This window comes from Maylandia zebra, linkage group LG16 (genome assembly GCF_041146795.1).
Source record: "Maylandia zebra isolate NMK-2024a linkage group LG16, Mzebra_GT3a, whole genome shotgun sequence".
Taxonomy (NCBI): domain Eukaryota; kingdom Metazoa; phylum Chordata; class Actinopteri; order Cichliformes; family Cichlidae; genus Maylandia; species Maylandia zebra.
Window position 1 is genome coordinate 16,715,780 of NC_135182.1, and position 260,641 is coordinate 16,976,420.

The 260,641-nt window shown below is 41.2% G+C and overlaps 9 protein-coding genes across 16 annotated transcripts; 5 read left to right on the forward strand and 4 right to left on the reverse strand.

Moving 5' to 3' along the window:
• Window positions 1–18,851: 18,851 nt before the first annotated feature.
• Window positions 18,852–32,880, forward strand: ankrd10b (ankyrin repeat domain 10b). Its single transcript, XM_004551351.6, has 6 exons — window positions 18,852–19,202; window positions 19,962–20,114; window positions 21,046–21,137; window positions 29,082–29,347; window positions 30,120–30,227; window positions 32,299–32,880. Exons 1-6 carry the CDS (start codon window positions 19,005–19,007, stop codon window positions 32,496–32,498), a joined length of 1,017 nt encoding a protein of 338 aa, XP_004551408.2. The 5' UTR covers window positions 18,852–19,004; the 3' UTR covers window positions 32,499–32,880.
• Window positions 32,881–33,371: 491 nt separating this feature from the next.
• ube2al (ubiquitin conjugating enzyme E2 A, like) lies at window positions 33,372–38,957 on the forward strand. 2 transcript variants are annotated; one of them, XM_004551353.4, is made up of 7 exons: window positions 33,372–33,449; window positions 33,546–33,596; window positions 35,123–35,203; window positions 35,290–35,315; window positions 35,472–35,561; window positions 35,635–35,723; window positions 38,621–38,957. In XM_004551353.4, the coding sequence occupies exons 2-7, from the start codon at window positions 33,553–33,555 to the stop codon at window positions 38,747–38,749; spliced, it is 459 nt and encodes a 152-aa protein (XP_004551410.1). In that variant the 5' UTR covers window positions 33,372–33,449; window positions 33,546–33,552; the 3' UTR covers window positions 38,750–38,957. The 2 variants fall into 2 exon arrangements, with proteins under 2 accessions (XP_004551410.1, XP_004551409.1); XM_004551352.4 differs by having other exon boundaries at window positions 33,405–33,596.
• A 993-nt stretch (window positions 38,958–39,950) lies between these two features.
• Window positions 39,951–43,922, reverse strand: ing1 (inhibitor of growth family, member 1). Its single transcript, XM_004551355.6, has 4 exons — window positions 43,698–43,922; window positions 42,450–42,629; window positions 41,968–42,116; window positions 39,951–40,907 (listed from the first exon to the last, which is right to left on the reverse strand). The coding sequence occupies exons 2-4, from the start codon at window positions 42,586–42,588 to the stop codon at window positions 40,275–40,277; spliced, it is 921 nt and encodes a 306-aa protein (XP_004551412.1). The 5' UTR covers window positions 42,589–42,629; window positions 43,698–43,922; the 3' UTR covers window positions 39,951–40,274.
• A 144-nt stretch (window positions 43,923–44,066) lies between these two features.
• LOC106676152 (ATP-dependent (S)-NAD(P)H-hydrate dehydratase) lies at window positions 44,067–75,638 on the reverse strand. Of its 4 annotated transcripts, none has more exons than XM_024805548.2 (11): window positions 75,500–75,638; window positions 51,189–51,368; window positions 47,464–47,614; window positions 47,323–47,368; window positions 47,144–47,232; window positions 45,783–45,891; window positions 45,514–45,564; window positions 45,319–45,423; window positions 45,095–45,215; window positions 44,857–44,980; window positions 44,067–44,535 (listed from the first exon to the last, which is right to left on the reverse strand). In XM_024805548.2, exons 2-11 carry the CDS (start codon window positions 51,325–51,327, stop codon window positions 44,385–44,387), a joined length of 1,086 nt encoding a protein of 361 aa, XP_024661316.1. In that variant the 5' UTR covers window positions 51,328–51,368; window positions 75,500–75,638; the 3' UTR covers window positions 44,067–44,384. The 4 variants fall into 4 exon arrangements, with proteins under 4 accessions (XP_024661316.1, XP_024661315.2, XP_024661318.1 ...); XM_024805547.2 differs by lacking the exons at window positions 51,189–51,368; window positions 75,500–75,638 and adding exons at window positions 47,806–48,246; window positions 48,359–49,476; XM_024805550.2 differs by lacking the exons at window positions 51,189–51,368; window positions 75,500–75,638 and adding an exon at window positions 49,674–50,011.
• A 246-nt stretch (window positions 75,639–75,884) lies between these two features.
• LOC112430068 (ATP-dependent (S)-NAD(P)H-hydrate dehydratase) lies at window positions 75,885–82,120 on the reverse strand. Of its 3 annotated transcripts, XM_024805306.2 has the most exons (11): window positions 80,666–81,179; window positions 80,113–80,553; window positions 79,771–79,921; window positions 79,630–79,675; window positions 79,445–79,533; window positions 78,535–78,643; window positions 78,266–78,316; window positions 78,071–78,175; window positions 77,847–77,967; window positions 77,609–77,732; window positions 75,885–76,353 (listed from the first exon to the last, which is right to left on the reverse strand). In XM_024805306.2, exons 1-11 carry the CDS (start codon window positions 81,177–81,179, stop codon window positions 76,203–76,205), a joined length of 1,902 nt encoding a protein of 633 aa, XP_024661074.1. In that variant the 3' UTR covers window positions 75,885–76,202. The 3 variants fall into 3 exon arrangements, with proteins under 3 accessions (XP_024661074.1, XP_024661076.1, XP_024661075.1); XM_024805308.2 differs by lacking the exons at window positions 80,113–80,553; window positions 80,666–81,179 and adding an exon at window positions 81,981–82,120; XM_024805307.2 differs by lacking the exons at window positions 80,113–80,553; window positions 80,666–81,179 and adding an exon at window positions 81,805–81,939.
• Window positions 82,121–82,143: 23 nt separating this feature from the next.
• rab20 (RAB20, member RAS oncogene family) lies at window positions 82,144–90,043 on the forward strand. Its single transcript, XM_024805309.2, has 3 exons — window positions 82,144–82,267; window positions 83,786–84,274; window positions 88,817–90,043. Exons 2-3 carry the CDS (start codon window positions 84,085–84,087, stop codon window positions 89,407–89,409), a joined length of 783 nt encoding a protein of 260 aa, XP_024661077.1. The 5' UTR covers window positions 82,144–82,267; window positions 83,786–84,084; the 3' UTR covers window positions 89,410–90,043.
• A 46-nt stretch (window positions 90,044–90,089) lies between these two features.
• col4a2 (collagen, type IV, alpha 2) lies at window positions 90,090–152,474 on the reverse strand. 2 transcript variants are annotated; one of them, XM_012919141.5, is made up of 48 exons: window positions 152,244–152,474; window positions 151,990–152,105; window positions 151,833–151,884; window positions 130,801–130,881; window positions 110,840–110,974; window positions 110,706–110,750; window positions 110,249–110,365; window positions 110,091–110,159; window positions 109,911–109,946; window positions 109,766–109,819; window positions 109,630–109,665; window positions 109,262–109,303; window positions 106,887–106,961; window positions 106,753–106,797; window positions 106,577–106,624; window positions 106,453–106,488; window positions 106,323–106,367; window positions 106,059–106,116; window positions 105,470–105,571; window positions 103,361–103,510; window positions 103,204–103,275; window positions 102,962–103,113; window positions 102,788–102,860; window positions 102,550–102,656; window positions 102,201–102,384; window positions 101,755–101,799; window positions 101,392–101,466; window positions 101,208–101,306; window positions 100,551–100,772; window positions 100,307–100,468; window positions 100,053–100,223; window positions 99,801–99,944; window positions 99,595–99,720; window positions 99,319–99,500; window positions 96,668–96,731; window positions 96,488–96,562; window positions 96,279–96,386; window positions 96,074–96,181; window positions 95,919–95,990; window positions 95,436–95,561; window positions 95,227–95,343; window positions 94,951–95,112; window positions 93,631–93,729; window positions 93,373–93,519; window positions 93,171–93,287; window positions 92,709–92,900; window positions 91,934–92,220; window positions 90,090–91,323 (listed from the first exon to the last, which is right to left on the reverse strand). In XM_012919141.5, the coding sequence occupies exons 2-48, from the start codon at window positions 152,025–152,027 to the stop codon at window positions 91,069–91,071; spliced, it is 5,007 nt and encodes a 1,668-aa protein (XP_012774595.2). In that variant the 5' UTR covers window positions 152,028–152,105; window positions 152,244–152,474; the 3' UTR covers window positions 90,090–91,068. The 2 variants fall into 2 exon arrangements, with proteins under 2 accessions (XP_012774595.2, XP_012774596.2); XM_012919142.5 differs by lacking the exon at window positions 101,755–101,799.
• A 50-nt stretch (window positions 152,475–152,524) lies between these two features.
• On the forward strand, window positions 152,525–201,027 carry col4a1 (collagen, type IV, alpha 1). Its single transcript, XM_004551358.5, has 52 exons — window positions 152,525–152,747; window positions 172,843–172,896; window positions 176,251–176,340; window positions 176,763–176,807; window positions 176,957–177,001; window positions 177,093–177,155; window positions 177,258–177,311; window positions 177,733–177,759; window positions 177,883–177,957; window positions 178,074–178,136; window positions 178,339–178,374; window positions 178,478–178,516; window positions 179,453–179,542; window positions 179,677–179,712; window positions 179,817–179,876; window positions 179,991–180,026; window positions 180,119–180,163; window positions 180,253–180,285; window positions 182,239–182,290; window positions 182,408–182,443; window positions 182,560–182,706; window positions 182,841–182,924; window positions 183,059–183,142; window positions 184,963–185,033; window positions 185,174–185,365; window positions 186,324–186,492; window positions 186,570–186,662; window positions 186,838–186,942; window positions 187,069–187,166; window positions 187,306–187,456; window positions 187,567–187,680; window positions 187,920–188,087; window positions 188,643–188,732; window positions 189,144–189,296; window positions 189,415–189,513; window positions 189,614–189,703; window positions 189,936–190,075; window positions 191,625–191,751; window positions 191,863–191,943; window positions 192,347–192,445; window positions 194,963–195,013; window positions 195,099–195,284; window positions 195,594–195,727; window positions 195,837–195,909; window positions 196,010–196,081; window positions 196,182–196,310; window positions 196,419–196,517; window positions 196,608–196,820; window positions 196,921–197,098; window positions 197,188–197,302; window positions 198,579–198,751; window positions 199,084–201,027. The coding sequence occupies exons 1-52, from the start codon at window positions 152,676–152,678 to the stop codon at window positions 199,163–199,165; spliced, it is 4,911 nt and encodes a 1,636-aa protein (XP_004551415.2). The 5' UTR covers window positions 152,525–152,675; the 3' UTR covers window positions 199,166–201,027.
• A 28,414-nt stretch (window positions 201,028–229,441) lies between these two features.
• irs2b (insulin receptor substrate 2b) lies at window positions 229,442–242,183 on the forward strand. The gene is made up of 2 exons (XM_004551359.4): window positions 229,442–233,120; window positions 239,760–242,183. Exons 1-2 carry the CDS (start codon window positions 229,814–229,816, stop codon window positions 239,762–239,764), a joined length of 3,312 nt encoding a protein of 1,103 aa, XP_004551416.3. The 5' UTR covers window positions 229,442–229,813; the 3' UTR covers window positions 239,765–242,183.
• The last annotated feature ends 18,458 nt before the right edge of the window (window positions 242,184–260,641 follow it).

The following is a 260,641-nucleotide window of genomic DNA, read 5'->3' on the forward strand; positions in this document are numbered from 1 at the left end:
CCGCACTGTGGGGACGAGGAAAGATTTGGTAAGATTCAGCGTCTGTTGTTGCAGTTTTGAATGCTGCAAAACCTTCACATTTGCACCGGTTGTGTCCTGCGTGTGTATTTGCTGCCTAACATCTTGTCGGCCATACCAGTGAGCAGGGAGCCTTCCAGTCGTTCCTCATTTGGGTGTATTGTATTGTGTTTTGATTTAGTTGCTAGGGTTGTCACGAGATAAAAGAGCACAACAGGCAGTTTGACACAGTTCCCTCTTTGTTCCTCGTCCAGCCGGACCTGCTCTCATCACTCAACACCCAGCCACCCACCGCTCACTATAATCATTAACCTCAGATTAACCGCGGCACAAAGACCCCTTCTTGTTTTCATCATCGTTCACCCTCCCACGGCCATTCTTCCGTCCCCCATCTATCTTCTCCCTCTTCCTGTTCTGCACGCCAGTAAATGCTAGCCACTTACGGCAGGGAAATGAATATCTAAGAAAGAAAAGCAGCCAGAGGAGTCACCTGCCACACTGTGCAGCAGCATCTGCTCCCCCAGCTTAAAGCGAACCATATGCCTATTTTAGCAGCAGAGATAAGAGAGCTCCTAGGCTCTGATTCACCACAGTTCTCTCTTTAGTCCTCTTTATGACAAAACTATTATTATATTATAGAGTTCTTTCCTGAGCATTTGCTTGCATACACTTCTGTCCTCTTCTGGGCAGCACCACCTCCAGCTATAGCATTAATGACGTCAATGAGATAATGTGCAGTGTTTGCAACTTCACAGGAAACTTTTTTTTATGATATCCCAGCCTCCTACGTTCTGAGCCAAATATCATTATCTCAGTGTGATACTTCTTGTGCATAAATAATTACCGTCAGGTGCACGGTGACATTTCTGCAATCTTAATGATGCTCTGCAGGTATGGAATCATATTGCTGCAAGACTGACAACATAAATATCTGGTCACAGGAGTCAGGTGGGCGGCTGAATGCCACACGATCCCAGTAATTTTCTTCCTTCATCTAAATTTGACAGGCCACATCTGTTTCTTCATATTCCTCTACCTTTAATCCCTTCAAATCAAGCCCCTTTTTCTCGTAGATATTAGCCTCACTATCACTCCTCCTCCTCCTCCTCCTCCTCCTCCTCCATGGGCGTGAGCGGTGAACAGACTGCTTGGTCAAAAGGAGGTATGGGCAATGATGTCAGCAGCCTGCGTCAAAGTCTCAGGGGCATGTTTACAATCCCCTTAACCGAACTGAGCCTTTCATCGAGATCATTGCGCACTAATCAAATCTGCACTGCTAGCAGTGTGTCTTTGTTTATGCACGTCAATTATCTCCTCCAGTTCAATCACTCAGTTCACCGAGAAGCGTGGCCACTATGCAAATGTGCAGCACCCCGAGCTAAGGGGATGCGGTGTGCCTGCAGTGTGTATATGTGCAAGCAAGAGACTTGCACATATACACGAAAGAACTATGTGTAACCTTGAAATGGCTCAATAGAGGGTTTTGTGTTCGATCAGCGGAGGTGACTAAAGCCTTCTTGACGTGCGCGAATCCATCATATTCCTCCCTCCAGGCTTTTAGTGAGAAAGAAATAAACTCCTCATTTGAATTTGCTGCAGAACAGCTCTAATGCTTCCTGTTAAGGATTCATTGTAGGGTTGATGAGTTACTGGGTGTGTTGGGCTTCCAGTCACATGAGTCATCAAGACTGTGGTTTGCATTTATATTTGACTGCATTATACAGTGGCATAAACACTGACCTCAATGCAGCCGTGCAAGACTTACTTTGAAAGTTGAGAGATAAAGGGAGGGGTGAAATACGTCAGTGAGGCAGGTAAATAGACTGACTAGATACAAAGCAGCTGATGTTACAGCCAGAATAAAGTCATGCTCACAGACTTATCTGTGTGCAGTCTGTCGCACAAGACACGTCAGACTCGAAACATGTGCAGGTGGTAATGAATAACAAGGAAAATGTTTGACAGTCTGCTGGGAAAATGATTTGATTTGGGGCTGTTTTGCATTATTTTATTAATTGCTTGTGATTTCATGTATTTAGGTGGTTCTCAAACTGTGGGGCAGGCATTGCTGTGGGGCAGTTGGGTGTGCATGGCTAGAATGAAAATAAAGAGGGATGCTAAGATGAATAAAATATATTTTTTTTGTGGAAAAATAAACAAACAAGAGCGTGGGGTGTGGTGCAAACTTTGGTTAGCCTATAGTCATGTGAAAATCAAAATTAGTGCTAAAGTTTTACATATAAGGACAAAATAAAATTAAAAATATCCGTTCCTAATCAGGATCTAAAACGATTTAATATAATCTCAAATGAAAACCAATACATGATGCATTATATTGTGTCATTTATTTATTTATTTAACAGAAACTGAGGGTACACAGACCAGTTCATGGTCGCCTCACTGACTGCAAGGTGCTCAGATCCTGTGGCGGTAAAACTAACCCAAACCCTCCCCCTCCACCACCGTGCTTGACAGCTGGTTTGAGTTGTTTGTGCTGATATTCTGTTTTTGGTTTTCATCAAACATGGTGCTCTTTGGTGTCATCTGTCTGACATTAAAGTGAATGTGCTAAGACTAGAATGATATAAAATGATGGACTTCACATTGTTTGGAAATGACCTTATAACCCTTCCCAGACTTGGCATTGTGTTAAAAAAAACCTGAATGTTCCAGATCTGCAAACTGCCAAAAACTCTGCATTTATAGAGGTGCTCACACTCGCTGATGAACCGCCAATCAAGTATATTTGATCAGCAGCACCCAGCTTGTACTTACCCTTTTAAGTCTGAGGGTAGAAATAGGAAGGGATGGCTACATTTTCACTCTTTTTCACACATGGCTATGCTGTTACTTACCCACAATCCCCAAAAAGGTAAATAAAGTAATAGTTACTAATTAAAATATAAACCTTCAAAACCCCATGCATGTCTCTATATCACTGAATTACTGTAGAACTCTAGAAATGTTGTTATATGACATGTTAGGTCACTCATATATTTCAAAATTGATGCCTTCCAGTGTCTATCGTGCTAGATTAAGACGAGTAAGCAAACGTATTAAGGCACAGCATTTAGCAGTTCTTGTTTCAGTACATATTAGCATGCCTACATTTATTAAAAGTACTCGAACCAGTCCAAGAAAAAAAAAAGAAAAAAAAAAAGGTGCTATAAGAAATGCTAGCAAATGGAAGCTAATCCATCACTTGGTTGTCAAGCTATTTCACTCTTTGCCAAAATGATGGACTGACTGACCTGAGTAGTGCTGAAAATTTAATGACGCCGTTAAGGTTATTCATCGAGTTGTCAAAAAAGGTACTATGCATGTAATATTTACACAGTGAATAGTACTCCAAACTGAGCTCCTGCTGTGACTTGGCTAGGACAACGCATACTGATTTTACACATACATCTCAAGCTAAACATGCACTTAGTGGCCTTAACTTGCATCATTACAGACAGATTATGGTTTGCTTCTTTTTTATCACCAGTGGGCTTTTAGCGTCAGCTCAGGCTTGACTAAGCCTGCAGAAGCAGCCCTGCAGAAGCGAGTTGGAGGGGAGAGGAAGGGAGTGTGAGGTAACCCATTAACTGGTTAGAGTTGTCAGAGGGGCTGTGACCGCACAAACAGAGCGTTTGTGCTGCATTTACGTCAGACAGCAGCTGTGGTTCATCCCTCCCCCTGCAATACTATGAGAGTCAGCCAGACAGGCTTTGGGACTGGGAAAGAAAAACACTACAGAGAGCTATGTGTTTGCTTCTGGAGAAATGGTGATATGCTCTACAATGCGTGTGCACAACACGCAAACAGACAAACGAGATTAAAGTGGTCGCCCGTGGCATTTCCACGTAGGTGACAGGAAAAGATTCACACACGTACATGCATAAAGCTTCGTAATCCACGACATGACATCTGCTATAATCCTCCTTGGCATTTAGTGCACACGGCTGAGCGATTATAACAGGTGTCATGTCATGTTTAAAACTGGATTATGCTGGCTTAAACCTGCGAGTGTCTTGCAGCAAACGCAAGTGTGCATGCGGGTGTCAAAAACTCAGCTGCAGACTCATAAATGGTGTTTATTGTTTTAATTAAGGGGGGTATGGCGTCAGCTGCGGTGGACTTTAATCACCCACTCTAAATTCTGTGGGAGCTTGAGAGGAGGATATAAAATAAGAATAAAACACAACAGTGCAGCTCAGGGTCAAAGGTGCTCATTGGGAAAACGTCACCAGGCTATATTATCGTCAGCTGTACAGGCCCGCAGTGTAGGGCTGGGTATCATCACTGATTTCTAAACTCTATTCGATTCCGATTCACAAGGTCCCGAATCGATTCGATCCACGATTCGCTTCAGTTCGATTCAATTCGATTCGAATCTGGGAAATTTTGCCTCAGACAGTCAGAAATATTATAATTCAGATCAGTACATTTGCATATTTTTGTATCTATAAAAAGGAAGCTGACACTTGCAAGACCTTATTAAAGGTGTAAGCGTCACAGCAGATGCCTTTGTGTAAAAGTAGCTGAAGGTAAAACACAGAAAAACATGAAGGTGATTTTTTTTGGATCTTCTTTTGCTGATGGTTCGGTCAATATTGTTTGGAGAGAGATAAAACTAACAGCTTTAGAATCAGCGCAAAAAGGGCATAAACACAAAGCGCAGACCCGCCGAAACATCAGAATCAGCGAGCTGTCGGTTTTCAGCCCCAACCGTGTCCGTGCCGTCGGGTGATTCTGATCCGTCGGCAGGTCCGCGCTTTGTGTTTACGTCTTTGTGCAGAATCCGTGTACCTGCTCTCATTTACTGTTTTAGCTATTTGGTGGTTGTTGAAATTTTGTGAGGTTTAACCTGAGATTCTGGCGTTTTGGGCAAAATAAATTTCTATTAGAAAATCGATTCAGGATTTTAATGAATCGATATCACATTATCCAAGCCAGAATCGATTTAAATCGATCATCAAAACCCACCCCTACCGCAGTGCTGTTTTTCTTCCTGTCGTTGTTTTATTCCCCTCTCAAACTGGAATCATGTGAGAGGAGCAGAATATGTGTTTGTTGTCAGAGTCATTGACGTGTGCAGGCATCTGTGCGTGCGTGCGTGTGTGCCCTCAACAGGCAAAGCAAAAGCTGGTTACTAACTAGGTCAAACTCGCCTGAAAGCAGCCCTGCACGGTGATGTCATGACCAGTTATACATAGTTATACATAACTTTGTAGGACAGTTTTTGCCACACAGCAGACTGAACAAAGATATCATGAGAACTTTTAAATATTTTGGACAAAAGTAGAAAGCAGTGGAAATCAGAAATAAATTGTTGTTTTTGCACATCTCTTCTCCTTAATTGTCGAATAAAGAGGATACAGAACATAACTGGCCATATAGGCTGACATTAAAGACAGACAGTGTAGACATTTATTTTTCTATATAGCAAACAAAGGTGGTGTTGTTATACTAAATGGCTCATTAGGAAATGTACAACTTCCTTAGTTTATCGGTCAAATAAAATGAGGAACATGAGCATCAAAGCAAAGTTTGTGGGCATTTTGCACAAGTGTGTCAGTGCATTCATTTAGAGGTGGTGATTCAAAGTGTAATAATAAACATAATCCATTTCCCACAATGTCTCTGTTGTTTTGCTAGCTTAAATTGCAATGAGCTGAGCATAATAATGTGACTTTTCTTTGGACACACTCGTGGGGGTTATGTCAGGTCAAGTCTGCAGATAATATATCAAAAGTGATCATCCCGGGGCTGTGAGGCATTTAGGTCGGGCTTGAGGAAATAGTTCACACTACAGAGTTGTTTGTTGTTTCGTGTGGTTGTGTAGCATCCTATTGTTTAACAGTTGCCCTACTTATTACAGTGCGCACATCGACGGCACCTGTCTGAGGTACTTAAAGCCCATTGTTTTGTTTGCACTAACACACGATGTGTTTGCTGATGCACTCTGACATTTCTGATGGTTCATTCCTTCTGTCATGTCAGGTCAGACACTGACGTCATATGAGCTTGTCATTTTAAGCATCAGTGCAGATTAAACAGTTGGTGTATCAGATGCCGGCAAATGCCTGCAACTAACAGATTAAAGCAAAGGTTTGTTATGGAGACTGATCTTGTGTTGTGAATTTTAATAGTTTACTTCTGGTCCTTTTTATGTGTTTATAACTCAAAGGTGTTGCACTACAAGTTGACTCTAGCAGCTATTTGAGGCTGGCACACTAAGCTAAAGGCTGAAACTAAAGTTCCAAAAGTGAGTCAGTCCCATAGACTCCCTTGTTAAAATCACAGACTATATATAAAAGATGGATATATCTATTTATTATTTAACTGAGAACACCTGCATGCTCGTTAACCTGGTAAAACTTCAGTCACACAGGTCTAGAAGATTCCCACAGTTGCTCATAGTTTGGATGGAAGACGCTGACTTTTCTGCAAACACTAACCAACAGCTGGCCAAGTGATAATGAAACTTCAAAAAGTGCATCACAAATCAGTAATGGAGAACTTTTGCTTTCAGACTAAAATAAAAGCATTTTAATAGGTTCCCTTTTCCCAGTTTCACTATTACCACATGAGTACTTTGCAAGTGGTTGCAGGTACATTAGCATGGAAAGATGCTAACCAACCGAAGCAATCACAAGGAAGGTTTAGTTGCAGCACTTTGCAAAACAGTAGGTAATTTCACAGCAGCAATATAGATAGTTTTTTGTAATGAGAAGAGTCGCCACCTGCTGGTCATCAAAAAGATTTCAGGTTTAAGATGCTTACTTTTCAGTCCTGGAGCTTACTGCCATCTTTTATATACAGTTTATGGTTGTCCAATGTGAGAATGTGGGGATTGACACATTGATGGCGCGCCGCTTTCAAATGAACTTTATTGGTGTGTTTTTCCAGCACAGCAATGCCTGTATTAGATTGCAGCACTCCTTGGTTTCACAGTCAGATCTTCCCTCTTCACCTTTGACATCTAATGCAAATGATGAGAACTAAAAAAGGCTCCAGAAACAGGACTTTCGCCATGATTCTGTATCCATCACGTTAGTCTGCAGGTTTAAAACGCTTCTGCATTTACTTCTTTTTTCAGACCCAGTGGCTACATCCAACTTTTATATACAATCTACATTCTGATTCAAATTTCATGGTGATCCATCTAAAATTTCATTCAAAATAACAAATATAAGGCTATATGGTGGCCCCCGGGGAAAGTGAGTAGGATGTATTCACTGGATGATGAATGTCTGTAAAAACTTTTCATGACAGTTCATCCAAAAGTTGTTTTTTTTACCTACTGCGCAAAGCTATTTGTGTAGTTTTATATAACATTTCATTTGAATACCCGAAAGAAAGGAAATAAACTAAAATCAATTAAACCGGCTTAGAAGACCCTGCAAAAAGGGATTATCTCCCGTGGCTGTGGACACATTAATGACATTAATGTGGTTTACGTCTACAGATATGACATGCGTAATCATGTTTTAATATGCTTTCATAATTGGGCCAAGAGACTGTCATGAGAGATTAAAATAATTCAGTTTAGGGTAAAAATATGAAAGCAGCAGAGGGATCTGTCAAAAGATTTCCATGTGGCATATTGAAAAAAAGAGAAAGAACGAAAGCTGCTGATTAAAATCTCTTTGTGTAAGAGCTGCTGCTGTGCTGGCGTCAGAAGCAGCTGATGTCACCTCTAAAGCTAACCACTGTCTCCCCACCACACCCCAACCCCCTCTCCAGCACATCCAGAGAGACTGCATCACCGGGCCTGATGATCGCCCTTCTCCCTGGGGGGGCACCTCACTGAGTGACTAATGACCTCCTCCGACAGGTACATCTCACTGGCCCTGTATTTTTGTGCTAGACAAAGGCAGATACAACACCTGATGTATCGCAATATTGCCGCAGTCCCAGGTGCTCGACAGTCTGTTGCAGACAAAGTCTTGTGTCAGGCAGACAAATAGACAGAATAGTGACAGAGCACAGAAGAGCACACAGCCCGACATAACGAGCTAAGAAACGTACTACAGCATGACGGATGCTCTGAAGAACAGATGGTGTAACAGTGTGCGTAGCAATAAAGCATACATCCTCTCTGCAGTGCCACAGTGAATCACATAAAACCACATGGCTTTCCACGCACACCTCAAAGTATGAGGGACTAATGTGGGAGGAAGTAAGACCTGTCAGAGGGAAGAAACATCACTCCGATGCTCTGGAAGCAGGCGGTTGATTTGGCTCTAGCATGTGCGACTCTAAGATAAGACAAAGAATGAAAGAAAGGGCGGTAAAAAAACAAACAAACCCAAAACTGTTATATTCAAAGTCAGAGAGCTGAATTTTTTAAAGTTTTTTTACCAGAGTGGAATTAAGATGTCTTTCGAACCTTAAAAGATTAATAGAAAGCTTTTAGAGTGCTTCATTTATTATATTTATGCCAGATTTTCTGTTCTGTCAATAATCCTCGACTCCTACAAGAGCCTCCTTAATTCACAAAATAAAGGATGCACAGATATTTACAAAGAAAATTAAGAAAGAGTGCCGTTACATTTGAGTGCATGCACTTAATAAGGCTCTTTCTGAACTGATTTGAAGTTGTGATTTGTTCCATATATCTGGATTTATTGGTGATTTAGTGGAATTAGTTAAAAAAGTTACTGCGACTTAGTGTGGGAGGAAAAATAGTTGGGCTTTTATTCAGAAACAAATAGATAATGTTCTTATGTTAACTCAGAGTGTGCAAAGATTGATATGGCTATTACATATGCAACACTAAAGTGTGTGTGTGTGTGTGTGTGTGTGTGTGTGTGTGTGTGTGTGTGTGTGTGTGTGTGTGTGTGTGTGTGTGTTAAAAACCCAACTATGCTGGCTACATAGAACAGGAAGTCTTATTTTTATGTATGAAACCAACCTTTTGCCAATTAGTGTTAATAATTCATTTCCATCCCAGTGAAAACTACTGCAGCAGTAACTCCTCTGTTGTTTTTATTGTTGTTGTTGTTGTTGTTGTGTTTCCAAACTTCAGCACGGCACATGAAATTTAATATGACACTCATAAATATAAAGCACTGACCTATTAACTTCAGCCTTAATGTCAGGATGTTTTTCACAGTGAAAGTCTGCATTGAAGTCTTCAAATGTCATCAATCGAGCAAAATCCATCCACTGTGGAAGGCTAAATTGGATTAGGGATGTCAGAAGGACAAATAATAACCATGATGCCGCTTGTGTTTCTGGGAATGATGCTTTGTTTGTGAATGACTTGATCCAAAAAGTTAATTTTTTCGGGTAAAGGAGCAGAATCACTTCAGGTTCTACAGTAATGTTCTTTAGTCCGTAGCAAGCAAATAAGCAACAATAAACCCATTTACCGAGGAAGTCATTCAAATCACCGATGTGTTGTTTTGGAGGTGATTCGTTGCCTATGTGATCGAGTTTATTGCAGCGAGCCCTGAGGCCCTTTTTTCCCTGAGTTGATGTAGTCAGGGGTTAGTAACACATAATCAGTGGCCTGCTGGAAGCACTTGTTGACATCTTTTTTTTTTTTTTACAGTTTACAAAGTGCGGCAATCCTGCATTATGAATATGTGTGTAATATATGTACGAGACGCTTTCACGAGGAAACATGTTTCCCGATTCACTCCCTGAACTCCCTGCAGTGAAAACTGGCTTTGATTCACTGTTCAGACTGCTGAAAATTTTAAATTTTTGTAGATCTTTAAAAAATATATTAAGAATTTTAATCAAAGTTTCATGTGTTTGTCAAAGAGACAGCACTTCTGGGTCCAGAAGATGGAGCTCATGATAGAAGCGCAGAGAAAGAGAACAGTTAGTAGTTTCAGATATTCATAGAAATTGTAATTGTCAATCCTAAACTTTGCAAACTTTACTTTTTCGCTGTCATGTTTATCACTCTCCAGTCCTCTCTGCTTCACTGTGTAAGATCCACCTCCGTATGTCAGCCTACTGAATGACTGTTATATAAGTTGATATCATAGGTGGACACTGTGCCAGTGTATTTCCACATCTCTGTTTTTTAATTATTGCCTTTACATAACAGCTAAATGTCCTGTAAATATCCTGCATATTTTTTCTCTTTTGAAAGGAAAAATCACCCTTTTTGAAAAAGGCTTCTCTTGTTTTGTTCCGAGCACATCTGGAGTGAATTTGACACAAATAAAGTGTGTGTGTGGGGAGGAAGGAAAGACGGTTTGAATTTTGAAAAATAAATCAAAGTAAAATATTTTCCATCTCAGCTGTTATCTGGCATACTAAGTGTAGCCAGTTGGCTTATTATTCAGTCTGGAGGCTATGTGGCTTTGATGCTGTCCAGTCTGAGGCAGGGAGGGGACGAGGCACGACGAACCTGAAGTCTTTGGGGAGGGATCTTTACTTTTACTGTTAATGGAGCATTTATACATCATGTAGTACTAGTTTATTCAGATCTTTTACTTTTTAGTAATAATAATCTACAGTTGTTGAATTCTGCATATGTGAAACCTGCTGCAATATATCAGCCACATACAAAACAGCTTTATTTCCTCATAATGTTATTGCAGGTTTTGAATGCGATTGTGAAGAAAAATATGCTAACAAACTGATGAAACTCTAAGAGGTCAAGAGAAGGTTACATATTTATCACTCATGCATGAAAATCAAATGAAGAATATGTACCAGTTTTTGAAAAATGCAAACTTGTCTGGACCACATGACTCAGGTTTTGGTGGCGGCAAATGCTGTGTTTACATTTGTGCATTTAAAGGTAAGGCTGCGGTCTCTCTGATGTAAACAGCAGTTATTTATGCAAATAAAGACACAAGCTATTTTTGTGAAACTTGTGACACCTATATGAGGCAGATTAAGCCTCACAAGGGGCAGTATGATCACTATTATTCATAAGTAATGGCACTGTGGACAGCAACAAACACGTGCATTCATTTCATGCATTTGTTAGTCTGTGTTTTGCACGTGAGTTTCAATCAAAATGTGATGCAGAACCATAATTCTTTTGCTGTTTTTTTGTTTTTGTTTTTTTGTTTTTTTCCACAATTGATCCACCTCCAGTTCTGGACAAGCACAAACTCCCAGTTAGCTTTTGCAAATTGTGGCGCCTCTTTGATTTTCTCCAGCTGTGTCCACAGCAGCTTATCTGCAATTTTTTCCAGAATGTTTCAGGGTCGTGAGGTTTTCTGATACAGTCACAGCAGCTGAGGTAACTGTGTGAGATTCCCTCATCAGTCTTGACTTTTCAAGTTAGTGATTTTCATGACTGGCACATGTTTGCAGAGATGTTACCACTGAAGCTTCCCAACACCATAGAAAATGCAGCTTTTAACCAAACTTTTAACTATATGTGAGATCATCCTATCACCTTATCCAATCCCAGCTGTTTTCTCTGCAAGAGGCATGGTACATGGTATTTCTATATCTGTACACTTTATTCTAAAGCCTGCCGTTGCATATAACTACCTCCTCTAAATTTATAATATGTTCAGAAAGTATTGCTGTTCTCCTGTAGTATTGATTAAGTATAGATTATAAATTAAAACATTTAAATCATGACAGTTCAGGGTCCAACTTTAAGCAGCAAAAGTCAGGCCACAAGCTTCAAGATAAGCACAGTAACTTACTGTGAAGTTTAGAGAAACTGTAGAACTTTATTTTTGTGCGATAGACTCTCTCATTCCCAGGTATGAGAGCTAATCCACATGCTGTTTACCCAAGTGGTACCTAACACCTTTGCGTCATCCGTCTTTCATGTGGAGTTGACTCAGAGGTGGATTATCAGACGTCAGCAAGCAATCCGTTGTACACCTGCAACACCGGAGAAGAAATGTGCAAAGGGGGAGGCTAGGAAGACCATACCAGCACGTACAATGCCTTATCTCATCAGTAGGACAATGGCTCATTTACGTGGTCTAATCTGTCAGAGCTGAGGTGGTTTTTGAATCAACTCAGCAGAGTGATCAATATGGATGTAAAAGCAGCGCTAAGTGGACGGGGCTGAGGTTGGGTTTTAGGCCACTCTGTCTAATCTGAGCAAACAGACAGTAGTCGGGTGGGATATTGACCCAGGCTGATAAGATATCAACAGACATTCCAGTGTAGATGTGTAGTGAAGGTCAGCATCAGAGATCAAGACACAGGAGCGGGCAGTGAGTCCATAAATTCACACCGGAGTGACGCATGAAAAGACAAAGAGATAACTCATTAAAGTGACTTGACGTTCACCAGAACTGGATGTGATTCACCCACAAAAACAAGGAAAAGCACTTCAGTGATTCATGTTTAACTTTAATCGACAAGGAAATGTTTTTCTTTGTTCACCTAACGCCACAGCTTTGTTCCACTATAGTCCAAATAGTTTACATGATACTCAAACAGAAAGGGCAATCTAAACGTGCCAGCTGAAATGTTTCTAATCTTATGTACCTAGAGATTAACTGACCTCTGGCACCTGATTCCACCTCGTAAGCAATTCAACTGGTACTGTACATCCGCTTTATTGGTATCATACTGGGAAAATAATAAAAGCACCCAGGTGTACCAAAAATAAACACAGGGAAACTCAGACTTTCCCAACCATATATTAGGTACGCTGTTAAACTGCTCGTTAGCACAAATATCCAATCAGCCAATCACATGGCAGCAACTCAGTGTTTTTAGGCATGTAGACATGGTCAAAGTGAGCATCAGAAAGGGAAAGAACAGTCAGCTGAGACACAGGTTGCATCTGCTGACCTCAATAGGTCACAGGATAGGGTGATAAGGTCACACGTGGGTTTCACCCAAAACCTCTGGTGGTAATGACCCATGCTTTTTTCACACCTGCTTCATATGATGAGTCACTTGATTAATAGTGGGTCAATGACCGTCTTAAGGGACAACCCCCCACTAGTGTTTAAATACCTGGGACTCGCCACCGGGTGGTTTTAGAACTGAAGAAGCCTCACGGATGAGAGGTGAAACGTCACACTTTTTTTCCGAACTCACTAGACTAACAAGATCTGAATGACTAAGAACCTACACAGTCAAGCTGTTGTGTTCTTGTTGTGTGCTACTGTTGTTGTTTTAATGTGCAATAAACAACTTGTTCTTTGGTTTTACATTACATTAGGATTTATTAGAACACTCGCCTCTAAAACTTTTACTATGCCCCTTCTTAATAGACTATAGCCAATGTAGAACTGGAAGTGCACTCCGCTTCTTCACTGACAGCCACAAGAATGTCACAGGGCAAAATGTTTTGTTTTTAAACACTCATTTTAATATTAATATGAGAATTTATAAAGATAATAAAAACAGGAAAAGCTGTATTAACAGCACTAGTATTGCTTTCTTAGAGCTTGTGCAATAGTAGAGAAACATCACAGTTAAAGCTAAGCTAGTGTTTTTCCGCACTCATGTGGATGAATACCTCCGTCATTACCGTAAATCTTGACACAGGATTGCAAACAGTGACGAAATATGTTTAATAAAGGCATATTTGAGGTTTGCGGTTGTTCCTTTTGTAATGTAAAGTAGCATCCCTTTGTTGTGGTGCAGTCATTACACTGATCCATCACTTTCATGCTCACTTACACATCTGCATGCAACTATAGCTGTTTGCAGGCCATAATCATCAGGAGTGTCCAGAATTATACATTCTAAAGTGTCATATTTGACATTGCACAATGGCGCACACGGCGCTCTACAAAAGGCAGAGGATCTGATGCCAACTAACAGCTGAATCACTAGTTTAATCATTAGAGCACATTGATCTGGCCTTGTTGCATTTAGTTTCATCCGTTTACTCCCTTGCTTAGTCACAAAGGACAAGGACTGGCTGTACACTCGGGGAATATGAGTCCATCAGTTGGGAAATATATACAAAATACTTGCTAAAACTACCATAAAGTATTTCTGTTGATCTAGAACACAAGTGCAGTAATCCAGATTGCTATAAATATTGTTTACACGGTTACATTAAAATCATCAAATTCAAATAAAACCACCTAAATAACTTAACTTAAATCTAGGGATGAATGTTTTAAAAACACACTAATGCAGTCTTGAGCTACGGGCAATACTGAAACAGGATTCTACTCCACAGTATTTCTCCTCTTTATCTTTCTATTGTGGAGTTTGCGTGTTCTCCGTGTGCCTGCATGGGTTCTCTGCAGGTGCTCCAGCTTCCTCCCACAGCCCAAAGACATGCATGTTAGATGGTTGTTCTAAACTACTGACTGTGGGTGTGAATATGTAAGTGAATGAAGTCTTTCTCTCTGTGTGAGGCCTGTGATAGACTGTCCAAGGTGTACTCTACCTTTCTCCCTATGACAGCCGGAATAGTCTCCAGCTCTTCAGCTCTCCTGTGATAAGCATTGTATTGGATAAGCAGTGAAAAAAAGTAACGAATGGATGCAAAGTCCCTAAATCCTTTATAAAGTATTTGTTACATCTATACACAAACATGTTTATTACCTGCCTTAATATGATCCACACTGTGGCCAGCTTCGGTAACATAAAACTCCTCTTTGTGAACATAAGCGTGTGCATGGACAGTAGTGTATTCTCTCATCCATGTTCATTAATGTGTGTCTATGTGTTATACGCTGTGTTATTTCAGGAAAGGGAGGAGGGACATTACTAGAACAGGGAGTGGTTGTACTTGCAAAGTAACCCCTCGCTGATCAGAATGCGACTTACTGTTGCTTTCTGTCACACTGATTAATGTCCACATGAACGCTGACCCTGATGTCACTTGTTAAAGGGCTCTTAATAAGGAGGTGATCTGGGGAAACTGGGTAATGAAGTGTGGACCAGAGCATGGTAAATGGCTAAAGTGGAGCATGACATCATCGCAGTGATATCAGGGTGACGCACATCACAAAGCTTCATTAAAATTCCCCTCATTCCAAAGCTTTTCTCATGAGTGAAAACAGCTCTGGAGCTTGGTGCTGCATGCTGGGACAGGCTCCGTGGAGTCTACATGGCAGCACTAAAAGCTGGAAAACAGCACTATTCGGTAATGGCCAATTAATAAACACATTTAGTAATCGCTGAGTAGACCTATGTCTGTTTCAGACATCGGTTCCACTTCAGCTGAAAGGCAAATGTTGCACATCTACTTTTTGTCCTTTGGATAGAAATAGATGCTGATTATTGTATTATTGTAGCTGTGAATATTTATATTTGGACTTATATTCACCATATTTGTCATTCTAATAGTTTACTAATGCTGAAGATACAGTGGTAGCGATGCCTGTTTTCTTTGTTAGTGTGAATAAAATTCTACCTTTTAATGAAGTCCTGAAAATGTACTACTAATACTATTGATATTATTATTTATTATTATTATTATTATTATAGTTAATAATTGTGAATATTTACTGACCTGGTGCTCTAAACTAAAGGGATAAACTGGCATAGATATATTGAACAACCATAATGCTCTTTATGTGGTTCAGGATTGTCATAAACATGACATCATGCGATAAACCTAGTGCGCTGTGGTCTATAGCTCCCCCCAGTGTGCGGAAATAATACTTCAGAAACAAGCCCAAATGATTTGCAGTATATGGAGAAAGCACCTGCCCTGTGTTTGTGTAGACAATAAAAAGCTGTATGGGTTTTGAAAGGATAATAATTATAATGCTAATAACATTAAAACGTGTTTTTGTTTACTTGTTTGTTTGTTTTAAACTAAGTGTGTTGGTAGCTGTTTGTACCTGTTAACAGCTGTCAGCGCTGTGCCTGTATGTATAAGTTATTGTTATATGCTGCCATCTAGTGGTAAGAGTAAATATGTGATAAGTCTTCTTTCTTTTTCTTTTTCTTTTTGCCATTTCAGTGATATATTTACCTAAATTCTAACGTTAGACGTAAACTATTTTGGATGCAGCTTCTTTAAAGGTTGTGGTGGGTGGCTATAATCATTTTGTACTTATCCCTATAGTTTAAAACTATACTATAATATAGTATTTTATTTTCATCTGGGCCACCCTTACTTACAGACTGAATTAATGAAAAAGCACTAACTATTAAAGGCTGGCAAAGAGTAGTGTTGGATCTCGTGCCATTGGAATATCTTACAAGGTGTGGAAACCATACTTGAAGTATGTGGATCCTCATGTCTCTAATATTATGCTACAAGGATTCTCTTGAGTGTTCAAACTGCATTTTACTACTGGGACCACAGGTATTGTACTGTATTGTATTTCTTTTTTCTTTTTTTAGATGGATCTGGGCTGGTGTTTTGTTTTGTGTTTAGTTTTTGGTTTGTTTGTTTGTTTGTTTTGTTTTTTATTGCTCTCAACTGTACACTATATTATGTTATGTAATTATGGATTGTTTGTGAAAATGAAAAAACTAAAAAAAATATTGTATTCATAATAATAATAATAATAATAATAATAATAATAATAATAATAATAATAATAATAATAATAAGGTAATACTAGAACTAATAATGCTTAAAAATAAAATGAAATATACAGCTTTAAAGGAAATCATTTGTTTCAGTCATTTTTGTCAACACAAAATGCATCTGTTGGGCTGTCACCATGATACTGGATTAATTGTTTGATCTGTCTATTTGTTGATGAATTATGCCACATAATCTATATAAGAAAACCTACTGGAAATTTAGTGACACTAAACAGAACTGAGAAAATAAAGTGTGGCACTGAACTCTTCCACACCCTTCAAATCCGAACCACTCATCCCAAAACTGTATGGCCACTTCATTCCAACCATGAGACAAAATTACGTTGGAAAAAAGCATTATCCTCCTCAGTGCTGCACTGTAAATATAACTGATGTTAAATACTATAATAACGTGCACTGAAAGCTCTTGTGCTAATTATAGCATGGACTCTCCTACATTTGCCTCACAGTGGTTTGGTCCATTGCCAGTCATTCACCAGAGCCCTTGAGCAGAAAGGGAAGGGAATTAGATAGAAATAGTTCCTGTATACGTGCTGAGCAGGAAATTCAGGAAATGAACAGAGTTGTGATTTATTTGTAACTCTTAGTAGTAAATAAATCCACAGTGATATTCACATTTAATTACATCTATTTACGTGTTAACTATTTGAAAATAAGTAAGAACAACTAGCCTCACTTGACCTCATAATGTGTGTTACCATGGATTAAAGCATGGTGCTGGGTTTTTTTTGGTGGGGGTGGGGGGGAGGGGGTATCGTGTTTTTGGTGATCAATAGCTGTCACACAATGACAGGAAAGGATTGTGGGAACAACAACCCTCCTCACCCACCAAGATATTTTAGTCCCATCCACAGTTTGGCAGGCCAACGGGATTCTGGCCCCTCGTGCATGTCGTGCTCTGATTTATGCTGATGAACTTTGGTAGGAGTCACAGCGTCCCTTTGTGTAAATATAACTGCTATAAATGTTCATTTGTCCTTCTGTCAGTTGAACACCAAGAGGAGTAGAGAAGTTTTTAAGAAGGTAACTGGTTTTTAAGTCCTTATTATTGCTTAATTTATTTTAAGATAGGTATTTCCTGAAAGTGTGCTCATTTCTCCTGTGGGAAACAATGAAATCATCTTATTTACCTTATCTTATCCATTATTGATATATTGTGATGGATACTAATAATTTATTTCAAGACTGATTCATTTCTGCCTACCCGTTTTTTGTCCATTGTGCTTTAACTAATCCAGTGACTCAGATATACAGAAGGTGGCATAGAGGTGACTGTCAGTGATTGTGAACTGACTGGATAATAAATTCAGTACATTAACGTGATGATAAGTGTGTTAGAGAATATATTCTATACTGTGAATAATAATATAAACATGAAATATTTCAATTTAAAACAACTCTAATATCAGTGATTTGCAGGCGAAAGACATTCATTGGCTGACATGCAGAGATATGTGCTATTATAACTCATCACATCTACTACAGGTAGCATTAAAACACAATAGGAATGTCAACAAGGATGTTCCTAACCCCCCAAAATAATGCCTATGTATATAATTTATATTTTTGGTTTTTTTGGAGAGTTATATGTTTATGTACTATTTGTTTTTTCACGCTGCACTCAGTCATCACAAAAAATGCATTAAGTAAATCTCAGATAACTGAGAAAAATGAATGATATGTGTCCTTTCTCCCATTGTTGTCCTCTTATAGTCTCCACCCTTGTTTACTGAGCTGCGTGGGGATGATCTGCTCACTCAGAGATATGAGTGTGTATGTACAGACACAGAGGGGGAAAATATAGTTTGCATAAAGCATTTGACCTTGACTTTCATTGTTACTGCCAAAAATCAAAGTAGACCTTGAAAAAAAATCATGAAATCATATCTAGTAATATATCATATGACAGAGAAACTGTATAACACAGCTTTTATTTTTTCACCAAAACAGGCTGATGTCAGCAGGCTGTACTAAAAAACATCATAAAACATCAAAGTTTTAGTATAGCCCTTGCTCTTAAGTGGGAATTAAGCTCTCTGAGTGCTCTTGTTGATACAGTCCACCATGTATTCTCCCACTGTACATTATTAAACAAGGAAGTCCAGAGGTGTTCAGAAGGAAAGGTCCTAAGTTATCTAATTGGATTCTTATTATGTATTTTTTTTCAACATTTCGTTTTCAACACATAGCTGAAAAATTGAACATCAGAGTTTCATAACATTATAAGAACACCTTTTTGGGATATCATCAATCTTCCGTAGAAAGTAATTACAGGCTCCTGGTCTAACGTAAAATCTGGCACTCGACAGTGACCAGAGAGGAAAGCGGGGAAATCGGGAATGTGACGTCCAGTCCGCAGTTTGCGGCTCTCTCAGCGGTTCTCGGGTTTCAGCTCGGCGCGTGCTCTACGCCTCCTGCTTTGTGTTGTCAGGCAGAGAAAGACGCGCCATTCAGGGTGGCGTGTGTCCTCGTGCACGGTCGCAGAGTCGGCGCGGAGGACTGAATCACATCTAGTTAATTTACTCTCTCCTCTTAAATAGTCGACTAATATTTATAATTTCGTTACCATGTCGGTGGGAGTGGAGTCTGGATTCTCAAGCGAGGAGGTCTTAAACAGCCGCTTCCCTCTCCATCGGGCTTGCAGGGATGGAGACGTCGGTGCCTTGTGCTCCCTCCTTCAGTGCACATCAAACCCGGCCGACCTCACGGTGGAGGACACTTTCTACGGCTGGACGCCCATACATTGGGCTGCTCACTTCGGAAAGGTATCGCTTCTGTCCGCCCGGGTTTTAGTTAATGGATTTTTTTTTTTTTGGCGAAATGTTATCCAGAAGGAGCGTCGTCGCTCTTCGACATCATGAGGCTCGTCTCGGCCATTTCCTGATGTTTCCATTAACTGTTAGCTGATGAGACGAAGAAGCAGCCGTCCCTGAGTGCAGGCAGACAATGGACCGTTGAAGTTAAAGCGATACTTTTTAAAGCTAGTTTTCAATGAATTGTATTAGTATGCGCAAAATTGTAGGTACGTTTTTACCTAGTGTTGAACAAGAACCCTATTAATATTAACTAATGGCTTTAGGCGATAGGTTTAACACGAAATTCTAGCATTACAAGAGCCACAAATGTTAGCTAACGAGCAGTTAGTTAAATTGGATGTAGCCTCGCGGACTGTAGCAGGTTTGCGGCTAAAAAGGGCGGTTATTCAAACTGCTTTCAAGCCAACTCCCGGCGCTAATGACTCATTTTTAATGAAGCGTTTGAGTATAAAAAACACTCGTGGTAAGACTTGTTTAACAAACTGCACATTAGAAAAGAATAGGCCTCACGTTTGTACAGAGACTGGATTCATACCCCGAGGCAAAGCTTTGATAATTGTGCCTCGAAAACCCAGTCAGCCCACATAGGAGCGCTTCATTTTTGCCCTTTTTCGGCTGCTGTAACACACTTGTCTGTACCTGCCCTGTCTCAGAATGCAGGTAATGGGCCTGTCTGACTGTATGTGCATTGCACTTGTGTCTTCACAGCTCGATTGTGTGATGCGTCTGGTTCAGGTGGGCTGTGGTGTGAACGCGGTAACCTCCAGGTTTGCACAGACGCCCACTCACATTGCTGCTTTTGGGGGCCACCCTGAGTGTTTGTTATGGTTGCTTCAAGCTGGTGCAGATATTAACAAACAGGTACGATATCAGACCCACTCTCATCCTTTTTCACAGAGTTTCCTGAAGTGACATGTAGACTGCATTTGTTACAAAGTGGGACAAGAGGAAAACATAATTAAAAAAAAAAAAAAAGGGACAATGGTTTTTATGTGAAATGAAAAGGAAGCAGGGGAGGGGGCGAGTGAAAGGAGCGTGAGGGGTTGAGCTCAGATAATCCCATTGAAGAGGATAATTCTAATTTGGGGTCACGGCCCTGGCAGTGTTGCTGCTCACTCCTCCATTTGTCCCACCAATGCCCTCACATTCCATTTTATTTATTTATTTCTTCACCATATTTCCCGAAGCAGCCACTGTCAGACTGTTGAGTGCCTCACTCATCCGTCTTTTCCTCTCCGTGGGATTTCATACACAGACAGGCTCATGCGCTGAGGCTATATTTTATGCTCCACTGCACTACTGAGAGGAATCAGATTAGTGGGGCACAGTGACATAACATATTGTCGTAATCAGGAACCACATTGCTTTGCAACTCCCATTGAATCTGCTTAGCGTCTGTGGAAATAAACACAAGGGAAAGTTCTCAGATTTGCGGACCTTTTCCTCTTGAGTGTGTAGCCTTTTAACTTTCCTGGGATTGGGCAGTAGGAAAGTGTGATATTTGAGTGCAGCCTACGTTGCATTGTGGTTGGAGAAAGCTGCCTCACTCCCCCCCCCCCCCTCTCTCCTCTTTCCTCTGCTGCACTCTTACTAATGTGCAACTGTAAATGTGTGTGGGCGGCAGTAATGTCTGGGTGAAAAGTTCAGGCTCTGCCCTGCAGCGTTACACCCTTTTATAATATCCAGTATGTGCTTAGGATGCAGTAATATGTGATACATTTGATAAATACTTAATTGGTAATGTCTGTCTGATACATTCTATATATAACTGCGGTCTCTTGTCATCACTCAGGACTATGTGGGCGAGACGCCCATCCACAAGGCTGCTCGCGCGGGCAGCCTGGAGTGTATCAACACTCTCTTGATTCAGGGAGCGAAAGCTGAGTAAGTCCTGTGATCAGTCCTGTGTCATCATTTCTTTTCCTCTGTACTATCCAGCAACTTAGTTACACCTTTACAAGGGATCGCCACCAAACTCACATCAGTACAGTTGTTAAGTCTAAATGTTTTATTCAGTTTCTTCAAAGCTGCAAATATGTGATCTGCAAAATTAACAGTGCAGGTCTTAAACATAAATTTGTAGAAGGTGCAGAATGTAATTACTAAGATTAAAATTTTTGATATTATATTATATTAGCTCCAGCCAAAAGGAATGCTGCTCTAGAAGCGGTTACTTTACTTTAAATCAGTTCAGGTTGTGTCTGTATATAACTTTAAACAAGATTTGAGCAAAGGACTGAATTAGTCATTTAGCTCAACAAAATAAAATCAACTTTGTTTTATTGTTCATGGGTTCATTAAAAATGTACACCAGACAACTGTGTAGACAATTACATCATTGAAAATGTTTTTAGAAGTTCTAGAGATGCATTTTGTGAAACGGTAATAATATAGCAAAGTTAGCTTGCTTGACATGTTAAACATTAACAGAATTGGTGGCGCTTCCTTGAAAATGTGACACATTTTGTTAATCCTTAAAAATTGTTGTTTTTCATTGCAACAATTCGCATTAAGTTGCTCTCTGTGTGTAACATTATCAGATAAGACATATTCCACAAGTGCCTGCTTGTGTACTTGAATAAGCAGACGTTTATTACCTTTATAGTCTGCTACACTTTATGTGTGTTACAGTAAAAGTTGATTATTAACTCTGCACGGCGTCTTTCATCTAGATGGCTGACTTTTTCAGTCCAGCACGATTATTACACAAACATTAGGGCAACTTAATGTAAAGGTTGATAAACTGTTTAATTAGTAGGCCATGTTGCATGATCTCTGTTAAATCTAGAGTGTGGTTTTCTTTGTTAACATTTGTTTTAAAGATTTGTGTCTTAAATACACAGCTTAACTGGGTGACCAAATGCACATTGCTTTTTTATCTGAATACCTCTTTACTGTCATTGTGGAAAGGCTGTAAGGTGTTGCATTGAATGAAAATGCATTGATTAGGTGGCCGTGTTTGGAAATGCAAAAATTTTTTTTTTTAAGTTTTTGCAAGATTGTTTTGGCTGCTTTCATGTCCACCTTTTTCAAGGATCATTAAAATTAACAATAATATCTGCATTGAGCAGATAACAGAGTTAGATATAATAGATCTTGCACGATAAATTTAGCTTATTATTTTAGGAGGTAGACATAATCTCCTCTTGTAGTAATGATCAGTCACACCTTTACAGTTGTTTTGCCAACATACCCATTTATAGAAAACATTGTTATCACTGATGTTCGATCTGACACATGAACAAAGAAGTGAGGCAAGACTCACTTTTCCTGTTTGTTAAATTTAGCTTCAAGACCAGCAGGACTTGAAATAACAACAGCTATATCGTTAGATCATAGCTGTTACTTTCCTAAAGGTCATGTGAATAAGCCTAATGAATTAGGCACCCAGTTTACATACTCACAGCTTACCTGTGTTATCCAGCTGTAAAACAAACAAAACAAAAAAAAAAGCCTTGAGTTGCTTCTCACTAAAGTAGGTTACCGGGTTTGTAAGTAGCTTTTTAATGCACAAAGAAATTAAAAGTTGCTGCTTACTTTAGTCTTAGGAGTTTAGATGTTAGACTCAACATGTTTTATTTGTTTTTGTTTTTCAATTATGAAGTCTTGCAGCTTCATTTTCTGCAACATACTGCCTGCCTTTTCTTTGTGATCCCATTAGAGAACAGAAACCCCAAGCTACCAAGGAGTTTATATGTATGTTAATTTTTTTGTAGTCTAATAAATCTTTGTGCACCAAAAGCTCTCTGTAAAGAAGGTAAATCCCACCATGAAGCAGTAAAAGTGAGCTTTAGGTATAACCATGACAATACTGAACATAATCTGAGAGCAGTGCTGACTTTGGGCCTTGTTTCAGTAAAGGAATGCAAACAGTGCTCACACGCCTTTTCAAAAGGTCTTGGAGACACACACACCATGCATAATCTGTTCCGCATAGTTTCACAGAGTGCGTGTCCCAGAGTCATAAAAAACACTCGATGGAAATTAAAAACACTTCATTTTCTCCTTGTATAAACACCCTGGTTGCTACGGTTGCCTTGGCAAATTAAATCCACTGCTTTCATGCAGAGAAGCTCAGCAGTGGTTCACGCAGTGTGCATTTGGTTATCAGCTGATGAGTATTATATTTTTTGATGAAAATGATATGTGATTTTTTTGTTTTGTTTTGTTTTTCTCCCTGCAGATCACAGATATTTAGTTTAGTTTATTATCAAGTTTGTTTGTTTTTCATTTTATTTAACTTATGACTCAGAAATGTAGCGGGGGCGCAGCTGGGGGGAAGACTAAGGCACAGCAGGTGGGACTGGGGCTCATGACAAAATAACAAATTTCAGCATCAAAGGGCTTTCAAACATCTGCTAACAAAATATTCCAATGCTAACAAAGGTTGACAAAGAAAATAGTCTGCTGTCATGTGCAGTAAAGATTTGGTGGCAAGGCAGCAAATGAACCTTGACGTGATAATTATTCAGGCAATCAGTCGTTGGTAGCACTCATGGTGCATTATATCTGATGCATAAGAGAGAAAATATTTTGCTGGGAAAAGATTTTTGTTTATGCAGTTTATACTATAATAATACAACTCTGCAATACATAGTAGTCTACATCATATACTACTATATGAACTAAGTTGTGTTCTTATGCTTTTAGTTTTTATACCCTAATTTTTAGTTGTTTAATTCAAAATATGTGTAATATACAAAGTCTAAAATACTGTGTTGATAATCTTCTAATTTGAATCTGTTAGTCAGGACAAATAGCTCTAAATCCACTCATTTAGAGCTTTGGTAATTTTTTATTATAAATGCTGTTATTGAAGTCAAAGTTTCTGCATTTTCTTTTTGGAAGTTAGCTTGAACATTGAGTCTACTCTTTGAGATCTATTACTTGAACATCCATCTCCATGTCACATTTCTTTCATGTCAGATTAAAGCTCCGTGATAGGCATCTAAACACTTCTTTTGCCCTCCGGTCCACTCACTGCATTATGGGAGCGAAGCTTCAATAACAAGCACGTTTTTACTGTGGAGTGTTTTGTACAGGACCTAAGGCAGTAAAATGGATTTAGTGGATTATGAATGGTTTATTCTTAATGGAAGCTCACATCAACATTACCATGGTTATAAAAGAAAAGCAATGCCTCCAAATATTTTCACAGAAGCCTTTGAGAGTACGTTTTTACAGCAAAGCGGCTAAATTATATTTCACGCAAACAGGATGTCCTTGTCACATTGATTATATGAACAGTGAATGAATGAATGAGTTTTATTCAGTCGCTTAAATCTACATTTTTCATTGAGGATTTTCCTCAGTGGGCTGTTCATCTTCTTGGCTTTGTTTTATGCTTGCTTTGTATTACATCCTCTTGAACACACTTGTCATCTGAGATTTCCTTTTCAACGGGGAGAAGTAATTCATAAATGATAAAACTGTAAGCTTTGACTATATGTCAGAGCATTTTGCAGCTTTGACTGTTTCTGCTTATCTTCACATTTTCCATGTGGAAGAAAGAAGAGACACAAGAAGAGTGTGATGTACTCATTTGATTCATTAGAAGGAAGTGCTCTTGAAAGGCTTGAATTATGTATGAAATACTTTCATTCCTTTGGCCGTCACCTACAGATGCTTTTATGCACCTTTCTTTTTTTTTTTTTTTTTTTTTTTAAATGAGTGGGAACAACATTAAGTCCACCTAAACCTGAGGTTTGTGTTATTTTACTCAGTGGTGTCATGGTTGGATACAACTTGGGTCCTTCTTGAAGCATGCCTTGACGCTCAGCAGGCATTTTGGCAACACCTCTGTGCAAGCGTTTCTGCTTTAGTCTAAAAGATTGGGTTGACAGTCATAACTTTACATAATTCCTTACTGGAACATAAAAACGATTAAATAAAACTCTTCAAAACTTTCCCCAGTGTCACAGTTCATCATGGTTTTATTTGTAGCTCTGTCCCGAGTGCTGACAGGATCAACATCTTTGGCTGTTTGCGCCAAGTCACTTGAACGAACGCCATCTTAAATCCTATTATAAATACACTACCAAGAAAAATGATAAGGACATCTATAAAGTACTCGTAGAACCACTCATAAAGTAGATATATGGTAACTAAATAAATCGGACCCAGCTTTATAAATATGAGCTTTACTTTTTGAAATCCAGTATTTAATTAGAATCATAAAACCAATGCTCTGATTTTGCTCTAGAACGCTAAAATAAACTTAGCACTAAAACTATATAGACTTTTTGGGGGGTAGATTTCTAAGAAATTCTTTTTTGTCATGAGCCTCAAACTGTAAAGGTGGTCCAGTAGCAAACTAGCAGCAGGTAGGCCAGTGCTTAGAGGCTGCCGGTGATGAGCGTAGTGCAGGCATGCTTAGAGCAGCTGAGTGAGATGGGTTAGATTTGCATAACATCATGTACTGAACTGTCTAATGCTAACATCATCCTGTTGCAATGGTTATTCACTGTCATTTCACTGTACCAAATATTTTACGTTATACACAGAAATGTTTTCTTTTGTATGTCACAGTATTAACCCTATACAATATCATAGTCTGTTTTGACTTCTAATCTTTGTCACCTTTTCCTTTATGAAAGTGACAATAAGTTTACAAAAAAAGTTTTCTATACTGTTAACAGAAACAGAACCGTACATCTTAATGTTTTGCAGCCATTGAATTGGAAATGACTTGGTTTTTTCAAGTAATCCTAGAAAGGGGGAGAATAGACACTGCTGAGTCTGCCCCGTTCCCTGGGATAGCCGCACTGTTGTGGCATTGAGTGTTCTCACTATCGCTTCCTATCTACACACTGGCAAACTGTTGAGGTATTTCTTGCGGTGATTGGTTTTAATGCTAGGTTTTTTAATAAATCAAAACTAAAGTTTTAGACCTGCATGCTTTGCTTATTATCCATGATTGTTCCTGTATTTAGCCTCTTTTTTTTAATTTTATGATTTGTCTTTATTTTGTGAACTAACCATAGGAGTCCTTTAAATGGACAGGGTTAATCACGTGAGTCCCATGTCAACATGTAGCATGATAATAGGCTGCCTCTGGAAGGTTAGACAATAGTTAGAGAAGATGCATATTGTGTGCTTAGGACCGAAAAGCAAAGCATACCAGGCATTTACAAAGAATTAACGCTTCCTTTTTTAAGTTGTTTTTTTGTTTTTGTTTTTTTGTTGTTGTTTTGTTTTTTTTTTCTTTTAAGCTATACACAGCTATCCATTTTGTTGGATTAGTGATTACCATAGATGTCAGGTCTCACTAAAGGAATAATGGTTTAAATAATTAAGGAAATAGAAAAGGGGCATATTGTTTCAGTTATGTGGAGGGCGATGTTCAAGCTGAGATTTGGTTTGGAAACAAGTCAATGCTGGAAATGAAGCCAGAGGGTCAAATAAAGAAATGAGAGAATTAATTTGCAGCAGACTTTATCTGAAAACTTGAAATTTGCACTTATAGTCAGGCATTTAAAATACCTGGCACTCATGAGTGTCTAATGTTTAGCTTCCTCCTTAAGAGATCCACAACATATACAGACACATAAAAAAAAATCACTGCACCTATAACCTCCTCCCTATCTTTGACCAACCCCACAGAAGAGCTGCAGTAATCTGCGAGTGTCTCTGCAATCACTCATTTGACATTGGATATAAGATTTCAAAACGAGGAGCAACTTTAATATCTTAAGTGCTTGAAAAGGGAGAGGAAATCTCATTTGGGGATTGTTGAGGTGCAATTTCACCCTTGTCCAAAAAAAGGCTTAACCACTGAGTTCCTCTAGACAAGAATTAGGGCAAGTACTTGTTGTGCCATTATCATACAATAAGTGGACATTAATGATTAAGATTAGAAGATGTTAGATTTTTATCACAGTAACAGTATGTTATTCTGTGTCTATCTGGTCCACTGTTTACTTAGGGAACTGTTTGTGTTCAAAGAGAGACAAATTTTAACATTAAATTCTTATTTAGTATTATACATGAGAATTTCTATTCCTTAGAGTGAGACTGATCCATCTACCATTTAACATGTAAATGATATTCAGTTAAAGTGTAACCTCTTGGATTAATCCTTTGGAAGCGTTAATTTTGAAGGGGACGGGTAATGTGCAACAAGTTTATTGTGTGATTTTTACTTGTTTGATTTTTTTATTTTATTTTTTTTAAATCTTCAATTCTTTATAAAATGTTTTTTTCACATGCACTAGTTCTTGAAATGTTTATTTCTGCACAACTGTTTAGATAAAAATGCAGAGAACGAGCAGTTTCTACACCTCACGAATGACCAAACAGCAGCTGTGTGCTTTAAATCCTGCCTCTTTGTGTGGAAGTTAATATCACCTGGTTTTTAATTTAACACTATAAACGCAAAGTTCAATGAAACAAAATGTATTCCTAAAATTTCGGTAAATCATTTTAGTCATGCATGAAACGACGTGACGATTGCTTTCAATGTTTTTCCTGTCGTGTTTTTAAAAAAAACAAAAACAAAAAAACAGTCCAGAGTCAGATGTGGGCCAGCGCTCCCAGTTCTTTGACAAAGACTGAGCTGTTTGGTTAGAGAACTCATTTCACAGCATGATGACATTTAGGCCCCGAACAACGGCAGTATTGTTTTTGTAACTGGCTGAAACAGACAAAAGAAATTTCCATCATTAAGCTGCAAGAAATGCTTTGGTTGGTCGATTATTTTCTGTATCCTTCAGCAGAATGATCATATTTTATATTAATAGCACCTTTTTTAAAATATAGTTTTTATTTTATTCCTGTGTAGTTTTTTCTCCTTGCTGTCCACATTTTACCTGCAGGTGAAATTGTTTCCACACTTTAATGCTGTTTGAAAACTGTAAATTTGTGAGGGGGAGGGGACACAGTGCTGTTTGCTCATTCATTACTGCTCCCAGAAAGTTACTTTATCACTGCTGCAACTGGCTATGGTTAACACAGAGTGCACAGACTACTTAGAGTTATTTTATTATGTTTTTTTTTTTTTTTTTTTTTTTTTATTCTCTTGCTCATTTTTCTTGAAACAACATGAGGACAAGTTCACTTTAGCTTCACATTCTCAACAAAAGAAGAGTGGTGTTGCTTGGGTGCTGCAGTTCGACCTTGATTTGTTCTCGCCCTAATCGTTCACTCTCTGGAGTTTGTTCTGAAGATTGCATCATAGTCTTCACCATCTTCTGATTCTCTGACTCATCTCTGGGGATTTCGTCACTTTGCCAGTCTGTCATTTTCTTTGCTGGCTTTTCCACGTGGACATTGACACAGAGAAGACAACATCACTGCGCTTTTGATGCGGCTTTGCAGAAATCCTTGAATTCTATCGGCGCTGGAGACGTGAGATGACAACCACTTCTCATTCTTCGCAGAATGCTCCTTGATGTAGCCCGTTTGACGCGGTCCACGGATGTGATCTCCTGTGGATGCAGCGGATCATTTCATACATGTTCAAGTGCATGTGCTCAGCTGTCTTAACCATGTCCGTTTGCAGCAGACGTGTTTCCTTAATTATGTGGAAACAAGTGAAATCTTTAAGATGCAGATGATCCCAAAGGGATCAGTCGTCATCTGTCATGAAGATGACGAAGAGGATGTGAGAGAGGGTAGAGCAGCACAGGCTATTTCTATACATCTGTGTTCGTGTGTGTGTGCGAATATTTGCTTAATGAGTGTGCGTGCGTGCGTTTATGTATGTATGTGCGTGTGGGGGTGTGTGTGCCTGCGTGTGCGTGCTTGGGTTTGTCTCATTTTGTTTGTGTTTTATTTGTGTAAATGGAGCATACAGTGAGTGTTTCTAACACTCCCTTTTCTGTTGTGCAGTATGAGGAATGCCAGTGGGCTGACTGCTGCTGACCTGGCCCACGCGCAGGGATTCCGGGAGTGCGCTGAAATACTCTCCAATGCCCAGAACTTCCAACAAAACATGGCTCAGTCTCATAACGGGGTTTTTCTGAATGGCATGAGCCAGAATGGGTGCCACACTTACCCCACCATCCAGGGACGCAGCTTCTTGAATGGTATGCCCAACAGAAAAAGGTCTTTCGAAGGCATGGAAGCAAACCCTGGAAAGAAGGCTAGAACTAACGGTAAGTTACTAAGCTGATCAGGTCTGTTCAGATACTTTTTTTTTTTCTCTTCTGTTACCTTTTAAAGGAAATTGAAACTTTCAAGACATTATTACCCCTCAGCCATAAAAGGTTGATGGCATAGTGTCATGCACACCAAAGTTTGTGAATGCAATAACTCGAGAACGAGACAGTATAGGATTTTGAAATTGATGCCATCGAGTTCAAATCTCAGTGACCTCGACCTCAAGGTCAAAGGTCAAGATAATCTGAAAACCAAGTGAAGTAGGATTTTGAAATTGATACCATCAGTGTATCTAGGAGATTAAGGGGGTAGGTCTCTGCAGGTATTTACTTTTAAAAAAATATTTTCTGAAGTCTTTCCTCCAAAGGGTCTTGTTAGACTTAATTCACATTTTATGTGAGTCACAGCAATAGTGTGACACAGTGACTCTTTATTGATTATAATTCATTTTCCTGATATTAATTGATAATGTTGAAACACCAAAGGATGTTGGGTACTCAAACTTCTTTTTACACTCAGCTGTTTAATTTATTTCTAGCATGCATGAATGACAACAAAAAATAATTCAGTTTTGGTGAATTGGAGATCAGCAAATTGTCATCTACAAACTATATTCTTCCTTTCATCACATGACCAAGTGTCTGCATGTATTTTTAGGACAAAATCTGGGTTAATTGTATCTTCTAAGCAAATCTTTCTTTAAATGGATGGATGGAAACATGTCCTGGCTCTCAGCTCACTGATTTTTCCACTCGTCTTGGCTCTCAGGTTTTTGTGTGGAACCCAAATTGCTTAACGGGAATGGGCCACTAGATGGAGCTGGAGATGCGCAGATGGAGAGCATGAACATGGAGCTGGCAGCGACTGTAACCTCAGGTGGGCCAGGAAGCTTTGCATTTGGGATGAATGGGGTTGCACCATCACAAGGGCCGGGGCCCATGGATCAGGGGGGACCAGCCAGGTCGAGCCCCACAGCTAAAGAGCTGGAGGTCATCACTGTGGCGTCGATGCAGACCCCCTGTCGCTGCACCAACTCTTATGCCTACTTGTAAAGGGCTTGTGTGTGAAATGGCACACGCTAATGTTCCCATTTGTATGTTTGTTGTACGTTTCCTTTTTGAGTAATGCAGATATCGAAATACATTTGTTTTGATTTGGTGGAGAGCTTCCTTTGAAAGATATTTAGCTGTGTGCGTGCGTGCGTGTGTGTGTTGTATTTTCTACTTTTCCATGTACCTGATTATACTCTTAAGGAGAAAGGCATTAATATGTGTTTGTTATACAGATATGTAGTCAGTGCATACGTCGGATTATACTGACCGTTCTCGTGTAATGCTTACTTTTTATTAGGTTTTAAATAAAAGGATGATTTTGTTTTGCACAATTATACCACGTTGTTTGCATTAAAAGTGCAAATGTTTATATTGGCTTCATAAAAAATATTTAGTCATGTCTTATTATAACGCTTATAAACTTGTGCATTATTGTATAATAAGGAAAACTTCATTTGTCACCTGATGTTGTGAACACCAACCTTCTGCTGCCAACACCAAAAAAAATAGTAATGTTCGAGTTTGTTTTTCTCCCAGTTTAATAAATCAGTAAATATTGTTGATTTAAAATAATATTTAATAGGTGACATTTATTTGAAATTGGTACCTAAGCACTTTTTAAAACATACATAAAGAAAGTCTCTGGAAATTTCGCATTTTATATTGAAGAATGACTTTATGCCAAAGCATATCTGAACATGAATGTAGCTTTTAAAATTTACATAATTCACTGTGCAGCTTTCTTGGAGTTTCTAGATGCCCTTTAGTAACATTTACTGGTCCATAAGAGTAGAATTTGTTAACCCCTCTTTTTCACCTTTGTCAATGATTGGTCTGAAATATGATGAATGTTTACTGTGTGTGTGTGTGTTGGCGAACTTTTAAGGTGACTAGCAGCAAGGCTTGCATTTGCGTGTGTTACAGAAGAATACCCAGTGTGTTTTTTAAATTAATATCAGGCCATATTGCAATCGGTTGTTATGTACAAACAGTCCTGCTGAAAAAAAGTTTGCATGGTTTTTTACACTTTGCAAAAAGCCTTATTTGTTAAGCTGTGTTAAGTAATCCAAACGGTAACTTAATGTATGCTGTGTTCAAATTTTATAGACGCTGGGGGGATTCTTTCTGTATTTTGTAGTACTATTTCATGTTGAACATGGTTTTTGTTTTTGTTTTACGTGGCAGAAGGTTTGAGTGTGTAGTCTTTGAATCTGGGGCATCAAATGTTTTGAGTACTGAGCAGATTTAGCTTTGTACTTGACTGCTTGACATCATTAAATGTGTATAAAGTTTATAAATGTGGCCTTTGTTTTCTTGGTGTATCCTTGTGCTCTTTTTTTTTTTTTTTTTTTTCTTTCTCCTGTCTCACAACATCTGTGTTTATTTATTTATTTTTAAAAATGCTTACATTTTTCAGATGATTGCAAATACAGTGCCTTTGACATTTTTTACAATTCTGCTTGTGATGTTGGGTCGTGGAGCTTAAAAGACTTGTGATTTTTCTTGTGAAATGACACAGAACTAGGTCATGGTGGTACAACGCAAATTGTATGTCAGAATTACTACAGATCAGGACGTGACCTATTTTAAAACAAGGTCTCAGGTCAAAACTTTTGAGATTGCATAAACCCGTGGAGTCTATTTCGCAATTTATTGATCTCTTTTTTTTTTTTTTTTTTTTTAAATCCAAAGAGTTGGATACCACTTGATGTGTGTTGAAAGCTGGCCATGTAATAGACATTATTTTTACATGGCTGCTTACAGAATTGTAGTAAAAAGAATTTTAAATAGTTGTGCAAAACAAAATCGCCCCCTGCCTCGTTTGTTCTCTATTAGAGTCAGGAACACGATCAAAACAATTTGTTTGCCCTTTTGACTATTTGTTTCATTTACAGTGGCAGGTGAAAGACACTGTGAGGACTTTTTCTCAAATGGCCCAACAGCAGAAATCCTCCTTGACCACCACATCCACAGCGGCTCACCTGAGATCATTAGCACTGGAGGCAGTCAGGTGGAGCACCTGAAGTCTGTGAAAGCGGAGCAGTTCTATGACCACACCCTCTTCAGCACCATGCTTCTTTACCATGGATCCTAAAATACAAAAGTGATCTTCCTGACACCTCTTCCTTTTTGCCTGAAACTCATCTAAGCCTAAACAAGCATTCATTCGCCTTAAAGCCACAGAGTGGTCACGATCATTGAATTTCTTTATTAACAGCAGAGCCACTGTTCTGGATGGGTCTGAAACTGCATTAATAAAGCAGCGTAAAAAGTGGATTTTTGTGTTGTTAAAGACAAAAAAAGTTAATGTTTAGTTCTTGTTGTGATTTATGCTACAAATAGCAGTTTTCTTTGAATACACTAAAGTAAGCATTTGAGATGAACCACTGCCAGTGCTGAAATTTTGTTTGTCTCAATATGTTAAAAAATGGAAACACATAAGATGTAATTCATTAAAAAAAGGTTTTCCAAAGTTTGATTTTTCTCCGTACATCTTGTTCTGCTTCCTGCCATAGATGGCTTATGAAATAATGTGTGTAGAGAATCATGGTATCCTACTTTCTTTTTCTATCCATTAGATATATACATTAAAAGTTATTGGTGTGCTCGCTTAATACAGAAAACTGCTTTAAAAGTTGCACTCTCACGTGCTGGCACAGCTGTCATAGGGCCGACCTTCATCATAGCTGCTCAGCACAAACTTCCCGTCATCGAGGCTACGTCACCGTGGCCACGCCCCGCGCCACCCGTAACTCGAATGGGGTGGGAGTTGATTCCAATCAAATAAAATATTGTATTAGATAAATCTATCGTGTTGAAAGGAAGTACCGCGTTTTTATAGAAACTACTTATGCTAACAACACAAAATGTCTACTGACATTTTCATGCTAGAAATTTCAGGTTTGCTTAGTAATAAATCGCAGATGTCCCCCCCCCCCCCCCCCCCCTTCCTTCTTGATGTGGTATCGTCCTGTGTAAATCTATGTATGCAAACCAGAGCGTCATATTAGCTTTATAGGACGACGGAAGAGTCGGGTTCCCATCTGTAAGGTTTCTGTAACGTTCTCAAATTACATTAACTATAATATAGGCAAATAAGCTCCTGTCAACTATTTTGCCTTGTCTGTACGTATTCTTCAAGTTAAGCTATGTCAACCCCGGCCAGAAGAAGACTTATGAGAGATTTTAAACGGTGAGTTGGTGTACAGGAATTATGCCGACATCGTTAGCCGTTTTGTCAGCTTGTGCTAGCCCGACATAGCTAATCGCTGTTTTTTTTAGGATATATTCAATTTTAGGAGTTTCCTGTGTAAAAACAACCACAAGGCAACCGCTATAGATTATCGTATGCTTCTGCGAATGTGAATCATTTATGTGAAGTATTTTTTTTTCAAAGCGCTTCGTCTTTCCGTGACGCTAACGGATCTAGCTAATGCTAGCAGGTTGGTTTACTAAGGCTTCTGTCAACGTACAGCTCGTAGCTGACTCTTTAAACCTTTTAGCTTTGAATATGCGTGAGAAATGGCCGGACGGACATTTTTCATGGTTTAAACATTTTTTTCAACGCATTCAACCCCAGTACTCCACGAATGTATTCCTTCCGTTTATCTTATATTTCCGCTTCATAGTTGCGTTGTTGACCAGCACAAACGGTTCGACATCCCCACGGTCTTAAACTTACAAAAGTTTGAGTTAATGGGGCAAATAATGACGCCAAGAAGCGAAACAGAATAAAGTTAGATTGTTATGTAAATTTCCGAGTAGAAATCAATATGTCAAAGGTGAGAAACAACAGTAAAACAAAGCGAATGCCAGGCCGTGTATTGGCCTTCAGGTCCCTTTATAACCGTAATGTAACACTGCCCACGGAAAATGTTTTGGGGTTTTTTTTCTTTGTAAGCGATCCTAACTGTTTATCGTAGTGAGTTACTGGACCTCTTCGGGGTCCTTAAACGTGTTTTGATCTCACTGTAAAGCGAGCCTCTGGTCTTTTGATTATGTCATATTTGAAATATCAGGATTCAGGAATGTGAGCAGGTATTTCCAGGTGTTTGGGAGGAATATGGTTTGGTGTAGCCCAAACCTATTACTGATATGGCTTTTTAATTTTTTTCTTTTATTCATGTTTAGTTTCATCTTCAGTGAATTTTGCGGTTTTCTGGGTATTTTGTATTTTCATTGTGTTTTGTATTTTTATCTTTATGTGGAGGGGCCAAGATTTAAGTTCCGAATAAACACAACACTTTGTGAAGGCAGGTGACTCAGTTATGTGGAGATAAGTGCCAATAAATGGGTAGTGATTGAGCATCTCACAGCAGAACAATTATATAATGTTTCTGAGGCTTCATTGCAAGTTAGGTAGTTATGGTAATTTTAAATTTTAACAGCTAACTTTGAGCAGGCACAATATAAGCATCGTTGTCGCTCATGATGTAACTAATTCTGTATTTAGTAAATAACAGTTCCTACCGTTTATCATTAATGGCACTGACACATTGTGTTAGGAAAAGGAAACCATGGCAACAGCTGTGTTTCCAAGTATGGTATGTTTGTTTGACCTTATAAATGTGGGTGTGGTTAGACAATGAAAGGAGACATTTGATTGTGAAATACACCTTTCTGTGGACTCAGTGGAGAAATACAGTCTCTGGTCATTACCTTTGAGGCCTTGAAACTTTGCTTCAGTGTATTTATTTACTTAACCTTTTGGGTATGCAGTCTACAAGAGGATCCTCCAGCTGGTGTCAGTGGTGCCCCTTCTGAAAACAACATCATGGTGTGGAATGCAGTCATTTTTGGGTAAGAAATTAATTTGGTTCTGAAGTGTAGATCTTATTTTTGTGTCTGAACAAATGACAAAATATCGCTTTTCTCTAAATTCGCAGCCCTGAAGGAACTCCCTTTGAGGATGGTAAGTACCCCACTGTATATGGAGATAGATAAAGTTAAATGTAGTAACTTAATCAAAAATCTCACTGAATAGAATTAATTGAAAGAGACTCCTCAAGTCACATCTCCACAGTGTCCTCAGTTGGTCCAAAATCTCATATGTGTTCCTTTGTTTCAGGTACATTTAAACTCATCGTAGAATTCACAGAAGAATATCCCAACAAACCCCCTACAGTGCGATTTGTGTCAAAGATGTTTCATCCAAATGGTAAGAACATGATCACCTGCTGCCTCGTTATAGTGTTATTTGTGGCCTGTTAATAATTGTTTTTTCTCTACAGTCTACGCGGATGGCAGTATATGTTTAGACATCCTACAGAATCGTTGGAGCCCCACTTATGATGTGTCTTCTATTCTAACATCTATCCAGGTAAGAAGTGTCAATATTTAACAATAAAAGAAAAGATTTCATTATTATGGCATATTATTGTTAATTTGATTATGGAAACATTAAGTGCATTTCCAAATCATTGTGGCAATATTCCATCCATCCATCCATCTTCATCCGCTTTGTCCGGGGCCGAGTCGCGGGGGCAGCAGCCTAAGCAAAGAGGCCCAGACCTCCCTCTCCCCAGCCACCTCCTCCAGCTTATCCGGGGGAATACCAAGGCGTTCCCAGGCCAGCCGAGAGATATAATCTCTCCAGCGTGTCCTGGGTCTGCCCCGGGGCCTCCTCCCGGTGGGACATGCCTGGAACACCTCACCCAGGAGGCGCCCAGGGGGCATCCTTGTCAGATGCCCGAACCACCTCAGCTGGCTCCTTTCGATGTGGAGCAGCAGCTGCTCTACTCTGAGCCCCTCCCGGATGGCCGAACTTCTCACCCTATCTCTAAGGGAGAGGCCAGCCACCCTTCGGAGGAAGCTCATTTCTGCCGCTTGTATCCGCGATCTCGTTCTTTCGGTTACTACCCACAGCTCGTGGCCATAGGTGAGGGTAGGGATGTAGATCGACCGGTAAATTGAGAGCTTCGCTTTTACACTCAGCTCCCTCTTCACCACGACGGACCGGTGCAGCGTCCGCATTACTGCAGCTGCAGCCCCAATCCGTCTGTCGATCTCCGGCTCCCTTCTCCCATCACTCGCGAACAAGACCCCGAGATACTTGAACTCCTCCACTTGGGGCAGGAACTCATCCCCGACCCGGAGTGGGCACTCCACCCTTTTCCGGCTGAGAACCATGGCCTCAGATTTGGAGGTGCTGATCCTCATTCCCGCTGCTTCACACTCGGCTGCGAACTGTTCCAGTGCGAGCTGGAGGCCCTCACCCGATGAAGCCAACAGAACCACATCATCTGCAAAAATCAGAGATGAGATTCTGAGGCCACCAAAGCGAAAGCCCTCCGCCACTTGGCTGCGCCTAGAAATCCTGTCCATAAAAATTATGAACAGAACCGGAGACAAAGGGCAGCCCTGGCGGAGCCCATCACCCACCGGGAACGAGTCCGACTTATTGCCGGCAATGCGAACCAAGCTCTTGCAACGGTTGTATAGGGATCGAATGGCCCGTAGCAATGGGCCAGACACCCCATATTCCCGCAACACCTCCCACAGGACACCCCGAGGGACACGGTCGAATGCCTTCTCCAAGTCCACAAAACACATGTAGACTGGTTGGGCAAACTCCCATGCACCCTCAAGTATCCTGGAGAGGATAAAGAGCTGGTCCAGTGTTCCGCGACCAGGACGAAAACCGCATTGTTCCTCCTGTATCCGAGGTTCGACTAACGGACGAACTCTCCTTTCCAGCACCCTGGCATAGACTTTCCCAGGGAGGCTGAGGAGTGTGATCCCCCTGTAGTTGGAACACACCCTCCGGTCCCCTTTCTTAAAGATGGGGACCACCACCCCGGTCTGCCAGTCCACAGGTACTGCCCCTGATCTCCACGCAACATTGCAGAGGCGTGTCAACCAGGACAGCCCTACAACGTCCAGAGCCTTCAGGAACTTGGGGCGGACCTCATCAACACCAGGGGCTCTGCCACCAAGGAGTTGTTTAACTGCCTCAGTGACCTCGCCCCCGGAAATTGGCGGGTCATTCCCCTCATCCCCAGACTCTGCTTCCTCCTCGGAAGACGTGTTAGTGGGATTAAGGAGGTCCTCGAAGTATTCCTTCCACCGCCTGACAATTTTCTCAGTCGACGTCAGCAGCGCTCCGCCAGCACTATACACAGTGCAGGTAGAGCACCGCTTTCCCCTCCTGAGACGTCTGACGGTTTGCCAGAATCTCTTCGAGGCAGTCCAAAAGTCTTTTTCCATGGCCTCTCCGAACTCCTCCCACACCCGAGTTTTTGCTTCAGCCACTGCCCGAGCCGCATTCCGCTTGGCCTGTCGATACCTGTCGGCTGCCTCCGGAGTCCCACAGGCTAACCAAGCCCGATAGGACTCCTTCTTCAGCCTGGTGGCTCCCTTCACCTCTGGTGTCCACCATTTGGTTCGGGGATTACCACCACGGCAGGCACCAACCACCTTGCGGCCGCAGCTCAATGCAGCAGCTTCGGCAATGGAGACGCTGAACATGGTCCATTCGGACTCAATGTCCCCAGTCTCCCTCGGAATGCTGTTGAAGCTCTGCCGGAGGTGTGCGTTGAAGATCTCGCGGACTGGGGCCTCTGCTAGACGTTCCCAGCACACCCTCACTACGCATTTAGGTGCACCAGGTCTGTCCAGCGTCTTCCCCCGCCACCTGATCCAACTCACCACCAGGTGGTGATCAGTTGACAGCTCAGCCCCTCTCTTTACCCGAGTGTCCAGAACATATGGTCGCAGGTCTGCGATATTATAATATATAATAGAAATAATATGTATATATTTCTCTGAGAAACGAAAAGCTGCTACTGCAAATTCAGGCTCATCCACTGAGACTAAGTTTAATGTCAGTGTGTAGGACTGCAGCTGACCACCCACTGATTGAATAATCTCCACTCATATCATGTGAACTAAACAAATGTCCCAAAGTGTAAGCTTAAACATATCGGTAACATCTGAGAATTTCTGAATATTATTTTCTTATATAGCAACTCATTTATAATGTAGTGTTGATTCATTAAGTGCTGTTAATACATGAAAATAATCAATATACAAATGATAGATTTAAATTTATGATTAAATTCAAAAGATTAGAGATTTTAGTTTGTAAAAGTACAGTGGCAAACTGGAAAATTCTCAGTATTGTGCAATAACATTGAGTAGATGAATAAGTTGATTCAGGTTTGTTGTTTTCCATTTAAATATTCTTGCCTTCTGTATTAATCTTCTCTCCCCCTGCAGTCCCTGCTTGATGAGCCAAACCCCAACAGTCCGGCCAACAGCCAGGCAGCTCAGCTGTACCAGGAGAACAAACGGGAATATGAGAAACGCGTCTCTGCCATCGTAGAACAAAGCTGGAGAGACAGTTGACCTGATACTTGTGATTGCTTCTCTCCGTCCATTGTTAAGCTGTGTGTGCTGCAAGTTTTAGTGGAATAACTCTTAATTTTTTGACCCTCCCCTCTTTTAATTTTAAGCTTTTATGCACTTTACCCTCAACTTTCCATCATAAAACATCTTGTTCCTGCCCAACAAAGAGGGCCTTTTTTTTTTTCTATTCTCGCCCCCTTTTTAAGTTCATCAGGGGAAATGTGCTGAATCTTGCCTTGATGTAATATCATTATGGACTTGAGGGCCATTACTTAAAATCCTGGTGTGTTCCAACTTGCTCTAATAACTCCATGATTAATTGTTTTGTGTCTCAAGAGGGTACATCGTTAAGTCATGGGTCCTTTTCTGTTGTGAGCCTGATTTGTTGTCAGTTTATTTTCATAAGGCAGTTAGATACTGAGCAGCCTGATTATCACAGACTACAACTAAATCACCTTTACACCATGTCCTTTGCTGTGTTGTGAACTGTTACATGCATGACGGAGTGTATTCACTTTCCCGTTCACTTGTGTATATAAGAAACCTGCAACTGAAATTATGTACAGATTTTGCACTGGTTGTCCCCCATGTCACCTTTTCCAGTACTTGTAAATAATAAAAAAAAAAAGGCAAAGTCATCCCTGTATGGACATGCATTTTCTTTCAAGTTGTTAGTGCACAAGTTATTTTACTTTCCAAGGTTTGAGCATAAATGCTCGTAGCAACAACGGCCACTTGCGTAGGGTACGTCGTAGGCTCTACGGAGATTCGTAGTCAGTCTAAATCAGGCCTTGTCTGGGAAAGTGGATCACAGTAAAGCTAAAGTTCTCATAAGATCTGTTTCTAGAGATGGTGATGCCAGAAAATCCACTATATATGGTCTTATTTTGAGATCTTTGTTGAAACAGCAAAATAAAATTATATATTCAATATAAGTTAAAATGCACTCTCAACTGACAGTTCTTTATGCAATACTGGAGAATCATTAGCTTTTACCTAAAACTCATTAAATACATTTTAAACATCTCATTTTATCATAAAAGTAGCATCCATGTTGCTCTTGTACAATGTTCTAGTGAAATGCAGTAAGCCGCAATTCAGTTGTAATTACAGATCAATGATTACAGAAAATGATGCATCTGAAATCATCACACAGTGAACTTTGAGTGTTGACTATAAAGTAGTGTTGAAGAACACAGAATTCATGTTTCTACTTTGTTTTTTTATTTGAGTTTATATAGTTAAGCTTGTGATGTTGCATGCAAGATGAACACAAAGAGGGATGATGTGACAGCTTGTTACAAACATGCACATGGTTGTGTACTGTACTACAGCTACTGTTTGTAAACAACCAGGAGATGGCATTCTCGTTTCTCAGGTACACAGCTGTTACAAAAATAACTATTTACAACACCCCTCTCTTCGTGGATTTTTTTTTTTTTTTAGCAAACTGTTAACTGGAAATGAAGGCTAATATAGATAAAATTAAATTTTTCACACAGGAATGTTCATGGGGCCAGGTGAGCTACCTGTTGTAGGCTCTCTCCTTCTTAGCCCTTTCTAAGGCCTTGTCCATGGTCTTCTCGTTTTCGCCTCTACACTTCGGGCAGTACCACTTGCCTTTAGGCTTATGATGGAGCCCGACGCAGGAGAAATGAAACCACTCAATGGGACATTCGTCATTATCGCAGCCAATCATCTCGCCGTAAGACACCTGTTCGCACAGGCAATATGTTGGCTCATCCGGATCGATGGGCAGGTCTGGAGGAGACACTTCTCTCTCTGATTTTCCTTTTGACCTTTTCTTTTTCTTGGAAGATGTTTTGGCCTTCTTTTCCCGAGACACCCCCACTCCCACTTCCTCAGCATGATCCAGACCCCCGTAGCTTTCCCGATTTTCTCCATTTTTCTGACGTCGTGAGCGTTTCCCTCCCGCCTTTTCTCCACCACCTGAAGATGATGTGACCTCATCACGCTTCTTGTCGTGGTGACTGGGTTTGCCCACAGTAACTGTAGCTGATGTTGAGGACATCAAAGACGATGCAGTGGTTGTCATGGAGGTGGCCGGAGGAATGTGACTTTCTGGGATTTCTTGAGAGGAAAGGAGTAGTTCTGAATGCCAGTCTATTTGTCGCGTTCGGTTCTCAACCAGCTCCACCTGGAAAAAAGAAAGAACATTCATGTTTTGTTTTTTATTTTTTCCAAGTTCACCTAATTTATTTGACAATGTAGACTAAACCATCACACTTAAATAATCCTGAATACAAATCTATGTGAGAAACCCCAAACTACATCAGTATCTGCCATGTCTGTGCCCCGACAGAGCCAATCAACAGCTGAACCTGAAAACACATGAGCCATGTTGCTTGAACTTGCACGAATAAAAGCTTTTTAAAGGACTCTCATTAATCATCGTGAAGCCTAAATCCTTTTTGGTTTATGTTTTTGTGAAGAGACAATCTGTAGCTCCCTTGGATGCACTGTACGTTTTAAAAAGCCAACTCTGATTAAGATTTGTTGAACATAAATTTTGCCTTCTTTGCTGAATTAACTAGAAAGAAGTTCATGCTTTCAGCAGTTTAGGCTTAGCTGACGTCTAGGGGCTTATAAATGTTACTATAAACAGGTTTACACAGGGTAAACCTGTGTTTGTAGAGGGAGGGATGCGTGCCAGATGGACTAAAAGGATTTTAGCAGCTCTGTATCTGTCCTTCCCTGCATGTCATTCCCTCTGTACCCCATTTCCTGTTTATCGCTACTGTGCTATCCATATAAAGGCAAGAGCCTGAAAATAGTTTAAAAATATATATATATAAATGTGAATGTTCATAGAGAAATTATTATCAAAGCTATCCACTTTAATTATGTATCACAAAAGGAACACAACCCAACTGAACTTTGACATACCAAACATGCCAAACAGGAAGGTCAAACATAGTGTTGTGTTTCTGGTAACTGCCTAGCTTGTATCTACAATAGAGTTATTTAATGTTTACTGCTGGAGTCTTGTAAATGTTTAGATTTTTTTTTTTCTTTCTTTCTACAACAGATTTCCAAAAAATGTAAACATAAAGCTCATTCAGTCCTGATACAAAAGATCCATAAAACCCATTAATCAGGGTAAGCGTTCTTGTCACAGAAGAAGAGTAACGTAGATTCATCAATACACACATTAAGACCCAAAAGCTACTTTTTTGTCCAGTTTTTCTTCCACGTACCATTTGACCAGCAATCTGGATCTTTTCATCTCCAAGCTCCTGACTGCGAATTAGCGCCCTCTGAATAGACAACTGAAGCTTGCGCCTCTGAAGGGAGTCAGATTCACGGCGATACCGGTCATAAGCATCATCAAGCTCCTTCAGAACATCTGACCAAAAAAAAAAAAAAAAGATAAGAACAGAACAGAAATACACCCCATGTTCAATAGTATACTTGTTGTTAGTCTTTTTTTTAACCCTCATTAAAACAGACGGAGCAGCAGCATGACTACAGGTTGAAAAGTAAGAAAAATGAATCATTGCAATCTTTTGTATTACTTTGTATATATAGATATATATCTATATATATATAGATATATAGATATAGATATATATCTATATATATAGATATATAGATATATATATACACACACACATACACACACATAAATTATTTCACTATGAAACCTAAACAAATGTAAACATCAAAGAGTAATCTTTACCTTGATACTTGGCATCAATTTCCTTCATGAGGGACACGCTCCTTTGCAAGTCAAAAGGAAGGGACTCCACAAGGTCCAAATACTCCTCCACATAGTTCACAACAACGTGACCTGGGTCACCATTGGTCGGGTTCAGCATTGCGGATCCGTTTCCCCGCCGGCGCACTCCTACACCAGCACCTGTCAACAACATTAGCTTTTTCATTGATGAATCTAATACTCAAGTTTGCAAGTAAATATTACTTCACTGCCTCAAACGTTTTTGATTGAAGCATCATAACGTGTGTTTTACAGCGTTTTCGTCGTGTTTACTAACACCTGTAATCAAGAATCAGTTCTGGGCTGCAGACATACAGAAGAGAAGACAACTGATCTGCAGTCAGCCATACTGATGAAATTGCTACGTGTACTGCGAATGTGCCAACTGTTAGCTAACTCGAACTACCAATGCAGGATCTGCAAAGAAATACAAGACCCGGTGACTTCCGCTGGATAGCTGATAACTTGAAGTTGCTCGTATGGGGTGTCCTTACTGCAAGGTCTTCACAACTACAACGGAGCAGACAACTGTAATGCTAGCTAGCAGTGTTTCCCGGGGAACTGTAATCATTTTGGCTATGTGGAAGAATCACAGATGGATATGCTAACACAAAGCCTGCCACAAACAACAGGACACAAGTGAACTGCTGTGTTTGAATATTTCATCAAAAGCAGCAGCTGCCCTGTCGTGTCTAATGTTTGCCAAGGCTAACTACAGCAGCTATCCTGCCCTGCTGCTGCTGAGTCCATTTTAACGACAAGTAACGATACCCAACTTTTTCCAGTTTGCAAGTTTATGAATCTCTCAGTCTGCACCACACACTTATGAAAATGGGATTTTCAAAATGTGGCGTTAACTGTGGAACTCGCTGCTAAATGTTTTGGAAAGTTACATCTTAATGTGACAAACAACGCTTTGAACAACGGTCACCGAAGTGAATACGTTTCACCTTCAACACATTAAGCACCCACTGAACATTTACGGACAATTCTAGCTAACACGACGCGGACAAACAGAATGGTCTTTTACTGCTTTGGCACTTTAAAGTGGTCTTTACGCGTTGGCTTCGGCGTGTCTGTTAGCTGGATTAGCCGACTAGCTTATAACAATACTAAACGAAATTCAGCTCCAATCCTTACGGAAATACAGAGCAGATACCTCGCCACACACATTCAGTTGCCATATAAGCGGAGGGTGAGTAAACTTACCTGTGAATACTCCGAGTTAACCTTACAGACTCTGTGATGCTGCTGTGGGTCTTGTTGCTAACGCTAGGTAGTGCGTGTGTGTGTGTAACTACGGTGGACTCGCAACAACGGAGCTAGCTGTCGGCTAATTCAGCTATGCGCATGCGCCGCATACTTTACACGAATCACACACGCCTCACTCTTCTGCTTTTAGGTTTACGATGCTGCAACCAACCAAAACACTTTGTTGTCCAGCAGGTATCGGTTTTCATGGACTTTACAAGTTAATATTCCCCACTGACTCTATAAAAGTCACGTTTTCTGCAGTCACTCACCCAGTAATACTTCCATGATGGCTTTTAAGAACTTTGTCGAAACAAACAAACAAAATCACATTTATAATTTATTTCAAAACGTATACAGGTTTCTGGTTTAGTGTGAGCCCATTCATCCTAATGTCTCAGTCTCTTTGGTGGGCTTGGTGAAGGCATTCATTATTCAACTAGTGGTTTTCTTTTTGTTACTTTTTCATTAAACACAACACAAACAACATGTCAGTGTGTATATTTTGCACCAAATTTCGATTCCGGGTTCAAATCAGTCATTAAAATTCAGCTAAAGAAGAACATTTCTTTCAATCCCAAAAAGGTTACGTTAGGAGCGTAAAATTTATTCTCTTTTTACAACTGTTTGCATCGCTGACTGTTTTTAGCTTTCGAACAGCTTTTTGAAGGCTGAGCTGATCTCCTGGATCATGTCTGACGTGGTGGTGGACCTGCCGTGCCGCTGGAATGCTTGACTGTTGCACTGCCTGGTGAGCGAACAAGCACCAAATGCAGCAACCACTGATGGATTCATACTATAGGGGAGCAAAGGGAAAGAAGAAGGGGAAACAAAAGAGAGAATATACATCCAAATAAAGTGAACACGTACATTTCTCTGTGCAACATCACACTTTATGCATTCATTACATAGGAAAAGCCAAAAAATCATCGTGAGAAGTGGTCAGAACGTTTGGTGATAATTTTTATACACTCTCAGCATGTAAATCAGTGCACTCTGTAGGTAATGTGTGTAAATATATTTTTAAAAAAAACTATTTTTTATCCATTGAGCCCTGAAAAGCTTGGCCTATACATTCATTCAAACATAGCACAAAAAGCAAAAATCATGCCTTCACCTTCTGATCATTCCTGCTGTGGAAGCAGCATGGGCCCAGTGTGCCAGCACTCCCATAGATCCAGAAAGGAGATCCCCCTGTCCACCGCATCGTCTCCCGCTGCCTTCTAAATTGCATGAGTACACTACAAACAGCAGCACACGACACAGCGTCACAAAAGGAGCTCCGAAGCATCTGAGAATAAACAGAGTGAACGATCAGCCGGAAGAAATTAAAGCACGTTCTGTTTGATGCCAACCTTTGCTGCCATCTGTGATGAAATCCTGCTCCCCCTTCAGCACCAAGGTGAGGTTGCCCATAGCTACACTGAGCTGCATGACGCTCCGCTGATAATCACTGCTGTCCATGGGCTCATGGTGCTAATGCACACAGACAAGGTAAAAAGACACACATCAGCATAGAGGATCACATGTTATTTGCTGTCAACTAGTGAGTGGGACTGAATTGTGCCAAGAAACTTACCAATGCCTCATACAATCGAGTGAATTCCATGAAGTTAGGCGTAAGGATGCCCTTCTGGTACCCTTGGATAACAGATGGTTGCTGTGTAACCAGCCATAATCCATCCTGTTAAGAATGATCACACACACTATGTATGACTTAGCAAATGAAACACCTTCCGCTCCACATCTGGGACTTTATTTTATCAAGACTTACTGCATCAATGACTATGGGGATATCTCTTGCTTTCGACTTCTCAATGACCTCCTGAAATAGAGAGAGAGAGAGAGCACAGGGTCTGTCTTTAATAAGCCTTCCGTTGGGGTGGGGGGAAAAAAAGAAGTAGTAATTTATCAGCCACCAGTAACACTTGTGCTATAACAAGTGCTAGCAATAAGACTAGTCTGCCATGCTTATGCAGAAGTATCTAGCAGAGTAGCCGAGACTGTGTTAAGCGCAAGGAAGAATGAATGTGCTCCACGTGCCTTTGCTGTTTTCAATAATAAGTCTTCTCTTCCTAAGCCTGGTCCCACCACAAGTCCGTGTAGTCTTGGAAGCCATTTTTCTATTTCTTCCACTGCGTTAGGACTGTCCCTTCATTCACACACATACACACAGATTGTCAGACATGCTGGAATGCACAATTAATCCCAAATTTTCCAATTAGTTTGCAAGGAAAACACACACACACACAAAGTGAAGACTGATAACACTGTAACGGGTCTCTGAAGTGAGCAAACAAATAGAAAGCAGTCGATGTTAATGTTTTCTGTAAGTGCCTCTTGTAGAGAAATGAGCCTTTTAACATTTTTTTGCTATAACAAGCTAATAATGGCTTTCTAAGAGCACACTGGCACAGGCTCACCAAACTGAAACGCAGTCGTTAATGTTACTGTAAGGTTCCCAAGCCGCTCCAGCCACGACAAGTAAGCGTGAGCTGTGAAGGTTTGTACTGTCACACTGACAGAATACCCAGAATTATGACACTACCTGTTCATGATCTGACAAATGTCAGAAATTTAAATATTTAGGACAGTGATTACAGAATCATTGTGAGAAAGCAGCGTGTTAATTATAACACGCAACGTTTAATACAACGGAGTAGAGTGATGATAGTGAAATGCAGAATTTGGCTCCAAATAACATTACAACTCACAACAAAAAAAGAAGACGTGCGCAACTATTTATTTTGAAAATCTTATGCCTCGCCACAAAGCCTGGGTAAACTTTGATGTTTTTGCTTGCAATTACACACTGTGTAACATTTGTGAATGCATCCAAATTGTTTTGAAGGAAGGAAGGTTCAGGGCTGAAGCAATCAGCATCATGGGCTCATCCGGTTAGAATAAGAAAAAGCAGCCAGAATTATTCTCAGGGTTCTCTTTTTATTCTCAAATAAATAAGGCAAAGAAGGAAGGAAACAAAGACACACATGGACTGCTCTCTCTAAAAAGGACATAAAGTATGATTTAAGTAATTCAAAATGATACATAAACTCAGGAGACTCAAAGAGAAACTCAGGAGACTCAAAGAGAAACTCACCTCAGCTGCCGCCCCATGTGGGAGTGAAGAAAGAGTGAGGGGTAGGTGAGTGCAGTCCTTATATACTGTGTGACATATAATGTGTGACAGGTGAGTGCAATTAAGGCCAAGCACCACACCCAATCAAAGGTGAGGAAAAGAAACAAGGTGCATCTGGTGAAGTGAATGTGCTAGAAGGTGAGCCTTTACAACACAAATACCAGTGCATAATGCTAATAAATACACACCATTGCACTCTCAATGATCCAACTGCTACCAGCTACTTCAAATCCTACAGAAAGATTATTATTGGCTCTGTACTTACAGAACTGGATGGACTATGAGCTCAGGGCTGTATGATTTGATTACAACTGCAGCATCTTTGGTGCAGAACACGTGAGACAAGTCAGCCCCCTGGAGATGAGAAAAAAAATGTATATACAATTAGAAAATTTTTTTTTAAAAATGAATGGACAAAATTGATAGTCAAGCTTTACTGCCTACCACTTTTAAAGCAGAGATGGCAGCAAAGTAAGGAGCTCCAGTGTAGCTTTAGAGATTAGAGATGAAGAGAAATTAGGGCAAATGTTCCACTGAATTTGTTTTTTTCTTTTAAATCATGCAGGAATCTTTTATGCAACATACTCTTGACATCCTCCAATGATCCCAATACGTCCATCTTGTCCCTTGTGTTTTTTGGATGTCAGCGGAGGGACTATGTTCTTTACCAGTGGCAGGATGTCATCCTCCATACCTCTGTGCGACGTGGAGCCCAAACCGTAGAAGCGCTCAAAAACTGAGGAGATAAACAAAGTGAGAGTGTTCAGCGTACGAGCTAGTTTCAAACCACTGTGGTCGACAACAAAAACACACTAACACGATCCAAAATAAGAATAATAACTGAGTGTGATCTTTCACGTTACAGCTAATCTGCCTTCAGGTTTCTCTCCACATCAAGGCTTCACGCGTAGCGCCGGAACTAAATACCTAACGCCTGAGGGTCTGCGCTCAGAAATGGATTCTGCTGTGTGAGAGAGTCTGTCTGGGGCGAAGGGCGTTTGGGATGACCGGAGTGGCCACGTGTATGCGACGGGGAGGTACTGGAAATGACCGGAGCGCGGCCAGGATTCGCCGTCTTGGACGGAGCGGATGCTGAGCCGGAGGAGGAGATGCTGGCGAACATCTGGCCAAGCATCTGAAGCATCTGCAGTTCCCGGGCATGCTCAGCTTCCCGGCGCCGGTCTTCTGCTTGCAAGCGCTGCTCCTCCATCCGGTAGAAGTTGTCCTCGGCTTGGGCGCTCTGCTCCAGGAACTGCTCCATCAGCTTCTCCATGGGGAAATTGGCGCGTCGCTTCCTGGGCCGTTTGGGCGCTCTGGCTGACAAACAGCTGGCCGACTGGCTGGTGTTAGGCGGCTTCGCACAAGTCCCTGAAGTGGAGAAGGGTGTGACATTATGTTAGCACACATACTCGAGTCACACTCGAGGCACTGAAACATGATAAAGCCACGAAAAAGTGATAGTGGATAAGGTTGGACTCACCATTATTCCCCACTGTCACTTTAACCGGAATGGGGATGGGAACAGTTGGGTATTCCAACTTGACTTCAGTCTCAGCGGGATAAGGACACTCCCCTGTGCTCTCAGAGTAAGCATCCTGAGCATCTTCCCCATCCTCCTCCGGGCCATCGACGGCCTCCTCTCCTCCCGCACCGCTGTCTATAAACTCCTGGGCGTCCAGACTCGGCCGGTTACTCAAAATCCTCTCCATGGTGTCATAAAACTTGCAGATCTTGTGATACTGCCCATTATTCCGCAGATTGCCCTCCTTCGCCAACAAGTACTGCCTCTTGAGGCTCTTGATCCGCACCCTACACTGCTCGGGCGTCCTTTCAAACCCCATGGCTCCCAGCCTCCGGGAGACGTCGCGGTACACGAAGCTGTTTCGGAAGTTTCCATCCAGCGCCGCCTGGATGTCCTGCTCTCCCCAGATGTTCAGCAGCGTCCTCGTCTCCACGTCCGACCAGAGGAAGCCCCGCGTTGTGTTCGCTTGCATAGCTGATCCAAAACAGGCCGTCTCCCGGCGTAACCTCCACCCCCGGGGAATAAGTTGATTGGAGATGTTGACACTGCGGATTATGACGGCCGTTTGCTCTGGGTCTCTGCGCTCAGCCGCATCAATGCCGCGGACCACCGTCAGCCCAAACAACGACAAACGGCCATTTCGCTAGCTCAGAAGGACCAGCCGGGGTAATAATTTTGGTCTTAAACTTGAAGATCATCACAACGTGTGCAGGTCAAACTATTTGTTAGCTAGCTAAAAGCCTAGCCTTCTGTGTTTATCTCATTCGTGTCGTCAAAATGCGTAGCTCTGGGATAAACCGACAGGAGATCGGCTACAAGAGCCGTTTTCAAGCGGTAACACTACATCGAGTAAATGTCCAAACTGACCTCTGATCAGTCCTTTGAGGTTAACTTCACCTTTCTCCGCCTGGTCCCCCGCCCCGCGAACGCATTTCTGCGGGGTCCTAGAGACCCACCTCACCTCAACAACGAGCCAAACTGTCAGCTGCTCGGCCAACACGGAGAGCACTGGACGACTCTAACGGCTCACCTAACGTTACAGTCTAAAGCTAAGTTTTAATGAAGTAAAACTTTGAGATAACGTCAGTCTCTTTTACCTTTCTCGTTTAAACAGGCCAAGGCGGCGATAAGCGACAGTGCAACTGGGATCGAGCAAAAAGCGAGCGCTTGAATCTGTTGAGGCATGCTCTCATTGTTTGTCTGACTGCAGTCACCCACTCTCGGAGCTTTATCACGGGCTGCACAGCCCTCTGTGGCACTCAGCTGTCCTTACCTAAACTGGAGCTGCGCTTCAACGCCGACAAGTGAACGCAAGTTAGCCTGATCATGAGGCGCCCTATAACCCAGCGCAGTACTACAGGAAGCGTGTGATGCCTTTAAAGGCTGCTCGGACACTCCTACATCCAAGTGGGCTGAGGGTGAAATCTGCTGTCGACGAGCCATCAAACCGGAAGCAGGTTTAAGCATGCGCTGCTTCAGCAGGGCCGGATTCTGAAACAAGCCCTCCTCCATAATAAAATGAAGCACACATCAAAATACACACAGAAGAGTAATAAGGTGCAGATGTTTTTAAGTTTATTTGCAGTTTTCATCTATTTGTGCTGATTTTAAGTTTTTTTTCCAGCCATATTGCAAGTATAACCGTCTGTTTGCCTCTGTTTTTAGAAGTTTTGTATTTTTTAATACTCATTATTCAACCCCTCTGCCATAAAGAACTCTTCAGGAGGTCAGTCCTACTATGCACTATGAAAGTGTAGAGGTGGTAACAGGCGAACACACGTGAACTGTCAGGCACGAGATTCCATACACACATAATTTTAGAAGCATGTCAAAAAAATTATTTTACGTAGAAAGTGTAGCCTATTTTTATTTATCAAGTCTTCATTTCTAAACAAATATAATATCACCCTTAAAACTACAATTGAATTCATAGATTTAATGCATAAATTAAAATATTTTGTAACTGTAACTGTTTATCTAACTTTCTTCTGGTTATTGTTATATTTATTGTGAATAGATCACATGTTTCGATCGAAGCAGAAACATGATTGTTGAATATTTTTTACTTTCTTACAAATATCAGTCTACATTTTAGGCAGGCCATTGGCATAAAGTGAATGAATATTTATTTCTCAGCTAATAATTATAATCATCATCATCATCATCATCATCATCATGTTTTTGGTCCAGATTTTAAAGACCACATTGGCATTTTTTAGCCATTTGTCTCAGCCTGACAACAAAAAAAATATTTTTTAATCCTCCAAACTAACAGAAAAACACAATTAAGCGACACGTATACCACTAAGAGAGCGTAAAATCCCAGAAGAATGTGTGTTATGCTTAGTTTGAAAACTAATACCCGCCCACCGACTAATTACAAATCGGAATTATAGACAGTTTTACTTTTCTCCCTGGGTTTTGTCTGGTAGGCATAAAACAACTTCAGGCTTGACCACTCAAATCACACTTAAGCCTTGGAGACTGCTACTAACACCACACTAAAGGCATAAAGATAACCATAAGGAATGCTTTGAGGAGAGGCATATTATGTAATATTTGCTGTCAGTGCATTTTAATGAAAGAAGAAGAAGAAAATCAGACAGGGGTCTTTGTATTTTCAATGCAACTCTGTCCCTTTTTTTCGTCATTGTGTGGAAAATTGTCCTACTCAAAAGGCTGCCCTCAATCTTTTTTAATAATACCAATATTGACTAAGTAGTTTTTATTTATACACTTAAACTTATTTGACTTAGGCACAGTTGTTACATGAAAGAGTAATCTTTACCTTGATACTTGGCATCAATTTCCTTCATGAGGGACACGCTCCTTTGCAAGTCAAAAGGAAGGGACTCCACAAGGTCCAAATACTCCTCCACGTAGTTCACAACAACGTGACCTGGGTCACCATTGGTCGGGTTCAGCATTGCGGATCCGTTTCCCCGCCGGCGCACTCCTACACCAGCACCTGTCAACAACATTAGCTTTTTCATTGATGAATCTAATACTCAAGTTTGCAAGTAAATATTACTTCACTGCCTCAAACGTTTTTGATTGAAGCATCATAACGTGTGTTTTACAGCGTTTTCGTCGTGTTTACTAACACCTGTAATCAAGAATCAGTTCTGGGCTGCAGACATACAGAAGAGAAGACAACTGATCTGCAGTCAGCCATACTGATGAAATTGCTACGTGTACTGCGAATGTGCCAACTGTTAGCTAACTCGAACTACCAATGCAGGATCTGCAAAGAAATACAAGACCCGGTGACTTCCGCTGGATAGCTGATAACTTGAAGTTGCTCGTATGGGGTGTCCTTACTGCAAGGTCTTCACAACTACAACGGAGCAGACAACTGTAATGCTAGCTAGCAGTGTTTCCCGGGGAACTGTAATCATTTTGGCTATGTGGAAGAATCACAGATGGATATGCTAACACAAAGCCTGCCACAAACAACAGGACACAAGTGAACTGCTGTGTTTGAATATTTCATCAAAAGCAGCAGCCGCCCTGTCGTGTCTAATGTTTGCCAAGGCTAACTACAGCAGCTATCCTGCCCTGCTGCTGCTGAGTCCATTTTAACGACAAGTAACGATACCCAACTTTTTCCAGTTTGCAAGTTTATGAATCTCTCAGTCTGCACCACACACTTATGAAAATGGGATTTTCAAAATGTGGCGTTAACTGTGGAACTCGCTGCTAAATGTTTTGGAAAGTTACATCTTAATGTGACAAACAACCAGTGTTGGGAAGGTTACTTTTAAAATGTATTCCATTACAGAATACATGCCCTAAAATGTATTCTGTAACGTATTCCGTTACGTTACTCAATGACAGTAACGTATTCTGAATACTTAATATATTATCATGCTTTTTACAACAACGTGAATGTACTATTGCTGTGTGATTTATTACTATTACTGAAGGTCCGCGACTCCGAACTGTAGTAAAGGGACCTCTGACTGATACGGCGGAGTCCCTGTCGGCTCATAGCCGAAAAATAGCTTTACTTTGTTGTGTGGGTCAACTCTGCTTGCCAGAGACAGAGAGAGGCGTTGAAAGACTGCTCCAACGGAACTTATTGTTTTCGGAGGAAAACACTAACACGGTGTACAGTCGAGTCTTAATAGCTTACTTACAACTGGGCTCGTCAGGCACTCTTCTTGGCTGAAGTGGTTATTATTATATTTACATGCTTCCAGCTCCCGTTTTTCCTCGATGACAACTTGTACCTTTCCACTCCCCTTTTTCTCACTGCGGTAAAGTGAGCCGTCATTTGTGAGCCGCGGTCAACCCAGCCGCCTCCTATCCGCCGCATAAATTTCCTTGCGCTTTTACACCAGTCTTTACGGTAGCGCCTTTTCGCTTTATATCCTGATTGAAAGCCTAGACTCGCGCACGCGTGCACGCGCGTGAACAGTGGCACGCGCGCACACAAATTACAATGGAACAGCCCAATACAGCCATCGTGACAGTCTGGTTGTATATTCAAAAATTCATTAAAAATCATTCTTAAAAGTTGATGCCAAGCTTTCAACACAATCCTCTTCTCGGACACCTACTTTACCTCTGGGCCAGGTTTTACCCAGATTTACTGTAATATTACTCAGAAATCACAGTAAACTCAAATTCAATGCAATACAGTCAATGCACTACAATTATGTTTATTTCAAAAATTCATTAAAAGTCATCCTGAATAGTTGAGGTCCAACTTTCAACACATCCCTCCTCTGGGACACCTACTGTACCTGTGTGCCACGTTTCATCCAGATTTACTGTAGAATTCCTCAGAAATTACAGGAAACTTATATTCAATTCAATACAGTCAATACAATACAATTATGTCAATTTTCAAAAATTCATTAAAAATCATCCTGAGTAGTTGATGTCCAACTTTCAACACATCCCCCCCTCTGGGACACCTACTGTACCTGTGTGCCAAGTTTCATCCAGATTTACTGTAGAATTCCTCAAAAATTAAAGGGTACTTGTATTCAATGCAATACAGCCAATACACTACAATTATGTCAATTTTCAAAAATTCATTAAAAATCATCCTGAGTAGTTGATGTCCAACTTTCAACAGATTCCTTCTCTGGGACACCTACTGTACCTGTGTGCCAGGTTTCAGACAGATTTACTGTAGAATTCCTCTGAAACATTTCTTCAATCTAATACAGTCAGTACAATAGAATTATGTCAATTTTCAAAAATTCATTAAAAATCATCCTCAATAGATGAGGTCCAACTTTCAACACATTTCTCTTATGGGACACCTACTGTACCTGTGTGCCAAGTTTCAGCCAAATTTACTGTAAAATTCCTCAGAAATTAATTCAAACTTCTGTTCAATCCAATACAGCCAATACACTACAATTATGGCAATTTTCAAAAATTCATTAAAAATCATCCTAAATAGTTGAGGTTCAACTTTCAACACATTTCTCTTCTGGAACACCTACTGTACCTGTGTGCCAGGTTTCATCTCAATCCGCTGCATCAATAATTGTTTAATATTGATGGATCAAAAGTGCTGCGGAGAGAGTCATGACAGGGACTATAAAGAGACAGCATATTTGCTTGTCTTCACTGACTAGCTTTGAAATCCAGATTTTAATTTTAGAATATTAGGTGTACTTGTGGTTTGTATAGAATTTTAATGTTGAACAGGAATCAGAGTCTTCATCTCCCATCACCAGTGTGTGAATGGGTGGATGACTGGATATGTAAAGCGCTATATAAATCCAGGCCATTTACCATTCAAAATAAGAACACCAGGAAAGGAAACAGGGAGGGATAACAGAAACACTAAACACAAGACCCAGCCCCTAAGAGCGAATACAAAAACAGAAGAAACTAGAAAATAAACTCAAAACACTGATTCAGCAACCCAGGACCATGACAATTACAAATGTTCATAGCAAAACTAGGTAAGCATATTCTTACTGTTATAACAAACATAACTTTTTAACAAATCTGTATTTTTATTGCAGCGAACAGGTAAGGTTAAAGTTTAACACTCACTTTTGAGATTTGCAGACAACATGAAAAAACGGGGATCCAAACACTGTCTCGCAGCCTTTTCTATTAAAATACCACATGTAGCACTAAATCCGGTATCTGAACATAGTGAAATGTCTTCATTTGTAACATATTTATGGCTGTGATGAACCAGCATCTCTCTCATGTGTTCTACTACGTGTGACACGACGGTCATGAGTCTGCACACAGACGTCGTGTCGATGGCGCTGTGGTGAGGTCAGAATAACTAAGAGCTGATTACGCTCAAAACTGAGACTTTTTTTTCTGATTGTAAACAGCCTTGAAAGTTAAATGTTGCTACCAGGGGCGTCATAGTGGAAGCAAAAGTGATGCTCAGATAAAGACACCCAAGGAGCCAAAGGAAGGAGGCAGCCGCAGGTCTCTCTCTCAAGGATGTAACACAAGATGAGCTCATACAGTGGAAATTAAACGTTATTAAAACAGCAAATATATTTTATCGGTGTGGTTGGTTTTAAGGCTGATTTAAAAAATTGCGTTCTTTTCTAAACAGAGGAGAGTTCAGCTTTTTTCATTATATATATATATAACACAGAAAATGAAGACGTCATTTATTCATTGTTGAAAATCAGCGCAGTTTCAAGTAAACTGTGTGTCGGAAACATTAATAGATCAGTTCGCCCGCTTGTTTGAAATATTATGAGTAAGCCACAGGACCACAGGCAATAATCTGGGAGTGGGCAAAAAGACGTGATAGAGGCGGATGGAAGTGAAGAGAGCGTGGAAAATAAAGGTTTTCTACCACAGAGAAGAGCTTTTGCGTAAGTGGTGAAAATGGTTTTCGGCCTTTTTCAAAAATTAAAGGAAAGAGAGAGTCGGGCCATGACGTCAGAAACTCTGACAGCCCGTTCTTTGTGGGCGTTACCTATTTTCAATGAGCCAATATGGAACGCTGTTGTAGGCGGGGCCTGGTTCAAAGATGAAAGGCAAGAGAACCAGGCCGTGACGTCACAGTCAACTCAAGTCTATAAATTGCAGGTGAAACCCACATTGGACCAGCACGTTTCTTACAGTCACGAGCGATACACTGGATGAGATTTTGTTCTGCGACCCTCAGTCATATTTGAATGTCTTTGTAACATCGTAGCTTAAATGTCAAAAACGAGTGACCAACAAGCAAAACCAGAATTAGTGTGCACTCTGCCAGAGAGCACACTGGGCGACCTGGAGGTCGAGGAGGAAGAAAATTTAAAAGTCCCAGAAGAGCAGAAAGTGGTGAAGGACACGAAAGAAATGCAGAACAAAGTGGACGAGCAGACAGAGCCATTAGCCGAGGCTAAGACAGAGAAAAACGACACGGCAACCCCAGATTCCTCCTCAAAGTTGTGTGTCAACAAAGTTGTTCAGTTGATGGTTTCAAACGCCACAGAAAAAGCTGAACTGAACCAAGTGAAAAATGCACTCGAAGAAACGGCCAAACTGGCAAAGAAAGAGTGTGAAGAGGCCAAAAAAGCAGTGAATGAAGCACAGGCAGCACTGTCAGAGGAGAAGACAATGGTAGAGGACGCAAAGAGACAAACTGAACAGGAAAAACAAGTGTTAGAAGAAGTGCAGTTTGTATTCAAAGATGAGACCAATCGGGCTTCAGCTTCAGCTTTGGAAAAGACACTGAAGCTGCAGAAAAAGGTGCGCGTCAACTGGGTTATTCAGTTGGTGGTTTTACTGGCCAAAGAAAAAGTCTCCTCCAAATACAAGATCTTCACAGAGCGCCTCACTCCTAACTGCATCAGCCATCGTCTGATTGAGAAAATCTGGCCTGAAGTTGAGGAGAAACACTTGAATTTATCCCACGACAGCATTTTTAATGTGGGCAAGGCCATTCTCAAGGATCTTTGCAACACACACAACTGCAAAGAAAACCTTTTGATTTTTAATCTGAGGGAGCAGCTTGACAATATTACCGTCTCAATCTTTACCAAACACCTCTTGGCATTACCACCAAGAGTACTCAGTGTCTCTAAAGACAGGCAAGAGTACAAGGAAGTTGTAAAAAATGTGACCAAAGATCTGGTAATGCACGCCATGAGCGAAGGAAATGAGACGATGACACTGAATCCAGTAGCATCCGAGTTTATTGTAGAGAGGCTTTTCCAGAAGATCTGGGACAAAATTTTGTCAAAAAAGTACAAAATGTCCTTGGAGAACATTGGAGATCTCGCCCTGACAATATACAATGAACTCCATGACAGGTGGGATTCTCCAATGCTCTTAATGTGGTCAAGAAACCCAGTAATGGATGAAGCAATCGTCAGCAGCTTCAAAAAACATGCAAAATTGAGGAGCCAAAACATCATCTTTAGGGCTTTCTCATGTGCACGCTAAAATCGAACCAACACGTGCATGTGAATATTCATTTCAATTGGGCTTTCTAAATTTAATTTTGAAACCAGAGTGGTTAAAAATCACTACTCTTCTTCTCCCAACTTCCTTCCCTCATCACCAACTGGCCGAGGCAGATGGCCACCCCATCCTAGAGCCTGGGTCTGCCGGAGGTTTCTCTCTTTTAAAAGTGAGTTTTTCCTTCCCACTGTCGCCAAAGTGCTTGCTCTAGGGGATTGGAGTCTTTGTGCATTATTGTAGGGTCTTGACTTTACATTATAAAGCACCATGAGGGAAGTGTTGTTGGGATTTGGTCTGTTTCTTAACTCAAAAAGTCCAGTTACAACAGGACATTTTGAGTTAAAAAACAGAAAAAAAAAAAAAATAAATAAAAATGAAAAAAAAAAAAACAACTTTGCATTTGTGCTTTGTTTCATTTACTATTTAAGAAGTTTGTTCTTCCTGCAACTTTTAAAAACAACAAACAACAAATAGCTGAGCTGTTGGATTTACTAAGTGCATCCAAGAATACAAACAAGCAGTCCTCACACACATTTGAGAAAAACTGAGAGACCTTTGAATCTTTATAGCTTACTGAATATTCATCTCTTTACTTTGTCTGCATGTATCCACTTTTTTTCTTTTTCTATTTGTATTATTCTCATTTCAAAGACATTCAAAGCTGTTTGGAGACATGCAGAGTTCCTTAAAGATGAACCTAATATAATTACACGAGTTGTTTAACTGAGGTAATCACTCTTTCCCCCACAGTCCTACGATTTTTCCCTTTTTCTGTAAAGCAATGCAAATACATTTTGAATACTTTCAGTCAAGTATTTAACATTCATACAGGAATAAACTACAACAGAAACACAGTCACAAATATAGGCATTAAATATACAGACACCATATTTACATACACATTTAGTACAAATATAATGTTTAAAAGGAGTCTGATTCTTCAACTGATAAACATTTGTGTAGAATATATATGAACTGGAAGTGCTGGGTATACAAGTCTGGCCTAAGTCTTGGGTCAGAAAGACTGCAGCAGTCCAGGAGTTTAGTTCACCGTCTTTAATGAAGCTTCACAGAAGAACTGGTTACAGCAGGGCTTGCCATGATTAATCCAACCGTGATACAGCCAGATATGCACTTATAATTGTGGCAGATGCAGTATAGGTGACTATAAGCATGGTTGTCTGGAAACAGAAACAGGTAATACTATAATTAGTAGGGTCCACAAGGGGTCGCTGTAAGACCAGAAGTTGGCTAAATAGCACATATCTTCCCAGTTGCTAGTACTAAGGCAAGAATGTGGCAAGCTAACAACAGTTAAACTAAACAATAAACAACAGAAAAATCCTTTAACCGCGGGATGTAATCATTGGAGGAGATTCTGGCAGCAATAATTAAAGCTGACACGGGCTCTTTCACAAAATCAGGAGGATGTGTGCTCATCTTCCAGCACCACACAGCACAGAGGATGCAAATATCACTCAGTATAAACCGGTGAAACGGCGCAGTCCTGTACCGCGTCTTCACCTCGGCAAAATTAAACCAGTCGAAATACCAAATGAGGCCAACAGTGGCTCGATGAAGCCATTCTCCACAAGGACTTTCCATGAAGTTCGTCTTGGCTGTGCAAGCGAAGAAGAATAAAACTAGCCAAGTGCAGATGAAGTGAGCGAAGATGAACCAGGGGAGCACGGAGGCGAAAAGAACGAGGGCAGTGAGACGAGAAGAGATGAGTACCAGTGTCACGGCCTTTTAAGTTCTGGCGTTTATTTCGTTGAAAAATATAAACAAAAATCAACCCAATAATTTCAAACATAAACGAAAGTTAACTTAATCTTGGGGCTCAAGAGTTGGGAGTTCGCCTTGTAATCGGAAGGTTGCTGGTTCGAGCCCCGGCTTGGACAGTCTTGGCCGTTGTGTCCTTGGGCAAGACACTTCACCCGTTGCCTACTGGTGGTGGTCAGAGGGCCCGGTGGCGCCAGTGTCCGGCAGCCTCGCCTCTGTCAGTGCGCCCCAGGGTGGCTGTGGCTACAATGTAGCTTGCCATCACCAGTGTGTGAATGTGTGTGTGAATGGGTGGATGACTGGATATGTAAAGCGCTTTGGGGTCCTTAGGGACTAGTAAAGCGCTATATAAATCCAGGCCATTTACCATTCAAAATAAGAACACCAGGAAAGGAAACAGGGAGGGATAACAGAAACACTAAACACAAGACCCAGCCCCTAAGAGCGAATACAAAAACAGAAGAAACTAGAAAATAAACTCAAAACACTGATTCAGCAACCCAGGACCATGACAATTACAAATGTTCATAGCAAAACTAGGTAAGCATATTCTTACTGTTATAACAAACATAACTTTTTAACAAATCTGTATTTTTATTGCAGCGAACAGGTAAGGTTAAAGTTTAACACTCACTTTTGAGATTTGCAGACAACATGAAAAAACGGGGATCCAAACACTGTCTCGCAGCCTTTTCTATTAAAATACCACATGTAGCACTAAATCCGGTATCTGAACATAGTGAAATGTCTTCATTTGTAACATATTTATGGCTGTGATGAACCAGCATCTCTCTCATGTGTTCTACTACGCATGACATGACGGTCATGAGTCTGCACACAGACGTCGTGTCGATGGCGCTGTGGTGAGGTCAGAATAACTAAGAGCTGATTACGCTCAAAACTGAGACTTTTTTTTCTGATTGTAAACAGCCTTGAAAGTTAAATGTTGCTACCAGGGGCGTCATAGTGGAAGCAAAAGTGATGCTCAGATAAAGACACCCAAGGAGCCAAAGGAAGGAGGCAGCCGCAGGTCTCTCTCTCAAGGATGTAACACAAGATGAGCTCATACAGTGGAAATTAAACGTTATTAAAACAGCAAATATATTTTATCGGTGTGGTTGGTTTTAAGGCTGATTTAAAAAATTGCGTTCTTTTCTAAACAGAGGAGAGTTCAGCTTTTTTCATTATATATATATAACACAGAAAATGAAGACGTCATTTATTCATTGTTGAAAATCAGCGCAGTTTCAAGTAAACTGTGTGTCGGAAACATTAATAGATCAGTTCGCCCGCTTGTTTGAAATATTATGAGTAAGCCACAGGACCACAGGCAATAATCTGGGAGTGGGCAAAAAGACGTGATAGAGGCGGATGGAAGTGAAGAGAGCGTGGAAAATAAAGGTTTTCTACCACAGAGAAGAGCTTTTGCGTAAGTGGTGAAAATGGTTTTCGGCCTTTTTCAAACATTAAAGGAAAGAGAGAGTCGGGCCATGACGTCAGAAACTCTGACAGCCCGTTCTTTGTGGGCGTTACCTATTTTCAATGAGCCAATATGGAACGCTGTTGTGGGCGGGGCCTGGTTCAAAGATGAAAGGCAAGAGAACCAGGCCGTGACGTCACAGTCAACTCAAGTCTATAAATTGCAGGTGAAACCCACATTGGACCAGCACGTTTCTTACAGTCACGAGCGATACACTGGATGAGATTTTGTTCTGCGACCCTCAGTCATATTTGAATGTCTTTGTAACATCGTAGCTTAAATGTCAAAAACGAGTGACCAACAAGCAAAACCAGAATTAGTGTGCACTCTGCCAGAGAGCACACTGGGCGACCTGGAGATCGAGGAGGAAGAAAATTTAAAAGTCCCAGAAGAGCAGAAAGTGGTGAAGGACACGAAAGAAATGCAGAACAAAGTGGACGAGCAGACAGAGCCATTAGCCGAGGCTAAGACAGAGAAAAACGACACGGCAACCCCAGATTCCTCCTCAAAGTTGTGTGTCAACAAAGTTGTTCAGTTGATGGTTTCAAACGCCACAGAAAAAGCTGAACTGAACCAAGTGAAAAATGCACTCGAAGAAACGGCCAAACTGGCAAAGAAAGAGTGTGAAGAGGCCAAAAAAGCAGTGAATGAAGCACAGGCAGCACTGTCAGAGGAGAAGACAATGGTAGAGGACGCAAAGAGACAAACTGAACAGGAAAAACAAGTGTTAGAAGAAGTGCAGTTTGTATTCAAAGATGAGACCAATCGGGCTTCAGCTTCAGCTTTGGAAAAGACACTGAAGCTGCAGAAAAAGGTGCGCGTCAACTGGGTTATTCAGTTGGTGGTTTTACTGGCCAAAGAAAAAGTCTCCTCCAAATACAAGATCTTCACAGAGCGCCTCACTCCTAACTGCATCAGCCATCGTCTGATTGAGAAAATCTGGCCTGAAGTTGAGGAGAAACACTTGAATTTATCCCACGACAGCATTTTTAATGTGGGCAAGGCCATTCTCAAGGATCTTTGCAACACACACAACTGCAAAGAAAACCTTTTGATTTTTAATCTGAGGGAGCAGCTTGACAATATTACCGTCTCAATCTTCACCAAACACCTCTTGGCATTACCACCAAGAGTACTCAGTGTCTCTAAAGACAGGCAAGAGTACAAGGAAGTTGTAAAAAATGTGACCAAAGATCTGGTAATGCACGCCATGAGCGAAGGAAATGAGACGATGACACTGAATCCAGTAGCATCCGAGTTTATTGTAGAGAGGCTTTTCCAGAAGATCTGGGACAAAATTTTGTCAAAAAAGTACAAAATGTCCTTGGAGAACATTGGAGAACTCGCCCTGACAATATACAATGAACTCCATGACAGGTGGGATTCTCCAATGCTCTTAATGTGGTCAAGAAACCCAGTAATGGATGAAGCAATCGTCAGCAGCTTCAAAAAACATGCAAAATTGAGGAGCCAAAACATCATCTTTAGGGCTTTCTCATGTGCACGCTAAAATCGAACCAACACGTGCATGTGAATATTCATTTCAATTGGGCTTTCTAAATTTAATTTTGAAACCAGAGTGGTTAAAAATCACTACTCTTCTTCTCCCAACTTCCTTCCCTCATCACCAACTGGCCGAGGCAGATGGCCACCCCATCCTAGAGCCTGGGTCTGCCGGAGGTTTCTCTCTTTTAAAAGTGAGTTTTTCCTTCCCACTGTCGCCAAAGTGCTTGCTCTAGGGGATTGGAGTCTTTGTGCATTATTGTAGGGTCTTGACTTTACATTATAAAGCACCATGAGGGAAGTGTTGTTGGGATTTGGTCTGTTTCTTAACTCAAAAAGTCCAGTTACAACAGGACATTTTGAGTTAAAAAACAGAAAAAAAATAAAAATAATTAAAAATGAAAAAAAAACAACAACTTTGCATTTGTGCTTTGTTTCATTTACTATTTAAGAAGTTTGTTCTTCCTGCAACTTTTAAAAACAACAAACAACAAATAGCTGAGCTGTTGGATTTACTAAGTGCATCCAAGAATACAAACAAGCAGTCCTCACACACATTTGAGAAAAACTGAGAGACCTTTGAATCTTTATAGCTTACTGAATATTCATCTCTTTACTTTGTCTGCATGTGTCCACTTTTTTTCTTTTTCTATTTGTATTATTCTCATTTCAAAGACATTCAAAGCTGTTTGGAGACATGCAGAGTTCCTTAAAGATGAACCTAATATAATTACACGAGTTGTTTAACTGAGGTAATCACTCTTTCCCCCACAGTCCTACGATTTTTCCCTTTTTCTGTAAAGCAATGCAAATACATTTTGAATACTTTCAGTCAAGTATTTAACATTCATACAGGAATAAACTACAACAGAAACACAGTCACAAATATAGGCATTAAATATACAGACACCATATTTACATACACATTTAGTACAAATATAATGTTTAAAAGGAGTCTGATTCTTCAACTGATAAACATTTGTGTAGAATATATATGAACTGGAAGTGCTGGGTATACAAGTCTGGCCTAAGTCTTGGGTCAGAAAGACTGCAGCAGTCCAGGAGTTTAGTTCACCGTCTTTAATGAAGCTTCACAGAAGAACTGGTTACAGCAGGGCTTGCCATGATTAATCCAACCGTGATACAGCCAGATATGCACTTATAATTGTGGCAGATGCAGTATAGGTGACTATAAGCATGGTTGTCTGGAAACAGAAACAGGTAATACTATAATTAGTAGGGTCCACAAGGGGTCGCTGTAAGACCAGAAGTTGGCTAAATAGCACATATCTTCCCAGTTGCTAGTACTAAGGCAAGAATGTGGCAAGCTAACAAGAGTTAAACTAAACAATAAACAACAGAAAAATCCTTTAACCGCGGGATGTAATCATTGGAGGAGATTCTGGCAGCAATAATTAAAGCTGACACGGGCTCTTTCACAAAATCAGGAGGATGTGTGCTCATCTTCCAGCACCACACAGCACAGAGGATGCAAATATCACTCAGTATAAACCGGTGAAACGGCGCAGTCCTGTACCGCGTCTTCACCTCGGCAAAATTAAACCAGTCGAAATACCAAATGAGGCCAACAGTGGCTCGATGAAGCCATTCTCCACAAGGACTTTCCATGAAGTTCGTCTTGGCTGTGCAAGCGAAGAAGAATAAAACTAGCCAAGTGCAGATGAAGTGAGCGAAGATGAACCAGGGGAGCACGGAGGCGAAAAGAACGAGGGCAGTGAGACGACAAGAAATGAGTACCAGTGTCACGGCCTTTTAAGTTCTGGCGTTTATTTCGTTGAAAAATATAAACAAAAATCAACCCAATAATTTCAAACATAAACGAAAGTTAACTTAATCTTGGGGCTCAAGAGTTGGGAGTTCGCCTTGTAATCGGAAGGTTGCTGGTTCGAGCCCCGGCTTGGACAGTCTTGGCCGTTGTGTCCTTGGGCAAGACACTTCACCCGTTGCCTACTGGTGGTGGTCAGAGGGCCCGGTGGCGCCAGTGTCCGGCAGCCTCGCCTCTGTCAGTGCGCCCCAGGGTGGCTGTGGCTACAATGTAGCTTGCCATCACCAGTGTGTGAATGGGTGGATGACTGGATATGTAAAGCGCTTTGGGGTCCTTAGGGACTAGTAAAGCGCTATATAAATCCAGGCCATTTACCATTCAAAATAAGAACACCAGGAAAGGAAACAGGGAGGGATAACAGAAACACTAAACACAAGACCCAGCCCCTAAGAGCGAATACAAAAACAGAAGAAACTAGAAAATAAACTCAAAACACTGATTCAGCAACCCAGGACCATGACAATTACAAATGTTCATAGCAAAACTAGGTAAGCATATTCTTACTGTTATAACAAACATAACTTTTTAACAAATCTGTATTTTTATTGCAGCGAACAGGTAAGGTTAAAGTTTAACACTCACTTTTGAGATTTGCAGACAACATGAAAAAACGGGGATCCAAACACTGTCTCGCAGCCTTTTCTATTAAAATACCACATGTAGCACTAAATCCGGTATCTGAACATAGTGAAATGTCTTCATTTGTAACATATTTATGGCTGTGATGAACCAGCATCTCTCTCATGTGTTCTACTACGTGTGACATGACGGTCATGAGTCTGCACACAGACGTCGTGTCGATGGCGCTGTGGTGAGGTCAGAATAACTAAGAGCTGATTACGCTCAAAACTGAGACTTTTTTTTCTGATTGTAAACAGCCTTGAAAGTTAAATGTTGCTACCAGGGGCGTCATAGTGGAAGCAAAAGTGATGCTCAGATAAAGACACCCAAGGAGCCAAAGGAAGGAGGCAGCCGCAGGTCTCTCTCTCAAGGATGTAACACAAGATGAGCTCATACAGTGGAAATTAAACGTTATTAAAACAGCAAATATATTTTATCGGTGTGGTTGGTTTTAAGGCTGATTTAAAAAATTGCGTTCTTTTCTAAACAGAGGAGAGTTCAGCTTTTTTCATTATATATATATATAACACAGAAAATGAAGACGTCATTTATTCATTGTTGAAAATCAGCGCAGTTTCAAGTAAACTGTGTGTCGGAAACATTAATAGATCAGTTCGCCCGCTTGTTTGAAATATTATGAGTAAGCCACAGGACCACAGGCAATAATCTGGGAGTGGGCAAAAAGACGTGATAGAGGCGGATGGAAGTGAAGAGAGCGTGGAAAATAAAGGTTTTCTACCACAGAGAAGAGCTTTTGCGTAAGTGGTGAAAATGGTTTTCGGCCTTTTTCAAACATTAAAGGAAAGAGAGAGTCGGGCCATGACGTCAGAAACTCTGACAGCCCGTTCTTTGTGGGCGTTACCTATTTTCAATGAGCCAATATGGAACGCTGTTGTGGGCGGGGCCTGGTTCAAAGATGAAAGGCAAGAGAACCAGGCCGTGACGTCACAGTCAACTCAAGTCTATAAATTGCAGGTGAAACCCACATTGGACCAGCACGTTTCTTACAGTCACGAGCGATACACTGGATGAGATTTTGTTCTGCGACCCTCAGTCATATTTGAATGTCTTTGTAACATCGTAGCTTAAATGTCAAAAACGAGTGACCAACAAGCAAAACCAGAATTAGTGTGCACTCTGCCAGAGAGCACACTGGGCGACCTGGAGATCGAGGAGAAAGAAAATTTAAAAGTCCCAGAAGAGCAGAAAGTGGTGAAGGACACGAAAGAAATGCAGAACAAAGTGGACGAGCAGACAGAGCCATTAGCCGAGGCTAAGACAGAGAAAAACGACACGGCAACCCCAGATTCCTCCTCAAAGTTGTGTGTCAACAAAGTTGTTCAGTTGATGGTTTCAAACGCCACAGAAAAAGCTGAACTGAACCAAGTGAAAAATGCACTCGAAGAAACGGCCAAACTGGCAAAGAAAGAGTGTGAAGAGGCCAAAAAAGCAGTGAATGAAGCACAGGCAGCACTGTCAGAGGAGAAGACAATGGTAGAGGACGCAAAGAGACAAACTGAACAGGAAAAACAAGTGTTAGAAGAAGTGCAGTTTGTATTCAAAGATGAGACCAATCGGGCTTCAGCTTCAGCTTTGGAAAAGACACTGAAGCTGCAGAAAAAGGTGCGCGTCAACTGGGTTATTCAGTTGGTGGTTTTACTGGCCAAAGAAAAAGTCTCCTCCAAATACAAGATCTTCACAGAGCGCCTCACTCCTAACTGCATCAGCCATCGTCTGATTGAGAAAATCTGGCCTGAAGTTGAGGAGAAACACTTGAATTTATCCCACGACAGCATTTTTAATGTGGGCAAGGCCATTCTCAAGGATCTTTGCAACACACACAACTGCAAAGAAAACCTTTTGATTTTTAATCTGAGGGAGCAGCTTGACAATATTACCGTCTCAATCTTCACCAAACACCTCTTGGCATTACCACCAAGAGTACTCAGTGTCTCTAAAGACAGGCAAGAGTACAAGGAAGTTGTAAAAAATGTGACCAAAGATCTGGTAATGCACGCCATGAGCGAAGGAAATGAGACGATGACACTGAATCCAGTAGCATCCGAGTTTATTGTAGAGAGGCTTTTCCAGAAGATCTGGGACAAAATTTTGTCAAAAAAGTACAAAATGTCCTTGGAGAACATTGGAGAACTCGCCCTGACAATATACAATGAACTCCATGACAGGTGGGATTCTCCAATGCTCTTAATGTGGTCAAGAAACCCAGTAATGGATGAAGCAATCGTCAGCAGCTTCAAAAAACATGCAAAATTGAGGAGCCAAAACATCATCTTTAGGGCTTTCTCATGTGCACGCTAAAATCGAACCAACACGTGCATGTGAATATTCATTTCAATTGGGCTTTCTAAATTTAATTTTGAAACCAGAGTGGTTAAAAATCACTACTCTTCTTCTCCCAACTTCCTTCCCTCATCACCAACTGGCCGAGGCAGATGGCCACCCCATCCTAGAGCCTGGGTCTGCCGGAGGTTTCTCTCTTTTAAAAGTGAGTTTTTCCTTCCCACTGTCGCCAAAGTGCTTGCTCTAGGGGATTGGAGTCTTTGTGCATTATTGTAGGGTCTTGACTTTACATTATAAAGCACCATGAGGGAAGTGTTGTTGGGATTTGGTCTGTTTCTTAACTCAAAAAGTCCAGTTACAACAGGACATTTTGAGTTAAAAAACAGAAAAAAAATAAAAAAATAAAAATGAAAAAAAAACAACAACTTTGCATTTGTGCTTTGTTTCATTTACTATTTAAGAAGTTTGTTCTTCCTGCAACTTTTAAAAACAACAAACAACAAATAGCTGAGCTGTTGGATTTACTAAGTGCATCCAAGAATACAAACAAGCAGTCCTCACACACATTTGAGAAAAACTGAGAGACCTTTGAATCTTTATAGCTTACTGAATATTCATCTCTTTACTTTGTCTGCATGTGTCCACTTTTTTTCTTTTTCTATTTGTATTATTCTCATTTCAAAGACATTCAAAGCTGTTTGGAGACATGCAGAGTTCCTTAAAGATGAACCTAATATAATTACACGAGTTGTTTAACTGAGGTAATCACTCTTTCCCCCACAGTCCTACGATTTTTCCCTTTTTCTGTAAAGCAATGCAAATACATTTTGAATACTTTCAGTCAAGTATTTAACATTCATACAGGAATAAACTACAACAGAAACACAGTCACAAATATAGGCATTAAATATACAGACACCATATTTACATACACATTTAGTACAAATATAATGTTTAAAAGGAGTCTGATTCTTCAACTGATAAACATTTGTGTAGAATATATATGAACTGGAAGTGCTGGGTATACAAGTCTGGCCTAAGTCTTGGGTCAGAAAGACTGCAGCAGTCCAGGAGTTTAGTTCACCGTCTTTAATGAAGCTTCACAGAAGAACTGGTTACAGCAGGGCTTGCCATGATTAATCCAACCGTGATACAGCCAGATATGCACTTATAATTGTGGCAGATGCAGTATAGGTGACTATAAGCATGGTTGTCTGGAAACAGAAACAGGTAATACTATAATTAGTAGGGTCCACAAGGGGTCGCTGTAAGACCAGAAGTTGGCTAAATAGCACATATCTTCCCAGTTGCTAGTACTAAGGCAAGAATGTGGCAAGCTAACAAGAGTTAAACTAAACAATAAACAACAGAAAAATCCTTTAACCGCGGGATGTAATCATTGGAGGAGATTCTGGCAGCAATAATTAAAGCTGACACGGGCTCTTTCACAAAATCAGGAGGATGTGTGCTCATCTTCCAGCACCACACAGCACAGAGGATGCAAATATCACTCAGTATAAACCGGTGAAACGGCGCAGTCCTGTACCGCGTCTTCACCTCGGCAAAATTAAACCAGTCGAAATACCAAATGAGGCCAACAGTGGCTCGATGAAGCCATTCTCCACAAGGACTTTCCATGAAGTTCGTCTTGGCTGTGCAAGCGAAGAAGAATAAAACTAGCCAAGTGCAGATGAAGTGAGCGAAGATGAACCAGGGGAGCACGGAGGCGAAAAGAACGAGGGCAGTGAGACGACAAGAAATGAGTACCAGTGTCACGGCCTTTTAAGTTCTGGCGTTTATTTCGTTGAAAAATATAAACAAAAATCAACCCAATAATTTCAAACATAAACGAAAGTTAACTTAATCTTGGGGCTCAAGAGTTGGGAGTTCGCCTTGTAATCGGAAGGTTGCTGGTTCGAGCCCCGGCTTGGACAGTCTTGGCCGTTGTGTCCTTGGGCAAGACACTTCACCCGTTGCCTACTGGTGGTGGTCAGAGGGCCCGGTGGCGCCAGTGTCCGGCAGCCTCGCCTCTGTCAGTGCGCCCCAGGGTGGCTGTGGCTACAATGTAGCTTGCCATCACCAGTGTGTGAATGGGTGGATGACTGGATATGTAAAGCGCTTTGGGGTCCTTAGGGACTAGTAAAGCGCTATATAAATCCAGGCCATTTACCATTCAAAATAAGAACACCAGGAAAGGAAACAGGGAGGGATAACAGAAACACTAAACACAAGACCCAGCCCCTAAGAGCGAATACAAAAACAGAAGAAACTAGAAAATAAACTCAAAACACTGATTCAGCAACCCAGGACCATGACAATTACAAATGTTCATAGCAAAACTAGGTAAGCATATTCTTACTGTTATAACAAACATAACTTTTTAACAAATCTGTATTTTTATTGCAGCGAACAGGTAAGGTTAAAGTTTAACACTCACTTTTGAGATTTGCAGACAACATGAAAAAACGGGGATCCAAACACTGTCTCGCAGCCTTTTCTATTAAAATACCACATGTAGCACTAAATCCGGTATCTGAACATAGTGAAATGTCTTCATTTGTAACATATTTATGGCTGTGATGAACCAGCATCTCTCTCATGTGTTCTACTACGTGTGACATGACGGTCATGAGTCTGCACACAGACGTCGTGTCGATGGCGCTGTGGTGAGGTCAGAATAACTAAGAGCTGATTACGCTCAAAACTGAGACTTTTTTTTCTGATTGTAAACAGCCTTGAAAGTTAAATGTTGCTACCAGGGGCGTCATAGTGGAAGCAAAAGTGATGCTCAGATAAAGACACCCAAGGAGCCAAAGGAAGGAGGCAGCCGCAGGTCTCTCTCTCAAGGATGTAACACAAGATGAGCTCATACAGTGGAAATTAAACGTTATTAAAACAGCAAATATATTTTATCGGTGTGGTTGGTTTTAAGGCTGATTTAAAAAAAATTGCGTTCTTTTCTAAACAGAGGAGAGTTCAGCTTTTTTCATTATATATATATAACACAGAAAATGAAGACGTCATTTATTCATTGTTGAAAATCAGCGCAGTTTCAAGTAAACTGTGTGTCGGAAACATTAATAGATCAGTTCGCCCGCTTGTTTGAAATATTATGAGTAAGCCACAGGACCACAGGCAATAATCTGGGAGTGGGCAAAAAGACGTGATAGAGGCGGATGGAAGTGAAGAGAGCGTGGAAAATAAAGGTTTTCTACCACAGAGAAGAGCTTTTGCGTAAGTGGTGAAAATGGTTTTCGGCCTTTTTCAAACATTAAAGGAAAGAGAGAGTCGGGCCATGACGTCAGAAACTCTGACAGCCCGTTCTTTGTGGGCGTTACCTATTTTCAATGAGCCAATATGGAACGCTGTTGTGGGCGGGGCCTGGTTCAAAGATGAAAGGCAAGAGAACCAGGCCGTGACGTCACAGTCAACTCAAGTCTATAAATTGCAGGTGAAACCCACATTGGACCAGCACGTTTCTTACAGTCACGAGCGATACACTGGATGAGATTTTGTTCTGCGACCCTCAGTCATATTTGAATGTCTTTGTAACATCGTAGCTTAAATGTCAAAAACGAGTGACCAACAAGCAAAACCAGAATTAGTGTGCACTCTGCCAGAGAGCACACTGGGCGACCTGGAGATCGAGGAGAAAGAAAATTTAAAAGTCCCAGAAGAGCAGAAAGTGGTGAAGGACACGAAAGAAATGCAGAACAAAGTGGACGAGCAGACAGAGCCATTAGCCGAGGCTAAGACAGAGAAAAACGACACGGCAACCCCAGATTCCTCCTCAAAGTTGTGTGTCAACAAAGTTGTTCAGTTGATGGTTTCAAACGCCACAGAAAAAGCTGAACTGAACCAAGTGAAAAATGCACTCGAAGAAACGGCCAAACTGGCAAAGAAAGAGTGTGAAGAGGCCAAAAAAGCAGTGAATGAAGCACAGGCAGCACTGTCAGAGGAGAAGACAATGGTAGAGGACGCAAAGAGACAAACTGAACAGGAAAAACAAGTGTTAGAAGAAGTGCAGTTTGTATTCAAAGATGAGACCAATCGGGCTTCAGCTTCAGCTTTGGAAAAGACACTGAAGCTGCAGAAAAAGGTGCGCGTCAACTGGGTTATTCAGTTGGTGGTTTTACTGGCCAAAGAAAAAGTCTCCTCCAAATACAAGATCTTCACAGAGCGCCTCACTCCTAACTGCATCAGCCATCGTCTGATTGAGAAAATCTGGCCTGAAGTTGAGGAGAAACACTTGAATTTATCCCACGACAGCATTTTTAATGTGGGCAAGGCCATTCTCAAGGATCTTTGCAACACACACAACTGCAAAGAAAACCTTTTGATTTTTAATCTGAGGGAGCAGCTTGACAATATTACCATCTCAATCTTCACCAAACACCTCTTGGCATTACCACCAAGAGTACTCAGTGTCTCTAAAGACAGGCAAGAGTACAAGGAAGTTGTAAAAAATGTGACCAAAGATCTGGTAATGCACGCCATGAGCGAAGGAAATGAGACGATGACACTGAATCCAGTAGCATCCGAGTTTATTGTAGAGAGGCTTTTCCAGAAGATCTGGGACAAAATTTTGTCAAAAAAGTACAAAATGTCCTTGGAGAACATTGGAGAACTCGCCCTGACAATATACAATGAACTCCATGACAGGTGGGATTCTCCAATGCTCTTAATGTGGTCAAGAAACCCAGTAATGGATGAAGCAATCGTCAGCAGCTTCAAAAAACATGCAAAATTGAGGAGCCAAAACATCATCTTTAGGGCTTTCTCATGTGCACGCTAAAATCGAACCAACACGTGCATGTGAATATTCATTTCAATTGGGCTTTCTAAATTTAATTTTGAAACCAGAGTGGTTAAAAATCACTACTCTTCTTCTCCCAACTTCCTTCCCTCATCACCAACTGGCCGAGGCAGATGGCCACCCCATCCTAGAGCCTGGGTCTGCCGGAGGTTTCTCTCTTTTAAAAGTGAGTTTTTCCTTCCCACTGTCGCCAAAGTGCTTGCTCTAGGGGATTGGAGTCTTTGTGCATTATTGTAGGGTCTTGACTTTACATTATAAAGCACCATGAGGGAAGTGTTGTTGGGATTTGGTCTGTTTCTTAACTCAAAAAGTCCAGTTACAACAGGACATTTTGAGTTAAAAAACAGAAAAAAAATAAAAAAAAATAAAAATGAAAAAAAACAACAACTTTGCATTTGTGCTTTGTTTCATTTACTATTTAAGAAGTTTGTTCTTCCTGCAACTTTTAAAAACAACAAACAACAAATAGCTGAGCTGTTGGATTTACTAAGTGCATCCAAGAATACAAACAAGCAGTCCTCACACACATTTGAGAAAAACTGAGAGACCTTTGAATCTTTATAGCTTACTGAATATTCATCTCTTTACTTTGTCTGCATGTGTCCACTTTTTTTCTTTTTCTATTTGTATTATTCTCATTTCAAAGACATTCAAAGCTGTTTGGAGACATGCAGAGTTCCTTAAAGATGAACCTAATATAATTACACGAGTTGTTTAACTGAGGTAATCACTCTTTCCCCCACAGTCCTACGATTTTTCCCTTTTTCTGTAAAGCAATGCAAATACATTTTGAATACTTTCAGTCAAGTATTTAACATTCATACAGGAATAAACTACAACAGAAACACAGTCACAAATATAGGCATTAAATATACAGACACCATATTTACATACACATTTAGTACAAATATAATGTTTAAAAGGAGTCTGATTCTTCAACTGATAAACATTTGTGTAGAATATATATGAACTGGAAGTGCTGGGTATACAAGTCTGGCCTAAGTCTTGGGTCAGAAAGACTGCAGCAGTCCAGGAGTTTAGTTCACCGTCTTTAATGAAGCTTCACAGAAGAACTGGTTACAGCAGGGCTTGCCATGATTAATCCAACCGTGATACAGCCAGATATGCACTTATAATTGTGGCAGATGCAGTATAGGTGACTATAAGCATGGTTGTCTGGAAACAGAAACAGGTAATACTATAATTAGTAGGGTCCACAAGGGGTCGCTGTAAGACCAGAAGTTGGCTAAATAGCACATATCTTCCCAGTTGCTAGTACTAAGGCAAGAATGTGGCAAGCTAACAAGAGTTAAACTAAACAATAAACAACAGAAAAATCCTTTAACCGCGGGATGTAATCATTGGAGGAGATTCTGGCAGCAATAATTAAAGCTGACACGGGCTCTTTCACAAAATCAGGAGGATGTGTGCTCATCTTCCAGCACCACACAGCACAGAGGATGCAAATATCACTCAGTATAAACCGGTGAAACGGCGCAGTCCTGTACCGCGTCTTCACCTCGGCAAAATTAAACCAGTCGAAATACCAAATGAGGCCAACAGTGGCTCGATGAAGCCATTCTCCACAAGGACTTTCCATGAAGTTCGTCTTGGCTGTGCAAGCGAAGAAGAATAAAACTAGCCAAGTGCAGATGAAGTGAGCGAAGATGAACCAGGGGAGCACGGAGGCGAAAAGAACGAGGGCAGTGAGACGACAAGAAATGAGTACCAGTGTCACGGCCTTTTAAGTTCTGGCGTTTATTTCGTTGAAAAATATAAACAAAAATCAACCCAATAATTTCAAACATAAACGAAAGTTAACTTAATCTTGGGGCTCAAGAGTTGGGAGTTCGCCTTGTAATCGGAAGGTTGCTGGTTCGAGCCCCGGCTTGGACAGTCTTGGCCGTTGTGTCCTTGGGCAAGACACTTCACCCGTTGCCTACTGGTGGTGGTCAGAGGGCCCGGTGGCGCCAGTGTCCGGCAGCCTCGCCTCTGTCAGTGCGCCCCAGGGTGGCTGTGGCTACAATGTAGCTTGCCATCACCAGTGTGTGAATGGGTGGATGACTGGATATGTAAAGCGCTTTGGGGTCCTTAGGGACTAGTAAAGCGCTATATAAATCCAGGCCATTTACCATTCAAAATAAGAACACCAGGAAAGGAAACAGGGAGGGATAACAGAAACACTAAACACAAGACCCAGCCCCTAAGAGCGAATACAAAAACAGAAGAAACTAGAAAATAAACTCAAAACACTGATTCAGCAACCCAGGACCATGACAATTACAAATGTTCATAGCAAAACTAGGTAAGCATATTCTTACTGTTATAACAAACATAACTTTTTAACAAATCTGTATTTTTATTGCAGCGAACAGGTAAGGTTAAAGTTTAACACTCACTTTTGAGATTTGCAGACAACATGAAAAAACGGGGATCCAAACACTGTCTCGCAGCCTTTTCTATTAAAATACCACATGTAGCACTAAATCCGGTATCTGAACATAGTGAAATGTCTTCATTTGTAACATATTTATGGCTGTGATGAACCAGCATCTCTCTCATGTGTTCTACTACGTGTGACATGACGGTCATGAGTCTGCACACAGACGTCGTGTCGATGGCGCTGTGGTGAGGTCAGAATAACTAAGAGCTGATTACGCTCAAAACTGAGACTTTTTTTTCTGATTGTAAACAGCCTTGAAAGTTAAATGTTGCTACCAGGGGCGTCATAGTGGAAGCAAAAGTGATGCTCAGATAAAGACACCCAAGGAGCCAAAGGAAGGAGGCAGCCGCAGGTCTCTCTCTCTCAAGGATGTAACACAAGATGAGCTCATACAGTGGAAATTAAACGTTATTAAAACAGCAAATATATTTTATCGGTGTGGTCAACACGTTCTCACTCCCAACTCGTCAAACGTGTGACGCATGGTCAGGCTCCCTCTGCTGCACTTATGGACGCGCAGGGTACCCCCCTCGCGTCGGGAATTGACGTGAAGGGTCCTCCGATTGAAGAGATTGCCGCGGAAGAGCCTGTTGTCCGTATATTTCCGAAATCACATTGTAGTGACGTATACTGAACACAATAAATTATATAATGTAAACAACTACCTGAAAAACAGGTAGAACGATACTTTTGTATGGTTTATTGCATTTATGGAGGGAGTGATGTATGCTGGGTAATGGCACAGCTAGCTACTGGGTGACTTTATTCACCCACTTCGGCTGTTATCAGTCCATACAATGGGCGTTATTGGCACAAATCAGTCCCATAGATATGGGCCATCTCCTGCTAGATTGTTCAGAAGGTTGTTCTCATCCATCCAGATGGAGGATCACTAACAGGAGCGTGGAAGACTCCAGAATCCACTCTGGCTGGAATCCGGTGGATATGCAGTGTTTACAGGTAAGACCATTTACACGGACAGCATTTATAGAATGACTATTAAAAGGCAGCGAGTGTCAGTAATGTTAATGTGGTTATGTTAGTAATACACAGAGTGCTAATATAACAGCTTTAAGATGCATTTGTAGATATTATTACGTGTTTTACCGTCTTTATGGTGCTAGCTTAAAGTTACGGTGTAAACGTTATTCTCCCTCCTCGCGCTCACAGACACATAACGTGTATGGCAGTCCATTCTCCCTGCAGCACGGACTACACTGCCCACGATGCTACATTCTTTAGAGCTATGCTTGTAGCATTCTGCCCGTTAGCTTAGCACAACAACAACGAAAAGGCGCTCTCTCTCACCCAGGAAACACACAATCGCAGAGAGAGAGAGAGAGAGCGTCGCCCTGTAACCATGGCAACCGTAACGCTGCCGCCTGGAACAACAGCACGTAGCTGTCAAACAAAACCCAAACAGTCCTGACCCGCGACAATATGAAACAGGAAAGTACCGCCGTGTAATCCATTTATTTCAACAAAGTAACTGTATTCTGAATACCACCTTTTTAAACGTTAACTGTAACGGAATACAGTTACTCATATTTTGTATTTTAAATACGTAACGGCGGTACATGTATTCCGTTACTCCCCAACACTGCAAACAACGCTTTGAACAACGGTCACCGAAGTGAATACGTTTCACCTTCAACACATTAAGCACCCACTGAACATTTACGGACAATTCTAGCTAACACAACGCGGACAAACAGAATGGTCTTTTACTGCTTTGGCACTTTAAAGTGGTCTTTACGCGTTGGCTTCGGCGTGTCTGTTAGCTGGATTAGCCGACTAGCTTATAACAATACTAAACGAAATTCAGCTCCAATCCTTACGGAAATACAGAGCAGATACCTCGCCACACATATTCAGTTGCCATATAAGCGGAGGGTGAGTAAACTTACCTGTGAATACTCCGAGTTAACCTTACAGACTCTGTGATGCTGCTGTGGGTCTTGTTGCTAACGCTAGGTAGTGCGTGTGTGTGTGTGTGTAACTACGGTGGACTCGCAACAACGGAGCTAGCTGTCGGATAATTCAGCTATGCGCATGCGCCGCATACTTTACACGAATCACACACGCCTCACTCTTCTGCTTTTAGGTTTACGATGCTGCAACCAACCAAAACACTTTGTTGTCCAGCAGGTATCGGTTTTCATGGACTTTACAAGTTAATATTCCCCACTGACTCTATAAAAGTCACGTTTTCTGCAGTCACTCACCCAGTAATACTTCCATGATGGCTTTTAAGAACTTTGTCGAAACAAACAAACAAACAAACAAACAAAATCACATTTATAATTTATTTCAAAACGTATACAGGTTTCTGGTTTAGTGTGAGCCCATTCATCCTAATGTCTCAGTCTCTTTGGTGGGCTTGGTGAAGGCATTCATTATTCAACTAGTGGTTTTCTTTTTGTTACTTTTCCATTAAACACAACACAAACAACATGTCAGTGTGTATATTTTGCACCAAATTTCGATTCCGGGTTCAAATCAGTCATTAAAATTCAGCTAAAGAAGAACATTTCTTTCAATCCCAAAAAGGTTACGTTAGGAGCGTAAAATTTATTCTCTTTTTACAACTGTTTGCATCGCTGACTGTTTTTAGCTTTCGAACAGCTTTTTGAAGGCTGAGCTGATCTCCTGGATCATGTCTGACGTGGTGGTGGACCTGCCGTGCCGCTGGAATGCTTGACTGTTGCACTGCCTGGTGAGCGAACAAGCACCAAATGCAGCAACCACTGAGGGATTCATACTATAGGGGAGCAAAGGGAAAGAAGAAGGGGAAACAAAAGAGAGAATATACATCCAAATAAAGTGAACACGTACATTTCTCTGTGCAACATCACACTTTATGCATTCATTACATAGGAAAAGCCAAAAAATCATCGTGAGAAGTGGTCAGAACGTTTGGTGATAATTTTTATACACTCTCAGCATGTAAATCAGTGCACTCTGTAGGTAATGTGTGTAAATATATTTAAAAAAAACTATTTTTTATCCATTGAGCCCTGAAAAGCTTGGCCTATACATTCATTCAAACATAGCTCACTCCTTGGCGGCCGCTTATCGGGGCCTGGAACCTGGGGCTCGCTCGGTCCACTTCGGAGGTGGGGTGCCCCCGGCCTCTCGGCCTGGGGCTCGGTCACTCAGGCACAGCTGGCTGCCGGTGGAGCTCACGGGCGCGTCACTGCAACTCCCCCTAGCTTCTGCTCCGCGGCTGCTGAGTGAACCCTCATCTGGGACTCTCCTCAGCTCTTACTGGGACAGTGGCGCGGCTGCCCCTCTGTTGGTCTTCCATGGTCTCTTGTGTTCTGGGGGCCTCTGGATATCTGGAGTTTTGATCTCCTCCATACCTGCTTCATACCCTGGAGGACGGGGCTGTGGCCCCTCCACACTCCCTAGCAGATCGTTACATGGAGAAACCTTTGGAATACAAGCACGCTGATCCACACAGGTATGCACACGGGTGTTCACTGCTCGTAGACTTAAATTACACCTTTCTTGGCCGCTACTTCGAAGCACAACTGTCCTGCGTGCTGCACAACAACATTGAATATTTAGTATTTACTGCTGTTTACACTTAGCTAGATTAATGCGATGGTGTTGTGTTTAGTATGTTGCTTTGTTTTTTTTGTTTTTTTGCTTGTTTTCTATTCTTCTCTCAACAGGTGATCCAGGAGATTTTTACTTTTTTTTCTCCCCCCCCTTTCTCACTGTCCCTCTCCCCTTCTGTTTTTCCTTTCCTTCCTCTTTCTTTTCCTATCCCTCACGCATGTCTGTCCCATCTGTAACATCTGAAAATAAAATATAATAAATAATAAAAACAAAGATCGACCAAATGGACCAATACGGCAATGCCACGATGATCCATTTGGCAAAGTAAATCCATTGGGTATCCTTGTTGGTCTTCAGACAACAATTCTGATGGCTAAAGAACCAAATGGGACAGGCAAAAAAAAAAAAAAAAAAAAAAAACATAGCACAAAAAGCAAAAATCATGCCTTCACCTTCTGATCATTCCTGCTGTGGAAGCAGCATGGGCCCAGTGTGCCAGCACTCCCATAGATCCAGAAAGGAGATCCCCCTGTCCACCGCATCGTCTCCCGCTGCCTTCTAAATTGCATGAGTACACTACAAACAGCAGCACACGACACAGCGTCACAAAAGGAGCTCCGAAGCATCTGAGAATAAACAGAGTGAACGATCAGCCGGAAGAAATTAAAGCACGTTCTGTTTGATGCCAACCTTTGCTGCCATCTGTGATGAAATCCTGCTCCCCCTTCAGCACCAAGGTGAGGTTGCCCATAGCTACACTGAGCTGCATGACGCTCCGCTGATAATCACTGCTGTCCATGGGCTCATGGTGCTAATGCACACAGACAACGTAAAAAGACACACATCAGCATAGAAGATCACATGTTATTTGCTGTCAACTAGTGAGTGGGACTGAAATGTGCCAAGAAACTTACCAATGCCTCATACAATCGAGTGAATTCCATGAAGTTAGGCGTAAGGATGCCCTTCTGGTACCCTTGGATAACAGATGGTTGCTGTGTAACCAGCCATAATCCATCCTGTTAAGAATGATCACACACACTATGTATGACTTAGCAAATGAAACACCTTCCGCTCCACATCTGGGACTTTATTTTATCAAGACTTACTGCATCAATGACTATGGGGATATCTCTTGCTTTCGACTTCTCAATGACCTCCTGAAATAGAGAGAGAGAGAGAGCACAGGGTCTGTCTTTAATAAGCCTTCCGTTGGGGTGGGGGGAAAAAAAGAAGTAGTAATTTATCAGCCACCAGTAACACTTGTGCTATAACAAGTGCTAGCAATAAGACTAGTCTGCCATGCTTATGCAGAAGTATCTAGCAGAGTAGCAGAGACTGTGTTAAGCGCAAGGAAGAATGAATGTGCTCCACGTGCCTTTGCTGTTTTCAATAATAAGTCTTCTCTTCCTAAGCCTGGTCCCACCACAAGTCCGTGTAGTCTTGGAAGCCATTTTTCTATTTCTTCCACTGCGTTAGGACTGTCCCTTCATTCACACACATACACACAGATTGTCAGACATGCTGGAATGCACAATTAATCCCAAATTTTCCAATTAGTTTGCAAGGAAAACACACACACACACACACAAAGTGAAGACTGATAACACTGTAACGGGTCTCTGAAGTGAGCAAACACAAATAGAAAGCAGTCGATGTTAATGTTTTCTGTAAGTGCCTCTTGTAGAGAAATGAGCCTTTTAACATTTTTTTGCTATAACAAGCTAATAATGGCTTTCTAAGAGCACACTGGCACAGGCTCACCAAACTGAAACGCAGTCATTAATGTTACTGTAAGGTTCCCAAGCCGCTCCAGCCACGACAAGTAAGCGTGAGCTGTGAAGGTTTGTACTGTCACACTGACAGAATACCCAGAATTATGACACTACCTGTTCATGATCTGACAAATGTCAGAAATTTAAATATTTAGGACAGTGATTACAGAATCATTGTGAGAAAGCAGCGTGTTAATTATAACACGCAACGTTTAATACAACGGAGTAGAGTGATGATAGTGAAATGCAGAATTTGGCTCCAAATAACATTACAACTCACAACAAAAAAAGAAGACGTGCGCAACTATTTATTTTGAAAATCTTATGCCTCGCCACAAAGCCTGGGTAAACTTTGATGTTTTTGCTTGCAATAACACACTGTGTAACATTTGTGAATGCATCCAAATACCAGTGCATAATGCTAATAAATACACACCATTGCACTCTCAATGATCCAACTGCTACCAGCTACTTCAAATCCTACAGAAAGATTATTATTGGCTCTGTACTTACAGAACTGGATGGACTATGAGCTCAGGGCTGTATGATTTGATTACAACTGCAGCATCTTTGGTGCAGAACACGTGAGACAAGTCAGCCCCCTGGAGATGAGAAAAAAAATGTATATACAATATACAATTAGAAAAAAAAATTAAAAAATGAATGGACAAAATTGATAGTCAAGCTTTACTGCCTACCACTTTTAAAGCAGAGATGGCAGCAAAGTAAGGAGCTCCAGTGTAGCTTTAGAGATTAGAGATGAAGAGAAATTAGGGCAAATGTTCCACTGAATTTGTTTTTTTCTTTTAAATCATGCAGGAATCTTTTATGCAACATACTCTTGACATCCTCCAATGATCCCAATACGTCCATCTTGTCCCTTGTGTTTTTTGGATGTCAGCGGAGGGACTATGTTCTTTACCAGTGGCAGGATGTCATCCTCCATACCTCTGTGCGACGTGGAGCCCAAACCGTAGAAGCGCTCAAAAACTGAGGAGATAAACAAAGTGAGAGTGTTCAGCGTACGAGCTAGTTTCAAACCACTGTGGTCGACAACAAAAACACACTAACACGATCCAAAATAAGAATAATAACTGAGTGTGATCTTTCACGTTACAGCTAATCTGCCTTCAGGTTTCTCTCCACATCAAGGCTTCACGCGTAGCGCCGGAACTAAATACCTAACGCCTGAGGGTCTGCGCTCAGAAATGGATTCTGCTGTGTGAGAGAGTCTGTCTGGGGCGAAGGGCGTTTGGGATGACCGGAGTGGCCACGTGTATGCGATGGGGAGGTACTGGAAATGACCGGAGCGCGGCCAGGATTCGCCGTCTTGGACGGAGCGGATGCTGAGCCGGAGGAGGAGATGCTGGCGAACATCTGACCAAGCATCTGAAGCATCTGCAGTTCCCGGGCATGCTCAGCTTCCCGGCGCCGGTCTTCTGCTTGCAAGCGCTGCTCCTCCATCCGGTAGAAGTTGTCCTCGGCTTGGGCGCTCTGCTCCAGGAACTGCTCCATCAGCTTCTCCATGGGGAAATTGGCGCGTCGCTTCCTGGGCCGTTTGGGTGCTCTGGCTGACAAACAGCTGGCCGACTGGCTGGTGTTAGGCGGCTTCGCACAAGTCCCTGAAGTGGAGAAGGGTGTGACATTATGTTAGCACACATACTCGAGTCACACTCGAGGCACTGAAACATGATAAAGCCACGAAAAAGTGATAGTGGATAAGGTTGGACTCACCATTATTCCCCACTGTCACTTTAACCGGAATGGGGATGGGAACAGTTGGGTATTCCAACTTGACTTCAGTCTCAGCGGGATAAGGACACTCCCCTGTGCTCTCAGAGTAAGCATCCTGAGCATCTTCCCCATCCTCCTCCGGGCCATCGACGGCCTCCTCTCCTCCCGCACCGCTGTCTATAAACTCCTGGGCGTCCAGACTCGGCCGGTTACTCAAAATCCTCTCCATGGTGTCATAAAACTTGCAGATCTTGTGATACTGCCCATTATTCCGCAGATTGCCCTCCTTCGCCAACAAGTACTGCCTCTTGAGGCTCTTGATCCGCACCCTACACTGCTCGGGCGTCCTTTCAAACCCCATGGCTCCCAGCCTCCGGGAGACGTCGCGGTACACGAAGCTGTTTCGGAAGTTTCCATCCAGCGCCGCCTGGATGTCCTGCTCTCCCCAGATGTTCAGCAGCGTCCTCGTCTCCACGTCCGACCAGAGGAAGCCCCGCGTTGTGTTCGCTTGCATAGCTGATCCAAAACAGGCCGTCTCCCGGCGTAACCTCCACCCCCGGGGAATAAGTTGATTGGAGATGTTGACACTGCGGATTATGACGGCCGTTTGCTCTGGGTCTCTGCGCTCAGCCGCATCAATGCCGCGGACCACCGTCAGCCCAAACAACGACAAACGGCCATTTCGCTAGCTCAGAAGGACCAGCCGGGGTAATAATTTTGGTCTTAAACTTGAAGATCATCACAACGTGTGCAGGTCAAACTATTTGTTAGCTAGCTAAAAGCCTAGCCTTCTGTGTTTATCTCATTCGTGTCGTCAAAATGCGTAGCTCTGGGATAAACCGACAGAAGATCGGCTACAAGAGCCGTTTTCAAGCGGTAACACTACATCGAGTAAATGTCCAAACTGACCTCTGATCAGTCCTTTGAGGTTAACTTCACCTTTCTCCGCCTGGTCCCCCGCCCCGCGAACGCATTTCTGCGGGGTCCTAGAGACCCACCACACCTCAACAACGAGCCAAACTGTCAGCTGCTCGGCCAACACGGAGAGCACTGGACGACTCTAACGGCTCACCTAACGTTACAGTCTAAAGCTAAGTTTTAATGAAGTAAAACTTTGAGATAACGTCAGTCTCTTTTACCTTTCTCGTTTAAACAGGCCAAGGCGGCGATAAGCGACAGTGCAACTGGGATCGAGCAAAAAGCGAGCGCTTGAATCTGTTGAGGCATGCTCTCATTGTTTGTCTGACTGCAGTCACCCACTCTCGGAGCTTTATCACGGGCTGCACAGCCCTCTGTGGCACTCAGCTGTCCTTACCTAAACTGGAGCTGCGCTTCAACGCCGACAAGTGAACGCAAGTTAGCCTGATCATGAGGCGCCCTATAACCCAGCGCAGTACTACAGGAAGCGTGTGATGCCTTTAAAGGCTGCTCGGACACTCCTACATCCAAGTGGGCTGAGGGTGAAATCTGCTGTCGACGAGCCATCAAACCGGAAGCAGGTTTAAGCATGCGCTGCTTCAGCAGGGCCGGATTCTGAGACAACAAGCCCTCCTCCATAATAAAATGAAGCACACATCAAAATACACACAGAAGAGTAATAAGGTGCAGATGTTTTTAAGTTTATTTGCAGTTTTCATCTATTTGTGCTGATTTTAAGTTTTTTTCCAGCCATATTGCAAGTATAACCGTCTGTTTGCCTCTGTTTTTAGAAGTTTTGTATTTTTTAATACTCATTATTCAACCCCTCTGCCATAAAGAACTCTTCAGGAGGTCAGTCCTACTATGCACTATGAAAGTGTAGAGGTGGTAACAGGCGAACACACGTGAACTGTCAGGCACGAGATTCCATACACACATAATTTTAGAAGCATGTCAAAAAAAATATTTTACGTAGAAAGTGTAGCCTATTTTTATTTATCAAGTCTTCATTTAAATTAAATTAAAATATTTTGTAACTGTAACTGTTTATCTAACTTTCTTCTAGTTATTGTTATATTTATTGTGAATAGATCACATGTTTCGATCGAAGCAGAAACATGATTGTTGAATATTTTTTACTTTCTTACAAATATCAGTCTACATTTTAGGCAGGCCATTGGCATAAAGTGAATGAATATTTATTTCTCAGCTAATAATTATAATCATCATCATCATCATCATCATCATCATCATCATCATCATCATCATGTTTTTGGTCCAGATTTTAAAGACCACATTGGCATTTTTTAGCCATTTGTCTCAGCCTGACAACAAAAAAATATTTTTTAATCCTCCAAACTAACAGAAAAACACAATTAAGCGACACGTATACCACTAAGAGAGTGTAAAATCCCAGAAGAATGTGTGTTATGCTTAGTTTGAAAACTAATACCCGCCCACCGACTAATTACAAATCGGAATTATAGACAGTTTTACTTTTCTCCCTGGGTTTTGTCTGGTAGGCATAAAACAACTTCAGGCTTGACCACTCAAATCACACTTAAGCCTTGGAGACTGCTACTAACACCACACTAAAGGCATAAATATAACCATAAGGAATGCTTTGAGGAGAGGCATATTATGTAATATTTGCTGTCAGTGCATTTTAATGAAAGAAGAAGAAGAAAATCAGACAGGGGTCTTTGTAGTTTCAATGCAACTCTGTCCCTTTTTTTTGTCATTGTGTGGAAAATTGTCCTACTCAAAAGGCTGCCCTCAATCTTTTTTAATAATAAGATAAGATAAGATAAGATGACCTTTATTAGTCCCACACGTGGGAAATTTGTTTTGTCACAGCAGGAAGTGGACAGTGCAAAAGTTATGACGCAAAAATTAGAATACAATAAGAATAAATACAGTACACAGCTGTACAGAATAGAATAAAATAATATACTATATACAGTAGAATAAAATAGAATAAAAATATACAATAAGATAAAAATAGAATACGAATGCTATATACAACTGGGTAAAAATACAACGATGCCAGAAAAGACCAATATTGACTAAGTAGTTTTTATTTATGATTATTTCCCAGCAGCATATACAGCCTATACACTTAAACTTATTTGACTTAGGCACAGTTATTATTATTATTATTATTATTATTATTATTATTATTTTGTTCCCACTGTCCACTAGAGGCCGCCCACGTCCTCCACCTGGAAGACACGGTTCAGAGCAAATTCTCCTTGTTGGTCTGCGGCTCGTCATCTACTTCCTGTTTTACCTCAGTGACTTTTTGAAGTTCGGACTTGGACAGCAGATTTGAGAATGAGCTAACACCGGATAGACACGTTATCAGAAGTGAACTTTCGTTCAGAAAATGACGTTTGTCAGAGGAATTCGCGACCAGCCTGCGGTGTTTTTCACGAGTTAGAGCGCGTCTTCGCTCCGAGCGTCAGAGAAATAAAATAGCGGGACCCGAACAAGCCAGCGTCATGCCCGAGGTGTCGAAGATGAAGAGGCCTGACGTCAAGGTTGTTCTCCTGGGAGACATGAACGTGGGGAAGACGTCGCTGCTCCACAGGTACATGGAGAGGAAGTTCAAAGAGACCGTCAGCACCGTCGGAGGGGCATTTTTCCTCAAACAATGGGGACCTTACAATATCTCAATATGGGACACAGCTGGTAATCCATCCTTTACTCTACCCTCTTTCCCCAATGTTTACTCTAGACTCTTAACGTGCCTTCTTCCGGTGGTTCAGTGCCTTTGTTTACCTGATAAGGAATGATCCGTTCATCTGAGGTAATCACTGCCATGTGACCTCTCTGTCTGTTCAGACGGCCTAAGCTTTTAGTCTGACTTTTATTCGCTTTAGTCACTTTTTAAAAATATTTCCAGAGTCGATCTTATCGTAAAAGCTGACCGAGTTCCTCAAAAATAAGCATGGTATTTATTGATCTGTGGGTAGATAGGAAATAAGTGGAGTTTTCATTTGGTCTGCATGGAAAAAAGTCCGTTTCACTTCCCCTTCAAGGGACTACTTTAATATTTAAAGAAAATACGACTTTTAAGTGACATATTAAAGAGATTTCTACCATTAAAAAAAAAAAAAAAAGTCAAGATAAGGAGTATTTCATGTTACAGTACAATCATGATGCGTTACTCACTATTATGATGTTATCACAATACTGCACTGTAAGCATGATGTATTAAAAGCGACACCAGGATATCTTTGCAGTTAGTTGGGCTCAAGGGAGAAAAATGCTTCGGGGAAAAAAAAAACTAAAAGTAGGGATTAATTTCTCATTTATTCATTTATTTGAGAATCTCAACCACGAGGAATCCTGAAGAAGTAACTTTCGTATATATGGTCCCACCAACATCAGAAACACGGACATCTGTTCTGGGTATTATGCAGTATTAACGGTAATTGTGACATAAAGATCTGTCAGTCAGCTATTCTGGAAAACAAACCAGTTTTTCGTCTTTCTTTCTTTTTGATAAGTGGGCTTTCAAAGAGCAAGAGAATATCAGTTTTAGTTTGTTATCATCACAGGTAATGGCAGATATTTTAGTCATGAAGAATCAAAAGTGTATTAATAATGAATGTAACTGATTAAAGTAACACACACAAAAACTCCCCCACAAAAAACAACTTCTCTCTTTAAAACTCAAAGGTGCTGCCAGAAAATCACCCACTATGCAGACAAACACCCCCTGGACAAACCCCACATGTTTTTACATGCTGGCCTTTGTCCTAATTTACCGAAAATGCTCCATTTCTTAAATCAGTTCCCATGTTCACCTCCTTTGTGCTGAACAAGGAAAGAAGCATGTTTTGTCTTGACTTGTGTTGCTCAATTTGTGCAAGTGTGACCCGATAGAGAAATATCATCTGGGTACTTCTGCAGAAATGGTCACATGTATTTGTACGAGGCTTCAGAAAATACAACCACTGCTTTTCTGATTTGGTGGAAAAGTGTGAATAAATTTGGAGCCCCTAAAACTAGACTGTGTGTGTTCAATTGTGCTTTGGGCTCCAGTGCTTAGGGTATTTTTCTTTATTTTTTTTAATAGTAATTTTTTACCAGAAAATTAAACTTTACATTTTATATGAAGAATGTCAAACTTATTTTACATTGATTTTAGCTGGGCAAGACCAGTGAAACTCCCTTTTCTGTCAGTGTAAAGAAGTTTAAGTTTACATTACTGAGCTATTTTAACATAAGAACAAGAACTGTGATTTTTTTTTTTTGGGGGGGGGGGAATTCTCAGTTTTTCTGTTTGATTAAAAAATGCTGCTTTGGGCTTAAATTATAAGAAATAAATGTGTGAAATTATAGAAAAAACTCCATTAGCTCAGTGTGCAGACTAATGGACACTGTAATTAGAAAATTAGAAAAAATTTTGTTAATTGATAATTTATTTTTTAACGCAACATAAAAATCTGAAATTAGTATAGTAAATATTGAAAAAAAAAACCTATAGCTTTCTAGTATTTCATTGTTTATCTATTACTTACTTCCATTGGTGTAGTATGAATCGTCATGGGAACGTCTTTTCTTTACAGTAGGAAAAGCTGAAAAAAGAATTCTAAAGTCTACAATTTATGTCATCCTTCAAAATTTCAAAAGCCGTTCAATAGGCCACATTGGAGTGTTTTGCAGGCTGATTCTGGACCTTGAGCCTTATGTTTGGCACCCCTGTTTTACATGTTATGTGTCTGAAATTGTTCACTTATTGGACAAACAGCCACTGAAGTTTTGATTTGAAATCAAAAGGAAAGTTTTTATTGTGACTCTGTAACCTGAAAATGAAAGTATTATTAGTACAACTCCAACAGTTTTCCTGCTGACTAAACTAAAATGATTACTGATTGAGTTAAATGTAGGTCAGTCATTATATTTCTGTCTGTGCAGTGAAATATAGGTCAGTTCTTCAGTTATTTGTCCTTTAATAATGCACCAAGTGAATAACGCCCTTCATTATAGAGGGTTTCTCATAGGCAGAGCCAGCTTGTTTTTTCTCTGTGATATTGAATATTGTGTCACAGTGTATTCAGATAAACTCATTTGGCCTTTTCTGTTGGTCGTGACAGGAACAATCCAGTAACTGCTGGTGAATAAGCTCGGTGCTGACTGTATTCAAGTGTTGTGTAAACAAGAATTAGGGCAAACCTTCTTAGGCAAATATGTACTTCACAGAAATGGAGCTGGTGAACCATCGAGATAAGGAAAGTCTGGCCATGTCACCAGTGAGCCATTTCCTGGCTGTGTTCCCCAACTCCACAACCTCTGTGTCAAGTCCCTGTTGAGTGCAGTTAGCGCTGAGTCGTTTCAGTTGTTGCCGATATTTCGGTATACACCACAAAGCTGTGATAGTGTGGAAGTCTTGAGTGCTGTTGTTCTTATTTTTGTTAATCCGTGAAACTCTAAGCTGGCTGCTTCTTTACTAGTCTTTTCAGTTACATTCTGTTGTGCGGGCCTTCATGCTGTCGGGCCTCTTCCTCTTAAAAGTCACATGATGAAGTTATGACAGGAGGAATTGAGTCCCCGTGCTTTAACATGTCTTTTCCAAAGTTACATGTAGCAGTATTTTCCCAGAGAAGCAGGGGTGCTGAGTAAGTTGTTGTACATTCCTGCCATTTGAGCTGACGAAATAAAAAAGAAATTTCTTTATTTGTCAATGAGAAGGGGGGTGAAAAAAAAGTACCGTTTGCTGCTTTTCTTTTTCATATATGAGTCTGTCATCAGTATCTTTAAATGATGGCTAGGGAAAACAAACTAATAAATCATCAATCACTTGATAAAAAACACAGCAGATGCATAAATACTGCTTCCAGGTTTTGTATAGCAAAGTAAGCACACTAACAAAACAGCTTTGCTATAAATCTGTCTTTGTGAGGGTTAGCATGTTCAGTTATTTCCTGGAATGGATTGACAAAGGCTGCAAAGCACGGTGGTTAACACTTTCACCTCAAAGCAACAGCAAGGAGGTCTGCATGTTCTCACCGTGTCTGCGTGGGCGGTTTTTTAGCCCCGCGGTCAACATGCGACTTGTCCAGGATCTACCCTGCGCTCTCGCCTGTGATAGCTGGGATGGGCTCAAGCCTCACTGTGACCCTGAACTGGATAAGCAGAAAAGATGGATGAATGGGTTTGATTGGGGCACTTCCTGTTCTTGATGGTAACTTTTAAGGCAGTAGATTGTGGTGGTGTTGAAGTGCAGCATTTGCCTTCAGCAGCATTACATTCCAGACCGTTTAAATCCACCCACTCCTGTCAGTTGACTGATTGGCATTCTAATATAAAACGACTGTTTGTGAATGGAAAACCATACACACACACACACACACACACACACACACACACACACACACACACACACACACACACAAAAACTGGTCTCAGCGATCTTTTTAAGAGGAGTTTGGGATTAATACCTTTGTCAAACATTGAACTTACGACGCAGCCTGGCTTTGGTTGCCTTGTCATATTCCATCTTATACAAACATATTTTTTATGTCGAAGTACTGCAGAACCACACTGTTTAGCTCGGGTGTCATCTGTTTACTTTCCCCCCTCACTTGTTTACAACTATCAGAGGGAGAGAGAGGGGGCTGCAGTTATCCTTGAACCACTAACTGCCGTTCTGCCATAACAAAATAAGAATAATATGTTCAATCAAATATTAATTATGCAAGTTCATTGATGTTTAAACATCTAGTTACGTACATCTTACTAGTCTCTAGTAATGAAGTTAAATTCAGTTTTATTTATATAGCGCCAAATCCCAACAGTCGCCTCAAGTTTCATTATATCCTAAGGTAAAGACTCAACAATAATATGAAGAAAACCACAACAATTAGTCGACCTCCTGCCCTTAAATTGTGGGTTAGGCTAGAAGGAAATATGAAAAGTTGCAACATGCAACAACAACAAACATCCCAAAATATCTCAGTGCACTCACTTGTAAAACAGTGCCCCCCGGTGGGGAAGGTTTTTGTTAAAGTCTGTAGAGGTTAAAGTGCACTGGATTCACACAATGCGCCCTTTCAAGCATTCTGCATATTTCAATAACAAAGATTGTTTCTGTTTTCAAACTGCTGACTGTCACACAATGTCTTTCCGTTGCTCGTACAGAAAATCTTTTTTCCTTTTTTTTAAAAAAATGAGTGCTCGTGGTGAGTCGGTACTCACTCTTTTGACCTGCCTTTGTCTCCTCAGGCCGGGAACAGTTCCACGGTCTGGGATCCATGTACTGTCGAGGTGCAGCCGCAGTCATCCTCACTTACGACGTCACCAACTGGCAGAGCCTAGCTGAGCTGGAGGAGCGCTTCCTGTCCCTGACTGACACCGCTAACCATGACTGCATCTACGCCTTAGTGGGAAACAAGGCGGATCTCACAGACTCCAAAGCCCAGCTATGCCACGACTCAGATGGCCTAGTCAAGGACCGAACTGAGTGCAACCAGGAGTGCGAGGTGCTGTCTGGTTGTCCCACGCCGCCGGCCTCCCCTACATCCCTACCTGGCGTGATGCTTCGCAAGCAGGTGATCAATGAGGATGCAGTGGCTCTTTATGGGAGAATACTGCGCTATAAGGGCCTGGAGGAAAAGAACAGCTTGCCAGCAGAGAAGATGTGCTTCGAGACGAGTGCCAAGACCGGCTATAACGTGGACACCCTGTTTGAGACGCTGTTTGATCTGGTGCTGCCTTCCATTCTAAGGAAGAGGCAAGAGAATCAGAAATCTCCTACTGTGGATCTAGAGGAATGCAGGATGGTCGGCAGCAAGAAGGGAAGATCTGGCTGCTGTTAGGGGCCAAAGAGAGGTGAGGAAGAGGAGGCGGAGGCCACCTGTAGGCTCATTTTTAACCAAAGGCAATCACCAGGATAGTCTGATGACCAAATGCATACTGTGATGGTACTTTTCCTTTCTTTTTTCTTTTTTTCCCCCTCTTGCCTTAACTGAGACCAAACCGTGTTAATGACCTCTTGGTAAAACACAAATCTACACTTCTGATGCTGTGAAGATCATAGTGTCCAGAGAGATTTTTCCCATGTTTCTTTGTAAGGAAGGGACATAAAATGCACGGCGCATTATCACTCTTTGTTTCTGAAACTTTCCACTTTAATGACTCGAACTGCACTAATAGCCCAAACGTGCTCGTGAGGACAGACATCACTGCCGTTTGTCAGCGTTTCGCCACCAGAATTTCACGCACATGTAACAGCACTAATTAGTTAGGCTGCACGTTGCACTGTTTATGATGAATTTTAAGGTTTTATTAATCAGACTTTAAAGTTCTGTCACTGTTGAAACTGATCTTTATATTTTATCTGCACTTTTTGGAACTTTTCGATGAGTGTATTTAAAAATAAATAAATAAATAAAAATACAGGTGTTTGAATTTTTAAGCATTCTGTCGTAATAAAGATTTTTTTATTTTGCACTTTGCAGTCTGCTTTGTGAGATTCAGAAGGACAATGACACACAAGTGTAACAAACAACATTTAATCTTTCCGATCCGATGAAATAATCATGTTATAAAAACACTATAATTATATTACAATTATATCAGATGTTGTCAGTATTTTTCTGGTCTAATAATTATTTCTTAAGAAGTGCATGTAGATGAAATAGAATCTTTTCTAAATTCTGTGAAACGCTCCTATCTAACAAAGGGTCAGTGACAGGAGCAAGGATCGGCTATGGTCAGACCTCTGTGTTTACATTCTGTCCTGATGGCGTAATCCAGAGGCTAAAAGTGTAAAGGAAAATGATGTAAGTAGTACTAGATTGGATATACATTTAAAAAACTTGCAGGGATGGGGTCAAGTTCATTCAGATAGTAAAAACGGTATCAGTGCATTGTACGAACGCGTCAGGAAAAGTTACGTGGCTCTGCAGAAGTTGACAAAAGCAAGCTAACAGTGCATGGTAATTTTATAAAACTCGGCTTTGTAAGAGTAACTGAAAAGAAGCAGGATAACCCTTTCAAAAGTATCTACAAACACGTGTTCATGAGCTCCAATGAAACCCTTCTCACCTTCATGTGGCTGAAAAGCAGTGTTAGTGTCTTTATGTCGGGCTTTAAATCCTAAACAATAAGAGCATGTAGTTAAACTAAGCATTGCATACATATGTGCATCTTTGGTTCAGCTGTAGTGTATGGTCTCTGATAGTTAACAATGTGTCATAGTAACTGAGGTAATAAGTTAAAAAATGAAGCACCAAACTACATTTAACACAAAGATGTTTCTCCACAATACTGCCGTTCTCACCGCCTCTTCTTATTTATCTACAGTGTAACTCAAAGCTCGAGGCATCTCAATCATCAGTCATTGCATATCTGAGCTCTGCAGCTCAGGGAAACAAGTTTCCCCATTGACAGTGATCTACATTTTCTGGATCCCCTGTTATCTGATCGGTTTTAGTATTAGACCGCTGTCAATGTGAAGTCTGCTGTTGAGTCTTTCACAAGTTCTTCATGCAGACCTGGCAACGGCTGATGCGTGACAGGAGCTGGCCTGCTTTTAGCGTCTCTGATGACGGCTCAGAGTGGAACTGCTGATCTATGGAGGTTAGCCAGAAGCTCTGCTTGTTAGCAAAGTAGTGGCAAGTGCCTTTGGCCCCGTTGCACTCGATGAATGGTGTTGTGCGGAAGTCCTCCAGGCACGAACCGGGCGACGACAAGGACTGACCTCCGCCTTCGTTTCCCGCTGCGGTGTGCTGCAAGGACAAAGGTGAAAGGAAATTTTAATCAGGCAGATGAGAAGTCGAGTTGAACAATTGAAAATGTGTTTTCTCTGTCAGCAAATCCAATAATATTAAAATAAAGTCAACCAATACAATTGTTTTGGGGCCAGGGCTGATACTAACACCAGTTACTGGGAAAATAATTATGTGTATTTCTGTAGAAGTAGGACAAGATATACATCAATCTGTTCTGTTAAAAATATTTCCTACATATTCTGACTTTTAATTATAGAATTTAAACATATATTGGAAACTCTGATTTCTTGTCATATGTGAAGAATGGGGCCATAATTCAGAAAATAAACATCCTGCTGCTTTTAATAAGACTTAAAACTAGAAATTCAGACCATGAATGTAACAGAAATATTTACTAAGGTCAAAGTTCACACTTTTCTGCACAATTTGACTTCTTTATGCTGGCTATTAGAAAAAAATGCATGTTGGTTGCAAGATGGTTTAGGAATTGGATTTATGGTTCAGAAAGCTACATGCTACTCTACAACTATGCTACTTCTCTGTCTGCACATTATCCCAGACACACACACTGTAAATCAGACTTCTGGAACCTGAACCTGAAACTCACCATGAGGAAGGAGTAGCCAATCCACAAGCTGCGCCAGCCTGCAGGACACTGTGGGATGGTGATGTCCTGACTGTGCACTGCTATTGCAACTGATGGAGCTTCACACACTGAGCAGCGGCTGATGTATGGTTTTATGCCGCCCTGCTCGACAGGCATCATAGGAAGCGGGGCAGTTGTTGACAGCCAGTAGGATTTGTCATTTCTGCTGGCGTAGTAACAAATGTCTCCTGGATTGCAGTAGAGGAAGGGCATGGTGCTGAACTTTGAGAGGCAGGAGCCTGCCAAACCTTGAAAAAACAGAAAATACAAACACTTTATAAAAATTACAGGAATTTCTGGCTCCTTTGAAGAAAAATGTAAAGAAATTAAATCACTAAATATCACACAAGTGAAAAAAAAAATCAAGCTATTACATATTATATAAATATATAAATTTACGAACTTGTCATGTATAATAAGAAGATGGTATTTTTTTCTTCTTTGAAAGGTTCTGTCTGTGTGGTACACTTTAAATCTGCTAAATAAAACTATTTAAAGTAATCTGACAGAATCTGTTGGTCAACATTTTAAAAGCAGCCTTAAAATAATCAAGAGGTTCATTTCTATCATGCAACACCATCAGGAAGTTACAAACAGTGAAACATTGCTTCTGCGTGACAGTGACCACAAACATGCAGCCGCAGTTGTAAAGAACAACATTCAGCACGAAGAAGCAAGTAAAACTTTAACACACATTAACACATGTAGAGTAATTTTCACACTTAGGATGACTTACCAAGGTCCTGGTTGTGGGCCTTTTCCTGGCCCTCGAGGTACAGCAAGCTGTAGCCATCCCACAGTTTAGCCATACCCACGGGACACATGGGTATCTGATCGGACTGACTGTGTTTCACCAGCAAGTAACCCACACTGACACTGCGGCCAGGCATGCCAGGTAAACCGGAAATTCCCGGGTTACCGTGGTGACCTAATGAGGAATGAGGAGTTCATTCGGTGGTCTTATAACCTACTGAGGTGATGCATTCACATACTCAGTATACCTGAATCATTCAGTATTTCATATATGGCCTCAAGACCTGTTAACTATCTACTCTATGATATTACGATAATCCAATCAGACATTTGACATTTTTTCACTAAATCAACACTCACACAATGTTATAGTTCACACCTACTTTAAATCTTTTAATCCAGGTTTTATTAAGCTAATTCCAAAATATCAGAGTATCAGACGCACCTTCCATGCCCTGTAGACCAGGGTGGCCAATTTGTCCACCTTCGCCACGCAATCCAGGGATTCCCGGTCTACCACTGATCCCTGGCATTCCTTTTTGTCCAATGGGTCCCACGAACCCTGTACAGAAACAATATCTATATGTATTAATTGGGCCCGACAATTTTTAGGAATGGTCAACAGCAAAAGTTTTACAATAACTAACCTTGATCTCCAGGAAGACCTTGTGCACCTGGGTCCCCTATATACCCCTTGGGACCTCGGATACCCTGTGGTCCAGGAAGTCCCCTCTCTCCTGGAATTCTGATGGAAACTGGAGGAGGACCCTGGTTTCCTGGAGGCCCAGGAAGACCTGGAAAACAGATCATATAACAGTGAAGACAAAAAGAAAACGAGCATACATGTACCCACACAGGGTATGATACCTAGAGGTCAGTCTGTATATTATGACTCTATAATTAACCTGGAAGTCCAGTGCTTCCTTTTGGACCGACTGGCCCTCTTTGTCCCTTTACACCAGTCTTGCCAGGTAATCCCATGAATCCTTGCTCTCCTTTCATTCCTGTAACAAAAAAAGCAGATGAAATTAATCATCATAATATGCCTTAGCAGGACCGTATGGGGCATCTTTGGCACAATCTTTTTGTAACTTAAGCTTCTTTGTGTGATTTTTAGGTAATTCAACAGTATTTCTTTGACCTAAATTACTAGTAAGAAGTCTACCGTCCCAAAAAACTGATAGTCATGTGAAAAAGAAACTTTTCACAGGAGTGCTGTGAGCACCATTACTGCTTCCATAGGAATTAGGAGGGTAAGTAGCAAATGCACTTGATTAACTGATCACCGGGGAGTGTGACCACCTCTAAAAAGCAGACATTTAGGCAGTTTGCTGGAATGGAGTTTGAGTTAACACAATCTTCCCAGGAGTGGGCATCCCTGCAACTTTATCCTGTTTCAGACTGTGCAATGCTTAGAGAAACTCCAAAAAAACAAGACTACATCTCAGACCTCATTTAGCAAGCTAAATGTTAAAGTTAATGGCAGAATAATTAGAAAAAGACTGCACTAGTATGACTTGTTTGGTTGCCAGAGAAAAATTATTTTCTCTAAGAACATCACCATATGACTTAGGTTTGCAAATTTACCTCTGAATGCACACAAGACTTCCGGAACAATGTCCTTTGGACAGCTAAACCCAAAGTGGAAGTGTTTGGCCATAATGCACGGCACCACATTTGGTGATAACCTAACCCAGCATATCAACAAACACCTCATACCCACTGTTAATCACAGTGGTGGAGGGGTGAGGATTTTGGCTTGTTTTGCAGCCATGACGCCCTGTTACTTTTCAGTCACTGAACTCCTCTGTGTACCAAAGTATTCTAGAGTCCAATGTGATGCCATCCGCCTACCAGCTAAAACTTGGTTGAAAGTGGGACATGCAATAGGACAATATCCCAAGCAAACCAGTAAAGCTACAGCAGAATAACTAAAAAAAAGAAAGAAAAGAATCAAGGTGATAAGTTGGCAACACAAATGGAGAGCTTTGCATTAATGAATACCTGCAAACCTGAATGAACTGAAGCAACGTAAAGAAGAAGGGGCCAAAAGTCATCCACAGCAATGTGTGAGACTGATATAGTTGCACAGACAAAACTGTACTGTTGTGACAAACTCTAGAAATTAAATAATACTGTTGCAATTCCATTAGCTGATTATTTGACCATGTACACTCATGCAGTACTAATTTAAACACAGTTAAATGTTTTAATTTAATCCGTACCTTTCTTCCCAGAAATACCATTTGACCCTATGTATCCAACTGGACCTTGATCTCCTTTAATTCCTTTCCTTCCTGGGAATCCAGGAAAGCCATTTATTCCTGTTACACCCTGCTCTCCTGGGGGAGCGTCCACACCAGAAAGACCTCTGTTTCCAGTGAAACCTGGAAAATACGTCAATACGGGTTAATAAATACAGATAAATTGAAGACAAAGCATCCCAGTGTACTGGTGTGAAATAACAATGGTTTCCTTTCACAAAACTGAATCTTTTTTACCTTGGTATCCTTTAGGTCCAGCAAAGCCAGAGTCCCCAAGGGGTCCCCTTCTGTCTGAGGTCCCACTTAATCCTGGGGGGCCACGGAATCCTGGTGGGCCAGGTTGTCCTTGATCACCTGAATGGATGAAACATGGGATTGTGTCAGCTTTAAGAAAGTTGAATTGTATTACAAATGGGTCTTATTAATGCATGGCGGTAGAGACTAACCATGAGGTCCCTGGAAGCCTTTCGAACCCAGTGCACCTGGAGAACCTGGCTGGTTATTAGGGTCACCGCTGTCTCCCTTCTGTCCTTTAATTCCCGTCTCCCCAGCAGGTCCAGTGATGTTTGGACCTGATGGAAAAAGCCAGGAAATGTGGGGTTACTAAAGTTTTTGCAACACAGAAAAAGCAAGACATATCTTTCATTCTGTTTAGGCTGGATTTAATTGTTGCTTTAATGTCTATGAATACACAACCAATGAAAGACAAAGACACATTTTGATATTATGTTTAGAGTCTAACCCCCAGCTTGTGATGCTATTTTTTGCTATTTTGGATGTTCTTTATCCACTATCCTTTGTGTATCTGAAGTAGTGGTTGACCTTTATTTTGAAATATTAGTGGTATATTCCAGTAGAGGTATTATACTCTATATGTTTTAGGATTGCACACATGGAAAAAATGTCCATGAATTCTTGGAAAATAGTACCTGGTGTTCCAGTGAAACCCTTCTGCCCTTTCAATCCATCTAATCCATCAAGACCTTTTGGGCCAGGAAGACCTGTACACATTTTCATAGTACAGAATAATATTGGAGAAAACAGGCATGTAGTTTGAAGAGAAAGAACAGGACAGTTATCTGACCTTTGACACCCCGGAAGCCAGGAATGCCTGGTTGGCCCTCTTGCCCAGGAGAGCCTGGAAGGCCCTTTTGACCTTGATTACCAGACGTTCCCTTCTGCCCATCCGATCCTATGAAATATATACATGTAAATGCAGTGTCATGCATATATAATATCTAGCATTCAAAACTGTACAATTAAGTGGTCAGTGTGAGTGTGTGTTCTACCTGGAAATCCTGGTAATCCCAGAATGCCTGCCTCTCCCTTCATGCCTTTAATACCTTCAAAGCCAGGTATACCTCTGTCCCCAGTCGTTCCAGTTAGTCCTGTCTGGCCTTTAAGAGGGATATTAAATCATTTAATTTCAGACCATCACTAGTTAACAATTGCTAATCAAAACAAGAAAAGAAGAAATTTGATGAGCTACAGTTTGTACCTGGCTCTCCTATAAATCCATCCTCTCCTCTCAATCCAGGAACTCCAGGAAGGTCTATACGAGGGCCTTTCTCACCTGTGAAATTTATTACAATTTAACACCACATACAAATTTCCCTCATGATCACTATAATCAGTGTTTAAATCTCAGAATGTCTGAAATTAAAGTTCCTGGTTGTACCTCTGTCACCCTTCCTTCCTGTTTCACCCGATGAGCCATAGGCACCAGGACTCCCTTTAGTTCCCTAAAAAAGTTATATGTGGACAATTAAAAACACATGCGCACACAGGAATGATGTCTGCGAGAAAAGAAACGTGCTGAACATGCAGGTAAAAAAATGAATTTTTACAGACGAAGCTGAAAATATAAATTTAGGATTTAAAGAAGTTCTCAAACCATTCAGGAAGGGAAGATAGAGAAAGAAATTGTAAAGATCAGAGGGTCAAGATACATAACTAGACTTTATCCTGGATCAGTTTATCCTGAATCACTTTACACCTGTTTTTTTATATTGCACTCCAATAGTATCCTTGAGCCTCACTGTCTCTAAATCACACTCAATTATATAAAACTTTTAAACAATATTTTTCTTTGAAAAAGTACTACTTCTATAGGAAGTTTAGGGAACTTTAACTTTTAGCTGCTAACTGCTCCACTATATCCACCTACTAGAATCTAGCTGCACCTGTCTGCTGTTTAGCACTGATGTGGTGGGAGTGGGGGGTGTTCTGTGGCTACATAGAGCTAAAACACAGACATAGAGCTTGATCGTGTTACTGTGAAGTAAAATCTTTATATACAGGGAGTGCAGAATTATTAGGCAAGTTGTATTTTTGAGGAATAATGTTATTATTGAACAACAACCATGTTCTCAATGAACCCAAAAAACTCATTAATATCAAAGCTGAATGTTTTTGGAAGTAGTTTTTAGTTTGTTTTTAGTTTTAGCTATTTTAGGGGGATATCTGTGTGTGCAGGTGACTATTACTGTGCATAATTATTAGGCAACTTAACAAAAAACAAATATATACCCATTTCAATTATTGATTTTTACCAGTGAAACCAATATAACATCTCCACATTCACAAATATACATTTCTGACATTCAAAACAAAACAAAAACAAATCAGCGACCAATATAGCCACCTTTCTTTGCAAGGACACTCAAAAGCCTGCCATCCATGGATTCTGTCAGTGTTTTGATCTGTTCACCATCAACATTGCGTGCAGCAGCAACCACAGCCTCCCAGACACTGTTCAGAGAGGTGTACTGTTTTCCCTCCTTGTAAATCTCACATTTGATGATGGACCACAGGTTCTCAATGGGGTTCAGATCAGGTGAACAAGGAGGCCATGTCATTAGTTTTTCTTCTTTTATACCCTTTCTTGCCAGCCACGCTGTGGAGTACTTGGACGCGTGTGATGGAGCATTGTCCTGCATGAAAATCATGTTTTTCTTGAAGGATGCAAACTTCTTCCTGTACCACTGCTTGAAGAAGGTGTCTTCCAGAAACTGGCAGTAGGACTGGGAGTTGAGCTTGACTCCATCCTCAACCCGAAAAGGCCCCACAAGCTCATCTTTGATGATACCAGCCCAAACCAGTACTCCACCTCCACCTTGCTGGCGTCTGAGTCGGACTGGAGCTCTCTGCCCTTTACCAATCCAGCCACGGGCCCATCCATCTGGCCCATCAAGACTCACTCTCATTTCATCAGTCCATAAAACCTTAGAAAAACCAGTCTTGAGATATTTCTTGGCCCAGTCTTGACGTTTCAGCTTGTGTGTCTTGTTCAGTGGTGGTCGTCTTTCAGCCCTTCTTACCTTGGCCATGTCTCTGAGTATTGCACACCTTGTGCTTTTGGGCACTCCAGTGATGTTGCAGCTCTGAAATATGGCCAAACTGGTGGCAAGTGGCATCTTGGCAGCTGCACGCTTGACTTTTCTCAGTTCATGGGCAGTTATTTTGCGCCTTGGTTTTTCCACACGCTTCTTGCGACCCTGTTGACTATTTTGAATGAAACGCTTGATTGTTCGATGATCACGCTTCAGAAGCTTTGCAATTTTGAGACTGCTGCATCCCTCTGCAAGATATCTCACTATTTGTGACTTTTCTGAGCCTGTCAAGTCCTTCTTTTGACCCATTTTGCCAAAGGAAAGGACGTTGCCTAATAATTATGCACACCTGATATAGGGTGTTGATGTCATTAAACCACACCCCTTCTCATTACAGAGATGCACATCACTTAATATGCTTCATTGGTAGTAGGCTTTCGAGCCTATACAGCTTGGAGTAAGACAACATGCATGAAGAGGATGATGTGGACAAAATACTCATTTGCCTAATAATTCTGCACTCCCTGTAGGGACTGGCTTCAGCACTACTGATGGTAGGTGCATTGTCTGCTAGCAAATGCTGCTAGCACTAGCCGTGGTGAAAACAGTGCATGATGAGCTGAACGGGCCTTTTACATCACCTGTACACTAGTGCAAGGGGATAATTTTTTTAGAGCCAGGGATGCTAGTATTAAGTCTGCAGTTTCAAACTTTTTTTCACAACTTAGATGAGCGCAGGAAATATAAGCGAGTTTAACAAAAGCATACTTATAGAATGTTCATGTACAGCACTAGCAAAGTGTAAGGTGCACGGGATAGATGTCTCATAGAGATAAAGTTGGACATTCCAATAAGTCAGTTACTTCAGCTGACTTGCTTTAGAGCCTTCCTCAAGTGAGTATTGGAAGACTTCCACATCTTGGTGCTGACTTCTTCACTCAGACCTGGATGTTGCCCCTTGATAACTGAATTACATTCATTTTATTGATAGTTTCACCTTTACACCATGCATTCCCCCGAAACCAGTAATTCCTCGGTTTCCAGTTATCCCTGGCATTCCTTTGATTCCTGGTAGCCCCTGTGGACCTGGATCTCCTTGATATCCTTTCTCATTGCTGGGGTCCCCGGGGAAACCATGGGTTCCCTCCTCCCCCGGCACACCGGGAAAACCCTTAGAGCCTTTGGAAAAGAGTAAGATGTGCCAAAGTTAGGGGTGAGAGAGCAGAGGAACTGAGACAAAAGGAGGAAATGAATTTTGATTTGAGCTTCACACCTCTTGCCCCAATGAAACCTTGATTTCCTACAGGTCCACCCTCTCCCTTGAGTCCTTTCATTTCAACAAGCATCTGTGGAGGAACTTTTGGTTTCTCCCCAGGAGGACCTGTCAGACCACGATCACCTAGCAGACAGTTGTGGTCAGTTGTTGAGTTTTTGTCCAGTTTCAAAACAGCTCAAGGAATCTACAGGTGCCAGTCTCACCTTTTTCTCCACCTTGGCCTTTTATTCCTTTTAGGCCTACTTCACCTTGCAGTCCCGACTCTCCTTTCAGTCCACTGTGGCCCTTCAATCCGAGATCACCACTACGACCCTCAAAACCTGACATGCCATGTGACCCTTTGTATCCTTAAAATGGAGGAACCACAGAACATTTTGACAAATGGTGGGCATGTTCACATAATTTATTTTGTGTTTCTTTATGGTCTTAAGCATTTGATTAATTAAGAAACAAACCCTTCATTCCTGGAACGCCAGGGCGTCCATTTAAACCGGGAAATCCTGGATCACCAGGTGGACCACTCTCTCCGATGACGCCATCATTTCCAAATTCCCCTGGGATACCTTTTAAACCAATAGGTCCTGGAGGACCTGGGTCTCCTTCATTTCCCCTCTCTCCAGTTAAACCTAGACAACAAGACATAAGAGGGATGTCAGACATAAATGTGAAGATTTGTGGAAATGTACACCTGTGTGTATATTCTTCTAACCTGGGTGTCCAACTGCACCATGTAGCCCTCGGGGACCTGTCCTCCCAGGATCACCAGGATAGCCAAAATTGCCATCTGGTCCAGGCTTTCCTTCCTCCCCCAGCAGCCCTGGAGGGCCAAACTTACCCTTTAAGCCAGTCATACCAGGCATGCCACCCATTCCTGGAGAAGTAGATGGATATAAACCATGAATCATACCTATCAAATTAGGGATTTGAAAAAATGAAAAAGAGAAACTGCTTACCTGGATAACCTGGTTCTCCTTGTTCTCCCGATAGGCCTTTAAACCCTCGAAGTCCAGGCAGTCCTGGGTCTCCAGGTGATCCAGGCATTGCATCCAAGATTTCTCCATGAACACCCTTTTCACCCTGTGTTCCATGCCGACCAGACATACCGGATGAGCCGGCGACTCCTACGGAGCCTTTACTGCCTGGGGTTCCCAAGTCTCCACGAGGGCCTGTAAAACCTGTTTAAAGAACCAACAAAAGAAAATATAGACTAAAGATAATATTTCAACCAACAATTAGAACAGTTCTATCTACAGGACTATTGCACAGTTGGGGCCAGATTTACTAAACGGGGAAAATTAGCATGATGCTACAGTACAATCTCAAAAAAAAGGGCTGATGGGAGTGCAAAGGTCTGCAGATGATCTCCTAAAAATGCACAAATTAATAAAGTCATAGCAAGTTCATCAACAGCAACCAACACAATGAACAAAAAGCAGCTCAAATTAGTGGGTCAAAAACCTGATAAGAGAAAAGGTTCAAAGAAACTAAAAGACTGACACTATGCCTCTTAAGGAAGTACCAACAGTAGCCTTTTAACACCAAAAGAAGGTTTTGTGCAAGTGTATACTGTTACTAAAACTGGCCCTTGGGATTTTCTTATCAGTCTTCACCTGGTGGTCCAGGGGGGCCACCAATGCCTTGATCTCCTAATTCTCCTTTCGTTCCCCTTACTCCATAGAAACCCTGTGGTCCTTTTTGGCCAGGAAGACCTGTTGGATTGAGGGTAAAAGAAGGTATCAAAACATAGTTCCCCTGCAAGGAACAAAGCATAGCATCAGGGTCTTGATATTTTACCTTTAACTCCTGATAATCCAGTAGGCCCTGGAAGTCCAGGTGATCCAGGAGGTCCTACAAATGTATCGCAAGGGCCTGAGAAGAAAATAACAAACACGATATTCAGGACAAGATTTTAAATGTGCGTCAAAGTGTTTGGAAAGAACTACTTTGGTGAAGGTGAACTTTTACTGCTGCCCAGCGTGAACGGTTTTGAGAAAGTGACATTATCTTTATCCTTACATTAGCTGGTGTCTGGACACACTGAAATATTTTAAACATTTCATAATTCATCATGCATCCCAAACAAATAACCTAGAAGCAAAGCACAACAGAGTAGTCACAATCGAAGCAATAAGGTGAAAACGTTGTTATGCCAGCTACCTGTTACATCCACCTGTCCTTCTCCTCCTGTCAGACTACAGCCGCCTTTCAGTTGCAAATGAGGGAGAATGAAAGAGAGAGGCATTCGAAATAAGAGTTATTCAAAAGCACAAGCATTATCTCAAACAAGCTCGGCTGCAGCTGGTTTGAGAGATGGAGCTCCTGCAACAAAGAGATAGCACGAGGCAAAGGAAGAAAAGTCAATAAAATGGAAAACAATCTACATGCATCGTCCTCTTTTAAACACCGGCCATTAATCGTCATTCCCATTTGACTTCCTTGCATTAAGTGACAAAAGAGAATATTTTAAAAAAGACAAAATAAAATGTAATATTTAGTAGAGTGAAAATGAGTAAAATGCCTGTAAGGAGACAAAGCCTTAGAGGAGATATATGCAACACCACAAATAAGACAGAATAGAAGTAGGTAAGGAGGCAGCTCATTACCTGGACTGCCTGGTGTTCCTGGACTTCCATCATAGCCAGTGAGACCGTCGTCACCAGGTAAGCCACGCACACCTTTGACACCCTCAAGATTTAGACCTGGTTCTCCGCTCAACCCTACAGTGCCCGGTCGACCAGAAATACCTGGGAAACCTTTGTCCCCACGTTCTCCCCTGGGTCCTTCTCCCTATTTATATGGACCATCACAATCACTGCATTTTAAGATTGTTGGTACTCAAGCGAGGCAAGTAAAGGGAACAAATGAGCAACAAATAGTTTAGGATAAGATGCAAATCACAGAGTAGGAGACTTTTTTAAAGGTAAAGACAATGTGAAATAGTGATGGACTCACTGGAGAACCTCGGTTGCCAGGCAAACCAGCCTGACCGCTTCTGCCTGGAGCCCCAGGTGCTCCTGGCTCACCATCTTTTCCTAAATCTCCTGGGTCACCGTGATGTCCTGTTGGGAATACAAAGACATTGCCAGGCATGCAAACAACCACAAACACAAATAAACATGGTATTTCTTTTCTTGCTCACTTGTAACTCTACTGTTGATCTGAAATAAGACAAAAATAAGATAAGAGGCACCTTTCTCTTTGGCGATAGTTGTGTCCCCCTTACGACCTTTTGGGCCTGGCAAACCATCGAGCCCAGGAAATCCCTATAGCACAAGAGAACAAAGCGGAGGGGAATAAGGAGATGTTTGGGTTTTTTTTTTGTCTGTACAAGTAGAGTTTGTCTTTTTTTTTTATTTTGCCTTACTGCGAACCCTTCGTCTCCTTGGAGACCTGGATCTCCTGGATCACCTTCCTGACCAAACTCTCCAGTCATCCCCGGATCGCCAGGATCACCGGGACGGCCGAGTAAACCAGGTATAGCATTTACAACGTTGCACTGACATTCTCCATGATCACCTAAACGTACACAGGAGGAAATTGTTCTGATTAAATGACTGCTTTTTTATTTATTTAGAATATTAACAGTTTAGAAAACTACTACTTCACCTTTTGGTCCTTTGGAGCCTGCGTTTCCAGGCCTTCCTCTCTCACCTGGGGCTCCCTTGTGGTACTCTCCCCCTAAAGGCAAATAAAACTATAATACATAAAGATGTAACAGATTTTACAAACAGAGACAACAATAAAAGTAACCTGATTCCCTCACATGTCCCTTTTGGTCCAGGAGGGCCCATCTCCCCGCTGCGCCCCTTGACTCCCTGTGGTCCTGCACTGAGAGCAGGGCGTCCTGGTTCACCTTGTTGGCCCTTGTCTCCTTTATCTCCAGCAAAACCTTCTGGCCCGAACAAAACGAAGACTGATGGAAACAAACAACGTTTTCAGAAGTTATTTCTGTGGTTATAACAACAGTCCAGGAGTTTTGACATCGGCACACGCCTCCTATCACAGTGGTACAAATATAGTGTTAAAGTTGCTTAAATCAGGGGTGTCAGGCTCCAGACCTCAAGGGGAGGCGTCCTGCAGGTTTTAGATCTCACCCTGGGTCAACAAACCTGAATAAATGATTAGTTCATTACCAGCCTCTGGAGAACTTCAAGACACGCTGAGGAGGTAGTTTAGCCATTTAAATCAGCTGTGTTGCATTAAGGATACATCTGCAGGACACCGGCCCTCGAGGTCTCGAGTCTGACACCCCTGGCTTAAATCATTCCAATTTCTATTAACTTTGGAAAGTCAAACAAGGAATTCTCAACCTATAACATCAAATAGGGTTACCTAGTAGTTTCATATGTAAAAAAAACAAAACAAAAAAAAACAACAGCTATTTTCCAAGTTTTAGTTTTAAGTATCAGGACATGATAAAAAGCAGGGCTTTCCAGATTGATTTATTGATTTATATACAACCAAAGATGAACAACAACATAGCATGTATTACAGAAAGCAAAAGCTGCTGTGTGAAGAACTAAGTACAACCTTACTGCCTCCATAGGAATTACAAAGGTAAGTAGTAGGCAGGAGCCAGCAAATTAACCCGAATGTCAGAATACAATGTTCAAAGAATCAAACAAACCCAAGAACTCAGCCTCCACAGACCTCAGTTAGCATGTTAGCCGTTAAAGTTCATGACAGTAGAATAAGAAAAAGACTGCAGGTTTCTTTGGGAGAGTTGCCAGGAGAATGCTTTTCTCTTTAAAAAGAGCATGGCCGCATGACTTTGGTTACCTTATCATTGGGTGTACTTCATCACACACTGCTTCTGTATTTTGGCTCAGTGAAAGAGACCTGGACTGCATGGCTATTTATATCTCTTGTCCTTCATCCGAAGCACTGAGACGATATCACTCATTTTGATTGACGCTACTTTTCAGAAGTGAGCACAGCAGGGCAGACAGTTTTCTGAAGTATGTAGTAGGAAACACTGTCATCAAAAGGCAAGTGGAGGTTAACCCATTCCCATCTTTTTCTGCTTAGGCTACGCCCAAGGGGAAAATGTGAGTCACCACAAAGTCACAAGTTAGGCAGATTTTGACAGATGGTTCCTCCACAGTGAAAACGCAACTCCAACAAGGCCTGGGAAACTAATACTACTACTGTAACTGGGTGAAGGTGAAGGTGGTAGAGGTGGAGTTTTTGGCCATTTTATTTCTCCATATGACGTGAAAAGGGAAACTACTTATGAGTCTTACAAACAACGTGTGACTCAAAAAGGCAAATGCTGATCTTTTACCACATCGGTAGAAACCTGGTGGTGCTTACTAGAGAGAACAGCAGCTGAAATGATAGTTTTATTTTTTACAGTTGTTGGGATAGAAGAAGGGAGTACACAGAAGATTATTACAAAGGCCCATAAGACCAGCTTCCTAAGTTTGTGTTTATTGATGTTAGTTATATCAAACTCCAGGCAACCGGCCAGGGTTTTTAACGTTTCCCACACTTTCCCGTCAAAACATAATAACAGAATCTTTGCCCCACATAGTTTTTTGGGATCTGTTCACATGATCCTTTTAAGGCCTGAACCATGAAATAATTGCCAGAAAATGCAGGCATTTTTTTTTGCAATTTAGTCCTTAAAATCTATTGTGCTGTTTCTTTCGATTTTTCAGGGAGAAACAAAAATCACACTGATAATGTAAAAGCCTCAAAAGCTCATATATCAAATATGATATACTTGGCTTTAAAGGGCTGTTCACGTGTTAGCAGGTCGAGCCACAAATAACCAGTATGAACGTGCAGCAGTCAGCTGCTCTTTTCATAACAACTGCGATGTTGTTTAAGTCAAAGGTTTCGTGTCCTTCGAAAGCTTCTGTTTACATACCTTGTTGTTCTTCAGAGGCAGGAAGTCCTGGCAGACCAGGAACACCTTGGTCTCCAATCGAACCCCTCTCTCCAGGTAAACCTTTCTCACCAGGAGGACCGGCTTATAAAGTCAAAGAAAACACAGGAAGCATTTTTTAGCATTTACGCAAAAGGTAACATCAACAGCTTCCAGGCATGGTTTGCTAAGAAATCATTCAGACAATGGTAAACCAAACTCTGTAACACTGTTCGTATAGAATTAGTCTTTGTTGCGTTACTTAATAATACTGATTTCAGTGTCACTTTATTAATGTTGGACCATCTTTGTTTCCATGTCAGTATAACTAACATTTCTAATGTACCCTCAACCAGATGCCATGAACAAATGTTGTGTTGACATCCCTCCTGGACAAGAGCCTTGACTGAAATCTGAGCTCATGTAGACTACAATAACCTTCTTTAGAGTCACTTGACCTTTGACCTTAGTAAACTTGCCTCATTCCATTGAGTGGCTTATCAGCACAGTTTCGGATTTATCTTAATCAAAATAATTTTTCTGGTTTCCACTGACTCATTATTTGACTGTTTCTCTTGTGTTAGTTACTTACCCGCTGAGTCCCAAAAAGGCCCTTGTGAAATCACCTCTCCTGGGTCACCAATAACACCCTGAAACACAAATGCATCCTAAGTCTTTCTGTACTCCTCGGTACTTCAACTAATAAGATATTTGACTGTCTGTGTGTGACTGTCACGTGCACATTGTGCTGTTTTTAATCACAATATCATAACTAAGCCATTTATTCTAAATAACTGTCTACACCTTCTGTTGACCAGTCATTTAGAAAAGAAATGAAACAGCATCAGGTGCTCACCTTAGGACCATCTCTGCCTCTTGGTCCTCTTTCACCGTAATCACCCTACAGAGAGATGTGATTGTCAGATTAATAAACTGTGTTTTATATTATTTTAAGAATACAACCATAACGTGACATCTCTTTTTACCTTTCGTCCAGGTCTTCCATTTGCACCAGGTGGACCCTAGAACAGAAACCAAAGCAGCAGATGACATAACAGCAGGACAAAGGAAAGTGGTTTGATAGCATGTTTAGAAGTATGCTGAGCTAACCCGTGGTCCAGGCATTCCTTTTATTCCACGCTCTCCTTTGTTGTCTGCCTGAAATCACACAAAATAAATCCAGTTAATTAGAAATAATAATAATGATGAACATCGCACTTACGTGGATGTGTTATATCTGTGTTTGTGATCTAAATGTGTATGATGAGTCATTAGTGGTAACATACCAGCGCCCCTCTTTCTCCTTTTACACCTTTGTCTCCAGGATGACCCTAAAACAAAGTATTTTTATGATATATGTTAGTGCTTGTGACGCTCCCTCTTATTTTATCTTCAAAGGTTTATGAGCAAAAATGAGGACCTGAAATTCAGTTGCATTGAACAGAACTTGCTCATGTGTATCGTTTCCTGGAGGCCCTGGGGGTCCAATTTCTCCCTGTGGTGAGAGCATACATACACAGAACTGTTAGCAGCAAAATATATGAAAAATATAAAAATATATTATACTTCATCCTTTTCTCGCCGTTTCCCCTTTCTTAAGAATGGCTTCTTTACAGCCAGCCTGTTTCTTAAAGATATGAATTTTGTTCACCTCCTGCAGGCATCCTATTTTGTCCTCCACTAGTCCAGTTTCTTAAAATTTTTAAGGACATCCTGCTGAGATATGACACGTAATATTTATTTGGTAATAACCTTGCTGATGCAAAATAAACCCCAAACTGTTATGCCTGGCAAACTGTTTTATCTTTGGCATTTTTCTTCATAAATTCATTCAAAGAAAAAGGAACAAACGATGTGATTTTGTGGCAGGTTGTTAGTAACAAAGTGCCTAAACATACCATTACAGTTGGTTCTCTGCTACATTTTCTGTTATGTGTAAACACAACAGTGTCATGGCTCCTGTGTCATTGACACAGTGTTTTGAGTTTTTTATTCTTTGTTCTGGCTTAAGAGATTTGCTGCTGCGTTTTCGGTGTTCTTGTAGTTATGTTTTTGGTTTTGCTGGAGCACTACGTCTTTGATGGTGATTGAGTCCTTGAGTTTCTGTAAATTTCTATTTCCAGTTAGTGTTCTGGCTTTTGTTTTTTGTTACTTTTTTTTTTTAGCCAGCCTGTGTTTCCTGAGTCTTGTCTTGTCTAGTCTGTCTCTTTGTTTGTCACTTCCTGTTTTATTTTGCTAGTCTTCGTCTCATGTGCTTCACGTTCAGTTTTGTTCCCTCCATCTTATTAGTAGATTCTATTCAGTTGTGTTCCCTGGTGTCGCTTTTGTGCCTTATTGCCTTGTGTGTATTTAAGTGTTCAGCCTTCCTCTGTTCTTGGTTATGTTGTTGTCAAACCTTCCCATAAAGCTGTGTTTCCTGTGTGTTCTGCGTCCCATTACAGATGTATAGGTTAATTCAGTGTTTCCCAACCACTGTGTGAAGATTATCCAACTTCACCTGATTGGTATTATAAGTGAATGGTGTGTAGTGACAGGCAGAACAATTACATTATCTTCCACTTGAGGGCAGTACAGCTGCTTGTTACAGTTAGGTGGGTAGCCAACAGAAAAGACTGTTTTCTACAGTCATTGGTTGGCAACTGCCAGTAAAACAGAAGAAGGCGACTAAGAAATACAAAAGTACATAGCCATGCTGCGAGTGAGACAACGTCACAGGTAATGGCGATGGATAATTATTTGAAGATGATGTGATTAGTCTGACCTGGCTCAACTAAACAGGCCCAGGGTTCACACCAAGTAAGTAAAATGAGAGTAAATTTTCATTATATTTCAATAAATATACTTTTTGTGACATTTTTGTTTGCTTGTGTGCCGTGTGATTTTTCCAATGTGAAATATGTGTTGTGGCTCCAAAAGGTTGGGAAACACTGGGTTAGTTTACGCTCCAGAGTTCGCCGAGTGTCATAGTGTAATGTTTTGAAGAGATTTCTGCGTTAAAGCCACTTTGGGTCCACCTTTACTTGCCTCACTGCTGTTAGGTGTCTTTTTTTTTTATGTCTAATTGACTAAAAAACAGAACCACATTCCTCTGAAAATGGTCAGGTAAGGAGATTGAGTGAAAACGCAGCCAATGTCCCAAACAAACAAACAAACAAACAAACAAACAAACAAACAAACAAACAAACAAACAAACAAACAAACAAACAAACAAACAAACAAACAAACTAATTAATTAATTAATTAATTAATAAATAAATTTCAGAGAGCCTGGTGAACTCTTGTTCAAGACTATTTTAATAATGAAAAACAAAACAACCTCTAGCTTCTTGCAACACAAATATAAAGACATCAGTGGTGCCACCAGACTGTTGCACAGTCCTACTTAGAAGATAGATTTACTACAAAATACCTTTTTTTAAAAAAAACTTTTTTCTTTGATTTTCATTGTTTTATGATGTAACACTGGATATTTTCCCTATAAAAGCTTTTAAAAATCGATCACTACCTCACACTCTTAGAGCAGAATTGCTTCTGTAGCTGTGCTGCTAACACTTCACCAACATCTGTCCCCAGTTTGAAAATGAATCTGTATTTATGTAGCTGCCAGACAAATATTCAGGAATTAAAAGAAAAAATACTGGGATGCATATACGTTTTTCACACATTTACAGTTATTGAAGTAGCAACACACACACACACACACACACACACACACACACACACACACACACACACACACACACACACACACACACACACACACACACACACACACACACACAAATGATCACTCACTAGATCTCCTCTGAGTCCCTTAATGACTCTGGTCATCGTACCCTGTCAGAAAGAAAACATAATTTGAATGTTTATTTTAAACACATTACATTCACTCACTGGTCACTTCATTATGTGCACTTTATCCAGTGCTCATTAATTAAAACATCTAATCAGCCAATCACATGCCAGCATGTATTCAAAAATGAAGACATGACAATCTGCTCAGATATAAATGTGTGATACTATCATATCACTATGGAGCAAAATCTCTGAGGGATGTTTCCAGCACCTTGTTGAATTTATGCAATGAAAAATTGTGACAATTCTGAAGGCAAAAAGCCTAATGACGTGTCTACATAAGTGTTTATTTAATATTGCTGCCTTACCTTTGGTCCAGGAGGACCTGGAGGACCTGGGGGACCCTGGGAGAAGACAGAAGGATATTCGTATCAATCACGTTACATAATAACAGGTCTGAAACTATAAAATAACAACTAAACTAATGAATTGAAAGATGTGAACCTTTGGTCCTTGCACGCCTCTGTAACCTCTTGACCCTGGATCTCCTGGAAACCCCTGAATAAAAAAAAAAGGATCAAATCGCAGATCTTTGGGGGACACTGCAACCAGATAAAAGTAATTTTCTAGGTTCGTTAAAGGATCTTACAAATGCTCCATCAAATCCTGGTGTGCCGGGATCACCCTGAGGAGGGACGGTTAAAGATGCATAAAGTTAGTAAGTTTGATATTATATGGATTAAGTCTTGTCACGCCATGAATATAATGTGTTACACTCGGATGTTCTCCTTAAGAAAAGGCAGGTTTGGTGTGGAGTCCTCTTTCTCACCCTGAATCGCCGCATGTACACACTGATCTCCAGATTGTCTCCCTTCTCTCCTTTCCTGCCTGGTTGTCCCTGAGAGTTGAAAACAAAATATACAGTAACTTACGGGACATCAGTCTCTTTGTATTAATAACTATCTAAGCAGACTTGGCATTACGCACAGGAAAACCTTGGGAGCCTTGAGAGCCGGGAAATCCTGGTGCCCCTGAATCTCCATGAGTCCCGTTACAGCCATCTGCACCTGGCTTCCCTCTGGGCCCAGCTTGTCCTGGGTGTCCCTGCAGAGAGAGCGACACAAGCAGAATCAACACTGTTTTCCTTCTCTCACCCCAACCAGTCGCGGCAGATGGCCGCCCTCCCTGAGCCTGGTCCTGCTGGAGGTTTCTTCCTGTTAAAAGGGAGTTTTTCCTTCCCACTGTTGCCAAAGTGCTTGCTCATAGGGGGTCATATGATTGTTGGGTTTTTCTCTGCATGTATTATTGTAGGGTCTACCTTACAATATGCAATAAGTGCACTGAGGCAACTGTTGGTCTAATTTGGTGTTGTATACATTATTTTGGATTCAATTAAACTGAACACTCTCCCACAACGTTCATCCCGACAGCATGGTGTACTCACAGGAATACCGTTGATGCCAGAGAAGCCAGGTATGCCAGTCATTCCCTGTGGAGCAACAAGAATTGCACATTAAACAAAATAGCTGTCATTGTCATGTGTTTAATAGTTTACAGAGATGAGACATGAGCACTTACCACGCCTCCTTTAGGACCTATGTTTCCATCACGACCACGGTCGCCTTTCTGCCCCTTTGGGCCTTGGATGCCTTCATCTCCTGTTCGCCCAGGTGGCCCCTGTGGGCCCTGCGGACCGAGAGGCCCAGGACGGCCCTGAAATTGGAAAGATAGGAAAAACAGAGTTGATAAATTTGAAGTCAAGGATGCAACACATCAAATAAACTTCATATATGAAAAAAAAACTTTTAAGAATAAATTGTCAGTTATCTTCTTTTGTTTCAGTCATGACTGTTAAAGCTAACACTGGTCATATCTCTGTTAGCAACAAGGGTGAGAGCAAAGAAATCGCTTACTTACCTGGTTTTAATTCCATAAGGAAACAAAATAATGAGAATAAGACAAGTGTTATCAAGAGATACAAAAAAAACAAAGGCACCAAAGCATCACAACAATGCAACAGAAATGTGTCAAGCTGCATTCTGATTCAATAATAATTCCCAGTGTTTCTCTTCTCCACACTATTTTTTATTTTTCAAACTTCCAGTTGGAATTTTGGTTTAGATCACCAGGGGGAGACATACACTTCCCCATCTTTTTCCGTACCTTTCCCCTTCTCTTTACACCCACCCAGTGGCTAAACTTTATACTGCAAATACCCACTAACATGCCTCTTCACTCATGTTAGCTCTTTTTAACTTTAAATGAACAGACTAAACCACACTCACAGAAATATCTGCCTGGAAACAGTTCAAACATGATAAACATCAGCTGGAAATGTGGCACGTGCAGGACCTGAGAGCTTCTAAGAGCTGTGCACACTGTTATTTTAGGACAGCGATAGGGCAGCGAGGAGATTAAGTTAATGTAAATAAAGCCAGACTCTGTTGTCAAATGTCTCAGTAATGAAAAGAGAAAGGGCAGTTGAAATGGCTGTTCAGCCATATTCAGAGCGTTTGAGGCTGCAGACATCCCCCTAATCTGCAAGCTAAATATAACAATTTGATTATGATACCCAGAGTGACGAAAGGGAAAAGGCAAGCATCTCTCTGGGAGAGCCTCCCAGAGGCAGAAGCATCTGCAGCTGAGAGTCTGCTCCATTATTATTATTATTTATATTCCTATCTCCTGAAAGTGACCTCAGAATAACTGTTCACGTAGGCGTGTTAAGGCACCCTTAAAAAAAATGGAAAACACAGCACTTAATCTCATCACAGTGCATCATTACAGTTATTCACACACTCGAGGGAGCTGCTCGATGGACCCGCAGAGTCAACGATTATTGGTGGGAAGAAAACTGAATAATATGAGAGGAGTACTTTAAGAAGGGGTCATAAAACACGTGAGCATGGGGATACTATGGGAACTTGCTGTTTTTGTATGATCCTGGAGTTCTGGGTCAGTAAGTGGTGCTCTCAAAGGTTTGGAGGCCAAACAGTATCCCTGTGAGAACCAACAAACACAGTGACGTTGTTTGTCTGCTGACAGAAGTCCTTCGAGCATGCAGCTAGAACCAGCGAGCCGAAAGGAATTAATAAAAATGCAGGGAGCCTAAATAGTGTCGCACAAAAATTCAAACAAGCTCAAATCAGATGCAGAGAGTGTGAGAAAAAGCCTCGGCCGAACTCGTGTAATTGCAACCGTAAACATGCAGCATGTGCATCTAGTGTGTGTGTGTGTATGTGTGTGTGTGTGCGCGCTTTGCCTGTGGGCGGATTTTTTTAAGCAACCAGGTGTGTGCTTTGTCTGTGCACATTGATGACCCAGCAGGTGTTGCCTATAGAGCACAGCATCGACGACAGTCCTGTCAAAACCATTCACACGCAGCCTGAACCAGGGCCAGCGTGATAAACACTGCTCTGAATTTTACATTTACTTTTTTTTGTTTCCATTAACTCTGCACATACACACAGATAATAAGCATAGTCCTCATGAAATGAAGATTAACTAATTTTCTGAAGACAAATGGTTCTGGCAAACCAATAGCTGTCTCAAATATGTGTGTGTGTGTGCACGAGAGGTCCTTGTCTAGAAAACTTGTATAAACTTTGTGCTCTGCTTTGTATCTGTCAGCATGGGCTAACAAGAGAACCGATAAAGGATTTTTAGAGATCGAAGAAGAAGAGTGGTACAGTGAAAAGGATGCCACCATAATGCTTCTCACTTTACCTTTGAAAAACTGGATCAGGTATACATTTGCCTTTAGATGTGGTTGCGTGGTTGTCAGAGCTTGTCAGTTGTAGGGATGTTAAAAACTCGCGTAAAGCAAACAAACCACACCTGTTCCACATCACATACAGTAGCCAGTTCATTTGGACGGTAGAACTACGCCATTTCCTTTCTCCTTAATTCTCAAATGCACTAAAAAGTCTCCCTTCAGTCCTCCCCACTTGTTAAGGAGAGGTCCTCCACACTGTACCATTTCCTTCACACATCCATACTCCCCATTCTTATCTACTCTCACTACTTCCACCCTTCACTCCCTCACCTCCTCTCCAAAGCTCTCGAGTGTTCTCCCTTTGCATGTCTTCTTCCCCTGCTTTGTCAGTCTGCCTGCCCTTCCTGTCTCCACCGGGGGAAGAATGACCAAGAAATCAGCCGCTGATAGAGACCATGAATACATGCACAGGCAATGCCGGTCAGCTTAGTTGTCAACTCCTCTCCCTTTGAAGGCTGGTCATAACTTCAGCAGAATATGAAGCTCAGGAGACCTGTCTCTGAAATAATGGCCGTCTGCGCTGCTTTAGTTTTCTTTCTATCACAGACATACGTCATACATCTGGACTCTGATCTCGTGAGCTCCACAACGCAACATGGATCACAGCTGACAAGTATTTCTTTAACTTCTGATTAGAATACTCTACACCTAAAAAAATAAATAGATACTGCAATGAACTCCCCAGAAACTCTGTTGTAGTGTGAATTAAACATACACGAAAGACCAAAAGATTAAGTTCATTAGTCAATATCAGAAGAGTTATTTCTACTCAAGTATTACCAATAATAGCAGCAACTATGAGAGTTCACTCTAAATGTAGTTTTTTTCTACTGTGGCTCAGGTTCAGTTATTAAATGATCAAATGAGGTCACAACAACAGATAACAGTGAACTCTGGAGGTTGTTAGAAGAACTATTAACTAAAACCACTTTGACTGTCTACAAAATTTAAGTCTTTCAGTCGTATTATTAGGCTCCTTGTCTTTTATTATATCCTCTTGTTTTAAAAAAAAAAACCACACAAACAAACGGCAGATTAATTGTTAAACTAACTGCATTAATTTTATTCATTTTTATGAACTGAGCTGAATTCTTCACATTAAGCTCTGTGCCTTTCTTTGTGTTATCTGTGTTTTGCCCATTTTTGCTTGATGATACAGCATCGACTCTAAATACAGCTTACTACGCTGTATGTGGTGATTTTTGAAAATTCATGGAGCAGGCGTACTAGGAGGCTGAATACCCTCATTATTCTAATTAGAGGTAATACAGCAGATCTAAACCACCAGAGCAAGAGCCTTGGTTTAGATGTACGTGTAGTTTGTAGCAGTTAGTGTAAATTATCGTCGTCAAAAGAAAAGATTTCATAGGGTCAAATAAACAACAGAAACTGAAACATGGGAAAACAGGTGAAAAGGAGTTGAAAGGAAATACAGACGACAAAATACAAAGTAAAACAGTAACACAAAGAGTGATAACGAGAGCGCGCAAAGAAACTGTGGTTGTCAAAAATTCCAAAAGGAAAACTGTGATAAGCAATAAAAACCTGATGGCTTCAGTCACTTCCCACATCGTTTAAGGGGCATAAACTCATTTGCACGACTGGAAACAAACACACACACATGCACAAAGCAGGTCATTAAAACATGTCACATCAGAATCTATTTGGAGAACCTTTGTGCTCAATCAACAGCAGAGACTTTCTAGAGGTTACAAGCAAACCTCAAAAATATGCAATGCACCTGATCATGAGGCGCTGTTGACCTGCGGAGGTGCGGGTGTGGATCAGCTCGTCTTGGTGAAGTCTTACAGTCAGAAACAATTCAAAGCAGCTGTTCACATAATTTTTTACACAAAAACTCATTTTCCCATTCGCTTTGTGAACTACTTGAGCCCCTTTGGGTGGTTTTCAAGAAAATTTAACAATGCCCCTGTGCCTCGCTCTCAGTTTTATTGCATTGTTTTCATTGGAAATGCTTCTTCAGCTGAAGCTGATATTCATTAAAACCTGTTCACAATGAAATTGTGGAATAGAAAATTAAATATAAATTAAATGAACACCATCTGAATTGATGAAACTACAGGTGAAAGCTACACTCAACTGCTCTCTTATTATTTTATGCCAAGTGGCCTTCCTTATCCAGCCCCAAAAGTGATTTGTGTCTTTGTGTCCCAGGATCAAAAAAAGGATCGCCACTTAAAGAGCAACTACCTGATCTTTGGTAATTTAGCATATTTCTTGCTGCAGTTATTTAGTGTACTATGCACTTCATGATGTCATCTCTCCTCTGGCCATGCCCACCCACACTCATCAGCGCTGCAGACTTCAGCCAGAGATGTCAGTGACACCTGGAAAGTTTAAATATTCATCAGTCACGTTCTCCGGCTTCATTCCCACTGCCAAACATCTAGCCTGTATGACACTTCACATGTGTTTTTGGATTTCCCATTGCCATATTAGCATCCACATCTGCTCCACTGCTTTATCTGTGTAAGCTTCAGCGAGCAACTTTATGATGTATCACTCGTATCAAGAAATCTCTGAGAAAATCCCTCCTCTTCACATGCTGTATAAAATGCCGTAACCCCGTCTGCGTGCACGGGTGTGTTTACATTTCTCATTCCTAAACCACAGATCTATTAAAAGTTCCCCCGTCTGACACCATAAATTTCATCTGGGTCCAGACTGTCCCCTGGGGTGGACAGTTTTGGAACGACCCATTAAGAACAGGATGGGAACGCACGGCCCGATATGCAAACCTCTGACATCCGAGAGGAATAAAACAATCAAACAACTGGCCGGAAGCTTGCCCTGTTATTCCATCTGTTTGTCCGTCCGCAAAAACTGGGAACTACGAGGGAGATTCCCTAATTTTACATATGAAAAGAACATCTAATTAAAGATGAATTTTTAAGACAAAAATCATCAGCAAAGTCATGACCAATGACACGAACAGCAGTTACAGTTCGGCTCTTAAGTTTCTGGACAGTTCACGGTTTCTGTACATCACCACACTGGATTTTAGATCAAACAGCCAGGATGTGATTCAGACTGCAAAAGTAATGCAGTGATTTTATGCATGTTCCCTTTCTTCATAGCCTCACAATTTATTAAACAAATTCATAATGTTTTTAATATTTGAATGAAAATCATTCGCTGTCAACGACTGCCTCAAGTCTACAAACCAATGACATCACCAAATACTGCGTTTCCTCCCATGAGACCCTCTGTCCGGCCTCTTTTTGCATTAATTTTGTATCTAATAACTGAGAAGCACGCTCTATTTGGGTTAAGATCAGTTGATTGCAATCAATCAAAGGCTGTAACCTTTCTTTGCCTTGAGAAGCTCTTGGGCTGCTTTTGCACTTTACTTTGGCTCTCTATTCACTTGGACTGTGAACTGCAGTCTTATCAGTTTTGCAGTATTTGCCTGAACCCGAGCAGAGAGTATATCCCTGCTACTTCTATTATTAATATTAATAAACACCACTGACACGGTTCCACTGGCAGCCATAACACTGCACACGCCCATGCCATAACACTGCCTCCACGATGTTTGAAAGATGATGTGGTATGCTTCAGATCACAAGCTGTTTCTTTCCTTCTCCATAATTTTCTCTTAAAATCACTCTGGTACAACCCATGCGTCCTCTTTTCAGAGTTTTTCTGGCAAAATCTAATCGGGCCTTCTGGTTCATGAGTGTAAGCGCAGTGCGTAATTGGTGAACTTTCAACCCTCTGAAAATGGAGGACTGTGTGTGTGGCCCAGTTTCCTAAACAATGAATACAAAAGTTTTATAAAACCTCCATGAATAATGATTATAAACCCAGTGTGGTGGTGCACGGATGCAAAACTATGCCATTATCACCAAACCTATGGAGCTGTCATCCCTGATGGACAACATCTCCCACCCCATGCAGCAGACTGTGACAGCACTGAGCAGCTCCTTCAGTGGGAGACTGCGGCACCCACGGTGTGGGACGGAGAGATTTCGCAGGTCTTTCCTCCCCACTGCTGTCAGACTCCATAATAAAGACTTTAACTGATCAAGCACACACATCCATACATATGCAATAATACTAAGTGCAATAATCCTTTCTGTCATCGTTGTATTTTTACTCAGTTGTATATAGTATTTGTATTTGTATTCTATTTTTATCTTATTGTATATTTATTTTATTTTATTCTACTGTATATAGTATTTTATTTTATTCTATTATGTACAGTTGTGTACTGTATTTATTCTTATTGTATTCTAATTTTTGCCTCATAACTTTTGCACTGTCCACTTCCTGCTGTGACAAAACAAATTTCCCACGTGTGGGACTAATAAAGGTTATCTTATCTTATCTTATCTTATCTTATCTAACTCTACGGCATCTTAGAGGAAAACAATAAACATGACATTAACAATGAACAGAACGCCACTAAAAATTTCAAATGTACCAATTTTACTTAAAAGCTTCCTGTTTCATTCTTAGTTTCCTGTCATGCTGAAGGTACAAAATGCTGCAGATATTTAACAATAATCAACGGCTGCTGGGTTTAATGAAAACCCTTCTATCTGCAGCTTACATGTGCACATATATTAGCAATTTTCCAAATGAACTGTTCCCACACTTGCTTCCACGTCTGTTTTTCATCTACACTGGGTATCCATTGAGTTCTGCCTTTACACCATCACCAACACTGTTAATGTCTCATGTCTAACAGTTGGCTTGCCCTCCTGATGGTTGTATATAATGTATCTTCTCAGAAATAACACCGTAATCCAAACAGAAACTGTTGTGGACGATGCTATGCAGCACGATCTTTTCCTTCTGACGTCGACGATGGGAGCTGACAACCGTGTCCTGCTTCTGAAACATCTACGGGTCCTACAGAGTGGACTTTTATTACATTCACACAACACTCATTTATATAAACTCTCCCTGGCGAGAGCAGGTATCTACGCAAGCTGCCTCGAGCAGGAGTGCCAGAGTAATGAAAGTCTGCAGCGCTAGAGAAATAACAGTTGGTTCTGAGGAAAGGGGATGGATTAAGGCCCGGGTTTGACGGAAACAAACAAATTTGTATGTCAATCAAAGATATCTAAAGCCAAGTTTTTGCAGCTGTTCCTGAAAACATCAATGTGGCTCACTGTTACCACCAAGATTTGTAGTCTAATGTAGTCTAAACTTTAACAGAAACTGGCTATAGAAAAGTCAAATGGATACATATTTCATACTCATAGGAATATAGAATAGATAACTACTGGTGCTAATGCTCCATTATTAACTTTTCCTTTAAAGCATTCACGATATCACACAGCTCTCTGCAACAAATGACAGAGGATCTAAAACTGTCCAAACCCTCCTTATTTTCTCACCACCTTAAATGGCTAATCGCTCCATGAGAGGAAGTGAGTGTTAGATTGCTAGTTTTAGAAAGATCCACAATTCTCAGATGCGGCCCTCTTAACTCAAGTGTCCGACAAGTGTAAGAACAAGTGGTTTACTCCACCCCCATTCACTTTGTTTTTAGCACTCTGAAGGAAATGAGCAGCTGCTCAGCCCTTCTGAACTTATCAGCTATAATAAAGGAATGAAAGAAGAATGGAGGGAAGGAATTAAGGGTATAGTACAACAGCTAAGAAGAAAAGAAGGAAGGAAAAGTGGTGTGAAAAAGGGAGGTAGGAGGAGAAAGGTTAAAGAGTGATTTAAGAGCAGAAGAAGAATGGAAAGATGGTGAAGTTTAATGTTAGGGAGTAAATCATTTAGAGCATGTAAACACTGAAGTCTGCCCTCTTTCTCTGACTCCCACAACTGGACTCAGATACTTCAGTTGATTCAGTCCCTCTTCTGTTACCCTCCTCGCTTGTTTTTCTTGGACACGTTTTTCCTGGACTCATTTCCTCAGGAGTCGCATCCCTTATGCATGATACCCCGGAGGGAAGCGGGGCCCGGTCTGTGGACAGGGATGAGGGGCTCTGCTTGGAGGACAGAAAGGGACCAGGAACTGGATACCCTGAGGAGGAGTCAGGCAGAGTAAATAAACATCTGTAGATGATGTTTAGATATCTATTAACGTATGTTTGGATCTCCTGGCTGCAGTCAGGGAGGTCAGCTTTTTGTAGCCCCTGCTGGAAGAAAACATCCTGCATCTAAAAAGCCCTTATGGCCACTTTAGATGAGAGCGGTTTTAAAATGATGCATTAGGAGTTAAGAAAGGGTTCACGTGGTGCAGCGACATGTGAAAAAAACAAAACAAAACAAAAGTCTAATGAGGTCTTTTACATGAGAACGTTACAAGCTTTGCTGCAATGGAGACAAGCCTCCAGCCAAAATTCAGAGGACATCTAAACTCGAACCCTCATGTTCTCAGCTGGTCTCCGTGACTCATCCTCTAAAAATGTCTCTTACGCTAAGACAAAGAAATGAAACAGAGGGATGAATACAGATGACGTTCGGAACATCGGTCATTTGTTGTCATTTGTTTTGTTTCTCATGGCTCCTCTTTGTTCAGGACAGAAGACCAGTTTACATTTGAATTAATGTGTTTAGACTCTGAGATAATTTCTGCATGCACATGGGTCCCTCTTTTGCTCTGCACGTGCATGCAAATGTGCCAGAGATCTGACAGCATCCAGTCCATACAGGGTATTGCTAATGACCACTGGTTAAACTGTGTGAGTGTGAGAGAGAGCTTGCATGTGTGCTAAAGGGTGTATGGTGAAGATCAAGACTTGAGAGAAGAGGAGGGGGGGGGATCTCAGGCTGAGAACAGAACAGCCCAGACCTTGCGCTATCCCAGGGGTCTCAGGGGCCCGACACCTGCGCCATTGCCTCATATATAAGGAATGAAACGTCTCCAATCTGCGGTCCAAGCTTCGTGTGTGTGAGCCAGACACAGCTGCAGTCTGTGTGTTTGTGTGAAAATGCATGCGTGAAAGAGCAATATTGGGTCTGCAGTCTTAAACGAGGTGTTGCCCTCACCTCAGAGATCAACCACCTGTGTGTGTGCGTATCGTGTGTCTGCCTCACTCTGACCGCATGTCTGCCACTAATGAGGTCCATCCCGGGTGTGACACCCCTATAATCCCACTGTTACATTTATCACTATGATTATAATGCCATTACAGCTTCCACACAGTGGACTTCCCAAGGTGCACCATGTGTGTATAAAACTTTAGAAAGGAAAAGTCAATTTCCTCAGAAACGCTGCTGTCTGACAACGTCTAACCCCAGGGCACAAAGTTATGTACAGAATATTTAATTATATTTGCAGTCTGAGAGGCCACACGAGCGATAATAGAAGCAAGAAAGTTATTTTACCCCAAAGTTGACATGACTGATAAATAAAACTGATAATAAAACATATTACTGAGAAATCAGGTAGGGTACAAACAGCAGTCATAACTTCTAATTCTAACCAGCGCAGGAATGATTGGATGAACATATCTGTTGCTTGGACAAAATGGGCATTTTCATGATGCTCTAACAACATTATCTAGGGGGGATGCTAACATCTATCAAAACTCATAGTTATTAAGACATTTAATGGAAAACTGACAATGTCTGCTACACTACTCTGGTATACTCGAAATGTTTTCTGGTAGGTCTAAAGAGGAAACTCTATCGAATGGCCATATTATATACTCACCAATCACTTTGTTATGTACACTTGTTCAACTGCTTATTAACTCAAGTATCACATTAGCCAATCACATAGCAGTAACTCAATGCATTTAGGCTTGTAGACTCGGTTCAGACTACCTGCTAAAGTTCAAAGCGGCAGAAGGTTGATTTAAGTGACTCTGAATATGGCTTGGTTATCAGTGTCAGAGAGGCTCACACCAACAACGGCTGGTCAGAGTAATTCTGAAACTGCTGGTCTACTGGGAATTTCCCACACAACCATCTCTAGGGTTTACAGAGACTGGCCCAAAAACGACGAAATATCCAGTGAGCGGAAGTTCTCTGGGATTTAATGCCTTGTTGATGCCTGAGGTCAGTGGACAACTGCCAGATGTGTTTAAACTAATAGGAAAGAAACAGTAACTAAAATAACCACTTGTTACAGCCAAGTTATGCAGAAGAGCATTTCTGAGGTCACAACTTTGAAACAGGTGGGCAACAGCAGCAGAAGACCACACTGTGCCACTCCTGTCAGCTAAGATCGGGAAATTAAATTGAGGCTACAGCACAGGTTCACAGAAATACATGCATATATGGATAATAGAAGATTAGAAGATTTGAGAAACGATGGCTGACCTGATGAGACCCTGGTGCTGCTGCAACATTCGGATGGTAGGATCCGAATTTGGCGTAAACAAAATGAAACCAAGGAAACATCCTGTTTTGTATCAGTGGTTCAGGCTGCTGGAGGTGTAACGATGTGGGGGATATTTACATGGCACACTGTGGGCCCCTAAGTACCACCTGAGAATCATTTAAACATCACAGCATACCCAGGTATTATCATCACAGTGTACCTGTCTTCTGATCCTGCTTCCAGCAGAATAATGCACCATGTCACAAAATTCAAAACATCTGAAACTGGTTTTGATGCGTGGCAGTGAGTTCACTGTACTCAAATAGCCAACACAGTCACCAGGTCTCAGTCCAGTAGAGCACCTTTGGGATGCAGTGGAAAGAGAGATTCACATCGGGAGTGCATGTTATGATGGGCTCATCCAAGCCAGTGAGTTCAAAGTGAAAGATCCCAGGTTTGATCCCCAAAGACAAAATCCCTGAGGGTCAGAAAGGGTACTTGGGATAGAAAGCAAATATGCTAGCTTAGCAGTCTGGTTTGTGGACAGATGCTTTCACGCTGTGTGGTTCCAGTTTTACCTTTTTTTATGGGACCACGAAAACCAACTTTTTGAGCACATCAGCTCTTCGTCAGACTGGAGGACAGATGCTCGCAACTTCTTCTGTCTGAAACAATATGTTTGCAACTTTCACGATTTTTGTCTACAGTAAGAAACATAAACGTTTGCTCACATTTGGAAGTCTCCCGCCCCCGTTTGAGTGTTTTTTCATGATATTTGGAAACGTGTGAGTCCACTCCGAGCCAGTAAAATTGACTGTGTTTATTGGATTGTGCGTCCACCTGCTTTAGATCTCAGAGAACAGAAGGCGGGCAGGAGGAGGTTGGAACTGGCACAACTATTATCCCATTAGCTGAATAACACCACTCTTAACTTTTGTTTGGCTAACCAAATCTACAGTTAGACAAAGAAAATCCTAAAAATAATTGTTGTAACCTCTGTGTATTGTGTGTATGTTTTAGCTTAATGGATATAGCATTTTTCATAAATGTTATGAGTGCTGATGAATAGTTAAATACTAACAAAAAAAGACACAGAAATAGAAGGTTCCAGATCTGCTAAATTAGATTTATAGTCAAACTCCCAGCTGTGATCTTGGCCTTAGCTGACGTGGCGGTCAGCCAGTCAAATAACTATCAGGGATACCCATGTAATCCTCAGGGTCTCATTCTGCACCTGCAAAAAAATTTCCAATTGGCTGAGCCCAGAATCCAATTTGAACTGAAGAATGGAAGATTTTTTTTCTTTCTTCATTTTCCCACGTGGGAATCTAGCACCCGCTGCCATTTCAGCTGCATTTGGTGGATAGGGCAAAGATCCATGCATGTGTGTGTGGTTTACTCACTTAATAGTTTATTGCATAGGTTTACGGTAAATTATAGCAATTTGAGAGCCTGAGTATGAGTAAAGGATGGGAATGTACCTTGACCTTAGGTTATAGGGGGGGGGGGGGGGGGGGAGTACTCATATATTACACAACATTTACACAACCACTGAGCACATGTTGAAACACTGCGATGTGGGGCCAAATTTCTCACATCTCTGGACATGTATTTGTCTTAGAAAATGCTGTAGGAATAAATATGAAACTACTTGGAGGAGATCTAATAGTTTCCTCAGCAGCCCACCCCCAGTGTAGGTGTCACAACAAGGCCTGATGGAGAACACATGGCATCGTTGCTGTGACCCAGAAAAACTGGTCACATTTTTCCTACAGCCCTGAGACCTTTCATCGCCAACCATAACAATTCCTGACCCCGCGTTCCTATCATGAGATTGCAGTCCAGACAGATGTGATCGTGGTGCGAGTCTGAATGTCCTTTTCAGTGTAACTCAGCAGGGGATGGACGGCACCGGAAAGTGTCCACTGGAAAATAATTGTCCCAAAACTGGTATGAGGCTTATTTCAAGACACAAAGTGACTCTGATGTCCAAAATTTTAGAAAAAAGGGTGAAAGTATGCTGAAGTTCACAGTTCCAGCAGCAACATGAAACAGAATATCTCAAGGTAATTTGTCCTTAGGTATACTCAAACCATGTGTTGGCTGGTGATAACACAGTCAAGCTACAGATGGCAACTAAAAGAGCACTAGGAGGGAGTGTCTTCTTACCAAGGCCAACAACCTATAGTGAAAATTAATTTCATAAGACTGTGATTTCCTTCCATGATGAGGAAACATGACCTTTGAATGAGTTCAATTTGCCAGAGGTTTTATGCATCTGTCCAAATAATTCCTAATCCTTCTGTTGTTCCCTTCTCATGCCGTGTAGATGGACTTTCCAGTGATGACAGAAGAATTTACTTAAGTCTTTAAATTTATTGAAAAAGTGAACTTTTGAATTCAGACTGAGGCAGAAAAAAGCAGGATTTCTTAGCTTGTTTACTAAATACACTCAACAAAAATATAAACGCAACACCTTTGTTACTGCTCCCATTCCCCATGGGATGGACGTAGAGACCTAAAATTCATTCCAGATACACAATATAACCATCCCTCCCAAACAGTGGTCACAAATCAGTCCAAATGTGTGGTAGTGGGCACATCTGCCATATTGAGATAATCCATCCCACCTCACAGGTGTGCCACATCAGGATGCTGATCTGACATCATGAGTAGTGCACAGGTGTACCTCAGACTGCCCACAACAAAAGGCCACCCTGGAATGTGCAGTTTTGTCTCACAGCAAAATGCCACAGATGCCACAAGCAATGAGGGAGCGTGCAATTGGCATGCTGACAGCAGGAATGTCAACCAGATCTGTCGCCCGTGCATTGAATGTTCATTTCTCAACCATAAGCCGTCTCCACAGGCGTTTCAGAGAATATGGCAGCACATCCAACCGGCCTCACAACCGCAGACCTCGTGTAACCACACCAGCCCAGGACCTCCACATCCAGCAGGTTCACCTCCAAGATCGTCTGAGACCAGCCACCCAGACAGCTGCTGGAACAATTGGTTTGCACAACCAAACAATTTCTGCACAAACTGTCAGAAACCGTCTCAGGGACGCTCAACTGCATGCCCGTCGTCCTCATCGGGGTCTTGACCTGACTCCAGCTCGTCGCCGTAACAGACTTGTGTGGGCAAATGCTCACATTCGATGGCGTCTGGCACGTTGGAGAGGTGTGCGCTTCACGGATGAATCATGGTTCACATTGTTCAGGGCAGATGGCAGCTGAGAATGTCCCAGTTCTTGCATGGCCAGCATACTCACCGGACATGTCACCCATTGAGCATGTTCGGGATGTGCTTGACCGGTGTATACGACAGCGTGTACCAGTTCCCACGAATATCCAACAACCTCGCACAGCCATTGAAGTGGAGTGGACCAACATTCCACAGGCCACAATTGACAATCTGATAGACTCCATGCGACGATGTGTTGCACTGCATGAGGCAAATGGTGGTCACACCAGATACTGACCGGTTCTGGGTCCCCAGACCCCCAATAGCGCAAAAAACTGCACATTCCAGGGTGGCCTTTTGTTGTGGGCAGTCTGAGGTACACCTGTGCACTACTCATGATGTCAGATCAGCATCCTGATGTGGCACACCTGTGAGGTGGGATGGATTATCTCAATATAGCAGATGTGCCCACTACCACACATTTGGACTGATTTGTGACCACTGTTTGGGAGGGATGGTTATATTGTGTATCTGGAATGAATTTTAGGTCTCTACGTCCATCCCATGGGGAATGGGAGCAGTAACAAAGGTGTTGCGTTTATATTTTTGTTGAGTGTAACTGCCAATAGCAGATTTTTCTGTCCTGTAACAGAAGTTACTACGGTGGCATATATTGTTTCCTGCAACTGGTCCGTCAGGGTTATTGCTTTCCCAGAAACACTTCCCTTGTGCTTTTGGAAATCTGTTTTTTTCCTATTTCTGTTTTGTTTTTTCCTATTTCCGTTGCTTTTGCAGCGTTTTTCTTATTGCTGGTGTTTTCTTAAGCTGCAGTCTGTTTGGCCTCTCAGGGCCACCGTAAGTTACTATGTACATGTGCTCAAGAATAAAAGCTGGTAAAGCTTCAGGACAAAGTCAAAAATGAACACGCTTGCTAGAACACAAGGAAATATTTCTTCTTGGAATTTAGTACATAGTTAGATTTACTACTGAAAGGTAAACTGTTCTGTTAAGATTGGACTCTTTCTCATCTTATCTGTGTTTATTAGTATACTATATATAGCTGGTCACTAAAATAAAGGGGTTAGATGTCCTTTATTTTATGTTTTTCTCCAAACGGTACATTTTCACTCCACCATCATGGAAACAAAGACATGTTTTTTAGGTTTACGGGTGATTCTGAATTGGCTGTAGGTGTGAACGTGAGCCTGAATGATTCTCTGTCTCTCTGTGTTAGTCCTGTGATTAACTGATGACCTGTTGAGGACGTACTCACACAGAAATGACTGAAATTAAAGTTATTTTGGTCCCTGCCCCCCCCTTTTTTTTAAAGATAGTGGTTTCAAAATAAGTAGCAAAAACCTCCCTTTTCCCACATTTGCTGCCAACTGGCGAGACTCAAGGAGGACTCTGTCACTAAGGAATCAATCAATATCTTCCTCACTGCAATACTTTTTAATTTATACAGGTATATGAGTAAGTATGCGTCAGTGTTGATGTTTCGCCCTGCCTTTATGTATGTGCACAGTATGTGTACACGAGGCCCTCCTTTGTACACAATAGACATCCCATTCCTAAAAGCAGTTATCTTCCCAAAACGTGAGAGTGAGACACGTTTTAAGGCTCCTAAAACTGGACCCCGTCTGGTTAGAGGACAGCGGATCAGTAAAAAAACAAAAAAAACCAAGAAGGAGACATTTTTGTTTTTGCAGACCCAGAGAGAGACTTGGTTAGAAAAATATGATTTGATCTTGTGATGTTCATTACGTGAATTATAGACCGCATGTTTTGTCCTGTTCGTTGTCCATCAGAGTTCTCTTTCTGCGGTGAAAGTTCGGATAGCTAATTCTGAATGAAACCATCATTTAAAAACTGCACTTTGTTTTTACTTGCCTTACCCTTGTCTAATGTTAAAATTTCTTTAATGACCTGAAACATTTAAGTGTGACAACGATGAAAAAACTGGAGTCTGGATTATTTTGTAACCATGTGTCAGCTACATACAACAGGTGGTTGTTGTCTGTTTGTCAGGCTCTTTCACACAGGGCACTCGCAACCTGTGATCCCTGCTGAATTCCTCTTTCCAAGAATCTTAGGAAAATAAAATCCTCCCATCCAAGAGTTTTAGTGATAGCAACAGGTTTTTGCTTCCCTCCCCTCCCATCTACTGCACCATTACTCCACAGTTAGTAGCTCTTTCTTTGACAAGGTCAGGGCCAGTGGAGAGGGACTGCGGGCATGGATGAGGCTCCTGATTGCAGGTTTGAGGAAAAACTGCCATTACAAATCATGTAAGAAGCTACAGCATGTTACTAATATATACTGGAAAGATGCCTCTGCCAGTAAATATGCTCACTAACTCACCTCCCATATCCTCCTATCATTTAGGCAGTCATGTTTGATCTGTGTTACTGACCACTGCTGAAAAATTCAGCTCTGAGAGCTCAAATAGAGTTCATAATTATGTAAGTTCAAGAGTTTATTCTGAAGACAAGGTGCAAGAAACACATCCTTGCTTTTACCATGAAAGTGTGTGCAAATGTCATGATATTGAGGAGTCACAAAATGATGATGACGCCTGCAGCATTCCTGTCAGTGGCCATCCCTAAGCAGACAGGAAAGTATAAAACAGGCTCGGGTACTAGATTAAGAATGTAGGTATGCACTTGTTTTCATGGAACGAGGAAATCTTAACCATTTATAGATGAAACCAAACAGAGACCAACTTGTTCCCACCGACACAGAGGGCGTCTATATTAAAAAAAGATCAGTGGACTGTCATTGTGCTCAGTTTCCTCAGAATATGTCATTTCCTTTCCTTCTTCAACGCATAACAGTGTTTCTTATGGTGGAAAGGACACCATGTCTCCCAGCATACTGCCTCTAATGGTTTCCAAATCGTGGCTTGTCTTTTTTTTCTTTTCGATGCACGTGTTTCTCCATGTTCATCCCTCCCAGCACTAAACATATAAGTGATCTGTTAAAAGTGAGCATGTGTGTTCAGTTTCTAATGTCATCCTGGTTCTCGAGGCATTCAAAACCATAAAATGGATTCTTTATAACCCCAACTAGCTTGCACAACTGCTTACACCTTTATTTGATCACACTGTGATTACACTTGTGCTCATGTTCCTCGGTTATAAAGCCAAGTCTTGGGAATTACTTCAAACGCTTTGCGGTCCTAACTTATTTCCTCATTACTAAAATTTAGGGTACTTATTTGCCAATTTTATTACCATTCTCATGACTGGAAATGAAAAAAAAAATCCACTAATGACGCAAAAGAACAATGAGGACTTTTGGAAGCACGCCGTCTCCGCTCTCAGAAAAGCCCTGAAATTAGCATATTTAGTCTAACCCAGAATCTCTTTCATTCTTTGAGTCTCTCTCACGCTCTCTCTGTCTCTCATGTCTGTCTGAACTTTAACTTTATTGTTTCCCTTTTGCATTGCTTTCATCTTCTGTTTTTATCTTAAAAGATAGCATCTAAAACCTCCATTCTATCTGAAGCCGCCAGATGGCGATAGTTATGGTTGGAAGAAGACTTTTGCTCCAAGGGTAAACGGTTTTCTGATGCGACTTAACACTTTCCTGCTGAGTTCATGGGCTCAGTTATTCATTTTGGGTCATACTGAATTAAATATTAAGTCGGTTTTTATAAATTTAGTCAACAAGTTTTAAAATATGAGGATTATGTGAGGTATAAAACACACACACAGCATGCAGTTTCACAAACACGTCCTGGTTTGGCAAATACGATGGCGTACAAACGTTACCGAAGTGAGGCTTTGGCATTTGTTTAGTCCTGTGATGAAATCTGAGATTCAATTTTTATTTTCTTAAAACTAGAACACAAACAACACTGATGTCACAGGAGAAGTTGGACAAAAAATGATTCTGCTCCACTAACGCATCATGTTGACGCAAATGGCCGCCATTTCTCTGTTAACAACCATTGTCCAATCGCGACAGCTGTGTGAAATCGCAGCCAAAGCAGACAGCTGCACAGGATGACTCGGACCCATTCAGTGAAGCGCTCTTCTCCATGACTTGCCTCAGGGGGACGTTTTCGGAAGAAATGTTTTTGGAACGAGATGCAGGAGGGAGAAACAGATCTGAGGGGGCCTACCTACGTTAGTTTCTAGTGTGTTCATAGACAAGTGCAACAACTGGGGTGAAGCAAAAACCTCTGCAACATTTTGGATGTGTTACAATATGTACAAAACTCTTCGAATTTAGGAAATTTAAGCTTTAAATATGCACAAAACAAAAACAAGGACAACGTAAAATGCCTGTGTTCTTGGAAGTGGAGTCTAGTTTCCTCTGGCTTAGAGACCGCTTGTCTTTGGCGAATGTTTGTGTAGTTCATCTCTCGCAGACCAGGATGTCTGATCTGTGATATTTTTTCTTGTTTTTACAGTCGAAGCACAAACTATGCCAAGGAAGGAAAACAACTCACTGTCTTAGCACTTACAGCAGCACTGGACAATGACAGTTTTTTCCTTCGCTCCTGGTTGGCACAGTAAATCAGTGAAAGACAGGAGGAAGCCAAAGTGGTCTGCTGATCGTCAGACTTATGAATCCTTCAGACGCGGAATGTGGAAGTTCCCGCTCTGGCTTCTTACAGGCTTTCCTGCATCCACAGCAAAGGTCAGACCGACTGTAAAGCTGGTCTGGTAAATTCTTAGTGGATGCCAAAGTCAAGTTGCATGAAATTCCTGTTGTCAGGTCCTGTTGTCATCTCCCTCAGGAGGTGTTCTTTCTCGCAAGGGGGAGGTTTTACAAGTCTGGATTTTCAGTAAATGGTCTTCACCACATTAGAGAGCTAAGCTGGGACGTTTATGGATCCTACGAGCAGTCTTCGGAAGAACAGAGAAACAAAAGGAAGCTGGCCAGTTAATCATCTGGAAAGTTCGTCTTTGAAATGCACAAAAATCCGAAATGTCTTTTGAGTATTTAAAAATGCGTTCATGGGCAGGATGGTGTTCAGGGAGAACTTTAACAGGGGGGTAAATGAACATTTATGAACTTGAACACACTTGTGTCGCTATGATGGATGTGGGTGAACAGAGCCCAGGACAGAGATTTGAGTGCACATCTGTGGTTAGGTGAAGGAGACAAAAACACTTAACTGAGATGGGGAAATACTGTGGTTTTGTTAGTAAAATGATCTCAGGTCACAGTTCTCAACCAACAGATCCTTGTTTGAGGATCTCCGGATGAGCTCAGTATATAACTAAGATTTTAGAGGAATATATGTTGATTCCTCTCTAAGCTTGTGGAAGCTCAGATAACCCATGAAGCATATCTTTACATCCCACTTAATCCAACTGCTTTATTATTAAAAAAAACTTTTTTGCAGAACAAATGAAATCACGTCTCTTTCAACACCCAAATATGTGTTTTCGTTTGCTGTGGAAAGTAGACGCTGGTTTTTTCAAAGCACTGATATTTTAAGAAGGTAAAGCCCCTGGTGTAATAATCAGAAAGCCATCTGATGATTTGTGCAGCATGTGTCAGAAGCAAAAACAGCATTTAGTCATGCAGAAACCCCTGACACGCTCTGAGCGTGTTATCTCAATGTGTTTAGTCTATGTCTGTCTCTCTGATTTAAAACCCTCTCTCATTTTTCTCTTTTGCTCTCCCTCACTTCAGACACTTCTTCTTCCTCTCTGACCTTTTCTTTCACAGAGGTTAATGATGTGAAATTCAACTCTTAGACTAGAAGAAAGGGTGATAAATATGTCAAACTAATGACTTACAGCAGTGCGATCCTCCATACGGTGAAATAGTCTTAATAGACTGATTATCTGATATGTTAACTTTGCATTGTTGTGACACTTTGATTCCCCACAACATGACTAGAAGGCTATGATCGGGCATGACACTGATGTTGAGTTGAGCTGGAAACAGTGACCACCTCACATGACACAAGGGTTATTACCCCATCGTGGCTGCTGTGCATCCACAGCACCCAAATATCAGGCTAACCTGATATTTATTCAAAGTTGAATTGATGCTTGTGGTCCAATTAAAGGGAACTTGCTGGGGGTTCATTTACAGCCCTGATTTTCACAGGATTCATAGGTTAGAGAAAATCATATTTATTTTATACTGGCCCCTATGCAGCCTGTCAGTTCATCGTTTCCTGAGACTTAAATACACCATCATGTGTGATCATGGCCTTAAATGGTATTCCAGATTGAAAAGCAGCTGGTAGAGCTGGTTAACACTGAAAATAAAAAGGGAAAAGACAGAGACAGAGAGGGAGGGAGAGAGCGGTCTTTGCAGAGCTACTTGAAACAGTAGTTAATGTAGGAAACTTACCCTGGCACCCTTCTCTGGGAAACATTTACAGCCTCCGCTGCAGTCTCTTCCACCACAGGGGACATTGTGCTTCTTCCCACCCTGCAAAAAAACAAAACACACAAAAAAAAGCCCACATTACATATTGTGCACTTCAGGAGTGACTATCTGTGTTTGTGTACGCTGCTGATCACGCCAGCACCTCTGTTATATCAGCACGGATGACTGTGTATACTACTGTCTGCACAGTTGTGTATCTAAGTGTTTTCTGCAGAAAGGGTATTTTGGAAATGGCTCGAATGAGTCACAGAGGACATTCATTCATAATGGATGGTCGTCTGTTTATGAGAAAAAAAAAAGAAGGAGAAGAAGCTGGGTTCAGCCACAGACGGGAACAATCTGCCCTTAGATGTCTGCATACCAACCAAACCACCCACCATCACAGGCTCATCTGTCCTAGACATGACACAAGCACAACACAGACCAGAAGAAAGAAAGTGAAAGTAGCCACTCCCCAGCTTTGCCAACCCACAGGTCAGAGGTGGCAAGACCCTAAGCTAACTGAGAAAGCTTGAGGCATTAATCAAGTCAGAGCTGAGGCTGATACAACTTCACATTTATCTTGTGCTTTGAATAAAATCCCCATTCACGGTCTAATTCGAGCACATATTGCCTCTGAAGCAGAAACATTTGAACTCCCGACAAAACCATGAACACAACATAACATGTACAGAACCACACCTCAAGCCTCGATACCTCAAAACGTGGACTTTAAAAAAATCTGCTCAATTTGAGATCACTAATTCAGCTGCTCTTTTTATATATTTTCAAGTTCATTTGTGATGCCTTAAAGCACCCAGCACTGCTTCCATTGAACTGTATGATATGAATAGAGCAGTTTAAAATGTTCCATTAAACTTCTACCCAGCAAGGCCGAGAGTAAAACAAATCAAACCAACACAGAAGGCTTGGTTGCTGTATTAACTCCAAGGTAGCAATGTTTAGGGAACTAGGGTAAAAGGCCATTCAGTGGCATTTTAGTAGCACATACAGATGTTACAGAAACTGCCATGTAGCTGATGTATTTCATGACGTCTCACACTCCCTACCTACGTCCTCCACCCACACACCCATACCATAGCCTGCTTAGGCCTCAAATGCCTCAATATCCCCCCTCTCTGTCGTAAAAAAAAAATCTAAATGAGCACTTTATGCCCACAATGGCAACAAAGTGGCAGATAAAGAATCAGAATGATTCTCCTCCTTAGTTTGACAGCCGATCCCAGCAGCCCTATTTACAAAGGCCACATTGAGACCTTGTTCATGCACAAAGACCTTCTTTTACCATAGAGGCATCGTCCTTTATTGGTCCCCTATCTCCAACAAAAAGACCCTCTTCCTCTCCCTTATGGAATGCACAAGGCTGCATTTCTTTGTTAACAATCAGTGGATCTGAGGAGTTCCTTTCAAACCACTGTTTGATGCCTCAATGGATTTAATTTAGCCTGCATGTGGTGTCAGACTCCAGCAAACTGCATGCTTTCCTTATGCCCCACATTTCATCTGATTATTTGAAACGCAGTATATCCACATCAATCAATCCCATGCAGAGGGATTACCTGTATGACAGGAATTTTTTTTTTTAATTTTAGGAAAAGAGACATGAAAAAGGAAGGTGATTTCAATCAGAATAAGGATGTAACAGAGTCATGGAATGACCTTTCTCCACATTAGGGTGGAAGTACAAAAGCACAGACAATAGATTGCGTCATCTCCAGATAGACTCACAAAGGAATGGGTCCCATATAGGCAATTACACATTGTGGAGCAATGCACTATCAATTCAACCTTAGGTTACAGGCTCAAAATAGCTGATGGCCGTTTCAGCAGAGGACAATAGGATTGCGCTACAGTATCCTGTTTTCTCCACCCACAGTCACAATAACCCGCAGTTTGTCAAATCACCTTTTCCATAGCTTTTGCACGCCTTGGAAACTGAGTTCATGATAATGTGCAGGTGCATTTGTTTGTATCCGTTCAATCCCACTCGAAATAGTGGAACAATAACTCATCATATCAAAAAATACTGAGACATGCTTGTCTCAAATTATATTAAGAAAAAAACAAATGCAACATACTTTCACTAAACCAGTAAGTTGATAGCAACGCTATCCCAAAGTGTGTTTGGGCTCACTGTGTTTGGACACAGCCAAGCTGTCTCTAGACTTGCCTCTAAAAGTCATGTGCTTCCAAAATAACTGTGGTGTAGTTCATTTGTTTTTCGAAAAGCATAAAAGAAGAAGTGCAAAGAATTAATTTGTTGTAGATTTAAGTAATATTTAAAATCTACTACTCCTACTGCTGATGGACATGGGATCTCTTTTAAGAAGCAATCGACAGAATATAGTAGCACAAATAGTAACATATGAAGACAAAAACCAACAATTCCCTATTTACCATATGAAATGTTGCACTAGATCACACCATATCAGAAAAGTAACTGCATAAATCCACCATGCAGCATGGCCTACGCATGGAGAGAAATGATCTGCCGTTCCATCACCTTGAATTAATGAGCAATCAAATCTGATAAGCACATTAATACATATTAGTGTCGCACGAGTTCTTTGATGTTACCAAATAATGTCATCCCAGTGTCGTAAATGGTAAAAAAAAGAAAAAAGGTAAATGGCCTGTATTTGTATAGCGCTTTACTAGTCCCTATGGACCCAAAACACTACATTCAGTCATTCACCCATTCACACACACATTCACACACTGGGGATGGCAAGCTAAATTGTAGCCACAGCTGCCCTGGGGCGCACTGAGACAGTAAGAAAGACAAATTCAATTCTGATATATTTTACAGCAACAATTTACTTCAAGCAACAGTCACCTCAATGGGGTTTATGTTGTTTGGCATAGACCCAACAGTATTAGAAAGAAACCCCCCAAATTACACGACCCCGTATGATCAAGCAGTTGGTGACAGTGGGAAGGAAAAACTCCCTTTTAACAGGAAGAAACCTTTGGCAAAACCAGGCTCAGGGAGCAGCAGCCAGCCACTGTGACTGGTTGGGGGTGAGGGGAGGAAGAAGCAAGGAAAGGTAAGAATTTTTCAAAGCAAATCAGATATCAGATATTGGATCTACACATGATGTGTTGCTGAATTGTGTTTTGCAAAACACAATTCGAGTTACAGTAATGAACTATGTTGGACTGGTGCAGAGCAGCTGGTGGTGTTCATGGCCATTTTAGGTGGCATCAAGGGTAGCAGACCTCGAGGTAAATTTAAGATGATAAAGTTGGTTAGATTCACAAACTTCCTTGTCGATCTTTTTACAATTGCTTTATTGTGCCTAGGGTTTGTTGCGGAAATTTTGCTTATCTTGTTTAATTCAGCTCCACAAAGACCAGTGAGCATCAGAGCGCAGATCAGCTCATCAGAGTCTGCACACAAAGAAAAACTGACTGGTTTTTGTTATAAGTAACTCCTTTACTGTAATCATAAGTCTCACACCCAGGCATGATAAGCAAGAATGAAACAGAAACAGCTCTGCACATTCAAAGAGCAAATGTCTCTCATTAAAGAACACATCAATTTTATTCCTTTTTTCAATTCACAAAATGCTTTCAGAGTACAGATGAAAACCTCTTCCCATGCGTTTGTTATGAGTGCTGTCACACAACAGCACATATGACATGAAACAATTCCCGTGAGCCACAGCTGTTCCTTGAGACCCGGTTTACTTTGATTGGTGATCCGCGGCTTCTCGTTTACAGTATGACTGCAGTCATGATCATCTTTTATGTTCTGTGAACTGCTTTCAGTGGTCTGCTCAGCTTCACAATTACAATCACGTGTGTAAATGTAAACAGTGGTTCCGCAAAAAAGGACGCCCTCTTAAGATATAAATGAAGTTCTGCATTTGTTTATAACACTCAGACCACACACGATTGAAAAAACAAAAGGTTCTGTCTGACCGAGTAGTAACAGACAGTTTTCCACTCCTGGTCCTTTGTCTCTATGTGCCAAACAGAGCCCGACATCTTAACGTGACATACAATTAAGAGATCTTTCATCAGAAGTAAATGATCAATTTGTGCTTAAAGAAACACATTTAGTAAAAGCCACTTGCCTGGTGTCCTGAATTACCAACACTCAGTACCTTAAACCAAATTTATAAGAATAAATAAATCCATATAACTTGAATCAGTCTGGAGCCATTGATGGCTTATTTTCATATGTAGATCAAGTTTCAGTGAACAGAGCTTTAGGGGTGAACATGCAAAGCTGCTGTGTTCATAAAAATATTTTTTTCTCTGACGAAATTTGTAGTTCTTGTTGCCTCCCTCTTCTTTATGGAGACTGCAGAATTGCATCACTCTAATTGTGCACCAACTCCTTCAAAATATGTGAAATTAGTGAAACTGAACCAGCTGGGTCAACATCACCCTATCATGCTCATGTTTTTCTCCCATACTTTGGCTTGGATTATTACATACACAGTATTTTCAGAGGTATTTTCATTATTTTAGCCTATTTTCAGAGGCTCAAAATCAACTGGATAGTTGACCGATGAGCAGTTTCATGGCCAGGTGAAGAGCTGAATCTGATTGTTTCCTGTTCCCTCATTATTTCTTAACAAATGAAGCAGGTGAAGGACCTGGAGATGATTCCAAGAGCTGGACTTTCATTATATCAGGTTTTTTCTGGAATTTTGAAAAGGTCCAAAAATATATAAGATCCAAAAACAGCCAATATAATACTTTTGTCAAACATCTAGGAAATAAAGCTGAAAGTTTGCACTTCGGTCTCATTTTTAGTGATTTAAAATCCACTGTTGTGGTGTGTAGAGGTCAAATTTAAAAAATAAGTCATTCTCCAAACCTAAACAACCTAAACTATAGGTAATGTCTATGCGGCTTTTACACATAGTCACTGCACTTAATATGTTGTTGCATTTCTACAGCACCACACTGTGGTCTGCCAGCAATTCAAATGTCGTTTACATGCATGTCTGTCCTGAAAAATACAAAGTACTCTGCTTAGTAAAAACTCTGAAGACCGAAGATTAGTGTCATCCATTCACTAGTGTTGAATAATTACCATGAGTGGTTTTTGGAGAACATTACTACAACAAACTTGATCTTTGTAGAAAAGTTCACTTCATTTTACCCCAGACATTACTGTGAAAGTTGGATATGATTAGCATATGAATTCTTGGGTTGAGCAGAAGATTAGGAAGAAAAATGATGAAATCTCTTCTATGTCCTTATAAAATTTGATGTTGATGCCATTCTGAAGTAGAAAACAAGATTTTTGATAACTGGTTTAGTTGTTTAATTAATATTGAACTGTAGTACAGAGAAGGTGAGATAGTGTAATGTGCCGACCCTCTTGCCAAACTTAAAAATTGCTATGGTCAAAAAGTCAAATTGCATCATTTAGTTAGACAACTTTTAATAACTGCAATTAATTGCATTAACTGAATCTAACAGATTTCTATTTGTGAGCATTTCCTCTCATCTTGTTCACTTGTGTCGACTACAAAACAATCAAATCCTGTGTAATCAGTCAACACACTTTTTTCTAAACCACTTATCATCCTGTACTTTATAAAGAAAGCAATCAAAAGTCATCACAAATTCCCAAGAACAAACCAGATGCTTTAAAAGTCATGCTTTCCTGAAAACCATCTGTCCAAATATCGTAATTCAATGAACTGTAACAGTAAGTAATAAAATCAGTTATCGAAAACGTCGCTGATTAATTGGTGAATCTTTTAGCTTCCAGCAAGTCACGCTGCACCACAATCTCACAGCTGAATCAGATGTGTTGTTGGTTGGTTTGTGGGCACCTTGACTCACCACAGTCTCGGTTTTTCCCCTGTTCCGTATATGTTAGTTTTACCACAGACAAAACCGCTTCTTAGCACTTCCTGTGAACGCCAGACGCAGCCAAAATCAACAAAGAAACTCAGGCGGGAGGACAGGATGATGACAAGACAAAAAAAGATGAAGGAAAATACAGACAAAACAAACTGAAGGCGAACTATAAATAAATATGCAGAGAAATAATGTCGGACTTAGGCTGAAATTAGAGACGCATTCTTATCATTTTGGCCTCCAACCTGCAGCACTAAAGAAACCACAAAGATCAGGGGTTGATTTGTGGTATTTTAAAGCAATCAGCAGTCCACGTGACTGATGCAATGAAACGCAATGGACTACTAAGCTCTATAACCTTGAGACAATTTAATGTGCCCCCAAAACAGAAGGAAACAGAGAAATTCAAGTCGAGATAATCTTTTAAACATAAGTTAGTGCAGATAAGTGCATGAGGCAAGCATCAGCGGATTCCAAGAAATGCAGCATGAAGGCAGACGTGAGTGTGCACAGCTGGACATTCCACTTCTCCCTTGCCTATTTTCCAGTGAAACATGCAAACAGAGTATTAATAGGAAAAAAAACATGAATAAAAATACGGTGAGAGATGTTGCCTGACTAGAGCAAAAGTGATAAAGCAGAAATTCTTCTAAAACATACTTTTTACACTAAAGGGTTTTTAGCACTCTTGCTTATTAGATCGCAACTATTTCATTAAAATATCTAAACATCAACCAGTCACCACTGATGGCACAGGAAGATTTTGGGTAATAAAACAGCAAACTCCCTTTGAGCTGGTTTCTCTGTATCAGAGGTATCAGATGATCAGAGGTCACAGCCTGCTGCAGGATGAGCCTTTGATCTTTGGCCTTGGGCTGGTGTTAACACACTATGAGGAAAACTGAGGACAGAGGTATAAAATATGGCTGCTGTGATCACAATAATGAAGAGTCAACAGAAACTAAATCCTCCCAAAAGGGCCATAAGTGGTTTTTTTGTGGGATGTTTAACACAGGCTTTGCTTATTCTTAATATTAAGGATTTGACCTTTCCACTTTGACCTTAGCCAAGGAGCCAGATGCCCGATCCCACTACTGAACTTTGTAGATGCTACACTCCTGTAATTACTGTCTGCTTTGTTAGATATTCAAACAGATGCCTTAACTGCCACAGATATGACTGATATCTCAGCGTCTGGGAAAATACACTGATGCTCACGATAGTTTTTCAGTATAAAAAGAAAAACAGATCAAATAACATCCTGAGCATTGTGAAATTTCCTTAGCAGATAAGATGAAGATCACACATTAAAGCATGTTCCAGCTGCTTATGTTCATTCTTTAAGAGTTTGTATGCAGATCTTTCAGTTTGCTCAAAATAAGCAGTGCATCATGGTGCTAAGTGCTTATTTTAAGTGCTTATTTTCCCTCATGCACCTAAATTTACAGAATTCACTTCTACCACTGGACATGAGAATAAAGAGGACTATCATCACCAGCAACAGTGCAAAGTGGGGAAGGTGGAGTCAATCTGCAAGATGAGCAATTAACTGGTGGCTTATTCTTTTATTTATTAATTACAAGTACTTGTCTATTTCGCAGAAAACGTAGTTCAATCTCTACTTTGAGTGCTTTAAACACATTCAAAGGTCTGGCTTTATTAAGGTATCATCTCAAACAAGTAATTCAGAATAACTGTTCACTGTTAAGATAAAAAAAAAGAATTAATAAAATATAGTATATTTTGTAATCTAGTGTTTGACGTTGGTGTAGACAAGACTGGTTCAGACCATCCTAAACATTAAACAACAGCTATAGCCAGCCATCTCTGACCAGTGCCTTCATGGCATATTACAAACATGTTGTATATATTTGAATTCCAATAAAGTGCGTGGCTACAAGAATGCTGTAATATCATTATTACACGTAGAGATTAGATATAATATGTGTGACCTAGGAAAGAGCACATCTATAGAAATGCATCTGTTTTCACTACTTTCATGCTTCTGCGCTCCCTCCTGTGTGTCTGTGTGTATACATTTGTACAGTGTCTAATCGCTCACTGTTACGATTCCTCAAGGTTGCAGCTGCCATTCATCACACTAATGATGGTGACGTTAAAGAGAAAGCTCAAGCCCGTGAACTTGAAACACCTGGCCATAAGTTCACATGAATCTGTGATGGAAAGATGCTGCGTGAAATGCCTTGATGCATATTTGTACTATATCAGTGCTTGCTGTGATACTCCCTTTGCCAGCAGAGAACCATCTCAGTGACGGATTCTCTGGAAGCACACAAACTGGAGTCGACCTTTAAATGAAGAGCAGAGCCCGACTGATATACATATGATACCATATATCGGCTGAAGAAATTTTTTTTTCATTTCAGACACATGAAACACAACAGATTTTCCTAACGTTTGTGATGAGTATTTATTCATGATTCCTTCCTAAGATAACTTTTTAAATTTAGTTTATCGGCTGTTATAAATGTCAATACCAGCATATCGACAAATCATATCAGTTGATATCAGAGCTCAAATCAAGCGGTAACTTAAAAGGAGACTTAAAAGAGGACAAAAAGTTGTGTTAAGAACATGTTATGGAATCTTGTTTACAAAATTTTAGGTTTTATTTCAAAATTGCAACTTAAAAGCACAAAATTTGTATCTATTTCAATCCAAAATCTTTGCTTATGACTGGCAAAAAACATTTTTTCTTCAACTAAATTAAAATTTTGTAGTCATTTCATCGTGCCCAGAGTTTTGGTAAATACTTGCATTATTAATGAGTGTAACATAGGTTGCTGATACATAGAAATGTTTTGCTAACCACTGAAGTAAATGAAACAATAACTTGTTCATTCATTCTTTAAGTTGAATTGCAGTCTCTTTGGTTATTTCACAATCTCTGTAGACAGATATCTGTGTATGAATATGTAAAGTTTAGCAAAGATCAGGATTTTTTTGCCTTCTGTTTGTGTATCTGTCAAATATCCACTGAGCAGTCATGTGTGAGCAGACTTTGGTTGCATGCAGGTAAACGTGTGGAGACCAAACGGAGGATACAGTGCAGCGAGAGTAAAAGAACAAATATTCAAATATTCGGTGGTCTATCATCTGGTGACAATTTAAGCTTTTATTTGTTTTTGTTTTTTAAATTAATCTGCTTTTATAAACAAAGCATGGCACACAAAAAGGAATGTTTTCATCAGATATCCGCTATCTGGATATCCTCAGCTGTTATCTCCAAAGACCTTAGTTATAACTTAACTTTTCATGTCAAGGTCAAAAGTAACCATCCAATTTTAGCAGTCTACCACATTAAATGGTCAAAGTGTAAAGAGTAGCATTAAACATCAGCACGCTAGCATTGTCATAAGGATTTTAATAGCATGCTAATAATAGTTGTCAGGCAAAGCTCCAACCTTACTGAACCACGAGACTGGCTCTAGACTTTAAGTCATGTTAAAAGTAATTTAGATGAAGAGTACGGTAGCACAGCATTTGTTTATATTCAGCCTTTTCTTGTTATTTCATCAGCACACTAATCCAAACACTGTAAAACTATTTAAAATCAAAATACTTCTGTTAGTGCTCAGTCCCTTAAAGATTTCACATGTGGATTCTTCTGTGGAGTTTAAACCTCCAGAAGTGCTTAAAACACTATCAGTGTGGGCCGATTCCATCTGGCTAATGCTACGGCCTGTTGAGAGAAGCTGAACAATATCTTGATTCACTGCCACGCTGTTTGAAGCCTCCCTGTAGTGTCAGTGAATCCAGGACAACAAAAGAAAGAATTTGGGTGAAGACATTTGTGATTCACTGGATAAAAAGAGAAAAGACACATCTCCAAAATAACGCCCGTGGCTGTGAATGGGAAGGTCTAAACATAAAAAAATCTGAAGTGGGCTCAAACATAAAAATGAAAACCAAAGACCAAAACATGCTGGCTGGTGCTGCTGTCTGGCTGTGTGACTCCTATGTGCTGTACTGTTCATGAGTCTGTAAAATTCTAAATGAGCTTAATCTCTGTTTAAATGAACAATACAGAAACTTTCCTCTCTATTTTTTCTTCAGTCAGGCAGTTTTAACCAAAGATCTGATGGCTTAAAAAGTAAGGCAACATGTCAGCAGGGCGAGTTTATACAGCCAGTGCAGCTTTGTCTTCCGGCAATAGTCCAGCACTGAACAAAATCAAATAATCAGATTTGAACTGTAACACAAACACATATACATACATCACATCCAGAAACAGGAAAATCAAAACATCAAACATCACCATGTTTCTTTTGGCATAGTGATAACATTGGCATGTCTTGATATAACACTAAATGTCCCAAAAGAACAATTATGCCCCAGTCACTGTTTCTTTCCTCTTCAATAAACACTACAACTTGTATGCATTATCGCATCTCTATAACTAACTGTGCTTCCTGTTCCGTCACCAACTTCCTGCAGCAGAGCTAAATTCCCCCGTGTGCACTCACAAACCCCCAGAGGACATGTACATCTACAGAACAGGAAAAATTAAAAGAAAATAGGAACATTTTAACACCATAGATCTGTGAGAGCAATGAGCAAAAAGAAAGATAGGACAAACACTGAGAAGAAATAAAAGAGACAAGCAGTAGTAGTCTAGTACAACAGGTATAGCACAACAATACATTTAAAACTGAATAGCAACTTTGTCAAAAACTTGTTAAAACTGAGGTCTTTTGATAGAAGGCCTCAAATGGCACCAGCTAAAAGACAGAGCCAACATAATCAAAGGAAGGGCAAGTCAGCAAGTTCATCTGGCTACAGAAAATCCAGATCCTATTTCAGAATCAGAATCTGCCATCACCAGCTCCTTATGCGAGCCACATCTGGAACCTAAAACAGCAACTGTTTTACCTGGATTTCACCAATCGCTGGAATGTCAGTTACACAAGAGAAGAAGAGAGAATAATTGCACTTGATGGAATCAGTGTATAACTAATAAATGTGTGACTGATTGATTTTAGAAGCATGCTACACAAATGGAAATTCAAGTAGTGCAACAGTGAAAATTACATGCAGGGGCAGAGGGACAGATCACTCAGCAGAGAACAGGATGTGAAGGAGAACATGAACTGAAGCAGGGGGACCTGAAAGCAGCAGGACAAACTCCCACTATGAGGCTGGGATCCAGTGTAAACACAGCTCTGGTTTCTGCTCCATGCTTGACAAACTGGGACCTTCCCCCTCCTTAACTGGTCTTGGGTCAAATGCAGGCTTAACTCCATTTCCCAGTGGGCCACTCTCCTAATCAGAGCTTCCTGCTACATACTGAGCTAAATCAACCTGGGATTATTCCAATTTCTGTTCTGGACCTCAGGGCTTACAGGTCAGGCTTTCAGACTTTGTTGTGTTGATACTTGTGCTGCTCATCAAATGACATCAATGACAGACATCCAGATGGGGAGATCCATGCAGCAGCGTCATCGCTCGAGAGGATTGAGAGTAGCAGGGTTTGTTTTCTTCTAGTTCTTTTTATGAGGAGACCAGAACCAGACTTAGTGTTAGGATGAAGGACAGAGGAGGTAAAGTGAGGAATAAAAAAGCCAAACAGAGTGTAGTCACGCTGAATAAAATGATAACTATACATTTAACAGATTACATGTACAACATTTAAGCAGAGAAGAATCTTTGTTAATAAGTAAAAGGGTAAGAAATTATAAGAATTTTAAAGGAAACAAAAATGCAAGTATCAAACTGCATTGCATTACAGTATATTCATAAGTTTCTGAGACATGTCATGCACTGGTACAACCTTAGTGGTTTCACTAAGAGAAAAGTGAGATGATCACTAAAATTATCAAGGTTCATTTTCTGGGAATTATGCATATCTGAGCCAAATTACACGGCAATAATATCCCAAAAAAAGAAGAAGAAGAAGAAGAAGAAAAAAAAACACAGACAGGGCATTGGAGAGACAGACAAAATTGGACATGGTCATGTTATCACAAAGCGCATTAACTTTGCTAACATTCTTCCCATGACATGAAGTAATGAAGTCTAATCAATTACTGCACAGCTGGGATGGAAATTAATGGTCTATGACTTCCTGCCAGAAGACAAAACACAACAGTGAGATCAGAGGCTGGAGATGCCTGAGATCATAGTTAGATACCACCTGCAAGATTTGATCAAACCTACACTTCAGTGCTTTACCCCACTGCCCCCCTCCAAAAAACCCATATATCAAATCTAAGAGTACAGCTCATTGTCAGCTCGTTGAGTAGCACTACTTCTACAAAGAGGAAACAGATGACTGTCACGGTTCTGGGTCGGTTCGACCCAGCATTTTGAGTTTCTGATGTTTTGGTTTATTTTTGCACTATGGGCTGCCCTTTGATACTCTTGTGCTTTGATTGTTATTGGAATTCTAGGTTTCTGTTTATTCGTGTTTAAGGATTTGTTGCCTCATGTATAGTTTGGGTTCCATGCGTTATTTTCTGTCTGCCTCTCAGTGTTGAGTCTGTGTGTGATGGTTTCTGGTTTCCTGTTTTACTTTGAAAGTTCATGTCTCATGTCAGTGTGTTCAGTTTTACCTCTCCCCTTTCTCGTTAGCCTGATTTCTCCCAGCTGTGTCTCCCTCTTGTTGCCCATTCCCTGATTACTCCCCTGTGTATAAAAGCCCTGTGTTTTCCTGTGCTTAGTGATGGGCAGATGAAGCCCCATGAAGCACTGGAGCTTTTCATCCAATTGGTTCACCCCAACGCGAAGCTTCATTTGCTCTAGCAGGACACCTACTGGACGTAAAAATAATAGCTGGCATGAATTTGAAGAGTGTGGCATTTTGCACACAGCCTGTAAATGTCAACAACAAAAGGAGTGTGTAAAACATGTATATTGTAGTGATGGCAGTATACTGTGTATATTTATGCTGGCAGTATGGAAAATGATTATTTGCGGCAAAGTTCGAACCGCTTCATGAACCAGTCACGTGGTACAGCCGGGCAGCGAGGCTTCGGACGTCATCATTTTCAGCTCCTCCCATAAATGAAGCAAGCCTCGATACGCGCTTCGCGGAAACGCCCCCTCCATTACTCGACACACGCTCCGAAGCCTCGATACAGAACGTCCCATCACTACCTGTGCTCCCTGTTGTGTTGTACCTTCAACTTGCTGTGTGTTCATGATTTCCAGTTCTCCAGCACCTCAGTTTAGAGTTTTGTTTTGCTTTTCTGAGTCTTATTTTATGTAGAAGTTTGTCCAGCAATAAAGCTGTGTTTTCAGTTTAAATCTCGTCTCCAAAGAGTCCTGCATTTTGGGTCCACCACTCCTGCCTGCCTGCCACACAGCCAACCATGACAGACGACAAATGTAGGAGGAGGGCACAAGGGGGTGGGAGATGAAATGTGAAGAAGACAAGCTCTGAGAGGAAGAGCGAGGACAAACTGCCTGGCAAGGGTCCCTTTCAGAGATGGATGAAGAGAGGAGACAGAAGACAAGGGAGATGAAAACCAGGAGCTGGATGAGGCTATAAAAGGAAGTTAGGGACAGAGTTATACTGAGAGGATGAATTCTGGGAGGACGAAGGCTTTAGAATTCCTTCAGCACAGCCTGATTGGACCCCTGTGCCCCTCAATTAATCACTGCAAGATGGAGTAAGGGGCAAAGGACAGGGAAGATATATGCACAGTGTATAGGGACTTTCCAGAGACCACATCCAAACTGAATTGATATCCAAACATTTTCTTATGGTACCGCTTCCTCTGTGGCATAATCTTATACAGACAGTATTATTACTGGGCCAAATTTTAGAATATACTTCCACAGTAAATATATTGGAGGCATCTGGAGATACAGAATAAACCATTTGTGAATGCTACTGTAGATCTGTGAGAAAATCTGACGAATACAGAACGACAGCGAGTTTGTGTTCGAGTCTGCACTGTAGTGTACACAAGTCGGGTTTGTCTGCACGCTGTCACGCATGACTGGGATGAAAATGAAGCATGACTGGTGATTATCCATGTAATCAAACCACTGGTATCCCTATGTAGCGTGGCTTGTATATTGAACTTCTTCGTCATTTAAACGTCTAAATAATCAAACACACACATAATTTAAAAATTTGTTGTGCCAACAAAAGCATCGAAGGTCGGTATAAGACAACCTTTATATGCATATGTATACTTAGTAAACAAGTAATTTAAGTCATTTCACATTTTCCCACAGTTTAGTGCCCTTAGTTTTTATTAAGAGAGGTCTGGAAAGTCAGTGAAGCAGCATGGATCGGTGTTCAAAACTGAAATCACCACATGAATATTTCAGAAAAAAACATCATTTTTTTCGGCCTACTTTACAAACAAACTGTGATTTAAGTGTGTTTAAAGAGTGAGAGAATTCCTTGGATTGGGAATTTGTTTCAAAACTCTCACAGTAGTTTATTAACCATAAAGTAATCTTCACACTACTAACTCAGACTCCTCTTCTGTTTTGCCTGATGCGTAATGTAAAGCATGAACAGGACAGAATTTATGCTGCGAATATGTTTTTTATAAACTCTGGAGTCCCGAAACTATGTGGGGTCCAGCAGGGCCGTAAAGAAACTCTGACATATTCAGCTCCACCCGGCTTGCTTTTCCTGTTTAGAGCTTCTCTGGATCATCTATTTTCTCTTCGCTCGATTCTGAACTGAAAAAAACTTTAGTCTCACACATTCACACACTCCTGCCAATGAGAGATAGCAAACTGTCTGACTAATTTAAGACATGTTCCACCGCCCCACAAGCATCTCCTTCATACTTATTCACTGTCCTTGTAATCGTCTACCACTCTGCTCTCCTGTTTACGAAGGAAAGCTGAACACCAGTGGTGCAAGCAGCCAAGCGCACCAGAGCTTTCCTCATGCTTACAATGCACAAATGCAAAGGCTAATAAAACAATCACCAACATAAAGCCACATTTTTGTAAGGCCAACTTCAGAGGAAACAATACTTAAGCAAACAAAAGACCCACGTACTCTGCATCCACTCACATGTGAGCACACACGCACATGTCTGTCTGCCTATCAACACGAACCCAACACCATACAAAGGCAGGGAGGTCACGAGATGTGGAAACCACTTGTCACCTCTGCTTCAATCTTTCTTGGCACATGAGACAAACACACACACACACACACACACACACACACACACACACACACACACACACACACACACACACACACACACACACACACACACACACACACACACACACACAGCTGTGACAGGGAAGCCCCACACATGGACTTCTCATCTGAGACTGTGGCTTCCTGCTTCCAGCACAATGGGCTCTTCCCCTGATTGTTACAGCCGGGCACCTTCTATGTCAAAGCCGCTATTTTGGCAGTGGATGTGTTAGCCATATTTTCAAACCCTTATCACAGGCAGACATCTTCTCCTGGCCCGGACACCCACCTTCCTCTCCCGTGAAACAATCCCACTTGAGAGGTCAGTCACGTGTCCGCATTTCAGTCACGTGGCAGTCATTTATAGCAAGCTTAAAACCTTTCCTTGACTGTCATGGCTGTATAAGTATAAGTGAAAAAGAGGGGGTAATTGGAAAAGCAGATGGTACTGCTGGGCTTCCAGGTACCGCAGCAGTGTGGGGCCAAAGATGTCTCCTACACAGTCACGCATCCTCTGCCAGCATCAGCCTCCGAATTCCATCACATGTTGAAATATATACTCAAACACCCTGGAATGAAACCCTCTCAAAGGGACGTATTTGAAACATCCTGTTAACATTACTCTCTCAAGAGCCTTCCTTCTTCCACCAGCAGATCTGGTTAAAAAAAAATTGTGCGCAATATTTATCTGCATGTAAGAAGCCTGGGCTGTAGCAGTGACTGCCCGCGCAATTCTTTTTTTTTGCACTCATAAGTGTGGAAGTTAAATTTTCCCACCAAAGGATGTGACCTCCATGTCCAGTTCATGAAAATAGAAACTGTCCCTGTGCAAGGTGAGAGGACATGTGTTGTCCAAAGATATTTAAAATGAGATTAGATGCAATAAAATGCAATAAATGCACAGGCATGCATCAGTCTCTCCAAATGGGCTATTTTGATAATTATTGTGCCAGTGTTTTGAAGTTTCCCCTTCAAGGTCATCTCCAGGTGCAGCTCTGGACAACTTCCAAATCACTCCACAGAAGTCCTGTTTTTGTCCACTTGCTTGAGACCTCAAACTAATGCAGGGAGGTAATATGAACTTTTGTGTCAAACTGACTGATCATCTCTTTGTGGATCACAGTGATAATGAGTGGATATTCAGTGGCTAGGCCCGAAGGTGGCCATCAGACCAAGAGTAAGACCTCCAGCGTGCTGGAGCCAGCATTGTTTTTGACATGAATATGTCACAGTGGTGACCTACTGTACTCTATCTTCTAGAGCAGGGATGTCAAACTCATTTTACATCATCGCTCATGTATAGCTCACTTTGTACGTGGAGTGAACCAATGAAATTCCCCTTTCTGTCAGTCTAAAGAAGTTTATCTACAAATTTAATCCTTGAGATATCTTAAAACAAGAAAAGGTTTAATTTCAATATTAAATCTCAGTTTTTCTGTATGATGAAGAAATGCTGCTGCAGTAAAAAAAAGAAATTAGTCAGGATGACTCTTTGGGACTACATTGTAAGAAATAAACTTACTGCAGACCCATAGTTAAAACAAAACAAGAATACAGTTTTTTTTATAGTGGATATTTTAAATTAATTCCTTCAGTGTAGTATGAATGGCTGGGCTGTATAAAGGTCCAAACTTTATGAGATTCTTCACATTTTTCCTAAATCATCCTCTGGGCCAAATTGGAGTCTTTTCCAGGCTGATTCTGGCCTCTGGGCCTTATGTTTGACACCACTGTTCTAGAGGCATCTGAGGGACAACGTTGTGTTCGAACATCTTGAACTGTGGTCACCAGAAGCCAGATTAGGCTCCCTGCAACTTTTTTCTCTTCCACAAAGTGAATTAAATTTGAAATGTCTGAAGACACTGGAGATGCAGGACTTCCAAGGAGAAATATAAAAGCAAAAGCTGTACAAAAACAGTGCAGGGTGGATTAAGGCGACTACCTTGGAGGGGCCTTTAGGCTTTGTGTTCACACACTGATGTTAGGTAACCTAAATCTATGGATCTTGAAGAAGCACTTACTGAGTAATAAAAAAAAAACTCAACAAAAAATATGAAATGTGATTTAAAAAAAATTGAACAGTGTCCCCTAAAACTCAAAAACCTTAACTTGGGTGATCCCTCTTTCACGATCTCCTTCTCAGACATGTCCAGACAACCTCCAGCACAGATGCTATTTTTAGATCACTTCCACTTGACCTACATGTTGTGTGTTTTCACCACAGTCATCAAATGTGCTCGCTGTTTTGCCTGACATTCACTGTAATGTCCTGAGGCATCTGGGGGAGAACATTCAGCAGAAACAGTCTGAATTCGGGTGCCTTTTCAAGATTCTCTTCCCTGCCACTTGGTATATTTCGAAAGTGAATGAGTGGAAGGATCATTGGTTTGACACACTGAAGGAGATACAGCGTGCGCTACAGAGCCACAAGTACACAGGAGAATAACAGGACTTCTGTGGAATGATCTATAAATAGCAGCTGTTCTGGAAACTGTGCAGAGGTGCATGAGTAGGAGATCTTGAACAAGTGGTCAAATTTAGATCAGGCAAGGTTTTTGATTTTTCAAGGGCCAACATTTTTGATTAAACCTTATATTGATGAATAAGAACTGTTCGCTCGCTGCAAGCTTGCAGTTTCTCATTACAGCGCGTCATGTAGCTGGAGTCGAGTGTTTTAACCAATGCATGAAACTATGCATTTTTAGACATAAGTTGAAAAGGCCGCCGTTTTCTTTGTGAGTATTTATTACACGCGTACTGCGGGGAAAAGCCTGTTCTAACGTTTGAGTCTAAGGTTTATTTTTTAGCACCTGGCGGCTCTTTTTTTTAAATTCTCATCCGTAAATAATCTGCTCTTTCACGTGATTCAGTTTATTTTGAAAAGTCTCAACAGGATCTTGAGCTTTATTGTGAAAGGTTTATGTGGAACATAAACAAGCGGACATGCGATGCTGTTACTGTCGTTGTTGCTAACAACGATGCATAAAAACAGGCACTTGTCTGTCTGTAGTGTGGTTATATAAAATATAAGAGAAAGAGAGAACTTTAAAAAATTAATATAGCCACTACAGTGACCATCAAAACGATGAAAAAATATTGCCGTAAACAGTTTATTTTGCGACACCACAAAGCAAACGATAGCGTAAAATGAAACAGACGTTTTTATATCGTCATCCGATATATATCGTTATATCGAACAGCCCTAAGACAGATTGTGAAATAATGCACTTCAATTGCATGGAAAGGTAAGAATGATTTGCAGCAGTGACTTTCAGAATGTATGCTTTTATCATCATGGCAAATTAGATCACGCCCACGTTCCTCTATCAGGGAGCTAACACAACACCACTGACTATAACGTTTGCTGGTTTAGCATACCTTTGCCTTTAGTCACACCACAACTTAAGGAAATCTGCTTATTTGCAAGCAGAAAAACACAAAAACTCTGGGAATAGCAAACGAAATCTCATGTACCAAAGTTTTAACAGGCCGGGGAATTCCAAGTGCAAACGTAACATGGAGACAGATGGTGGGAATCAGTTGTACAATGATTTTGTTTAAAGGAGTGAAATAGTCCCGAGGGTGCGATTTTCATATAATATTAAACAGAAACATATTTTTCCAGATCTAGCTGGGATTTGGGGAATTCTGTGTCAAATGGAAAACATCATAGTGACATGTAGTTGGTAACCGTTTCCCCTAAACCTCGAAAGATGTGAAATATCTTCAAACACCTCATTACCTACAAGCTATAGCTACTGACAGTGACTCCTTACTATGTTTTCAAAAACTTCTGTAATGTTTGAAGATGGAAATATTTCGCCTCAAAAAAATGTTTATTGCAAACTGTTTATCCAGTTTACTCGTCTGCAAAGAAAACATGGATATCGTCAAACTAAAATTAGCCGGCTGTAGCCCAGCATCCCTGCCTCGGAGAAAAAGCCTGACAATACACAGAGGAGCTGAGCCGTGTCACACGCTTCTAATCAAGCCCTGACCAAATCTGATAAAAGCGAAAGACAACGGGACCTTTTCATCACTCGATAAAATAACCTTTTATCTGAGTGCCTTGAGTTTGATATTAAAAAACTCAGAGAGCCGCCAAACATCTGATATCATGCGCCAGCTGAAGTCAAAAGAAACACACAGACACACACGCGTACCGAACGCTTACACAAACAGTGTGCACATGGACTCAGCATCCCAATGGTGCACTGTAAAAAAAAAAAAAAAAAAGAAAGTTGCAAAACGTTTTAAAAAGGTTTTTAAATAAGGCCAAATTAACCAACAATGAAAGTTTTTTAAATGTACTCTGCAAAGTGATGATTTGGTGCTTTTTATAACAGTTGCATTTAAGATTAAGTTAAGAAAATGTGATTTGTTAAATTGTTGTGTATCTTATTCCAGAAGCTAATCAGGGACAGCTTGCTCTCACTGGGGGTCAAACCCACGCTCTGATCTTTGAAAATGAACTCACCAACCACCTTTATCGTCTAAACACATTCACTTTGTCTCAGCTCCCAGCTCAACAGCTCTAGTTCCAGATAAATGCAGTGCAAACACAATGTGCAAAACTCACAAGCGTAAAAAAATTCAACTTTTAATTTGGGTTTTTAAACAATGAAAGAAAAAATAAAGCAGACCCCGCAAGGTCTGGAGAAAGAAAAGTAATATGTGTTATTGTGGAGTCTTCGCCCCTTGAGGCAACTGTTGTTGTGATTTTTTTATAGGCTATACTTTGGCTCTGGAAAATCTGGGTGATGGTGTTCACTCGTAGGCGGGTTAAAGTGTGAAGATGCTTCCTTGCCCGTGTCAGCAGCCAGGTGCAGATCAGATTTGCACGTCTACATTTAGGAGTAGGACAGTAAGAATGATAGTTCCTTTCTTCGATCTCAAATTCTGGACTAAACATGGAAGTCCACGGAGGATCCACAGAATGGGGCCCCACTGACCAAAGAATAAAAGTGCAGATGCTGACATTCATGTCATGTCCAACGTCAAGACCTCACACACGCAGAAATTATGAAGCAGTGTTTAAAACTTTACCACAGAACCACAAGCATAATTTTAAAAAGTGCTTCCTGCACCACTGAGTTTCATAGGCTTAAGATAAAATGACAGCTCTTAGGAAGTTGCTCTGCTTATAGTTAAACCTGATGAAACTTTATATTTGTTTTAGACAACTCAAAGCAGAGGCTGAGGTTTGTGGCTTTTACCCCAGATTTCGTAATAGCAGAGCAGCATTAGGAAGGGATCCCTTTACAGTCACTATTTACCTGAGGAATAATCTGGTAGTAGAGCTGACTGTACACTGACTGCAGGTTTGGGAGTTTTCATGCCCCTCTGTGTGCATGATCTTATTGGGCCATAGCAGATTCAGACACTTGGAATAGTAGTAGTAGTAGTAATAGCCTTGTGAAAAAGCTCTGGCTTTTTAATTTTTCATAGTTTAAGCCTTTTAATGTATAACATGTAGATCCACTATGATTAAAATGTGCTGTATAGCATTTATCATTAAAGTAATGAATCTGTTATGGGCTGCAGTGGTGGTGGTGATGGTGTATTCTTGATTAATTAAAAAGAAATGGACACAAAGTGACACATTTAAACCCATAAAGCTCATACTCAGCATCATCCTGCTTGCAGAGGTCATGGCCCCACTTCTCAATCCGGGGTCAAGAAAAGCATACCATATGCCCATATTTTAATCCTATTCCTGTTTATTTGTTTTGCAAGAGCCAAAAATGTGGCTGTCCCAATTTAAACTTTTAAAATTGCGACACCAGTAATCCCACTGAAAATGCTCTTTGCCAAGATCCCTCCTACCGGAGAAACCCTCTGGTGCTGACACGCCCATTGTTCACACACCGAGGTCTGCGCGTTTCTGCTGCTTCAGACAGCAACTTCCAAGTCGAGAGACGCAATCAGCATGACGCTTATGCTTTAATTCTACAGATTGCACATGTCAAGTGAACTCTCATAATCAGAAATGAAAAGATCGCGTTAAATTTAAACTTACTGCGTGCACTTCTGAGGAGAGGATGGCAACGACGAGGCACAGAAGCAGCAGCCTGTTCACAATAATAATTTAAAAATTAATAAAAAATAAAAAACGCGTAAAAATCCTGATCAATGAATCATGTGGTAATCATGTGCTGCCTTCACGCTGTGCTTACCTCAGGTTTTTCTGTCCTCTCCCGTGTTGTTCTTGCATGGTCCCCACTCACGCGGACCGCAAACTCAAGTCCCACACAGTTTCACGTGAACACGCTTTACAGCATGACTGTCCGACCTGAGGCACAGCGGAGACGCACGACGTTAATAACTCTGGTTAATCACGAGTGCATACATATGAGACTTTCTGTGTCAATATTCATTCATTTTTAGCACTTTCACACTCAGTTCCAGTTTCGTAAAATGCACTACTTACGGTCACTCCGGTCTCTGTGCGATGGTTAGACGAAGGAAAAAAGTTGGGTATCACGAGATGCCCAGGTTCCCCGTTTGAAAAGTTTAAGATCAGCTTTATGTTCCACGAAAACCTCCTCAAATATTCTTGCAAAAGCACAAATGTGTGCCGACTAGTCCCTCTGCTTACCGAAAAGAGTCGGAGTGTTTGTAAAAGCAAGGTGGAAACCCTTTGCATGAGCGAGGGTGGTCGTTTTGGGTGGGGGGTGTGGTGCATCACAAACAAGACCAAGTTACACTGATCAGATCCTCATAACGCTTCGGACAAAGATGCAGCAAAACGTGCTGTCCGTGTGCTGCCGATAAACTTTGAATTACCTGGAGGAAGAAGGCAGTTTTTGTTGGCACTCTGCACAACTTTTGCGCGCAAAGCTTCCAACGGCGCACAGCCACGATGCTGTTACCGTCCGGCTCGCTCTTAATGCTGGCGGCTCTCTACTTGTGTGTGGATCTGACAGAAGCTGAGGTGAGTGGAGGGAAAGTCTCCAACATTATTTTTGGTGAATGCACAGATTCTGTATCGTTTCTGTCTGATTAAGGATAAAGACCAGACTTTATTCATAAAGACCATGCGTCCCTGCGGTGTTCGGAGACCAACACACTCATATCTCCAATCTGGACTGATTTGTAATACAGTCCATTTATTCTGTTTATCCATGTTACAAACATTTATTTAGTTCTTTCTTGTCAGATATTTGTACGCGTTGATTTTTTTTTTTTTTTTTTATCAGAAATATACTTTTCGGGAGAGCTCACGCTCTGCTGTGAACATTTTGGAGTTGAGTTCCAACATCCTCTATGTCTGAGGAGGAGGGAAAGGGTGGAGCCAACTCCATCTGAAGAGTTGAAAACTCTGTCTCTCAGGGCGTGTGTTGCGTATGCACTCCGAAAAGATTATGGTACATTTACATAATCCATTTAAGACACATTGTAATGGTCTTGTGGTCAACAACCAGAGACTAACTGTTCTTTCATAGGCATCAGATTGTCCGGGTTCCTTGTTATACTTTGAGTGAGGCACTCATTACAAGAGAATGTATTATGGGATACAAGTAATGACTATAAGAGCTGAATGATTCCATGAATGAAAGTGTGCAACTTTTTAAAGACAATAGCCTACATATCCCTCCGATGTGTATAATCTACCTCAGATATTCTGTCATATAAATTCATTTTTGACATCAAAATGAAAGTTGGCCACTGTATGATGATGATGATTACATTATTATTATGATAATGATTTTTTTTAGTTTGGGCTTCATAAAACTGATTCCTTTACTTAAAATGATACCGAGTCCAAATCTTATGCAGGTGATGTCATTTTTGTGCTCTATGTAGAATCTTTTTGTTGTTGTTTTTTACAGTAAATATATTTATACATTGTTTACATGGTTGGTGCATGGATGTTAATGGGACGCTGTATTTTAGAATTACATTGATTAAAACACTGCACAGTGTGAATTGGCAGCAATGATGATCTGGCACATTGCAGTTGGTGTTTTCCTCACAATGGTGAACGTTGAGCTTTTTTGTATGGCTTTACAAACAAGGCAGACTCAAGAAATCAGTAAGAACCTTTACATGAGCAACTTTTAATAAAAATATCAGTTCAAAGTAGATAATTAGTGAGTTTAACAGGCCATAACAACACTGTACATTTCTATAAGTCTCCTCTAAGAATTTGTTTTTTTTTGTATTTTAAAGTGTGCTGTGGTTTCTTGTAATTTTGTTGAACTACTGCAGTTTTTGGCTTCTTTTGAGGCTTTATTTTTAAGTACAGCTGGAGTTTCCAGCAGAAATATCGATTACACTTGCAGCCGAGTGAGGAAACAAGGTGGACTTTTATTACGTTTAAAGATGAGGAGGAAGAGGCTGGACAATGCAAAGTAGCTTAAATTTATCATTTGGTCAACTTGGGGGTCCTTTTTTAAATCTTTATTATTAGAAAATCTCTTTTACAGGGATGTCCTGGCCAAGATGAGAAGCAGTACAGTGTGAAAAGTGCAAAGGAAGCCAATTCATATAGAAATGAAACAATGTATAAAATTATTCACATAACTTTTAGTCATAACTGACAGATATAGGATTTTTAAGTCTGATTCCAGTATATGGCGATTTACAAATCTGATATTCCAATATATTAAATAATAATTTATTGTAACTTCAGACAGACAAAAAAAATCCCCAAACAAACAGATTTCTCTGATGCTTGTTATGTTTAGTTATTTATTTATTTACTGTCCAGTTCTGCCCGCATGTGAACAGTCTATCAGAGGTGTACAAACTGGTGAACAAACTGCACAACATCAGTACTTGTGAGCAAGGTCGAAGCGTGCTTCTCCCATCTCTTCTTTACTTTTATCTGCTGTTACAAATGACGCCAATAACAGATCAGCTAATAGTTAATCGCTCCACTGATAAATTGGCTGGACTCTAATTTTAGTTGTGATGGATTGTAACAGTAAGCCATCATCATGTCTCATAGACACGGTTAAGTATATTGCAAATTACAAATGCCAGCTAATAAAACCTTCCAGATATTATGGTGAAGATGTTATCTGCTTTGATGTCTTCAAGACGTACTTTTTCAGTTCAGAAACGCCTACTCTAAGTTTCATATTGACCATTATCTTGGTTGCTCTGACAAAAAACAAAGCACTTTGGTTTTGATGTTCCTTTCTCCAGATGTTTTATTGCTAAAACAATCATTATTCACTTTATTAATCACGTTAATCTTCAGCCCTTCACTCAGAGTGACCTTTGATTCAGGGAGCTACGTGGGATAAAAGTGTATTACATTGCAAGCCAATATATCAAGTTAAACAAAACAGCGGAGTACACGTTTTATCCACTGCAAGCTTGGATTTGGAAGCACGAACCACAGGCTGAAACAGAACATCTGGACAGAGGCTGAGGAGGTGGATATCTGGCTGAACCAGTGAAATCGAAGCAGGTCAACACTGTGGATTTAATCATTTGAATATTTTCCCATCGCCCATGAGAGGTCGGCAACAGGAAGTTTGTTATAATTTCAGGACATTTATCCATCAAAAGCTGCAGAGTGAACAGGAAGAGGATTTCCTGATCTGTTATCCAGAACAATAAAGCCAATGACGAGTTGACCTGCATCCTACCGACATATTTAACATACAGGGACTACCAACTGGGGTCTCTCGAGATCCCCAAAGAATAGTTTACTGCAAGAGGCAAATATAATAGAAAAATAATAATTCTCAAAGTATAATTCATTTTCATATTTTGTGCAGCAGAAAGTTTTAACTTTTCTTTAAGTCTTAAAAACTTAGAGCTTTTATCCAAAGTACAATCCACACTATTGCTTTAAAGATTATTTACCATGTTTTCATTCAAATATCTCTATTTTCAATAGTTTCAAATAAACATTTCAGTTGTATTTCTATGATGAAACTAATCTGGGTCACTCTGACCCCAATATAAAATAACCGAATTCAAAATACAACCAACCAATCCGCAGACATAATCTTTCCAGCATGTCACTATCCAGCAGTGGATAAACCATGCGCTCCACTGTTTCGATCTGCTCTGGTGCATCCTCCCGGGATCCCGCCTGACTCTGTTCTGAGTCCCTCCTGATTGACAGAGCTCCTCACCCTATCTCTGAGGATGACCTCAGATGACTCATTTTTCCATTTGTATTGCATCTTATTCTTTTAGTCCCTACCCACAGGTTGTGGCCATAGGTGAGGGTAGGAAAGGAGATTGACCCATAAATTGACAGCTTCGCCCTCATGCCCAGCTTTTTCTTCATCACAACACAGCAGTACAGCATCCCAATTCTTGCTGCACTGACCTGTCTGTCAATGTCTGGCTCCCCCCTCCTCATTGGTGAACAAGAGCCTGAGATATTTAAACTCCTTCACTTGGGACAGCAACTTGCCTCTGACCCAGAATGAGCACTCCACCCTGTTCCTGTTGAAGACCATGGTCTCACATCTATCTCCAAAGAGCAGAGATGTAATCTTTAGGCCACCAAAGTGGAAACCGTGTGCCACTTGGCTGTGCCTAAAGAATCTTTCACAATAGGCTGTATACAAACAGGAAACAAGTAAAAACAGCTAAAGTTAAAAACACATCACAAGCTGTTAAAGCAAACTGTTTCCCACATGCTATGCTTGGGGCATGCTGGCATGTGACAGGAGGAGCAAACAGTTGCTACCCTGTGTTTCAGGACCAAAGGTAACAACTTTTACAAGCACATTGGGCAGTCATATCAGCAGGTGGAGTTTTCCTCACTCCGAGGAGGGTATTCAAGGGTTTGCAGTATAGAAGTATTAGCTCTCCTTTTCATATGCGGCATGACCAGGGTGCACCCCAGCTGTCTCAGGTAGAGCCAGTGACTTTCCAATAGTTTCCAGTCTGGTAAGTTCTCCATCTGGATGGCAAATACCGCAATGGAGGCTTCACTCTTTAAATGACTGACAGAGTACCCCTCCCCTCCTCTAATGCTGTGTGATACCCATGACAATAATGATCAGGAGGTGGCACTGGGTACTTTTAACTGGGATCCCCTGGGTCTCGAAACTATTTGCATTTTTAAAAAGTCCCAATCAAGGCAGAAATATAAAATGGTGTGACATCATTAGGAACAAACTGATGGATAAAGTCATAAAAAAATTGGAATTATAGAAGAAAAAGCCCTGTGAGATACGATCTGCACAGACCCTAGTCTATAGGAAGGTTTAAATATGTCAGCAAACATTTTAAAATGTATAGAAATTGCTGTTAATGGTGCCTTTGTTGATGCGTTTTTGTGTATGTAGCAGTTCTCTTTTTTTGTCTCCACAAATTAAGATATGAAATTAAGACAGTCTGAACTGAGAGTGGGTCACGATGACTTTAGAGAAGCTGCTATGATCATTCCTCTTGTGTGGATTGAGCAACGAGCTGATACTCGGCTCTATGCAGACCTTTACTTCTTTATTTTTGTAATGCATCATCTGCTTTGAGTAAGTTTCTCAATTGTTTAGCAACGCAAGAGTTTCTCTCCCTTGGCGGTCATTTAATCTGGTCAGAATGAGTCATCGGTAATTCCTAGAAGAGAATTAGGAAGAAGAGGGAGGAAGAGAAGCAGATTCCTGGAGTGAGAGATGGTGTGTGGGATGTTAGATGGAAGGTTTTCGGAAACACGGTAAGTGGTGGGAAAGTCATGGGTTCCACCTCCCAGCTTGGCTATGATGTGCCAGGATGGGGTGAATCCCAGCAAGGATCAACTTGGATCCGAGATGAAAGACAGAAGCAACATTTACAGCTGCTGCTGAGGAACTTTCTCCACTTTGAAAGCTAAGAATCCATATCAAGACTCAAATTGGGACTGCTGCTGCCCAAAGTGCCAAGAAGGCTGCATGTAGTTTTGTCTAGGCAGTGGAACAACCTCCTTTCACACAGACATGACAGCTGACTCTGCCGCTGACTGACCACCAGCCAAGCATTGTGCCCTGGGAAGGTACAACCTGTCTGACCCCTGGCATTAGCGTTGTAAAAATGCCTACATTTGGAAGATTTGCAGTCATGTTGGTGTCTTCTTATTTTGACAGGCGTCACTGCGTAGCAAAGAAAATTCTCCCCTGACCTTCTTAGTCAAGTACTGTAGCAAATGGTGCCCCATTTTATGTGTGTGTGTGTGTGTTCCCTGTGCCATGTGAGTTGGGGATTTAAGAAGTTGGCTAAGCATGGAGAAGCCCTTTTCAATTCCCTGTGGTCCAAGCATCATCAAGGAGGCCATTCTTTAAGATTGGTCACAGCTGGAGTTGACTTTTGGCACATAAAACATTTCTTTTGGTGTGTTTTTTTTTTTGTCCCATGCTAATACTTTCTGCACTTTAACTACTTAAGGATCACTATGTATGTTTTGCTTGAGACTGGTCACTTCCCTTAGGATTCCTGCTATGGTGAAAGTGCAATTAGCCATATAAGTGTGAAATTGCTGAGTCATAAATGTCATCTGTGGTTTGGGCAGAGTGTAATGGATATATCTGTCTAACAGGGAGGTGCGAGGTGGTGAGCGATTGAGGATAAGGGGAGGAGGTAACAAGGCTACGAGCCCCAGAAGTGGAAGAATGTGTCTCGGAGCCAGTGATGATACCCCGTAGCAAACAGTTTAGTCTCACTTGATATCCCTCGACCTGAACTTTCACCTACTGCTGCCAAATTGTCCAGTATTGGACAATGATGATGAGATCATTAGATTTATGTTTTTTTTCCTAGCCTGAACAAGTGTTGTATCCCATCCTTCAGCTGTTCATTTTTTGGCTCCAAAGGCTTCTGTCTTATCGCTCTTTTCCACTGGCATGGTGCTGGTGCCTAATCTAGAATTTATTTCGCTAATTTCCACAAAAATGACTCATGCTGGTGCCTAAAAGCTGGTACTGATTCAGCTGCAGCTCCCAAAGCTGGAACAACTGGTGGCAGTGGCTATTGTGGGGCTTTCTAGACAAAGTCCAACAGTCATTAGATGCAGTCTACAGATTCTGTCTGCCATGATTTTTTTCCAATGGAAATCCCCCAAGCTTCCTCCATGTAAACCTATATAATGTTCTGCAGTAAAAGTGTGGTCTTTAAAGGCACCATTGCAAAGCTGGTTTTGCACCATTAACAGTACTACTGCTTAGGTGGAAATGAGGTATTTGTATCTCACTTTAGAGTACAAAGAACAGATGCAAGACTCAAGTCATTGCTGAGCATGAACAAATACTGCCCAGTAAAGATATGCAGACCCAACAGACCGTGGTGAAGACTTTGAGGCAGTACCTGTTTGTCGTGGTCCTGAGTCTGATGACTCAGTGTTTTGCGTTTCTTTTTTATGATCTTGTTTATTCTGATTGTATTTTCCATTAAGATTTGCCATTTGTTAGGTTTCTGTTCTGTGTCTGCACTGGTCTCTCTTTTCTGTGTTCCCTCTGTCTGCCCATGATGTTATTATGTCTGCTCATGATACTGCGCATGTTAAGTTCTGTGTCTTGTCTGGATCTCCGTGTCTGTCGTGTACTTCCTGTTTTACTTTGTAGGTCTGTGCCTTATGTCAGTGTGTTGAGCTTTGTGCTCTCCTGTCTCGTCAGCCGTGTCTCCCAGCTGTTTCGTCTTAGCTCTGTTCACCTCTTGTATTTAGTGTCTGCGTCGTCCCCTGCTTGTTGTCGCATCGTACCCTCACTTTTGCTGTGTGTTCTGTTTGCCAGCCTGCCTACCTGTTTAGTTTGTTCCATATTCCCAGTTTAGTTAGTTTTTTGTTCAGTTTCTTCCCAGCAATAAAGCTGAGTATTTTGAGTTACTTCTGCCTCCGCGAGTCCTGCATTTTGGCTCCTCTCTTCCTGCCTGCCTGCACACAGCCATGACAGTGTTGGTCTGCTTTGGTTGCTGAATTGCTTCTAGAATTAAATACTTCTGTAGTTTTAGTGCCTCTCCACACTCTCTTTTTTGAGTTTTTTTTAACTCTACTGCAGAGCAACTGTTGGAAAAGCCTTAGAGCCATGCTATACTTTCGTATTGTTTTACTGATAAAGATATGTTTTGTTTCAAGTAACGGGCAGTGTTGAGTACTGATCTAATACCACTGTTAAATCAATAAACTGTAATCACCTGTTGTCAGAAAGAGAGTGGGAATCAGTCTGTCAATTATTTGAGTGGAGATCCTCAAGCTCAACTTAACATTAATTTCTGAGCTTTACGTCATAGTAAATAAATGCATCCACTAATATAAGTTAATTGAATTGGTATTGTTTAGTAAGTTGATAATGTATAATATATAATAATAATAATAATAATATTAAACTCAGTTTTTCAATTACCAGGCTACTGTGTACTTCCTCTCGTTCTGAGTGTGCCTTTTTTAACTTTTTATGTTAGCATAAGTTCAGTTATGACACTGATCATTATGACAGTGAGAGCGGACAAGAAAAAGCATGGCTGTGTTCTAAGTCTTTTGAGTTTTGTCAACCCAGCTGTTCAGAGTTTGTGACTTTGGTGTAGCTAAACTTAAAGAAAATAAAAGCCCTCTTAGCTACTGCTGCTTTGCTCTTAGCCTCCATGCTACATTAGCTCTCTTGCTAGGAACTGGTGCTGCTGCTGACACGTAGTGTATTTGGTTAATTATTTAGAATCACCAGTTAAGCTAACATATATATCTATGGGAGGAATATATATATATATATATATATATATATGGGAGAAAGCTAGATCACCCAAAGAAGAGCCACACTGGCACGGGAGGGATGTGCAGGTCCCACAGAGGAAGGCGCTGACTGGGGTTCAAACCAGGACCTTCTTGCTATGATGTTAGAGGTTACACTTGAAATTAATCACGTGCTTATTTTTAGTATAAATACACATCTATCAGCTTATCTGCTGTGTATGTTTTTAATGATCATCGTGTGCAGCAGATATATTTATAACAAAACCTTCTTGCGTTACCTCACTGAACAAGACTCCAATTTCTGAAAGGATATGTTTGTTCTTATAAAAAATCCCTCCAAATCAAATAAAGATCCCATCAGACCTGACTCACATGAACAGTTTGTTTTATACCAGTGTGCAGAACTGAGTGTTCCTGAGCCTCTTTAATCTTAGCAGAGGTAAAAAGTTGCAGATAACAGATACGGTTTTGGCAAAATATTTTAGTTTTGATTTTGATAGGTAGTGTTTTCTACACTAGTTGCTCCCGGATTTGGGACAACGTGTTATTTTCTTTATCCATCCAATCTTGAGTTTCATTGTTAAATCAGTTACCACCAAGCCCCTTGTGGTAAAACCTGCCAAAACATAAGCAGTCCAATCATAGAAATGGGCTTAGACATGCAACAGCTGGTTAGGATCGTGGTACAGATTGCCGTTTACTCTCTGATAACCTAACTTTCCCTCTCCAGAGGGATATAAGGGATTTAGGGCTTCTCTTGGTGCTTAAGTATCAATCAATAAATCCTTTTACAAATTGCCTGTCACAGTTAACTCAAAGAGCTGTTTTCCCCCCTTTCATCTTTTACAACTTCACCTGAAATTTCTTTATTAGTTGTTCAATATTCAGATTTAATACTGCTTTATACTGCTTGAACATGATGGGTGTTAAATATCTCCTTAATATGAAAGATAAGCAACACTGGAAACATTAAAAATATATAGTCTTAATTTATTTTTATTAAAAACTTTTTAAATTGATTTTAAGTTGAATTTATTATTATGTTTTAAAACGTCTTTTTGTTAGTTTCATATAATTTAAATTTTTTTTTTTTTTAAATTTTATTATTTTGTAAACTGGCAAGCATACCTAAAACACCTCTTGTCAGTACGTAGGCATCCTTTGATACTGCATCATGTTGCTGTGGTTAAGTGTTTTGATGCCATGCCCAATGAAAATCCCCAGCAGAGGCCTCTGCTGAGAGCTGCAAATAAGAGTTTGCGAGAACTTGAAAACAACAGCTTGTATGGTTGGTGGGGTAACTGATTTACTGAGTGATGGCAATCTAGCCCAGCATCTCGGTGCAGATGAGAGAGGCACATGGCTCATATTTGTCTCATTATAAGTTATGACAATAAAGGGGATTGACAGAAATTGCAGATCCAGCTGCAGAGGACCCGAAGTTCTCCCGTATCCATACTTAGAGCCTTGAACCCCTTTCCTGGAAGAACGGATGAGTTATCCCGTGTTGCCCTTTTATGTGGCTGCAGATGCTATGCTTGAGCTCTGACATATTGCTGGACAACAAGAGGTCATCCTCCTGAAGTTTTCCAGAAAAGGCCTTAATCAGATAAAATTGAGTAGCAAACAAGCTAAGGAGGTCTCATGATATGGTTCACAGGAGAAGATGAGACATGCCAGTCTTTCAATGCGTAGGGGCAGTTTAAGGCATTTTTAACAGATATGAGGTCAGATCTGTCGCCGGGGTTCTGCATCTTTAAAGCCTCAGAGGGGTGTAATCTGTAAACTGTAATCTCACCATATGTTCAAACAGTAGGGATGTAATGACGTTATGGAAGATAAGGATTGGCACGGATGTAGGAGAACAATAGAGAGAAACTCTCTCAATTAGCTGGCTATCAGATGAATAGTGTGGTATGATAATGGGCCTGAAGGGCTCAATTAGGCCTTCATTAGTTTGTGAAGTACAATAATAAAGGCTTTCTTTCTCTTGTCCTTGGAATTTCCTCTTCTTCTTACACTCAAGTTGTGCAGCTTCACGTACTGCACAAATAGAAATGCCTGTGTGAAACAGACCTTAGAGCTGTACATGCTCCATTCAGGTTTTCCGAATATTATTATTATTATTAATAGGCACTTCTTACAAGGGAGAAAACTTCCCCATAATTCCAACATATGGTTGATTTGCACTCTACAGTATTTGGCATGCTGATACTATTCAAGCCTAATATTTTGGCCTAATATTTCAATGCTTAATAAATGTATTAGACCATCATCTGATGTAAGGTTTATGCCACAGCTGCTCTAAATTAACAGTATTGGTAATTACCAAAATATTTTTATGCTTCAGTAATGGTTACTCCACCAGTAAGCATAAGCTCTTAAATCGAAAAGATATTTTCATTCTAATATGCAGTTTTACAGTCTAATATACTGTTCTCATTTCTTTATATTTCAATTGGAAAGGGAAGTAGGTGGAGTGATTTACTGAAATTGACAACCATGCATGGAACTACAAGCAGACAGAGTTTGTACATGAGTAATGAGCTCTAAAGTCAATATTTGGTATGACCACCTTATTTCCTCAACAAAGTCTAACTCACTTAGGCAAGCTTTCTTTTCATTTATTTAAGTCTTTCTTTAAATAGTCTTCATGAATAGATTTCCAGACTTTTTGAAGGACATTCAGAGCTGTTCTTTGGATGTTGGACACCTTTTGTTACATTCTGTTCCCAAACGATCCCACACTGCTTCAATAATGTCAGGGTCCTGGCTCTGGGGAGCCCAATCCATGACTGACAGTGTATCATTGCGTTTTTACTGCATTGGCAGTGTGTTTGGGATCATTGTCATCCAGGTGGTATCACATGATGGATCAAAATCTTTTTGTGTCAGTCTTGACAAGATCAATTTTGAGAAGATGATAGGGTACAAGGACAGGACGGAAAATGCGTGAAAAAGAGCCGATGACCAAAGAACAACTTGACCTTCAGGAAGTCTGAAAAAGCATCCACTTTAAAAAAACAACAAAAAGCAAGCAAGCTCAATATCACCTCTGTAGCTAATGTTAGCTCATAGAACTGCTGTGCCTATAAGGTAGATCTTCACAAAGAAGACTTTAAAAGCTAATAGGCTGTGATGATTTCTTTCATTGTTCTTTACGCGTGCTAATTTGTGTGAGAATGTTCCAGGCTGAGAACGAAACCAGTGAAACTTAAGTCACAGGGGTCATTGCTTGTCCTCACGTCCTGACGTTATTCCCAGATACCAGAGCACTCTTGAGAGACAAGTAATGCTGACCCAACCCCTTCTTGTCTTTGTGAGCATAAAAGGCAAGGAAGAGGCCTTCCTCCTTTGAGAAAGAATGGCTTCCCAAAGCCTATATCCGGTGTCCAGCGCTGCACATTCACAGAGGAGGCAGGCAGAGTTGAAGTGAGCATGAACAGAATTGGCCCCTTTTCAAAGAATACAAACGCCTTAAAAAAAGTCATTGTTGCCACCCCTTCATCACCGCCTTATGACCAGTTTCTTCCTCTGATTGCATCAAAAGCAGATTTGCTGGACACAATGTTTAAACTCTGTTTCTGTAAATTGTCATATTTCACTTCCAGGGCACAGACACGTCAAACTGATTTAGGAGGAAGCAAGAAAAGAAGTGCAGCTTTTGATTTGATGTTTGTGACCATATTCATTCCTGTGGGATTGTAGAGGAATTTATTTTGTTAACTTGTGCGTGGAACAATAACTGCCAAGACAAGTGATGTGTGGGCACGTGAACAGAGCTCTGCATAGCAGCCATAAACACATTTCTCACAGGCAGAGATGAGAAAACTGCAACAAGATCTCACAGTTAGCTTGCCAGAGTTCTGATTTCTCAGGCTACATTTTTTTTATGAGCATGCCACATAATCTTTTGCATTTGAGTGTTAAAAGTGTCCTCTTTGCTCAACAAAGAGCCCGCTTGTGGGCAGACGTGGAGTGTGTATGTGTGTTTGTTCGGTAGTTAGAGCAGGAAAGTCCCCTCTGAAGGAGATTAGTAGGAATCTGACTTAATTTGCTAACAAGGTAACATTTGATCCACATTCACATCTCCATTCGCATACTCTAACACTGAGGAAGAGCTGATTTATCAAGATGACCTTTGTATGGAAGTCTTGTTTGGGCTTCTAAATCCCCCACTAATGGCCTGAGCAGAGGTTACAGGTCATTTGGGTGTTGCTGTCTGGGTCATGTGACAGGTCAAGATGGAAGGCCTGTCGACTAGCTGATTAAAAGAGGTCATCAACTCTTTGTAATCTATGGCAGGAATATGGGATAGGATGTGTTGGAAGCATTAAGATCTGAAGTTGAGTGAAAGGTGACCCGCTGAGTCTGAGTTGGAAATGATAAGTAAAGCACTGCAGTGATTTATGACATTGTTTAAATGAAGTAGTAGACCTCGTGGCTGTTTTTGGCTTTAGTCTAATTCATAAAACTATCAAAAAGGACTTTGTGATTTCTCAACATGTGCAGGGAGTGATCAACACAAACTTGTACAACTCAAATCCACATGTACACACACACACACACACACACACACACACACACACACACACACACACACACAACATTTTGGGACTCAGCAAAGCCTGACAAATTGTATAAAGCAATTTTCCCATTAGCTGAGTTAATTTTGCGTGTGACAGTTCCTGGATGGCCTCCATATGGCTGGTGCTGGACCGGTCAAATGGACTGCACAGTGTTAATAATGCATGTTTTATGTGTGCTTACATGTTCAATTTCTGAGGCTCCATAGCATGAGGTGTGTCTTTGTTAGGATGCTGGAGTTAAAGTGATACTCTGGGACAGAGATGCTTTACTATAAAACATACACATCTTTGCTCCCAAACTAACCTTGGCCACACATGCTCATGCATCAGCAGGGTAACAACTGACTGGTGTGCAGGTTAATGTTTGTTTATACATTTGTGTTTGCCTGTGTGCCTTTTAGCAGAGACTTGAGTGTTAAGTCATTTTCATGCATTTTCGTTCAGCTCTTCCCAGCAAGCTCAGGCATGTGATATCATGTTTGCCAAGGTTTCCGATTTCACAGATTTTCCTGCGTCTGTTTCTCATTTTGTTTACATCCATTGCATGTGTGTATGTTTCTAACAGGCTAATTCATTTGGCTTTTTGTGCGGGCATGATTGAGTTCATGTGTGTGTATGTGTGTGAACTAGTCTCTGCAGATGCATCTGCTTTCAGTTACAGAAGCCTTGAGCTGGTTCTCTGGTACAGATGAATACCTGCTCCCTGTGGCCAGAACAGGACATGCTTTACATCAGGCTGGTATCGGCTAATAAGCGCCGCGGGAGTCTTTAAATACAGGAAACAGAAACCTTTGTTTGTTTTATTGCAGAACGTACATATAACATATCTCCAAGTATGACTCTTATTTAAGATGTAGTCATAAATTAAGCTCATCTGATAACGTAACAATACAAAACAAGAGGAAAAGTAGATTTGGACTGTTTTGTCAAGGTTTTTTTTCCTTTCAAATTCATCAAATAAATACATTATTAGGTTGGCATGGCATGGTGGTACAGCAGCTGTGGCCTCACAGAAAGAATGTTCCTGGGCTGATGCAGATGCCTCACTGTTGGACTTTGCATGTTCTCCTTGTGTCTGTTTTTCTGAATACTCCCCTCAGAGTGCAAAGTCATCATGATAGTCCAGTGAGAGACCAGTCAGGGTGGAGCCTGCCTTTCACTGTATGACAGCTGGGTTAGGTGACAGTCCCCTACAACCCTGAATTGAATAAGGGAAGGTAATTGGAACGAAGGTTTGTTTATTGATTTCTTTTTTGACTGAGCCAGATGTTTCCCCTTCCTAAACTGGCTCACAAAGCTAAGCTAACTTTCTTTTGCTTTAGCCTGGGTATACTTTATTTGTAGCTGAATGTTATTACTGTGGCTAAATGTCTTTCACAATTTGCTTTAAAGCAAAAATAAATAAATAAAAAAATACAAATTTTAAAAGTGTTTCCAAACATTTTATGAATTAAACATGATTTTTGATATTGAATTAGAAAAAAAAAAGCTCTTTCAGTTGGTGCACGTATTGCTGTCTCTCACACAGACACACTTGTTTACAGAGCGGGTTGCACCAGGAGCCTCGTCTTCCAAGTATGGCAGTAAGATAGAAATTTCCCCTCCTCCACTTCTATTCTCCCATCCTTGACTCAGTACCAGAGAAGGCCAGGAATGTTAGAGGAGCACGCTTCAAACCGAGCACATGCTGAAAAAGCTTATCAATCCTCCTCCGCTCATCTCTTTTAATATTTCAGGGTTTTTTTGGCTTTATATTTCTCTCCCTCATTTTTCAGCATGAGGAATGCTGAGAGGACGAGCACCTTTGTGGACAAGGGCACCTACACAATTAAGTAAAACCACGAGAAAGACGAGTTGGCACCACAGAGATGCTAATTTTGTGCGGTTATCTAGACATCAAAATCAGCTGTGCCCAGAGTGTTGTGCTGACTGTAACGCTCTGTGCTCCATAACTGTCTCATTTAGCACTGCCTAACGAGCCCTGCTGCCAAGTGGGCTCCTTTTAACATTTATGGAGTAAATCTATCCTAATTGTCTCCGTATGGAAGCAATGATCTGTGGTTTAGTGTCATGAGCATCTCTTTATTGGGTTACACAGGTTAAACATTGATGCCACTTTGCTAAATTGACCGAAACAGAGGAGGATCCTGTTTGATGGCTCATAATGAGGAATGCCTGTGGACGCACTTCAGCACACCGAAGGGGGGGGGATCTTGCAAAACTTTATTTTAGTTACTTCACGAAAGAAAATTCTCAGCTGTTTATGTGAAGGTTGCTCGATATGTTAACATCTTCACTATGTTGCACAATATTTACGGTTGTGACACAAAGCCAGATCATCTCGGATGCGATTACGAGTAATTAGCGGAGCCAAAACCCAAACAGTTGAATAAAACGCCCAAAACACAGTTGAGAATATAAATACAAAGCAAAGTGATGCAACAGCATGACTCACCTCACATGCTGAATCTGGTGTTTAGGTTGAAATAGCTGAGAAGTGCAGCAGTTTCCGTTTCCAGCCGCAAAACAACTGACTCAGGGGAGATAGTGGCACCCTAGATCGCAGAGATTTTAGGGTTTTTGTTTATCACAGCATGCCAAATGCGACTCAAGTGAAGGACTATATGTGCAACTGATGACAGGAATAGTGCGACAACCACATTGGATAAAGTTTATGTGAGGAACAGCAAATTGTCCTGCCGAGTTATCAGCTTTGCCCCTCAGTGAAATCCATATCAATGTGGAAGGAAGGCTCCTCTCTGCTCCCCCCGTAGCCGGGGAGATAACCAAGGGGGAATAACTCCTGTCACGCTGCTGAACTTGTGTTTTTCTTGTGTTTTTTGTTCTGAAAAAACGAAAAAACAAACGAAAAAACAAGCTGCAGACTTTCACCACATAGTTGATGTCTTGATGTGAGCTCCCAGGGCATTTGTGCATGACTTTGGTTAAAAACCTTAACTCGTGGTCAAAAGGACAGATGTGTGTAAGCTGTTTGTGTATTTTGATGCTGTATGATAGCTATTAAGTTTATCCTACTGTTGGGGCTTTGTTAGAATTAATTGTTTGCGTTATTTTAAAAAAAAAAGAAAGTGTGTGTGTGTGTGTGTGTGTGTGTGTGTGTGTGTGTGTGTGTGTGTGTGTGGGAGGGGGGCACCAAAACTGCCTACACACTGCAGCATTCACCCCCCACCAGAATATCCTGGGGGTGGGATGTTATGAAAGGAATGTGCTGGGAATGTCACGTCGTTTTAAAAAGAAGATCTGCAGATGACACTGACCAGATGTTTCTGTGATCTTCAGCTCCCCTTAACATGGAGCGAGGCGTGCAGTGAAACTGTTACAGCTGTTGTAAATGTATAGTCAGTGTGGAGCACTGCAGCGATGGGAATTTTTCTGCCCTCATGAGGTAATAGCCAGTACTGCTCCCTTCAAAAACACTAAAAAAGTTCAGCTCACAAGATTTGTGCAAACATTGGTTAAAACTTATACACATGAGGTGCACTTGTTGTGTTTGGAAGCTGGATGTGGATATGCCCACTTTGGAAAGAGGAGCTGAGGTTCTGAATCGCAAAGCCACAGAGGAAAGCCGGACGACTAACTGTGCAAACCAAACCTTAAAACTATAGCTTCTTTCCCTCATTGTTTATCCTTTGTTTAATGCTGAGTGAAGACGTTTGTATGGAGTCTGTATGGGAGTGTTTTATGAAAAATGTGCGTTCAGGAATGCATTTCAATGCAGCATGGTTAAGACAGCGTGCTGCACTGATTGGTTGTGGAAAAGTTATGAAATTCTTTTCTCTGATGGCAGATTATTTTACTGAGCGATTCAGTAAAGATTTCAACATCAGTGCAGCACAAATCTACACAAAACACTAGCAGCAAAATAAAATAACAGCCAGAGATCAAAGTTTGCTGTTTGAATGTGCAATTTCAGATTGTATCACGCAATCAGCACATGTAAAAAAAAAATCTCTTTAAGCTGTCTCCTGAGGACATTTGTGAGATAAAATCAGAAGCCTAAGAGAACCTAAGAAATGGAGTGTGTCAAATGATAGCTTACGGGTCTGATGTTCAAATTTTTTATTCCAACATGTAAAAAAAAATTCTGATAATGGAGACAGAGGCAAATACTGAAAGCCCCTGGTGAAAAAGAACCTGGTGGTGGTAAGAAATGTAAAAGTCTGATGCTTGGAGTCTATCTTTTAACAATTTGTGCTTTGCTACATTTGCTGTTCTTTTTTTGGCTGCTCTCTGGTTTACATTGAGAGAGTTTGTGTTATTGTCAGGATCTCCGGAGCGACATCCTCACAGAGGCTTTTAATCTCTAAAGCAAACATTACTCATCACTTCCTCTCTCACAGGTTTGTCTCAGTGTCTCTCGCTTGCGTATGTAATGATGTCAGACATATCGAGCAAGTGCTGTCAAAAAGTTAGGCCTTCTGGGAAGAGGGTTGGCACAATGTGTTCCCTCGAACCTATGACACGTAACACCGTGGATACCTAGGCTTGTGAACGTGACTAAGTGTACCACGGAAGAAATCTTTTACTTGGATCCACTCCATCCTTCTTAAAGATGTTAAAAATCTGTGTTTCTTTGCTTGCTCCAACTTCAGTAAACAATTACAAACAATTTGTCATATTGATGGAGTTATGAGAAGGCTCCAGTTTGTGCTTTGCCCAGTAAACATACACAATCTGCCAGGGTACATCATATTGATTTTTCACAGTCTGGACACATTCACACCTGGCATCCAGGCTTAGCAACGACATAAACACGAGTCCAGAGACACGTGAGGCTGTCTGCTGCAAAGAATCTCAGACGTTTCTTGTCCAACGCTGCATTTTGACAGTGAACATTAACACCTCACTCACCTTCTGCAAAAGATCGTGCTCTCTCTGCAGAGTAACACAATCTTCAGTGTTTATTTGGTGAGTTTTTGGTCACTCAAAATTACAAATATCGACAAATATATACAGTATGACTGAGAGAGCGATAATTGAAGCCGTACCGGCTCAGATGTTCCCCAGATTAACAAGGTCCAAGGTGTTGAGGAACCAGGACACGCTGATGAGAAGCGGGCTACTGCAACAAGAAGGCATAAGTGGGTGAGGGATGAGAGGCTGCTGCTGGAATGCTACTATGCAACTAACCCCAGTGGAAAGGATTACATGAAGAGGATGTGGGACTGTTGGAATGTTCGATACCCAACATCCAGATTGACAGCAAAACAATTAGTAGCTCAGAAGAAGCAACTGCTGGAGATGGATGAAGTACAACACAAATGCTACGGCAACAGGTAGCTAGGATGTCAGGTCAGGGGGGAGATACCATGACCCCCACCAGAGATTGGGTACCACTATAATGTCTGAATATGAAAGATGAATGTATATTGTGATGTGACTGTGATGTCCCCGTTTGGTTAGTGATGCTTCATCTTTAAAAAAGAATACAATTAAAATGGGGCGATCGTGGCTCAAGAGTTGTCAGTTCATCTTGTAATCGGAAGGTTGTCGGTTCGAGCCCCGGCTCCGACAGTCTCGGTCGTAGTGTCCTTGGGCAAGACACTTCACCCGTTGCCTACTGGTGGTGGTCAGAGGGCCCGGTGGCGCCAGTGTCCGGCAGCCTTGCCTCTGTCAGTGCGCCCCAGGGTGGCTGTGGCTACAATGTAGCCTGCCATCACCAGTGTGTGAATGTGTGCGTGAATGGGTGGATGACTGAGTGTGTAAAGCGCTTTGGGGTCCTTAGGGACTGTAAAGCGCTGTACAAATACAGGCCATTTACAATTAAGAGAATTAAGTAAATAAAAATATATAAGAGAATAAAGTTCTTTAAGTATTATTGTTACTATTCCACTGCAGTTTGTATGTTTATTTCATCTCATATTTTTTGCGCAAGTTCTGTGTTTTGATTTCTACCTTGTGGTCCAGCTCGATAACCAGAACCCTCATTATGATGTATAGCTGAGGATTTATGATAAGGTCCTTGAAGGATCCCTCTTCCCTCTAAGGCCCAGACAAATCAGACATGTGTGCTATCTCTGTTTAGGTCATTAAAAGGCACTCTTTTTTTCCTGATTTCAGTTGGGTCTTTCTCCCATCATTCCCATCTGATGTTTGGGTTAATGATGATGCATAATGGGCGTAGAAGGAAAACAAGCCCGAGAAAGCAAAGACTCACCACTTTTATCTACCCGCATATCCCAGTGCTGTGTTTGGAGATGCAGCGGTGGATATCATAGGGCGGTGTTGGTCACTGGTTTGTGTGTTGTGGTTTGAAGCTTGGGTTTCCTGGTGATGACTCCAAAAGTAGTTGTGTCTTAAAAACAGCAGACAAAGAGCAATTCTGAGACAGACTGAGAGAAGCAGGTGAATGAGGCAACACATACCCACAAACAGCTGTGATCAGCAGTGCTGACAATTTGCAAGTGTATCCGGCCACTCCATTAGCATGCCTCAACTTCCTTGTTGAAATCCCCAAAAATAAAAAATTAAATCATATTAATATAAACACTAGAAGCTCTTATTCGTGCGAGCCAGCACATTTGCCATAATAAAACCCACATGTTCATCTCCCTAAGAGTCAATATTCTTTTCCCATGTTTGTCTTATGACACTAATCTGATCTAAAGCAGGTGTTCGTTACGTTCTCCTGCGGTGTTGCAGAAAACTTTTCAGCAAACAGAGGTGGTGAAGTGAGACGGGCTTAGGGGGAGTTGTTTTACAGCAAAGTAGTGGGAAACTGCAGGCCACACATGTAATGCGCTGCAGGCAGAGGAGAACAAGTGCACTGTGGAAGGGTGTGGGCTTATAGTGCTGAAAACAGTCGCTGTTGTTCCCTGTCATTCTTTGAGCCACTTATTGATTTAAAGTGAAATGATTCAGACAAATGGCTGAATTTGATATCAGTAAATAGAGGATTAGACATGACTCAGGTATTTAATGTTGGGCTGACAAAGTTGTACTGTAAATGGCAATAGAGCTATTTATTTGTTGTGACTGCGAGAGACAGACAGAAATGCATGGAAGCAGAGTAGCTGTGGAGTGTCTGCCCAAGTCTCCAGAGCTGGTCCAAAGCCCTGACAGGCTTTTGGCTGAGCGCCTTACACGTGAGTCTAGCAACAGCTGGAAGATGGGAAAAGAAGGAAGAGAGGAGAAGTGAAAGACAGAGCCAAGGCAGTGCAGGCCAGTTCCCAGGCTCTGGCCTCTGGAGACCCCCGAGAAGAGGAAGCATGGGGGATGGAGGGCCGAAGCCAGCTGCATTGATGTCCCACTGCCAGCAAATAGTTCTACAAAGCTACTCGTTGAATCCTTGATGTGGCTTAAAAGAAACCCGACCTTCCTTCAATGTCAGGAGTATCATCAGTACATTTAAACCTGCTACAACCAACTTCTTTCACTAGTTAAAAGTGAAGTCGCATTTTTTTTTTTAAAAACTGCAGATAATTTATGGTCAAATCTGCACAAGTCTTTAATTCTGTGAGTCCTTTTGGCATCTTTCAGGTAAATTGTGGGTTTTGAGGCCTTTACTGTTAGGAGACACAGCTGGCAGTTGATTTCAGCATAATCAAATCTACGGCACAAACCAAACAGCGGAGCTAGGAACTAGCTTGTGAATACATGTGACTGTTTATATATTTTAAATAAAAGGAGAGCACAGCTGAGACATCTTAAAATGGCCAGATTTCTTGTTTCCCACCCCCAGTGGCCAGAAAAGATCCACCTAAACCCAGTTTCACAAACATGCATTTCTAAGTGATTTTTCCTCTAAGTTACGGGTCGTTTGTTTTTATGTTTCTCCTCATCCTCAGGGCTGTGGTGCATCATGTGGAAAATGTGACTGCAGCGGTGTGAAAGGAGCAAAGGTAAGATTTGTTATTGGATTTTTCATTTATCTCTGTCTATAAACATTTAGATACCGTTGCCCACTTTTCCTTTTCACTTGATGTGATTCATTTGGATGTCAGTTTCCATTTACAGATGCAGTAATTTGACAGCAAATAGAAACAAAAGCCTCTTTTACATTTCAATGGGGTCAGCTCAGAGGGACAAACTGGAGCTGGAGTGCAGTAGGTTCAGTCACGGAGCAAAGACCAGGATGGGAAACAAGAGCAGTTTGAATTAGAGCATGTCCAGACACACAGCTGGCCTGAAGGTCTTATTCCCATCAGACGGATGAGAGCCTTGAGTTGCAGAAACACAAGTGGTGGGGACACCAACCATAAACTGGCTGTGAGCCTTAAAGCTGTCAGTGCTCTGGTATTAGTGTTAATCATGGACCGGAAACATGAAAAAGTTGTATTAGCTGTGTTGGGCAGGGTTATTTTTTTAGTAATTACATGCACTGACCAGCCACTTTGTTAGGTACGCATGTTCACCTGCTCATTAATGGAAATAACAGCAGTAACTCAGTCCATTTGGGCACGCAGACATGGTCAAGATGAGCCGCTGAAGTTCAAACCGAGCTCTTGACCATGTTCATCCATCTTCAACTGGTTTCTTGAACATGAAAATGAGTTCATGACGCTCAAATTGCCTCCACAGTAACCAGGTCTAAATCTGATATTGCACCTTTGGGATGTGGTGCAATGCAAGATTCACAATCACATCTGCAGCAACTGTGTAATGTTGTCATGTCAATATGGACCAAAATCTCTGAGGAATGTTTCCTGCACCTTGTTAAATGTATGCCATGAAGAATTAAAGCACCTCTAAAGGCATATAATGGTCTAACCCAGTACAAGCAAGGTGTAACTGATAAAGTGGCCAGTGAGTGTAGTTTTTCCTCTCAATAAAGATTTTCTTAGACTTAATTTTCTCTCACCTTAATTAACTAGTAAGGAAAGTCTCAAATATAAATAGCAAACTGACCTTAAAATTCCCCTCCATTGACTCAAGAATCAGCTTAATCAAATCAGGGTTGCAGGGGCGCTGGTGCTTATCCCTGCTGATGGAGGGTGAAAGGCAGAATACACCCTGGACAAACTGGCTGGCCATCACAGGGCTATTACGTAGAGACACAAAACCATTTAAACTAATGTTTAGACCACCAATCAATCAGCGAGCAACGTAACATGCACGTTTTTGGATTGTGGGATGAAGCCTCTGGAAAAAAAACCCGCATACAGGCACAGGGAGCACATGCAAACTCTACACAGAGCACTGTTGCCAATGTGAATGACCAAAGTAATCAACAAAGTCAGCCTACTAGCAGGTATTTCACTTGGAGCCAAATCCAAATATCCAGATTTAACATTATTTGTGTCTGTGATCTATAAATAGATACCTTACTTGCATGCTAACGTTAATCCCGACACACACCCTCTTTCTCCAGAAGAAAGGAAAAGAGGATAAAAATATCTTTTGGACTCTTATTCAATTGAACTATGTGATCCAGTTCAGCACCTTAAAGCATTTAAAAACAAATAAAATAATATCTACAGGCAGCCTAGACTTTGTTTTCTTTTTAGTGCAGCTTGTGGTGCGTGAGCGTACATGTAAACTGTTGGCTCGGTTTTATCAGAGGACTGCAATGTTATCAATCCTCTTAGCGCAACAGTCTGGCCTTTTAAGGCTCACGCTAACATCAACAGTAGCCAAACATTCAGCTGGCTCGACGGCAGCAGATGTACTGATTGTTGTGTTCTGTGGAGTCTGGCCAATCACTGTTGACTCAAAGCACCTCTGTGGTTTGAAAGTTGCTGAAAGGCCTCAAACAGTCTTCCCAAAGTCTCATGCGTGCCTTATTTCCACTGATATCATTTCCTGATGAGGGACAGGAGTTGCTGTGGTAACCCTTATTGTTTAGCATGCAGCGTTTCTCCTCACTGTGGTCAGAGAATGAAAATCAAAGCTAAAACAACAGTTTGAGGGTTGTGCCCTTTTTATTTGTTCTACACTGCTCACTCCTCTCTCCACTGTGAAGGCTCTCTCTTCCTGATGAAACAATGCTGCCATCTAGTGGCAGATAGTGTAATATTTCTGTGTCCATTTAAGCACTGCCAAAGAGAACATGTTGAAACCTGCTTATAAAACTACTAAATATAAAAGCAAAATATATTAATAAAAATATACTTTCTTACTATTTAAATAACATTAAATAAGCTCTCCCATTTGAAATAACTGGTTTAAATATACACAAGCGCTTGAATTTGATTACTTTGGCTGTGTTTCTTTTCAAAATATCATACACGTAAAAATAGTTTTACTACAACCGTGTATCCATACACTGAATACTGTGTATCCAACTACTCTTAACTTTCTGTCTGTAATGTAACGACAATGTAATAACTCCCTCGTAGAGACAGACAGCCTTTCATGCTCATATTCATACTTACAGTCAGGTTAGAATCGCTCATTATTCTATCCCACTGCATGTCTTTGGACTGTGAGAGGAAGCCAGGGTACCCAGAGAACATACAAACTTCACACAGAAAGGCCTCAGGCTGAATTTGAACCCAGTACTTCCTCTGGCTCCCTCTCACTAACTATGTTAGTTGATTTCATCTTCAGTGAGGATTTAAGGGAGTTTGTGTGTTTTACTTAACTTTGAACTGACTCTAGTATTTATTATTTGGTAAATCAAATAATTGGCTTCCCATTGAATTTAGGGTTCGTTTTAAAGTCCTTTTATTGGTTTTTAAATCTTTAAATGGTCTGGCTCCTGTCTATTTATCTGATTTGCTGAAGCCACATGTTCCTCCTCGCTCGCTCCGTTCAGCTGAGCAGCTACTGCTGTCGGTCCCTAAGTCGCGGCTGAAATGCAGAGGAGACCGTGCCTTTTCAATTGCGGCTCCGATGCTCTGGAATAACCTTCCCCTCCAAATTAGACAAGCGTCATCAGTGCAGGTCTTTAAGTCCAGATTGAAAACCTATTTTTATTCCCTGGCTTTTAACTCTGTAGGAAACTGGCACCTTCTTATTTATTTTATTGTATGTAATGATTTTATGGTATTTTTAATTTGGTTGTTGTTTTGATCTGTGTTGTTCAGCACTTTGGTCTGCCTGGTGTGTTCTTAAAGTACTATACAAATAAATGATGATGATGATGATGATGATGATGATGATGATGATGATGATGATGATAAATCATGCAATTTTCAAAATGTCTTGGAATCTATTGTTGAAACAGTTTGAGCATGAAAATAATTCAAAGTTAATGTGTAGGTTTATTTTTTTGCACTTGTGTTAAACTTTTACTATAACTGTGTGCATGACAGGGTGAGCTTGGGTATCCTGGTTCTCAAGGTAATATGGGATTCCCAGGGACTCAGGGACCTGAAGGGCCTCCAGGGCCAATGGGCCCCAAGGTTAGTACAAACATTTACTGAGATACTTCAAGGCTTCATCTGGTTTGTATGACCAGTTTTAAGCTGCTGTTTTAAATGAAATGTGAAAATGTTTATATTTTGCATGAGAAAAGTTAAGATCTTTAAAATGTGTTGTTAAAATCTTAATATATGAAGTCCAGAATCATGTAGGGAAAGAAAAGCTTAAAATCCTAAATATGCCAACCAATTATTGTTATCTGTCATAATATAAGCTGATTGCTTAGTACCTGATGTAAATGCCTTTATTAGCCTTAAGTAACCCTAATGTGGCTTGGCTTAACTAATAAATCACCTAGTTGAAAGAAAAAACACTAGATTTGTATTCCATAAAGGGTTTTAAGTCAGATTTTTATATAATTAATTTAACTGTGATGTTTTTTGGGATTTTTTTTGTCTCTTAGGGAGATGTTGGTGAGTTCGGGGCTCCTGGATTGAAAGGAGTCAGAGTGAGTAACTAACCGTTAAAACTGTATAAAGTATACGGTGTCAAGTATAAGTTGCACACTCTAAAGTTGTCATCCCAACATTTAGAACGTGTTGCAGTTGTTGTCTTGTCACTAGAGGGTAAACCTATCTCATGTTTGTGACTTTGCAGGGACCTACTGGTCTGCCAGGTTTCCCAGGCAACCCAGGACTTCCAGTAAGTTGCTTAGATCTGCTTCCTGTTTCACACTCTGAATGCTGCCAAACAAACTCTCTTAAACTGTCTGTTTCTACCCCTCCATTCATAGGGCATCAATGGACACGATGGTCCACCCGGTGCGCCAGGTATCCCAGGATGCAATGGGACAAAAGTATGCCATTTATATACTTAAATACTTTTCACACACTTGTGTATTTGTCACATTATTTTCACCCTACTTGTGCTTTCTGGCTTTGCTGTGTTTCTGTTTCAGGGAGAAAGAGGAAGAGATGGAACTTCAGGTTTTCCTGGTCCTCAAGGGATACCTGTAAGCACTGACGATCGGCCTCCATAGATAGTGAAAACTAGACATTTTTCTAGGAAAAACCAGATTTATTTTGATTGAAAAATAAAGCCAGTTGAGGTGGTTCTTGGATATTCACGAGTTGAAGTATTCCAGGGCAGACCCAGGAGATGTTATATATCTTGACTGGCTTGGGAATGACTTGGATGAGCTGGAAGAAGTGGCCGTTTGGGCTCAGAATCCTGCCCCCGTGACTTTAACTGGAATACGATAGAAACAATCTAAGCATTAGTTTCGAGTTACAAATAATCTACAAGGCAGCAAAAAATTAAATAAAAATAAAAATGACAAAAAATCAACAAAGTAATGTTTCTCAATGCAAATAGTATCCCTGTGAGAAAATACAATTACTAGATGATTTATTTCTTTTTCATTCTTTTCTCAGGGAATACCGGGACTTCCTGGAATGAAGGTGAGCTAAAATTTATTTTTCATGTTTTTGCTTATGAGTAAATGTGTCAAACACAAAAAGTTTATCCAGTTTTTCAATAAGACATATTCTTTCAACTATATAAAATTCTTTTGTCTCCTGCAGGGTGACCCTGGTGGTTTGATGGGAATTGTTCCCATGAAAGGAGAGAAAGGATATCCCGGCACACCTGGCCGACCTGTGCGTAGTGCACATGTGTTTGTGAACATACAGTCATGTGTTCATATACGCTGAATAAAAGTAGTAACAGCCTGAAGTAATACAATGAATGTTCTTCCCACAATATTCATTCCCAGGGACAAACTGGCAACCCCGGACCTATTGGGCCTACAGGACCTCCTGGCTATGAAGGACCCAGAGTAAGCAACCTGTGCAGTGATGCCCATCTTAAAAAAGCCATTCAAAGACTTAACTTTCTAAGAAATATTAGAAGCACATCTGTGTTCCTAATTATACAAAAAGCACCTTTAAGAAAACAGTCCTTCTAGATTTTCAATTAAATGCAATTACTGAATGTGTTATTACAATTTTTCTTTGACTAACTTAATAACTGTTTTACAGGGTGATCCTGGCCCTCCCGGCCCTCCTGGACCGATGGTGAGATTACTGATCAGTACACTGTCAAGACTGATAAACTGTACAATCAAGGTTTCTGACTTGAGAAACTGCATGAGAGTGTAACTGTTTGATCTCCTTATAGGGAGATAAGCTGGCCTTTGAGGGTGAGAAAGGAGAAAAGGTAAGATTTATGTTTCAAATAAATAAGAAGCAAAAAGTGTTAAATGTCAAAATAGCATAGAGGAATTTGACCTTCAGCAGAAAGCATTCTGTTTGGCTTTTTCATGCAATTTTCTCGTGCTTGCTGCACTAAATTAAGAGGCAAACTCGGGTCAGCATTAGCAAATATACAAGATATAACAAATATCTCATTACAACTGTTGTTAATGATAAACTGTTACATAGCACGCTGAAGTTATTGCTGTACCATTTAGCATGTCTTTTTATTAACCTTATTTTTGTAGGGTTCTTGTTGCCCCAGTCACATCCTGTTACAGATGTTTCTTTCTGTGTTATAACTGTATACTACATATGGAGTCAGAAATGGCGCATTTAGACGAGAGCATAAAATACACCCAATGTTAGCAAGAAAAACTTGAATTTCGGCTTCATAGGTACTCTTAGACTTGGTAGACTACACTACACAGTGAGTCACATTAAGTGTCCAATAACTGCACTGCAAATGCTTCAAAAACCTCCAGTACCACATCTGCACAGTATCTTTAAAATGAGAAGCATCCTGTCTGACAGTGATGCTGAACAACTAGTTCATGCATTTATTACTTCAAGGCTGGACTATTATAATTCATTATTAGCAGGTTGTCCTAAAAGATCTCTAGAAGTCCAGCAGTTAATCCAAAATGCTGCAGCTCCCTGAGTGCTTGAGGTGACAGCTGTTGTGAGATGGCACTATATGAATATACCTGAACTGAACAGACACATTAGCAAAAAAAAAACCCAAAAACCTTTGTGCCCGGGGCTTCATGGCTTTTCAGTGGCTGAGCAGCTCCTCCATAGTCAATTACTAACTGAAATTACAAGTTTTAATTTGTTTTGATGTTTGACATTTATATTCTTAACTATTTGACTGTGGCCCTTATTTTTATCTCCCCTGCAGGGGGACAAAGGACTTCAAGGCCCACCTGGCCCTCCTGGACCAACATCATTCGAACAGAAAGGATCACAAACGGTTGTTCGTGGGCCACAGGTACTCAGCCACGCCACAGATATCGCTCTGTTCTTGTCTGTGATTAAACAAATCATTGCTTGAAATGAAAAAACAAAGATGACATAGATTCTGTTTTGTCTATTCTGAATATTGCTCTGTTTTAATTCTTGAAGGGGTTCAAAGGAGAAGCAGGAGAGAAAGGCGACAAGGTTAGTATTTTTACTTCAAAGACTAAAGTGTAAAACTTGCTATTATATATGCAAGCTATTTGATATCTATTACATTGCTTTTGACACACTTGACTCCCTTTCAGGGCTTCTGCATCCCATATCAGCACGGAGTCAAAGGCGATATCGGCCCAGATGGACCACCGGTAAGTGGAAATTTGTCTGTGTGTGTCGTTACTGTTGGATGGTGTAATTGTGTGATACCTAAACTTTTTTGTCCTAAAAAAAGAAACAATAAAATATTTGTTTCTGTAATTAAGGGTAAACCTGGCAAGGATGGAGACAATGGGCTACAGGTAACAATAATTTACAGCAATAAGCACTCTAAATGCTGTTATCTTTTATTACATAACATATAATTCCTAAAGTACAAGATATTCTCATACAGGGAGAAAGAGGCTTTCCTGGAGGCCCAGGATACCCTGGTTTACAGGTAAGTATTCCAGCTAATTGGATATTATAGTCAGTGCTTTAGTCTGGAATTATGAATGAAGGGATTATGACTGTTTTGGTTCATTTTAGGGCGAAAAAGGAGAAAGGGGACCACCTGGTGAGGTATGTGATTCTTCTCTTTCCCATTTTTACTCTTTAAGTAAGATTATTGAAATGGAACAGTCCTTTCTTGTTTTGGGTGGTTGTGGTTGAGGAAGTAGAGCAGGTCATCTACAAATTGGAAGGTTGGTAGTTTGATCCCTGGCTGCTCCAGTCTCCATGTTAATGTATCCTTGGGCAGGACACATCAGAGTGTGAATGGTAGATAGAAAGTACTTAGATGCAGAAAAATGTGCTTAGGTGAGAAATGAGACATGTTGTGTAGAAAAGTGCTATCGAAGAATGTCCAATTCACCGGTTTTAAGGGCCACTGGAAAACCCACGCTTCAAGCTGCTTTTAAGGCTACATATAGTCTGTTGCAAAAGTTTTCACTGGCCCATCCAAATCATTGAAAACAGGTATTCCACTCACTTCCATGGCCACAGGCATATAAAATCAAGCACCTAGGCATCCAGACTGCTTCTACAAAAATGTGCCAGAGAATCGGTCGCGCTCAGGAGCTCAGTGAATTCCAGCATGACACCGTGATAGGACGCCATCTATGCAACAAATCCAGTCATGACATTTTCCTCACTAATACGTATTAAACAGTCAACTGTTATTGGTATTATAACAAAGAGGAAACACCTGGGAATGACAGCAACTCAACGTAACAAGTTCTCTGGAGTAATGAATCACACTCCTACAGATAGCAATCCCACGGACTGCAGTGTGCCAGGTGTAAAGTTTGCTGGAGGGGGGATTATGGTGTGGGGTTGTTTTTCAGGAGTGGGGCTTGGCCTCTTAGTTCCAGTGAAAGGAATTCTTAATGCTTCAGCACACCAAGACATTTTGGATAATTTCACACTCCCAGCTTTGTGGGAACAGTTTGGGGATGGCTTGTTCTTGTTCCAACATGACTGTGCACCAGTGCACAAAGATAGATGAGTGAATCTGGTGTGGGAGAACTTGACTGGCCTGCACAGAGTCCTGACCTCAACCCAAAAGAACACCTTTGGAATGAATTAGAGCAGAGACAGTGAGCCAGGCCTTCTTGTTCAACATCACTGTCTGAGCTCACAAATGCACTTTTGGAAGAATAGTCAAAAACTCCCATAAACACTCTTAAACCTTTTTGGAAAGTCTTCCCAGAAGCTGCAAAAGGTGGACTGATATCACATTAAAGTCTATGGATTAAAAATGTGATGTCACTCAAGTTCAAGTGAGTGAAGGCAGTGAATATGATAAATTGCAGTTGTACCTTATAGCTCGTACCCCTCAGAACAACACTGTTATGGTCATGTTATGTCTCACATCAACTAGTGTTAATTTTATGTGTAATATCTTGTCTGTTTGGCAGCAGAGCTCGGCTCTTCTAGAAATAATCTGCCATCCTTGTGTAGCCTCTGGAGGTAGATTCATAGCATTGACCAAGATCTAGCTGTTTGCATTGGAAAATTTGTGATTTTAAGAGTGAAGAAGAGCTTTTGTAATAGTACTTTGATCACCGTATAAGGAGGTACAATTTAGAGAGGCGATGACGGATCTTTCGCAGGTGTGGTTAGATGTGCATGGTGATTTTTGTCTTATGATGACTTCCACAAACTATTATTTGGATTTATGTGGAATGATTGTACAGCGTATACCTTTAAAGATTTTTGAAGATAAGATCTGTGTGGATAAGTTTGAATCAATTTTGATTTTTCTCTAATCCACACAGAGTCAGAAGTACATATTGAGGGTCAAACATATACAAACCGTCACTGAAAACCTTTAATAAGCAGTGTTGATGCTTCTCCAGTGTCTTAACTTGACAAGGCCTATTAACTTCCCACGTTGATCATGACTGGCTACAACTGTTAGTTTGTCTTTGAAGCATAAAAAGGATTAGCATAGATGTGGGTTCACCTACATAGATTTAAGTGACATGAAAGTTAAATAAATCCTGACATTATGCAATTTTATTAATTATGCAGGGTGTTGGCCCTCGTGGCGCTCCTGGTTCCCCAGGTTCAAAAGGAGAGAAAGGTAAAAGCATGATATAATATGTTATCAAATCCACTAAAGCACACTCATGAACTCCATTGTGAATCTGTGATCACTCCGGTGTTTTCCCTTTCCTCATGCTTTCTTCTTAATCTATAGGTTTTCCTGGTCCTCGGGGAGAGCCGGGTCTAACAGGTATAAATAAACTCATAATCTTTTTTTAAACAGCAAAACATGAAGCCTTCACATCTTAGTTATAAACACGCTAATCTTAATAAGACACCTGATGACTTTCCTGTTCTGTATTTCAGGCAGACACATTGAAGGGCCTCGTGGAGAGAAGGGAGACAAAGGAGAGGTGGGTGAAAAGGGAGACAGAGGTGTGGAAGGAGAGCCTCTTGTCGGACCTCCAGGACAACCGGGGAACCCTGGTCCTCCTGGACCACCCGGACCACCAAGTATGTCTGATCTTTGAATGATGCAATCATTTTATTATATGAGAATAAGGGAAACGTCAATACAATCTGTATCTGCCAGTTTTTGTTAAACAATCTAATGTGCGTGTGTGTGCCTTTGTCTGTGTGTTTACAAGTCAACCCTGGTGAATGTAACATTCAGAAGGGGAATCGTGGCCTACCTGGACCTCCAGGGTTACAAGGGGAAGTGGGACAGAAAGGTAAGGACAGCAGCTGCTACTGGTGACATATCTATTTAGATTAAATATAAATGTGTCTGTTTCCAAGGGACTGCTGAAAAACGCTTTATGTAAAACATAATTTTTTAAATTGCTGTTTCTGCAAACTGTTTCAGGTGACAAAGGGGATACGTGTGTTCAGTGTGAAGGCACTGTCACACCTGGATTACGTGGTCCTCCAGGTCCTAAAGGAGACACAGGTGAGTTAAATGTGGTCACATTCAAATTTGAAGTATATTTTTAAAAAAATGGTCATGTCCAGTCTGCAAACTCTGCAGACTCGTTTGGAAATGTAAAAAGCCAGAAGCAGCAGGAGTAAAACACTACAAAGAAAAAACAGAAATAAAGAGTAAGGGCAAGACAGACATGTTATATACACACAGAAGGGTAATCAAGAATTGGAGCTAGGTGAGGAAAACAAGACATAGCTGAACTAAATCAGAAGAAGTGTCAGGAAGCGCTGTGTGGCAGGCAGGAGTTGGACTCAAAATGCAGGTACTCAGGCACGAGGTTTAAACACAAAGAACTCAGCTTTATTTGCTGGCAGGGAAAAAGCATACAAAAGCAAACTAAACTGGAAAAATCAGAACCCAAACTCACAGGGAGACACAAGGCGATCCACACAGCATGAGGGACGACACGACACTGACTCAGAGAAACACAGGGTTTAAATACACTGGGAAGTAACGAGGGGAATGAGACACAGAAGGAGGGCACAGCTGGGAGAAATCAGAACTGACGAGACAAGGAAGCAAAGCAGAACACATTCACATAAGACACAGACCTTCAAAGTAAAACAGGAAGTATAACACGGAGACGCGAACTTGACATGGTGGAGACAGCAGCTAAGAAACAGACATACAGTAATCCATAAAGCAGAGGACTCTAAGAACCAAAATACACAGAGGGAAATACTAAGCTTGGAACACAAGAAACTAGACTCGAGGGAGTAACAAAAGACCAACCATGAGAACATAATTCACAATACAGAGTGACAGAAAACACAAGAAACTCGAAACATGCAAAGACACAGACCAAGAAACACAGACTTACAAAGAACAGAGGGGGCACAGAGAAACAGTAAAGTAAGTAAAAAAACAAAACAAAAAAACAAAAAGCAGATAAAAAAACAACAACAAACAAAGACTCAAGAAATTCAGGTGAAACTAATAAGCACAGGAAAGACAAAAGCTGCAGGCAAATAGTCTAAAAAAAGATCTCTTTTGTCTTTTCCTTTTCCTTGGACTTGAGGTTAAGGAGAAACGTGAAGAAGAATGAATAAAGAGTTGGGAAAAGCAAATTCAACAGCACCAACACGCATGCTCATTTTCCTTAGATGCTTTGTTAGAGGTGTTGTTACAGTATTGTTTCATGCAGGTCAAATAAATGGGAATCACCAATGTTGAGGTTGAAATATTAAAATGAAATATATGTACTATGAGCTGAAATGTTTGCCCACTCTGATGATCACATTAGATCTGACCAAGACATGAGCACTCTGACGAAAGCAAGAGTATCACTGTCAAAGCCTGTAATTAAGAAAACGCTTTCATAAATGTAAACAAAGAGTGTTTACAACGACAGTATGGAGAAAGAGACAAATGGCTCATGAAGCACAGTGGAGGCAACGTTAGGACTGCCAGCTGAACCGGGTCACTAACGTTTACTGATGATGTGACTGCTGATAGAAGTAGCTGGATGCCTTCTGAAGGCTATATCCTCTGCTTAGATACAAATGCTAATGTTAGTGATAAAATGCTAAATGCTGCAAACAGTACAAAGCAACCAGTAACTGAAATCAGCTGCAGTAAAGCTTTATGCAGCTGCAGTATTGTCAAGAAACATCTGGCCCTAACTATATTTTTGAACATTTATTTTGTTTTCTCATTTATTTTGTTTTTTTCCTCAACTTTTCACAGTTGTGGCAGTCATTGGTTTCACTATTCCTTTTTTCTGTGTTTTACCCATTCAAATGAGTATTTAATAAATTAAAGATGCACAATGTCCATTTTCACTTCAGGACCTCCTGGTGTAGTAGGCGGTAAAGGACAAAAGGGTATTCCTGGACAACCTGGACAACCTGGACAACCTGTGAGCAGAATATTATTTGAGACACCAATGACAGAATCAGCTTAGGCTGATTTTTCTTTCACAGTTTCACTGAGAAAAAAATAGATCATGAACAGCAGTGTACTTTTTTTTCCCTTTTCCCTTTTTTTACCTGTCTGCAGGGTGCTCAAGGAAATCCTGGATTAAGAGGGGCTCCTGGTGCTGTTGGTGAACCAGGGGACATTTTTGTTGCTCCTGGTCTGAAGGGGGACAAGGGTCTGCCTGGTCGTAATGGATTACCTGGACGGCCCGGGCTGGATGGAATACCAGGAAGAGATGGTCCCACAGGATTTCCTGGCCTGAAAGGAGAACCTGTAAGTGACATCAGTGTAAAATTGCTGTGCAACCTTTTACTATCGTCTCTGGCGTTATTCACTATAACTATGTGACGACAGGGCTTGGAATAGAAACCTAATTCTGAAAAAGCTAAGATGCTATTTAAAATATAAGGAAAAATAGAATGCAATGCAAATCTCATAAAGGGGATACAATTTTAAGAAAAATTTGACCTCATTTTTAGTTTTAGTTTGATGGAAGCAACACGTCTCAAAGATGGTGGGGCAGGTTCACATTTACCTCTGTGTCGCATCATCTGTGAGGAGACCAGCTGATGCACTTTTGGGACTTTTGTTCCATTATTGTGTCATATGGGATTGCAGCTGCTCAAGAGTTCTGGGTCATTTTTGTTGTACTTTTCGTGACATTGTACTCCAGATGTTTTAAACTGATGAAAGGTCTGGTCTGCAGGGAGATGAGTTCAGCACCTGGACTCTTCTACTAAGAAGCCATGATGCTGTAATAGATGTGGTTTAGCATTTTCTTGCTGAAATATGCAAGGGCTTGTGTTGCTCTACAACCTTTTAGCACTGATGGTGCCCTTTCCAGATGTTTAGTTTCCCAATTTTATAGGCACCAATGCAACTCAAAACCGATCAAGATAAAGTCTCGATCAGATAACACGCCAGAGGACACAATGTCCATGACTCTCTCTCTCTAACGTGTCCTTTTTATACCCGGTCATGTTGCTGACCGGTTGTCATTCAAATTGATTAGTTGCAAAATCATGGTACATCTTTTTTGTACCACTTACTTTTCCTGCCTTTTTCACCCCCTTCCTAATTTTTTGAGATTCTTCGCTGCTGTCAAATTCAAAATGTGAGAGCAGGTCACTCTGTGATTGCTGCATTCTCAGTGAAGTGTTTATTCGTTTTAACTTGTGGTTGGCTTTTCTAAAAGAAAAGTGACATAAATTTTCACCAATCTTCTCCTCAGGCCAGAGAGGGCATCAAGGGTGAACGTGGACCAGATGGTGATCCCGGTCCTATTGGCCCTCTAGGAGAGAGGGGTCCGCCTGGTCTGCCAGGCTTTGGCCGACCAGGACAGACTGGAGATAAGGGCAGTCAGGGGAATCCAGGAGTTCCTGGACAACCTGGACGACCTGGTAAGCATGAACTCTGAAACCCAGGTTTGTGATACTGCACTTGCACACTGATTGATAACATACCTTGTGTCCACCAGGTACGAAAGGTGAGCCAGGGAAAGGTGTGAGCACTCCTGGTCCTCAGGGCGTACCCGGACCACGAGGAGAACCAGGCAGAGAGGGACCTATAGGTGAGCAACATAGTAAACATGATTTCATTTAACTCCAATTAAAAACATGTTTTCTGTATTTGTTTTTAATTTTGTGTTAATTAATACCATGGAAGGGCAAAATATGATCCAAAAAATTCATGTATATGTAAAAATAGTTTGTTTCGTTTACTATACAATTTGTTGTTGGCTGCAGGTGACAAAGGCCTTCCAGGAGACGAAGGGTTGCCCGGTTTTCCAGGAGAAAAGGGTGAACAAGGACCTCCTGGGATTGGATTTCCAGGCCCAACTGGCCCTAAAGGTGAGTTATTTCATAATATTGACTACAACCCTCCTTTCTAAGTATCATGGAGCAAAATGTATACAGGGTTTGTACATGAGGTAAGCGATACAGAACTTAGAGAAACATTTTTTTTCATGTTTGTAGGAAGCAGTGGAATTCCAGGAGCCCCCGGATTACCAGGAGAACCAGGAAGATCAGGAAAGGATGGCACAACAGGATCTCCTGGTCCACGTGGACCAAAGGTTTGGATTTGTCACTATTTATAAATCTAATTATACTTGTAGAAAGCAAAAGCAAAGTATCACTGGATATAGAGCGACTAACTTTAGAGATTTAACTCCCAGGTGAATCAGTGTCAGTGCTTATTTGGATAACTTACAGGGTGAACCTGGACGGGGACTTCCAGGTCCCAAAGGTTCACAAGGCCACCAAGGAATTCCTGGCTTCCAGGGAGAGAAGGGCAGCATTGGATACCCTGGTGTTCCTGGACGAGAAGGACATGCAGGCCCACCTGGACCTCAGGGTCTCAAAGGTATGGCAGGATTATTACAAATTTGCTCTGAAGCTATTTTTGCAATTAATTGATGCTGAAAAGTTCCATCTTCGGTACCAAGACCATTATTTTTTTCTTTTTAAAAATAGGTGATGTGGGACCTCCTGGACTTCCAGGACTGGTTGGCAAATCCGGTCCTCCAGGAAAAGGATTGCCTGGACCTCCTGGACTACAGGGACCTCCTGGAGAGCCTGGTCCTCATGGTGAGCTACAAATCAGCAGAAAAAAAATATTATTTTTCTTGCAAGATAATCTGTACCATCTCACAAAGAAATCCATAGGGCAAGATAATAAAACAATCATGGCTGTATATGCAGTTTCAAGTCCTGTGCATGCTACTTTGACACCATAATAGAAAGCTGAAACTCAGAACAGAAGCAAAGCAAATTAATGTGATTAGTGCTGTAGAAATCAAATGTGTTTATGTGTGTGTCCTGTCCAGGTGGGGAAGGTGTAAAGGGGGAGAAGGGCTACCCAGGTCCTCCTGGTCTAGACATGCCAGGGCCTCAGGGAGAGAAAGGGAACCTTGGGTTTCCAGGAGTACCAGGTACTAAAGGACTGCCAGGGCCTGCAGGTTTACCAGGCAGGGATGGACTCATTGGAAACCAAGGTAAGACAAACAATCCTTTTGGACATTTGTGTGGCGGGATTTGTATGACAGTATTTTTTTTTTGCTCATTATACTTTTTATTTAAAGGGTCAGTTTGTGAAAAAGTAAAAAAAATATTTTTTAATGAACATAATTTACAGTTTACCATCTTTACTGCTCCCACAATGAACTAGATACACTGAGGTTGTTTCAAGGTGTAACTGCTTACGTGTCAAGCTGTTGTCAGTAACTTTTAACACCTTCTGTGCATGTTTCAAATTAAAAATCTTCAAAGTAAGGATATAAGGATAACAATGTTTTTAGTATGAAATATATCCACAGAAATGTTGAGCTTTACTGCCAGTTTCCCCACTAACTAAAGAAAATAACCACAGAGCTTGGAATTAATAAACTAATGAGAAACTAATGAGAAAAGGGTTTCTGATGGAAAAGTTGAAGCTATATCCAATGCATCACATTGCATTTATGTCATTTTAAAATTTGATTACGATGTAGTGTGTTTTCCTGACGTGACACAAGCTTATTTAAAGCATTTTCACCCATTTAATCTTTTAGGTGTTAAAGGTGAAATGGGATTAATGGGAACACCTGGAATACCGGGATATCCTGGGCCTCCCGGTACACCTGGATCTACTGGTCCGAGAGGTGAGGAATGCCAAATATAAAAACTCATGTTTTTTCTATTCCATGTCTCACAATTTAGGCCAGGGGTAGGGAACTTCAGGCCTCGAGAGCCAGTGTCCTGCCAGTTTTAGATGTGTCCTTGATCCAGCACAGCTGATTTAAATGGCTAAATTACCTCCTCAACATGTCTTGAAGTTCTCCAGAAGCTGGTAATGAACTAATCATTTGATTCAAGTGTGATGACCCAGGGTGAGATCTAAAACCTGCAGGACACCGGCTCTCGAGGACTAACGTTCCCTACCCCTGATTTAGGCTATTTGTGGTTTATTCATCAGTAGCAGTTCAATTAAATTGAGTGTTTTGTATATATAGTGCCAAACCACAACAACAGTCACCACAATAAAAATGTCTTTTTCCTTCCATTCCTCTCAGGTGATCCTGGTCTTACTGGACCAAGAGGTGATATTGGAGAGCCTGGACTAAAAGGTGACAGAGGAGAGCCGGGTGTTCAGGGACCTCCTGGGAACATGAGTGATGTTGACATGGAGCACATGAAGGGAGTGAAGGGAGACAAAGGAGACATAGGTATAAAACAACATATGCGTCTTTTTAGAATTTGTTCACATTTATTTATTTACAAACAAACCCATTTTTGAATCTGTATATTTGCCTATAGTTTAAGGAATACTTTTTTTACTTTTAGGTAGCCCAGGGACCAGTGGAGTGAGGGGCATACCTGGATTGCCAGGAGATCCTGGAATGCCAGGGAAAGATGGAGAGCCTGGATTACCTGGAAAACCTGGTGAGTTATCTGACCAGAACTTCAATTTGTGCTATTGCATTATTTTTATATGTGCTAATTTTTAAGCAAGTGTAATTGTAATGTTATTGATATTTTTCAGGTGACAAAGGAGACTCTGGCGAACCTGGAGAGCCTGGTGGTATGGGACCACCTGGACCGAAGGGTGGTGCAGGGGAGATGGGAGTACCAGGTAGAGGCACACGGATAATACACAAATTGTGAGAATGAATGTATGGGTACAAGCCTGTAATAAATGTGTTACAGTCAGTACAATTTAAGTTCTATAAAAACACAAGTGCGAGCACCTGTATTAAGACTGTTTCAGGCAGGGGAAAATCTTAGCTTACATTTCACTGTGACGAGCAACAGCTATGCACATTAAATTAATTGATTGTTAATGGACACATTGTCTGCTTTTGCAGGTCCAAGTGGTCCAAAGGGTGTCAAAGGAGATTTAGGTACACCTGGACATCCTGGATTCAGAGGCACGGATGGAGAAAAGGGAGACACAGGATTACCTGGTGAGCCGGGTATTGGCGTCCCAGGATTTCCAGGACAAAAGGTATTCCACTATTAAAAAACCTTTGATTGTTACAACACTGATTCTACAGATACAGGCAGAAATTTGAGTCAGCATCAACTCCACAGTACAATACATATTAATAATTATTATATAAGTAGACAAGACCTATGATGGGCTTTGGTAGCAAGTGTCATTCAATAATAAAAATCATTTCCAGTTTAACAAATACCACTGTGATTTATAGTGAGGGATTCTAATCCTATAATATTCTTATAATTTCAGTACTACAACATTATTCCACCTTGGCTGATTGAATTTAAAATGTGCTGACTTACAAAAATATGAACAGATCCTAATTGTTTATGGTAGTTTCATTTTAACTGAGAGAAGCAGAATATCAACAGCTTCTTCTTTAGCCACTCCTTTGTTTCCTTGCTGGCATCTTCAGTGTTCTGGCTGAGGGAAGGAGGTTCTTGGCCAAGGTTTTTATGATACACGGCCCTGCCCAAGGCATAATGTTTCTAACTCCATGCTCGACTGTGGGGATGGTGTTCTTTGGTTCATGTTCAGATTTCTCTTCCTCCAAACACAGTGGGGCAAGCTTACATCTAACCACGGCGCTTTCTCCCAGGCCCTCTCTGAGTCACTAAGATGTTCAATGGCAAACTTGAGACGGGTCTTGTACATGTGCCTTTTTATGTGCAAGATTTAACCCATTACGGCATGGTATACCAATGATTTTCTTGGGGACTGTGGTCCCAACTGCCTTAAGATCATTAACAAACTCTTCCCATAACGTTTGGGCTGATCCACAGCCTTTCTCTTGATCATCTTCATGCCATAAGGCAAGATCTTGCATGGAGCTGTTGGTCATTTCCTATTTTTTCCATTTCAGAATAGTCACATCAGTAGTTGTCACCTTCTCACCAGTCAGGTTTACAAATCTTGTTCTTGGTATCCCTTGCCAGGGACAAGTCCAAAGCTCACCTCTCTGGTCTTGCACATGGTGGTGGAAAGGCTGGAATGGGACAAACTGATTCTGTGGTTGTGGTTTATACACATAACGATCTGAGAGCAGGAGTATCTGTAAATGATTGACTGATTGATTGTAATTTGTGTGACACATGGGTACAGCCAATCTGTGGGAGCCAGAATTACGGGTGGTTTTTAATGTATCGGATACTTCATTCAATGACATACAAATCAATTGAAAACTTTTATGTGTTTTTCAGGATCTTTGATTGATATTCTGTCTCTCTCCATAAAAGCTGTTAGAGAAATGAAACACTGTTTATTTCTTTGGAAGTGAACAAACTTAAAATTTAAGGAAATCAAATAATTAAATACAAACTGTATTTGTCAAAAGTGTGAAGATGAAATGATCAACACACTCTGCTTCTCATGTCCAGTGCAGGTCTGATGTTATTAACAGGTCGTCATTACAAGGCTGTTAACTGACACTCAGCAGAGGTGGAAAGGCAAACATCGCAGTAGCTGCCGTTAAATTTTCAAAAATAGTCAGAGTAGTTCCTTTATATTAATGAGCCCTTCCATTTCTTTAATTAGAATTCCTGCTTTATTTGTACAGGGTCAGACTGGCGGGCCAGGATCCCCAGGACAAGCTGGAGATAAGGGTCAGAAAGGCCAAGAGGGCATGCCTGGCAAGCCAGGACTGCCAGGACCCAAAGGAGAACAAGGCAGTCCTGGGTATCAAGGTCGGATTTCAGTCTGGGTTGTCAATTTAGTTTTGCTTACCTGGTCAAATCAAGGTACAGTAGTCATACATGTTGTGTTTTAAGGTGTATTGTGATCTGTGTGTTGTACAGGTCAGTCAGGTAGACCAGGGGACAAGGGTACCCCTGGACTTCCTGGGTTTGTAGGAGAGCCTGGTCAAGATGGCCGGCCTGGTAAGTAAGAGGCTTGTTTATCAGGCAACTGTATCCACATATTTACATTACACTAATTTATTCATGGTTTGAGGCAATCTTGTGGGACACATTTGAGGTAAAAAAAAAAAAAAAAGAGTAATCACTGAGTTGTGATTTTTGGATCAGTAAGGTGAGTGTGCCACTTCTCAAAACTCTCAAAGGGTGGTAACCTTGCTTGACCGTTTTTCACATCAATTATGTTAAGAAACCACTTTGGCTAAATTCTGAGTTTAAATATAAGCTTTTTGGTTTTTTCTGTAATGAGCACTGACAGCTAAATGATGTACGTGTCCCAGGCAAATTAGTGTTTTTGGAAATCAGCAGGTGAAAACTGTGACTCTTCCAGTTTGACACTGTAGTATGTATACTTGTTGTTTTCCAGGCGAAGTTGGCCGGCAGGGGTCTTCTGGTCAAAAGGGAGATAAAGGAGATTCTGGACTTGATGGAATCCCAGGGTCCACAGGAGAGAGAGGACAGCCAGGTTAGTCTGTAAGAAGTTACAAGAAGACTGCCAACCATCCAGTGAGAGAGTTTTTTACTCCACTGTAGGAAAAGAGCCTTCAATCATTTTTTTCAACATCAAAAGCAAAAAAAAAAAACCCTAAACAAAAAAACTCAAAAAACAAACAAACAAACAAACAAAAATCACAGCTGTTGTAAAAATAGACGTATCCTTTGGACTACATATATTGAAGGATCAGTATTAGCACTGGGGCCATGGCCGTGTTAGGAACCAAACTTGCCTTATTTGGATGAAAGGTTGCTTAGACAACGTTAGCAAGACACATAGGCTAATTCAAGGTAAAGGAATCTCACTGAAAAAAATCTGAGGCAGAAATGTGATGGATGGTCTGTGCCACACAACAAGTCATAAAATTAGATAATCCAATAAAAATGCTCCAAAAGGCACCAACGGCACACACTCAGTGAAGTCCAGTTTAATGATGGAAAGTTATAGATCAGGCCTTGCAGACATAATCAACCCCAGCTCCCTGTCAGGTCACCTATCAGTCTCAAAATTCACTCTCCTCAGATTTTATATGAAACTATAAAAAAAAACCTTTTTTTTGTACAAATGTTTTTAATGCTTTGTTTAAATTTTGAGATTTTTTTTACATGCTGGGCTTTTTTGGCTCTTACATGAAACCTTCATTTTTCAGTTCTTTAGGTTGCATCTTAATCATTTTCTTTGAACTTGTGTGAAGCTAAGCTTTAACCTCTGAACCTGAAATTGTGTAGCCATCTTGTACTATATGTCATTCATAAAAAACTAACACATCAGGAAGTATACAAAGAATGAGAATATATATATATATATATATATATATATATATATATATATATATATATATAAAAAACACCCAGCACGCCCCTGCGGGCGGTTTATCCTTCAAGCTCGGGTCCTCTACCAGAGGCCTGGGAGCTTGAGGGTCCTGCGCAGTATCTTAGCTGTTCCCAGGACTGCGCTCTTCTGGACAGAGATCTCCGATGTTGTTCCCGGGATCTGCTGGAGCCACTCGCCTAGCTTGGGAGTCACCGCACCTAGTGCTCCGATTACCACGGGGACCACCGTTACCTTCACCCTCCACATCCTCTCGAGCTCTTCTCTGAGCCCTTGGTATTTCTCCAGCTTCTCGTGTTCCTTCTTCCTGATGTTGCTGTCATTCGGAACCGCTACATCGATCACTACGGCCGTCTTCTTCTGTTTGTCTACCACCACTATGTCCGGTTGGTTAGCCACCACCATTTTGTCCGTCTGTATCTGGAAGTCCCACAGGATCTTAGCTCGGTCATTCTCCACCACCCTTGGGGGCATCTCCCATTTTGACCTCGGGACTTCCAGGTTATACTCGGCACAGATGTTCCTGTACACTATGCCGGCCACTTGGTTATGGCGTTCCATGTATGCCTTGCCTGCTAGCATCTTGCACCCTGCTGTTATGTGCTGGATTGTCTCTGGGGCATCTTTACACAGCCTGCACCTGGGGTCTTGCCTGGTGTGATAGACCCCAGCCTCTATGGATCTTGTACTCAGAGCTTGTTCTTGTGCTGCCATGATTAGTGCCTCTGTGCTGTCTTTCAGTCCAGCTTTGTCCAGCCACTGGTAGGATTTCTGGATATCAGCCACCTCCTCTATCTGCCGGTGGTACATACCGTGCAGGGGCCTGTCCTTCCATGATGGTTCCTCATCTCCCTCCTCTTTCTTGGGTTTCTGCTGCCTGAGGTATTCACTGAGCACTCGGTCAGTTGGGGCCATCTTCCCAATGTATTCTTGGATGTTCGTTGTCTCATCCTGTACTGTGGTGCTGACACTCACCAGTCCTCGGCCCCCTTCCTTCCGCTTAGCGTACAGCCTCAGGGTACTGGACTTGGGGTGAAACCCTCCATGCATGGTAAGGAGCTTTCTTGTCTTTATGTCAGTGGCTTCTATCTCCTCCTTTGGCCAGCCTATTACCCCAGCAGGGTACCTGATCACGGGCAGGGCATACGTGTTGATGGCCCAGATCTTGTTCTTACCATTCAGCTGACTCCTCAGGACTTGCCTGACCCTCTGCAGGTACTTGGTGGTTGCAGCTTTTCTAGCGGCCTCTTCATGGTTCCCATTCGCCTGCGGGATCCCCAGGTACTTGTAACTGTCCTCTATGTCTGCAATGTTGCCTTCTGGTAGTTCAATCCCCTCAGTTCTGACTACCTTCCCCCTCTTTGTTACCATCCGACTACACTTCTCCAGTCCGAATATATATATATATATATATATATATATATATATGTAGAGAGAGAGAGAGAGAGAGAGAGAGAAGCTCTCTTCCTCAAACGATTTAAGTAATTTATTTTAAGAGCACATGCTTTAACAAGCAAACACAATTAGAGGATGCAGTGGGCAGTGAACTGTGGTGAGATTATTTCTGTTTGGAAGTAAATTTTGCTAAAACAAATGTTGTTTGCAGCAGTAACTTTAATGTATTAAAATATATCCTGTATCTACCCCTTTCTGCAGGTATGGCTGGAATAGGTTTTCCTGGGCCGCCTGGCGAGCTTGGCAGCAAAGGTGTGGGCCTCTACAACACTGATGTTTATATTGATTCAATTCATAGGACAGCAAAGTTTCATATGTTTTTTTCCCCTCACTGCAGGAGACAAAGGCAGTCCTGGCTTTCCTGGCAACCCAGGTATTCCAGGTGTCCCTGGTGTGAAAGGTGATAAGGGATTTTCCGGCCCACAGGGACCTCAAGGACAGCCAGGAGAACAGGGTCCCTCGGGTTTCTCTCTAGAAGGACCTAAAGGAGATAGGGGAGAAACAGGACAACCTGGAGAAGCAGGTACTGTGAGAAAGTAAAGATGCAGATAATTTTTTGCTTCATGGTGATGGTAAAAAGGACTACTTATACTTTATACTCTGTTTAAGCAGTCGAAGCACTTTCAGCTACAAATCTCATTCACCTAGTCGTACACACATTTTCTATACCTAAGCAGTTTTATATAATGCTCACACACTTCCACTCTGATGGATGCATCAGGGGAAACTCCGGGGAAGTCAGGGCATAAAAAGTGCATAAACATGGTTATTTATTCCAGATACAGTAGTTGATAGATTAAAAAAAACAACTTTCTTTGTCTTTATCAAACAGGAATCAAAGGACAACCAGGACCTGCTGGCTTTCCAGGCAGAGATGGACAGAAGGGAGAGAAAGGAGATCAAGGTCTCCAGGGTTTCCAGGGAGAGTCGGGAATAAAGGGGGATTCTGGATTACCTGGACTGCCGGTATGTCATAAGGCTGTTTTCAATTTGAGCTTTCCTCTTGCTGTAAACATTAGATAGTGTTCCTTCAGAGGAGAGAGAGCCATTACAATATTTATGTTTTTGATTACAGGGAGCACCTGGGCTTCCAGGTCTTGATGGACCGAAGGGAGAGATAGGATTACAGGGTGTAACTGGCTTCCCAGGTGAGTGTATTCAGAGTGATATATTTGTGTGTCATCTGCATCTGTTCAAGCAATTATGGAAAAAAATAATTATGGTAAAACAAACTTTTACCAACCCTAGGACAAAAGGGTGTTGGTGGAGACTTTGGATATAGAGGTGAAGCTGGAGACAGAGGATTCCCAGGCGAAAAAGGTAACACAAGAATGAAACAAACTTAGCTGTGGTAATATTGATGTTATTAAATGTTAATGTATTAAACGTCTTTAAATTAAATATTTATGTCTTATTTTAGGTAACGAAGGCCCTCCTGGTCCTCCCGGCCCTCAAATGTTCATAAAAGGAGACATTGGCTTCCCAGGAATTCAAGGTTTACCGGGACCTCAGGGGCCATCTGGGCTTCCAGGGCAGAAAGGAGATAGAGGTGATGGTTATACCCCATTTAGACCGCTGTCACACAACAGCTCACTCCTGCTCGCCTTTCACCCACACCCTTTTCAATAACGCTACCATTTTCATTCATTTTTCTCAGGTGTGACAGGTTTTCCAGGGTCAAAAGGCGAAGAAGGTCTCCCTGGATATAATGGTCAGAACGGGGTCAAAGGAGAGCCTGGCTTTCCAGGGCCACAAGGTGAGACACTCCACGTGATTAATGCACGGTGTTGGTGCTCTTTGCTGTGCTGGCATTTTTTTGGTTCTACTGATTTCTTCATATCTTTAGGACCTAGAGGACACCCTGGCCCGCCTGGACCTAATGGTGTTCCAGGCCCAGCCGGTCCACCCGGCCCCTCGTCCATGGATCACGGTTTCCTTGTAACACGTCACAGCCAATCGGTGGACATCCCACTGTGTCCCGAGGGAACCTCTCTCATATATGATGGCTACTCCTTGCTCTACTTCCAGGGCAATGAGCGCTCTCATGGGCAAGACTTAGGTGAGACGATATGAATAGAAGGAAGGCCTCAATATAAAGCAGGGACATAACGGAAAATATCTGTGGGTTCATTTGATATTCTTTTGGCTTTGCATTTTAGGTACGGCAGGCAGCTGTCTAAAAAAGTTCAGCCCCATGCCCTTCCTCTTCTGTAATATCAACAATGTGTGTAACTTTGCCTCCCGTAATGATTACTCCTACTGGCTCACCTCACCTGAGCCCATGCCCATGAGCATGGCACCCATCACTGGTGAAAGCATTAAACCCTTCATCAGTAGGTAAGTCACGATTTCTTTACACTCTGCTGTTTCACATGTGTTTGATGCTTGATTTGACTCGTGCTGTTCTCATATGAATTTGTGCACAGGTGCGCTGTATGTGAAGCTCCAGCCATGGTGATAGCAGTTCACAGTCAGACCATTATGATCCCACCGTGCCCCGAAGGCTGGGACTCTCTGTGGATCGGCTACTCCTTTGTTATGGTAAGACAGCTCTGGTCTCTCAAATATATTTGTCCACCATGGATGAATAAGTCATGGCTATATAATAACGACTCACCATGAGCATTTCAGAAATGTAATTATGAGTAGTGCAAGGTTGTAATTGCTGCACTGTGACAAAGAGGGCTGATATGTGCACAAGTGTTGAATCAGTTAGTGGCTGTGAAGCAGATCACAGTCACCCAAGGGAAGCACTTCTGTTTTCTGTGCTGTCTATATTTGCTGACTACAGAGAATGAGATCAAGCTGCGTTCCCTGGGTGTTGGCTCAGTACACTCCATTATAAACTGCAGTATTATTCATTGCAGTCAGTACTCCTTCAATCAAAAGTGGATTGTTTTTCCATTTGTAGTAATTTATATTTGGCAGGGTGAATCAGGTGGAGATGAGTGTCATGGGGTGATTTGTGACAGAAGGATAGCAGCAAGAGTGAAAGGGAATGTTTGCAGATGGTGGCACTGACAAAGAGGGGGGGTTGCTAGCTTAGGATGCTAAGATGTTAATTGGGAGTGACCAGGATGATTAGAAATTCTGTTATCAGAGTTTGAGAAGAAGGCGACTCTCATCCAAGAGGCTTCTTCGGTCCTAAAACCTCTCGTCAAGCTCCTAAGACTACAGTACCATGACCTGGATGACTGAGAACCCACTGAGACATATATCAGGGCGACAGTTCAGGGTGAGCAGCTTGGGGACAAAGAGAGGTAAGGCTGAGGCTTGTGCAGAGGAGGAATAGGGCAGTTTTTGGACAAAGAATGTTAAAGATGGAGCTGCCAGACAGGAAAAGAGGAAACCACAGAGAAAATTCATGAATGTAGTGAATGAGGACATGCAGAGAGGAAAGAGTGAGATGGAGGCAGATTGTTCACTGTGCTGACTGCTAAATGGAGCGACCAAAAGAAGAAGAAATAATTTATATTTAGTGATATGCCTGTGCTCTGCACATACATGTAATGCTAAACCCCTGAAAGTTAACAGAATTACTTAAGTGAGAAATAGTGTGAACTTAAAAGAGCTGAGGCAAAGGCGGGTTGCAAAGCAGCTTTCAAACCCAACAGCATCTGTGGAAAGATGCTTAAGTAGCGTGCTCTATATGAGGTATGACAAACACATGTTATCAGCTGATGTGGGATGGCAGTGAGATCAGCTGATACTAGACTTTGCTTGTTTTTGTAAATAAGAAACGCCAATAAAACTCTGTTAGTTATTGTCTTATAGATGTAAAAGGCCCCTCATTAATTTGCATTGCATGTTTGTGTAGCACACCAGTGCTGGTGCTGAGGGTTCGGGCCAGGCTTTGGCTTCTCCCGGTTCCTGTCTGGAGGAATTCCGTAGCGCTCCATTCATCGAGTGTCACGGTCGAGGAACCTGCAACTATTACGCCAACTCCTACAGCTTCTGGCTCGCTACCATTGAAGACAGTGAAATGTTTACGTAAGGCAGAACTCTGACACGCAGACATTGACTTTCTTGACTTTTTAAAAAAATTCAAATTACTCAACAACTTTGAGAAATGCTTTTTTTTGCTGACCTTTAAATTCATGACCTTGCTCCAGTTTATTGTAAAACATCCAACAGTATTTTTGGATCTGCTTATCACTGTAACAAACTTCTGACAACACTCAAACAAAGCTTTTAGTAATTTTGTGTGTTGGTACAGGGCAGTGAGACAAGCTCATCTGCCTGCTGTTGTTAAGTTATCATCACATTTCCCTCAAGTTTACATCATGGGTATATAATATTTTTTTCACTCTCCCTCTTTTCAGGAAACCCGTCCCAGCAACGCTAAAAGCCGGCAGCCTCCGAACACACATAAGCCGCTGTCAGGTTTGCATGAAGAGGACATAAGCAGCAATACCAAAGGCCTCCGAAGAGCAATAAGGCGTGCGCTGACGTCATCAACTTAGCTTTATTTCCCATTTTCTAAAGGATGGTGCTATTGCCCTGCCTGGCATTTAGGATAGGATCATGGCCAGAGACTGAAACCAAACCACAGAGACCAAGTGGCCGCTTGCTCCATGCAGAAACACACAATCACAACATGTTAAGTGTGACACCCAGTTTACCACTGCACTGACATGCCCCCTGAACTGGTAAACTGGTGTTAATTTTGAAAGGGCTGTGTGTGTCAGTCAGGTGCTATTGAATCTTATGTGCCTTTTTCTTTTCATTGTTTTTATTTCCATTCCCTACCAGTGTTTCAAAGATATAGCAACACAATATGATATACGTTCACACCTTAGTTAAACCCTACTAATGTAAAAGCTAGGACTTACCACTGGTTACAGATGCTTGCCATTTATACCGCCATAAAGTTGCAGACACAGATGTACAGTATGCTACTCACTCTGTTGTAAATACAACACATTCCTTCTTAACATAGTTCAACATACTCGCCTCAGGTTATTGATGAGTTACTTTGTGTGTTATTAATCCCATTTTTATTTATAAGAGTTCTGAGAATATGTTCGACGCGAGTGTATCTGAGATGCCATATATCCGAAAAGAATGTGTTAATGCGTGAAAACCATCGCCTTATTAACATACAAAACAGCACTGAAATAGCATTACCAGGCATGTGACTGTGTGTGTGTGTGTGTGTGTGTGTGTGTGTGTGTGTGTGTGTGTGTGTGTGTGAGAGAGAAAACAAGATTTGAGTGGCTTGGAAATGGCATGCGTGTTGCAATGTCTACATATATATTGTTGCACAACCCTGTTGTTAACATGACAAATGCACACAAAGAAATAGCCAAGAAAAAAATCATCCTTCTTGTGTTTTTTCTCTGTACAAACCTTGTTTATAACAGTTGTTTCCAAGATTTTACCCCCTTAAGTGAAACATATCCTCATCATCTGTGATCCTAAGGAGATGCACGTGTATAGATACATAACTTGTATTTGCAGTTTTGGATGTGTACTTGACTGTTTCCCTTTGTGAAATGCTTTTTTGTTATTCCTGTTTATTTAGTGCAAAGTGTAATCCTCTCTAAAGGTCATGATGTTACTTCTCTCCGAGTACTCTGGCTTCCTCCCACACTCCAAAGACGTGCACGGGGTTCGGTTAATTGGTGATTCTAAAGTGGCCATAGGCGTGAATGTGAGTGCAAACGGTTATCTGTTTCTCTGTGACAGACTGGCAACCTGTCCAGGGTGTACCCCGCCTCTCTGGGATAGACTCCAGCCCAGATGTGACCCTGAATTGGACAAACTGAAGGACCACGGATGGATCGATGAGTCATAATGTGATGGTTACGCAATCAGGTCGAGGACATATAGTGCCTATGCAGGTTAAAATCCTTTAAAAGGTCTTAGCATAGAGTTGTGTAGATTTGTTTCTTTATGTACAGCATCTGGAGAAAACTTCATGCGTATATTAATCTTAGAAAGCCTGTTGGACCTCAAATGTTCTCCGGAGCTCCGAAATAGCTTCAACAGCTCTGAAAGGGACATTTCTGTGTCCCTTTAAGAGCTTTTGAAATATGCAAAGTTAAGGCAATGACTGTACACTGACTGCAACCTGTTTTTGTTTGAATATGAGCCCTACTTGGGATAAAATGCTCAGACATTTGTAGAGTATTAGAATTATTTTCCAGCGTTAAACAAGCCTTTCCTAACAGTGATTACCAGAACAGAAAATACTTTTTAATATTTCACTTCCAAACTGTGTAATTCCTGAAATAAAATGATTTGTAGGAATTGGTTAAAAATTATTATTTTGTGTTTCCTGTTTCCAACATTTTTAACGCAGTACTCCAGAAATGTCACTAGAGGGCAGCATCAGCATACACAGAGCAAGTTGCTGCTTTCTTATATGAAAGCTCCCAGTATGTGTGACTCCAAAGCTCATTTTGTTTTTACTAGTCACTAGGCAACAGCATGCAGCAAAAGCTTACTCCAGATATATTATGACCAATAAATTAAATGCAACGTTTGTAGCAACCCTTCTACAGTGTGCTGCAGCCACTACCTCAGCACTTCTGCAGGGACTGTGGCCAACAAACCCATTCACCCCACGAAAACACAAACCGATCAATACATTCTGCAGAGAACCAGATAACCCCCCCTTTCAACTCGCGTCTCGTCTTTCATTTATTACCGGAATCCTATCCCTTCTTTCCTTTCTTGTCACCAGACAGACAAACACAGCCCATGACCCCTGGCTGTCTTCATAAACATGTCAAACGGGGCCTTGACCTCTGACCGGTGACAGCAAGGTCATTCAGGTGGAAGTCAGGCTGGATGGTCACAACACACTGAAAGGTCTAATGGTCAAATGGCACACGCAACATGGAGCAACGGGCCGAGGAAAAATGATTATTTGTTACAAAGATAAGAACACGTGCGCACTTTAGCCTCATTGAGGAGAAGTCACTGGGCTTTAATATAACCCACTAAGAATTTTTGCCACTGGTTTTTCAAGTAAAACTAACACTTTATTTTACACATTCACGGGAAAGAACAGAATAATTTTGTTTTGGAATTGAGAAAAAACTGTTGTTTAATAACCTTTAATTAATGCAGTATGCAAAGTAAATAGTGAAAATTGGTTCTTCTGCATTTAAGTTAACATATCATTATTGCCTGAATTGATCTATCATTTTTGTTGAAGTTAATTCTTAATTTTTGGAGACTGAATCAACTGGTTGTTGGCGATATTCATTTATTCATTTATTATTCATTCATGACTGAATGTCACATACAAATAGAAAGATACACAAAGTCAATGTCATGTGGTTGGGGAAGGTAATCAGCCTTGCTAAGGGGCTTTAAAGTTCAAAATTAACCCCTTTAGGTTTCTTAATACTGCTTGTTGTTTGCTAACACTGCTTGAGACTCAACTTAAGAGTTACAATCTCCTGCAGAGAGCTGGGCTTTGTGCCAGCTTAAACTCCAGCTTAAACTGTATGATGTTTTTTTTCCATAGAGACAGTGTCCTGCTAATATATGGTTCCAATGAACAAGGTTCATTTTAAATAATGTGTTTTGTTAGCACCGAAATGTTAGTTTGTGAGGAATGCATGTTTTCTTGTACTTAAATGTGCCGTGTTTGGGAACCTGTCCTGATTCATCACCATGACCTTTCTCCGGAGTGGATCAGTGGCAGAGTTCAGCAACTTTACAAGCCTTTTGACCAAAGCTTAGCCAAATACAGATTAGGCTCAAAAGCCATGCAGGTGTCTCAAACATGCTACTCGTGCAGCTGCAACACACTGTAAACCAAGAATGAGATTGTCTAAAAAAACACAAACATCTTGTTAACACTGCTTGCCTTTTCTGCAAAAAACTAGAATGCATTTCCGTTTTCATTTCGGGAACAAAGAGTCTCAGAAAATGATTTTAAATATAGGTCTCTATAACGCTGCAGGCTACAGTTTGATAAGTTGGGATGATTGCACCGTCCCCCTGCTGAAAACAATAAAAAAAAAAGCTCAGTAAAACTCATAATAATGTTGATGCAACGTTTGTTTTTTTTAACTTACCATATATTTAACAGTAAATTAAGGACTATTTATCATGTTTCTCATGACAATTGTCTCTTTAGTCGCTGCAATCACTGAAGCTTTTCATTCAAAATAGAGCTCTAGACCAGGACAAGTGCCAGTGATTGCTCTGTTTTTTAAAAAAAATTGTTCTAATCATTTATTTTTTACTATTGGCTGCTGATGCTATTGATGGCTTCACACCGGCTGGACTCTTACACAAATCACACAAAATAAGTTCAGGACTTCACATTTGAACAGCTTAATTGTGTTTTTGTTAAAAGCTCCGCCACAAACTTGTTTTCATTGCTCTGCCTGATTAGACCTCCAGTCAGGTGGAAGTTGAGTGGAGCTATGCTGGGAACTGTTTGAAAACCACCTTAATTAGAATGACATTGTAAAAGTGGTGCAACAAAAAGTCAACACCCAGTCCTGAGGGTGTGATCTGACTATTTATTTCATTATTTAAGTTACTTTTGTGTTATGGCATAAAGCAGCTTGGACAAGAACTAGAACTGGCCATAGCACAGCTCTTAGGTTATTACCAGCTTCTTATCAAGCTGTCACTGTCCTCCTCCACTGCAGCCATCCTTTTGTTCTGCTGTGAAAGACATTAAGGTATCTCTTGAGTGAGGGCTAATATATATATACTCCTTTAAATGGCTGTACTTTGGAAAGCCTTGCAAGTTTGAGTGTCAGACTGTGTGGAGAGAAGAATAACAGCAGAAAAGTGTCACTGCTCTTTTATGCGGTCGTTTATCTGACCCTGCTCCTCACTGAGATTAATAGGGAGTGAATTGAGGACACTTTTAAAACAAGTGAAGGATGGACGTCAGGAGATTCAAATTTGATTTAATGTGCATATAAATCACTAAACCGTGCATGCTGTATACTTAATGCTCACCGGCCACTTTATTAGGTCCACCAGTTCAGTTGCTTGCCAGTGCAAATATTTAACCAGCCAATCACATGGCAGCAACTCAGTGCAATTTATTCATGTAGACACCTGCTGAATTTCAAACTGAGCATCAGAATGGGGAAGAAAGCTGATTTTAGTGAGTTTGAACATGGTTGCTGGTGGCAGATGGGCTTGTCTGACTATTTCAGAAATTGCTGATCTATTGCAATTTTCCCACAAAACCATCTCTATGGTTTATGGAGAAAGAAAATATCTACTGCGCGGCAGTTCTCTGAGAGCCAGAGGCTGAAGGAGAATGGCCAGACTGGTTTAAGCTGATAAGGTAACAGTAACTAAATAACCACAAAAACAAAGTGTGCTGAAGAGCATTTCTGAACATGCAACACATTAAACCATGAAACAGCAGGAGAAGACCCCACCAGGTACCACTAGTGTCAGCTAAGAACAGGAAACTGAAGCCACAGTTCACACAGGATCAACAAGATTGCACAACAGAAAACTGGATGAGTGCTGTTGACTGGACGAATTTTCATTTCTGCAGTAACTTTTGGTTTGGATTGCATTTACATAGCGCTTTTCGAGAGCCTCAAAGCGCTTTACAATTCTACTATTCATTCACACACTGGTGGAGGCAGCTACAGTTGTAGCCACAGCTGCCCCAGGGCAGACTGACAGAAGCGAGGCTGCCATATTGCGCCATCAGCCCCTCTGGCCATCACCAGTAGGCGGTAGGTGAAGTGACTTGCCCAAGGACACAACGACCAGGACAGACAGAGCAGGAGATCGAACCGGTAACCTTCCGGTTACAAGATGAGCTTCCCAACCCCCTGAACTAACAGCATTGTTCAAATGCTGTTGACAATCAAAGTAATTTGGTTTATTTATGAGAGACAACTAAAGGAAAACAAAGGCATTATCTTTTTATTTGTGGCCAAAGTTTAATCCCAACAAGAATTCTTTGATGTGCAGTTTATCATATTGCTTTATCACTTTTTAAATTTACAGTCTGCATCTTTTTGCAGCTCCAGTCATCTAGCAGTGGCTTTGTAATGCTGGGCAACTCCCTGATTCCCATTGACAGCTGGTTTATGGGGAAGAGGATCAGGTGTTAAGAGGCATGATCCTCCTTGACAGTGCGTGGTGCAATCTTTGGTCTGCATGGATGCTTTAAGCTCCTGTGTTATACCCTCTTGTTGGTGAGTGCACATATTGAAAAAAGAAAGGTGCAATGGAGGTAAAATATAGTCTCCACTGTCAACAGTTGTCATCAGAACTAGTTTTTCCCTTTTCTGCACCAATGGTATTGCAGCTAGATGTTATGTGCGCTGGGGAAAGTAATAATTTTGCCTCACACTCAGCTATAGGGAATCTGTGGTTTAACATCTATCTATCTATCTATCTATCTATCTATCTATCTATCTATCTATCTATCTATCTATCTATCTATCTATCTATCTATCTATCTATCTATCTATCTATCTATCTATGGTATATGTATATATTGCTAACATAAGTTGTTATTAATTTTTGTTGTTTATATTTTCTTGTACCAAATTCACAGAGATCAGCAAACACGTCCACCATAACACACAGACACGCTCATCTCTCAGCACGATTACTGGAGCTGTAACTCCATCTGTAGAGCCTGGCACTCATGTGAGGTCTGATCACGATCTCAGCATGATCGGAAATCTGATGTTCTCACATGGAGCCAAACATGGTGCTTCCTCTTCCTCCACAGACATTTTTAAGTCAATGCACAGTGTCCACTCAGAAATATGGAAATAGCGTGGCAGTGTATGAATGAGAGGAGAACAGTACGCCTCCACAGTCAAGCGGAGGAGTAAAAAAGAAGAGTGAACGTCACAGTAACAGAGAGTGCGTGGGCGCAAGAGGAAGAGTGGGAGTGAAATTGTGGGAGGCATTCCAGTACTCTCTCAATCTGTCTTTTATCTTTATTCATCTCAGTTAAATAACTCTTACACATTTCAAATAACTCTTCACTCTTCTCTCACTGCCATACTCTTCGTTTATTGCAGAGCTATCAATTAATTAGTACTTTGAAATAACCCCCTTTTGGCTGCTCACTTATTTCCCATGGGGTTGCCACAGCGGACGCATCTACATGTTTTGGCACAATTTTACATTCCTGACAAAACCTTCTCATTTATCCAGGCTCAGGACTGATAAAAGGGCTACAACAGCTTACGACCCCACGAGGCTGGGTTTGTGCCTCATGATTCCGAATCAAGGATATTTGGATATTTTGCGTATGGTTAACTATCGTGGAGCCAAGTATTAAACCAGTATTTTCTTTTATTCATTTACTTGTTTCACCACAACTTGTCAAAGAGAACAAAACAAAAAAAAAGGACAAAGGATTGTTGGGTGTGTTGCATTACAAATGAACATTCTCCTGTAAATACACTTTTTATGTGACAGAGTAGCATAGTAAATGAACATGTTGTCAGTTGCATAAATTCTTTGATTTTCTCCAGAATGGATGAACAGAATCAAACATCAAAGATGCCCTTTCGTGCTTGCTACAATCAGCTGACTTCATTTTTTATGGGTAATGAAAGTTGTGGTAATTTGGGGCTTTGAATGATTTCTTTGAAATGTTCTTTTTCCAGGCTGGAATGATTGTAGAGTGTCTTTATTTTGAACTTTCTCTAAGCCAAAATATACATACAGGTTCAAATATGTGCATACATTCACTGAACTATTGGTGCTCAAAGTTCTGCAATGTCTTTTAGCTTGACAAGACCAAAGCTTCTTGTTAGTGCTCACTGTTAACGACAACTTTTAGTTTCTTTTTTTCCAGTATAAAAAGGATTTGTTTGACAGTGGATTGACCAATACTCAGAATAATGGGAAACTCCACAGAACTCAGTGAAGATCTAAGAAGGAGAATTGTAAATTTACATAAGAAGGTCTCTTAGAGCCATTTCTAAACAACTCCAGATTCTAAGATCATCAGTTCAAACAACTGTATGTAAACAAGTTATTCAGATGTGTCACCACTTTTCTGGTGGAAGAAGATCCAAACCTTGGATGAAAGGGAAATGTTCAGGAACAACCGAGCAACCGCCAGGGCAAAAACCTGCCACGAACTGGAAACTGCTGGAACACCAGTATCACTGTCCAGTGAGCGAGTATCATGTCACCATAGACTAAGAGTACTAACCAAGAAAGAAACCTGACACCTACAAGGTCAGCTGACATTTGCAGCTACTTATATTAACAGCCAAATGCTTTCTCAAGAAAAATTCTAGGGTCAGACGAGATGAAGACTGAGCTTTTGGTCGCGAAGACATGAAGTATGTTTGGAGAAGTGAAGGTGAAGTTTTTCAAACCTAAGAACATTATATGACCTATTAAGGATGGTGGTGGTAGCATCACAGTTTAAGACGACTTTGTATTATTTTGTACAAATATTAGTGGGGATATATTTATATATTTCAGCCTGCATTTTTACTTTTGACGCTAAATTAGTGCAAAATGCAAAACCTGTGTTTGCTGTACAAACATTTCACTCTGAAAAACAAGCAGTTCAACGAAATCATTAAAACCCACAAATTACCATGACATTCATACCCACGATGAGTCTATGCAAACGTCCGACCGTGACTGTGCGTCACAAGGCCTCTGAGACCATGTTGTGGCATAATGCAAAAGAAAAGCAGCAAGCATTCTAACCAGAGGTGGTAAAGTCCAAAGAAAAACAAAGGGAGTTAAAAAAAAAAAACTCTGTTTACTCTTGCCTACACTGCAGATTGGGGACTTTGCCTGCGCATCTAAACCGGAAAATGAGTGGTCTGGGTAAAAGAGGAATTCTGGAGGTGTGGGAGACACTAAGGTTGTTTGCAGTGTGGCATAGGGAAAATAATCACTTCAGCTCAATTTACCAGAAATAAGCAGATGAGCTATTATGGCTGAACGCCCAACACTAAAGTCTGTGAAGCTGGTTTAATTCAGTGATGTCTGCTACCCTTGATGTAAACTAGCACTGAACATGAACACCAAAGCTGCTGTGCACCAGTCTAACACAGCGCATTAATGTAAACTTTACCACAGTACTGGAAACTGACATGTATAACCTGCACTAAACTGTGCAACTTTTGAATAACAAAATTTTGTTTTGCAGGATATTTCACAATAAAAACTTTAGCAACTTATCATGTATAAATCTGATATCTGATCAAAATACTCTAAAATATTACATGTAAGATTTTAATTTCCATTTTATCAAATGTAACTGACCAGTCCTCAGCTTTCAAAATAACCCTCGTCCTGTCCTGTATATTTTTTTGCATGTTTCTCCATCTCAGAGTGAACTTATCTCATATTCTGGGAAATGCAGCAGCTGTACATTTATAGCAAACACACTGTGTGGAAAACTGCACAAAGAAACTGTCTGTCTTTGCGGATATTTGCTGTGCTGTTTCAAATGTTGAATTTGTACCTCCTTAAAAATCTTAAAAAATGTTATTCTTTTTATGCTTGGTCCTCTTCTGTAACACCAGCTGGATCCTGAAGTACAGCGACCGCAACTTATGAACATCTGCACTACAAAAACAATCTGGACGATCCTTTTGTTTCATCTCTTCATTTGTGATAAACACTAGTGATGAATAAGCCAATAAGTATGTCTTTCATGTGATATCGTTCCCTTCGTTTAGGCTAAAATCAATTTGATGTTTAAAGGGAATCAATTACACAATATAACTGACCTCAAATCTATAACACCTCAAAAAAGGTGTAAAATGGTAACGCTTAGTGTTGGTTTCCAGGGTGTAAAAAGGCAGCACCCAGTGCTCCTTATTTCAAAGATCTTGGCTTCAAAGGATTGTGCTAAAGCTGCAAATCAGAGCTTTAAATGAGCTTCCGAATAAATCAGCTGGTGAAATCACACCTCTCAATGTCCATCTTTATATGCGGCCTATGCTTGGCAGGAAAGTGAGCATAGTTCCTAAAATGGTGAAAGCTATTGTCACAAGTATGTTAGAATTTACTTGGAAGAAGTGCAACATTCAGGAAAACTATTGTGTAAAATGACTGGCAGTCAACGCACGACGGTCTGTTTGGCCCTTCTGGACCACCAGCATGATCAGATGGTTGGCATTTGTGGACTGCCCATGTCCAGCACAGGGAACAGAGGATGGGACATAGTGTAGGTGGGTGTCAGACAAAAAGGGGGACTAGAGAAATCTCCACAGGAATGAAGGCATGTAGGAAGAGATGGCCAAACGAGCCACTTTCAGAGACTGCATGCTATCCAATTTAAACCTGGATCTGGATTAGACTCCATTCCTATGCATGTGATCTGAAATATGCAGAGGAATGCATCTATATAATGACATTCTTACAGATGCCTCGTAAACAGGGACAAGAGCATAGGAGTTTTGATGCATGCATCTTCTTTGGTTACAGAGACAGGAGGGAAAAAGGTACACTCTGTACAGTCCAGTCTTCACACCAGTGAGGAATAGTGATTAGGTACTAATCTTTCCTGGTGCGAGAAGGGATCGTGGGTGAAGTGTGAACATTAGCAGCCAAGGCTGTGAAGACTCAGTTAAAATTACATTTTTAATAAAACACAAGTTTTCCTTCCTTTAATATATATATACAAAATTAACAAGGACATGTAAATAAATAAAAACACATAGCACTCTGACATTCTCATTTTCATCTATGTCTAACCTTTGTTTCATTCACGGTAAAACAAAAAGATGGCAGCACTATCGTCAGCATTTGTAACCTCTTCACGTCACGATGTTAAAACGATCGGTAATGATAATTCAACTGCCAGCTAAGGAGAAATTATATCTTATTAAACATGGCACTGGCATCTGTCTTAATGTCGTTTTCAGCGTAAAAGGTTGGGGTATAGGTCTTGGCTTACTGCACAATGTGCACAGTCTGTTTAAAAGACCACGCCATCCCTTACATTTCAATTTATCCGTGGCCAAAAAAATGTACAGCCGGGCATTGTACTTACTAATCACCTTTTTACAATGTTTCATGCTAAATTACCTCGGTTAATACTATCAGCGGGATCTCTTATTGACTTGGCTGCTTCATTTACACGATGAGTGAAGTCTTCATCGACCTCAAGGACCATTAAAAAAATGTGTTCCTACTAACAGAGCTCCAGCTACAGCAGAGAAAATGGCTGTGTGTGTGTGATACTAACACTTGCACTAATCTTAGGACATACTTAAAGACAAAGGTGAAACAAAAAGATGCGTTCTTTACTTTCACTTTAATAATCTGTACGTTGGACTAAAAGCTGCACTGATATATAAGCAGAGCTACACGAATGACACGAAATCACGAAATCGCCAGTGTCCTGTGCTATATTGTGTTGTGCCCCGTGTTATCTGATGGCATTGCCTACAATATTATTTGCTCTTTCGGGATTGCTGATTTTCTCAGCAGCTGCTGAATTATTGAACAAAGCTATCATTACACCAGCAGACCAAGTATTTACAATACTATTAGGGCCTGATGTGCCGTAAATGGACCTTTCCATTAGCTGCTGTGAAGGCCAGAGTAACACCTGCATCAACAAAAACACACGCGTGTGCGCTTGCAGACACGAATGCTGTCACACAGTTGTTGTGGGGCGACCCCCATGGGAGTTGGTTATTTTTCAACAGCAGCCTGAGTACGTCAGAAAATGTGCTTACACTGTGGCGACACATGCTGGCTCAACAGTATTACGCAGCGTGGCTGTCCTTCAACATCTCAGGAGACTTCATGTTAAACACACAATCGCATACAGAAGCCCTGCGGTGACAGCGAGTGTGAAAGATATAAGCCTTTGCCTTTCTGGATTACCTTCGCTTCGTGCTTGCATATGTGCTTTCGGCATTTCATATTTGTGTTCCGTGAGTCTTTTCCATCATTTTTCCGTCATGATAGGCCATGAAGGGAAAGCTATAAAGAGACCAGTAACTGCAGCCGCCCTCCAGAGAGATAAAGGATGCCTTTGGCCTTTTCACTGTGGAACCTTCCATGTTTACAGACTCCACCACCGATTTCCGTGTGTCTCAATCAGCTGACAAGCTGTTACATGAAGCAATAACATGGTTTGCCAATACTTGATTCACTAACTGACCCAGTTACCCTTATCATGCATACATACACACAAGCGCGACTGTTTCCACACCTGCAGGTACGAGCTTTTTTACATTGCCTTCCTTGCAATTTCACTTTCACAAAAAATTTTTATAGTACAAGTCCAGTTTGAAATTCACGGAAAAGCTACTTTAAAACTGACATTGGCTAAGCCCTACGCCCCATTGTTTGACTGTTTCACAACATACTCTAAAACATGTGGCACATTTTAAAATAATACTTTTTTTCATGCCATTGCAACCAAAAATAGTCGCATTTTGATTCATTTGGTGTCAGTATTTGGCTATTTAGCTTCTTGCAATGGCTAAAAGTGCCCTTTACTATTTAGTTTTAAGTGCTACGTTCTGACCCCGGACTAACCGTCAGAGGATGCTAGCTTTCTACAATCAAACATTACAGTTTTTCTCAGTCGCTTTGGTGCGTTTCTCAGATCAGAATTGAAATTCTCATAACTATTAGTTCAACCTCCACAACACTCAGTCATTTGTGCACATCATAGTAGCAATTTCTCCTCTCTCTGAACAAGCTGCAAATGATTTTGGACATGAATCAGTTGCTTCCATACATTTCCCTGCTGCTTTCTGACATTTCCATTTGCTTATGTCATGTCAGTCAAAAGTAATCATACCTATGGATGCTGAATAGTCGTTCCCAATAAAACTAATAGTCATACATCCATTGCTTGAGTCATCACACACAAAATTGTTGAACTAGTTATCACATGCCAAATATTGGCCATCTGTCAAGCAAATCCTATACCTTTCTGTATCATTTTTCCTGGAAATGTCTCCGAAATTGAACAATTGATCTCAGGTGAATTACAGCTGTCACTCATGAGGTTGTTCACTGTCAATTATGGATGAATCCTGTGAATCCCCAATTGGCAAGCATATATAAACTGCGCAGGAGCTAGTGTGTAACATTTCTACACTTCTGTGACACAAACAGTATACACTGTAATGTACTGTGCCATCTCAGACAACGGCGTCCTCACCCATATCCCCCTTCTTGGTCCATACAATACCCAACATCTCCTGACATTTTTAGACACTCTTTACAGGGACCTAGTCCCTGAGAATGAGAGAGGTGGAGGCCAACTCAGCAAGTATGTTGTTGTCTGGGATAATGTCCGTTTTCACCACTCCCATCAGGTCAGAGAGTGGTTTGCAGCACATGACAGAATTCTGGTTGAATATCTCCCTCCATATTCCCCATTCCTTAATCCAATAGAGGAGTTTTTCTCTGCCTGGAGGTGGAAAGTTTATGACCGGCATCCACATGAGCAAATGGCCCTGCTAGCAGCCATGGATGCAGCATGTGACGACATCACAGCAGGGTCCTGCAGAGGATGGATTCGCCACTCCAGGAGATACTTTCCTCGCTGCATTGCGAGGGATAACATCTGTTGTGATGTAGATGAAAATATGTGGCCAGACAGACAGGAACGTCTGGATGTGCCAGAATGATTTACTGTACTGTTACATGTGCTGTTTATTGTTCACATTAGTGCACAGCTCTACCAAATGGGTGATTTTATGTTTACATGTATTCTACAGTGAACAAGTGACTGTAGCATATTTGTCTTTTGCACAAGCATTTTCAGGTGTCACCAATTGTTTTTGCAATGGGAAACACTGAAATTATAAACTGTCATAGTGGAAACATGACAATGCCATTTGACTATCTTGTTCATAAAGATGGTGTCAAGACTTTTCATTTTGATGGCACTGACAGTTTCATTGAGATGGATACTTGCTTTTGAGGTATGGATAATCAATTCTGTGCATGTGACGTGCTTTTGCAGGCTATCCACTAGGTTTTGCAGTTTGCACTAATTGTTTTGGGAAATGCACTAACTGCTGTGCAAATGTTAATGGTGTTCTGAGGAACGCACCAAAGCGACTGAGAAAAACTGTAACATTCTCCATCCAATGCAGACGAGTCAAAGGGCTCCCAGTTTTCTACAAGATGCTCACAAAATAATTTACTGTGAATCATAATATTTTGCCATATAATTAAAAATCATATACTCACCAGATATTTGCATTAAGTTGCTCATTAATGCAAATATCTAATCTGCTAAATACACTCAACAGCATGAAGACAGTCAAGATAAGCTGCTGAAACCGAGTTCAAACCGAGCAACGGTGAAGAAAAGTGATTTAATAAAGTGGCTACTGAATGTCAATTATAAATTCAGTCATTAGGCTTACATCACAGCGACCGATATTCTTTGGCAAACCTATCTTCAGTTTGATTTAATGGCAATCAAAGGACCCAATTATTTTACAAAGCAACCTTCTGCATTGTTTTGCTTGCATTAAAGGCCCAACTGACTAACTATAACTTGGCAAATGATCTCAAACGATGCTGACAGACTCATGCTGTGTCTAGTCTGTGTTCATCAAAGGTTGACAGAGTGTAACTGAATAAAGGCAATGGTGCTGATTAAAAAACTGTGAAAGATGGTGGCAAACTCTTCTCCAAGTACCGTCACGCACGAAAGCTCAGATCATCGGCCACTTAATTTCTCGCATATCAAAGCTCCCTTCACACACTATCAGTGTCAGGACTCATCTGGCGAGGATGCAACCTACGAGACTATTATTTCTCAGATTCTAAAGACTGTATGTCCAATGACTTCGCTTCATAGCTTGCGTGTAATTTAGTATGTACATAAGGGCATCTATGCATTGACCAAATGCAGATCTCACTTTAATAATTTTCTACACATCACACAGATACACTCTATGCTCAACTGTGCTTTCAGTTCCATCACCCACATACATGTAAATATGTACATACACCCACGAATTCATGTGCAGAAAAACAATGCGTTAACTGAGCAGTTATTAATGTTATTATCTTGTCAGAACCCAATTAAGCAGAGAATGTAATGAGTGAATTGTTGGTATATAATTAAATATAACTGAGGAGCACTGATACAGCCTCGCTCAATCCGAATGGCTACAGACGTTTTCAGTGTTGTGCTCTCTACAAAAAGAAAACATCAATGATGTGACACTCGGGCTCCCTGCCCCCTCAAGTCAAAGCCACAGATGGGGTTTTGTTTACAGCCTGTTCCTCTCTTCATTCTGTTACAAAATCATTATATCGAAAAACTAGAATTGCGCTGAAGGCACAATTAGGCCCTGTCTCATCTTAATTAGTTATGGTCATATAAATGAAGCTATTATTGAGTAAATGATCCAATGTCCAGTGGTAAATGGATCTAGGTTATAGAATAGTATAACCCATATCCATTTACCACACTGCAGGATGTCTATTGCCAAGATCATCTCCATAATTTTTATTCACTGACTTAAATAGTGTGTCTTTAAAATGACTTTAAAACATAATAGAATGATTAGATAATTTTATAAATCTGACCAAATTTAGCAAAAAGACTAAAACCAGGAATGTGTTGATTAAATAGAAAACCTGTCCACTTACCTTGGCTTTTCTATGGTTACAGCTAGGGATGGGTACCGGTATCCGGTGCCATTATTGCCTGTTATCGGACCTGGAGTTAGCAACATCCCCCAAGAACCCGAAGAGCAGAGTCCTGGCCCCTAGCCCTGCCAGTGTAGCAGAAACGATGACGGATGATGATGGCAGCAGCAGCAGCCGTTCTTCTCTGCGTGAGTAGCTTAATGTTGTTCGTGTGTAATTTACGTTGAGTAGGCTAACCACGTGATTAAATTAATGCATGTAAGGTGAACTAGCAAACATCATCATAGCTACATGCGGCTGTCTTCTTGTTTGATGGCAGATACTCCCTTCACCCTGGTCAAAAAGGCTAAAATGACCAAAGAAAAAGTGGGAAACAGCTAAACATGAGAGGTTTTTGGACAAAGTTTGTGTTTTCCATTGATTAAGCACTGCTTCCAGCCAAGAGTGATACCATAAATTCCCTATAGCTGCAGGAAAGGCTAACATTGTTATCTTTGTACCAAAAAACAGCTGAACATGAGAGTTTTTTGGACCAATTTTGTGTTTTCCATTCTTTAAGCACCGGTTCGAGCACCGTTTAAGCACCGACACCATTTCAAAAGTACCGGTTTGGTACTGGTATCGGATAAAACCTAAACGATACCCATCCCTAGTTACAGCTGAGGACGTAAAGTCTTTGAAAACTGGTTAGAAAAAGTTCATCTTTTTAAGGCGAGGACAGCTGTGCACTGTAGTTTTTGGCAAACCTTTTGTTTGTTAGTGAAGGTTTTGATGGAGTGTGCGGTATTTATGATTTTCACAAATAACATTACCATCTGGTGCAATGATGTGGCTCACTGATGCATTTTTTGGAAAGCAGCATCAGCCAGTCAAGTCACTTCACTTTGGATCTGCCTGAAATATCTCAACAATTGGTTGGATTGCAGTTAATCTCACTGACTTTGGAGATGCTGTGACCTTTCAGCTTCATCATTAGGCCTCGGTTTGTTTTATAAACCTTTAAAAGTGGTGGTCTGTGTCAGAGTGCTGCTTTACACAAGCAAACCATAACCATGCACTCTTGCTGTTGTTAATGGGAAAAGCAGATGCTATCGATCCAAAAATTATCAGTTCAAAATCTAGCCCAGAGAATTCCTTCACAATAACACGTCCAGCATCTTAAGGATTACTGACTACCTGACAGACAGACTGCAGTACGTGACACTGGGCAGTGCTCTGTTTGGTTTGCTGTGCTCTCTCCATTCCTGTTCACCTTCTGCACCTCTGACTTTCTGCACAGCTTCGAGTCATACCACTGACAGAAATACTGGTTGGATGTCTTAGTGACAGGTAGGAACAGGAGGAGCAGTGGATGATTTTTAACCTGCCTCTGCATATGAATAAGACCAGAGTGATAGCGATCAACTTCGGAAAGAAGAGGATGGCTGCTGATGTTGATGTAGTGAAGGAGTTCAAGTACCTGGGCGGCCACATCAACATCAGACTGAATTGGAAAACCAACATCAAAGCCGCGGTACAAAAAGACTCTACTTCCCAGGGAAGCTGAGGTCCTTCAGTTTGTGATGCAAAATGATGTAGATTTCCATTTGCAGGTGTATTTTACTGTGGTCCAAGAATCCGAGCTTATGCCACCAATTGACTGGAAAAACTGGAAAGCATTAGAAAGGCTGGCTCTGTCAATGGTGGCAAATAGGACACTTATGAAGGCCACTGAACAAACTGCTATCCATCATGAATAGTCCCGACCACCCTCTCCACCACTCACTGGACAAGCAGTGAAGCATCTTCTCTATCAAACTGATTCAGCTCTGCTGGCACAAGGAGAGAAACATATTCATGTCACAAGTATAAGCCTCTATAATAGAATATGTCTGTCTGGCAGAGAGACATTTTATTCTTATTTTTAACCTTAACTGCTGTAACAAATTAAGATCCCAAATACAGGCGATCATATCAGTATTTAAAGTTGAATCATTAACTGTTTGGGTGTTTGTGGATGGACTCATTCAGATTTACTGCTCAAGTTTTTCTCACAGATTTCAAGAATTCAAAACTTCTCAGACTTGACTGATCTTTACATTTTACTACAGTTAATGATCACTTGATATGTATGGATGTTTTTCATCAACCAGCAACAGTTTTACAGATTGAAGACCATCAAAGTTGTCCGTCCCACAGAGAGCGTCCAACGCCTGTGGACAATATTTCCTGTGTTCTCTGGTAAGTCGGTCCACCTCCTCATGTCCTCCACCCCCATGGTTCCACAATCACTCCATTACTCCTCTAGTCGCTACCCACACAGACAGCCTCTGACTGACGATGAGGCAGGCAGACAGAATGTTTTACCCTACTACACACATGTGGTCCTCTGTGATCTCCACCCACCACATGCTGAGATAAATATGCCTTTGAATCTTCCAGACTGTTTAAAGATAACGTGTAAGAAAAATCATCTTATTTCTCTGTATGGATGGTGAGTGTCTGGTTCACTGTATGGAAAAGGAAGATGGATGCCGATAATTCTGAAATGTTAAATATTTAAGAGCTGCAGGCCTCTGAGCAATAGAGGTGAGGGAAGAGAGGAAATGGGGGTGGAGAAGTGAGAAAGATGAAGAAGGAGTGGGTATTAAACGCCATCCGTCTAATTTCAGTGTGAACCTCATAACGCATTCATGTGATGGTGTGGTCATTATATATTATGGAGTCCAGCCAGTCGTCTTACATATCACCGTCATATTAATAATTCTAATGCGACATAAAAGCAAATATTCTCACTTTTTAAATTATTTGCTTGAATGCTCTCTCTGGAGTGTTGGATGAATATATTTGCATATGTATGTCTGGTATATGTTATGAGGGAATGAGTGATTCTTTCATTAGCAAAGCTTTCACACATACAGCGACTTGTTTCCATGTGTGTAAATGTGGTCGAGCGCCTGTGTGTGTGTGTGTGTGTATGTGTGTGGGTGGGTGCATTTTCCACCACATCTGTTTCTCTTCATATACATTTTCATTGCAAATTCTATCAACATCCAATTTATTAGATAGCATGTTGCTGCTGTGTGTGTGTATGTGAGGGACCCTGAACAAATTATTCGTAACACTGTAACAGCATAACAAAGCAATAATGATTAATTTAAGTTAAAAAAAAAAAACCAGACTGGCTTGTTAGGTAGTAAGTTGCCTGCCTTTTGCCCTCATGCATATAATGCTGGAGAATAAGAAAATACAGTAACCCTGCTCCTTGCTAACTGGTGGACTATTTTACATGTTTCTGAGACAATTTTGTTCTTCTTTTGGACGCTCTCTTTGAGCCAAATGTCACCTGTTTGTATTACACATGGTTGTATACTAAAAATTCCCTGAGCATTTCAAATGGAAATGAATGGAAATTTATTGTATGTAAATACACTTCTCAAAGAAATTACAGAAAGACTCGAAAGATGTCAATCATGCTGTGTTGGAAATAAAAAGATGCAACACTGTTTGATGGAAATGAAAATTATCAGAGGGTTGACTTCACAGACATCCTGAAAGTCAAAGTGAAAAAAAAAAGATGAGGCAGGTGAGTTTATCTTACTGGAATTTCATTGGAGCAACTCAAAATTGTACTCAGTAGGTTTGTACATGTGTGAGCCTCAAACTCGGGTCCTCTAAAAGAGTCCTGATAGTCTGAGAGTTCTGTGAAGAATCTCAGCTGTTCATATAACTTCAAAGCAGCAGTGAAGACCACACCACGTGCCACTCCTGTCAGGTAAGGGGAGATAACTGAGGCTACAGTTCACACAAGCTTAATAAAACTGGACAATAGGAGGCTGGTAGGTTCAGAATTTGCAATAAACATGAACTGTTGCCTTGTGTCAACAGAGTGGTCATGGTGGTGCAATAGCAGGGGGGATATTTTCTTGACACACTTCACAGTCACCAGATCCTGATCCAACAGAGTGCCTCTGGGATGTGGTTTAATGGGAATCTCCCATTACACCATATCCCAGAGTGCCTCTGGGATATGGTGTAATGGGAGATTCCCATCTTGGATGTGGAACTGAAAAGTCTCAGATAAGCTCTTCCAAAAACCACGCTGCTTTTAAAGTGACTTTCTTATATTGACTTTCACCATTTTTCCTCATTCTTATTCTCATTTTGAACTTCAGCAGGATGTCTCGACCAAGAGAATCTAAATGAATGCCCTGTGACTGGCTGATTAGATATTTTAAGAAGCACTTTAACAGGTGTAGCTACTAAAGTGGTTAGCGAGTGCAGATATAAATGCACACACACAATCCATTAACTTGTACAACCAACTTTAGCAGCAAGAACTTGGGGTAATTGTTTCCCGTATGACTTTATAAGTCTTTCATATGATCATGGAGGAATTCTGCTGACTCTTCTTCACAATGTTGCTTCTGTTCATTGAGGTTTGCAGGCACTGATTCACACTCAGCTCTCTAAAGGTCTCATCACAGCATTTCAATTGGGTTTAAGTCTGGACTTAAACGGATTGGACCATTACAATATTCTTGAGTCTTTTCTTTTTCAGCTCTTCTGTTGCAGATTTGCACCTGTGCTTGGGATCATTGTCCTGTTGCAAGACCTGGTTTAGGCCAAGCTTTAGCTGTCGGACAGATGGCCTCAAATCTGACTGTAGAATACTTTGGCATGCAGAGTAATGCATGGTCGACTCAAGGACTGCGAGGTGCCCAGAACCCATAGCTGCAAAGCAAGCTGAAATCATCAAGCCTCCATCCCTGATCTTGACAGCTGGTATGAGGTGTTTGTGCTGATATGGTGTGTTTGATTGTGCAAAGTGTGGCGCTGTGCATTATGTTATCATGACTTTTGTCTTGTCTGTCCAAAGGACATTGTTCCAGATTTCTTGTGGTTTGTTTAGATGTAAACTTAATCCATGCTACCATGTTCTTTGGTAGCATGGAGAAAAAAATACTTTTTTCTGTCAACCCTTACAAAAAATAAAAATAAAAATAAACAAGCTATTAAGTCTTTTTCTAATTGTACTGTAATGAACTTTAACATTAAACATGCTAACTGAGGCCTAAAGAATCTGACACTAGGTCTTGGGGTTTTTGTGATTTCTCTGAGCATTGCATAGTGTAAGTTTTCTGAGTCAACCACTGCTGGGGATATTGTGACACTGTTAAAAGACACCTGAGTGCTTCAGACCAGCCAGAACGTATGTTTATAGAGGTGATTACGCTCCCTGATGATCAGTTTATCTATTGCATATGATTAGCAGTAACTAGCTGCTTCTAATCCTGTTAATACGCATGTAAACCATGAGGTTGTACTTAAGTCAATTTACCTAAACCTACTGCTGAGTTAAAGACGACCAATCATCTGTCAAAGGCTTACTGTGGGATCACAAATGAAAGATGTACTGTTAAATCACGTGCCTTTAGGAAATAAGTGGCACTGACGAATGGGCTGTGCTCAAATCAGAATGTAAGTTAGTTCAAGTGAAAGCATTTTTACTCCTTTCACTGGGCTTCAGATCATGTGTTTTAGAAGCAGTCTATCCTGGAGCAGTCTAGGCGACAGCGTCCTAAACGCCGGGCAGGCATTAAATGTCAATTTACCAAATTGCCTCACTGTGACATTTGCGTGCAAACAAATATATTCTGGTGCATGTGATGCTTTTAATGTGGAAATGGGAATGCCCGATGGGTTTTCTTTTTAGTTTTTTGCTTTTATTTATTTATTTATTTTTTAAATGAAGTAAAATTAATTCAAACGTAATGGCAATGTCGGTGAGCAAGTTCCTGAATGTGATGAGGCTGTAATTAAAGCAATATATCAGACGAGCTAATAACCTTCTAATGACATCATTAAAAAAACAAAACAAGGGCTAATTTAAGATAAAAGCATTAACAACATAGTGTACTTCACGATTACCACTGTTTGTTAGTGGGACGGAAAACACGTGCACGAGGCAGATGTAACTGTGTAGATTTCCAGGATGATTTTCTTTATGCTGGGGAAAGCCCTCTTTGACTTAAGACTGCCGTGTTCTCATTTGTGACAAAGACCCATCAACATCTAATAAAAACACTTGATTGGCTAATTACACAACATGCATAATTTAACTTTATGGCCTGTCTCTTTCTTTTTTTTTCTTCATTAAAACTAGGTCCACATACACATGTGCAGGGGTTTAGTGGATTGTAACACCATTCCTGCGCGTAGCAATACATTAGTTTAATTATCATGCACATATACACACATACTGTATAAACAGATGTCGTGTTTGAACAGTGCACTATGTGTGCATTATGCATGCCTTATGGTCAGCCAATTCTCATATGTTTATGCCATGAGCTACATCGTTTTAATATGGTAGCAGTAAGTGAAGGTCACAGAAAGAGCTGGTGTGAGTGAATGCCTGTGAATATACACATGTATGAAAAGCAGGGCAAATGTGGGAACTCAACAGCCTTAAACCCCTTGTAGCTTTGAAAAACCTCAGAAAACTCAAAACCAAAACGGTGTCCTTTTGCCCGTTATGTTCACTAGGAGGCCTGAGGGAACTCGTCTTCTTTGTTCGAATTAGCAAATAAACAATATATTCATGTTCAAACCAATAATCCTGACAGCTGTTGTGACTGGTTAATGAAAGTAACAGAGTTACAGAGTTGTCACAACGTGCACTCCATATGCTGACGCCTTAAGCCTTCAATTGTACATCTGAAGCATCTGGTACAGAGGTGGTAAACCTTGACCTTTAACATCATGAGAGCCTAGCTGCTGAGATCATCCTTAACTAGTGCTAACCAGCATAACCTACATGTCTTTTTTGAGCAAACTGCTTGGTTTTACAAGCCTTAGACTCTGCACTTAACTCGTGGCTGCCAAACAAAAAAAAAGCTGTAATCCACATGCAACACTGTAATAACCTTGCAATGTTCCGCATTTTATTATGTTTTTGTGTCTGTCTGTGTCTACAAGATTTATGGTAACTGGGCTAAAATCATAACGGAAAAACAATAAAAATATACCTTAAAGTGCAACTTCCCACAGAAAGACCTGAATCATAGTTTCTGTTTTGAACCTTTAAGACCTTGTCCTCCATAACTGTGTACATAGTCATGTTTTACACAGCAGCGCAAAATGAGCTAAACCTTCCATCTACAACTGGAATGCTTGTTAAATGTGTCTCACCAGATCATCAGTGATTGATTGCATCAGTGAGAAAATGGGACTTTCACTTCTAACAATAAGCAAAGCACATTTGCTCTGATCCATTTATCTAGACAGGGGGTCTGTGGGGATAGGTTTCGCGTGAACACAGGTGGGTCTGGGGGTCCTGCATGAGGTACAGGTTAAAGCATGCTTAAACACTCATTACAGTTGACGTAGTTGCGTTTGATTGCAGGGGATTCAGCTGCTTTCGTGCTACATCAGTAGCTTATTGATGGCGACTGATTTAAAGAGTTCTTTTTTGGAAGAAAAACTATAAAAACGAACAGAGCAGAGGGCTGACATATGCAATTGCATTATCACATTCCTTCAACAAAAATAACACGGGAAACCAGGATTGAAGCGTTTAGTTCCACAGTCACTACCTGCCTGTGTTTTTCCATTGTAGTAAAGCTGAGGTATACTATGACAAACAATCAACATGAACTGACATCGAGTATTTTTCCACTGCACCTCACAGCAAGGCAACAGTGTTTACTCTGATCACACGTTGGGGGTGTACTAGTGACAAGCCGCAGTAAAAGCGCGCCACCTGTGCAGCCCCTTCAGCTTTATCAATAATACTGTAAGGAAAACAAAGTAGAAGACTCCTGATTCTATCACAGTATTTAAGCCTTCAACTGCAATGATAACAGCACTGATTGATCAGCGTTAAACACATCTGTGGTGAACATGTCAGTGTTAAAGACATTGTATTTGATGTGTGGTGTATCCTCAACAGCATCCATTTCTCAATCAAAGGAGAAAGTAGTGTTAACTGTAAAGCAGCAACAGCAGGGAAGGTTTCATATCAGCCGTAACTTCACACAGCTTGGAAGTACAAACAGGAACACAAACTCCTAACCACGAGGACTCACTCAGGAAATATAAAAGTAGTGAGAGCTGGACACAGACAGAATTTTTAGAAACAGACCTATCTCTCTCCAGCCTCAGACACACAGAGAGCACAGACGCACAAGCGTAGCTGCTGCGGACGCGGCTAAAGGGGTAATCATGGGTTTGTCGTAATCTGCTCCTGCTGCCAAGCAGGACCACGGGAGAGTGGCTCAACTTTCCCCTGCTGTGAGGCTGTTGTGTAAATGCTTGTTATTATGTCTGGTTTGGCTTAGCACGTTGCAGCTAAAACGGATTGACCCAGACCTGCAGAAGTCTGACTCGACTTTGATGTCAAAGATCAAAGTTTGAATGTCATCATGCTACTCTGTGCCCAATCACACTGTAAAGGTGGACAGTTTTTTTGGCTTTTATTGTCCACACCAACACAAATTTCACCCACAACCCACCTGGCTAGCCAGATGTGAGTTGCTGCAACTTTATCCACTTCCCTGAAATGTCACTTGTTTTTACATTGTGTCGAGTGGAAAGCAAAGATATGTCTATGGGAAAGAAAAATACAGTCAGCTGCATCATGATAGAAAATAAAAACACTTGTCAGGTTTCTTTGTACAAAAGTATTCAATTAAAATCTATTTTATTTATATAGCACCAAATCACAACAACAGTCACCTCAGGGCGCTTTATATTAAAAGACAAAACCCCAACAATCCATCGACCCACTTTGAGCAAGCATTTGGTGACAGTGGGAAGGAGTAAACCCCGTTCAACAGGAAGAGACCTCCAGCAGAACCAGGCTTTGGGACGGTCAGTCATCTCAAAGATACACTGTTATTTTCTCAAGAGCTACTTTTTTCTTTTATACTTTTATACTCTTTTTAAAACAAGTATCTGTGTTTCTACTTGAGTGATAATTTGTGTGCCTCTGATGGCAAATGTAACAGCTCAGAATGAAACTTCCTGGGAGAGTTAATAAGTAACAGGAGAGGTAAAAGTAGCCCAGGGACACGACCTTTAGGGGAACAAATTTACATAAGTTCACAGAATTTATTCACAGAACTTTTTTGGTGAAGTTTGCAAACTTTTTTTATGTATTCAAAAGAAAAAAAATTTGGTGAACCAATTTGCATGCGCAAGTCATTCATTTCGACAGGTACACTCACACGGAGGCCACAGTGGAGCTGGGAATAAACAGTCACCTTAGCAATAAATTCTTCACATAGTTTCTTTACAAAGTTACACCAACAGAAATGCACATCTTTAACTTCCTGGTTGTTTTACAACCAATTTAACATCATCTGGAAATGCTGAGCTGGTCCATGTGAGAGGAGAGTGCTGAGACTCATCAGCGCTGTGATTTACTGCTACAGGAGAGGCACATGCTCAGTAATTTCTTCACTGAAAGGGGCACGCAATGAATATGAGAAGTGAGTGAGAGTGATTCAAGCTGAATTGGCTGCAGCAAGTTTAAAAGCCAAAGCAAACTGTCAGTCAAAAAGCTACAAAGTTATTCACGTCCAGGGTTCATCAACAATACTGAGAACAGGAAATTTTATAACACTGTATTACATAATAAAAGAATTTACCATGTTTTAAAAGTGTCAGCATTTCCTTGTCTGACGTCCCATTCATGAGGAATAAACACAATGCAGTCTTTCTTCAGGCAATTGCTGGGAACACCTTTAAATATGCAATACTTACCGTAATCAGCTTTATTCATATCTGTGCTTTTGCAATTTGATTAGCCATGACACAAAATACTTGTTTGTCTGAAAATAAACCCCAATGCATATCCCTCTATATATGTGGGTAGGGGGTATTTTTATCCTTCAAGCTCGAGCCCTGGGAGCTTGAGGGTCCTGCGCAGCATCCTTGCTGTTCCTAGGACTGCACTCTTCAGGACAGCGATCTAGGAGTTCTTCCTGGGATCTGCTGCATATATATATATATATATATATATATATATATATATATATATATATATATATATATATATATATATATATGTGTGTATGCATAATGTTCTTCAGCATCTTACTCTGCTGTACTTCTATCTTCTATGTTTATTTATTCATGTTTCACTTGAAACTGAGTCTCTGTGGGATTTTGTCCTGTTAAATAAAGGTTACATTCCAATGCTCTTTGTTTTGGCGGTACAACAGCTTATACTGGGTTATGGTTGGCATTTCTCTGCTAAGATATATGTTTGTAAGCATTTGTGTGCTTGAGTGTAGCATGAATGTGTTTGTAGAGTGAAAAAACAAAACAATAGAGTATGTGTGAGAAAGGAATGAATATTAGATCCGTAAGTCAGATGAGGCTTAGTTGAAAAAACAATCAATGCATGCTACGCTCACACACACACACACACACACACACACACACACACACACACACACACACACACATAGAGGAATGAATAACTTCCTACACCCTCCTACACAGTTCCTTTTTAAAAACTGCTCTGTTCATTTTTGAATAATGTGTACCCACTGTACATTCATTTATCCTTCATTCACTAATATACGTGTGAACTCTCTCTCACTGACCCAAATTAAACAATATCTGCACACTGATGTGTCGTTACGCCATTGGAGGATGACGAAAAGAAATATGCTCCTATTAAGCAAACAGGCCTTCGGCTAATCAATAAATTGCCACATATCACTGTCAGCTGCCTTACTCTCTGGCCTCGGATGATCCAACTGCAGTCTGTTTTCCAAAAAACTGATGATACATTTTCTTGCATGTGAAACACACACACGCACACACATGCACACACTTAATCTGTTTATTTAAAATCCTCCTTCTGTCACAATCACTGGTTTCCCCTGTTCTGACTGAGGCAGACAGACTCATGTATCATTGTCATTTATATCTAAACAGCGACTCCTGATAATGTATAATTATGACAAATAACTGATGATGACATTGCATCTGTTTAATCAAAGCTAAACACAGCTGAGTTTTAGATGGCAGGCCGTGTGTGGCCACAAGAGTAATTTGCCGGGGGACGTGGTGCTCGTTAATAAATATGTTGCCTATGTGTCTCCGGCCTACATAAACATATTATCACTGGTTTCTCTTCTACTCACATATGCACGCTAGAGCTGCGTATGCGCGATATGGCTTCTGCCCTTTCTAATTAGCATAATGAATAAATACCAGTGTCAGTGACCTGTGAAATGAGAAAAACCCTTGTCATTTCTGAGTATCTGCACAACTGAGGTTTAAAATGAAGTCATAACAATGTGTTGAGATAGGGCACGGATCGTGGCAAAGAGGGAAATTTTCACTCTGCCGTGGAGCGCCACGGTTCTTCATCAAACATGCACAAGCAACATTACACAACACAAGTGGCACATTGATTTCAATATAGCAATCTAGAACTCGAGCGCCACTCTACACATCCATGCATACCCTGTGTCCAACTTGCAGACTGATAATAACAGATAGAACAAGTCCATACCGATGAATTGGCCCACTGAGGTAATCAAAACAGTAATCACTTTTGCCGTAGCTCAATAACTCAAAGATTTCCATCAGCGCACGTCATCCTCCCTACGGGTCAGCCCGCCTCAGATCAATCCCCGCAAAAATTAAGAACAAGAGAAATTTCAATTTTACTGAAATTGCTGTATTGATTAGAGAATTGAGTAAATTACTGGTGACAACATGAGACTGAGTGCAGCAATCTATACGATGCGCACCTGAGAGGAGAAAAAACAGCTTCCATTATCATTTCTTGTTAAAAGCATTGGGTTTAAGAAATTAAAGGATCAGTCGAGAATGATGTTTGTAATTAAAAGAAAGGGCAAGTTACCCAAGCTCGACAAGCTAAGAAAGTGATGACCAAGAGTGTTATTTTATTTTATTTTTAGATATTTTTTTAATTTTTCAGTCATTTAAAGGGCTTTTCTGACCTCGTTATGGTAAATATAGTGGCCCCTTCCCCTGTCGCAAACACACCTTTCTCATTTGATGGGCAACATATACCACAGAGGTCTTTCAGTTCGTGTCATGTTGCAAAAGAGACTTATGAACAAATGCTAACTGATGCAGCAAGATAAAATTCACCTCAGGAGAAAGCCATGTGAAATATGACTTTCTAATTGTTATAAAACTTGAATAAGAAGTAGATCTATTCACTGTCTCATGAAAAATAGATTAGCAGATGAGTCTCAGTCGCACGAGTTGGAGCAAAGCTCAAAGTATTCAGTGGCTCACACAACAACTCATGACAAGAAAACTAACAAAACTAAAACCAAAGAACTGTCCTTTACTATGAACAATAAATGACATCAGGATTATATTCAGACCACAAACATCAAAACAACACCGCCACAACAATATGAGCCAGACACTCCGGGCTTTGACTGTCATCTGTTTTGCCTTTTGACAAATAAGATGAAGCAAAGACCGGGTGAGGAGTGTGTGTGTGTGTGATGTTTAATAAACAGTGTGTGTTTGTACTGTTCATTTGATCAGCTCTTATGTAGCAGTGACTGGAGTATGACTGATCCTAATCTTTACCCCCTCCTCTCCCTCTCCCCCGATCCCTCTCCAGCGCTTGCCCTTAATCCTATCTCGTCATTTCGGTTATTGTAATCTACTTTATGAAAGCTTATGAAACTAATCGTTGCACATGGTGACAGTGCTGTGGGTGACTGAGACATTATGAGCTTCTTACTCAGCAAGGGGGCCAAGCGAAGCTGTTTGTATTTGAAGGCGAGCTGAAAGAGTCTAAATGAGATTAGGTCCTCAAAGGCAGTGGCTTCTGAGTGAACTCAGACAATCTATTAGACTTATACTCTATAAACTAGACTGTATTATGTCAGTCTTTATTTAACCTCTTGCTGTTGCTTGCTCACTGTTTACACGAGGCAAGGAATATATATCCAGAGGAGAAAGAACCACTCTGCTTGGAGAGTCACGACCTTTTCCATGCCTAAATAAATAAAACTATAAAGATGCAATAGGTCCATTGCAGGAGACGATGAGAGGGCCCATTTAAAGCTTTGTAAATCTGATTGGGTTGGCCCTTTAATTAACTTGTAAATTAATGCACCGTGCTGTGTAAATTGGAAGGTGATAAATATTCATGTAGTTACCTAAGGAAAAAGGGCAAGGACATACCACAGACATCACCAGATTGAGTTTGTGAGCAGCATGCTCGGTAAACACCCCTATTGGTATTTTACAGACAGCTAATTTGCATTTCTTATGCTTCATGGGTTTTGCAAAAAAAAAAAAGAGTCACTCTGTGCCCCTGTAGTCACTTCATACCACCCCCACTCGGCTTCTGTTTATCTTTCCAATGTCAGGTCAAGCTATTATACAAGGAAAGCTGTCCTGCACTTGAAACACTTCTGAGACTCGATTCATAATTTATCTGAGATTTAAGCAACAATAAATACTGTAAATGTTACTCAAATTGGCCGTGAAAAGTGTCCATTTGTGTGTGGAGTGTGTGAAAGTTCAGAACCAAGTGTGTGTCTGTCATGTAGGAAACCTAATATCAAGAGCCAGGGAACCCTCCTTATCCAACTGGGAGATATTTGAGCCTAGGACGTTCAGACACTGGACGCTGTTACATCTATTTATATCTATGTCTTCATAGCTGAGGTAAACACAGTTTAGAGTTCAGATAATGAAAGGAACTGCACGGAACACGCACGTTAAAGGTAATTTGAAGGACAGATCACTTGATTTGGCTGCCTGATTGGAATCTTCTCCTCATGGCAGCAGTAAAATAATTTATCCTGTTGGCATAATTGACCTCTGCAGGGCACGGTAATTGACCTTGCCGCTAAGGAGAGGGTGTTGCTGAGCCAGCACTGTGGGATTTGCAGGAAAACGGGAGTATTAACATGAGGTGGGGGGTAGATTTCAATAAGTCATCATCGTGGGATGTGCAACTATTCAAAAGTGTTACTACAGTGTCACTTTTTACTGTGTTGGCCCAGGATACATAGCTGTCAGGACACACTGTACCTTCTCTTGGCAGCATGACGTTCCTGCTGGACGAGAAAAGAGGAGTTTCAGTCCCACAGGATGTCAAAAAGAGAATACTGGCTATCCGCAGCAAACTCAGATCACCATCCCGCCACGGTACCCAGTTTGCTCCCGCGTTTTATCATTACGCACATTACCAGCCGCTGACGCATTGAGATCAGGAGAATTTTTTGCGTCATCATGACTGCTGTGTTATATGACCATATATGGGGTACTTTTAGTTTCGTGTACAAGGAGTACTTTTAAGATTTTGTACGCTATAACCTCCTATCGCCTTAGATATTTTGGGCATATGTTCACCCCAGAATAACTGTTTTCACACCGCCACGCTCTGTTTCTGAATGGGTTAAGACAAACACAGAGATGAAGCAGTAAAAAACCCACCAAAAAACAAACAAAAAAATTGCAACTGAGCAGCTCTGGCAAACATGAATAAATCAGCAAGCAACCGCATTATGCAATAAAACACACTGCGTTCTGTGCGCTCTTGTCATTTCTTGTACTAGTTATTCCGCGCGAACAATTGGGTGCTTTCGCTTAAGAGTAAAAAAGGGGAAGAGGACGGGGGAGAATATCCCGCTTACACTGTGAATGCAGGCTTTTCTGGCTGAACGGCTCATGGGGAATATTAAATTCATGTGCCAGAGCTGCAGAGTCGACCAGGTGATGCTTGTTTACCAGTTGGAGAACACTGGAACGACTCCCTCTAGAGTTTAAATATGGTCAAAGTGTAGTGAGAGAAAAAACAAACACCCATGGTAAGAAAATTTCCGACAGTGAAACAATACCTGTAAATTATACGTGTATAAAACCAGTTACGCGTCATATATTCGGTCTGTGCATATAACGGATCTATACTCAGGTTATATTTTTCATAATCCACCCCGTAACGCCTTAAATGACGCAAATGATGGTTTTCTGAATCGGGGACATCTCGTTTGAGTAGTTGGGACCGGGCTATATCCTGCTAAAAAAAAACGTACACTGAAGCCAAACGAAGGATCATAGGAATAGGGATGCTATAAATAAAGCTACAGTCCTAACTGACTACACGCAAATGAGTCGGAAGAGGGCAGTGATAGTAGGAGGGCTCTCTCGCTCTCACTCTCTTTCCTTTCTCACTCCAGCATTCATCCCTTTTCCACCAATAAACCCAATGAGCTGAGTGCGCACCGCCCACTGTTGGTGAGTGCGTATTTTTTTCGTCTCCTTTCCCTTCTTTTTTTTAAAACCGGAGCTGAATGTGTAGATCGTCACATGTTGTTTCACCCTCTTCGGCCCGGACACCAGCAGACATGTGTTATTTATCGCTCGGCTGTGGGAGAAGACGAATTAACGTGAAACCGGCTCTGGAAGTAGAGGATTAAAAGAAAGCGAGTCGTTTCTTTTTACAACTAAAGGGAACGGAAGCATTGTGTCTGATAAGAGGAGGACGCGAGAATGGCGAGTCCGCCGAACACCGGTGATCAGTCGTTATTGGCCAGTAACGCAAACAGCGGCATCAAGAAATGCGGATATCTGAAAAAGCAGAAACACGGACATAAGCGCTTTTTTGTTCTAAAGGAGCCGAGCGAAGGTTTCCCTGCCCGGTTGGAATACTACGAGAGCGAGAAGAAATGGAAAAACAAATCGGCCCCGAAGAGAGTCATCCCTCTGGACTGCTGTCTCAATATCAGCAAGAGAGCAGACGCAAAATACAAATATCTTATTGCTCTTTATACCAAGGATGAGTATTTTGCTTTGGCGACGGAAAACGAGCAGGAACAGGAGAGCTGGTACCGGGTGCTGACGGATTTAATGGCAGAGGGGAAAGTATATGACGGCTCGGCGTCTAACTCTGCGTCCTCGCTGGTTGGCTACGACGAGTCGAGCTACGGTGTAATAACGCCGGTGACCGCCGCCTACAAGGAGGTATGGCAAGTAAATCTAAAATCTAAAGGTCTCGGACAGAGTCGAAATTTAACAGGGGTGTACAGGCTGTGTCTCTCCAGCCGGACTATCAGCTTCGTTAAGCTTAACTCTGATGTTGCCTCAGTCACCTTGCAGCTGATGAATATCCGGAGGTGCGGCCACTCTGACAGCTTTTTCTTCATAGAGGTTGGCCGATCTGCATCCACGGGTCCGGGGGAGCTGTGGATGCAGGCGGATGACTCTGTGGTGGCTCAAAACATTCACGAAACTATCTTGGAGGCCATGAAAGCCATGAAGGAGCTGTCGGAATTCCGCCCGCGCAGCAAAAGCCAGTCCTCTGGTACAAACCCCATCTCTGTACCCTCGCGGAGGCACCTGAATAATCTACCCCCGAGGCAGACCGGGCTTCCCCGGCGGTCGCGTACTGACAGCATGGCTGCGACCTCTCCTGTGAGCAAATGCTCCTCGTGTCGATTACGCACTGCGAGCGAGGGCGACGGCACCATGGCACGCACTATGTCAGTCACCGGGAGCCCCCTTAGTCCAGGGGTCCACAGGACCCTGCTGAGCAGATCTCATACCATTACTGCACGCCCTTCTCTGACGTTTGAATCTTCCACCCTCCAGCATAGTAAGTCCATGTCTATGCCTCTGTCTCCTTCTCCACCTGTGACCACTGCTTGTCCAAGCCATGCATCTTCCTGCCAAGACAGCGGTGCCCCTCGCCCCTCTAGCTGCAGTGCATCCTTCTCAGGCTCTCCCAGTGATGCTGGCTTTATATCATGTGAGGAATTTGGCTCTAGCCCTGCGGAGGCACGAGACCTCAGGTTACCGCTTACTCTCCGCAGCAACACTCCAGAGTCCCTCAAAGCAGACACCCCCCCATCCCGGGATGGCAGTGAGCTTGATGGCTACATGGTAATGGAGCGTCAGAACCAGAATGGTTACCGGTGGTTACCAGAATTTGACAAGGTGTATCGAAAGCGCACATACTCCCTCACCACCCCCCGTCAACCGAGGGGTCCTCCCCAAGTATCTTCAGCCTCCCTGGATGAGTATACTCTTATGAGGGCAACATACACCAGTGGAAGTCAGTCTTATCGCAGGTGTCACACCGCGTCTCCTAAAGGGATAAGTCTGGAGGATTACAGAGATGTTCAGATTGCTTCAAATGGTCACCAAGGCGACAGTGGCTATATGCCCATGATGCCTGGTGTGGCTCCTCTCACACCCGGGTCTAAGGATGACCCCTACATGCCCATGAGCCCTATGTGTGTATCTGCTCCAAAGCAAATCATCAACCCTTGTACAAAACCCTCCTCAATGGGGCTGGCCACGCGCATACACTCCCCCGGGGGTGTTTCTCTGGAGGACAGTGGGTACATGCCCATGTGGTGTGCAACCAAGATGTCAGTGGACAGCAACGATGGGAAGCTCGCCAATGGAGAATACCTGAATATGTCTCCTGTTGACACACAGGTGTCTTTTACACCCCCAGATTATATTCTCAGTCCTACAGGAGATCCCAGCCTCCCGCCAAGCCACAGGCAGCCTTATTCTTGCAGTTCTCTACCAAGATCACTTAAAGGACATTTGCAGCGCAGTGGGTCCACTGACACAGATCAGTATGTGGTGATGAGTTTACAGAGACAACGGATAGAAGAGGAATCCAACTACTGTCCTATCTCTTCAGGAAACTCTGCAACCAATGGCACTGTGGCAAGACCAGCCACTCCATCTTCTACTCCATCTCCTCTCAGAGTGGCTTGGATAGATGGAGGTCTGGTACACCGGAGTAGAGTCTGTCGGCCTACCCGCTTGGCTTTGGAATCCCTCAAAACACTACCATGCATGAGTGAGCACCCTCTTCCTTCAGAGCCACGCAGCCCCGGAGAATACATTAACATAGACTTTAGCAGTGTTAACCACAACACAACCACAGAGTCAAAGAGCCCTGAGTCCTCTGTAACCGCAGAGACGGGATCCCGGTCACTCTCAGGCTATGCTAATATTGATGTCAGCTCCACGGTTCAGCAGGTATCACACCAAACTAACTGTACAGACACAGCTGAACTGTTGACATGCCATAGTCTAGTTACCACTCAGCAGGAAACACAGGGAGTTGAAGAGGAGGAGGTGGAGGAAGATAAAAGCACAGAGGGACAGGAAAAGGAGAGGGGTGTTCCACAGCAAGGAAGCCTTAAGTGTCAGCCTGGTCCATTCAGTGACGACTACACTGAGATGACCTTTAGTCCTTCTGACCCTTTACCTGCTCTATGCACAACTCCCCGCCCGACCAGCCCTACTGCTTGTGTCCAGAGACTCAGCCTTGAGAGCAGCATAGTAGATGTGATGCCCCCTGTGCCCGTGGACTCTTTTCTCAAGGGAGGTCCTTCATTATCTGTTACAGTTGTAGATCCACACAGGGGGGCTAAAGTTATCCGGGCCGACCCTCACGGACGTCGTCGTCACAGTTCTGAGACCTTCTCTTCCACAACCACTGTCACACCCGTGTGCCCATCCTTTGCCAACGACACTAAACGGCACAGCTCTGCCTCTGTGGAGAACGTATCTCGCACAGTTCGTAGCTCTGAAGGACTCGGTGAGGAGTACAGCAGTCCCATGTGCAGGGAAACGTCAGCTGGCTATCAAAATGGACTTAACTACATTGCCTTAAACTTGATGGAGGGAAACCTTGGGGGATGCCGGTTAGGGGGCTGTGATGAACTCCTGAGGCTCAAGACAGCTTGTGGCTGCAAGGGGGGGCTGAATGGTTTCAACTCTAGCCCCTATGCCAGCCTGGGATTTAAGGAGACTGCTGCTGCTGCTGTGAAAGGTGAGCATTGTCACACATGTCCCACACACTCATTCATTCAGTGCATTTTCATTCATGAAGGGAGTGGCGTCAGGGTTGGAGTAGGATAGAGATCCGCCTCAGGGCAACTGTGTACTCTGCAGAGATAGGCCACACGTAATGTTGTTTGCAACACTTCTGGGCTCGTTTTCAGTCCCAAAGTTGATGATAATTACCTCTAGAGAACAAAAACAGCCTCAGTGGTTTGTCTGCAGGAGCGTCTGTGTGTCTGCCCCTTGCTGTCAGTTTGTCCTTTCCACTGCGAGTTAAAAAGCTGACACTTTATTTTTCTTGAAAGCTCTTTTGTGGCCATATAATCGTGACTGACCATCACTGCAATATCCGAGATAACAGCCTACAGATTTATGTAATCCGGTGTAGTAAACTACAGTAGCTTAGAGAAGCAAACTAGTTGTCAAGATTGCTATTGGGTGTAGGCTGTAATGTTTAGACAGGATTAGTCACCTACTTGTCACACCCAGGACACGCTGACAAATCTCGAGGCTGTGATGTTGATCCTGTTTTTAAAACTGCTTTTATTTTCTCTCAAATAAAAGCCCTGAATTAGACGGTTGAATGAAAGCGGTGCGGCATGCTGAATAACAAATGCATTCTGTGGAACATGTTGCCTCCTTGTCTTCCTCCCCTCCACACATCCCAGAGGACGCAAACTCCCCTTTATTAAAAAGTAATCTTTCTGCATCATCGCATTTTTTTGAAACGGTTTTATTTTAAAAACTTATGGTTATCTGCCTTCACGTTTGCTGTTCCGTTTATGTGAACGGTCTGTCCTGGTTTCCTCTCAGTGACGCAGTTTTGCACCGCGTCAGTGTTTCAAAAAAACATCTGATCTGATTCAGTGACGCATGCAGCGCTACACATGATGCCTCTATGGAAGCCGCTCGAAGGCGGCAAAGAGCACTCGCTATTGGTAAATCTGAAACGGTGTGTTACACAGACCTCAGAGAACAAAACGAATAAGCAGCAAAATCCCTGAGACTCGAAGGGGAAGAGTTGTTATCAAAATATTACCTTTCGCCTCATTTTCTTTCCTCTTTCTGCTGCATCAGGGGCTTTTCATCCATCTGTAAATGCCAAGGATTATTTACACGGATGGATGACATGGCAGGGACATGTCAGAAGTTGCTGTTGTTTCTAAAGAAAATACAAAGTGTTAAGATCATAGTGACTCAGGAGTCAGTGTTCCTGATGGTGAAATACAAGAGTTTAATTGCTGTTTGCAGTTTCACAACTAAGTTGTCTCTTTGTCTCAGCTGGCTCCCCTGCTGTGAGAGCGCAGCCAGTGTGGAGCTCGGTGCAAGTCATCGGGTTCCCCAGAAAAACAAGTGAGTCAGTTGTTTATCAATTGTCAGGTACTGGGTTTCAGGACTGGAATGTGGGCAGTGTGCAAAGGTTGCTGGGAGAGGTGAACGCTCACTTGTTTTTCTAACCTGCTGGGATGAAATCGGGAGGGGAGGGGTTCTTTTTTTCACTATGAGCAACTTCACAAATTGTCAAATGAGCTGGTGGTTTTGTTGTTTGTTTCTTTTTCTTTCTTTTTTACACAGGAGACTTGTCTGAACACATGTGACTTGTGTGCACCTGAGGCACGCACAGGTATCCGTGAGAATTCGCTGTGATCTGTACATTTATGGGATTTATGGAATTTTTTATGGAATTTTTTTTTTTTAACCCGTGGTGCAAGGCTAGAAGAGCAGGGGTGGAGGAAGGAGGGAGGTGAAAGAACAATGGTGATGGATGGTTGACTTGTTTTGTTTTTCATGTATAACAAAATGGACTATTGAGCTGCTGGCAGAAGGCAGAGAGTGGGTGAGAAGGAAGAATGGAAGAAAAATGCTGAATGACAGAAAGATCAGTGCCTTCCCAACAAGCAGCTGCTGGCCTTTGCTTCGGTAACTTTAGTACATGTGGCTACAACAGCGAGGAAAGTTGTTGATACTCGCATCCAAATACATAGCATTCCGATACGAGAGGAAAAATAGGGCCCGTCTGTTTACTACAAGATGGCAGGCTATACCACATTCTCACCTTATCACTGAGTGAACCATAGTTTGCATTCCCGGTTGTATATCACACTGTCACAGGTAGATTACGAAATCACCTGTCCTCATTTGGCACTGTGGTGTGAAGGGGAAGCTGAGCGGAGGGAGGGCGTTATAAAAATGCTTGACTTTCTGTATGAAAATCCTAAAGTATGGCTCAGTTGAGTTTGTGTATTTTAAGCGTTAGAGAGGGAGCGAGAGAGAGAGAATGGGGTGGTAGTGGCGCAGTGTGGTGCGTGGCTTTCAGTGCAAGCTTTGGACTAGTGTCAGCTTCTTGAACTTTGGGCTAGTTTTTGTGAGTGGGGGATGTTACCACTGGAGCATTACCACTAATCTAAAGAAAAAGAGAGGCACGTGCACTCCTTTTACAGCTTTTTTTATTTTTGGCTCGTCCTCATATCTACTTTTAGAGTATCTACACTGCCACTTATCATATCACTATAAAAGCCTCTTTATTATCCGCCTGCCGTCTTCTTTTCCCTAACCTGTCCTCATTTATCGAGTGCTCGTCTCTCTGACTGTAAGCAGTCTTGCATGAATGCAGACAGCAGAGAAAGATTCACGCTTTCCATTTGTGGGCCCAGACCCCCCTGCAACCCCCCGAAATACAGACACACGCATTTTGACTTTGTGTGCCTCTCCCATGTGCGTACACACACACACAGGCGTCAGCAGATGGTGGAGGGGTTGGGTGTGGGGTCAGGGGGTTTGCACCTGCCTCGCCAAGCAGTGCTCACTGGTTATCTGGCCCTTCAGAGGAGAGTGACAATACGCTAATGACTGGCCGCCATCTGCTACGACAGCTACGGGAGAAGGTTGTGGGCGTGGCCAAGCACTCTCAAGGAGCTACCAACCCCCCCCCCACCTCATCCAATGCATCCCTCCCCCAACCCAAACCCCTTCTTCCTCTCTTCAAGCATTGTTTTTCTTTTCAGTAATCATGTGACACCCCACGCCACACACCTTCTCCATATTGGGGCGTTCACAGGCCTTTTGTTTTTCCTGTTGTTTTGCGACCTCAGTGGGCCGTGTCTGATTGCTGAAGGCCATAAAGGATTACCTAACAATGCACTAAAAAAATTAGCTAATCATGTCTGAGTAGAGCAGCTGACAAGACACTTTACTTCTCTTGCTGCTCGGGAGAAATCCATTACATAAATACTGCAGTTTTTTACGACTTTTATGGCTTTTTTTTGTTAATTCCAGTGCATTTAAAAGATGTCATGTGTGGCTCTGGGAAACAGTGGTGACTGTTTTCACTATGAGAAAGAGGAGTTAGTCATAAAAATAATAAACAGTTATAGCCTTAGGACTATGTTATGTTTATGAGCTGGTGGAAAAGTATGCCATCTTCATGTCTGACATTTTTTTTGTTGTTGATAAAATTAATTGTGAATCATCATATACATAAAGAATTTCCTGTAGAAAGTGCACAGAGAATACCTTTACTCGGGTTTTTGGCTCCACGCAGCATTTTGAGGAACCCACAGTCTCTGTCCTCACCTGTCCTGTACACCCCTCCCATCTCCTCCCCACGCACATACGCACACAGACACACATGCACAGTGCTCCAGGCTGTCTGATACATAACTCTTTGAGCAAACTAGGGCGGGATGTTCTAGCGCTAGATGAAAACAAAGTTAACCTCCCGTATCCTCAGTTTAGCTTGGAGGTAAGAAGGATTACATTCAGGTCAGGATTAAGCATTGTTTAGTAGCTTGTGTTTTTTTTTTTTTTGCTTTTTGTTTTTAAATGCAGAGGAAGAGACAGATCCTCTGTGACTGTGAGTGGACATTTTATGGTAATTATACCCACAAGGCACATTAAGTGAGTTTAGTCTTGGCTGCTAGCTAATTATACCTTTTTTTCCCCCCCCGTCATAAGCAGACCGGCTACTCATGAACTCTTTCCCAACTTTCTGACCTCCCCACTTGGTTTGTTAATGCTCCTCTGTAGAGCTGATAGTCGTACCGTTAGTTTCGTTATATTCAGTGGCTTAATTATATAAGCTTTATTTTCTGGTGCTTTTATAAAGGAGTAGTTGAAATAATTCACAAACACGCAGTTTCATATTCTCACAATTATTATTATTATTATTATTATTATTATTATTATTATTATTATTATTATATTCGAGCTAACCGTAAACTGAATGGTTTTGCATTTTTGACATGCTAAGCAAAACATCCAAATGTGTCAGCGGAGCTTAGGGAAACTGATTTGCTTTGGTGTTTTTTTTTTCCCCTCCACCTTTTTTTGTAGACCAAATGATTTACTGAGGAACTAATTGCCGGATTAATCAATAATCCACGTGAACTGCTGCAAGTGGATAATGTGACACGATGAGGAATGCCAAAGCTCTGTATGCAATAGTGAGTCAGCTGGATTGCCGAGTTGTGCAGCATTGTTTTTCTTTTTGTTGTTGTTTAGCTGGTCAGACAAAGGTGTGGGAGGTCAGAGGTGAAGTCAGTCAGTCAGTGTTTGTTCACTGAAGATTAGAGAGGAGGTAGTGGGGCAGGAATGTAAACAGAGCAGATCTGAGCCTGCTGATCTCTCCTTGTTTGTCTGTAGGTTCGTTTCCAGTCTACCCCACAATAAAAGCAAAAACAGTTTGCAGTCCACTTCCTTTCTCTTGAATGTTGCTCAGAGTTGCAGTTTGGAGTAGTTCCCTTTAAAGCCTGTTCATTTATCTCATTGACAACATCAAGCTACTCAAGTCTGTGGTGGTTACAGACAGAGTAACTTGTTTACTCTGACTCTGAAGCTCTAGAGAGGAGGCTGCTAATACATGCCTGTGTGTTTGTGTGTGTGTCTTATTCTTGAATGGAGCATAGCTAAATTTAGCCTGTGAGAACTAAATAAATAATGAACAGAGCCCAAGTCTATGTGTGTGTGTGTGTGTGTGTGCGTGCGTGTATGTGCTTGTGTGTGTGTGTGTGTGTGGGTTGGGACAGGGGGCACAGACAAGAGTTGTTGGGAGGGGCGGAGGAGGAATGTGTGTCTGTGCTCCAAAAAGAGGAGGGGTAGAAGCCATTGGGTTCATTCCCCCATTAGACCTCTGTCCTCTTCTCTCAATAACATCCCCCTCCCCAAATCTTCCTGCCCACCCACGCTTTCTTCACTCAGATTCTATTTAAATCGCATGTTTCGAACAGAAAATGTGTGTATGCGCAGTCCCTATATGCACTTGCAAGATTGTCCACAAACAAGGAAGTGTGTTTATGTTCATGGCTACACCTAACAGCTAATCTGAGCTGTTAGTGATTCAACAGTCCTTCCCGGCAGATCTCAGTCATTCTCACCTATGTGCCTGCCTATACAGGCTGTCGACTGGCCCAGCCCCTCCAGAAACAGACACACACACACACACACACACTTGACTGTTATGGTCCATCGGTCCCATGACCTCACTGCATTCCCGTTCCTCTCTGTCAGGTTGATTCTGTTACTGTGTTTTTTCCACCCCGTCCCAACACGGCCTTTCCGCTGTATTCTGCCTCTGACACCCGTGGCGATAAAGACACAGAGCTCGCTCAGCGCCAGGTAGCCTCAAGAGTGAAATCATCTCCTCTGTTATTCAAATGAACTCAGTGGTTCCACGGTTTTGCATCACAGACGTCCCCGAGCAGCAGTAAAGGTGCCCTGGCATTTCCAGTTTAGTTTTTTTTTTTTTTTTTTTTTTTTGAAGCTTTTGATTGGACATCAGGATCAGCATCAATTTACATTTATAGCCAGTATGTATAGGGAAAAAAGCCCAGAACAGACGTGTGCCTGTTTGCGGTGAGAATAGCTGAGGAGGGGGGCTGCAAGGGCTGAATGAAAGGTTTGTTTTAGAGAATGACGATCACATCCAGCTTTGTGAAAACGGCTCTTGTTCACGACTGGGGAAGAGGGAGAGGAGACAGCAAATGAGGGAAGAAATGCAGCTACAGACCGTGTGTGTGTGTGTGTGTGTCTCTGCGTGTGTGTGCGGGTCACCCAGCCAAGACTTCCGCTCCCATTTGATAGCTCTGCATGCAAATGAAACCTCACAAACATGTACACAGGGGCAAGGGTCAGTGCAGCTTTCCACTGGGAGAAAAGCAACACTCTCAAAGACTCTGGGTTCATGGTATTTGAAAGTACATAGCTGCGGTATGTGTGGGAGCAATTAAGAATACCTGTTTGTTAGTGTGTGGGAGTGTTGTTGGCGTGACGTTTGCCATCACTGGCCTGTTTCAGCTGCACAGTGCTAAATGCCACTCTGCTTTTTTTTTCCCCTGCTGTAAAAGCACCTGCCACTTGAGTGTCTACCAGCTGAGGAATACACACACAGACACACATACTCATACACGAAAGCAGGCCTCTTGAAATGCACTCATTCCTTACTTGGTAGCAGAGTGACCTTCCCCTCCCCTCGATTGTTCTGTCCTACATAATAAATGATGCAAACTGTATGTACACGCTTAGATTAAGTTACTGGGGGGAATATTGACTTTTTTTAACTTATATTTCATTTCATTTCTATAAATTACATGATAAGAAACTAACTCTTTTCTTCTTCTTCTTCTTCTTTCAGAATGAAGGCTGATGGGTCTTCCCAACTTGCCTCCCCCCCCCACCCCTTCCTCCTCTTCTTCTTCCTGTGAATGTAGGATTTCACTTCAGCCAGATGCCGAGGTCGCCAGAGCGACAGCTGGACCTTGTGCTGTAGCCCATGTCCTTTGACCCTTCTGCCGCCTCTGGGGGTTACGGGGACAGCCATCGCCATGGAAACACGGACATTTGACCCTCCCTCCTTTTTTGTGGCACCTAAACATTCTGGTGCCATTGCTGCTGTAGTGCTAGATTTAAACAAACAGAAAACTAAAAACCGACTTTTAATTCTAAGCATAGTTAGGTAACTATGTGTCTAGGTACGTCAGCCTGCAGTATACTATGTTCATCGCTGGTATTGTTATTATCAATTATACAATTTCAACTGGCTTTCTAATGGCTTCGACCAGTAGTTGCCAGACATTCACACCTGAAAACCTGTGAACCAAACTTGGAGAGCATGCGTGCGCAAACATGCACGCAAAACCCTTCATGCATACAGATGACATGTATTTATTTATTTATCGTGTATGTGTGTATGCATTCATTGAAATGTCTGAGAATTTGTAAACAGATTGTACTGCAAAAAGAGACGGCATTTATGAACATATTTAAAATCAAAGGTAACATTTGCTAAAAAAAAATAAACCCTACCTCAGCACCAAGTTACACAGTAGAATTCTATATATATATATATATATAAAATATTTATTTTCAAAGGTGAATGTTTTTTAAAAAGTCACCGATCCAAAGCCTTACTCCAGCCATCAGCCCCCACCTGATGGATTTTCTTTTCTTTTTTTTTAGGTTGGACCTCTAAACACGCAGTATATCAAAGATTTAACTGATCATCACAGAGACTGAATGTTCATTAGAGCCGAATGAGAGCCGACCTCTCTGAGATTAAGTTCCCTCTCTCCCCACATTTATGACTAGATTATGTATTAGAAATCCAGAGTAATATATTTATTATTGTACCTTTAAATGGAGGTATTCATACACACTAAAATAATACTTGGAGGATGTTGGAGAAATAGGTGACGTTGCATTGCAAATGCATGCAGCTGTGACAAATGTAACTGCAGCATGAGCCAGGTCCACCTGGACCTGATCATGTGAAATGTGGCCTGTCTGAGTAAGAGTCTCAGCACCTTTTAAACACTACACCAACTCACCCGCCGTTCACCTAAAATATCCTGCACACCTGACAGGACAAGGGACTGAAACGTGAATGTTTGAAGTTATTTATACAGAGCAACTGGACAGCCCAGTGTCTCACATTTTCTCACCTGATGCCTCATTGTGGAGCTCTGTCACACCACGCCAGGCAGCACTGAGCAATGTGGTACATGCAGGACTGAGTCTAACTGGCTGTTCAAAAAGCCACTCGATAGCTTGAATCCATGGCCTCCACTGCATGGTCTTGCATTTACAAACTTGTCTAGATTGTAACACAGGACACACTGAATGTAGTACATGCTGTGTTCCGAGACTGGGAGCGCGCAACCCGACGAACACAACAACAGCAACAGTGAAACATGCAGAGGTACCGAATGGGAACTACAACACAGACACAAGCCGAATAAACGAAAGAAACCAGGGGAAGTATCTTATTATTTATCTGAACTCACAGGTACTTAACCTTTGCCTATATACTGTAAATAGCGCAGCGTTACATCGAAAATGTGTAAGCAAATCCTGAGAAACTTCGAGTGTTAAGTTAGATAACTTATGTTATTTTTAATGTACATAGTTAAATATTTGAGTGAACTTTCTGATACAACAGAAGCACTAATTAAGTTATAACGCTAACCAGTATGGTTTGGTTTTGATTTTTTTTTTTAAAAACTGATTTGGGATGGTCTTGTAAAGTGGATGCCACTATGACGACATTTTCTAATGCTGTAATTCTAAAAAACAAAAACAAGAAAAAAAAGATTTTAAAGAAATCAATAATACTTGACATAATTAATTCTTGATACTTAGGTACACCACAAATGGCTTATATGCAATATTTACACTTTTAAAAAGAAATTAGTTTACAAGGACGAACCAAATGTATAAATACTGTTAATAATGTTTGTTAAACCTTAATTCAAATTTTTGCTGTTTGTACATTTTTTTTCCTTCAATTTTGAAACGGAAACTTTTTCCTGCTTGTTTTTGCTAATCGAGCCTGTTGGTGTTTTGAGCAGTGTTTTTTGCATTTGGATAATGTTTCCAGTTTTTAATTCAGCATCAAGGTTGCGATATGGGCAATGGCTTACTCTGCTGTGGCTTTTCATTGTAAATATTTCATATCATGCACATTGTGATACTACTAAATGATAATTTAAACTTAGTTCATTGCTTTAGACAGTGTTGATTCTTTATAGACACATGCAATAAATAATATTTAAGAAAGCTATTTCTCTCTGTTGCTGTTCTCTTTCACACCCTGCATGAATAAGCGCAGGATGTTTCCTGCCAGTTTAACAGGAAAAGCTCATTATAAATGAGAAAAGTGAAGAGTGGATACTGTATATCTCACTTGTCTTTCACTTCTCCCCTTGTGTTCTCTGAGTGTATGTAAATCCATGCTTCTCTTTGAGAAAGACTGCGTCAGAAACCGGGTGTAGGCCTAATCTGGTGTTGCCTCCAGCATTAGCATTGTTATTGTTTTTCTATGCTTTCCTCCCAGTCCCCACCCCCAGCTATGGTAATTAGACCAGCATGTTGAAACAGCCCCCCTGTAACTGGGAGGGGATAAATGACACAGTAGTAAAAGAAAGATTTCTCACCCTCAGCCATATGCTATCGGATTATACATTCTCAAAGATTTGCTAATTAAATGGGTAATTAATGCTGAGAAATAGGTGTGATTGTCTACTGTGACGAGTCGTGTGTCTGGAAGGGAAGGGGTAGTTGTTTGTGCAGTTGTAGGGATATGACATGTTTGCAGAGCAAGTCATAAAGCTCAAAAGAAGGGGCGGGTTACAGAGAAATGCACAGGTAGACCGAGAGAGGCAGAAACAGAATGATAGCCTGAAGGTAGATCGCTCGTCCCAACAGCATAAGCAGAGGCTACAAGGCTAATGAGAGCAAAATTGTAGAGACCAAAGTGTGACATACACCTATTCCCTGTAAACCAAATCTCATCCATCACCGAAGTGCTCATTGCTCCTGTTCTCCCTCTTGCTTGACTTGCTCCTAACGTTTAATTAAAGACTGTACTTTATCTCATTAAATAGTAAAGAAGGGATAAAGCGTAAAGCTGCAGGCCAATTGTCCCTCCCTTTCTCCTCTGTTCTTTGCTGTCACAAGAGTCATGTTGTCACTTGAGAGAAGGAGAGGGGAAATAAAAACAGTCCGGCTTTTATTACTGTGTGCTGAAAACGCTGTACACGGAAGAAAGCCTCTCAGCAATACGGGAAACTGGCATGTGCATCCACGATAAAGATGCAAATCACAGTTACAGTAAGATAATGCAAAGTCAATGAACTTGTTTGTGAATATCATCTGCATACTTGCCCTGTGGGTGCATGTGAATATGCATTCGTATCAGCTGGGGTTGAGGCAGCATGTTTGTTCAACAATCAATAGGTCCATATGAGTAACATAAAATATCTAGTTACCCCAGGGAGTCATCAGGCTTATGGGCAGGGACCTGCAGCCGCTCCACAGGAAATGGCTCGCTTCCGGAAAGCTGTCCGGGACACCACCGCTGCATTAGTGGTCGTGTGTGGGTGATTTTAAAAGCTTGCACAGTTTGTGGCCATTTGTGGATGTGTCCCCCACAACGGTCAGGCTTTAATTGGTTCATGTGACCATCTTTGGCCAACATGCAACATATTTTCATGTCAACATAGACAAAAAAAAGAACAAAAATACAGTCACAATGTTACCTAACTAGAAGTGAAGTCTATGCAAAACAGAAGCACGTCACATTGCAGATGCTGCAATAAATTCAGTGTCACTAGCATGGCACATGTATTCACGCGTGACATGTGTTGACTGCGTGTCATATTAGTGATTCGTGTTTAATAACATGTGTAGTGATCTGTTACAGGCTGTATGTCAGACGAAAACAAGGAATACCTTGTACTATAATGCAAACCTGTTCACTCATTTACTAAGGTTGGATTAGCCAGTGTACTCTGCATCATTAATGATAAACATGCAGATGACTAATTGGTTTGTAGGCACGGAACATTACAACAGTCACATTTATGCAATTTCATCTAAATAAATGTTTTGACATTGTTTTTGTACCTTTCTCTGTTTTTTTAAAGCTCCAAATCTGTTTGTTGTTGTTACCATGTTTTAAACGGACCTTTCCAAAGGGAACGCTGGCGTGCACTGTTAGATATTTAAGATTTGTAATATTTTCTCAACTCAAACTTTTAAATACGAATCTCTCTTCTGTAATTATCACTGAACTATTTGGATTTAATCAGTCTTTGTCAAGGCTCCCTGTAGATGCAGTCAGGTGCTGCATGGATTCATCCATATTCAACATCCTGGATGTTTCCCACAGATATAATAAGAAGGAATATGCACGTCTGCATTCAGCAATATTTTTTTTACCATATTTGTATATTGTGTGAAAGATAATAGATGACAGGCTCACGAGAGAGACAGAGTTCATACTTCGAGTTACGGCGCTCCCGTTTTACACTTGTGAGTGTTTAACTGTACGCTTGGAGCCCTGGAACACATTAACACAGTCGAGTCATCCTCTCTGTGTTTTCTGCCAGCAAACCTGCAGTAAACAAGGGATTACTTCCTCTTTCGAGTGTAATGTGAGAATGCAGAAGCGGTTTCTTCCCATCCACTTTATTTACCGTCACACAAACAGCTAGAATTGACATCCTTTGGTTTTTCTTGCCAACTAGTCAAACTGCAGTTTGCATCAGTGATATAAATAAGACATTTTTGAGAAGTTTGGAATTCTTCAGTTATATTCACAAAGATGTTTTCATTTGAGTTGAATCAGTTCATCTTAACAGTTGATGCCAAATTTGAAGAAACGATATCGGCTTCTTTAGAATGAAGAGGACCATTAAACAACCTGAAAAACAAAAAGTAGCTCCAGCCATCACTTTGAGCATAAAAACAAATGTATACTGTAGAGAACTTGTGTCAGACTTCATATAAACATATAATCAGTATTTGAGACTTTGCAAAACCAGCAAAGTCTTCATTAAGACAGTCCAAGTGTAGAAGGAGAGGGTATAGTGCTGCTAGAAAGTGGGAGTTATTTGTGAATTAGTTAACCCATAATGTTGTTTGGTTCATTCAGAATAATTTCTTTCTCAAAATTACAGGAATTAAATGAAGTTCTGTGCCTGATAACTTAAAGAGAACTTTCCAAGAGGTTCCCAGACTGTGATACAAATAATAAATGAGTCAGTACGGAAGCACCAGTTGAGTTTGACCCAGCATGTTTTGTATGTGTGTGTGTGTGTGTGTGTGTGTGTGTGTGTGTGTGTGTGTGTGTGTGTGTGTGTGTGTGACAGAAGGGGGTTTGCCTGTTGCTTACTCTTCATCTATTACTGTGTGTCTGTGTTTGTAACTATATGCATGTGTGCTTGGTCAGCTTGTTCACTAGAAATTCCCAGCTGTTTTCCAGGTAATGTTCTCACGCTTCTTTTGCATCTCCTGTTTCTCACACTGGCTGCTTTGACTATAATCCCTTCCTACAAGCACACATGCACGCATGCACGCACGTCCGCATGCATGCACACACACATGGCCCTGCCTTTTTAACTGGCCACCAGGTGAACAACAACAACCCACCTGACACACTCAAACAAACTCACACCCCTTCCTGCCTCTGATGATAGAGAAGAAGCCACAACCAAAATGGGATGGGAGCGGGGGAATGAGCACACAAACAAACAAACACACGCACGCAAACACACACACACACACACACAATGGGGGACCAAAATGTGAAGCGGGTGAAAAAAGGAAGAGGCAGATGGGAAAGGTGGAAAGACAAAGACTGGGACAGAAGAGAACGTGCAGGAACCAACAGGATGAGCTCATGCCCTCTCCTGGCACTGCACACTTGGTGTGACTCATACCAAGCAGGTGTGTCTGCATGTGTGTTTACATCTGCCGATCAGCTCAGGGTGTGTCCTCACATTATCGTGCCGGTGAACATGTTTTTTCAAGCACAGGTAGAGCTATTCATTACATGAGTGTTTCAGCGGGTTGACTTGTTTATCGTCACTCCGCCTGCATAATCAAAGTGACAATGAGGATAAAGAATGGCTTTTAAAATAGTTTGTCTTTTTCCCCAGAACACAAATTTAGAAAAACAGCAGACCAACAGAGGGTATGATGTAAGGATTACCAGTTTAGAAACCCCTGACTACTATGTACTTCCTTGAAAGTAACCGCATCCTCCCCGAGAGCAGCAGTATGAGAGAGAGTTTTTTTTTTGGGAGTGGGCCCCTGCTAAAAGTCTCCTGTTCCCCTCCCTGCTTTTGCCTCAAAGTGATGGATGTGGTTGGTGGAGACAGCACACAACCTGCAGACAGCCGCCAGCTCCTTAGAAGGAAACTCCATCTGCGTCCGTGGTCGCTGAGTGTCAGCAAGCAGCACGTATACATATGCGTTGAGAGAAAGTTTGATAACGGCACAAGAATCCAAAGTCTGCTGTTCATGAAGTGAGTAAATTTGCTGCTCAGATTCATCCCATGGGAAAACGAAAAAGTAATTGTACGACTCTTCGCGGATCACCAGCACCGATGTGTTGAAAGCCCAAGTCACGTATACGGACTTCAGTGCATCTCTCAGCACAAGATCAACCATGATGAAATTCCTGTTGGCTAACACTGTGATAATTCCATGTTTTACACACCTCGATAGAACTCATTTATTTAACATCAATATGAAAAATGCATGCTTTCTATTGTATTATAATGGTACAACAGAAAAAGAAGCAAACAAAAGGGTGCACACACCACTGCTAAACCTTCTCATGTGCAAAATGGGATGTTTCTCTTTGATGTTCAAAACACTGAAAAAGGTGTACATGCTAAAGTAACTGCAACAAACCTTCTGTATAAATTCTTGTAAAAAGCTACTTCAGGACTGACAGGACGACCGGAAATAGAGATTAACTTAACTTTTTCTAACATTTCCTGTAGATAATCTGGACCATTGTTCTCGCTTTTTCGGCATAACCTGTAAATAAAATGACCACTAATGTTTCACGTCCTCTAATCTGCATGTCGCCTCCATCTACAGTTTTCTTTATCTCTGATGATATTCTGAATTCTCCGGGTTCGTGTCTTATCTCACCCGGTCTCGGCATGACGCACAGAGCTGAGCAAGGTCATACAATTTCTATGCCACGCTGAGATAATGTCCTTGAATAGGAAATCTCAGAATAACTCCATGCTCTTGCTGAATGTTTCTATATTTGAGAGCAATGAATGGACAGCAACAGAGATAGAACACGAGCGAGAACCGAAGGACATTAAATGCGTTCATGTGTCGATTTATACGTTTTTGACTCCTCTGGTCAAAGAGATGTATTGAACATGTGCTGGCCCTTATGCAAGGTCACTGGTGAGCATGTGACAAAATCTTCTACAAAAACATGAATATCAAACCAGCAGTAAACACAGTAGGTAAGTTGATACAGAAAGCAGAGCTTGTGGCGTGTTAGAGGAGATGTGAGGGGGATGGGAATCTCATTTGGGAATTACCTCATTACTATATGAATGATGTAGGCTGGTAGTGGTGAGGGTAAGATAAATAATTAGCGAAACACACAAGTGAACACAAAAAAGGCTTCTTGTTTTTCGGATTGAAGAGCGAAAAGAGCAAAATCGTTTATAAACCAGAGGGAAGGATTCGTTTTCTCACTGACAAAAGCATTTTGTTATTTCACAGTAACGAAATGGCTCTAGATACAAAAGCTGTTTCCTTGTTTGGCTTCTCCTGTGTCGGTGTAACGAAAGCTGCGTTCCATCAGTGAAATCGCACGACAGGTTTACAGAGTGCTCCACAGACACTGTCTGGAAGTGGGCCATCGGTTTCCTTCAATCACCCCAACGTGTAATGCCGCGAAGCTGACAGCCGTCTGTAGCAGAATGATACCCCCCTCCTGAGCTCTAATAAACAAACACAGTGCCTCCCCGGACTCCCCCAGGTGGTCTCAGTCAACACTCTGAATGGAGCATCTCTCAGTGAAGGATCAAAAGAAAGACCATGTGCCCATCACTCATCTTATCCCTCCACCTCGTCCTCCCAGCTATCCTCTCATTCTTTTCAAGTCTCTCCCTTTCATTGATCCACCTTATTTTCGTTTAGCCTCTGTCTCATCCATCTTGGGTGTTCCTGCCTTTCTCTAAGTGCCAGATGGGCTGTGGGGCTGTAGCTGTCATCCCTCACCTGGCTTTCCCTGCTGGGACTCATGGCTCCCTGAGCATCCTGGTAAAAGACAAACCCATAACACATAGAAACATCTTTTTGTAACTTCTCCTTTGTCTTGAGCTCTCTAGCATGCACTTTTGTTTGGATAAACTAAACACCGGATCTACTTCAATTTATTGGGCTGATGGAAATTTAGGGTCCCAGATAAAGGATCCCCACATAGCAGTTACACCTGCTAAACATTTATCATCCCACCTCTACACTCAGGGTTAACATTATTTCAAATACAGCTATACTGGTGCTTTACTTCATAAAGAAAACCATAATATGTCACACATGGATGAACTTCTATGCGATCGCACCAAAGCAGAGTCAAAACACAGTCTATCACAATCTCAGAAGAAACACGATGGTATTTTATTCCTGTAGACCAAGATAACACAGTCTGTCATCAATCGTTAGAGTGCTGAATCAAGGCCAACAAGCTCAACCACCAGAAAAAAAAAAAGCAAAAACAAAACACGGACCAAACAAGTGTGTTAAAAATACATTTGCTGCGTTAAATTAAATGAATGAGGTTAGGTCACCTCGGTTGCCTTGGTTACAAAAATAAAGCAAACCTAGTCAGACTGAAAGAACATCTGATTGTTGCTACCTGATTGAACAATGTAAACAAACATTTGTCCATCATGAAAAATTTCTTCTCAGTCCATCCGTTCTGATCTCTTCCTTTAGCATGAGCTGGGACACCAGTTCAAGAATTTAGCCTCTAAAAACACCAAAATCATACCTGATTTAAATTTGATCAAGGTCATGTTCATCTCCGCAGGCCATCTTTTTCCCTTTCACCTACAATGCACTCTAGATTTCCTCCAGTGTATCAAAAATGGTAATCCGTCAACTTGATTTTCATTTTCTGGGAGCTGATAAAGTTGCAGGAAAGCAAGTGAGCAGGGACTGTGTCGGTGCTGGCAAAACAAAAAGCAAAAAAAGTTTAAATCCGCAGTACTCGGTTGTCTCCGGTTACTCCAGTTTTCTCCCATAGTCCAAAGGCATGCTGTTCATGGGGATAGATTGATAGGTGATTATATTCATGGAATATATTACAGAAGGATTTGCAGGTCTCTCTCTGTTGATTTCACTTGCAGAGTTTACAAGACAATAAGGAATGCAATAAATTACGTGAAATCACCACTGGCAACTTGTTTTTAATATGCCTGTGTAAACATTAGACAATTTTAGCTATTTTATTGTTTCTATGTTATTGTTTCTGTTTTATTATGCTTGCCTCTCTCACTTTCAATGGGATTACCTGTATCGATAAAGGTTAAATTACATTTTAAAATGTCCATATGTGTAATCCTCTCGCCCTGTGTCAGCTGGGATAGGCTCCACTCTCCCCGTGACCTTGAATTGGATAAGTGGAAGAGAATCGAATGATGGATGGATGGAGAGGAAATGGGTATCAAAGATGATTGTGTTTAAAGAGGTCTAATGACATCCATCTGAATAGAGAGTCAACTAGAACCACCAGGGCTGGACAAACTAGGAGCATATCTGGGTAATTACGCTTCAGCCAACGTATTTCCCTTTACATGTTTACACCTTTAGACTTAATACAGCTGCATTTCACAGTTGTTTGTAACATTCCCAAACAGCCCAACACTCCAAAGCCTTGTGGTGTCTGGTGAGCAGTAAGAAGCTGAGAACATGAGCACTGTTTAAGCGGCTCTCAGCAAGTGTTATTTTTCGTTCTTCATGCAGATATTTTGAGTGCAACATCGTGAATGCTTTCAAGGAAAGCCTGTGTTGACAGCTGGATGTAGGCCTCACATTTCAGTGCTGCTGCTCGAGCTGATTTCCACTCAGTACTTTGAAAGTGCATTATATATAACTGTACATTAAGGTAGAGAAAATCTAATAGGACCAAAGTTTAGACTAGCAGCCCAATAACAGGCAGGCAGTTATGCAAGTGCTGGCATGGCTGAAGCACAAAGCATCACAACAGCTGTAATGAAAACCAGAAACAGACAGAGAGAGAGAGAGTGAGAGAGAGTGAGGGAGTCAGCCAGTAAAAAGAAGCAAGCCTTCCATCACTACTCCAACCACAGGGAAGAGATTTCACTATCCCCTGGTTTACTCTTAACAGTAATGCGCTGTTTGTCTCCAAGTAGTTTTTCCCCCCACTTCTGCATTTCTTTAAGTCCCTATTTCAATCTGTTTCTCCCTGCATGTCTCTCTTGTCTCCCCCTTCTTCCTTGAGCATGATAGGTTGATAGGTTTTTCTCCCTTTGAGCGCTTGCAGAGCAACAACACATTCCTGTCCACATTCCAGCCTCAGGAAAAACAGTGTCCGGAACATAATAAAAGACCAAGCACGTCATTTGTTTTCAAACCCACTTGCACTCATTGGAACAAAACTGTGCTTAGGGCAGGATTGGGCAAATGTGTTTGTGCAAAACAGGCAGTGAAAGGGATGTGTTTGCGATTACAAGAAGCTGTCTGCGTGCGTTGTCTGTTTTCCTCTGTGGTAATGAGAATACGATGAGCTTATCCCTCCACTGACAATATATCACACAGATTCCAACAAGTCACAAGAGTACAAATGAAGTACCAATGTTTAGATGAAAAAAAATCGTGGCAGGTTTAAAGTCAATTTGCACTTTATCGGTTTTTGACTTCCATCATCCAACTTTAATTTCGTAATGCACCTTGAGTCACGTGTAAAGCCCCAGGTACACTATGACCTTGTATGGTCTACCTGTACTTTCAGTTATTAGCTGTACAAGCATGCGCACTGGACACCACACAAAGACGAACAGACACACACACACTCAGATATTTGGCTTTACACACAGTAATTACCATTGGGAAGCTGATAACAGGAATACTGGACATTTCGGCGCTGTGTGCACTTTTTGTGTTTGTTGCAGAGATGACCTTTCATATCTGCATGGGCATACACACTAAAACCTTGATAATTATCCATGCAAATAACAGTCTCTGACAGTGGTAGCAGGTTCAAGGTTAGGGCAGTTTTAATGTTTTGGCATACTGGCTGTAGTGTGTCCTTGATCAAAGAGCCTCTTGACCTAAAACAATATTGTGTTCACTTCCTCCAGTCTACTTCATTTTCCACAACCCTCTCAAAACTCTCCATTTCTGGCCAATCCATATCACCGCTGACCTTAACCTGCCTTCTATGTGTGCTGCCCCACCACTGCCAGTCCTATCAGCTCTTCAGGAAGCTAATAATCTCCCTCCTGTATCTTACACGTAATGTGGTGTCCAGCAGCAGTGCACACGTGTGAATAGTGCATGTGTCAATGCACATGTGTGTGCGTGACTGCGCGTGTGTGTGCAAGCCCAGTGCACACAATGATTATTCAGCCATAACGGAAGTCATAAAGACTTCCGCTGATTGCTATCAGGTCAGACAGAGGGAGTGGAGAGATCATACAGCCACAAGGTATATACGCAAAACTAGACCAGTGCTGCACAGACACCGAAACAAAGCTGAAGTCTGAGCGGTTAGGAGACTCCACGTGCCATTCATATTATTTGTAAATGTCCCAAGATGACAGTTATAAAATGCTAATAAAAAAACATGGCGTGATAGCTAGGTGGCTACATAATGGTATCATTAGTACACTGGCTTTAAGGTTTTTGTTGTTGTTAAAATACAACAGGTTAGTTGTATTTCCAGTTTGCACAAGCTTACATGGTAAAGTGGCTAAATTGCTATAAATAATTGAAAATAGATAAATAAATAAAATTAGCACAAAAAGTAAGGACATTTTTGTTTGGGTGAGTATTTCTTTGTTGTAACAATGCCAATAAATCTTTATACTGATGAAAAGTCTTTTTATTTATACTTAAATGGGGCCACATTTGTAAGGAAAATGCATTTGTTGGTTCAGTAGCAGAGTTGAACATGAGCTGCGCCCATCAAAACTTGTCAAATCTTCTCTGCTAATGCCAAACATTAACCCTGCTACAGATTTCAAAGCACACTTAGCAGTCTTGGCCATTTGCAAATGACCTCAGAGAGATGTCGCACATAAGAAACATCAAAAGGCCAGAGTTTAACAACCCACTAATAAACCAGCAGTTCTTACAACCTGCTTTTATATGACCGCCATATTACACTACTGTGCTATTAGGACTTAAGGGACCAATAACTTGTCATTAATGTCCACAGTTTATCCTGTCTATTGACCTGGACCTCTATCATAAAAAAGGGGGAAGAGAAATCAGCCCCACCCATTTTCTCCACCTTTCAAAGCCAACTCGACTACCAAAACATAACCACGATGTTTCCTGAGGTGTCTCACAGACTCGCAAAGAGACCACATCCGATTAGAGGACATCAGAAAGCTAATTGTTGCTAGGCAGCATCACTTCTTTATTGTTATCGATAACGCCTCTTCCTTGGTTGCAAAAACTATCACTTATATGACTTAATAGTGAACAAGAATAAAAAGATGAAAGGAAAGAAATGAGTATTTGTGCTTTTTGTTTCATTCTGAGTCTGTTTCCTTCAACCATTGACCTTCTGGTTTTCTTGTAATGGTCTCGATGTCGCAATCCACACCTGGACAGGCGCCAAGCATGTCTGCAGACACCTGTGTCAGAGCTAGTGGGAAAAACAAGAGTGAAAAGAAGATCCCACCCCTACCCCACCCCCACTTACTCATGCTCACTCTTTCTCCCTCTCTGTTTATCAGGGTTTCTACCTCAACTTGAATGGGTCATGTGACTTCCTTCCTGTTGTTTTGACCCTGAGGTCATTCTCCCTAAGGGTCTGTGCCTCCCCCCGACTCCCCACCCCCACCTCTTACAACAGATGCCCCACCCCCGACCAGCACCACTCCTCTTGTGTATTAAACACAACCTAAAAACCCCAGCCTCTCTCTCCCTCTCTCTCCAGGGCACACACACAAAACACAGGTATGAAATGGGGTAGGCTGAGGTAAGAGGCGGGCCCCTGCTGAATCTGATTGAACTTTAGTAGAACTTGATGACCGCGCTCTCCTCAAGCTGATCTTTCTGCCTGTGGATTGCAGCAGACTGTGGGGTGCTGGTCGTCTTGTTATGGCTAACTTCAAAAAAAGAGGACAGGTCCAGACACTGACTGAGCAATAGAGACTTCTATGAACATCAGTCACTCTCTTCCTTTGCACAAACCGAAGTTTATCATCAATTATCTGCCACTAAATGCAGGTCTTTGATGTCAGCATCAGTTGTCCAGTCCACCCATTATTTTTAGATGGTTTAGAAGTCATCAGAATGTAAAGTGCCCCCCAAATCCCTCTGGATGTTTGGTATGTAATCTCCTGAGTTATCAAAGGTCCTGCTATCTCATAGTATTCCCACAGCAGCAGCAGGCTTCTGTTCCTGTCTAAACACCATTCACAACACTTTGCAGATTCAGAGCAAGCGTCAGAGGGGCCACGGTGGATCAAGTATGCTGTCACAGTTGCAGATAAGACTGTGTGTTATCCAAAAAATTCTAAACAGGAGAGCATCCACTCATGGAATTTCCTATTGCATCTGGTGCCCTGTGGAGCTGTAACCTAACTTTGTTTTTCAGGTAAACTTTATTATTATTATTATTTTAAACAGAACGGGTAAAGGCAATAGATATTGGTAATTTTTTTACACATTACACTTTAAATATGCAGCAGCAGAGAAATTCACATCTGACAGCAGTCACTACTGACCACTTAAACCAGCACAGAGATGTTGTAATCATCTTTGGATCAAGGCATCACAGTGGGGAATGATTCCTGTTGGAAAGTCTCAGCTGACCAATCAGCATCCTTTGGAAAAAATCTAGAAATGTACAGCCAAAATCAAGTTCCCTTTAAGAAAAACAAAAAGTCTGCCAAAGAGTGTAGTAATGCAGAGAAGACAGAAATGCAGGGCACCAAGGCAGAGACAAGGTAAAGCAAAAATAGCAAGCCATTAACTGACTGATTTAAAAAGCCTCAAAAAAATAAGCAAATGCCACATAAATGGTAATGAAATATACCAACAGGAGATGATCTGACAAGGACAAAGTGGGAGACGATTTATACACTGAGACAGGACTATTAATACACTGGGAAATTAAAGGACACGGGTGTTAACAATCAGGGAATCAGAGGAAGTAAAACAAACATAGGATATCAAAGAAAATTACGTTTAAAGTAAAACAAAAAGTTATCAAAAAACAAACACTAGACACACAGGCAGGACTCACACTCAAACGAGGGAACGGCACTAACAGAAAGATGAGGCAGAGGCAGGAGCAGACAGTGAAACACAGAACTACTGCCAATCAAAATTAAGACAAGTCACATACATTATGTAGCGATAAAACCATCACTAGAATGAGAATTATTATATGTGATACTATATAGCCTATTTGTGGAAAGTGAAGTAGGTGTAATGATAATTTTAGATGTTTGTATCCATTTGCTTTATTCTTTTGGGTCTTTTTCACAAGTAAGGATAATTGAGGAACAATGGGGACACTCACTTCAGCTATGTTCAGCACATGACTGTAACTGTAAAATGGTTTATATGTGTAACTGCCATCATATATAAACTTCTGTGTGCACGTCATTAGTGTCAGAGGCTGCAAGAACAGATCTCTCTGCACAATAAAAGCATGCTTAGCAAAGTTTATTCTTATTCCCAGATTTGTCTCTTGCTCCTGTTCACCTACAGGAGCATGGAGGTGAACTACAGGAGTTCACCTCCATAATCTCTCGATGAAAAGCATATCTTCACTTATCAAAAATGGTCCTGTCAAGAGCGGAGCAGTATTTCCCCTGACAGGGGAAAACTCTGTCTTGTTCTGTGTCTGCATGTGTTAAGGGTGAATGCTTCTATCTATGTAGTTCAGCCGACTGAGAGAAAGGCATCCTCTCTGTGCAGCTTTGACAGCTCTGGAGAGCACGGGGTGTTAAGCAGTCCAAATTAAACCCGCCTTCAGCTGCATAACGTTCTGTTCCCAGCCTGGGTACGATGAGCCCCAGGCACAGTGTCAGACGCAAGTTTGAGTTCTTCTCAACACCTCATCTGACCAGAGCAAGGTGACCTACTACTGTCATGTCAGCCAGTTGTGGAACAAGGAGAGATGGGAAAACTTTCTCTCTGTGAATGCAAAGGGTGTGTGTCTTATCACTTTTGATAGCAAAGCAGAGGGAGAGAACGAGTAATGTCAGAGACAGATGAGCTCTTTTATAAATGTGTTAAACTGTACAGTTCAGACCATAAGTATTTGGACAGACACACAGCTTATTCCAGTTTGTTCTTTTAGCTCATTCATTAAAACCCCAATATCTCATTTTTAATACATTAACATTAATAGAACATATGTCACATACTTAAAATGATGCTATGCTGAGCCTAAAAAGCAAAAATTAGGTATTTTTTTTATATGCAGCCCTTTGGACTATATCTATAAAAGCAGTTATTTTCAGGTTATGAACTATGTTATGCAATCCTGGAATAGTTTTATGCAACAAGACTGGATTTAGAAGGTCAGCTAAGAAATGCAACTTCCAGATTTGCCAAGGACCTTAGATAAGGAGGCGCTTAAACCGTGTCCTGCTTGTGACATTTCATCTTGTGTCAAAGTTGCTTAATATTTCAATAACCTTTTTTTATTGGATTTGACTAGAAAGCCCATTAATGTCCGTTTCAGTCACAAACACATTAAAGTTATGGCTCTTTTTCCATTTCCTTCACGTGGCTTTAAAAGAAGTTCCCAGATGTGATCCTACATGGCTTACAGTTTCTTTAAGGAAACACAGGGGATTCTTTCATTTCAGTTGCTCTATACATGTAAAAAAAAAAACCCCAACAACAACAAAAAACAGAGATGCGTGCCTGTATTAGAAAAACTGTAACAAAAATGCATCTCCAACTCGTCCAACAAAACCTGAACAAATACATAAAACATATGCACACTGCATGTCACTACAGCCAATAAAGTAGAAAGGAAAGACTCCTGTCTTCATTAAGGTTTCTCGATGGTGTGCAGATTCGGTGAACTCAAAAGTGCTGCTGAAAACACTGAAGCAGTAACTAAGATGATGGAAAACCTAGCAACCCAGAGAGTGCTGTGATTATTATGCAGGCAGAACTCAATACACAATATACAAAGCAAGATAACACTTTTGAAAGGCAGACTCACACTTAGAGAACACCATGTGTACAAACATTTCTTCATTTGGGTACACAAACGGGTGTGTGTTTCTTTAATTAACCTCGCTGTTAGTGAGGTATGCGCCTTGTTAAACCCTTCTGTGTTATCAGCCAAATATCTGGCACTGTCTAGAAAAGAAAAAAGACATAGTAATGCTAATTTCCTTGCAAGTGAGCATGCACTACCAACTGTGATGTCTAACAGTTATTTTACTGTGCGTGTTTGAAAGTTTCACACATTATTTAAGCCGTCATCAGTGCAAATATTTCGGGAACTAAACCTCTTAAAGTAATGGAACTTAGTAATGGAACAGTAAGTATTAACTATTTGTGTGTGTGTGAACACATACACATGCATCTAATATAAAACAGCAAAACACAGCAAATCCCACATAAGTATTTAATCCCAATGCCTTTTTTCCCCCACCAATACCCTAGAGAGCAGGCATCACAATGTGACACAAATCAGATGACAGAGGATTTTGTCCAGCTTGTGTGTATGTGAGTGTCTCTGTGTGGTGTCCCCCACCTGCTTCTCACAGAGAACTCTTGTGCCATGCCTTCTGTATACTAATACACAGATCTAACAGAGAAACAGAGTGTTCTCATTAGAATATTTGGATCGTATGGGGAGGGGGTGAGACCTATCAAAGGGGAGGACTCGAACTGGGTTGGTGCCAGAAATCCCATCTGAGATGCAGAGTGAATGGATGGACGACTGAATGGTTAAAAAGAAAAATAAGCCTTATTTAGTTGCAGTTTAGTTTGCTTGCTGTAATGTATGCAAACATGTCTTGTGTGTGTTTAAATCTGGATGATTGCATTTGCAGATGTGTACTCAAGGTTGTTATCTACTAAATAGATTTGGCTGTTTTAAATTAACACTGTTATGTCATTTTTCATTCTTGTATTATTTAACAAAAGCAGAAATCTTCAAGTATAATGAGCAGTAGTGTGCAAAAGCCTCAAGTCACCCCTCATTTCTCTGTATTTTTCCCCCAGGCGCCAGACTTTGGTGAGCTTTTTTTTAAAGTGGTCTTGAGCAACAGTTTTACTTTGTACACTGGCTAATTTTTCATTATTTTTTGGTCCAGTGTTTGCACTTGACCATTTTTAGAGGAATGTTTTCTGTTTGTTTGTTCACTTAATGCTGAACTATGAATCACATCTTTATATAACTTTGGTATAAACAGGTTATCGCAATTTTTTTTTTAAATTTGTTTCCATTTTGTTAGTTGAAGCTATGAAAAATATTACAAATAATACAGTTTAACATGTCTGTGAAGGTTCTCAGTCATCCAGGTCATCGTAGTCAAAGGAGCTTGCAAAGAAAAGCGTCTGGACTTCATTAAGTTACTTGAAGACGTTTCACCTCTCATCCGAGAAGCTTCTTCAGTTCTAAGGTCAAATGGTGGAGAGTCCCAGATATAAACCTAGTGGGAGTTTCCCCCCACAGAGGGACAAAAGGACCCCCTGATGATCCTCTAATCGCCTGAGCCAAGGTGTGAAACTGGGTGTGGGTCCCAATCAGCCAGAGTTTCGGGTGAGTTCATTGTGAAACCTGGCCCCACCTTATCATGCGAATTCCTGAGATCAGATGGCCCAGAATGTGAGTGGGCGTTAAGGCGTCTGGGAAGGGAGTGAAAGAAGCCATCTATGTCCACTGTGAGCGACCATCTTTGAACAGAGGTGGTGGTTTACGACACCAACTCTCTGCCATCTATAATCCAGTTTTGAGATCCCTTCCCAGGCGCCTTAACGCCCACTCACATCCTGGGCCATCTGATCTCAGGAATTCGCATGATAAGGTGGGGCCAGGTTTCACAATGAACTCACCCGAAACTCTGGCTGATTGGGACCCACACCCAGTTTCACACCTTGGCTCAGGCGATTAGAGGATCATCAGGGGGTCCTTTTGTCCCTCTGTGGGGGGTTACTCCCACTAGGTTTATATCTGGGACTCTCCACCATTTGACCTTAGAACTGAAGAAGCTTCTCGGATGAGAGGCGAAACGTCTTCAAGCAACTTAAAGAAGTCCAGACGCTTTTCTTTGCAAGCTCCTTTGACAGTTTAACATGCACAATTATGTTTTTGCAGCTACAAGGTGATTGCCTGAAAACTTAGCATGCGGTGTGGAGGGTGGCCTCAGAGAATTTAACTTGTCAAGTGAATGACAAAAGAAGTGGAAGGCCTACAAAACTATCTACAGCAGATAAGCAGAAATGAAATTAATGTCCTTAAAAAAGAGGAAAAAATCCAACAAAGACCCGAGACATGACCCGAGAGCTGCATCTGGCCCTGCATCTTCTCCAACAGGGACAAAAGGCTGATATATGCCAAATTACACACGAGCTGGACTGAAACTCATGGCCAACAGGTCATATGGAGTGAATTCAAGCATCTGATTATTTTTCAACGATGACCCCAAACATGCAGTAAAAATGTATCTAGACAAAACAGCAAACAGTGGAACGCTGTCAGTCATGCATTGGCCTCCCCACAGCCTGGACCTCATCATTACTGAAGCAGTGTGGGGTCATTTTGACAGAGAACAGAACCAAAAGGCAGTCAAAGCCAAAGAAGAGCTTTCAGTGTCTTTCGAGAAGCCTGGAGAGCTATTCCTGAAAACTACTTAAAGAAAGCTTACGTAAGAGAGTTCAGGATGTGTTGAAGAACAAAGATGGACACTTTTGATCTTATTCTTGTATTGTATAAACCTTTTTTTGCCTTATATACTATATTTCTCTCTAAAGTAGCCATCTTACACCTATTGCCCTACTCCCGCCCAGCTTTCCACTTAAATGTCATCACATCAGATAAAATGTTTCATATTCATGAAGCTTGTTTGGAGCTCTGGGATTAAGTATGGGGCGGGCGGTGTCATTATTCAATCTCTACTGAATAATGACACCGCCCCAATACAGAAATACGCTTTAACCTAAGCTATTTTAATATTTAATATTTAAATTTTTTTATTTATTTAGTCATCATCCAAAAAAAAAAAAAACAGTTCCACACAGTGAGTCACAACCTTTTTTCTGCTATGGGAGAGGTTTGTATACATTTTTACATGTCAGAACTATACCAGGCTGTACCAATGGGCACTTTGGTCCACACCAATTAATAAAATCACAAAATGAAAATATGATGCTGGCCCACAAAGAATATCTACACCTATACATATTATTTCACTAGCTGGGCCCACGTCATCATTTTAGGTTTGACAGTGTTTTAGTAGGTAAAAGTGAATGCTTTGACATGAATTGAGCTGCGGTTTGGGGAAGGCCTCGAAGGGGACTGCCGATGGCTCCCGGGCCTGGCAGTTGCCCACGCACTAACTAGAAATGAAGAAGTTAAAGAACTGAGATCAAGGAGGGAGGGAGGGTGGGGCACGTAAAGGCGAATGAACAGCTTGCAGAACTGGGGGAACCTATATAGATGACAACGGGAAGGAGTGTGTTTGGAGGCATGATATTGCTCCTGAATTTCCGATACATAATCTCAACATATAAACACACATATTGGAGGTATTGCACACATGCAATACCTCCATGTACTGATGTGCACACATTCTTGTAATGTTTGCTTCTGTGCTTGCCATCTCCTTGTCTTCAGTTTTCTTGACAGATAATAAATGCAGATGACCTACAGGTGACTCAAAAGCAAATTAGGATGGACCGAGCTGCCCGTCATTGCACCACTCTGCATTTCTCCTTTCACCCTTAAAGACAAGCCAGCCATGCTAATTAAATCACTTTTACCTATTAAGTAGGGCAATTACGAGATTTAATTAGTTGGCAAATGGTTGATTAGATAGTTAACTAATAGTTGATTAAAAAGCGCTACAGCACTGTGTGGTTCTGATTGTCATTTGCATTTCGGGGGTGGTTAGTCAAGGGAGGCTGTAACTCAAGATCTTTTTAGGTAAATATGATCAAAAAGAAAATTTCAGGGTATTTCCTGCCCACATTTGTCATTGTGTCTCCCTCAGATGTTAAATATAAATGATGTGGGTTTTTCTCTTATCTGTCATTTTGCTGGTGACAGCAGAGACAAATGAAGGATGAAAGCTTGGCCACCACACAAAGGCGAGGTCCACGGAACAAATCGGAGAAGATGGTTTCTCTCTCGCTGGCTTAGCCTATTACATGTACCTAAGATTTTCATGCATAAATATCTCTTCTGAATTCAACAATGCATGTTTAGTCTTACCTCTATGTGTATGTATCCACTGATTAAATAGGCAGTCTCACAAAACCCCTTTTGGGTACACATGTGAGCTGGAGTTACAA

Coding starts and splice junctions, on each gene's coding strand:
- LOC106676152 (XM_024805547.2), bottom strand. CDS start 48,872: ATGCAAGCGAACACAACGCGGGGCTTCCTCTGGTCGGACGTGGAGACG. Junction 47,369..47,463: donor ATCATTGGAGGATGTCAAGA/GTATGTTGCATA, acceptor TAATCTCTAAAG/CTACACTGGAGCTCCTTACT. Junction 45,424..45,513: donor TCCCCATAGTCATTGATGCA/GTAAGTCTTGAT, acceptor CATTCTTAACAG/GATGGATTATGGCTGGTTAC.
- LOC112430068 (XM_024805306.2), bottom strand. CDS start 81,179: ATGCAAGCGAACACAACGCGGGGCTTCCTCTGGTCGGACGTGGAGACG. Junction 79,676..79,770: donor ATCATTGGAGGATGTCAAGA/GTATGTTGCATA, acceptor TAATCTCTAAAG/CTACACTGGAGCTCCTTACT. Junction 76,354..77,608: donor ACAGCAGGAATGATCAGAAG/GTGAAGGCATGA, acceptor GCTCCCCTATAG/TATGAATCCCTCAGTGGTTG.
- rab20 (XM_024805309.2), top strand. CDS start 84,085: ATGCCCGAGGTGTCGAAGATGAAGAGGCCTGACGTCAAGGTTGTTCTC. Junction 84,275..88,816: donor CTCAATATGGGACACAGCTG/GTAATCCATCCT, acceptor TTGTCTCCTCAG/GCCGGGAACAGTTCCACGGT.
- col4a2 (XM_012919141.5), bottom strand. CDS start 152,027: ATGCAAGAACAACACGGGAGAGGACAGAAAAACCTGAG. Junction 100,224..100,306: donor TGGTGCAGTTGGACACCCAG/GTTAGAAGAATA, acceptor CTTGTTGTCTAG/GTTTAACTGGAGAGAGGGGA. Junction 99,721..99,800: donor AGGCCAAGGTGGAGAAAAAG/GTGAGACTGGCA, acceptor ACTGTCTGCTAG/GTGATCGTGGTCTGACAGGT.
- irs2b (XM_004551359.4), top strand. CDS start 229,814: ATGGCGAGTCCGCCGAACACCGGTGATCAGTCGTTATTGGCCAGTAAC.
- col4a1 (XM_004551358.5), top strand. CDS start 152,676: ATGCTGTTACCGTCCGGCTCGCTCTTAATGCTGGCGGCTCTCTACTTG. Junction 179,877..179,990: donor TCGGCCCAGATGGACCACCG/GTAAGTGGAAAT, acceptor TCTGTAATTAAG/GGTAAACCTGGCAAGGATGG. Junction 185,034..185,173: donor CTGGACAACCTGGACAACCT/GTGAGCAGAATA, acceptor ACCTGTCTGCAG/GGTGCTCAAGGAAATCCTGG.
- ankrd10b (XM_004551351.6), top strand. CDS start 19,005: ATGTCGGTGGGAGTGGAGTCTGGATTCTCAAGCGAGGAGGTCTTAAAC. Junction 21,138..29,081: donor ATTCAGGGAGCGAAAGCTGA/GTAAGTCCTGTG, acceptor TCTGTTGTGCAG/TATGAGGAATGCCAGTGGGC. Junction 30,228..32,298: donor GGCAGCGACTGTAACCTCAG/GTGGGCCAGGAA, acceptor TTTCATTTACAG/TGGCAGGTGAAAGACACTGT.
- ube2al (XM_004551353.4), top strand. CDS start 33,553: ATGTCAACCCCGGCCAGAAGAAGACTTATGAGAGATTTTAAACG. Junction 33,597..35,122: donor CTTATGAGAGATTTTAAACG/GTGAGTTGGTGT, acceptor TTGGGTATGCAG/TCTACAAGAGGATCCTCCAG. Junction 35,316..35,471: donor AGGAACTCCCTTTGAGGATG/GTAAGTACCCCA, acceptor CCTTTGTTTCAG/GTACATTTAAACTCATCGTA.
- ing1 (XM_004551355.6), bottom strand. CDS start 42,588: ATGCTGAACCCGACCAATGGTGACCCAGGTCACGTTGTTGTGAACTAT. Junction 42,117..42,449: donor AATTGATGCCAAGTATCAAG/GTAAAGATTACT, acceptor TTTTTTGGTCAG/ATGTTCTGAAGGAGCTTGAT. Junction 40,908..41,967: donor TCCAGATTGCTGGTCAAATG/GTACGTGGAAGA, acceptor TCTTTTTTCCAG/GTGGAGCTGGTTGAGAACCG.